The sequence below is a fragment of the Paramormyrops kingsleyae genome, chromosome 24 (genome assembly GCF_048594095.1).
Source record: "Paramormyrops kingsleyae isolate MSU_618 chromosome 24, PKINGS_0.4, whole genome shotgun sequence".
NCBI lineage: Eukaryota > Metazoa > Chordata > Actinopteri > Osteoglossiformes > Mormyridae > Paramormyrops > Paramormyrops kingsleyae.
Genome location: NC_132820.1, coordinates 15,938,113 through 16,226,470, shown reverse-complemented (window position 1 = coordinate 16,226,470; position 288,358 = coordinate 15,938,113). Strand labels below are relative to the sequence as shown.

Below are 288,358 nucleotides of genomic sequence, written 5' to 3'. Positions count from 1 at the left end.
GCACATTAAAATACTGATGCTAATGACTAATAATAACAGCTATATACTACACATACTACACACTTAAATACTGACACTAATGACTAATAACAGCTATATACTACACACTAAAATACTGACGCTAATGACTAATAATAACAGCTACATACTACACACTAAAATACTGATGCTAATGACTAATAACAGCTATAACTTACACATACTACACATTAAAATACTGATGCTAATGACTAATAATAACAGCTATATACTACACATACTACACACTAAAATACTGACATTAATGATTAATAATAACAGATATATCCTACACATATTACACACTTAAATACTGACGCTAATGACTAATAACAGCTATATACTACACACTAAAATACTGACGTTAATGACTAATAATAACAGATATATCCTACACATACTACACACTTAAATACTGATGCTAATGACTAATAACAGCTATATACTAGACATACTACACACTTAAATACTGACACTAATGACTAATAACAGCTACATACTACACACTAAAATACTGATGCTAATGACTAATAATAACAGCTATAACCTACACATACTACACATTAAAATACTGATGCTAATGACTAATAATAACAGCTATATACTACACATACTACACACTAAAATACTGACATTAATGACTAATAATAACAGATATATCCTATACATACTACACACTTAAATACTGACGCTAATGACTAATAACAGCTATATACTACACATACTACACACTAAAATACTTACGCTAATGACTAATAATAACAGCTACATACTACACACTAAAATACTGATGCTAATGACTAATAATAACCGCTATATACTACACATACTACACACTGAAATACGGACGCTAATGACTAATAATAACAGCTATAACCTACACATACTACACATTAAAATACTGATGCTAATGACTAATAATAACAGCTATAAACTACACATACTACACACCAAAATACTGATGCTAATGACTAATAATAACAGCTATAAACTACACATACTACACACCAAAATACTGATGCTCATGATTTATGTATGTACAACTGTTTTGTTTTGACAGGTTTATTTTAATTCTGGGTGGTGTAATAATGGTGGTGTAATAATGAGGAAGTGTATTTTAAAATAACTGCTATAATACATATGCAAAATTGCCTCATTAAACATATATGAAAAACATTTTTTTGAAGGGTATGTTTCCTTCACATTATGTTTGCCTGTCCAGCATCAATGGATATTTTTGAGTCACTCCCTGCTTAGGACAAGCAGATTTAGGAAATGGATGGATGGAGGGAGGGAAGCTACATCCATTCTGTTTGTGCCCAGTTCATATATCAATCAATCACTCAATCAATCACACCTCTACTACAGACTCCGGGTCCAGATTAAGTAATAAGACAGAGATAAATATATACTTCACTAGAAAAATAAAACTGGAAAGAAAGCATTATATAAATGTAAGTATAAGACATAAAACTAAGAGATTAAAGCATTTCAGAGTGTTTACAGTGTATTTGTTAAAAGGGCAAATAGCAGTTTCAAATATCAAAGTGCTTCTGTAAAAGCTTTGAAAATGTCTTTGTACAGGGTTATTTTACTATACAGGGTTATTTTAATGTTTGTTAGTCCGATGTTCTGCTTAACGTATCTTAGTCGTCTGTGAGGATGTACAACACACAGACATTTGCCTGTTTGTTGCTAAAGCATTTTGACTTGTATGAAATCCCTGACAGTTCGAACTGTTTGACACATTCCCCCTTTCCTCTGGAAAGAGGAGGCTCACATTTGGATGGAAATAAGTAACAGAAGCACTCCACGGCGTAGTCAGTCCTCTGTATTTTTGTGGTCATCTCCGGGAGGTGCAGAGCTATTGTCCAACGCAAAAATGCAGAGGATAAGAAGCTATTTTGCTTTTCCCCATCAGAGAGAAGTGTCTGAAAAAAGAGGAAGAGACATATGGTGCCGTCAGTGACGGGGTGGGGATGGGGGGGTGACATAAGGAAAGGGGGTGTTGTAAGAGACGGCATGTTGTCTGTGCTGGACTGGGAAAGCTAACAGAGATGATGTCTCACTTTACGTGTAAGCGCTTGGAAGTCTGTTTTTAAAATGGATGGACGCTTCCCTTACTGGATAGACCATAACAAGACCACGCAGCTGGAACATCACCTTGGCAAATTTATTTGGAGTAATTGTTGATAATTATGTTAGTCATGTTAGTTTACATCAGCTCTATTTTTGGCATGTTTTTTTTTTTGGAAAACACAAAAAGAAGTCTTAAATTGCGTAATTAAATCAAAGAAACATTCATTCTATGCAGAACACAATGTTGCATTTCATTGGAAACATTTTATTCAAAAAGCCAGGTAGTTTCTCTTCAGTGGTACTGTATGTGATGTTATTTTAAACTGATTAAGTTATGATGCCCTCTTTTTATAATAAATTTGCTCAAACTATCCCATTAGTATTAGTCTATGAGAAACTGCTCTTATTTTTGTTTTTACAGCACAAGAACAGCTGTTTTTCATTTTTCAGCAAGCGCAGACAGCCTACAATGGAGATTCCTACAATTCCCAGTGATCCGTTTGTCAGAACCTGCATTTTTGTTTACTGTTTTTGGTGTATAGGAATCATGGGAAACTGAAGACAACAAAAAAATCAGTGGCTTTAAAATTTTACAGTTTATGAATGTTGTTTTAAATAGATATGAAACCCAATTAGGAGATAATAATTAGGAATATCGACATAGATTTGGCTCGGCACAGATTTCAGGCATTTCTTTGGTCTTGGTATATATGTTATGTATAGTATTGAAATACTGCATGTTAGTATGATAGCATCATCCACTAAAATTGTTTTATATATATTTCATTTATTAAGTAGACACTTTTGTCCAAAGCAGTGATCAGAGCAGGGTCTAGCAGTGTCCCTGAAGCTGTTGGGATCAAGGGCCCAAGGTAATGTCACTCTAAAAGTCACAGGCTTTGAACCAGCAACCTTCCGACCACAGCAACAGAGCCACACACCATATCCATAGAGCTTCCCCCTGTATTATGGGATGCAATACAGGCAGTCCCGTGTTAACTAAGTCCAACTTACGGACGACTCGTGCTCACAAACAGACTGCCATAAAGCCTATTGTATTAAAAGTTTAGGTTAAATACAATGGCTTGCAATAACAAACACACACCCTCTTGTGACTCTTGAAAACATCACGCGGCTTCAGCAGTTCATCCGCTCGAGGTACAGTACAGTAGCGTATTTAGTTATTTTCATTATTACTGTATAATAATAATTATTATGTACTGTATTATTATTTTTGCAGAGATGCTTGAAGCCTACAAACCCAGCAGGGCCCTTCCAGCCTCTGGGGCTGGTGAACTGGCAGTTCCTAAAGCTTGAGCTAAGCAGGATGAAATGGCTCTCAGCTATTATGCAGCCAGAAACTGGAATAGAGGCTCTTAGACACGCTGCAGCTGTAGCTGCTTTTAAATCTCAGCTTTAGACCCTTTTATTTCACCGTCCTTTTGGCTGATTGTGCTGTAATCTTAGCTTTTTTTAACAATTTAAAACCATTTTTAATGCATGCAACTTACTCTATTGCGTTTTATAGCATTTTAACTTACTGAGATTTCATTTCATGGCAGTTTTAATCTTCTGTAAAGCAATCTGAATGAACCATGTGTATGAATGGTGCTATGTAAATAAATGTGCTTTTGTGTGCCAAAAAACAGTGTGTTACATGACGTTTTTCCACTGGCATACAAGAATCGACCTGTACTCAAGCCGTACTGCAAAGAGAGACTAGTTCCAGCGAGTTCCAGCTTTGGTTTTCCACTGCAGACGGGTCGGCCCAGTAAAGGCGTCGTCAGCAGAGAGACAGTGACGTAAAACCGAAGAGACGCTTATTTACTGTTCACACGATTGACTATGTGTTAATTGTTTTCTTTTGTTTGTTTGTTACTGTGTACTAATTTCCACTATCATGTCTGTGAGGACCGCTGTGTTCTGAAAGCTTTAAATACTAGGCGAATTAGCATTTGCGCGCGTAAATTTGCATTTCAAATCCATTCTGTTCAGCTCTTCCCACTACTGTTTTCAGCAGGAGGATAGAAATGTTCTAGTTTCGAGTTATCATGAATGCACCAATATGCATTAATATAATGTACCACTAATGATGAATAATATATAGAATATATTCTTTTTCCATCAGATAATACATGCACAGAACACCCGTATCTCTGTGCATTTCGACCAATCTCATGGCAGTGACGCAACCAGCTCGGCTTGGTCACGCTTTCGGCAGGGCCATGTCTGTGTGGGTACGGCTGTGGTACGGCTGTGGTACGGCTGTGGTACGGCTGTGGTACGGCTGGGGCACGGCTGGGGCACGGCTGGGGCACGGCTCTCATTCTTTACAATGGAAAACCACCAGTTCTTGGTGGCAGTTGAAAAAGCGCCAATAGTCACTGGTTAGAGGAACAAACGAAACAACTCACAAAGTTTGGGAACGTTAAGGGTGCATTTATCTCCTTCCATTAGCCATGAAACTCACATGTTCCAGAGAGATGGGAACATCCATTGTTTCCTGCCTGAAAAACAAGCCTCTGATGTTAATGCTGTTTGAAGCTAAGCGGCTTCATCTGTATTAGAACACTGGGAGTCCGTTTTGGGATGCTGACCATTATTATGCTCCCAGAGCCTGATCTCCCTCCGAGATGCCGAGTTTGCTGCTAATTTCCTCCATGTCCTGGCAAGTGCGACTGGCAAACCTAGTGTGTAGAAAAGCTGGATGTACGTTCTGCTCATGCTCCGCATTTCATCATATTCACTACACAGAAAAGTTTAATTTCAGTTTTTACTGTTTTATATTACTGTTCACTGGTTTCCATATAATTTGTCCGAGCACGAGAGTTGGAGGTACTGAATTTCACAGACTTCAGCTTTTGTGGTTCTCTGCTATTAAACAAAGCTGGAAAACTTGCGAAATCTCTAAATCTGATCTTTCTGGGTGGAGGGCACAGTAATCAATGTCATTTATCATGGTGTATAGGGTACGCTTAAACTCCGGAGTGGTGAATGTTTGCTTTCATTTCTAACAGGCACATCAGGATTTGTCTCCTTCCCTTAACGCGGCATCTGAGGGACGTAACTCCTTAGCACATTCTACCCAGGCTCCATTCATTCAAAACAGAAAAACATCTGCTGATGTTTTGAAGACAGCGTGTCATATGTTTACAGTTTACATTATTTTGTTAGTTTTCAGCTGCTGGTTGTTTCCTGTTTCTCAGGCTCTGGATCTGTGAAGCACTGACAAGCCTAACATGTCAGTCTTTCTCTTTCTGTGAAGCACTGACGAGCCTAACATGTCAGTTTTTCTGTTTCTGTGAAGCACTGACGAGCCTAACATGTCAGTTTTTCTGTTTCTGTGAAGCACTGACGAACCTAACGTGTCAGTCTTTCGGTTTCTGTGAAGCACTGACGAGCCTAACATGTCAGTGTTTCTGTCTCTCTTCATCTACTGCTTTTCTTTACAACAGTCAGTGATCTATCCCTTCATTTTAGTATGTGTTAATGTGTTCCGCTAAAGAGAAATGAATCTATCCATCTATCTTCCAAGTGCTTCTCATGGTCAGAAGGCGGTCAGATGGTACAGTGCACATGGTGGGACACGCAGCGCAGGATGCCAGTCACTGCACACACACTCATAGCCATATGCTATGGCCAGTTCACCTCCCTGCATGTCTGTGCATTGCAAGGGGCTCCCGTAGGATGCAGTGAGGAATGCAAACAGCAAGGGGGGGGGGGGTCACCTTGAAGGCCCGGTCTTGGAGGTGTGAGGCAACAATGCTACCCACTCAGCAACTGCGTCACCTAAAATTGATGTCATTTCCTGTGCTATTCATTCTTGTTGTGATTTGCACAATACGTATAATTCTTACATGTACTTTGCTTTCTTGAGGACTGGTGTCAGTGAGTCGGCACTTTCTAATGAATCCCAAGAAGTGTTTCACCTTTTTTTGCTCTCTTGTTACTCTGTACCCTTACATAACACCAGTGATTAATGAGAATCTGACTGCCAGAGGAGAAACATGGAGTTTAATGCAAAGCCAATGAAATTGTGCAAATGTACATGAACTGGTTCGGTAAGTACCTCGGTTTTGAAGTCACGGTTCGGTACGTTTTCGGTACAGCGGGGTAAAAGAAACAAAACATTAATTGCTGCTTTCTTTCTATATAAAATGGCGGTTTACTGAACAAAGTACAAAAAATCTCTGTCAATACTGCTGCAACCTACTAATAAAACAAACTAAACTTAAAAGCAAATTTAAAAAAATATTCTCGCAAGTAAATAAAAATAAGAAAAATAAAAAATAATCTTTTAAGGTGCATATTTAGAAAATTAACTGCACCTGATCTGTACAGTATTCACATTATCAGCTTTCAGCTTCATATTCGAACTGTATAACACAAATATTGTCTCAAAAAATACGAAGTATAACAAAATAAATATTCATTATGGTGCAGCATTTTAAAAAATACCTGTGCTGTACTTGTGTTTACATTAACAGCTTCCAGCTTGTTAGGTGAGTGTGTGTGTGTGTGTGTGTGTGTGTGTGTGTGTATATATATATATATATATATATGCCCCCCACAATGTGATAAGAACCTGTTATTTTGATGTTATGGGGACCATTTTTCAAGTCCCCACAAAGATCTGTGAATGCAATCAAAAAACTAAGAATGCCTAAAGTCCTGTATTTTCTTTGGTTACTTATGGTTAAGGTTAGGACTGAGTAAGGGTTAAGGTTGTCATGTTGGGATTAGAGTTTTCCCCATAGAAATAAATGGAGAGTCCCCACAAAGCTGTAATTACACAAACCTGTATGTCTTTGTGTGTTTGTGTATATTTACAGTAGGCTGCTCCTTGCCTTGTGCCCATAACCTCCACGATAGTCTCTGGACACCCTGCCATTCTGAATAGGACAGGCGGTAACAGAAAGTCTGAGGCAGTTAACATAATGATGTTTAAATGATCTTCATGATGGTGTAAAACCATGATATTATATCTATCAAAGTGTGTCGCTTAAGCATTTCGAAAGCTCTCCAGTTTGCAGCAACCCACATATTTTTTTGACTCATCCAATGGCTAATCAATACCTCATTGACTTTTTAAATTAGTCAAGATAAAAGCATAAAGTAATCATTCATGCAAGATATTATTTTATCTTACTATGGAGTGTATTAAGTTATAGCTCATTTGTATATTCACCTCCGGTATGGGAACAGAGCATTTTAATTTGCACCAATTTTTAAATACAACATCAGTTAATTCATTTTTATTTATAGTTATTTCCTTAATTTCAGAATATTCTATTTGTTTACTGTATATTTCCTACATTGGTTTTCACTGTGTTTACTTGTCTGCAGTGTATGTATTGTTACTGCACTTGGTCTTGTTTTGCACTGTATGCTAAGTTGCCCATGCTTTTCATACCTTGTTGTTGCGTGTGATCTTATCTTAGCAAGTCCATTATCATAAAAATCCATGTGCAGGGCATATACAGTAACACAAGTTTCTATATGATCTTACCGTGCCTAATCCGAAGTGGGGTAGCATGGTGGTGCGGTGTGTAGCACTACGGCCTCGCACCTCTGGGACCCGGGTTTGAGTCTCCACCTTGGCTCCTTTAGTGTGGAGTTTGCATGTTCTCCCCGTGTCATCATGGGGTTTTCTCTGGGTGCTCCAGTTTCCTCCCACAGTCCAACCAACATGCTGTGGTTAATTGGAGTTACCCACATGGCTGTTCCCTGCCTTGAACCCGTGGTCTCGAGGATAGGCGTTGGACCATCCGTCCCCCCCACCATGACCCTGAATAGGACAAGCAGTTATAAAAAATGGGTGGATGGATAACTAAAAGCAGGCAGAATCTCTGTTGAGAAACATGTACAGACACTCCTCTACTTATGAACTTTCAACTTACGAACTTTCAGACATACGAACAGAGAGGACTTTAAGTTCAAATTGTGTTCATTGGGCTCCTGTTTCCTTTCCGCAACATCAATTTTTTTTTTTTGCGTGCCAATTCTTGGTAGTATGACTTCTGGCCGCTACTCCCACCTCACAGCAGCATAGCGTACGTACTCCCAGCATCCTAGTTCTTTGTACTTGCGTACACCCTTAAAATGATGTTGAATAACGACTTACGAACATTTCAAGTTACCAACAGCCCTTCGGAACGTATCTCATTCGTAAGTAGAGGAGCATCTGTGTATGCTATGAAACTAAAGTAAGAAAATAACATCTTTTAATTCTTCAGAAGTGTACTACATGTATTTTTGGAAAGGATTCAACAGTGCTATATTTGCCACTGGAAAGTTCTGTGCTGTACGGCAGCAAGACAATCACAGTCTCAATTTCACGCCCAAAAATCAGCGCGATTATCCTGTCCCAGCATCTGTCCGATTCGATGTATGATCCGTCTGAAGGAACAGACCCTAGTGGTGAGCCAGGGAATTCTGCACAGTGTTTTATTAGGTGCTGTCATCTGTTCAGAGCAGTGATGGAATGTTCTTGTAAGGCATCTGCTAATCTCTAACAGAAATGAAGTGAATTAGAATTGAACCAGAATGAAAAAGACTGGGGACAGTGTTTCATGGGGGAGAAACATGTGCTTCTAAATGTTTGTTTTGATTCTTTCCATCAGTTCTATGCGCAAGGATCTTAATATGTTCTGCTTTTGTTTTGACAGTATCCTCAGAGAAGAGTTCTCTTGTGTCAAACTCAACTGTCCTTGTGGTGAATTGTTAATGTGTGCAGCATTAGAATCTATATTCCCAGACCTCCAAAACTAAAGCACTGCATTTTATCCAGATGGGTTTCTGCTGTCTTCTTTCCCTTCCATGCCACATTTTTTTCCTTTGTGGCATCATTTACCAGATTGATCTGACTGCATGATTTTAACATCACACCTGTATTACTTAGTAAATTGTAAATATCACCATTTGTGCAGAAAAACATACACAATTATGGAGCCCTGGGCATACACAGTGCTCTGCAAGTCCATAACCGAGAAATTACTGGCTAGCAATTCCCAGTCACATAGGGGTTCATAAGGTATGTCAACTCTCCAGTGCAGGGGTAGGCAGCCCTGATCTCCAGCAGGTTTTCCATCCTACCTGGTGTCTGATGAACCACACCTGACCTCAGGCAGATAGTAACTCATCAGGTAGGATAGGAAAATTGGCAGTTTGTCCAGGTTTAGCTCTGAAACCCGTATGTCCCAGTGCTGCAAGTTACAGTGGAGAACGAAGCGAAGGAAAAAGCACCGATTTTCAATATATGGCAGCCGCTCAGCATCACAGTATCTCCACACGTTTCCTTTAAAAATTAAAGCGTGTCACGCTGCTCACAAGTGACGTCAGCTTCCAGAAGCTTTTGGCACTTTGACACTTTATTTTTGTTTTTCTGTGAACAGTGAGTCGTGCTGTTTGCTTGAAGTTGAGCAGACTTTAGCTGAGCGTTTTGTAATGTTTGTTGAACGCATGTACAATATGCACGCTCAGGACTGTGCAAAAGCCTTAGGCAGTGAAAGGAAATGTTCAAGGTCGTTAATCTGGACAGTAAGTGTGTATTTGCTCAGAACAAAAACACAGTTTAATATTACAACACATGCAAATTAAGAATAACACAATAAAGACTAACAGGAGTTGACTGATATCTAGTTGGACGGCTAGATGAACACCGCTCTGGTTCCCAAACCTCTCCTCAGGGGCACCTCAGCCGTTCCATGTATTCATTAAATTTCACCAACAGCTTGCTTATTTAATCAATCATTTTTTAAAAGTAGTCAATAATGTATTGATTAGCCATACAAGTCAGTACTAGTGGTCAGGTCAAAAAATACATGAGTGTATTGGACGACTGCTGCAAATGTGGGGGTGATTTTAGAAGAGGTTTTGGAATGGTTAAACTAACACGCTTTGACAGACAAAATACCAGAGTTTTACACCAACATGAAGATCATTTAAGCATTATTTCCTTTGACTGCCTAAGACTTCTGCCCAGTACTGTATCTTGTCAATTGTGTGTAAATGAGAGTTAATTAAGGTCACCATACGTCCGGGTTTACCCAGACGCGAATTTTTGTTTTCCAGGATGGTTAGGGAAGACTCATTAATATTCATAAGAGAAGCAATACTTGATTGGTTGGTGAACGCTGAAACTCATTAATATTATGATTTATGAATTCTCCTTGGTCAGACCTTCTGCAAGTATTATGATTGTATCATAAGTATGGCACAGTTCACCTATCTAACATAAGTTCAACAGTCCTGGGAAGCACTGCAATTCATACATTTTGCCACTAATAAAGCAAAATAGATTTGAATCACTATCCTTCAACACCCTTGCTTTCACCATCAGTGTGTGTCAGTCATCATGCTATGCTTTCTCTAGTCATGTATTGAAACTTGTTGCAGAGGTTGGGGTCCGGAAAGGTTGATTAGTCAGTAGGAGCCCCGGTCCCAAAGAGACACAGCTCACATCTCATATTAGCCTCCTTGCTGACATCGATTAAAAGCCTGAAATTAAAGCTGGTTTGAAGATTATGAAGGAAACTAAATAACATGGGTTTCTGTCTTTTTATCCAATAATACTACAGAAAGCTGGAGGACGGCTGGGCACTGGTAGCACACAGGCAGTGGTGCTGTGGAAGTCGCTGGAGACCCGACAAGGAGAGAAAGCTGGGAAGCTCTTCAGGTGCTTCTCTGTGCTCAAGTTGGCCTGTTTTTTATCTCCTGGAATTGAGGAATCTCCGACGTCAACAGATATAGCTTGTTTTATTCTTCGATATGTATTTATTTTTATTTTTTTTTTGCTCAATCTGTTTTGTTTATTTTCAAAAACCAGCTGTGTCAGAATATGTTCTGGTTCCCAACTGCTGGTGTCCATGTCTCTGTGCTGTCTCACCTTACACAGCACAAATATCATCAGTCGCGAAGGATAGATTCACAGGTCAGGGCTTATTTGGCACATACACAGTCAAAACAGAATTTAAGCCTAAATTTCATCAGTTTGCAAAGACTAATTTCGACTAACTTTTGAATACGGCTTTTTAAAGAAAGAGAATAACATTTTCACAAGTTGCCCAACTTGATGATGGATTTTAATAAAAGTTTCAGGCAGCGATAAGAAATGTTATCTGCAGTTTGCACGTCCCGGCCTTTCTGAGAAACCCCTCTAAATGTTGCACGGCACGTTATCTTTTCCGTGAGACATGTGCCATACATGTGTGCTTTTGTGTAAAATTGTGAAACAATATATATTGTCTAAGAAACAAGTTTCTGATCTGGTTTTGGAACTCATCAGATTTCCCTTCAAAACTAAATATGGGATAAAATGAGACTTGAGTAATTAGATGGAAGCCCAGCAGTGCTTCAGACTCAGCCCACGGGCAGATGGCCCGACATTATCCTGGTGAATTATCTCTGGAGTGGAACAGAACTCGCAGTTTAGTGTTAGCAAGTGCTCCCAGGTTCTGATTCAGCAAAGCATGACAGTATCATCTCCATGACGATTAACATGAGCTGGGTGCTCCTGCAGCTGTTTCTTTACTTTCATCACATGCACAAAGGACGACATCTCTGCCGTTTGAACTGTAGAAGGATCATCCCATCGTCAGTGCTGCTCTGCGTTGACGTCTTCGGTATCACAGCAGGCTGCAGGGCGTAAAGTGATCTGGAATTCATTTTTTTTAACAGAAATACATAAATATATAAATGCTGTGTTTTCCAAACTATCTATTATATAGATTTAGCATAAATAAATACTATATATCCATATTATCCAACAAACGAAATAAAATTAACAGTTTCTTGTGTACTATGCCAAGTCATCATATGTAATAACTGGATACACTTTCCTTACTGTACAATTCTGCCTGCCTGCTTGTTTTAGGATTATTGCTATGATGTTGTAATAGATCTCACGGCCAAAAAAATAAATTAAAAAAATTATAATCAAAAGACTATTGGATAATAATAATCTTGAGCAAAAATGAAATATTTTTTTTCGAAAGAAAATTCTATATTTGTATTTTTTTTGGGAATTTCACAAGGATTTAATTTGAAAATGACAGTTATTATAAAAAGGGAAAACAAAGAATTCGCATTCACGTGACAAGAACCGAATTCATCAAGCTCCACCATTCGCTTAACCTGAAAACACAACAGAGATCTTAAACTAAACGCAGGTTTGCAAAAATTTCAGAAAGAAGGAAAGATAAATAAGATTGCAAGCAACTGCATTCTAACATAGAATCGAGCTCAAGAATATGTCTGATCTAAGGTGAAGCCAAAACTTTATCTAGTTGTTACGTGGAAAACCACCCACGTTTCTAGGAAGAACAATATACTTTTCTGATTGAACATGACCTTATCTTTACTTGTGAAAACGTGCAAGTGTTTTAGGCAGGAGATATATATTTGCTTTTATTAAACAGCGTAATGATTACTGAAATTATTGTTACTGTCAATTATATGACGTTAAGGTTTGCATTTAAAAAAACGAAAACCCGTATAAAACATAATCTATCTGAATCAGATATTCCTTACTTAGAGATAAAAATTACAATTAATCTATTATGTTTGAAAAGCACATCTCAAAATAAAATTCCATATCAATATGTTTTAAACAGTGTTAACAATTAAAGACAGCGGGGGAACATTCATTTTGAAAACTTACTCAAAAGCTACAAAACAACTTAAATCACAGAACACGACTTAAATCAGTTTTTGCCCGTATGATCTTATTCATTATATATAGTGCATATTGATTATAGCGTCTAAGTACAACAGCCCAAGCCTGCATTCCGCAGTTCTGATTAGTAACATGTGGGAATGTGAGCCGTTCTGCTGTCAGGTTACTCATTAAAGCGACTGGAGAGGGGAGCCATAAACTCGCGCCTGGGGTGTCTGTTACCAGCCTTATCGGTGTGTCCCGTGACACGTTTATAGTTAGCAGTCAGTGCTTGGTGATGGGTTCTTTATTTATTTGTACAATTGTACCATGAATAGAGGAAAAAATAAACAGACGAAGCAAACGTGCGACTTTTCTTTTCATGTGCTGAAAACCATGTTTGAGGACACAAAAGGGGAGATTTCTCTGGAGAAAATAAATTCTTTTGAAGTGGAACTAATCATCTCAGAAAAGGTTTTCGTTGTCCTAACAACGCAACTGAATTGGAAAGAACCTTTCTTTTTCTATAAGGTATGTTTTCTTTCATTCATCCGAAACTGATGATGATACTGGTTTCACGCCTTGTCCTCCCACATTATGAACCATGACATATCTGGTCGGAAAGTGTTCACTTCACTACTTCACTACACAGAATATGACTCTTGTGTATACGTCAGCCGTCTTTCTGATGAGAAGTCTGAACTTTATATACGTTGTGTGGAAAGCGACCTAATCTCCTGCCAGATCTTTCATGCATACCAGGATTTATGAAGAGAAACCGATAAATAACTTGTTTTCCTTTTGCGTGCGAAGCTGCTGGTTCATCCTTCATCGTCACTGTGCGGCTGTAACACTTCCGAATAGTCATTTATTATGGAAAACTCGCTTTTGAAACTTGCTCCTTCGTAAAAAAGGTTCCTTATAATAGGACATACAAGGACCGATATCCCAACGCATTAACAAAAGGAAGGCATACATTACAAATAGAAGGCTAACTGTAACTAAGTTAAAAAGAATCAATAACGCGTCTGATGAATGAAGTTATTTCAAAACGAAGTACAGCAAAAAAAAACCAAAAAAACAATGGAAACCGCAACATTTAAAACTAAGTCAAAACAACGTACTTTATCACACTTGCATTTAAGATTCCTGTTCATCATTATTTCCAAATGCGGCTCTCAACCAAAGTCGTATTAATTCCGGGATCAATGCAAAAAGTTTAGGGATACCTTCAAAGTAGTAAATCGTAGCTTTGTTCTTCCTGGCATTAAGAACATGTTTCACTTCCAGACTGAACTGATGGGTTGATAAATCAACTTTAATGGGCAAGAAGTCCATAAACAGTAGGCTGCTTACAATATTCACTACACCCACAGTTAATATCAATTACAGAAGGGGCACATTTTTTTCGGAAGTGTCAACAGCAGTAAAATTATTATTGACAATATTCAGTATATCGACAGATAGATTTTAGAGGGATAGATTCAAAACTGTTTGTGTGGAAGAGGTTACCGAATAGTCCATGTCTTACTATAGTAGCGGAGGGGTTACTGAGAAACGGAAAAATCTTCCCTTCCATTTCCCACCCTGAGAGACAGGCAATATGTAAAACGTCCAATTGTCAAATGAAAGCTTTCAATAAATATTAATAAGCAATCAATCGCAAAGTTATTTAGTATAACGTGTATAAGCAGGTTTTATGTTACTAGTCCAGAATTTCAGCTATTGGTCAGATTTCTCTGTTTTTTAATTTTTTTTTAACTATACGGCATTGATCGTGTAATTTATTGGCTATATCTTTTTCAATCGTTTTCATCTCATATACAATATTTTTACATAATTATTTTTTTAACTTCCCACCACTGATCCGTTACTGGAGGGTGGCCTAACTGAAGGAAGGAATAACAGTGGAATTTAGTTAAATTCTGTTTCCATATTTTACTGGTTTATTGTTATAGATGATTAAATATGTTATGAATGAAAGCAATTCGATCACTCTGTGATGACAGCTTTCCTGCGAGTGGGAAATCAGGTAGCGGGTGTTGTTGCTGGCGTCTTTTGGGTGCAGACTGCCTGGTGTACATGGCTGGAGTTATCAGGGAAGTTTTTTATACAGACCGCTTAGCTTATGGCAGTAGCCCTTTGTAAATACTGTAGATATTCTGTTAAAGCACGATCCTGCTCCCAAACTTGTGTGCAATGCTCCTTGTTTCAAGATCGCTGCAATGTATTATGTCAGCCTTCCTATTAGTGAAATAGTTTAGTCAAGGCAATTACAGTGTGCTTTTATACAACTGGCAGTGCAGTGCACTGTGCTACGATGTTACGATGCTAATGACGTCACTAGGCAAATTTTTAAGCTCTGTTATAATCTTATGGGACCACCATCATTTATGCAGTCCATCATTGACCTAAACATCTTTATGTGGCTCTTAACTGTGTAATATTAGCTGTTATCTTTATCTATTAAACTTAGAGAGATGCATATCAGTCAATGGGACTTGCATAATGGTGGTATGGTGGCTCAGTGTCTATAGGTCTATTCCTCTTCATTACTCCAGCATTTGGATTTTGAATCTCACCCCCAGCCAGTATAAAGTTCCCATGTTCTGCCTGTGAGGTGTAGGTTTCCTGTCATAGTCTGATATGATGCAAGTGGGCTGAATGGTATCCGTAAAGTACCCTAGTATATTCATGTATGTACCCTTTGATAGAGTAGCATCCAGGGTGTGCCCCAGCCTTGTACTCAGTACTGCCTGGTGGTGATGTTATGTTTGCGAATGATCCAATTCCTTTCAACGGCTCTTTAGTACGAACAAAGGGAACCGAGTTGTACTTAAGGGCTGTTCATTGTATTGTTATGCCCAAATTTTACTGCCTGTCCTAAATGCACTCTACTAACCTTACATGAATAGCAAGAACCAGCCAGTCAGAAGAGGTAGACGTTGTGGTGTAGGGTTTCTCAAAGGCAGAATGAGCAGGATTTGTGACAATGAAAAGTTTTCTAATATTTAGTGTTGCATAAATAGAAGTAATCCAGCAAACTATAGGCCAATCAGTTTAACTGGCATTACTGGAAAAATAATGGAAGCTATAATCCAACTGAAAATGGTAGATTACCTGGATGCAAATAACATTCTGAGGGATAGCCAACATGGATTTAGGAGAGGTAGATCCTGTTTAACAAATCTACTTGAGTTCTTTGAGGAAGCTACAAGTGAAATTGATCACAAAAAGGCCTACGATGTCATCTACTTAGATTTCCAGAAGGCCTTTGATGTTGTCCCCCACAAACGGCTCTTGCTAAAGCTCAAAAGCTGCAGGGATTTTAGGAACTATGGCAGCTTGGATCGAAAACTGGTTAACTGACAGGAAGCAGCGAGTAGTTATAAGAGGCACAATGTCACAGTGAGCCTGCATTCATAGTGGGGTACCGCAGGGTTCAATTTTAGGACCACTATTGTTCCTAATTTACATTAATGATATTTACACCAATAAATACAGTAAACTGGTTAAATTTGCACGACACCAAGGTGGGTGGTGTAGCAGATACTGAACTAGCGGCAGAGAGGCTACAACGGGATCTGGATTTAATTAGCGACTGGGCTGATACTTGGCAGATGAAATTTAACACAGATAAATGTAAGGTAATCCATGCAGGGAGCAGAAATATAAAGTACAGATATTTTATGGGTTCCACGGAAATTAAGGTAGCTGATTACGAGAAAGACCTCGGTATGTATGTTGATGCTTCCATGTCCCACTCTCGCCAGTGTGGGGAAGCAATAAAAAAGGCCAATAGAATGTTGGGTTATATCTCTAGGTGTGTGGAGTTTAAGTCAAGGGAGGTGATGTTATACCTTCCTTGGTAAGACCCCACCTAGAATACTGTGTGCAGGTTTGGTCACCATACCTCAAGAAGGACATTGCTGCCTTAGAAAAGGTGCAACGCAGGGCTACGAGAATGATTCCTGGTCTTAGAGGAATGTCTTATGAGGAGAGGTTAGCTGAGCTGAATCTGTTTAGCCTTGAGCAAAGGAGACTAAGGGGGGACATGATCCAGGTCTATAAGATTCTAACGGGTCTGGATGCTGTTCAGCCAAATGGCTACTTCAATATTAGTTGAAATACTAGAACTCGTGGCCATAAGTGGGAATTAGCGGGATAACATTTTAAAACAAATTTGAGGAAGCCTTTCTTTACACAGCGTGTAGTTAGAGTATGGAATAGTCTTCCTGTTAGTGTAGCGGAAGCTGAAACCCTGGGTTCCTTTACATCAGAGCTAGATAAGATTTTAACAACTCTGAGCTATTAGTTACGTTCTCCCCAAACGAGCTTGATGGGCCAAATAGCCCCCTCTAGTTTGTAAATTTCTTATGTTCTAATGTTCTTAAAGTAAGGCAACTTCATTTACGTAACACATTTCATATGGAGGGTAAATTCAAAGTAGTAAATTCACTGACAAATATGTGGCGTTACATAAGAACATAAGAACTATACAAACGAGAGGAGGCCATTCGGCCCATCGAGCTCGCTTGGGGAGAACTTAACTAATAGCTCAGAGTTGTTAAAATATTATCTAGCTCTAAGTTACCTTGTATAATGTTTACAATATGGATCACTGACATTGCATCTTGCAGTAATGTAGAGTAATGCAGTGCCACTAAGCCCAGTCCAGTAATGTAGAGTAACGCAGTGCCACTAAGCCCAGTCCAGTAATGTAGAGTAATGCAGTGCCGCTAAGCCCAATCCAGTAATGTAGAGTAACGCAGTGCCGCTAAGCCTAGTCCAGTAATGTAGAGTAACGCAGTGCCGCTAAGCCTAGTCCAGTAATGTAGAGTAACGCAGTGCCGCTAAGCCTAGTCCACATATGCAAAATGAAATTATTCTGGTAGGATGTCTAAGTCTGAATCACATCTAAAACAAGGAAGGACAAACGGCTCTCAGAAACCAATGGAGCTACACGATCTGGCTCTCTTCAAAGAGCCGTTATTCCCACTACAGGCTGGGATAGGCTCCAGACCCCCCCATGTCCCTGACCAGGACAAGCAATTTCAAGATAGGTGTTCCTACACACACACACAAACACACATATATTTTTCTTCTTTAAAATTCTGAAATGACAACAGATATAAAACAGAAATTTCAAAATAAAAAAATACAATTAGTATAGGTAGGACAGTGTAGGACAATTAAAAACAGCCGGTGTTTTTTATGTAGAAGTGAGGCTGAATTTAAAAGGACCTTCTCAATAGCATTAATAAAGGTGAAAAATGTATTTTATACTGGCTGCTGGCGTCACATCCTGCACACCAGACCTTCCTGCCTCCTCCCTCAAGTGGCCCTGAGCCACCGCCAGACCGGATTGGAGTGATCTGGAGGACGCCCTACCAGCGGACTTAGAGTGGGGCCCTCTGGGCCTTGCCCTTAGACCTGCTCCGCGGGTCTCAGCTTAAGGCTTATGCTGACTCAGTCCTACATCCCGGGGCAGCCACCAGTGCTGGCTAAGGTTAAAGTGAGGGGCTGGCATACCATCCATGTTGACCTCCAGACTTTCGTCTGTCTGATGCTACCCACCCGAGCAACTCTCCTGTTGAGACACAGAGGGATGAACTCCTGCTCTTGCCTTGCAGTCCCCTCGTTGCCCTCCTGCTCCTGTCTTGCAGTCCCCTCGTTGCCCTCCTGCTCCTGCCTTGCAGTCTCCTCGTTGTCCTCCTGCTCCTGCCTTGCAGTCCCCTCGTTGCCCTCCTGCTCCTGCCTTGCAGTCTCCTTCTTGCCCTCCTGCTCCTGCCTTGCAGTCCCCTCGTTGCCCTCCTGCTCCTGCCTTGCAGTCTCCTCGTTGCCCTCCTGCTTCTGCCTTGCAGTTCCCTCATTGCCCTCCTGCTCCTTCCTTGCAGTCCCCTCATTGCCCTCCTGCTCCTGCCTTGCAGTCTCCTTGTTGCCCTCCTGCTCCTGCCTTGCAGTCCCCTCGTTGCCCTCCTGCTCCTGCCTTGCAGTCCCCTCGTTGCCCTCCTGCTTCTGCCTTGCAGTCTCCTTGTTGCTCTCCTGCTTCTGCCTTGCAGTCCCCTCGTTGCCCTCCTGCCTTGCAGTCTCCTTGTTGCCCTCCTGCTGCTGCCTTGCAGTCTCCTTGTTGCCCTCCTGCTCCTGTCCTGCAGTCCCTTCGCACCCTCCTACTCTAGCCCTGCTGGCCCCTTAGCACCCTCCAGCCCTGCTGGCCCTCTTAGGTCTTGTGGTCTGGATGGGCTCTGCCTTGCCAGTGAATGAGCCCAGGAGGGTACGCATCCCAGGGTCGTTGCCCAGCACCCTAGGGTCCAGAAGACTTCCCAGATACCCCCTGTACTCATTCATCGCGCCTCAGTGCCCTGTCCTGCCTTGGTTTTTTTCTAGCCTGTGTCCCTTATTTCCCCCTCCGGTGTTTCCATCTCTGTTTCCATTGTTCCCCTGCTTGTCTTCCTGCTCTGGTGTGGTGTGTTCTGTCTGTCTCTGTCTTTTTCTTTTCTGCTCCCTAGTTCCCGTTAATGTTTAATGCTCATCCTTCCGATCCGTGGCGTGTTCCTGGTGAATGGTTTTGTGCTGTGTTTTGTCTGTGTGGTTCTGTTTAGTGTTGTTCACTTCTGCCGTCCTCTGGGTCCCCGGTCCAGTCTCTGCCTGTTCTGTGTCCATGGTTATGTCATGCTGTCCTGTTGTTTGATGGGTGCTGTGATGGGTAGTTTTTTTTTTATAGAATTCTTTAATTTTATGAAATTTAAGATGTTTAAACACAATGCAGAGTGAAAAGCAGCTAAATTAAAAATAAATATTATTATAAATAGGCCAAAAATTGCATCTTTAGGGGTCCCCCTGGGCTCTCTGCTGGATCCCTTACATTTTTCTTATTTGGTTATTTGGATTTTTTATTTTTCTCGTCACTATTACATTGATTACGATCAATGCTCTTTCATTCTGATCCACAATACTGAAATATGTGTTATCTCTTAATGGATGATATCCCACAAGCTACAGTTCAGTCCATCATCAACTGTAAAAATGCAAATTCATGGCTCTTGCTACAGATTCCCTTTCACTGTCCTATAATTCCCCCAACATTAACAACAATCAACATTTTGTTGGAAACATGGGCCACATGTGGAAAATACATTGTTTTTAAATATTTCCTAGCGATGGGTTGACACCCCATCCTGGGTTATTCCCTGCCTTGTAGCCCTAGCCCCTGGGAGGCTCCGCGACCCTGAATAGGACAAGCAGTTACAGAAAATAGATGGATGGGCTTTTAATATGTTTCGATATAGTACAGTCTCGCTTATCCGACCTTCGCTTATCCGACATTCCATATGATCTGACGTCCCACTGCAGAAAAACAACAAAAAAACACATCAATCGGCAACAAGAGCTGCAAGTTGCGAGCGTGAGCGTAGTGTTGCTCCCAACTCTACCGCAGCTAATTAGTTGCCCCGACTGTACAGTGGCGCCTGTCAACACTATGACTCGTGTCTGTCATTCACCCCACCCTCACTCATTCACTGTCACAAGTCACTACTCAGTATTTAACTTCAGACAATTCTGTAACTGTAAGTTCATTTTTTCAGTTCATTTTTTCTGTTGTTTTGTTGTAAAACATGATTATTAGGTTCGTAATGTGTAAAATTATAACATGGTTTGACGTTTAATAGGCTTCGTCTTAACACCTCCCATTATCCAACATTTTCGCTTATCCGATGTTCTGCCGGCCCGTTTATATCGGATAAGCGACACTCTATGTATATGTATGTTTTAAAACCAGCCCCTTCCTTACCATTGAATCAACCCTCAAACTGGTCTTCTGATATGATTGCATGGATAGTATCATTCACGCAAACAGGAATTACCTGCTGCTGTACTTGAACTAAAATGCATTGATTGCTTTTCTCTGGCACACTGAAGAGACCTCATGGATGAATAGCAAGACATCACATTAATGTCATCTTTGATGACAGAGCACAGAGTCAAGCTAATGGTAAGGACCACGATAGGAGTTAATGGCCAATAATGAAGATCTAGCTATATGAAGGTAAATGGAAATCTTTCACACTTGCTCATTCATCTGTAGATGGTATGGTTACTCACAGCATCTGCTCATTGCAGCATCCATGCGTGACCTCATTGCTTGCTCATCATTAAGCTGTTAAATGAGTTTTACTAACTTCATGTGATGAAATAGATAGTGATGACTTGGTAGTGAGTACACCTACACAAGGTCTTCTGGCCCACCGGAGGAGAGATGCTTGCATCTTTCAATATTGCATGGTGTCTGAATTTATTAACTTCCTATTTGAACTGTAACAGAGATTCAGTGATTTGGTCAGGCAAATTAGCATATAGTTTAATTATCACCTGAATTGTCTGAATCATAAATGAAAAGGAAAGCTAAGGAAAATAGGAATGTCAAATATGTATAATAGATATAGGTAATAATAGATGAAGGTAATCTCTGTGAAAGATCAGCATGTTTGCTCACAGTGCTTCCTTTAATTGCATTAATGACATTGAGAAAAGCAGGACAATATCAGCATTAGATCGGTGAATGTTTAACAGGACATTTGAACTTGTTGAAATGTAGAATGACAACTCCGCATATGAATTTCAGTTTGCCAGGCACACACATGCACACACACACACACACACACACACAGACCTGTACTCATATCTTTGAGGGGACCATCCATTCATTTCAGTGGCCAAAACCCTAATACCAACATGACAACCTTAACCCCTACCCAGCCCTAACATTAATCTTAACTAACCAAACAAAATACAAGACTTTTGAAATTTTTTGTTTTTTGGTTGCAGTCACAAATGTTTATAAAATTGAGATTCCGTTTATGATGACCAAAAATGGTCCCCACAATGTCAAAATAACAGCTTTTCTCATTATTTATCATGTAATATATATGTGCCGCCCCTCCCCCCCAACACACGCACACACACACGCACACAAACACACATATGTAAATACACTGTATGCTAGAAGAGTATCACTTTGGTTCCCAAACCTCCCTCAAGCGCATCCCATGTGGGTGAACTGGAAGACACACACACCAGCATCAACATCATATATACATGCAAGCCAGTGCCCCATGGCTCAGTCAAAGGGCATCTGATGATTATAGTACACTATGTGCATAATATAAGGAACATTCTCTTAGGTCTTGTGGCATAATTTATCATTTGAAAACCACTTTAACAAACTGGCTGTTTCTCAGAGAAATAGTCAGATAATCACCCAAATGAATCCACGGTACAGAGTATGGCTTTTCCATTGCCTTCAATACTGTTTATAACCCCATTAGACCTTCATGTGGGAACTGAAGGAGCTTAATGAGAACAGATTTTCTAAACTATTACTTAAAAGGTAAAATGATTATTTTGGCCAGTCCATCGTCGGAAGCCTTCCTGATTTTATAATGAAGAGTGTTTAAAAATAAAGGAGCAAATGCTAACCCCGGGGTGGAGACCGATGTATTTTTATGAATGTCTGTAAGTAGGAGGTTATTTGGCACGTGTAGCTCTTTCCCTCAGTGCTGCACGGATCTCCGTGTCTGGTCACCATTGTCACCATGGCAGACGGCGAGCTAGGAGAGGACATTATACTCCACGTCCTGCCAGCTGGCGCGGCCGTTTCTAAACACGAGACGGTGGCGGCACAATTATCATCTTAATTATAATCTTTTACACTCTGTAAAAGGAAAGGGGGAAGCATTTTCCGCACATGCCAAGGGTCCAGTTATATTCTAGGAATGCTTTAACGGTTTAATTGAATGAGTGGCAGCACTGTAATATCTTAGCATGTGTGTATATACAGAATATATGCAGTATATGTACTATGTGTGTGTGTATGTGTCAATGTATGTTATATCTGTAATAATAATTAAATGAGTGTGTATAGTGTATTAGTTAGCCGTTTTAAAAGGATGCACAAATTCACAGATTTTAAAGATGCTGGGTCCACTGTTGAAGATCCCAGCCAAGATGAAACAGCAGATGCTGCATGCTGTCTGGTCAGCCCGTGTCTCCTGGAATTGTGGGAAATCTGTCTCCCCAAACTGCTGCCTCTTCATAATCAGTATAATTACTGGTGTTAACAGGAAACAACTGGTTTATTGGAGCACAGTATGTATAAGTACTTACCAAACACTTGATCTTCTATTCCTGTGTAATTTTCCCCTGAACGTTGATATAATTAGTATGTATAGTGTATGATATATGCAGTATTGGACGGTTGCACCATCTGTGTTAAATTCAGCATTACCTCCTGCTTGTGTTTTCCTGTACTCATACAGCATTCATCTGCGGGGTGATGGACTAGCGCTCTGTACACGGTGTCTGTCCCCTGCCTTCTGCTGCATGCTAGCTGGGGTAGGCTAAGCATCACCATAACCCTGTACTGGGTAAGTGGTATTGAATATGGATGGATACCAGATGAAACCGATATTAAACAAACTTAATTTCCCCCTCTGTCTTACAAAACACACCGAAGAATCTGCTTCTCGGAATGCGATTAAACCTCGTACGTATGTGATTAATATGAATCAGTATTGGGAGTTTGAAAGGTGATGTAATAGCAAGCAAATCATTTGCACGATGCCAATGTTTTTCTGCACTGCAGAGGAAAAGAAATAAAGAAATCAAAATAAAAAGTGAAAAATGTTACCAGTAATGATGCAATAATAACCATTTTTAACACAACACTAGCAGAATTGATTTTATATGAACGAAGGAAAGAGTGTAAAAACCAGAGAAGATCTCAGATTTTGCTGAATACTTGTACAGTCAGTTCTTGCTTTATTTTTCAAAGTTCTGTGCGGCCCTTTGGGATCCAAGAATTTCATTGCTTTTGATTATTTTGCCTTAAAAATATCTAATATGATTCTAAATATGACATTTGTGATCTATATTTCATACTTGCTTTTGACATTCTGTGCATTTTTAAGGCCAGGCCCCTTAAAAACTAAAACTTCTCATTTAAATTAGTAATCTCACCAATGTATATACAGTAATTCTTTCTTTTTATTTGTTTTTGTATTTGCTTTTGTTTTGTAAATGTAATTTCATAATATCCTGGACAAAGAAGTTGCTATGAATTTTTGTCTTGCAAAATAAGTCATGAAATCATGATAGTATGGAAATGATTTCTCAGCTTGAAGATGGTCCTTGCAGTGTCATGAACTATGTTACAAATAAATGGAAGGTTCCGGCATGGAAAAGCCAAAAGCACGACTAAGTGTCATGGATGGGTCCAACACGAGCTGTATTTGTTATCTTGCGTTAATTGTCTTGTTGGTCTGCTGGAGAAACATAAGTGAGAGTTTCAGTGTAAAATGTACGTATTAAAAAAAAACCTTGAAACATCTTTTGGTTTGTCCCTTGAAGTTTTGCTCGCATGCCTTTGCAGTATAACTATGACCTACTTCTGCTGTAATGTGATTTCATGACTGACAAAGATGTATTACATTTTCCTTCTATTTCAACTGGCAGCACTTACAAACATGTAAGTTCCACATTTCATGAACATCTTAAAATTAATCTAATGCATGTATTCCACTTCTGTCTAGAATGTCTGCGGGTTCATTTTGCTGTTTACATACAGGAATCATGAAAGTTCCTCTGCTTAGTCTCTGCAAAAACATACACCAGAGAATCAGCTCTGGGACAATAGCTGAAGGAAACAGAAATGTTGTTAAATTGGTGAATAACAAGCTTAAATCTTTTTTGGGGGGTTTCAGATTTTTCAGAAAAGTCTTCACATGAGCAAATTAAACCAACAGCAAACCAAAAGAGGTTTGGTTTGTAAACATATAATAGTCTGCCCTGGTAAATTGGGAATCTATTTGACCATTTATCATGGTCAAAAGTTCCACATAGAAAGATTTTCCAATTCATTAATCAAAAAGATATTTGCTGTCATTCAAACCATATAAGCTACTAAAAAATCCATCCATCCATCCATCCATCCAAACACTTATACTGCTTAAAGTCACATTAATATAAAGAAATAATTATTAGCTGTGTGACAAGATACACAGAATGCTTAAAAATAAAGGCACACATAATACAGATAATTATAGAACCTTTATTAATAAATAAAATGTAATAAAATTTTGAATAATATGCACACAACACTAGATCAAATTTTAAATCATCTTTCCTTCAAAAGAAAATCAGAATGAATTATATATATATAGCCTATAGTGGCCTTTGGTTAGTCCAACAACCTTTGCAGTCTACAATTAGAATAATATTATGCTTTAAAAATAGATGAAATTCAAGGAATTTGGGAGTTTTCTTTACTGGTCTTGTTAGCTTGATGATTCCCCCATTCATGCTAAAGGAAATAAACTTAAATCTTATTTTAATGATGTAAAATGGCACGATGAATGTTAATCCTGAAGCTGCCTTTTTAGAGATGCCCTTTGAAATTCACAACATTTATTTTGATCTCGTACTGCAGGCCTGTTTTAGCGTCCGCGGCTCTCCTAGCAACAGATAACAAAAGCAGGGTGCATTCTGAGCTTCCTGCAGCGTTGCTGGTCAGACGGCGCCTTTGATCTCCAACTGGGGAAAAAAAATAGCTGAGTGGGCATTATTTTCATTTACCGCCCCCTCCGCCCCATGAAAGTGATCTGGACCAGATTAATCGTCATTTGTTTCAGAAATCAAATGCTCCTGAATGTCAAACAGGCAGCCACTTTATTAAAATTCTACATGTGGAGGTGGATACATCACTTTATCACTTTCTGTTCAGCAGTGTAAGAGCGTCTTAAAGATTCATTTTCACCACATTCTATACACCTACTTACAAACTTCATGATGTAGAGATGAACCCATCATATTTACATGCAGTAATAGTATTTAGATAGTAAGAGTCTTCACCTTAGAAGAACATACTGTAGGAATGTCATTGTCAGGGTGAAGGAGTCGCAGAGCTGCCCCCTGTACAATTAGTCCACAAGCCCTTTGAGTCCGTGTTCTGCTGTCATTCTTAGTGCTGTAGCTACATTTTCTATCTATGTGTCTTGGTGGGTTGGTTGGTTGAAATCTTGGTTGTTGTTTTCTGATGCTGCTATCCTGAAATTAAAGTTCTGGGGTCTGTTTCACAAAGCAGGATTACTTGCTTAGCCAGATAACTTGCCAGATTTAAGCTAGTCTGGGCTAAATAGACCTTATTTTCATCAACTTACATTTCACCCAGACTACCTTAAATCTGGCAAGTTATCTGGCTAAGCAAGTAATCCTGCTTTGTGAAACAGGCCCCTGGCATTCAGATTCTTAAAATCGTGTGTTCCTTGACTTGTGCACCAATTATCTGAAAGAGTGCTATTCATAGCACACAGTACCTTTTCATAACATATAACGCTATACCATTGTTCTTAACGATAAAGTGTTCAGGGCTGGAATTCATGTAAAATTGCTTAGAGGGCACACAATCTGCAGACATACGATAGAGGTCTAAACAACTTACTTTTCTACAGACAAAAAAGGGAACGACATCATGGCTGTCTGGGGTGTGCAGCCATGCAATCAAGCAGAAAGATCTCTTTATCTTACTCATACATTTTAGTCTACTGGGAGACCTCAAGGCGCAGAACATCGGGCAAGATTTCCACCCCCAGTCCTTCTGTGAACGGCACGTCAGATCCAAAATGTGAAGAGGAAGAGCCTCTATTTAAGATTTCCCAATTCCTCCATCAGATGCCAGATTCGTCTCTTGCTAGGGACTCCCTTTCACGATTGGCGAATGTCACAAGCACCATCTGAGCTGTGTTCTGGATTGCAGGACTCAGGTAAGGCTGTCTGCTCAATCTGGGTATATAGGGCAGGACTTTTAATGCAATATTACAGGCTCTACATGGCAACACCATTTCTTTTTTCTTTTAATAACATCTTGTGGGGGAAGGAAGTGAGATTTTAATGTTAATTTCTCTCATTTTGATGTCATATTTATTACAGGCAGTGCCCAGATTAGGAAGTCTGTCTGTAAGTCGAATTTGTAGGTAAGTCGGAAAAATAATAATACAGTACATAATAACAACAACAATAATAATACTAATAATTTTACAGTAATAATGAAAGTAGCTACATATGGAGCTATACTATACGTCCAGCCGACAAAACACTGAAGCTGCGCAAGATTTCCACGACCGTCACAAAGTAGTACATGCATTCATTACTATGAACCATTGCATTTAACCCACATTTTTTATATAATTAGCTTTAAGGCAGTTCGTTAATAAGTATGAGCTGTCCGTAAGTTGGATGTCCTTCACCTGAGTTCTGCCTGTAATTGTTTTTTTGGTGTGATAATGGAACACAATTTGATTTACAACAGAGAGTTGAAGGGAGTAGAAGAACTGATACTTGATTGTGTCAAAGTGTCTATAGAGGTGATAACTTTTAATGTTATAATGACGCACTTTCTCACTGTGAATGTCTTTGGAATGCTGCTGGTAGACAATGACTCATCTAAATCAATGTTTTGAGGAATCTATCATATCTATTACATCCATTACTTGTGATCATAGTAGCATCTTGATTTGTTGCAGAGCAAGTTCCAGTATTCTCTTTATTACACCATGTCTGGTCCATCCAGAGCCAGTGAGGTCACATGGCAGGGACAGCGAGCAGAATCCAATTCCTCAGAATGGCCGGGTCATCTTCAAAGGCCCCCCGCCTGCATCCTGGCCACCCCGCCCTGACGTCTGGACACGCAGCCATGACCGCCACCCCCTGAGCCAGCTATGGACACCAGACAGGAGCCCAGCCGGTTTTGTGATCTCTCCAACCCCGCAGTTCAGCAAACCCTCCACCCCACCACAAACCCAAGGCCAGGACAAAGGTCACCTCTGTTAACCCCCAGAAGGACAACTGACGCATTGGATAAAGTTATTGACATTTTTCATTTCCTGGAAGGAAATCTGACATGGTCAGTGCTTAAAGTGGGAAAATCAGGTGCCAGCAATCCCCTTGTATTCAGTACCAGCACATGATGAGCGGTGCTGGTACGCAAGAAAGGTTCTCAGTACTCTGATGAGATAAATAAAGAGGTTCCAGTACTGATTACCAGTGAGTACTGACCCACTTCAAGCACTACAAATACAAATGAAAATAAATGAATGTATGGATAAATAATGCCAACAACATGTAACACTATTATGATTCCATCAGGTAAAAAATGCTTGTTTTCAACCGCAATGTACCTGTATCAATGGGCCAATGGAAAATAAATGTTGTTGGTGCTACACAAACTGTACACATAGTAAACCCAGCAGGGGAACACTCCGGATAGAGTGCCGCTTCATCACAAGAGTGTGCACACTCACACATACTATCTACAGTTTAGAGACTACGGGTGCTTTTGGACTGCAGGCAACTGGAGTCAACCCCATACACTGAGAAAGGATGGGATATCAACCCCACATACTGAGCAGGGACTCAACCCCACATATCGAAAATAGACAGGATATCAACCCCACATACTGAGCAGGAACGAATATCAACTCCATATACTGAGAAGAGATGGGATATTGACACCACATCCTGAGCAGAGATGGGATATCAACCCCACATACTGAGCAGGAAGGGATTTCATCCCCACACACTGAGCAGGAATGGATATCAACCTCACTTACTGAGTAGGGACATGATATCAACCCCACATACTGAGCAGAGACGGGATATCAACCCCACAGACTGAGCAGAAAGGGATATCATCCCCACACGCTGAGCAGGAAGAGATATCATCCCCACACACTGAGTGGGGACATGATATCAACCCCACACACTGAGCAGGACGGGATATCATCCCCACATGCTGAGCAGGAAGGGATATCATCCCCACACACTGAGAAGGAAGGGATATCATCCCCACACACTGAGCAGGAAAGGATGTCATCCACACACACTGAGCAGGAAGGGATATCATCCCCACACACTGAGAAGGAAGGGATATCATCCCCACACACTGAGAAGGAAGGGATATCATCCCCACACACTGAGCAGGAAAGGATGTCATCCACACACACTGAGCAGGAAGGGATATCATCCCCACACACTGAGCAGGAAGGGATATCATCCCCACACACTGAGCAGGAAGGGATATCATCCCCACACACTAAGAAGGAAGGGATATCATCCCCACAACACACTGAGCAGGAAGGGATATCAATTCTACCCACTGACACACCACACAAAATTTCCTTTAAAAATGTATTCAGCCATACTTTAGTGTACAGTAATAAATTATTATAAACATGCTTTAATTTATTCCTTACATAATTCATAGAACTGTGTGTAAATACTGAAACACATTGAAATGACTGAGCCTTAGTTATTTATTTTACTACCATTTTTAAGTTTTGTTTTCAGTCCTTGAATAATTTTGCTAATTTCCACCAAACATACACATATATAAATGAAATAAAACATGAATTAAACAATGCAAAAATGCATAAATATTTTATTTGATGATATGGTACAGCTTCTTAAAATGTTTATAATATTCAAGAAATTATAAGAATGAATTTTTACATTCCCAGAAAGCACCAACATTAAAATGAACAAGTGATTGGCCTTAATTTCAAAGCGCATTGACCCATTATATCCAAAATATTCATGAACGAGCACAAAGGAGAAAAAATAACTGGGTGTGGAAAAGAAGGTCTGATGAATTTGGCAGAAGGAGGACTGAAGGGGAGACAGATGGTACTGGAGCCTGCAGATCTGGCATGAATCTGCCAGTGCTAAAATGGTCCTCGGCAAGCCGCACTGCAAGGTCCATCAGTGCAGCAAACTGCTCACAGAGGCTGCGGGACTACCCCGACCTGCACTCCTAAACCCTTCATGAGTCACCAGGAATTCATGGGGCTCAGCACCTCTTACGTGTGAGAAACTCATCGCCCAGTCGCAGAGAAGTTGAAAGACCCCAAACCAAACCCTCCAACTGCAAAAAGGCTGAATAGGCAGGTGTTAATACACTGTTTCTGCTGTCAAAAAGAGAAAATGGTAACACTTTACTTGAGGGGGCACAAATGATATACTATTATACTGTAAAATTATATTGTAAAGTGTTACAGTGGCTGACATCAGCTTTCACTGCTGTGACCTAGCATATAGTGCTGGCTTCCCATTGATCCCCAGAGAGAAATATCTGGCTAGGAAACACTTTACAATACAGTTCCTTAGCAATTTAGTAGTAACTCAGCTACTACTCAAATAAAAATAACGAACAAAGATAGTTTGTGGTTAATTAATACATTACGTATTAATTAACAGTTAGTTCATGATTAATTAAGAGAATAGTACTGTATATTATTTGTGTCCCCTCAAGTAAAGTGTCACTGAATAAATTGAACATAAACACAGATCACTGCCTTGCTGATAAACAGCAGTACATTTTTGTAAGGTCCAACTAATAGGACTAATACTGTAACTTGAATATACATTTAACAAACAAAAAAAAACAAACAATTTTGCAGTGTGTCGGATATGTTGTGATGGATGCATCCTTTCTTAAATTGAAAGGTTTGTGTTTTTGTCAGATATGGTTGTAAAGTCCTAACCCTAACCCCCTTACATGTAAGAGTGAAGAGGGGCGTAGTTAGAGATGAATAGATGGGGGCTGTGTCTTTACTAGGGGGGGGGGGGGGCGACTGATGGCAAACTATTCATGACTTAAGCCAACAAATACACATTTATTTGAGGGGAGGGCTAAAAACACCCCCTCTAAAATAGGCCTAATGACACCCCTGAGAGTGAATCAGATATTAAGACCGGCTCTGAGTCTCTGTCAGAGCTCAAAGAGGCATCAGTCACAGCCAAGTTCATAATCACATCCAACTGGGATTCATCAGGTATGGGGAAGTATTCGGAATGAGCAAAGTTTTTGTCAGTGTTCAAAGAGGCATCCATCACATCAGAGTCTGTTATCGCATCAGTTAATGATTTATCATGTAGAAGGATGGATTCAATGATGAGACCTTCAGTAGACTGACATCTGTATGGGGTGTATACTGCCTCATACTCTGTACTCCAGTGTTTCCCAAACCAGTCCTCAGGGCACACTGGATGTATCCTCATTTTTGTTTTATCCCAGTTCCCAGCACACCTCTAAGGTATCTTGAGCTTCTGATTGCTTGGTTCAGGTTTTCTGGGAAATGGGATAAAACAAAAATGTGGATCTGTCCAGTTTGGTTTGGGAAACAATGCTGTACTCCATACTGCCTCATACTGCTTACTCCATACTGCCTCATACTGCTTACTCTATACTGCCTCGTACTCTCTTCTTCTTGAGACCGGATCCAGGATCACTGTGACCCCATATTTCAGGGGTCACCAACTCCGGTCCTGGAGGGCTACTATCCAGTAAGTTTTCTATCCTACCTGGCTTCTGATGAGCCACACCTGCTCCTGGTATTTACATGAGAACTAGTGTATCATCAGAAGCCAGGTAGGATAGAAAACCTACTGGATAGTAGCCCTCCAGGACCGGAGTTAGTGACCCCTGCCATATTTGATAACGAATCATAGAAAATAGAAGTATGGATCCAGAATCCACAATACATACAAACACACAAACACACACACACACACACACACACACACACACACACACACACAATCTCATGACCAGGGAGACTCAGGAGGCTTGTCCCTCAAGAAGCTGGGTTTCCCTGGGGTTCATCCTTTGGGGAAGCATTCTGTCATGACCAGGGTTCAGAGATGACACAGGATCCAGAATACAGGAGACCAAGAGATTTATTTGGTAGAAAAAAAACAACGATTCAAGATGGTGGGCAAAAGATGTAGTCAAGGGTGGGAGTTCTGAGAGGTTAGACACCGGATAGATCAGTCATACAGGTTGAGATGAGACAGGGAGACAGGAACACCGGAAGGCACGAGCAGGCAGGGCAGGCAAGGCAGGCAGGGCAGGCAAGGCAGAAAAGGAATGAGACATGAAAGAAAAAACACAAGGGAATTTCGAATGTTTAGTAAAGTACATTGGACTGGCAACAATACTTTGTGTGCAGAGTGTGACTGGACCCCCCGCAACGGCCACCTTCTGGACGCCATACAGAACATTAGGGACAACCCCGGGGCCGGGGCCCCTGTATCAGGGGGTGATCAGGGTGGAAGGCGGGAACGTGATTGGGATCCAGAATGTTTTTTGAAGGCGCCCACAATTGTTCCTCCGGACCATAACCTTTCCAGTCTACTAGGTATTGGGGCAATCCCCAACAGCGATGTGAATCTAGGAGAGCTTGGATAGTGTAGACCTTCTCTCCATGCTGCAGCACGTGAGGAGGCGGAATGGCACTGTGCTGTATCAAACAGCCTTAAGGAGGGAGGCATTAAAGGTAAGTGAGATCCAACACATACTGGGGAGCTTAAGGCGATACAATTCTTGGCTGACCTGGATTTTCAGGTTCGATGTGGACAGCCAGACACGTTGACCAGGATGATAGGCTGGTGTGGGTTGCTACCGTGGATCCACAATGGATTTTTTTCTGCTGAGATTGAAGTTCGAGTTGGTGCTGAGACCGGGACCACATGGCTGCACATCAGCGGTAGCAACTCTAAACTGTGGGTATTTTGCAGGGCGGAGCATCCCAGGGGAACAGAGGTGGCTGGTACCCTAAGACATACTATAAAAGGGTTATTCTAGTTGAGGGATTCACTCTAGAGTTGCGGGTGTGCTCTGCCCATTGGAGGTGCAGAACCCATTCATCGAAACAGTCCTGGCACAGGAGGCACAGGATTTTGGTATGCCGTATAACCAGATCACCCATGTAACCAGGCGACTGGCTTGTTCTTGGGCTGTAGGGATGCAGGGCAATCAGGTGACACATTTGAGAAAACCTATGAAGGACAGTGAGGATAACGGTATTACCTTGAGAGACAGACAGATCGGTAATGAAATCAAGGACTAAGTGGGTCCAAGGTCCAGAGGCAATTGGTAGGGGTTGTAGTAGTCTGGAAGGGGGTCAGTTGGAAGTTTTTTATTGGGATCAAATGGGACATGAGGAGATGTATTTCACCACATATATCCGCCACCCAGGCCACCGGTATAGTACTAGAGACCATGGGATGTCCCGTGCTTTGGGAGGTGTGCCCCCACTGAACAGTGGCCAAACTAAACTGCAGAGGCAAGTATAATCTACCTGATGGACACTCAGGAGGGGTCTTTGGCTGCTTGGATGGTTTTGTCCACTCTCCAAACTACGGTACCTACAAAACAGGATGGGGAGGGGATCAGGGAGGCTTGATGATGATGGAAATGATGATGAGACAGGGCATCGGCTTTTACATTTTTCATGCCCGGTAGATAGGAGACCTTGAAAACACAACAGGTAAAGAATAGCGCCCAGTGGGCCTATTGGGAATTTTGCATTCTGTAGGTACTCCAGATTAAGGTGATGTGTGAATACCACGAACCGTTACGTAGCCACCTCCACGTATCCTCACTCCTTGAGCGCCAGCTTGATAGCGAGGAGTTTGCGATTTTCAACATTGTAGTTTCGCTCAGCTTGGGACAGCTTCTTGAAGAAATGGGCACAGGGATGCTGGCGATCAGTGTCCTCCTTCCTCTGCAGGAGGATTGCATCCACTCCTGTGTCCAAAGCATCTACTTCAACCTGAAAGGGAAGTTCCGGATTAGGTGGTTGGAGTACAGGGGCGTAGCAGAAAGCCTTTTGGAGTTTTTGAAATGCAGAGGTTGCCTCGAGACTCCATTGGAGTGTGGGTTTCTTGCCTCGGGTGAGGGAGGTCAGAGGAGCTGCAATAAGACTGAAGTTCCGTATAAATCTGGAATAAAAATTGGCAAAGCCGAAGAACCGCTGTAATACTGTTCTAGGGGAAGGCCACTCACGTACTGTCTTGGCCTTGTCCTCGTCCATTGCCACAGCTCCGGGTTGAATGCAGTAGCTGAAGAAAATGAGGGATGATCGATGGAATTAACATTTATCTCCTTTCACAAATAACTAATGTTCTCGCAACCTATGTAAAACTTGCTGGACATGCTGGCTGTGCTGCTCAGGGGAAGAGGAATAGATCAGAATATCATCGATATAGACGACTACATAATGACTGATCATGCCGCGCAGGACTTCATTCATAAAGACTTGGAAAATAGAAGGGCTATTAGCTAACCCATACGGCATTACAAGATATTCGTATTGACCATCATTAGTAATAAAGCTGGTTTTCCACTGATCTTCTTCCTTGATTCTAATCAGGTCCAGTTTAGTAAAAATCGTGGATTCATGCAGCTGCTGAAGCACAGAGGGTATGAGAGGCAAGGGATCTCTGCACTTGTTGGTAATCATTTTAATTGCTCAGTAGTCAATACACGGGCGGAGGCCCACGTCCTTCTTTTTAACAATAAAGAAGCCCTTGGTGACTGGGGAGTTTGACGGTTGAATGATACCTTGCCTTAGACCGTCTGTGATGCAGGTGTGCACTGCCTCCTCTTCGGGACGTGACAGGGAACATAGACATCCTTTAGGAAGGGGTGCTTCCTTGAGAAGGTTGATGGCGCACTCACTGGGGCGATGCGGTGGGAGTTGAAACACTTGGGATTTACTGATGAAGTCGTGATATTCGATCGGCATGGTAGACAGGTTTTCAGGCTCAGAACTCTCTATGAAGGACACTTTGCAGGGCATTGACAAACAATTTGCTAAGCAAACAGGAGACCAAGAAATGAGCTCACCAGTCCTCCAATTGATGTGGACATTATGCTCCCTCATAATGCTCCAGGATTATAGAGTCTCGGGCTGATCGAAGAACTAGCAACTGAACCCGTTCCAGATGTAGCAGCCCCACTTGTAGGGAGAAGGGGACAGTACAATGGGTAATTTTCCCAGATTCTAATGGGTTACTGTCCATCCCATGTGCAGCATGAGGGGGTAAGTTCTTCGACTTCAAGTTGCAGTGGCTGGACAAAAGATGAATTTATTAAGTTCCCACCAGCCCCCAAGTCCACTGGTATATTAGCAGGCACCCTCCCCACATCATAGAAAACCACAACAGGCACGGTAACGTGTATTTGAGTGATCTCCAGAAGGATGGATAATCCTGCCTTTACAGAGCACCATCAGTTTGTGGGGTATGCTGGAGCTCTCCACAGCCAGTGATGCATTTTAAAACGGTAATTAAGCGGTGTGTCTTAGAGCTGTGCAGATGCGCTCGTTACAGACATAGGCACGCCACCCAGGGGCACTAATGTTTTGTTTTATTGTTATTTAATTTAATTTAGATTTTATTTTTATTTATAGAGTACAACTGGTCCTTTCATGTACTCATAATATTCAATGAGACACCACAGGAAACAAAGTAATTAAGCACGTACTGTAATTGAAAGGACATTTGGATTATGCTGAAACTGCATTTCACATGTTTCGATAAGTCAGGTGGAACATTACAGTACAGCCATCAGAAGGTCACAGCATTCTTTGTGGCATGTTGTATGTGGCACAACATTGCCATGCATGATGGATGTTGGTTGGACATAAATGAGGACACATTAGAGGACTTTAGAATCCGTAATGCTGAACTGCATGTGCCGATGGCAATCATCTGTTCCCTGGTAAAGAATCTATTGTCTTTTATTTCAACATTTTAAAACACGTTAAAAGCTATAGTTTGTGTTTTGTTTGAACAAAGATTTCACTTTTATTTATATTTAGTGAACTGCAGAACCAAAATTAAAACAAAAGCATAATAACATCCCCGTTCCCAGTCGCTGCTCCGTCTTCTGACATCATTATAACGCTGAGTGAGTGATCTAATGATGCCAGGAAACGAGGACACACTCGCTGCTACCTCATCCCACGCCTGCTTCACCTCGAAAAGCTTAGGTGGAACAGTGGCGCTCCTGTAAATGATGTGCTCGCACCTTTTCACATCTTGCTTGAGCACATCCGTTTCCTTGGCCAAAAAGCGATCTTGTTTGCTGGGCGAACACAACATTGTAATAGCAATCCGCAAGGAGATCATTTAAAGGTGAGGTGACGCGTTATTCCGATTGGTTCATGTTCATGTTATGCCTAAAACACGCCTCTGGATAATTAAGAGAGTTAGGACACCCTTTTTGCGCACAGTCTGTTTTTTTTTTGCTGTAAAAATAGCAAAATGGATTTGGACATCCCCATAAATGTTAGTTGCACTTTGTGCTTTACAATTTGCTTTCGGTCATCAAAATAGATCGCCCAAAATAGATCACAAAAATATTCAGAATTTAATTTAGAATGACCTTGAAATTCAAATTTAATTTTTTATTTTTTTTTTGAAAACTGGGTGCAGAATCACAATTTGAATTTCAATATAAGGAAGTCAAATGTAATTAATTGAAAAACATATTCATAATGTATGTGCAGGTGTAACAATATGGCTTAATATTTCAATGTGAATTACACAGGATGCTACTATAAACAGCATACACTAACCCCCTCCCCAGTCACATCCTTTAACTTAGGCAGGCGAATCACTCCTCATGACCAGCAATGGCAGAGAACTGTGCAACTCGACCAAAGATGATGTTTCAGCACCATCCAGGAAGCTAAGTTGCTGGTCTAAATGGTGCTTTGCGGGTGGTCATGAACCCCTTGGACTCTTTCAGTAGTAAACACTTCATAGAGAAACACATGCTGGCCTGGGGTGAAATAATGAGCCAACATGGTTTGATTCAGGATAAATTGAAAAGAGAAAGACACTGGAATTTTGCCCTCAGTGCACCATGCAGCTTCTGACAGCTCTGCTTCTACACCACTGGTGGATTCCTGCAGACCACCAGTGATGCACATGACCTCAGCAAGGCTGCTCTGTCAAAACCTGTGCATGCATCAGTCATTGCTATTGCACCAGTTTCCAGCAGGAGGGGATGCCTTTGCATGACACTGTAACTGGTTTCCATGCCATTGCAGGCTACCTAGCATTGTAGGTGCAGTGGATGGAACCCTCAACCATATTCATATTTGCAGCCTCTTGAATCCCATCTGGACCTAGTGAAAAGGGATCTTGGCACTAGGCCTAAATGTCCAGGTGATGATATGTATCCATAAAAGACATTTTACAGACATTATTGTCAAGTGGCCTGGAAGTGCACATGATTCTTATACCTGGTCCAGCTTTGGAATGAGTAAGGTGGTAAATAATGGTGTGTTTGCCGGTGGCTGGTTATTAGGAGACACCAGGCATCCTCTTAACTAATATCTGCTGAATCCAGTGTTGAATCCCCAAACCATGGCTGAGGAGAGATATAGCACTGCACACCAGTGAAATTACACTGCTGTAGAAGGTGCTCTGGTCAAGTGGAAGGTATGATTCCAGTCCTTGGGAGCTCTAAGACTTTCCCCTGAGTGCTGCTGTGCTGTTATTGTTGAGTGTAGGATGCTGCACTACCTTGAAGTAAACATTTTATTATAATATTCTGTTGGGCACCTCCTCAATGAGGAGTGTTAAGGCTTCTTACTTCCTTTGCCTATTGCTGACCACTGCTCTTTTTTACGAGAAAGCAACACCACATTTTGAGCCCGTTTTTATATTTTTAACAAAGAGATTGTTTTTAATTTTAGTCGATTTCCTAATTATATTTCTCTCTCATTTGCATATACCTTGTATAACAATCACGTAACATATTTCACCATTGAAATACAAGGGATTGATGTTCCTGTTATCGACAGTCATCGTTTTTCTTATGCGGAGGTTGAGGAGGAGCCAAGAAAATTACTGCTTTAAGATTGCTCGTTAATTCTAAAACAGGGCTCTTCAAATCTGGACCTTGATTCCAAATCCAGGCCTTGTTTTCAGTTCTCCCAGGTAGTTAGTTTAATAATGACAGATTCTGATTGGTCAGAGGTTTCACACCCACCTCACAGGTAAAGGAAGGCTGGAAAACCAGCAGGGCTCAGACCTCGAAGACCGTGATTTGAATAACCCTGAATAACCTTCTGTTAGAGCAACAAATTGCTTTGGGAAACACTTGCAGACAGGGTCACACAGGAATAGTGCAGAGATTCAATTACTCATTAAAAGTCTTGTGACTGACTTTTTTAGAGACACTCACTCATTAAGGGTATAGTGACTGTCACACACGGTCACAGTCTAAATGTAGATATAGTCACTCACTCATTAAGGGTATAGTGACTGTCACGGTCACAGTCTAAATGTAGATAGAGTTACTCTCTCATTAAGGGTATAGTGACTGTCACACACGGTCACATTCTAAATGTAGATTGAGTCACTCACTCATTAAGTGAATAGTGACTGTCACACACGGTCACAGTCTAAATGTAGATATAGTCACTCACTCATTAAGGGTATAGTGACTGTCACACACGGTCACATTCTAAATGTAGATAGAGTCACTCACTCATTAAGGGTGTAGTGACTGTCACAGACGGTCACAGTCTAAATATAGATTGAGTCACTCTCTCAATAAGGGTATAGTGTCTGTCACACACGGTCACATTCTAAATGTAGACAGAGTCACTCACTCATTAAGGGTATAGTGACTGTCACACACGGTCACATTCTAAATGTAGATTGAGTCACTCTTTCATTAAGGGTATAGTGACTGTCACACACGGTCACAGTCTAAATGTAGATATAGTCACTCACTCATTAAGGGAATAGTGACTGTCACACACAGTCACATTCTAAATGTAGATAAAGACACTCACTCATTAAGGGTATAGTGACTGTCACACACGGTCTCAGTCTAAATATAGATTGAGTCACTCTCTAATTAAGGGTATAGTGACTGTCACACACGGTCACAGTTTAAATGTAGATTGAGTCACTCTCTCATTAAGGGTATAGTGACTGTCACACACGGTCACATTCTAAATGTAGATTGAGTCACTCATTAAGGGTATAGTGACTGTCACACACGGTCACAGTCTAAATGTAGATATAGTCACTCACTCATTAAGGGTATAGTGACTGTCACACACGGTCACAGTCTAAATGTAGATATAGTCACTCACTCATTAAGGGTATAGTGACTGTCACACACGGTCACAGTCTAAATGTAGATAGAGTCACTCACTCATTAAGTGAATAGTGACTGTCACACACGGTCACAGTCTAAATGTAGATAGAGTCACTCACTCATTAAGGGTGTAGTGACTGTCACAGACGGTCACAGTCTAAATATAGATTGAGTCACTCTCTCAATAAGGGTATAGTGTCTGTCACACACGGTCACATTCTAAATGTAGACAGAGTCACTCACTCATTAAGGGTATAGTGACTGTCACACACGGTCACATTCTAAATGTAGATTGAGTCACTCTTTCATTAAGGGTATAGTGACTGTCACACACGGTCACAGTCTAAATGTAGATATAGTCACTCACTCATTAAGGGAATAGTGACTGTCACACACAGTCACATTCTAAATGTAGATAAAGACACTCACTCATTAAGGGTATAGTGACTGTCACACACGGTCTCAGTCTAAATATAGATTGAGTCACTCACTAATTAAGGGTATAGTGACTGTCACACACGGTCACAGTTTAAATGTAGATTGAGTCACTCTCTCATTAAGGGTATAGTGACTGTCACACACGGTCACATTCTAAATGTAGATTGAGTCACTCATTAAGGGTATAGTGACTGTCACACACGGTCACAGTCTAAATGTAGATATAGTCACTCACTCATTAAGGGTATAGTGACTGTCACACACGGTCACATTCTAAATGTAGATTGAGTCACTCACTCATTAAGGGTATAGTGACTGTCACACACGGTCACATTCTAAATGTAGATTGAGTCACTCACTCATTAAGGGTATAGTGACTGTCACACACGGTCACATTCTAAATGTAGATATAGTCACTCACTCATTAAGGGTATAGTGACTGTCACACACGGTCACATTCTAAATGTAGATTGAGTCACTCACTCATTAAGGATATAGTGACTGTCACACACGGTCACATTCTAAATGTAGATATAGTCACTCACTCATTAAGGGTATAGTGACTGTCACACACGGTCACAGTCTAAATATAGATTGAGTCACTCTCTCATTAAGGGTATAGTGACTGTCACACACGGTCACAGTTTAAATGTAGATTGAGTCACTCTCTCATTAAGGGTATAGTGACTGTCACACACGGTCACAGTTTAAATGTAGATTGAGTCACTCTCTCATTAAGGGTATAGTGACTGTCACACAAGGTCACATTCTAAATGTAGATTGAGTCACTCATTAAGGGTATAGTGACTGTCACACACGGTCACAGTCTAAATGTAGATATAGTCACTCACTCATTAAGGGTATAGTGACTGTCACACACGGTCACATTCTAAATTTAGATTGAGTCACTCACTCATTAAGGGTATAGTGACTGTCACACACGGTCACATTCTAAATGTAGATTGAGTCACTCACTCATTAAGGGTATAGTGACTGTCACACACGGTCACAGTCTAAATGTAGATATAGTCACTCACTCATTAAGGGTATAGTGACTGTCACACACGGTCACATTCTAAATGTAGATTGAGTCACTCACTCATTAAGGATATAGTGACTGTCACACACGGTCACATTCTAAATGTAGATATAGTCACTCACTCATTAAGGGTATAGTGACTGTCACACACGGTCACAGTCTAAATATAGATTGAGTCACTCTCTCATTAAGGGTATAGTGACTGTCACACACGGTCACAGTTTAAATGTAGATTGAGTCACTCTCTCATTAAGGGTATAGTGACTGTCACACACGGTCACATTCTAAATGTAGATTGAGTCACTCATTAAGGGTATAGTGACTGTCACACACGGTCACAGTCTAAATGTAGATATAGTCACTCACTCATTAAGGGTATAGTGACTGTCACACACGGTCACATTCTAAATGTAGATTGAGTCACTCACTCATTAAGGGTATAGTGACTGTCACACACGGTCACATTCTAAATGTAGATTGAGTCACTCACTCATTAAGGGTATAGTGACTGTCACACACGGTCACAGTCTAAATGTAGATATAGTCACTCACTCATTAAGGGTATAGTGACTGTCACACACGGTCACATTCTAAATGTAGATTGAGTCACTCACTCATTAAGGGTATAGTGACTGTCACTCATGGTCACATTCTAAATGTAGATTGAGTCACTCACTCATTAAGGGTATAGTGACTGTCACACACGGTCACATTCTAAATGTAGATAGAGACACTCACTCATTAAGGGTATTGTGACTGTCACACACGGTCACATTCTAAATGTCGATTGAGTCACTCTCTCATTAAGGGTATAGTGACTGTCACACACGGTCACAGTCTAAATGTAGATATAGTCACTCTCTCATTAAGGGTATAGTGACTGTCTCACACGGTCACAGTCTAAATGTAGATATAGTCACTCACTCATTAAGGGTATAGTGACTGTCACACACGGTCACATTCTAAATGTAGATTGAGTCACTCACTCATTAAGGGTATAGTGACTGTCACACACGGTCACATTCCAAAGGTGCATGGAGTCACTCATTAAGGGTATAGTGACTGTCACACACGGTCACATTCTAAATGTAGATTGAGTCACTCTCTCATTAAGGGTATAGTGACTGTCACACACGGTCACATTCTAAATGTAGATAGAGACACTCACTCATTAAGGGTATAGTGACTGTCACACACGGTCACATTCTAAATGTAGATTGAGTCACTCACTCATTATGGATATAGTGACTGTCACACACGGTCACATTCTAAATGTAGATAGAGACACTCACTCATTAAGGGTATAGTGACTGTCACACACGGTCACAGTCTAAATATAGATTGAGTCACTCTCTCATTAAGGGTATAGTGACTGTCACACACGGTCACAGTTTAAATGTAGATTGAGTCACTCTCTCATTAAGGGTATAGTGACTGTCACACACGGTCACATTCTAAATGTAGATTCAGTCACTCACTCATTAAGGGTATAGTGACTGTCACACACGGTCACAGTTTAAATGTAGATTGAGTCACTCTCTCATTAAGGGTATAGTGACTGTCACACACGGTCACATTCTAAATGTAGATTGAGTCACTCATTAAGGGTATAGTGACTGTCACACACGGTCACAATCTAAATGTAGATATAGTCACTCACTCATTAAGGGTATAGTGACTGTCACACACGGTCACATTCTAAATTTAGATTGAGTCACTCACTCATTAAGGGTATAGTGACTGTCACACACGGTCACATTCTAAATGTAGATTGAGTCACTCACTCATTAAGGGTATAGTGACTGTCACACACGGTCACATTCTAAATTTAGATTGAGTCACTCACTCATTAAGGGTATAGTGACTGTCACACACGGTCACATTCTAAATGCAGATTGAGTCACTCACTCATTAAGGGTATAGTGACTGTCACACACGGTCACAGTCTAAATGTAGATATAGTCACTCACTCATTAAGGGTATATTGACTGTCACACACGGTCACATTCTAAATGTAGATTGAGTCACTCACTCATTAAGGGTATAGTGACTGTCACACACGGTCACATTCTAAATGTAGATTGAGTCACTCACTCATTAAGGGTATAGTGACTGTCACACACGGTCACATTCCAAAGGTGCATGGAGTCACTCATTAAGGGTATAGTGACTGTCACACACGGTCACATTCTAAATGTAGATTGAGTCACTCTCTCATTAAGGGTATAGTGACTGTCACACACGGTCACATTCTAAATGTAGATAGAGACACTCACTCATTAAGGGTATAGTGACTGTCACACACGGTCCCATTCTAAATGTAGATTGAGTCACTCTCTCATTAAGGGTATAGTGACTGTCACACACGGTCACAGTCTAAATGTAGATATAGTCACTCTCTCATTAAGGGTATAGTGACTGTCACACACGGTCACATTCTAAATGTAGATTGAGTCACTCACTCATTAAGGATATAGTGACTGTCACACACGGTCACATTCTAAATGTAGATAGAGACACTCACTCATTAAGGGTATAGTGACTGTCACACACGGTCTCAGTCTAAATATAGATTGAGTCACTCTCTAATTAAGGGTATAGTGACTGTCACACACGGTCACAGTTTAAATGTAGATTGAGTCGCTCTCTCATTAAGGGTATAGTGACTGTCACACACGGTCACATTCTAAATGTAGATTGAGTCACTCATTAAGGGTATAGTGACTGTCACACACGGTCACAGTCTAAATGTAGATATAGTCACTCACTCATTAAGGGTATAGTGACTGTCACACACGGTCACATTCTAAATGTAGATTGAGTCACTCACTCATTAAGGGTATAGTGACTGTCACTCATGGTCACATTCTAAATGTAGATTGAGTCACTCACTCATTAAGGGTATAGTGACTGTCACACACGGTCACATTCTAAATGTAGATAGAGACACTCACTCATTAAGGGTATAGTGACTGTCACACACGGTCACATTCTAAATGTAGATTGAGTCACTCTCTCATTAAGGGTATAGTGACTGTCACACACGGTCACAGTCTAAATGTAGATATAGTCACTCTCTCATTAAGGGTATAGTGACTGTCTCACACGGTCACAGTCTAAATGTAGATATAGTCACTCACTCATTAAGGGTATAGTGACTGTCACACACGGTCACATTCTAAATGTAGATTGAGTCACTCACTCATTAAGGGTATAGTGACTGTCACACACGGTCACATTCCAAAGGTGCATGGAGTCACTCATTAAGGGTATAGTGACTGTCACACACGGTCACATTCTAAATGTAGATTGAGTCACTCACTCATTAAGGGTATAGTGACTGTCACACACGGTCACATTCTAAATGTAGATAGAGACACTCACTCATTAAGGGTATAGTGACTGTCACACACTGTCACATTCTAAAGGTGCATGGAGACAATAGTAAGCCATTGAAAGGTCCCCAGTGTAACCCCTGCCGTCCCTTATCATAGAGACTCTAATCTCAATATTTATAATATTACGTTTGTATTGCTTCAGTATTTATCACAATGGTTTAATCTTTAACTGTTTGTTAAGCTTTAGAACAAGACAATCGCAACAAGTGTTGATTTTCGCAACCATTAATAACTTTGGATAGGAATAAAGCACAGACATAAATCACATATCTTGGGAATCGTGAGTACCTGCTCGATCTGGTCATCAAAGTTGCAAAATTGTGCGCAAAAATATGCCCCAGTAATCATGTGTGCAGAGGCATATATTTTTAACGAAAAAGCATGCCTAACGATCCATAAAACTTCAACATTATTCACATTAGACAGAAAACAAAGCGTATATTCGGACTATATCCTTCTGGGAAAAAATATACATTTTATTATTTATTTATTATAAGCCTACAATAATGGGACAGAACAACACTAAAAATGGCCAGGGGTTTTACTAGAAATAACAAAAGGCAGCATTTTGTTTATTAAGAAGACAATTACTTGATATTTTCGCAATATTTATTCACAAAGGTTTGTGTATGTATGTTTGATGTCGAGCTCCGTTAAAACGGTTGAAATGGAACGCACCCATCGTGTAATAGGAACACCTCCCACATGTAAACACAATGACTGCTAGAGTGTTGGTCTGTTGATTGAGGCTAAAATTCCGACTGAAAGTTTCATACTCAAATTTCACTTTACCAATCTTAGTGTACATAGGCAGAAAAACAAAAGAGATAAACATTCAGCATTAGACTCTAAAACCATCTGTTATGTCTGTGTTTATCCAGTCGATCGTAAACTAAACAATGCTTTTCCATCTCAATTTCTTTCAGATGTTATAAAGTAATAAGTAAAAAAAATATAGAAAAATATAAAACCATGCATTGTTGTCTATCTACCAAATGGATGCAAAATCAAAGATGTTCATTTCCGCCTGTCATTAACCATGTATTCCTTCACAGTACTGAACCATAGAAAGATCCCTAATGAAAGCCCTGCATTCCCACATCACAGAGACGCTAATCTCAGCATTCATAATATTATGTTTGTAGTGCCTGCAAATTTTTATAAGATGACACTAAAGACTGAAAAATGTCAATACGCACAAGTAGCTTTTCCGCATAAGAAGGATGATATCAAGACTGTGTCAGCATTTACGCATCAAATTATGGCATGTCTGAGTATCCCAGAATGTCCTGAAAACAAAACCATGAAGCACATGTGGCTGACTAATGTACATACAATGTAATAAGCCTGAAATCAAAGGGATAGAAAAACACTCAAAAATGGACAGGATTCAAAGGGTAAACGCAGTACAGACCATGGGCGTCTCTGCCATTAACTCGTAGGAGGACGTGTCCCCCTCACATTTCATAATAATTTGTTTGGACCACCCCCCCACATTTAACATAAAATATTAGCTCACCCAGTGCTGTTTTTCGGTGTGTCCCCCCATTCAATAGGCTTCTGAAGCCCCTTTGTACAGACGCTCCTCTACTTACAAACGAGATACGTTCTAAACGGCCGTTCGTAACTTGAAATGTTCGTAAGTCGTTATTCAACATCATTTTAAGGGTATACGCAAGTACAAAGAACTAGGATGCTGGGAGTACGCACGCTACGCTACTGTGCGGTGGGAGTAGCGGCCAGAAGTCATACTAGGCAGAATTGGTGCGGAGAAAAAAAATGATGTTGCAGACAGAAAACGGGAGCCTAATGGTCACAATTTGGAATTACAGTCCTCTTCGTTCGTATGTCTGAAAGTTTGTAAGTTGAAAGTTCGTAAGTACAGGAGCGTCTGTACTGTGATTGGGTGTAAAACATCCTGCTTCAAAGTTCAAATGCAGCCTATGAGGTGTGTCTTAATTCGAAAAAAATGTTACATTTGTACAGAAGCATTTATATTGAAATTTTAAGAAAAAAACCTCCATGGTTCAAATTTTACTGTGACACAAATTTTAGGGCAGACTGCCTAGCCCCAAGATGGTGCCTATGCTCTACTTTTTATAGTATGTTGTGTTATATAGACTCTGATCTTGACTTGGTCTAGCCCTGCCTTGGTCTTTATGTTACCTCAGTCTTGCCCTGCATTGGTCTTGGACTTGTTTTGGTCTCACCCTGCCATGGTCTTGGTCTTGTCTCTGTTTCAATACACTCTGGTCTAGGTAATGACTTGGTCTCAGTTTAGGTGGTCTTGGCTACATCACTATTGCTGTGTTATGACTGAATCAAATGCTAGCAGAATTAGCATTTGCTCACGTAGATTTGCATTCTAAATCCATTCCATTCAGCTCTTTTTTAGTACTGTTTTAAGTAGAGGGTTGGAACTTTTCAAGTTCTGAGTTGTCAGGAATGCATTGATACATCTTGATATGTGATACTACTGATAATGAATAATGCATAGAAAATTCCTTCAGATAATCTGCAGTCACTTACTTAGTACGTTATGGGCATATCAGCTTGGATACAGCATGGGTACGGCTCGGGTACGGCTCGGGTATGGCTCGGGTACGGCTTGGGTACGGCTTGGTTCCAGTATGCCAGTGGAAAAGTGCGTGGACTCACTTATTCATGAGTGCATGAACTCCATGCACCTTTAAAATATGACTTGGTTCCCGATGGCAGTGGAAAATCACCGTAAGATGTATGGATTCTCACACTCATTAAGGGTCGTAAAATCGGCATGTTGTGCGGCCATGACCGCTGCGCTGATTCGAGTCTTTTGCCTTCTTAAACTTTGACTTCAGGCTCTTTATTTTTCGTTGGCATTGTAGCCACGTTCGTGTCCGCGCTGTGCCATTTCTTTGACAAGTATTTCAATTACTATTCTATTACGATAGGTTCCTTCCAGTTTAGCTTGAACAGATTAATTTCCCCAAATATCAATTAAATCCCCAACTTCTCCATCCTTCCACTGACTGTTATCGCAGCTCTCCTCCATTTTTACCTTCCTGCGCTGCCGGTGCAGGCTGATGATGTCAGCGCATGCCTCTAAGCGAAAAGCCACATGAATTCTGATTTGAGCGTCACATTCAGGTCGCATGGCCGCGAATCGGATACGTATCGGATTTAGTACCACATATGAAAGTGACACAAATCTGATTTGAAAAGATCAGATTTGCGTGTCCACACAGCCCTGAAAAGATCAGATCTGTGTCACATTAAGGCAAAAAATCCGATTTGAGTCACTTCAGCATGGCAGTGTGAACGTAGCCAAACAGTACATGGAATAAGTCAATCATTAAGGGTATAACAACTGGGTCCAGCTGGGTCATTAACTACAAGTGCTTGGATTTAATTACTCATAAAGGGCATAGTTGGGGAAATGAGCACTGTGTTATTTTGCAGGTTAGCACCCACAATCAGAAGGTCATTTGTTCAAAACCCATTGCTGGCAGAGTGATGTCACCATTATTGAACATTGTATATTGCTTTGGACAAAAGCATCATCTACATAAATGAATGTAAAAGCACGATCATATATTGCAAAACAGACACTCACGTACAAATACACATTATTACAATTACACCCTGCATCCCTTCCTCCAGATCTCTTGGGTAGTCAGACTTTCCTGGAAGGGCTACAGAACTGAGGCAGGCAGCCTGAATCTCTCCCCACTGAGCCTGATATTAACATGCAAAACTTCTGCTCAGATCATCAGCAGGAAACCATTTTTGTTTAATTTGTTTCTGTAACCAGCCTTTTAAGATGAAAGTAGACGGAGAGATTCAAAATATGCACAAGTTTTACACTAGGGGCTGGAAAAATGTCTCTCAGGTATGCCTTCAGAATGAAACGTAGACAGCTGGGCCAAAAGCATGTATCTATCATGCTGACTTTGCTTTAATTGCTTAGTGGCTGCTTTTACCCAGAAGCTCACTTAGCAGTCAATGATGAGCAGTATCTCACAGCACCGGATCACGCCACAGCACGGTCACGTCTTGAATTGAAGTGACAAGCTTTAGGTTATGAGACCATGTCTGCCATTGATATGTGGATGGTGCAGTGGATGATAAATAATCCGAGAGGAAGGGTCCCCTTCACACTTTACGGTCACACTGACTGATAACTGCCCAGGTCCACCTGTGACGACGGCAACTTCATCCATCCAAGAGACAGCAGCGAATGCTGATAAAATACTTGGGTGTCACTCTACATCCTACATTACGCACCAATGGAAATTATTGTTATTATTATTATTATTATTATTATTATTATTATTACTCTTTTTCTTTGTTCGCATGAGTAACATATTTGCACATGATGGTTTTGACTTTAGTCAATAAATCTAAATATCAGTATTTTACAACTATACTCAGGCATTAGCTCACTGTTTTGCAATTGTAGTCGTAGGTTCTCCTGAAGGTAGATGGAGTGTCTTGCCAAAAATTAACAATGGATGGAGGTGGATTCATTCTTCAGCCATTAATTCAGAAGCTCACCTGGCTTTTCAGAACATAGCAACTAACTAAAACTTTCTGCTTCCTATCTGGCCCCTTATATCTAATCAAATTTCTCCAAAAATAAACTTATGCATCTTAAAAAGATGCATCTCAAGTGTCTTAAACAGCAGATTTAGAACAACATTTATATAAACATGTAATATTAAACATTTCTCCTGAAATAATCTTAATCATAAATTAAATGCATCCTGAAACTGAAAGTCCTTTCTGTACTACATTGTTTGATCCATTTATACATATTCAAACATTAAATTCTTCATACAACTTACTATCAATACAATTTTAGTGATGGGCAGTGATTTTTAAAGTCTTAGCTTAACAGTAAAAATGTTTACCTGAAGTTAACTACTCCAGTGAAATGTTCAGGTGGAAAAATTTGGGTAAAACCCTTACTTAGACAACCAAGCAATTATAGCGTGACATAAACTGGAGATTGCAAATGTATTTTTTGATAAAATTAGCAATGACCAGTATCCTACTTTCTCTCTATCTGTATTTGTTTCTCGTGTTGCCATTGTCGTGTGTGTGTGTGTGTGTGTGTGTGTGTGTGGTCCAAATACGAAAACGGTTAGAACCATTCCTTACTTTTATTTTACATTTTTGTGCCATCTGACAGTATACATATTCAAAAATTAATCATGCTCATAATATAAATATAGAACAAGGAAAAAACTAGACTACTTATGTGTCACGTGCGGCTCGTCCGGTCCTCGTGTGTGCCACGGGAAGTTTTCATTCTCCCTGACGTCACCATAGGGCATTTGTTGGATAGGTGCGGTCATACTGAAAATACAGATCTTGCGTTTGTTGTACCTGGGCCTCCGGCGTGACGCGCAAAAATCTGAAGTGCTTTTGCTCTGCACGTCCAATGTTGCGTGTTCGAATATTTATCCGCATGCTGCAAGAACTTCCTCCGAATACTGCAGAAGGCAGTTATCTGAATTTGCATGTTTATATTATCCACTGGTGAATGGACCCACCGTCCATGAAGTCGCCTGTGATGTCTGGGACAGAGTCCATGCCCACACCTTGTCCTGGTATAAGCGACTGGGAAACGTTTGGGTGTTGCTTATTGACTTTTGTTTAGAGTAATTAAAGCACCTTTTATTATACTTAAATAAATTCATGACTAATGTCCTGGTCGATTTTCCGTCCTGGTGAGTTTATTGATGGAAAAAGATTTCGGTTGTCTGGCAGTTTTAAAACGCAGACCAAAGCGCTGCATCTAATTTCAGCATTATCTTTCTTTTAATTTAATTTAATCGTAATTTAATTTAATGTTCACATTGTATTGCCATTTCATTAAATGTGGATTTATAAATCAATGACAAATTACACTACCCAGCATGCACGCAGTTTCAAGTTGGATTCTTCGTAAGCAGACGTCTTTTTGCTTTTTAAAGGATTCTTTGAATTAACTTATGGGCCATAATTCAAGATAAAAGGAATCCCGCTGCATTAAAAATAGACGAGCGAACTTAAATGTTTCCCCTTTACACCATTTTTCATCTACGATGCATTTTAACCAAATCGACGTCTTTACACCAGCAATGGTCCTTCACGTCGAAATGGTTTGTTTTACCATTCCCATGTTACCATACATCAATGTGTTCAGTGACACATATTGACATCAAATAACAATACTATACAGAAAGCAAAACAATAACAAATAGATCAGTCTCCGTGGAGGTATCTATTTGTAAACGCAACAAGTGGCCACACGTGTCAGTTGTGTTACATATTAAAATGTCATTATATTGGAATGATAACGAGTAGAAATGTTTTACTATCTGTTACAGGAATTAAGTTTTACCGTGCATGAATTTATCGTCTGAAACCATTTTTTCTCTCTTCGCATATGACATGCATAATTTAAAATAGTCTAATGAACCTGTAAACGATATTTATGTGAAATGCATGAAATGAAATTAATTTATATTTTATTATACTTGACATATTTCCAGTGTTTAGTACCATGAAGTACAACACGAAAACAGATAGATAGATAGATAGATAGGATGAGACCGTTTTTGGAAAGGTATATATTACACACAAATCTGACCAAAATAGTGACTAAAAATCATCATATTTTCTTCATATTTATTTGAGTTTTAGTTTATAATTAAATGTTGTTATTTAGTCTTAAATTATTTAAATGTTTTATATTTTAAAATGTTGCGTCATGTACATTTGTAAAGACCGCTTTTATATAAATTAACTGGAAAAAGTATTAATATTCTGTCAATCGAATCTATAGCAACTTTTGATATTCATAGTTCTGGCCGCATGACAATTTTCGTTAAATTTTACAACAAAACGACATAAATGCCTCTTTTTCGTCACCTCAGTCAACTATAATGCTGCAGATAGAAATTGGTTATGCCAAATGGTTATGCGTATTTCTGCTTGATAAATACGTAAAGGTTTCCTGAGTACGTCAATCATTATAAAACCAAACTAAATTCCTAGTGTGGATAGAAAGGGTTCATTTCAATAGGCAACGAGCACAACAACAAACAAACAAATACATTTGGATGTAAAACCTAGACATGTCGAAAAGAATCCATCAATAGTTTATAACTATGGTTCTCAATAAAAAAATTGATTCTGACTTTGAAAATTAATAGTCAAGTAGGAATATAAATTTAGAGTGGCCAATTTTGCAGTTTATGCTGTTATGTTGAACACACTTTCGAAGTAGGCCTATAATGAAAAGATTTGCATTAAATATAATAAAATAAAATGTGTTGCCTCTTTAAACAAACTCCTACCTGTGATTTTTAATGTAATCAAAGTGAAAGTTGTTTTAGGTTTTGATGATAGAAATTAGGGTTTTATAAATGGGGTCTCCCAGTTTTTACGTTGCGCAAATTGTTTTAATTAATCAAAAAGCCATTTAATTTCAATAAAGGTATTGATGCGTTTATTATGCTTATATCTAAACAAATTAATGGCTTTTGTTTCTTAATTATTTTTACGCATGGTTAACATTAAAATTATTAAGGACCTAGATGTTTTAATTCCTTCGATAAATACAAAGGAACTTCTTGACTAGATTACAAGGCCATTAAAACGGATATTTGCAAACTAGCTTCGGACGGTAAAGGGGGAAGAGTGTGTACATTGAGGGTCTAATGTCTCGACAACAAAGGGGAGTTAATCCAAGTAATTTACACAATACACAGGGCCGTGTTTTCCTCGAGAGGTAAATTCAGAAGGGCCGCATTACAGTCATGTTGAAAATGGGCTTTTCTGGGCTACATATAGAGGTCACTTCGGGCGGTTTCACCCCTTTCATTGCGGTTTCTACGTTGCACCAGATTATACAGCAAGTAGTTCAAAATGAGGGAATTAGTCACACCTGGATCTTCACCAGGACAGGGCATCATATGCAGTTATTTTCAATTATTCAGCATGAGAAAGAAACGGACTTGTATTTTGGAAAGAATCTATTTCTATCTTCCCGGCGTTTGTCAACTACTATAGTCAACGTAGATTGCTGAATCTTTAAATTAAACGATTAAACAATGCCATTGTATTATTTAAAATAATAATTTAAATGACAAATAGCGAGAATATTGACATTTCTTTTCCAGCAGGAAACTTAGTAACATTGTTTATAAAACAGAAAAGATGGCTATTACTTAGTTTTTGATTGAATCATTACTAATAAATAACAATAAGTATAATATTACAAATACTAAAATCAGCACATTAAAGAACATATTAAAATAAACGACAAAAAAATCATATATAACTAGAAATAAAAGCGCGGTTTTCCTGTTTATCATGCTACACAACATAGTTAAAATATCAAGATTTTGAAAAATATTTAACAGTCTGTAGCCTTTAATTTATGACGTAAATATAAAAAATAGCCCACTTGCGCGCAAAATGAAGTGTTTTATTCATCTGCGTGTTCATTGTTATTGCCATTTGTTGTCGTGCTATTATTCTGAAACATTGTTTAAATATTTTACAGTACTTAATGCAAAACCAATGTCAAAAAGATAAATTCAATAAAGGTAGTTTCGAATAATTACGGCGCAATTCCCCTTCGTCATGATTGAATCAAACTTGATTTTAAAATTATTTCCACGTATTTTTTGCTCAAGGTCAACGGAAACAAAAACCATGCGTATGTCTTAATAGGTGTCTTGAAAGTCTTAAAAAAGTCTGATTTATTAAACTGTTTTGTTCCAAATAAATTAGGGAATTATTATAGAACATGTACATTAAATTATATAAGAAATTGAAATCACAATCAATCATTAATATATTTAATATAGAATAAATACACGTGGCATTCTGCTATTTTATATTTATATATCTGTATAAATGAAGAATTATATGCACGAAGATACTTTTGGATGTTTTTAATGTGTTAGATAATAGAGTTTTTTTTAATTAAATTGCAAAATACAATAAATTATTTCCGATTTCATCTTAACAATTTAACTGAACCAAATCTCCAATACAATTCTGAGCAGTTGGATAATATTTCAGCCCTCATAATGCTCTGTTCATTTGTCGGGGACTACGTCAGCATTCGCTAATTGTGTTCCTTTTAAAGGTATATGGATATTTGGAAATCGTTAAAACCCTGAAAATAATACACTTAAAAAGAAGTACAAATAACTTAAATTATAGGGAAGTAAGGTCTGTCTTATCCCAACAGAAAATGCTGATATATTTATAGTTGATTTATTAGGCCTACTAACATGCCATTATTATGAATAGGTAAGCCAGTTAAGATTTACTGCCACACGACAGCTTTATATTTTACGTGGAAAGGTCGCTGCACATCTCAGGTGAAACTTCGGGAAAGCACTGGAGCTGTCCTTGGTGCTTAAAGTCACGAGAGGTGCGCTTCAGAGGGTGATCCGTGATTTAGAACAATATTTCATTAACTCTCGACGTTTGAAACTCCAAGCGAGGTGATTTACTATCAAAATTATTATTCCAAGAAACAATAAAGTACTAATGACAAAAAACATCCTTGGAGAACAGAGTTGGCGACAGCTTTTCAACGCATATGGTCGCTGTTCAGTTTCACTACTTTAGGATCAATGACTAATTTTGCGGCAGGTATATTCATTAATAAATAAATGAAATTCAAGGTCGTAAGGTGTTTCGAGAAATGACCGATACATTCAGACGGACGGCACAGTCGTTAATGCACATTTGACTCATGACTAAACTTCGGACACCAATAGCGAGGGTGCTTGTGTTGCAACGATACAATCTCCATTTCAAATAAATCCATTCAAATTAACAACATAAGTATGTACTTTATCATTTACGTTATTCAAGAAACTGTTATTTCGTTTTCTTAAGTAGGTCTCAAATTAAAACATCTAAAAATGTAGAACGTATTGTGGAAATTAACCACGCAAATTAAAGAATTAGGTTTTTTATTAGATTACATTCGATAATAATTTTCACAGGAGTATTAAAATTAAAAATTAAAATTATTGCACTTCTGGAATGAAACATTATGTTTCCATAAATACGCCATATTTTGATAACTGATTTTACAATCTCTTAATCACCAATGACACAGCAAAAAAGGCGAAATGGAAGTTGTAAAAAACTTTACAGCTGTTATCTGATTCTTCCTTTATACGTCATAATAAACGTCACCAGGACACATCTGTCCTCACTTGAGAACGTGTTCACCACAGAACGGACTCCAGTCCCTCCGCTCACCTACTTTTCTCCCTCCTCCCTTCTGGCTGACGTCACAGCGACATCAACAGAAGGGTCAGAAAACAGCTGCAAGTCTACTCAACAGCTACTAGTTATAGGATACAAGAGCACTGTAGGTTAAATTGCTCGTCTTAACATACTTTGCACACTGTCATCACCACTCCTATTTGCCATTTGTTTTTGTGCTACGATTCTTCTGCTATTTATTGTTTGCGTCGCTCACTGTTCCCGGTGACATTAATGTCTGATGGCGCTACTCGCCGTCATTCCTTGTTAATGTGCTGTTAACTGACGGCCTGCAGGAAGTGTGAGAGTAAGCGTCTCATTGTGCTAAGTGGGCCTACATTTGACAACACACCTGAAATTACACTTAATTCATAATTCCTAATAGCTAGTAAATGAAATGGAAAAAAGGCCGGACTACACGGCTACTGTGTAAGATGAAACTTTAATAGAATCCCGCGAGACCTACTTTATAGTAATAACGAGCGACACGACTGGTGACTTTACATTAAAATATATAAATTTAATATTATTTCCCACAATTATTTCCAATTAACCATACTTTATATATGCTGTTCTTTTATTTACTTACTAGCAATTACTAATGCCGTATTGCTATTATTGTAGCCTATATATGTAGTGATTTAGGCCAAACAAATATCAAGGCAGGATTTTTTAGAAATTGTTTTCGTTCCCGGAAAAGAGATTCGAGGCCGTCCACCTAAAATAGGGAATAGCGGTCCGCCTAATCCAACGTAATTAATTCTGAAGATGGAAGTATGACCTTTTCTGGTCCTCATTTGGGAACAGTTTGAGAGGTTGCTCTGGAATAGAGCCACGGCTGTCTCGTTCAAAGTACGCCGATTCAACAGGTCTCACGTTTAAGCTTTCAGTCAGCCGCCGCTTCTGAGCGAAATCCGATACCCCAAGCACTTTCCTCTTCAAAGTGCTCGCCTGTTGTGCTTTGCAAACACATAAGTGTCAGTCTTGGGCTTTCAACACTTGATCTCTTTGTCGCCTTTGTGTATACCGTCCATAGACCGCTTGTCACTTAAAATTTAATTAAAGAGAAAGTGGTTCCGAATAAACATCAGCAGTCTTTATCTTCATCCTCTCTTTTAAAAGACAAATTGGGGAAATGTTGAGCACACGCAAAAAAAAGAGAACTTGATGAAGTTATTTACTTTGCGCAGGATCGTTCTAATAATTTCGAGCACCGTTTCAGAAATGTGGTATTAGACAATTTGGTCAAATGCATAAAACATACTTAGGGACGAAGTCAGTTAACTTAGCTTGATTAAAGCAAGCGATTAGCCTACAGAAAATATACCTGCGAGTGTGTGAATGAACGAATACTGAACAACTTCAGGTATCTTACGCGCGCGCGCGCGCACACACACATACACATACACACATTATATAATATTATTATATAATAGATTTTATATTGCTGATGCTGTTGCTATTGCAGCTAACAACATCCCCATTATCCATCCATCCATCCATCCGACCATCCATTTGCTGTTTCCGCTTGTTCCTACGCAGGGTAGCAGGGGTCCGGAGTCTATACCGGAACTGATGTGCCGAAGCAGCAATTAACTCAGGGTGAGGCGCCAACCCATCGCAGGCTGGTATCTATAATTATTTAAAAGCACACGTTTTCACTCTTGCGCTCCTTTGTATCTCGTGCTTGTCACTGCGGTCAATCCCACCTTTCTTATTTGCCACTGGTGTGAACCTGCATTTGATGCTCACTTCATCAGCTTGCTTGGCCGCAAAGCCGCTCAGCCGAACCTAAAACAAAGTTTAAAGGTAAATAACACTTTAATCAAACTCTAAGAAATACTTAATTTCATTAACTATTTTCCCATTCAGTTATTAGTATTTTACGGAATCCAGAATTTAAATAGCCTACTTTAAAATAAATTAATTGTAATAAGTATAAAGAGATGTATGAAATGTGTAATCAAACTTACACATAAACAATAAAACTACAATAAAATGAAAATAATGGAACTGAAGTTGTTGCAACAAGTGTTTGTTAGATTAACAAGAAAAGCAAATCAAATAAACATGTTATTCTGGCCAAAAGAATCTAATCATAGTTTACGGTTTTGCAGAACATAATCTTAAATTTCTAATCCTGAAGGATCCCTGGGCGACGGAGCCTTTCTCTGCAGCTATTTGAGGTCACGACGCTTCAGAAATTGTGAGCTGCCATAGCAACAGAAATGGCTTCAGGAGGCTTAGCATAATTCTGCGCTAATAGAAAAATACTGCAGATAAATTCCATCCGAAGTGCATCCATCTATATCCTGGTCAGGATAAGGCGGGTGGACGCCATACACACTCACACACACTATCCTACACATGCTTAGTGCTGTGACTTTTTGTATAAAACATCCTATAAATCCCAGTTAACAACCAACCATCCGTATATGAATATGTTGATTTTATACATCTATTTCATGATTATTATTTTTTTTGTTTTCCAGCAGAATGTTTCACCAACATGGGTAATGATCAATAAAAAATTTTTACAATAACATATTAGGCAGAATTGAAGCTGAAGTAAAATAGTTTGTTATGTTACTAAACAGGAACTGGTAATGTTTTAAAACAGATTTTAAAATCAGCTATAAAATTTAGAGCAGCTCTGCACAACACTATCTGGTTCAGATAACCAACAGGGCAGCATTTCACTTAGTATAATAGCATATTTTCCCCTGTAATATTTGTTCACTGGTGTTGTGTATTTTTCCTCACCTGTGAAAGTAAGACCTGCACTTCTCTAAAAAATGACACCCAGTCATTGTTAGGTTTTGGAGTTCTTTGTGAAAAACAACAAAATTAATATCAGCAATTTAAAGATAACTTTCCCGATTTCACCTACAGGGTGTCTCCTTAATTTGGTTCACATCTTGCATCCTTGCCTACCATTGTGGGCTGGGGTCTGCGTCTAGCCATCAATGCGAAGACAACCGACCTATCATGGCTCCAGGGCTGTAGTTCAGAATATTTTCATTGGCTGAGGGAGGCGTAAAGGCTGTCTATTGGCAGAGACCGACCAAGGAGAAGACGGAGCTGGGAGCCCTGCTGTCCAGGAAGGAAACCCTCTCATCCCCCTCTAAACGACAGTTACCTGACAACATCAAAGCATGCAGGCATGCCAGGTTTTACTACTAATATTCAATGGAGGGAAAAGTGCTTCTAAGACGTGGATTCTACCAGGCAAATTTATGCCACACTCCAGCTCCCCCCCAAACGTACTTGGCATTTGGATCTGATCCCGTGCTTTCGCTGTTATTTTGCAGGAGCACATGTAGAGGTACTGTACACCCAAAGCAGAGGTGTTACCCAAATCCCAAGGAGGGGCCGTGAAAGGGTTTCTGTTCAAATACGTTCAATGTGCTGACCGGCATTTTCAAAGGAGCGAGAGCCCTGCTGCCCGGCAAACTCAAAGGGCATTGGCGGGCGCTCTGTGAAAGGGACCAGGTCCCCATTAGTGTAATGAGTCATGGGCATTAGCATGCTAAGGCGGACCGCTGTGCTTTTAAACCCCCGCAGCACTTTGAGGGAATGATCTGCTCATATAAACATGACAAAGGGTGGCCGCTTATCTAAGATCAATTTCCAGTCAGCTGTCATTAGGGGAAAGTGTTCATCAGTTGGGAAGAATGGAGATTTAAAGAAGCAGAATAAACTGCAACAAACTGTCTCCTATCGATCAAGAGAATTTACCCGGGTTTGGCCAAAACCGAAGGCTAAGGAGGGTATTGTGAGGTGATAACTGACAGATGAGAATTTTACTTGGGACCCATTTGCACATATTTGAACGAAAGTCAACAGCACATTTTGTGCTTGAGAAAAAAAAAAAAACGTGTGAGTGATGATAATGCCTGATTAGTCACATCTGTGGTGAAATACACCCGCATTTACAAGCTGCAAACAGGCAGCCGGGACACCTAAAGCTGCCGCCCGAGTGCCAGGCCGCTGGGGTCCTTCTCCTCTTTCTGTGAGTGACCCGGCTGCCTTGTCCCGGGTGTAAACTCGCACGTGTGCGGGGATGACCTGAGGGGTCGCTGGAAATCACCTGTGAGGCATTAAGTAGCCCGTGATGCGTGCTGAGGGGCCCGACGACGGGAAGCGACAGACGCTGCGACTGATTAAGGGCGCAGTGACCGGGACTCACTGCACCCAGCTTCAAACACTCCCCACCGTGCCTGCCCCATGGTGGGGGGGAGGGGGGCACGGGTGCCGGAGGCTCTCTGACCAATACCAGACACGTGTTGAGCCCTTAGGTGTGACCTGTGGGCCTTGGAGTGGGTCAGCCGCCCAGTGGGGGGGGGCCCTCCAAGCTGACCGCTGAGGCTCACTGCAGCTTGGGACTCATGCAGTGTCGCTGTGCAGTAAAACGCACTAAGCGAGGAACAGCTATAGCGTCAGGTGCACTCAGTACGGAAAAAGCCGCTCCGCTTTGGGTGAGGAAGAAACAGATGGTAATGCTTATTTTCAAGATATTGGCTGTTAAAATTAGTTGTTGGACAGAAATATTGTCTGTAACTTACTGCATCCTACAATAGCCTCATTTTACAAACACTCAGCAAATCATTTTATAAAACTGATTAGATTAACTGTTTTATATGCAGATTAGGTTTCAACTCTGAATGATATTACTCTATTTGGTTTCAACTCTGAATGATATTACTCTATTTGGTTTCAACTCTGAATGATATTTTTCCAAATTATAAATATTATTTTAAAAAACTCTTTACTGTAAAATGTATGAAAAAATAATTAAGAATGCACTTGCCTTATGAATGCCATTTGCAATCAGCACTTTGCATTTTAACTATGAGATCTTACAAAAATGATATCTTTCTTCCTTTGTATATCAGCTTTCAAATCTCAGAAGTTCAGTTAATATTCTTACAGATATTGGACATTTCTAGCAATATATTACGCCTACATGATTTACCTGCAGGATGGATGCTCTAATTCAAATCCAGCTCTCAGATTATTCTGAGGACTGTCCTCTATTAAAATATTCATAATAAAATTCTACAAATAATAAACACACACACACACACACACACAAAAAGTATATATATATATATATATATATATATATATATATATATATATATACTTGGTATTGGTATTGGTATTGGTAGGAAATATGAATGTAACTAGAAGTGATAAATATAAATGTATATGTATTTATATTTAAAATATAAATAAATAAATTCGGCCGTATCTAGTTCGTCATATAACCAATAGCAACCCCCTTTGAAAAATACTGGTAACATTTACTGTTGTTTATCATTAACTTTAATAAACTAACCAGTAGATGCAAATACAGCATAAAGTTTGTATGACGTACATTTTCATTTTTCAAAAACGTATCATAAGTATTTTCACAATCAATGATAATAGTAATAGTAATTTTAATAAAAAAAAAAACAGGTTGCGTAGAATTTAAAAAATGTATCATGGTATCGCCCATTTCAACATCAAAAGCAAACTCTGACACTTGCAGGCTCTCCTCTTTATGTACGATTCATCAGAATGGACGTAAAGCAAAATTATTTAAAAAAATATTTAAAAAAACAGTAGACTTCCAGACTGCTAGACGCCTACGAGTAATATCAGTATTTTATACTTAGTTTTATACGACGTGTAGCATCCTCAAAAGTTAGACGGAATACATATAATGTGTGCAGAGTAGTGCAGTATTTCACTCATACCTTTAATGCAAAGAAAACAACGAGGTCTCGCACACAATATCAGCATTGAACGAAGCATTTATGATTTATTGAAGGTAAACGGGCTGAAGATACATTGCTCATTTATAATAGTATTAATTATTAATTATTCACCGAAGAATATGAGAGAATGAGAGTTAGTGACAAATCGCAGTCGTGAAGTCCCTGCTTGGGAGATCGATGGCGCCTCGCTTTGCACGTTGGCCCTAAACGTTGTACCCATCTACCAGAATAACAGTCTGTCTACCCTTGATTGCTGCTGTTCTCCGCTCTTGAACGAAAACATTTTATTATGCAATATATTCGCATTAATATGTTCTATTTATGTCTTACTCCTTATTGTGTCTGCGTTTATCAGTTGCCTGTCACGGGTACAGAACATCGGCAGGTGACAGTCACTTTATATGTCAAGCTGGAGGATTCCCCAGTAAGCAAATCGTCGCTCTGTCATCTGGCACAGCTCCCTAACATCGATTTTTTAAATTACTGAAGACAAAAATACATTTTTTTAGTGGGATGCATTTATTTATTTGTTTGTCTGTTTGTTTATTTATTTTGTTGCACAGTTTTTGATTGGGTTACCTTGAAATTATATCATCTCTGCGCGATGCAGAACATTCGACGGAACTCAATCAACAGTGATGACTTTTGCATTTCTGACTGTCTGGAACCTGAGACATTGGTTCATAACACGTTTCTATGACACGAGCCCCCACGAGCACGTGAATCAGGCAGCGGCGCAGTGCGATAAATCCCCTCATTCCTTAAATGAGTCCTTGATTGGCATAAAAAACACATTCCAGTTGACACCACTAAAATATACAATGGAACTTTTCTTAACTATATTATTGACATCATTTATTAGTTTCCGGTACACTGGATATCAGCAAAGGCCACACTGTTCGCGTTCTCCACTGGTCATTATTGCTATCATGCCCTGGGGGAAAGTATACGATCTGAATTAATTAAATACAAGTGAGAAAAAATGCAGGAGGATATATTAATTATAGTGGAATATAATTATAGTACAGCCAGTCTCATATCTTAATTAGAAAGAAGCCTCCTCTACCGTTGAACGCCAGATGAGATGCCGGGTAAGATGTGAAACTGCTGCTCCGCGGTGAGGCCAAGGGTCTGTCTGACATTCGGATGCTGCCCCTGATCTGCAGCCCTTTCCTCCGAAGTTAATGTCAATCGTTTCACATGTTGTGCTTTAGCTAGACTGTAATGTCGCGTGAAATTAACGGACTGATATTCATAGGTAACATATAATTATTAACTTTTAACTTTTGAAAAATCCGTAATGTATCTTCGTCAGTAACATGTTTGTAAACTAAGCTTAGCTACGTTAATTACAGACTATTTAGCTAACTAGCATACGCATATGTTTTATAACACCAAACACACTGTTTGATTTTAAATTAATTTGTCTACAGAATTTTTTTTTTTACTGTGAGCAAAATACTTTCAACAAACAATTAAGATGTGACCTTGGAATAAAAATAAATTAACTTTTTTGAAAAGCACTTCATCTCTCTTCACACAAATGTAAGCTAAAGAAAATAAAATTAGAGACTGAGAGATTGAATGAAGCCAATAAGCTGTAACCATGTATGTGGACAAATAATATTTTGATGCCGATTTATTGTATGGATCTAAACTAGAATAGAGGAAAAGTTTTGGCACAAGTGCAAGCAGATCTGAACACACATGAGAAACAAAAGAGATAAAAAAATGTAAAAGTCAAGTATCAGGAATGTTCCAAAACAGAATTGTACTCAAAATGCTGCTTAGAACCCGCAGAACCTCACATTTTACACTATTACAGACATTTATCTGATAAACTGCTTGTTACATGTGTCCTTTATATGGCCAGTACATACTCCCTGAAAGAAAACTGGAAAATTTCAGGAACTGAGCCAGTATCTCTATGCCAGGCAGTTGACAGAAGTCAAGTGATTTATTTTATTGTACTTAAAAGCCCCTTTTTTGGCTGGTCTTGTGAACCAGGAGGTGCCAAGTACCTTGTCCCTGAATAGGTTGGACTTGAACATGTAGTTTAAATTTGAATTTGCTCTATTTTCTACCAAAACCAGGCAGAGAATAGAAAATTTTTACCAAATATGTTTCATAAATGACCTGAAGCGCTGGGCTATGACGCCCGATGTTAGCGTGATATACTGCAGAATAAAACAGCTTGTCAATAATGATTAAAATCGGTGCAGAGTAACCACAAGAAAAACAAGAAAAATTCAAAACTCTAGGCAGAATTATTATATATAACGTATTATATAAATTACAGTGGGGTAGATTTACGGATTGTTTGATCATGTGTACTGGGGAATGTCCTACGGAAGTGCAGAAACTCAATGGTTTTTACCGTTTACTACTGATTTTCTTTTTTAATCTTATGAAATATATCCACTTAATTTTCGCTCCTGGGGTTGCTGGTTTTAGGGAGAGTACTTTCATGAAACTGTATCTTAGATTAAAACACACTTGAGGAACTATTCCATTATTGAAATCAAATTTTAATACCTGCCAAAAAAAAACATTGTATCAATACAGTTTTATGTAATTGTAGGTTGTAGACGGTCAGTGGATAGTAATGAAGACTGAGTTGAAATTGCCTCCCAGACATACAGAACCACATCGAACCACATCACCACGAAATGGTGGCAAAACAAATATCTGTCAATTTCAATTCACAAATCAAGAAAATAGTGTGTTACACTCCAAAGCAGGCATCTAAAGAAAAGCTAAAATACCCTAGAACTTATCAAGGATCATGATATTTTTGTTTTTGAAATTCTGAAAGTTGATTGGGTCTCATGGGATTCTTCAGACTGTTCCTTAGAGCCGGCTGGCTGTGGTCGTCCTTTGAAGGTCACTGCAGGTTACACCACTGCTGGAGTCGCCCAGGCCATCACGTGGCGATTAATAAAGGTGGGAGCTGGCAGGGACTCACTGCCTTGGCAGTGGGATGTCACTGGGAGCCCACTGTGTGCCGGGGGCAGCCCACTACTGGATTACATAAGGTCAACCTTATTTCCCAGGGGAATATCAGAGTCCCGAGTCCGGGGCCACAGGCCAAGCGAAAATCAAAAAGATCGGCTCTCTACAACTTTATTCCATCCTCCGTCTGATTTCATTTTTTAATGCTGTTTAGCCTTTTGTCTTAAATTGCTTAAATCACAATCAGAAGGTATGGGCCCAGACTGCCATTAGTTAACCTCACACGACCTCGATCAAAAGCCCTTTTTTTCCTGATAAACTGAGAACCACTAAACAAAACCAGCATCACTTTTAAGCACATTTACTACATCAGGCCCAACTGCTGCAGGTACAGCATAATGGATTCTACTCAGACATGCACCCCCTTTCCGACAAATAAGGACCCAGCTCAGGAAAGAGGACAGACGTTTCATTGACCTATTCCATGTTCTGAAATGCCGCCTGGTCTTATGCGTTCTTACACATTCATGAGAGTGACGGTAGAGTATGCTTCAACATTAACAAGAAGTATTATCTGATACAAGACAGGGAGCAATAAAGAGTATTAATATTTGTCCTTTTAAACTACTGCAAAAAAGTCTGTTTACTAGTTCTCTTAAAAATCCACAATTACTTTGCAACAACTTGACATATAAATAATTGCTTTTCCTGAATACACAGGTTATTTATGGAGGCTATTTAACTATGAAAAATGTTAGAAAAGTATGATATGCTTTAGAACTAATTTGCATTGGGTTTAATACATATTAACGTTTGCCAGTGCAGCATAATTGGTAAAAGAAAATTTCAGCACAGGTTTCTGGGTCAAATGTAAACACTTTATTACAGATGTTCATAAACATGCATGGTCATTGTGCTTTAAGTATTCAAACTATTAAAACTGTTTTCATCTGGGTGAAATTAGTCTGATTAACAAATAATTTCATGCAGTCACACCCACGCAGAACACTTGCCCTGTTCCCAGATGGAATCGTATCTTTTAGTTCCTTGCTGTCACAACCAAAAATAGAAAACAATAAAAACATTGCTCTGTCTAAATTCAAGATAGAGTGAGCAAAAATAAACACCCAGGACTATTTTGAAGCCCCCCCCTCCCCGACCCCCCGTCCTTGGAAAATCACTGGGCCTTAACATTAAGGAAAAAAGTCTGTTTATTAGTATGATTATTCTTTATTTTTTTAGTTTTTCTGAAATAGCTCACCCTGTGCACATATGTAGTTTGCATGTAGTAAATAACCATTTCAAAATCATAATTAAAAAAATCTGTTCTATGCTGTTCAAAAATAATTCATTGCAATGTGTTTTATGTTTTTAGGTTAGAATCTGTTTCTTAATTCCATGCTCTTCCTTAACTCTAGGCAATTAAAATGTTTAAACTTTTATAGTGACTTTTATAGTATCTGAGGAAGATTTTGTAGCTAATATGTAACGTGAAGCTACATTAAGGGAGAAACTATGTTTTTTCCATCATTGTTTATTCAATTTAGCATCCATCTGTTGTTTTTAGCTGCAAATTTAGCTCAACATCAAAAGCAACAATAGTTCAGTAGTTGTTTCAAGTTATTAGTTAATTGGCTGATGTTCCCCTCATTTAGAGTTCTGCATGTTAAACTTTCAAAGAATGTTTTGACGACTGCAGTAGTAAGTTGTAAACTAGGATAAATTAAGAGACGAAACTGGATGTTTATCTCTGACTGTAGTGTGAAACATCGGAAATATGTAATGGAATCCAACCATCTGTTTTCAACATGTCATATCAGAGACATGTGGGTATCACATTTTGGAAATGAGGCACGTTCCTTTATTATTTAAACAGTACAATAATAAACCATTTATACCACATAGAAAATGTTACATGTGAATGTATTGCATCAAAAAGATGTCTTCCTTGACTGTATCATTCTTTAATAGCTACATTTAGTTTTGCAGCAAAATGACCCGTGATATGATGTTCATGAGATATTAATGTAATTCCATTTCAAAATTAATATTTAAATAAAAGGTTTTTACTTTTACATGTTTGTTGTTAAAAAAAATTCAAAATGTTATGTTTGTGGAGAGCCAGGTAATGTTCATTGTCATACCAACAGTAAGTTCAGTGTATTTTCTGAAAGTCAAAGACGAATAGATCAAATAATGGCAGCTTAACATCAAGATGTGTCTTAATGATGATCCCTTTCAGATTTTTGCTCGTGGTCGAGCTTTAGTCGCTTGTATACTGCAGATGATCCATATTATTTCAGATGGAGTGCAAAAAGTCATCCTTCACTGCCATTTTGAAAATTCGGAAACGAAATTTACGTATATTTTTATAGGAATTATTCACAAATGCCTCCCATTTAAAGATCATTTGTATGGATTGTCTGCATAACAGTTACTTGCTATTAGTAAAAATACATGTGCATGAATTTGCATCACACAAAATACAACTTATTCAACATAAATCTGATATATATACACACACGCACACACACGCACGTACACACTACATTATACTACACTATACTATGCTACACTCTGCTATACTATGCTATGCTATACTACAAGTGAGTATGAGGCTGTGAGCTAAAACTCTGAAAGGCAAACAGCCGACAGTATGGCTCCTGACAATGTGCTTGAACTGTCCTTCAGAAAGCCACTGGGTCCTGGAACGTCCCTGCAGAGCTGGGCCCTGTGTGGCGTGTGGCTGCCGCGTTCAGCAGATCCAGTGAGCTCAGGACGCTCGGCGCTCAGCTCGCTTACCTTGCCTGAGCGGCCCCCGGAGTCGCGGCCGGCCTGGCAGGACGGCGCCGCTGCCGGGACGCCTCTCCCCAGCGTTTCTGCAACAAATCCTTTTCATGTTTGAAATAAGTGCTGCGTACAGTTGCCGTGCGCGGTTGCCAGGCCAGCAGCTACAGAGTGTGGCAAGGGAGTGGCAGATTTTGTCCCAGTTTTTCTTTGGGGGGGGATTATGGTTTCAGACATGCAGCTGGGAGGCTAAAGTTACACTTCTGTCAATTTCCTACTTGGAGGGGATCTTCCCCTGGAGAAAGTCTGATCTGCAGCAGAGATGCAAAGCTTTTTCCTCTCATATTTTCTTCATCTAAACGGAGAATTAGGCACAGCACACTTCATGGAAAACCTAAATCTTGGCAAAAGAATATTTAATTGGCAAATAAATGATTTAAAGTGAACAAACTGCTTAAAAATGGAGTGTTTTTGGTGTTGAGGAGACGAGACATGAGGTTTCGAGTTTCTGGAGCACGATGCCCCCCCTTCTGACTCCTTCCACTTTTCTTTCTCCTTCTCTTTCATTTCCAAGTCTCAAGATGGAGCAGAAAAAGCATCTTTTGATCACAGTCTACTGGGGTGGTGGGGGGGGGGATGTATTCTTTGGAAATGAGACAGACTGGACTCTCGTTTCCTAAAGGTGGGTGTGAGGGGGCCGAAAACTGACTAGTGTTTCCTCCCTTTAAGCTGCGGACCTCTCATCTGCTCTGAACCCCTTGTACTTGTTTGGCTCCATGTCGTCTGTTCGTACAGGTTTCCTGTTCGATTTTTTTCTAATTCATTGTTTTTTTTTGTTTTTTTTTGGACTTTACACTCACTGCTGTCCCTCCATTACTTGCCACTACCTGCTGAACTTTATCTCTTAAAAAAGTTAATTCATTGCCATTAATAGATTGTCTATATACTTTCCTATAATATTTTCCATTGAAAATCATATGAAAAGGTCACTTAATAAAATTTACGATGAAAATTAATAATTAAAAACAACTTGAATTTATTTGGCAATTTTGCAAACATCAAGCTATAAAGGAAACTACAAACGAAAAATGTGTTCTTCAGCTCAATTCAGTTTTATTTGTATAGTGCATTGTCACGACGTCGCATTGTGCCGTAGCGCTTTACAGAGGCGACAGCGGCAGGGGAAATCCCTCATAGGACGGAACTTCGGGAAGTTCCCCAATGGTTCTCGGCTGCTGAGATGATGTTCCTGTTAGCTTAGTGTTTTATGTTCTCATTTGAATCATCTGAGGCTGCACACACACACATGTGCCTTCGGTGTGCGCGGCTCTGCTCGCGTACGCGCCCTTTATCGGGCTTACGCGGCAGTGGTGGGAATCAGCCTTGGCAAACGCGACAGCGGGGGGGCTGAGCACCAAAGCTGCTAAGCGACAGAGCCGAGCGACCGCTGACCTTCCGTCTGTCTGGGGGGAGCTGTCACTCCGGCGAGGCACAAGGGAGGTGCCCGACTCTGCGGCTCCGCCAACCACCAAATGAACATATCATTGTCTGGGGAGAGTGAAGGCTATGTGTGAAGAGGCTGCTTTCTGCTTCCTAAGGCAGAAGTGGAGGAAGTGGTGTGGTGCTGCGAGGCTGCCCCGCGGTCTGACCGAGACGGCATGCTGATTAGCAAATTTCGTTACCGAGTGTGCAGCCGGGGTCTCTAGTGGCCCGAAGACACTGCTCTCCGTCTCCAGCTGCCTCGCCCCGGTCGCCTCCGAGGCTCCCTCGGCCTCCGAGGCAGGCATGTCGGCCACTCAGCTCTCTCCTCTGAGGTGCCGGCGCCAGAAGGCCCAGGCGGGTGAGCGAGGAAGGCTCTGGGGGCGTGGGGGGAGGCGCAGGACGAGGTGTGGCGAGGGGGCTGAGCTCATGCGCAGGGAAAGATGGAGCCACTGAAGTGTGAGGATGAGTGCAGACCTCAGAGACCTCGATTCGGTGGGAGAAGGCTTGGCGGCTGGCTAAGAGCAGGACGACTTTCATGGATTAGCCGAGACTCTATTTTGGGGGCTGAAAGAGGGACACAGCACGGAGGGCGCTTCAATGCACACAAAAACTCCCCAACAGCTGGCGAAAGGAGCCGCTGCGTTGCCACGGCAACGTAATATTGCACATTTAAAGCAAAATGAAGACACTTTGGCTGAAATTGGGGTATTTATTTTCCCGAGATTAACATGCTCGTTGTTAATAGATTTTTTCTAAGGTTTAGGAGGTTGGGGAGGGTGGTCGTACGATTCGAGACAATAGTGTTTCCCCGTGAGGAACTCAGTGAGCACAATTTGGAAATCTGGTGTGAAGAAGAAACGCGCAACGACGGTGTCATGTTTCATGTAAATTAATTTAGTGTATTCTGCAATACATACATGTAGTGTGGATGCGTGGGCATGTGTATAGTAAATTATGGGGACCGAATGTCCCCACAATGTGATAAAAACCTGTTATTTTGACATTGTGGGGACCATTTTTTGTGGGGAAACTCAATTTTATAAATATCTGTGACTGCAATCAAATAACTAAAAATGCTACAAAGTCTTGTGTTTTGTTTGGTCACTTATGGTTAAGGCTATGGCTGGATAGGGGTTACGGTTGGGATTAGGGTTTTGCCCATAGAAATGAATGGAGAGTCCCCATAAAGATATGAATGCAAACATGTGTGTGTGTGTGTGTGTATGAGGAAGGACTAAAACCTGTGAAAGATCAGGGTCATACCTGAGATTAAATAGAAAAGACTTTACTTTTATATCACAAAAGGCAAATCATTGTTTAGCTACTCTATTTGAGATGAGAGTCTATTACATCATCCAGGATGTACTCAGTTATCCAATATTAGCTTCTCAGTTTCATATTTGCAGGTTGGAAGATATGATTTTGTTACTATGGAGCCTGCAGATTCTTCTCTATTTACTCGCTTGTTTTGATTTTCATTCAGATTTGCCCATGGGCCTCAGTCTATTTCTGTCTAACTACTCGCAGGAATTTCATAATTTCATTTCATTATTTATCTGCTGTACTCTCAGGCTAAAAGTGACGTAACTGACTAAAAAGTGTTTTCGTTCGTCTGAGATATGTTTGTACTTAAAGTAAACGTGTGAAATACAGCCCCCCCCCCCCCCCTACACTCCTGTTCCCTCACTGGGAACACAGCATATATCTCTCTTGGCTCAGAAACCACATAATGATGAGGAGTTTATACAGTGTCATTACAGGTACAATAAAATCAACATTGAGTCCATATAACATATAGTAATTCAGAAACAACTTCTAAAATAAGATAAGAACATCCATCAAATATCAAGCATTTTTCCCCCCTCTTTCATAATAATATGATATAGGTTATAACTTAATATTTTGGTAACTCTTTACTTAAAGCAGTCATCATAATGCATTTTTGATACCTTTATAATGCATTATAATGGTCAGTATAAACCTTTATATTGCATTATGAAGGTATGTATAGTACATTATATATAAGAACTTCATAGAGCATTCATAATGTATTATAAACATGGGTACAATGTGTTATGCCTTTTTATAAATGATTATAGTCATGTTTGTAATACTGTATGAATGTAGTATAATGCATTATGAAGGTATCTATGATGTATTTTACAAGAGTGCTTTAAGTAAGCACAAGAACTCGTGGCCATAGGTGGAAATTAGCGGGAGAACATTTCAAACTGGATTTAAGGAAGCACTTCTTTACACAGCGTGTAGTCAGAGTACGGAATAGTCTTCCTGATAACGTAGTGCAAGCTGAATCCTTGGGTTCCTTTAAATCAGAGGTAGATAAGATTTTAACAACTCTGAGATATTAGTTAAGTTCTCCCCAAGCGAGCTCGATGGGCCGAATGGCCTCCTCTCGTTTGTATAGTTCTTATGTTCTTATGTTCTTAAGTAAAGTGTTACCAATATTTTTATATATAGAAGCTTTAAAAACAGTTTTAAAACGTGATTTCTTCCCATGCTGGACATTGTGCTTTTTCACAAGCGCCATCTCTCATATCACTCCCCGAGGAAACACACATAAGAAAATAAAAACACCAGACGACGAAAGTTTCGCTTCTGGAACCAGGCTTGGTAAATTAGCAATTCTGTTGGTCATAAGTTTTCCTCCCAGCCATGTTCCTCTGAGTTCTGCATTTAATTGCACCAGGGGGTTCTGTGGGGCTCACCATCATGATGTGGGGGGGGTGGGGGGGAGTGGAATATCTTTCATGCTTCAGAATTTCTATATGCATGTACGGACTATGTGCAGTAGAGGGAAATGGCGTGGCTGGCCAAGGAGGGGATCGGCAGGAGGAATGTACCAGAAAGTCACAGTGAATACCGCTGCTCCTCCACCTATATGTGCTGAAATCCCAGTGTCCCATATACTAAATATAATCCTGCAAAAGGAGGAGAATGATCGCAGCTGAAAGTCGTTGGTATCTGAACTGGCAGCACTGCGCCCTGGTCTGAGTCCACAGAGACTATGTGCTTTATGCTTCCTCAAAGCTAGTAAGCTCAGCTGTTCCTCTTTGTCTTCCCTGACAGCTTTTATAGCTAATAAACATGGATGTTCTTGTGGGTTTAAAAAAAAAATATATAAAAAAAAAAGTCAGGGCTATGTGAGATCAATGATTGAGCTGTCTGCGTTTTTTGGAACATCCACCCTTACTTTGGTTTGCAGGCAGAATAAATGATCACAGCTGGGTCTTTAGTGACAGGTCTGCAGTGAGCGCGCATGAGCGGCGCGGGGCATGCGGCCGGGGGCTCCACGTGCCCGGGATCGATAATGCGGCTGTGCCCCACTGGGGCGGCGCTCTGCTCTGCTCCGCTCCACCTGCGCTGACTGCTAAGTCACCGCTGCCTTGTGTTCCAGTCTGGGAGAGGGGGAAACGGTCCGAAATGTCACCGCCTGGACTGAGATCACGGCAGACGATAAGAGCAACTTGTGATGCACTGCAGTGGATGACCTCATTTGACACATAATCGCATCACTAGCTGCTGTAACTGCCAGTGGGTTGGACGTGCACATACGGGAGGGTGACGGTGAATGGTTCATGCTGGATATTCCAACATGCAGTTTTCCTGTACTTGGATGACTGTGAATTGTACTGTTCCAGCCACAGAAATCCTTTTTGCTTAGCAGAATGTAGATTTTCCGGCTCTCTCTGGGAAGAAAGGTAGCTCTCTGCCGTTCCCATTTGCTCATCCATGAAGGCAACGTGGTCTCCATAATGCCGACGTGAGGTGCTTACATGCCTTCTCCCGCTGAGACAATGGAACGCCATCATGCCCTAAAGTGTTGCATTAAAGAATTGATTTTCCAGTGTGTTGCAGTGAGGGCTACTACTGACTCACTGAGAGAGGAAACTTCCTTTTTATGCAGAAAGTACAGCAGAAGAGAATCCTTGTCCTTGAAATACGGGCAGTTCTCAGTGAGGTCATCTACAAAAACTGTTTTTAAAAGAACGGCAGGCCATATTTAAAACCTACATAAGTGAGCTACAAATTTTTACTTTGGAACATTACAGATTTATATAATATGGGGAAGTTCTGCATCAAAACACAAACGCATGAATCTTTATCCTGCCGAACATATAGAATTCCTTTACTTTATTGATGGCTTTCAAATGAATGTGACATTGTCTCACATCATTTGCGTTTATTCGGGAAACTGCCTGGTAGGGAACACTGCGTTCTGAGGATGTACAGTTTAATTTCTGCTGTAAACGAGAATGTAGATACATGCAGGCAAACTTGCCTCTGGAGATATGCAGGACGCTGGTAAGTCACATTGCTGTCAGACACCCACTGCCCCCCCAGGGCACTTCGCCGGGTCCCACTCACTGGCACGTAGCTATAGTTAAGTCAGAGTTATCTTAACGTGCCCTAACTAGGCCAACAGTGTTTGGAGAAAAAAAAACAAAAAAAAAAACAAACCACTTGCACACAAACACACAGAGACAAAAGCATCAGTCGCTATTGCACAAGCGTCTTCCAACCCCCTTTTGCTGGCAAACGAGGCATTCTCACTAATTAGTTAATCCTGAAAAAGCCCACTTCAAAGAACAGGGTGCATACGGAGGCTCTGTCAACGCCCTCTGTCTTCAAGAGGCACTCTGCTCGGTGTGGGAAGTTAGGGTGCCTGACATGCAGGCCTCTGGACGATCACCTCTAACCCCGTGGCAGAAATCAAAGCCAGGGTGCCGGTGGGACACACACGAGTCCAGCCCAAAACTGAAGTGCATCAAAGACTCAGCTGGGAAAAAGACGAGACAGCAAAAAAAAAAAAGCACCCAATATCGAATTCCCTCTCATTCTGAGCATGCTTGAAAGATAAATATAATTAATCTCCTCAAGTCGTCATGCGTCTGAGCCCTAGCTGTGCCTTTGGACTCCTCTGGGCACTCGAGGAGAATTATGCGCTTTAAGAGAGCGGAGAAGTTTGGAGGGAGCTCTAGAGAAGAAAGGACGCTCCCTCATAAACGCCTCTAATGAAGGGGCTGATTCAGCCTTCAGGAACGCCAATACGGCTTTCTCTCGCGGCGCTTTAGTAATTGAGCGGGCGGACTGAACAAACCACTGCTTTCCAATAGGCCACAAAAGGCAGATCACAGAGCCATTGTGGTGGGTCAGAAAAGCTGAATGCCCATCAGCGGAATGATCTGGATTGACTCAGGGTGGCACACTCCTGCTCCCACAGTCAGCACGGGACACAAATGAAGCGATGTCATTACAGCGTCATTAGACGCCGCTGTCAGGTCACTGCGTGTTTACTGCCTGCACTTGGGAACTAAGCTACACGTCGCAAAATGTGACTTCTTAGAGTAAATCATCAGGCCACGTTGCTCTGAGATTGCTTTGAGTTTGCTCTGAGTTTGCAGTCCAGCCCCAGTCGCTATCAGTCAGAATCCCATATTCGCACCCGGAAACCCCAGAGGCGCAGTTGTGTATTTTGAGTCGCCGTCGTCTGTTTGCCGAAACGCCGCTCCCCATCGCCATGGTGGCGTTCCACGGTCCTGCCAAACTTATGCAAACGAGCAGCACAGCATCGGAGTCCGGGGTTAGTGCACCGGCGGACAGCGAGGACCGCGGCGGCCGCCCTTTCATGTGCGCCGCCTAATCCGCTCCCAGCGACACGTCACATTCACCCCACCCATTGTCCCTAAAATGAGATGTGCCCCCCCCCCACCCCACCATGTGCACCCCGGCCCCAGATGAGGCGTCGCCGTGGCCAACCAGAATTTGCGTTACTGTCACTTTTTATTTGCCAAAACAATGGTCTAAGTTTCGGCATGAATCTGGTTCTGCTTGAAGATGCCGTTTTTTTTTGTGGTCTTGCACTTGTGTAGTATTCACCTGCATCTCTAAATGGGCGGGGGGCACTGATTGATTTAATCCCAATGTTTGCAGAGCAAACCCTTTCATCGTCCTCCCTGGCTGCGATTCAGCCTCAGATCCCCCGTTCGCCTCCCCCTCTTTGTTCTCACATGAAAATCAGTTCGCTTCAAGACTCCTTCTAATCCTGTCTTTGGTGTCAACAATGGCCACTTGTGCAGAGCCACGGCGCGATGAGAGCCGGGATGATGCGGCTGTCCACTCCGATTCTGGGCCCTTCAGGTAATGAAGACTGCGAGAACTTTGTAGTGCCAAGTTCAGGACTCGACAAGACGACGTTTGCGATCATAATTTACTGCAGAATAGACTATTCGCTGCCGCCACCCCCCCCCCTTGCTCTCACAGGAATGTTGTTAATTAAGCCCGACAACCACATACTTGAGTTCAGCTCTGAACAATGACCACTGCTTTGAACAGGTTCCCTTCAATCTCCGTTCTGCGGGGGCAGATATGGAGTCACTGACAAAATATGAATAAATATCTCAAGTATATTTGCACAAAGATGGGACAAAGCCTTTCTCCCATCTATGTTACACATGAAGAAGGTTTCATATATAAAAGGGCAATTTATTTTTTAACATTATGCATAACAGTATTCAATTTTTTATCATTATGCTGTTTTTTTTTTATTACGGTGATAATTTGTTTTTTAACAAAATATTTTCATCGGTGGCAGCAGTTAACAAAACCCCGCGATGAACTCTGAGGGACTGTGCCGAACGTCATGCCCGCGGATGTCGCAGCCCGAAGGCGGCGTATTTGCAGATCTCTACCCTCGACTGCCCAAATTGTGAGCTTTCTCTTGAAAAGTAGGAGGCTGCCTTTGAACGGGACAGCAATGCCCACTAATCTCGATATCCCATTCACACGTCAATGGCATTTTACAGGCTCTGCGACTAACAAAAAACACACTTTGATGCAGACCTGAGGAATACAGTCACATCACAGCAATTAGAGTCATACACACACATGCTCTCTCTCTGCTTCACACACAGAGAAAAACACACACACACACACACACACACACACCGCAGGGATACAAAAGGCTCCATCTGCAGATGAGTTTCCGTCACCCTTCTCTCTCCTTACCTTTTCTGTGTCTTAAAAATAAAAGGAACAAAGACGGAACCCTACTGATTTAAAACTATTGGAACAGTGAAACAACAGGATAGAACTGATCACTCATGCATAGCTGGGATTAGGATGAAAGTACAAAGAAGGCGAAGAAGAAAAGGCACAACAAAAGAAACAGGGGCCTGACAAACTTTTTTTCTCTCTTTTGAGGTGGAAGAGATAAAACGAACTGGTCATATAAAAAAGATTTTATATCTGTGTGTGTGTGTGTGTGTGTGTAAGCAAACAGAGGTGAATCTTTTTTTCCATTCTGTATTGCTTATTTCTGTCCTCTTTTAAGCAGACATGAAGAAGACAACACCAAGGTCTCCAGTGACCCAAGACTAAACTGAATTATTAATATTATAATTATTATTTTGTATTGATTATTTGCTTGAAGGTGAGGGACACCGAGTTCTCCATTGTGCAGGAATTTGTAATGGCAGAATAACGGAACAATTGTGATTCAAGCCAAGCAATTACTTTTAAAGACATGAATGACAGACTAACTAACAGGACTGTGCTCCTTTCAAACACAGCTTGTGCAAAGTGGAAAATGTCCAAAAACTTTACACTCTCAGTCTGCTTTGGAATTAGTCCAAATCACACTTTTTCCCTCTTCTTTTTTTACTTGTTTCATTAAAAAAAGACGGAAAAGGGAGGAGATATAAAATCCGTATTCGTGGTTTTCCTCGAGTGAGTAAACAAGGTGATGCGTGTGTGGAGGGCTGAGGGTGGCGAAGGTGACCCGTGCCCCCACCCGGAAGGGTGAAGGGGGGCTCTAGAGAGTTAGAAAGTGGAGGATAAGAGGGGCGAGGTCACAGGTCAAGTTGTCAGCTAGATTCTAAACAGAATGTTGGTGTTCAAGTGGTTAGACTGATCGTTACTAAACCCACTGCAAAAAAAAAAAACACACATGCTAGATATGCCATTAAAGACAAAGCTGTTTACAAGACAATCATTTCCTGGGCACTTCACAACATTCACATTCTCTGACGGGGCAAATACTGCACCGTAAACTCAGCAATGAGCAGGGTCTTTGCCTCACAAACTATGCATGTACACACACACACACACACACACACACACACGTGCGCGTTGGTGTACCTTAAGGACCTTCCATTCATTTCTATGGGAAAAACTCTAATCCCAATCATGACACCCTTAACCCCAACCCAGCCCTAACCTAAATCAAAAGTAACCAAAAAAAATAAAAAATACAAGACTTTTGATTGCAGTTATAGATTTTTATTAAACTGAGATTATCCAAATGAGGACCTGAAAAATGTCCCCAAAAGTAAGGAAGTTTCAGGTTTTACCATACTTTAGGGACATTTTGGTCCCCAAATGTGAACTATGTAAACCCACACACACACACACAACCATGGCTTCAGAAATTCCCATGTTCTCCTCTATTACCCCTGTAACTAGCTCTCTTGCCACTGCACGACTGACTTTCTCTTGGGGTACTTCTTTATACCTTTCAATTGTTTAGACCCCCAACACTTGAAAAGATCAATTGATTGTATAAATGATGACATTACTGATGAGCCGAAACAGCAGATTAACTGGATGACCACATACCTCAGCATCTCAATCACTTTTGCAGAGGAGTAATAATGTCTGTGGCCTGGTTCCCCCTTAAGACAGCAATTCTTTGTGGGCTGTCCTGAAACGACGTAGAATGTTGCCCAGTTAAGGGAAACTGATTGGAGGAGATCCTAACAACGTACTAGAAGATGTCAAAAGAGCACTTCTGTCCGGTGGCTATTGTATGGCATGGTAAGTGGAAGTGAGCGGCTAGTTTGAGAGAACTAACTGTGGCAAGGTCATACATGTTAAGGGGGATTACGTAGTTAGGTGAGCCTGATCAGATCTTCTAAGAGCATTTTCGAAAGGCAAATTATATCTTCTCAAATTTTGGGCCCAAGGACAAAGAACAGAATAAAAGTACGAGGAGTAGCTTCGAGTTCGGTTTGGAATGTGCCCCCCACCCACCCAACTGCATTCTCCTGGGGACAGTTCATCATATCAATGTAAACATACTAGACCGTGAAAGCCCAACGCGTCTTACATCCTCAAGCATGTTTCGGTAACACTTTACTGAATGTTTTTAGTAATTTATACACATTCATAATGCGTTATAAACATGACCATAAATATTTATTAAAAGCTATAACACATTATATCCATGTGCATTATGCATTATGATGCCTTATGAAGCTCTCATCTATAATGCACTATAAATAGCTGTTGAAAGCTATTCATATGGGTAGTAAGTGCGCATTTGCTCAGAACAAAAAAAACACAATTTAACATTAGATCATGTGCAAATTAAGAATAACACAACTAGTTAAAACTTTCTTGTATTCTCCAAAAAGTGACTGATATCGAGTTGGATAGGTAGAAGGGCAGCTCCTCTCAGGGGCACCTTGTTAAAATTCACCACCAGTTAATTAATTAAGTTAAAAAAGTCAATGAGATATTGATTAGCCATTGGTCAAGTCAAAAAAATACATTACTGTGTTGTATAGTTGCTGCAAATTCTGGGGTGACTTTGAAAGAGGTTCTGAAATGGCTAAGCTGACACACTTTGACAGACTTAAAATCGCAATTTAACACCAACATGAAGAACATTTAAACATCATTTTCCTTGACTACTTAAGACCTTTGCACAATACTGTATACAGTTTATTTTTAAATATTTATTTATGTATAAACACATGACTCTTTTCCCACGCAGTCCTGTCAGGTTACCAGTGCATATGCAGTATAATATTGTCTGCAGAGTCACTGCGGCTTCCCCTGCATGTTGGAGCAGACTTGACTCGCAGCACTGGTGCACGGATATCAGCCCAGGCGGCAACTATTAACAGAAGAGCAACACCAGGCAGACTCTGAGGAGACTCTGATGTGGGCGCTGAGCATCCAGCTTCAATGGAAGCAGCCTGGGAATTTCACCTTCATGGCTGGCCTGTGGCACAGAGAGAATTAGGCAGCGGCTTTTCATTACTAGTAACAAGAAGAGGGTGATGTGGTCTTCATGTTCTCAACGAGGGACCCAAGATAGCTTCTGCCTGGAACACTACAAAGGTTCTGGTGGTCCGATTATGGTACGAGGTGCAGTACTGGGTCCGGGAAATTCATGGGCCATTTGTGAGGGTGTCCGCGACGGCAACATCCCTCTTCACCAGAGCTGCATGAGCTGGACAGGTTCCATGTGGGGAAGCGCTGCCAGATTGCTTCAGAACAGCCTCTCATCGCTTCTCACTCCATGTCGCATCACGAGAGCCAGGCGGGCTGCACGCGTTTCGGTCCATCGGCTGTATGATCAAGCCCTAGACGGTCTAATTTATAATGATCTTTACATTGCTTTCACAAACACAAACAAAAACAAATATTTGCAAAGGAGGGTTAGGGTTAAAAGCAATCTAGGGCTTTTTGTGTCCCACGTTGTCCACTGAGAATCCAATCATCGTCAACCCTATTCACATGACTACAAATCTGGCAGTCTGCTCGCATACCCACTGTATAACTGGGAGGAACAGTAATGGAGGAAGATCACTAAAAATTAAACAAGATAAACAGATTCTGTCCCTGGTGTACATAGATTGTGCCAGAGATTCGGTGCCAATTAATAAACGTGATTCCAATTACAAAAGGGGCTGTTCAGAAATGCAGGAAGCAGCCTCCAGCCTAGAATTCTGGAGCTGCGTTTTCTGATGGGGCGATGCTTGCTGGGCACATTTTATCTGGGTCCCGCTTGTATTCGCAGACACCCTGTAGTCCCTTTGTTTGTGTGCCAAGTCGATGGGAAAAGTCACAACAGGAAAAAGGCAGTAAGTAGTCAGGAGTCGCTTGTGCACAAAAAGCCAAGTAGAGCTGCGCTGAAATCGGCCGGAGACAATATCGGCAAAGCTAATTCACGCACAGTAGGATAAACGAACGAAAAGTATTCCATTTAGAAACAATCTAATTGTTATTCTTGTTGTGTTTTAAGAACAATTGCGCATAAGAATACGTAAACGATAGAAGACACTCGTCAGAAGAAACGCATGCAATCATATTTTTTTCTCCAGATGCAAATCCAGTGCTTCTCTGCATTGGAAATAATACATATATGGGGTGGAGAAAAAGATGCAGGAGCCTCAGGGGACGTGAAACAACAAAACAACTATAGTGGAGGATGCTCAAGACACACATCTGGGCCACTGACATACATATTTATAGCTGCATACAAGTAAATATCTGTCGTTTAAGCCGACCCTTTACTGCTGTGATGTGGTTCACGTAACCACACGTAACCCGCATCAAACAGGCCTACGTCTAAAGCTCAAGCCACCTTAACCAGAAAAAAACGTCATAAATACGAATAAAATTAACTAAGCTGATTTCCATTAATAACATGGCGCCTTTTTTCGGTGTTTAAGCATGTCATATTTATTGGCTCCGTAGCCTATTTTAAAGTCCATTTTACAAGTCTCCACACAATTATTTTCAAAATGACAGAAATGTAATAGGCTAGATGCATTAAACCACTTGGCAGAAACGATTATGCAGCAACTATATGTGTTTAGGCACGAACCCAGAGATAGTGTCCGAGATTAACAAAGGTTACAAGCTTAAGAGAAAAGTGGCTAATATACAAGACGCTACCTGAAAAGCAGATATAAATATGGAAATTCCCCCCAGAGCAGGAGTGCATGACTGCAGATCGGGATGTACGTTTCGCAGCTCATATGGGACAAACGTGAAACAGGGGCCATCGAAAACACGGCGACCTCTAACAGTTTTAAAAATTGCTTTTTCAATCCATCAAGGACACGAACTCTGCAAGCAAGAGGCGCGCTGATCGCTGCCGTCTTCCGTGGAGAGTAATACTTTATATCAATGAATATACATATGAAAGCGTTATAAGGGAAATAGCTTTAAGCGACACGGTCTTTCAATCAAAAGACGTTTTTTTGTGTGAAAAGAAGCCTAGCTATTGCTTAATATTGGAAATGTAACTGAATGTTTCACGTAATAGTACATTAGAATCGTGACCTCTTTACCAGAAAATTGAAAAGAGGCGTCACTATAGGAAAATAAACTGTCATAATAGCCCTTTTAATATATAAAATATTTCAAGGTACATAATTCAACTGTGTAATTTAATATTATACATTGGTTGCATATGATGAGATTTTATTCAACTTGCGTTCATGTCTGTAAACGGGATTTTAATTGACACTGATCCCAGCGCAAATTAGTAAATCACATTTAACATGTTAATTACAACCATGGGGATCCAACCCATGCATGCACTTGCTAAATGTCGGGGATGTTTATGAGTTATTTTCCTGCCACGTGTGAATCGGTTGCCTTGTTCCGTAAAATCTCGTGTGTACACTGCTTATTTTGCACGGCTGAATTGGCTTCGCGAGGTAAATTATACTGTAAATGTACACGTCTCTGCACATTATGGTACACGGATAAATGAACAGGCTGATAACATTCTGGGAAACTCCTATACGCTATTCACGACTTCTGCGTGTTACCGTGGTAAACAACCACATTCCCAGCAATTAAGCTGATGCTTGACGAAACTATTCGCATTCATATAAACAAATAAATAACCGCAACTTCTTCACTTTCAGTGACTCCTGGGTAGACATAATTAAGTGATACGTTACATGGCACTGACATTAAGACCTAGTCTAGAAAGGTAATTAACATCTCTACGTTTACGCACAATACATTTTTATTATGAATAAAATCTATTGTGCATATACTTAGAAGTTACTACAATAGCCTACTAATGCCTGGAAATGGCTTTTAAATTTCAATTTGAAATAAAATTTGATTGTAGTTATAACTGAACGAGAATAATATGCATCTGGCATTTTCTAAATCACGCCTTGTAAAACGGATGAAGGCAGTTTGTTTTCACGGTGATTATTACATACAGCCACTCATAATTTACCATAACTGACATTAAATGACCCCCGTCCTCCCGCTCAGATGCACATGCCAGCAGCCATAGGACGTCACGTCACAGCATAACTTTTCAAAATACATTTGAACCCGAAAAGACTACACAGACAACGGAAAATGACGTGATATTTTTAAAACCTACACCAAGAAAAGCTAAAATATAACAATTTTTCATTTGTGTTTTGTATTTGTAACTGTAAAACCTAGTAGCCTATCTTAATATTTCATTTTAAAAAGTGTAAATAGTCGGCAATTCCGGCCAAATTTTTAATTAAAGGCGGGACAATACTTAGGCTGTTCAAAGTAAAGATTCCAACTGTTGCTGTAATTATGATTTTAATTTCACAGTATAGGAAGTGGGCAAAACACATATGAATGTCACATTCAAATCGCAAGATAATGTGTTGCTATTGAGCTGGAGGTGATTGGTACGTAAACAAGAAGGCATTCGGATTTTTAAGGTTGGTGTGTTCAGCTACCCCACTGCTAGAATAACAGAGACCCCTATACAACGAGAGAGCTGTGTCTGCAAAGGTGAACTGCCCACATTCCCCAACTTGCTGATAAAAAATTTATCTGAAAACAAATGATAAATGATCCATGTAAGACTTAAGCCTGCAGGCTTTAAGTTGTATGTGGCTGTAAAGTAAAAATTAAATAAAGAGTAAATCAATAACCCTTACACATTTCATTCTAAACCCCATTATGTCAGATTTGATGTGATTCAGATAATTACTCTTTGCATCCAGACACCTGAGTTGGTTTCCATCGAGATTTTGCATGACTAGCCCATGCCAGATTGCACACAGGTATATCCAGCTGAAAGCCAGAGAATCCTGGTGTTATAGGCTGGGGGAACACAAGGGGTCCCTGCTGAGACACGTAACAACACATGAGCTGGGGAAGAAGACACGTGCATGTCTGTTCACTGGAATTAAGGAACCTCATGTCTACCTTTTACAATTAATGCTATAAGCTGACCTGGTGTTAGTGCGCCCTCTGCTGTAATTTTCTTGCAGAAACCTGACAGCGTCTGATGAATGGAATAAAATATCAGATTCGGAACCCTATTGTTTTTAAACAGGACATCTGTAACAGGATATGCAAACCCTTGAGAAGAATGGGGGTAAAGTAGTTAGAAAACTTGTCTTTTTACACTTCGAGATTTATTGTTTCCTTTTCCTGTTTACTTCCCGGAAAATACTATCAGCGCTGATTGCAGAGTGACGTTTTTTTGCTATAAGAATAATTATAGCCTACCATTTTACACTACTTATATATAAATAAACCCATACTTGTGTAAAATTGCAACAAAGGTGTTAAACCCAATAGCACTAAATACGATAGGCACGGAAAGGAGAAACTCCCAACAGGTTAGGATCAAAAGTCCGACAACAGCGACTGCAAATAAAAACCAAGAGAGTTTTTGAACAGTGCGAGGTAGAGACACAACAAAATGTTATAATTGGGGACCAAAGCATGTTTATCAAACAAAAAAACTCATAGACGTACACTTTCCAACGATTTATCACGCACAAGGTTTAACGTTCAAATCACATACCTCTGCTTTATGGTATCTGACGGCGCATACCCTATTTGAAGCTTGCATGTCTGCGCGTGCGCAGCATTACACTTTACGGCGTATTTACAATGGTGCCAGATTTGTACCACTTCGTTTCACCCAACCTGGTCCCGTTAATAACACCCAGGTTCATTTTACGCGCTGTTCATGAGCGATCTGCTGAAAATCAAAGTGACCAAAACTGTATTTCTCCAAGGATTTTTTGCTTAAACATGTGTATATTTTTGATTAAACGTCAGTTCTAACAATAGGTTCGTGTTTCCTTTGTTTATATGGAAGGAATTTTATAATTTTGGCTGAAACCAAAATCATTTTAATATTATTTCGATGGGAAAATACCTCTCGCTTTACGAGTTTAGATTATGGAGCCCTTTACAATGGCTGTACAATGGGTTTGTCCAAAATGTCGCATACGCTTGTCCCTGAGTTCCCTTAAAAAAATGTTCCCCCTATCAAGTAGGCTATTGTTTGATAAATCTGGAATTTTGCGTAGAAAGTTGCGTACGCACATTTCGGGCATCGTTTTGTGCATACGCATCTTTGAGAAATGAGAACCTGGGTGCAGAGTTTACTTCCAAGAGTCAAATCGTTATCCAAGTTTTGGGTCAAAAGCAAGCCCGTAGCCACTTCGGTAATTTTTTAAGAGCTAAAAATTAAATTTGAAGCTAAATATTCACCTGAATTTAAAAATTAGGCAAAATAACACTTCACATAACTAATTAATAAAAACAGCTTGTGAAGGGGGAGTATCAATAATGTGATTGATGAAACGCCCCCGTTTCCCAGACATCACTATTTTCAAAACCCTGGTCACATTCCTGGTAAAGAACGTGTAATCAGGTCAGGGGGCAGACACAGTACAGTCCAACTAATGCTCAGACCACACCTTGAAAATGAGAGATGAAACTTCGTACTGATCCTTGTATCCGGAGGCTTTAAGTAATTGTGGGTGATCTGGAACAGGTGCATCTAATCAGAAACCTGAACAGTCTGTTAATATTCAGTTGACGGTGATATAGTGACTGGCAATTCCGAGCAGGAAGATCTGCGGTCTGAGAGGCCGTGACAGTCATATCCTGAAATGTGTTTGACGTGGGTACTGGGAAAACATGTTCCATTGACATATGTGCTTGTGCCCAACACTTATATAAACAGGTAATACATATGGTCATTGATTTAGCACCAGTGTTTGTCATGTAAATATTCTTTATTTTTAAGGCAGTGAAACCTAATTCTAACCACAGGCTATCCCAGGCAGCAAATCCAATGCATCTCCATGTTCCCTTCAACAGCAAAAGTTGAACTTACTTATTATATGCTTCTGTTAATGCTGGTTATAAAACTATACTTATATAAATCAATAATACTGTGTTGCATATGATCATTGATATTACACTACATATATTATTTTCTGAAGAATTAAGGAGCTCCAAGCTATATTAAATTAACAGAAGTTTTACTTTAGTCTGAGGTCCACTAATGAGCCAAATTAAGGTCACAGTTAATTTCTCACGACTGTACTTATAATCAGTGTATTATTGTAACTTCAGGTTGTATAGTAATGATCATAATTGTAAAAGCTCAGTCGAATCCATTAAATAACTGGCTTATCAGGGCTCCTCCAAGACCAGTTAATAATCATCGGTCTGCACAAATGACATAAGAACATGAGTGACTAGTTATGAGGTAATAAATTAGTATGTTATAATAGGATCAGAACGGCATAATTGGGCTCAGTTTTCATACCCTAAGTCATCCGGAATAGAATAATTTCATTGTCAGCAAGCAGCACTCTACTTTGTAATCACCTTTTTATAAACAATGATTTACTGGAGTCTCTATATGCCGTATTATTTCTATATGTATTTCAGCACTTGGGTCATGCTGAAATGTTGAAATACATATAAATGTCAAAGTCTCGTTTATGCTCTGACTTTCTTATGAGGCCCTGTAAAATGCTAACAGCGCAGCTCGGCCTGAACCGCATGCCAGACCAAGAACTCGTTAGAATGTTCTCAGCTACAATGTAGTCTTAGTGTAATCACTAGAGGGCGTTCTTCCTCTAAAGATTAGCAAAAATCTTGATTAGACGTTTCAAACGATGTGACTTGATGGGTTGCAGTGGCTTTCCTCCCCCAGTCGAAAGATATGCAGTTATTCTCGCAGCTGCCTGTGCATGTGTATGTTTGTGCCCTTTGATGGACCGGCATCCTGTCCAGCGTGTACCCCTGCTTGTAATAGGCTGCAGGCATCCTGTCTAGCGTGTACCCCTGCTTGTAATAGGCTGCAGGCATCCTGTCCAGCGTGTACCCCTGCTTGTAATAGGCTGCAGGCATCCTGTCCAGCGTGTACCCCTGCTTGTAATAGGCTGCAGGCATCCTGTCTAGCGTGTACCCCTGCTTGTAATAGGCTGCAGGCATCCTGTCCAGCGTGTACCCCTGCTTGTAATAGGCTGCAGGCATCCTGTCCAGCGTGTACCCCTGCTTGTAATAGGCTGCAGGCATCCTGTCTAGCGTGTACCCCTGCTTGTAATAGGCTGCAGGCATCCTGTCTAGCGTGTACCCCTGCTTGTAATAGGCTGCAGGCATCCTGTCCAGCGTGTACCCCTGCTTGTAATAGGCTGCAGGCATCCTGTCCAGCGTGTACCCCTGCTTGTAATAGGCTGCAGGCATCCTGTCTAGCGTGTACCCCTGCTTGTAATAGGCTGCAGGCAGCCTGTCCAGAGTGTACCCCTGCTTGTAATAGGCTGCAGGCAGCCTGTCCAGAGTGTACCCCTGCTTGTAATAGGCTGCAGGCATCCTGTCCAGAGTGTACCCCTGCTTGTAATAGGCTGCAGGCAGCCTGTCCAGAGTGTACCCCTGCTTGTAATAGGCTGCAGGCAGCCTGTCCAGAGTGTACCCCTGCTTGTAATAGGCTGCAGGCATCCTGTCTAGCGTGTACCCCTGCTTGTAATAGGCTGCAGGCAGCCTGTCCAGAGTGTACCCCTGCTTGTAATAGGCTGCAGGCATCCTGTCCAGCGTGTACCCCTGCTTGTAATAGGCTGCAGGCAGCCTGTCCAGAGTGTACCCCTGCTTGTAATAGGCTGCAGGCATCCTGTCCAGCGTGTACCCCTGCTTGTAATAGGCTGCAGGCAGCCTGTCCAGCGTGTATCCCTGCTTGTAATAGGCTGCAGGCAGCCTGTCCAGCATGTACCCCTGCTTGTAATAGGCTGCAGGCATCCTGTCCAGCGTGTACCCCTGCTTGTAATAGGCTGCAGGCATCCTGTCTAGCGTGTACCCCTGCTTGTAATAGGCTGCAGGCATCCTGTCCAGCGTGTACCCCTGCTTGTAATAGGCTGCAGGCATCCTGTCCAGAGTGTACCCCTGCTTGTAATAGGCTGCAGGCATCCTGTCTAGCGTGTACCCCTGCTTGTAATAGGCTGCAGGCAGCCTGTCCAGCGTGTATCCCTGCTTGTAATAGGCTGCAGGCAGCCTGTCCAGCGTGTACCCCTGCTTGTAATAGGCTGCAGGCATCCTGTCCAAAATATGCATTTGTAAGATGGGCTTTTTTTAACAATATGTGATGCAGACTGTTTAAAATTCAAATTGAAATGCCAAGGAAGAGAATATTTGTGTTTTATTAAAATTTCAAAGTTTCAAGTTCATGCCGTCACATAGAATTTGGAAGGCAGGGGCAGTGCAAGCCTACACACTTAACTAGGAATTGAAGAACTTGGTTAAGAACATAAGAAATGTACAAACGAGAGGGGATCAATCGGCCCATCAAGCTCATTTGGGGAGAACTTAACTAATAGCTCAGAGTTGTTAAAATCTTATCTAGCTCTGATTTAAAGGAACCCAGGGTTTTAGCTGGGTTAAGCAACAGTAGTTTGTTATCAATCATTTAGCTGAAATGGGCAAATAATTTCTTACAGCTACAAAGAGTGTGCTGTGCATAATTACAGGTGTTATCAGAGGTTTACAAAGCACTTTTTGGTGATATATTCTGCATATGTTTTGTAGATATGTGGACAAAAACCACGAGAATTAAATCAGGAAGGGTATACACGAAGAATTTTAAAATGAATTGTTGGAATAATCCTGAAGTGAGTTTCTGTTCGCTGCTTACTATCTAGTGCCATAAATTAGGAGGAAAATTCCATTGCTCCCCCGAAATGTTAATGAATTGTTGGCCATTTTCCGTTTCTAAGACATCTTATGTATACAGATTTAGAGGGTTTAGTGATGGCGAATCATTTAAAATGACGGTTTCCATTTTGGATCTGACAGCAGCCCATACTTATTTAGTTTTGTATCGTAATTGGTTTTGGGTGTACTAATAGTAATTAATAGTGACGTTTTTGATATATAGCAACACGATTCCTCATAGAAACAATACATATTTGTTCTCTTGGTTACTGTGTAGCATTAGAAGCTGGCACATGGAGTAGATGTGATTCATTTCACCTTTCATTATAAAGAACTGTAATTAGGTAGGTGAAAGATCATGTGACTCTTTGTTGTCATGCTGAGGTTGTTTTCCACAGTGAACTATGTCTTATATCTACCTTGAGTTCATCTAGGGGGCAGTATTGCTCAAATGCAACACTTGGAATGAGGTGCACCTTAGTTATGGCAAAGCCTTACAGAAAGTAGTACTATGCTCAGGCTTGAGGCCTTCAGGTCCAAACTCTTATAGCTCTTAGGACAATTGATGAACAGTCAGCACCACTATAGATCAAGCACCTCATTGTCACAATGAGTCATGTAGATTTTTAGTGTCACGCCCCTGGTTGTAGGACTCTCTGCATTAAACCATATATGTAAATATGTTTTATTATATGCGTTTCATTGTCAAGTTTTTATTGTAACAGCAGTACAATATTTATTCAACGCATTTTTGCAATTAGTGATGCACTGGACGTGTAAAATGAGGCTTTGTAATCTTATAGAGGTTGTCTTTTCTATTACTTCTATTCAAATATTTTTATTTATGTCTTTCATCTAAGGTAGAGAGTGAACAAGAGCATAAGTGTTTCATTGTATTTTTGATACATATGGCAATAAACTTGAATAAATTGCCTAATGGTATCTTGCAACATGTCCAGCTGATATTGAAGGGTCACTTACTCTTATGTATTATCACAGTAAGCTTTTTGCATTGATTGTTGCTCAAAACAACAATCAAGAATGAGGAAAAACTGAATCCAATGTATCTGGATTAAGACTTATAGCAAGATAAGGTATTAATTGCATTGTTTTTTCTTTATCTACTCTAGTGATGCTCATCAAAAGTTGGTTGCCGTCACTGGACAATTAACACACTTTTTTTGTTTTAGGGATCTGCTGTAGGTCCCTGCCCTCAATCAGGAGAGCTTGGAGTGGTGTGGCCCAGGTGTGGTGCGGAGCCGGCAGGTCTGAACCGTGGGAGGTGGTGTCTTGTCTCCTCAAACAGCTGGAAAGAGCTGCCCCTTCTCATCTTCGGTGAATTATATTTGAAACATCAAAGTAGCTGTGCCCTCTTTCCCAACCTAGAAAGCACCATTCCAATGTTTATTTGCCCCTAGGGATTTTGTGGTTACTGAAGTGATCTCTGGCTGCTGGAAAGACAGCTTCAGCTTTAATGTAGAGTTCACCGGAAAAAGCTGAACATAAATTTCAACACCAACTGCTAATCTCCAGTAACTTTTCTTTTTTTACCCCCCCCCCCCCCCCCAAAAAAAAAAAAAAAAAATCCCTATTAAAGGCACTGTGGGTGTTTTTCTGCAAAGATGAAATGGGGTCTGATCAGACAGGGTTTCCCCCCTACTGGTGGTGCACAAATTGTCATGCCCTGCTCGTCCAATCCTCCTGTGTGCCATGCCCCCTCGCTACCTCGTGTGGAATCCCCGTGTTACCAGCTGTTTCTCGTTGTTGTTTATTAGTCCTGTGTATTTAAGTCCGCGTTTGAGTATGTTTTCCCAGTCTGGTCTCTAACGTTATGTGACGTTGTGATGTGTTCCAGTGTGTGTGTTCTTCAATTAAACCCCTTGTTTGCCAATTTCGTGACTGCTGCTCCTACTTCCCTGTTCCGTGCCGTTTGACTATAACAGAAATGCCTAATGCCAGTATTACTTGGCCAAATAACCAGCCCCTTTCTGTGCTTGCATCAGCTGAAAAATCAAAGCACAAATTCTATTGTGCCACTTGCTATATTGCAGAATACTGATAGCTGTAGAGTTCAGACACTTTTACAGAAATTTGTATTATTTCACATTTTTATTTACTGTATTATAAGATTTGTGCAAAACATGCCTTTGTATGTTCTTCTCACATGGCAATTGCCTGACCAAGGAAGACAGCAACAGCAAGCCCTCGTTTCTGAGGCTAATGAATGCTGGTGTGGAGCCAAAACGTTCAGCCCCTGAACCCCTATATTCGAGCACCTTAGTTGAGACCTTTTCAAGACCATATTTTTAGCAAATCGAGTCCAAATCAAGATCAAATACTACGGGGCGGGGAGTCCGAGACAAGCCTGACTCCATTCCAGGGCATTCCATTTTAATTTATTTTAATTTTTTGTTTCAATATTTCGATATTTGGCATGTGATTTTACCTTCCAGAGCTCAGATATTTTTTGTTTATTTTACTTTTAAAATTTTTAAATTTTCTTGATTGTTGTTAGGAATAAAAAGCATAGATAATTCAAAGCATTTTCTTATGAGTGGTATGAGCTCATCGGATGCTCAAAAGAGTACTTTTACGTGGTCAAATTCAACTTTCAATTCAAAGTTCAAGTTTCTTGTTTAAAGGTCATTCATTATGTGAATGGCTTTTTAAAAAACTACTTTGGGTCATTAAACAGTAAGTTTTATACAATTAAATACATAGGTATGTGTACTACTTGTATATAAAATGTATATATAATGTACATTTTGTCCCCCTAAGCACCCCTAAGGTTTTTTTTTTTTTTTTTTAAAAAAATAAAAAAAACAAACAAATGCTGTTTTTCAGCCTCAATAAGGCATATGGAGGATGCAGCATTTTTTTTTATTTAAATTGGAAGAAAACATTTTTGATTTACCATTTTCTAATACCCATGCTGGAGAAAAGGATTTTTTTCTTTTTAAATAATCAAGAAAGATTTCTAATAAGGTAAGTGTAATTCACACACTGGGTAGCCCAGTCTGAGTCTGGAAAAACTCGGGTTCAATTCTAGACCATAACTCAGAATTCAAAAACTATAAAATGAAGAAAACAAATACCTAAAATTTACACATTTAAATGATTTATTTTAAATAACCACCAACTAAGAAATAATAATTTTCAACTAAGAAATAAATCATTTGTCAAACACAAAGGTAAACAAATACACCCCCATTGTATCATGTGGTAATAATTCATTTCAATGTAACATGACTGTATCCTGCTGCAGGCATTTAAAATCGCCTCTGGAGCCATGGAATAGGCATAAAACAGTACAAAATAATCATAAAGACATCTAAACTATAAAATAACATATACGCACTGACCAAAAAAGTATTAAACAAAAGAAATAGTTTGTTACATGGGGGTAGCTCTGTGGGTTGGGACTCAAGAGGTTGCTGGTTCAAATCCCTGGGTCAGCAGAGTGATCCCACCATTGGGCCCCTGAACGAGGCCCTTAACCCCAATTGCTCCAGGGACTGGCTGACCCTGAAGGAGGTCCCGCAAATGCAGAGCACTCATTGGCTGCATTTCCTTTACTCTCTGGTCAGGCTCCTCCAAAACCATCTCTACTGTTTAGATCAGGTGGTCAGATCTATCACTCGGACACTCTCCTTTGTAGGTGGCTTGGTGTGTCCAGACCGTTGACTGGTGTGTGTGTGTGTGTGTGTGTGTGTGTGTGTGTGATATCATGACACACAGGGCATTGAACCCCGTATATAATTGTTTCCTGTGCCTTTAAGCAGTTTTTGAATGTGCTGTGGGCAGACATTAAAATTGAAGACATCCATCAAATAATGCTGTCATTCGTTTAAGAGGCAGCTTCTAAGTCGTTTGGCAAGGAGAGGGGTCTGTTGTTTGTTTTGGCAGACAGGAATGTGCTCTGCTTGTGGTGCCATTTGTTTTATATCATCTGGGAAAACTGAAGTTTACCCCAGCCATCTGTTACAGTGCTGATAGGCCTCCCATGCATTGCGCCTCTGGTTGCAGATTTCAGTAGTTTCACATGATCTGCATGTTCTGGACCCAGCTCACTTGAAAAATGCTGTCCCTGAGGTGGTGATTAGAGCACAGAGCCACCGTTTTTAGAATGAGCCTTATGGAGAGTAATAGCATTAGAAAACATCAGTCTGAGTCTGGGTGCTGTGTATAACGATTTAGTCAAGACAGCATATATGGGGTTTTGTGGTTGGTATGAACATGAGTACGCATTTCAAGGTTATTTTAGAGTGTATACTGTTCAAAGCCATATCTGAGGGCTATTCCACAAAGCAGGATTTCCTAGTTAGCTGGATAACTTAAGCCAAACGTGGATAACTTAACCCAAACTGTCCAATAGGAAGAGATATAAGTGGCCTTCTTATTGGACAATACTTACATTTCACTTAAGTTATCTGGCTACTAAATAAATGCTGCTTTGTGGAATACATGATACCCCCCCCCCCCCCCAAGGACAATCTCCTCAGCTTCCCTCCATTTTCCAGCTGCTTCTCCTGCGGAGGGGCACGGTTGCATGGATACAGAAGTAAATAAATAAATAAACAGATAGTTCTTGGTGCTGTCTTTTCACCAGTAGGTGGCACTGTGGCACTATTTTTCACAATCAATGTATATAAGAATATTTTTCATTGCAAACTTTCAAAAGTCCATTTTTTAGTATAATTACTTATTGTATTTCATGCAGATAATTTAAAGGTGGGAGGAGTGCTGGTGCAGTGGCTAGCACTGTAACCTCACACCTCAGGGACCAGGGTTTGAGCCTTCCCCCTGGCTCCATGTGTAGGTTGTATGGTTTCCCCACACAGTCCATGCTGAGGTGAATTGGAGTTACTTATCTGTCAATGTGCCATGAGATGGGTTGGTGTCCCACTGTGGGTGGTTCCCTGCCTCCATCCATATCTTCTAGCACAGGCTACGCCGTGACCCTGAATATGATACATGGATACAGAAGATGGATATTTAAATGTCTCATATGTGACCTCACCATCTTCTTCCATTTAATTAAATTCCTTAAAATTGCATTACTTACTTTTTTAGACATCTGCCCTATCAATAATAGCAATGCTTCCTGATTAAGTGATTAATATATTCTTTATTATATTACCACCAGACAAAGGAAGCAGAAAGTGAGGGATGGGTGACAGAAAGTGCTACTAATTAATTTCAGGCCTTTCATTAGCTTTTTGTGTTTGATTTTCAGAACATCCATCCATCCATCCATCCATCTATCCATCCATCTACTCCCATGCTTGTCAAAATTTACCATGGGGCGTCATTTTCCTTTGCACCAAGAACAGAAATACACAGGATGGTAAAAAAATCCCTAGATACCAAGGATACATCAGTTGCATCCTCACCAAAGGAGACCAGTCCCATGATTCATTGCGCCCCAACTTTGTTCTTGGAAGACCGCTCTTGCCAGGACCACAAGTACGATCTTTGCGCATCTTGGTATTGAGAAACACGTCGGTCTAGCCCTGCATCCATCCATCCAGTACAGAAGGACAAAGTGTAAACAGAGCCAGGGCATTATAAGGGAATCTCTGGCCATAAGGCAGACGCCACCCTGGAGGGGGGGGGGGGCGTGGTATTTACTTTAAAGCGGATTCCCCGGCCCCCTCCTGGTTTCAATCCCCACTTTCCTGCGATTGTTAAAAGGGCAAAATACTCTGTGAAATGGTATGAAGCCACCATCTACTGGCCAGGGGTCAAAGTATGAAAATTTGCTTTTATTATTGTATGTACATTTATAAATGTATAGCTGACCTGAGTAAATCTCCCATGACCTTCTGTTTCAAATGATATTATATTGCTTACTGGTTTTGTTTGTTGTAATAGTGCATAGTGTGGGATGATTCACCTGTGGGTGTTAAACCATCCTGTAAAGATTTATGGTGACAGCGCAACAACACATAGGTAAATGTGATGTGGAAGATCTAATATAGAAGATATTTTGACATTTGTGTAGGTCTGCTCTCAATTTGAGTGGGATTCCTCACACAAGCTGGTAACTTGAGGTCAATCGGTAACACTAGATTGTCCAGTTTGTGTGAGTGCCCTGTGATTGACTAGCCTCCCGATGAGGTTTCAGCAATCCTTACTAATGCTTATATAAGGGACACACCATGAGGTGTGTGGTTATATGAATATAATCAACGACTACTTGGTGTAATGCAGCCCAATGCAAAGCATTTAATTAGCATTTAATAATGCTCTAGTGCGCTGTCAAAAATATACTTCCTATAAGGACAGAATGTCTGGTCAGGCTACCGACTGGGAGCGGGAAGGCCGTTACGTTACCGCAGAAACCGTAAGCAGACAGACCATTGTGTTTTGAATTTGAAAATTATGCTGGTAACAATGGCTGCCTAATTATGAATAAAAAGTCACACAGGTTTTTATATTAACATGCTTAATAAAACATAAATACACACTAATATGGAACTGTTATTAGGCTGCCGGTCTTACCTCTGACGTTACACAAAAATTATCAGCACCCATGTGACATCCCTGGACCAATAAGAAAACAGTATTTATCAAAGCTGAGGTATAAGTGATGATAGTATTTCCCGACGATATATTGTAGGAGGCAGGACTCTGAGCAGTACTGCAGTCTATGGTTGGTCCTAAAAGCACCTGCTAATGTTCTCAGTAATATATACAGACAGACTCAGACACGCCCCAGGAGACACTGGACCAGGAAGGTGTGCAGCCAGGTGACAGATGTGCTCAGGGTTAGTTATCATTTCCGGAGGATATGAGGATGACAAACATCTCCAGGCTGGAAATTTACCTTCTGAGATGGGAGATTTCCTTCGGTGTAGGTGTAAAACTAAAAGTTAGGGAATTAAATGTTTCCTTAAAAGAAAATGTGCCTTGGATTTTATACAAGGAGTTGTTTGCTCAGTGTTTGAGCATTTCCCTAGGGGTTAGTTGCCGGAGGACTGAAGAAGTCTTACGCCTGTGTGAATCCTTAAGGGACGCCGTGACAGCACTCTCTTGGGGCTGGTATATTTAGATGACTTCTTCCCGGCAGCAGTTTCGCTGAAGCGATGTCTGTCTTATGTACAAGTTCAGTTATCCTGCTTGTAGTGCTTTATTGTAGCTTTACTGTTTTCTGGGCAAAATTTTTCAAACAAAAAAACTGAATCTCCGTCTTCAGGTCTGTAGTGCTGAGATGTTTTCTCGCTGCAGAAGACAGAAATGTCCACCCCAGTGTGATATTATTGGCCTGCAAGCCATCAATAGTCTATCATAAGAAGGCCCAGGGCTTTTCTGCACTGCACTTGGTATCCATAATTCTGTGTAATCTAGTTATTTATCAACATAGCACTTAGCCTTTTCTGCTTTATGTTCTGCCTCCCACTCAGGACCATCTGTCCCTGAACTGGCAGGTTATTAACTGGACGCAGACATCCAGCTTGCAGTGGCGTCTAGAGAATGGACAAACATACTGGCAAACTTTGAGCTCCCGATTCATGCACCTCCAGTTCCTGTGCGTGGCGATGGCGGCCGTGCCCCCTTGGTGACATCCTGCTGGTATCATGTTCTCCCGCATGGTCCGGTGCTCAGGCAGCCCTCATCACCACAGTGTCATTATGACTCCATGGCTAGCAGCCAGTCTCTCATCATCATGGCTTCATCTCCGCTTAATGAATCCCCTGCCTCCCTGGAGCTTAAATCACCAGCAGAACCTTTTTAGCGGTACACACTGCTAGCACATTCCAGATTGGCTTTGCTGAACATTACAGACGTGATCTTTGAACTGGAGACTTGGAAGTGTTTGTGGGAGGTTTTAGGCCGGTCCAATCCCATTGACCTGCCCACTTTACCCCGGGGCAAATAGATACTTTGATCCAGCTTAGATACAGCAAATAGATACAGCTTCCTTTCTGAAATGTGTGCCGGTCGTATAAATTTATCAAAAATTGTCTGAGAAGATTCACATTAATTCATTGAGCGGACACCTTTATCTAAAGGGGTGTGTAATTAAGAAAGCATGGCAAGCTGGAATATGGGATTTGAACTAGTTACCTTCTGATGACGAGCAGAGGATCCCAACCTGCTGAGACCTACACACCCCCACATCAACAATGGAGCCAGAGATCATAGCGTGGGTGGGCCGGCAGAAAATCAGGTGGGCCAGTCCCATAACAATTCGCTTGGTGACAAAATCACACTACAGACTGAACTGCATATATTTTAGCAGTTTCTAAACGGCTGAAAATGTGGGCCTGAGTTTATCGTACTGTATCGCTCGGCGTGAACGCTGAACGGTTGGGCCTGAGTTTATCGTACAGTATTGCTCGCGGTGAACGCTGAATGGTTGGGCCTGAGTTTATCGTACAGTATTGCTCGCCGTGAACGCTGAACGGTTGGGCCTGAGTTTATCGTACGGTATCGCTCGGCGTGAACACTGAACGGGTGGGCCTGAGTTTATCGTACTGTATCGCTCGCCGTGAACGATGAACGGGTGGGCCTGAGTTTATCGTACTGTATCGCTCGCCGTGAACGATGAACGGGTGGGCCTGAGTTTATCGTACTGTATCGCTCGGTCTGAACGTTGAATGAGTGGCACCTTGGGCAGTTAGTAGCTCATTGCAAGGGACACACTCACTGGCATATTATCGACACACTCACTGGAACATTATGGACACACTCAAACACTATGGACACACTCACTGGTGCATTGTGAGCACACTGCATTTGAAGAACATGTTTACTCCACACAGCCAGACGGCCACTTTGCTGCCCTTAAATGAGGCCACTGGGTTTGAAAATGTTGGAAAAATATAACAAACTACCCCGTGGCTCAGTAAGTACCCCTGTCAGTGTTTCCCCTCGGTTTACAGCTTGGGGGGGGCAGAAGGACCCCGACAGGATTCATGGTGTTCATGTGTTTCTTTTAATTACAGCAGTCAATATAACAACTGAACTAAACATCAGAACATTTCTTTTTATGACAATTATCCACAAAGTGTGCAGCTTTGTCTCCTTGCAGCCTATTGCGGATGTTTGTCTTGACCTGCAAATTCATTAACTGTTAGGTTTTAAAAGTGATAGCTGATAGCTTAAAATAGTAATAGTTTATAGCAGAAAATCCCATTGTGAAACGTATTTATTACCCTAAACTCCGCCATGCGCGATACAGGCATCCGTTTGGGGCTGGTCCCCCTAGACGGGGGGCTGTATACCTATGTGTGCCCAGTGCTGGACTGGCATCCCTTTGGGGCTGGTCCCCATAGATGGGGGGCTGTATACCTATGTGTGCCCAGTGCTGCACTGGCATCCCTTTGGGGCTGGTCCCCCTAGACGGGGGGCTGTATACCTATGTGTGCCCAGTGCTGCACTGGCATCCCTTTGGGGCTGGTCCCCATAGATGGGGGGCTGTATACCTATGTGTGCCCAGTGCTGCACTGGCATCCCTTTGGGGCTGGTCCCCCTAGACGGGGGGCTGTATACCTATGTGTGCCCAGTGCTGCACTGGCATCCCTTTGGGGCTGGTCCCCATAGACGGGGGGCTGTATACCTATGTGTGCCCAGTGCTGCACTGGCATCCCTTAGGGGCTGGTCCCCCTAGATGGGGGGCTGTATACCTATGTGTGCCCAGTGCTGCACTGGCATCCCTTTGGGGCTGGTCCCCATAGACGGGGGGCTGTATACCTATGTGTGCCCAGTGCTGCACTGGCATCCCTTTGGGGCTGGTCCCCATAGATGGGGGGCTGTATACCTATGTGTGCCCAGTGCTGGACTGGCATCCCTTTGGGGCTGGTCCCCATAGACGGGGGGCTGTATACCTATGTGTGCCCAGTGCTGCACTGGCATCCCTGTGGGGCTGGTCCCCCTGGATGCTCCTGTGCTCCCTGGCATTAACGACAGCCTCCTCATGACTGCATCACTGGATCAAGGCTCAGAATATTGATGGCCGTATATGCAGAGAGATCACCAATAAATGGTGATTAATGTATGAATCATAACATTTCCCTAAACTCTGCAGATTATAGAGCACATTCCAATAAGAATCATATGCAGGAGCTAAATATTTATAGCGTCTGTAGGCCGTAACATTAGTGTGTGGAATCGGTGCAGGCTGGCTGGCTGATAGTCGATTCACTCAGTGTGTAGACAAGCTGAAAGTATAATGCGCCATTAGTGAGGTGCACTAATGCTGTCTGAACCACAAGCCCACGTCTGCTGCCAATACTGGAGTTTACGCTTCACTTTCATGCCCGTGAACGTTTGAAACCTATAGACCTTGAGACCTAAAAACATTTCATAATTTGGCTTGTTTTAATAAAGCCCTAAGCATGTTTAGAAATCATTATTTTACTTTTAATTTTACTTTACTCATATTTTACTTTTGCATCCTGTCTGCGGAATACAAGAATACTCAGAAACAGACATCTGAAAGGAAGTGGAGAAAGATTTCCTTTTCAATTGCTTTTCACATCATTATGGAATAAGACAAAATATTCTGTTCTGTTTAATATCCATAAACCTGAAGATTATGGACAGATGGTGTTAAAATTGGTGGAAATACTATGAATAATGCTGGGTATGATGTATATGGTTACAGATTACATGTGATTCATAGCCATGTTTCGGAATGTATAGAATGGATGAATTGGAGAAACCAGTAAAGGCTTAACTTAATGCTGATTGGTGTGTTTTTTGCATGTTTGGGGTGTTTTTGACTGTCAGTCTTCTCTGTGTGGCTGCTGCTGATCCCACATCCGAAGGTCCATGACGTCCATCGAGAAGACGCCCTTTTAAGGGGTTACCGCGGTTACAGTGGCGAGCTACAGCTTAGCTTTATTTTTGCTGTGGTTGTAATTGTTGGTTCCCATTTCCATTTTCATTTCTGATTGCCGTGCTGCTGGCTTCTGCTTCTGTTGTTGTTATCATTGATTGTTACCGGCACTAGATCATTGGATCGTATACAATTCGTCTCGTTAATATTCCGTTTGTTTTCTGTCCGCACATACACACCTACCCACATGATCAACCAACGTCTGTTTAGTAGACCACTGCGTATGTCCACTATCCATTGATGTACCAATAAATGTTTGCATTGTAACGTCACACATTGTCACTCTGTTTTGTGCTATGGCCTGACTCTTAACCAGGTCATAACACTTGTGCTATTTTAAATGTATGTTTAAAAGTTTTTTAACTTCATGGCTGTCATTTTCCAATTTATCGTCTTTCACTGTGATCATCAGCTTCTTGAGATGCTTTTGGGTCAAATTTAAACTGAACATCCATGGAGACCAGAACTTGTACCCTGCATTTAATAATCAGAGTATGACCCCCCTACCCCCATTGTCTTACTTCTGACAATTAATGAAGGATTTTGAAACCAAGGATGTCACTGTGTTTATATGGGGGGGGGGGGGGGGCAGATCCATTGAGTGACTACATCCACATTGCTAAACAAAAAATAAACAGTATAGACATCGGTAAATGTTGCCACATACGTTTGCGTATGAATATGACATCGTCGGCTAAAAGTTTTTTTTCCCTCTTGGTCAGTAGTTTAGATGTGAACTGAATTCTCCCGAAAAAAATTATTCCTATTTTTAAAACAGCACTGTTTTAAACAACCACTGTTTTGTTTTAAACACTGTTTTGAATATTGGGCAGGGTGTGTTCCACCCATTTCCCCATGAGTAACACCTATGTCTGACACATTTCATTATAGTCACATCGTCATAAAAATGAAAATCCCCTTATTGTTGAGTGTGTAAGTCCTGGATTCCCAGATCGTTGGTGCACTGAGAAGGGAAATACAGTATGTTAAATATATACAGTTGTGTTCAGAATAATAGCAGTGTGTCTAAAAGAGTGAATAAAGCTGAAAATCCTTATAATAGTTATTATTTCCATACATGCAAATGCATCGGGAACACTACAAATTCTATTCCAAATCAAAACAACACACATTTGTGTTATTACTTTATAGAAAGTGAAGGAAAGGGAATATTCGGCTGTTCAAAAAAATAGCACTGTCCACATTCTTCTTTACAAACTCAAAGATTCACTGTATGAACTGAAAAATGTTTTAAGATTTTGCTTTCCTTTGAATCATTAAACTAATATTTAATTGTATAAGCACTGTTTCTGAGAAATGCTGCACATCTCTGTTGTATGGAGTCGACCAACTTCTGGCACCTGTGAACAGGTATTCCAGCTCACGATGACTGGACTACATTTCTTGGTTTTGCCCCAGAAACAGCATTTTTGATGTCACCCCACAAGTTTTCTATTGGATTAAGGTCCGTGGATTGGGCTGGCCACTGCATAACGTAAATCTTGTTGGTCTGGAAGGAAGATGTTGCTCGTTTACTGGTATGTTTGGGGTCATTATCTTGTTGAAACACCCATTTCAAGGGCATTTCCTCTTCAGCATAAGGCAACATGACCTCTTCAAGTATTTTAAGGTATTCAAATTGATCCATGATCGCTGGTATGTGATAAATAGGCCCGACACCGTAGTATGAGAAACATCCCCATAACATGATGCTTGCACCACCATGCTTCACTGTCTTCACAGTGCACTGTGGCTTGAATTCAGTGTTTGGGGGTCGTCTGACAAACTGTCTGCGGCCACTAGACCCAAAAAGAACAATCTTGCTTCCATCAGTCCACAAAATGTTGCGGCGTTTCTCTTTAGGCCAGTCAATGTGTTCTTTGGAAAATTGTAACCTCTTCATCACGTGTCTTTTATTCAGCAATGGGACTTTGCGGGGACTTTTTGCAGACAGCTTGGCTTCATTTAGGCGTCATCTGATTGTAACAGTGCTCACAGGTAACTTTAGATCTTCTTTGATCTTCCTGGAGCTGATCATTGGCTGAGTCTCTGCCATCTTGGCTATTCTTCAATCCATTCGAATGGTAGTTTTTCATTTTTTTCCACGTCTTTCAGGTTTTGGTTGCCATTTTAAAGCATTCGCAATCATTTTTGCTGAGCAGCCTATCATTTTCTACACTTCTTTATATATTTTCCCCTCTCCAATCAACTTTTTAATCAAGGTACGCTGTTCTTCTGAACAATGTCTGGAATGACCCATTTTACTCAGAATTTCAGAGAGAAATGCACTATAACCAGCATGTACAACATTTGCTGCCTTCCTTCCTTAAATAAGGCCCATAATTGGCACCTGGTTTTTCACAGAATGAATCACCTCACTAATTGAACTTCACACTGCTATTATTTTGAACACACCCCTTTCAAGTAATGATTCTGTTACACATAATCAGCAGCATGCATGTCATGACTGTTGGGTCTGTTGGTTTTCCATTACTCTGCTACACCTACTAGTGAATTATTTGCCATGTAGAAATATAATTTCTACCAAAAACGGTGATTGATCAGGTTAGTCATGTCGGACTGCTATTATTTTGAAGACAACTGTGTGTTTACTGGAAGATGTGCAAAACTGCTGCCTTTTTGCAATCCGAGTAACAAATTTATCACTCACAGAAGCAAAATTAAAAATGCAATAAGTTCTACTTTAGTACTTTAAATGAAGTCATTCAGTTTCTCTGCAATTCAGATGTAAAGTATGTGTAGCTTCCCTTAAACCTCTGCCCTCATTCCTTTGCACAGGTATCTCTCTGCTTTTGCTGAAATGGCCTCGTTGGGCCTCGGGAAAATAACCCAGGATGAGCTTTTGAATGAGGCAGCGGCAGCATGCGAGTGCTGTGCCGTTTGGCCCAGACTGCATCTGGGAGGGCTGGCAGGATGTCGACTCCACACACTGTGGCTGGCAGCAGCCCTGGATCTGAAGGCTGAGTTATCGGGCAGCAGCCCTGGATCTGAAGGCTGAGTTATCGGGCTGGCCAGAGATGCCTGGCTTCACAGCTGAAGTAATGCAATTAAAAACACTAAAGACTGTCCTTGCACAAAATGTCAGGAACATTTGCAGTACGGCACTGAACTCCGTTCGAAGAACGCAAGTACTTGTTTGTTGTCTTTCTATTGTTCACGATATTATTGACCAGGGTTATTTATATATCCGCACGTCGTTTTAATGTGTGTGCTAATGGATGCCTTATCATGGGCATTGTTTTGTTCGTGCGCCTTTCCGGTGACCAGGCCTGCTCTGGCATCGTCATCTTAAAAACCTCCAAGGTTATGCTGGCATTTCTGCCCACTTTTTATAAGATAATAGGAGGCTTGCTGCTTTGACTCAGATTCCTCTGACTTTTCTTGTGTTCTCTTTTTCATGTAAAATACATTAAAAAATCACTTGCTGGGGGAGACAGCTCTGTGGGTTGGCATGTAGGTATTAGTACATAGAGTATAAATACAGATAAATATGATAGCGCTCTGCAGCTGCGGAATAGTCTTCCAGCGGATGTGCCTGTTTCAGGCTCACTCTCAATATTCAAGTCTAGACTAAAATCACACTTGTTTCGTTTAGCTTATAGGGACTCCAGTTCTAGCTCTAGCTAACTGCTCACTCCCAGTTAGACCTATAGTGTGAGGTGTAGAGCTGGGTGGGGATCGGTGCCATTGGCTTTGGATGAGCTGATCTGTCAGTGCTGTCACTCTAGCTTCACACCCCCTTGTGGAACTGGAGTGCTGACGTTTAGGGACTCCCCAAGCCTGCGTTCCCACCTGCCTCTCCCTCCTACTTATGCTGCCATAGCCATATCTGCCGGAGCTTACATATTACACTCACCTAACTGTTTGCACTGCCTCTAGCCTCCCCTACTTTGGCTAGTTGCACATTTTATGTCCCCTACCCCTCCTGTGCTGCCCGGAGACCCCAAATTATCAGGATGTCCTGCCTACCCTGCTGCCTGCGACGTCTCCACTACCTGTGGCGTCTTCCCGGCCTGCTCGCCCTTCTGCCTGTGGGGTCTCTCCTGCCTGCTCGCCCTTCTGCCTGTGGGGTCTCTCCTGCCTGCTTGCCCTTCTGCCTGTGGGGTCTCTCCTGAATGCCCTGCTGCTGTACCGCTGTTCATCCTGCCATCTGAAGCAGCACCAGCACCTGCCTGCCATCACCTGCCCGTCCCTTTTTTCAGACTCAAATGTTAAAATTGGGACATCATCTTGCTCATTTGACTTTGATTTCCTCTGCCAGCCCCTGGTTCTCTTTCAGTCTGGTTCCTCCCAAGATTTCTTCCTTCTAGAGAGTTTTGCCACTGTCGCACTTGTAATGTTGCAATGTAATGTTGTGAAAATGCACTATACAAGTAAAATTAGATTGAACTGAATTGGGACTCAGAAGGTTGCTGGTTCAAATACCTGGGTCGCCAGAGTGATCCCACCATTGGGCCCTTGAGCGAGGCCCTTAACCCCAGTTGCTCCAGGGACTGGCTGACCCTACAGTCTCCTCTACACCAGTTTCATGAGGCAGCCTCCTAAAATATAATAATTTTACGAAGATCTGGGAAGGCGTGATGATGATTTACTATGAAAGAATTACAAATCCCAATAAACTTAATAAGCTTACATCCAATCTTGGACACTAAAGAAAAATCCGGAAAGCATATCATTTGACCGGAGACATACTCTCGTAGAGAATGACTTTGAGAAAGATGTAAATTATGCAGTTAACCCTCTGGAATCGGCTGTCCTGTCCGTTGGATATAACAGAAATTTCGCCAAACCGTTTAAATAACTTTTCAAATATATATAGGTAGAAACTAAATATATTTTTACAGCTTTGTGTAATAAAAAGAACAAGAGTGACTGACTTAAGACATCACAGAAGCGTGCGACGGACCGCCTCATTCACATATAGCTAAAGAAATACCTAAATGAAAAATAATAATAATAACCCATAAATAAATTATTTATATTTACGAAAGTATTATCATAATATATTAAGACATGAAAATGCGAATGCGAAATGAGAAAAGCCGCAGCCTGGTATGGTATTTAAGAGTAGATGTACTTCGGTCGTAACTCATTTCACATTGACAGTAACTTCAAATAACTTTGGTCTTGTCGATGGACCCATCTGCCAGAGGTTTGAAGCTGAACCTGCCATTCAAAATAAATTTTTCTTTGTTCATTATTTTTCCCGAGCTGCCATTCGACTCAACACGCGTTAATGGAATCAAAAAAATTAATTACGTTATAATGAATTTCTGTTGACGCACTTTTATTGCGTTAACTTTGACAGCCCTAATATACAAACACACACACACACACTGCCTGGGCAAAAAAATCACCATTTGAATTTTTCGTTGGACCGCCTTTAGCTTTGATTATGGCACACATTTGTCATGGCATTGTTTCCACAGGCTTATGCAACATCTCATCCTTTATTTCCATCCAGATTTGCATTCATTTCTCACCAAGATCCTGTATTGACAAGTGAGTTGAACCTCCATAAAGCCTCCTTCAGCACATCCCTAGGGTGACCAGATAATCCATGTCAGGGAGGACACTTTGAGCTACTTCGGGTTTTACAAACTACTTTCAAATTGAAAGGCTCCTGTGCTCGGCTAAATAGTTCAGCTCTTCTTGTGCTTTGACTGGTTTGTTTCCTTGACTGAAAGACTCATCCAGCTGTTTCACATTAGCATTAGTGACACATGCATGATTATAGGAGACTGACCAATCAGCACACAGCAAGAACTCAGTGCTCAAGTGAAATCCAGGTCCTTTTAATTGAAATGGTAATTTACAATTCCTGTCCTAGCTCAGAGTGTCCTCCCTGACATGGATTATCTGGTCACCCTACACATCCCAGAGACCTTCAATGAGGTTAAGGTCACAACTCTGTGGTGACCAAGTCATGCGTGAAAATGATTCCTCTTGCTCCCTAAACCACTCTTTGACAATTGGAACCTAATGAATCTTGGCATTCTTGTCCTGGAATGTGCCCATGCCAACAGAGAAGAGAAAAACCCATTGATGATGGATGGAGGTGTAACCTGGTCATTCAGTAGATTCAGGTACTCAGCTGACTTCACTTTATTGGTGCATAACGTTGCTGAGCTGTAATAATGATCCAGTCATTGGCTCTTAAGTATTTGCTGATATAAATTCAAATGACAACTTTTTTTGGCCGGGCAGTGTATGTGTGTGTGTGTGTATACAACTCCACATCCGATTAATGATCATTATGTGATATTCTGTTGGTGAAGAGCCATTTTGCATGTGATGGTTTATTGGTAATGTTGCCAGGTTCTCATTGCTGTATTTGCATTTGGTTGGGGTTTTGAAACATTTTTAGAAGTGAAATGCTCCTGTTTATGTCGTTCCAGATAAGGGGTCAGCAAATGGATGGATAGATGGACCCCCCAGATCTCTTAACGGAGGACGCTCTTGCACAGAAAGCTAATAGCGAGCAGCTGCTGAACATGGCTTGTCATTCTGATGTCTTGTGCAAGGAGACTGGAGATGGCTGTCTTGTGGTGGAGCTGGAGAATGGCAGCCTGACGGGAGTCTGTCACCCCATGGGACCTAATGTCATCACCGGTTCACTAGGGCCGGCACAGTTAAAGATTCAGCTGGAGTAGTGTTGGGTGATTGCTGTTCTCGGGGGGAGGATGTGCTCTCTGCAGACCGACAGGGCCTGACCTGAATGGCAATTCCATTATATGAGGAACTAGGTCTGTGCTGTGCTGGGACTAGCAATTTCACTCTACTGGGGCAATCTTGTCATGCTCTTCATTGGTAAATGGGAAGTGTGTAGTGTTCTGGGAGCCCTGGTTCACTGGGGTGGAACTCAACGGGATAAATATGCTAAGATTGTAACATCTGGTCTTTATTTCATTTTTGTAATACCGGGTATATTATTTACAAACCCTTACGCTTTATATTGCTGTAGTCTTTTGTCCACGAATTTGATCAAAACAAGACACAGAAATAACTCTGTAGTCATGTTAGCTGAAGCATAGGGGCACCTTTTGTAATCTGTGATTGTCTGGAGGATCTGCCACATGTGTTTTCAGTCAAACTGCTCAAAGTGGCTTTTCGCTTTTACCCTGCATTGTATTCTTTCTTCCTTCACCACAAGCTGTGGTTTGTACAAAACCACTTTGCAGTCAGACACAGAGCCTGCCTGATAAATCGCAATATATATGTGTTTGGAACATGCATTTGACTCTTATCAAAATTTTTATATTGTAATTGGCAGGCCGAGGCGGTAAATGATGAGGAGACTTCATGTGGGGAGGAACACAGCTAGGTTACATTATTATAAATCTGAACACGAAAAATTGATTTTTTGATACGTTTATAAAGAATGTGAAGCTGACGAGGAGGCTACTTGTGGCGAGGAACACAGCTCTTTCATTAGAGCCCTTAAAAAGCTGACTCGGGCATTCAAACAAGCACTGAACTGAATATAATGGAGAAACGCAGGGAGGTCAGACACCAGACTGTAAGGTACACACACGGTGGGTAATTTACACAATGCTAAAGACATATGAGGATCGGAAAGGCAAACATACACGCCACAATCAAAAAATACAACTATTAATCACAGTACAACAAGGGGCTATTTACAACTGCCCGCGAGCATGCCGGGATATGCTAATCCCGCAAGTGCTACAATATATTTTGTTGTACTTATATTAACAGTACTATTTATGACAGTAAAACAAGTTTATTTTTGAACAGTATTATGTCATGCTATGTTAGTTATGACTTTTAATAACTGCACATAACAAATGTTAGGGAAAATATTTGTTTATGTTTTCTGTTAAGAAAACAAACAAAATGAATATCAACTGATATGTCATTGCTGAAATTTTAAATCCTCATATTTCAAAATCTGTATTTAAAAATCCTGTATTGGTCAGGCTCTAGTCAGACATAAATCCAGTTAGAGGTCCATAGTGGAGCAGGTATCAGAGCATGTGTTCAGCTTGCTGAGAATTGTTTTTGTCCACCCACAGCTTCTGGTTAGGATATATCTTGATGCTATCTTTAGGTACAATCTCTTCCACCAGTAAAAAAAAATAAACACTATGTAGGTAACATGTACCATGTAGTAACGATAAACCAGACTCCTTCCACAAAAGCACTGATGTTGTCATTGCTGCAGCAGAACATGTGCCAATCAGCATCATCCAGTGCATCTGGCAGACAGCGTTTGACTGGACTGTCCACTGCCTTGGGGAGTAACGGAATAAAAGTAACTGCATTACATAATCTGGATAGAAAAAATAAGTAACTACTGAGATAAACAAATTTAATCAGATTACAGTTACTTTTGTAATAAATCATGATTGCTTCTAGATTACATTACAATAAATCTGAAAATAAAGAATTGCTTTTTGATGCGTTTACAAAAAATGTGAAGCTGACGTCATACCATTTTCTGCATAAACAGCACCTCTCTTGAAATGTGTTGACCTCTTGTAATCAGTCCCGCCTACTTGTGGCATAAGTCCCTGCTATCTGAGGTATAAGTCCCTCCTACTTCTGGCATGAGTCCCTGCTATCTGAGGCACAAGTCCCTCCTACTTGTGGCATGAGTCCCTCCTACTTGTGGCATAAGTCCCTCCTATCTGAGGCATAAGTCCCTCCTACTTGTGGCATAAGCCCCTCCTACTTCTGGCATAAGTCCCTGCTATCTGAGGTATAAGTCCCTCCTACTTGTGGCATGAGTCCCTGCTATCTGAGGCACAAGTCCCTCCTACTTGTGGCATGAGTCCCTCCTACTTGTGGCATAAGTCCCTCCTATCTGAGGCATAAGTCCCTCCTACTTGTGGCATAAGCCCCTCCTACTTCTGGCATAAGTCCCTGCTATCTGAGGTATAAGTCCCTCCTACTTGTGGCATGAGTCCCTGCTATCTGAGGCACAAGTCCCTCCTACTTGTGGCATGAGTCCCTCCTATCTGAGGCATAAGTCCCTCCTACTTGTGGCATAAGTCCCTCCTATCTGAGGCACAAGTCCCGGTGAACAATTTGAAAAGCTGTAGTGGACACCATTGCCAATCTGCCTTCCTTGCTAGGAGACACTACCATCCTAGTCATAGTAGATCACTACTCTTAGATATGCTGCTTGATCCCTTATGTGGTCTCCGCACAGCAAACCATTTGGCAGAATGTTATTCTTTTACTATCCCTAAGGATATTACATCATTCTAAGGTTCAAAATTTGCTTCCAGCATATGGAAACCTTTCTGTGCATGTTTGGGAGTGAATGTGCACTTGATATCAAGATACCGTCCCAGATCAATTGAACAGACAAAGTGACTTAACCAAGAGATTAGCTATTATCACAGATTAGTACTGTGCTATCAACCAATCTGAATGAATCTGGTACATCACCTGGACAGAATGATCTCAGAATTTCCTGGTACACACCTTACAGCCTATCAAGCTCTCAGTACCCATAGGAAGCAGAAACCTTCGCTAGAAAAGTGCTTCCAGTGGAGTGGTCGAGTCTGGGAAACAACTCATGTCAAGCTACAAAAAGCATTTAGGATTATCCCCAACAGCTTACTCACCCTGCTGGCAAGGATTGGTGTGGGTTGGACTCAGATGCAAACAAGACAAGTAGCTGAAGTCTTAAACAGTTAGTTTGCAGGATACAGGAGTACAAAATGGTGATACAGGGTGATTCAGAGCCAGTCTAAATTTAGCCCAAGATCTGTTTCGTACCACATATAGCCTTAATATAGCCATGAAAATAAGATTACATTTCAGCAAGTGAGGAATATCTCAATGAAAACGTTATCTTGTATACATAAGTTGAGCATAAGTTCGGATTTCGGGTGGACGGTCTGCGTTTCCAGTCCTCGTCCACCTCACTGTTGGAGTTGGAGTGGGGTTTCCTCCATGCTTAGGCTAGTCACCAAATTGACCATAGGTGTGCATGTGTGAGTGATTGGTGTGTGAGTATGCTCTGTGATTGGTTGGTGCCCCATCCTGGGTTGTTCCCTGCCTTGTGCCTATAGCCTCTGGGACAGGCTCCGGACCCCCTGCGACCCTGAATAGGACAAACGATTGCAGAAAATGGATGGATAAAGATAGCAATGCTAATATAATGCATCCTGTAAGCTCTGCTGCATTGACAGTGACATCTTTTCAATGACCTGAAAATGATGCTTTTTCACCTTTCACTTTTCAATCAAATGTCAACATTGTTGAGACATCTGGAAGAGCCATCTTTTCAATGTCTTTTTTGTCAACCTTGACAAAGTGTTGGGTTTTGGGCCTGGTTCAGGTGAGAGTTTTATGTTCAATTTCAGGCTCAGGTCAGTTTATTTGTACTCCGCTCATATATGCTTTCCATAACACCCCCAACACCCATCCTCCACCCCCTTTCACAATTTTGGGTTCGGGTCGAATTCAGGTTTTATACTTGCTAGTACTTTTTGGGCCTGGTCGGGTTCAATCTCAAGGTCTTGGATACTGGCCAGACTCTGGCTTTAATTTCAGGCCTGTACAGGACTTTAGGCAGAAGTACAGAATTACCAGAGGCAGTCAATCTGTCAGAAGGTTGGTGGGGTTCAAATCACAAGGGGTAGGCTCAGTGTGCCAAAATACTGAGCCGCAGCTTGGTTCACATTGATTCATAGATGACGTCCAAAGTATTCTAAGGATTCAGGTGTATCAAACCCTGCGAATGCATCCGAGAGTGTTATAGAACCCAGCTGAACCATTTTCTGATCGGGCTTCTTGAGGTAAGTGGCTCAGGGCATTGGTGTCATTGCTTGCCCACTGACAACTGAAAGCCTGCTCAGTCCAGCAGATCCCTGAGCAGATCTACCAGCAGCTTGGCTTCACTTGCTGTACACACGCAATGCAAGCAGTTGTCGAAGTAGAAGCAGTTCTCTACCAAGAATCTCAGGTCGTCATCAGGCTGTGCGTGATCAGCAACGTGACACTGCAGGGCATAAACTGCACAGCAGGGGCTGCAGGTGGTGCCGAATGGTAAGACCGGCCACTCAAAGTTTCTAGAGGGCTCACTGACCTTCAAGTCATGCCACAGGAACCTTAGTAGGGAACAATCATCAGAAAGGAGGCGTACTTGTTGGAACATCCCTTTGATGTCCCCTCTGACCGCTAAGGGATGTTCACGAAACCTCACTCCAAGCAAGGAGGCACCAAGGGTCAGGCCAGGCAAGAGGTACTGGTTCAAAGTCTGTCCCTGGTATTGGTGAGAGCAGTTGAAGACCAGGCGATGTTTCCCATTGTGGGTTACAAGGTGGTGAGGGATGTACCAGCTTTCTTTAGAAGAGCTCTCCTCACTGACTTCCTTTACTACACCTGCTTCAATGAGCTTATGCATTTCAATTTTGTAGGCATTCGCTTGCTTGGGGTCTTTAAGGAGACGTCTCTCCGTGCTATGCAACATTGGCATGACTGACTCCTTAGGTGCATGCACTAACGGACTCAGTCTTGGCTTCAAGTAAAGCGACTGCCTGCCTATCCTGTTTCGACCTAGTCACCTCTTTATCTCGTTGGCGAGGTACAGTGTCTAATTGCCAGAGCCGTTGAATGCGTACAGTTCATCCATCAGTGACGGGACAGAAGTGAACAGACACTCAGTGGAGTGCGATGGCCACCCCATGAGCTGGATGGGGCCTTGAAGGGTCCACCCCAGCTGGGTGCGGACTGCTGCTGGACTCCCAAATGGGCCAAGTCTTACGGGTTCCATAGGTGTTATTAGATGTGGCTAGTCGGAGTCCATGAGGCAGGTAAAGGAATGCCACACAGGTGTCTGAACTTTCTCTGAAGGCTGTCAATGGGATATGTGTACTGAGCTAAACTAAGGCAGTCTGCTGTAAAGGCACCTTCTATCTTATAGTTGGTCTGAGGAGAAGTAAAATGAAAGAGTGTGGCCATGGAGTACCTGGATGTCCTGGCGGACCGTGCGTAGGGGGAGAGCTTCAGGGGTTCCCTTTATACCGAGGAACTGAGCTGCTGGTGTTAACAGCATAGTCCCCTCAGACCCATTGTCAAGGATCGCAGCGCTTGTTAACTTGGATCCACTCTCTAAGTTGGTCTTTGGACAGTTTGGCAACGTCACTGCATTGACTGAGATAGTGATCACTCTCTCGCAGTAGGCACAATAGGCTTTACCCTTTGGTTTCTTCCTCGCTGCACTCCCCTTGTTTGACTGAGAGGTGAACGGTGAAACCTCTCCAGCACCATGCAGGACTATGACTGCTTGCTTCCCCTGACGGCCATCTGTTTTTTTGCTCTGCTTTCCTTTACTGCCTTTCCCAGCGGGAAGATTGTCAAAGCCCTGACACCACGATTCATAGCGGAACTACTCGGACAGGTTGTATAAAGTAGGCGTAGCTCCAGACTGCATTAGGTGATATCGACGGAAATCAGCTCTCTGTTCAGGGGGGAGCTTGCTCAGCAGTCGAGCTACATGTGAGCCGCAGTTGAGTTCGATCTCCTCTTCATGCCCTAAGGTCTGTAGCAGGCCCACCAGTGATTGTATCTGGAGGGAAAACTCCTGGAAGGCTGCTACATCGCCACACTTGACTTCAGGGTCCTGTACAACCCTGGCTATCCTTTCTAAGGCAAGCTGATGGGGCTGGCTGAATTTATCATGGAGGGCAGCCATGGTGTCCGAGTAGGGGGTTGGTGAATTCAGATAGGCGTCAGCGATAAGCTAAACTTCATCTAACTTTAGATCAGGGGTCTCAAACTCCAGTCCTGGGGGGCCGGAGCCCTACACAGTTTTTGGTTCACCCTCATTTAACACACCTGATTCAACTCCTGCTAATTACCACACAGCTCTTGAGCTGAATCATTTGTGGTGGAACAGGGAAAGAACTAAGCTACACAGGCTTTAGATGGTCTACAAGTATTTGATACTTGAAGAGCTCTGTGGCATTAGATGGGAACAGGTTCCCTAGGGCTATGCGTAGCCTCACAAACTCGCTGGGGTCTGGGTGGACAAACTTAGGAATGGTGGGTTTGGGACCCCTATATTCATGTTCATGTACAGCAGGCTGCAGTGGCAGGTGAGGTGTTGGTGCAGCAGGCACTACTCAATTGGCGGCCAGAGGGTTACAGGCTTGTCGGGGAGCTGCAGGCATTGGTCTCGCCTAGGCCGAAGTAGGGCGAGCGAGTGGCTGAGTGGATGGTACCAGAGGGTGAGGTAGCTGTGGGGAATGCAGGTGGTCGACTGACATCCCTTTGTGAGGAGCAGAGGCTGGAGGTGGGGGGTACTGCTGCCTCAGGGGTTGAGGCCTGCAAGGTGTGTACACAGGGTCCTTTGGGGCATAGAGGACATAAAATGCTTGGCTATAATTGAGCTCTGGTGCCTCAAACTTAAGATTTTTCATGCCTGTATGCAGCTCCTCATTAGGCATGCCCCATTGTGCAGGAGAGGGCCGAACGTCCCCTTCTTTAGGTAGTGTCTCTGCACGGTAGCACCTGGGGTGTAGAGTACTAGGTAGTGAAGACTTATGGGTGCTGTAATTGACTGATGTCTGCTCTCAGTGAGCCGCAATCAGCTCTCTGATCTTGCTTCGTGCCTCGTTAAGCTCAACTATGCCAGACTGGATGGCTTGTTGTGTTTGAAGCAGCTTAGCATTCTCTTCTTGTATGGCTCTCGTCTCTGTATTGAAGTGGGGGGCTAGGCGGGGGCTCCGCAGGTAGGATGGGGTATGCGCAGGTGGAGCAGCATCACTATTCCGATCTCTCCATTGGTAGCATCCTGAGGCTAGCTGAGGGATCTCAGTGTGAGCAGCATCCTCTTGGAAGCTACCAGGATGAGTCTGGGGGGTTGTGAAGTGGTTCATGTGGCTTGGATCTTCCCATGGACGGAACGGCAACCTCTCTGGGGTAGGAGGTGATGAGCCCAGCTACATCAGGTCTCTCTGGTGGAAACCGATGTAGTCCTCTTCAAAGTCCAGGAGTCGGGCTGGCCGACGTGTGTCGCTTGGGTCTCACATCAGGAACTGTCTCTTCATCCGACTCCATCTTGTATCCTGATCCGGCTCGAAGGACCATTGTTGGGGGGGTGTTAAGGTGTTCTGATTCTTTTAAGTTTATGGCAGTAATCAAGATGGTGCATTGGTCAGAATGCAGGAAATGATGAGGAGACAAAGGCTTTCACATAGTGCTGTATTGCGTTCCAGACGGTCCTCAGAGTTCCAATAACAGCAGTAGCGTTGTAATATTATTGGTATTAGTCTGCAATAACAAACAAACATCTTTAACCAGTCATATCTCAACAGCAAATCTACATTACTGCTAAGCATGAATACAAAAATATCATAAAAGGTAAATAAAGATTTCCAGCCTCATTCATCACATAACTACTTTCGTTAACAGAAATAATAGCCTAGATATACATATAGTAAACTGCCATTCAGATAGAGAAACGAACACTGATTCTTAACCGTAATTATAGCTCGGTCTTTTTGCTCTCCGGTGGCCAACAATAGGTACGGCATTACATTAACGGCGCATATTTCTTTTCTGCACGCAGACGCTAATTTAACTCATTATGTAAACCAACATAAATGCCAGATAAATACAACTTCCCTAATCGTATAGAAGTTACAGTCGTCTCAGGAATCTACACAACGTATTTAAAGAATATCCGAGAGGACATTAAAACTATCTGAACAGTAGCTCCTACGTGTATTTAAATGAACACAATATAAACATAAAATGCAACATAAACTTACTTCTCGGCATTCATTCGAACTCCGAAATCAGCTGGATCACACAGAATTAACTCCGAATGCACACACACAGGTAAGTATTTAACTATACAACTATACATGGAATGAGCGGACGATCGGGGCAGGACACATTGTTTGTATACATTTATTTTCTTACTTTTTTTTTTTTTTACTGTTTTGATAAATGTGCTTAGATGTGTTTAGTACAGTATATGCTCTTCTTGTTTTATCCGGTTCATTTTGTGTTTAAATGCTAAAAAAAAACATATTTCTGTGTAATTTTTTGGGGCCGGTGTTCTGTCATAAAATACTACTTATCGAGACGTTCTATCGAGCCTTTCTGCGCATGTGCCACCGTCTTGGGATTAGGGTTAGGTTTTAGGGGTTAGGGTTAGGTTTTAGGGGTTAGGGTTAGGTTTTAGGGGTTAGGGTTAGGGTTAAGGAAAGCAGGCGCGGATCCAGAGGGGGGCGCACCCGCCGCACACCCCCCTATTTTTCCATGAACAACAATTTTTGTTGCCTAGAGATTTGCGCCTATGGCACTACTGTAGCTCTAGTGGCCGCACCCCCCCCCCCCCCCCCTTTCCAAAAATCCTACATCCGCCCCTAGTAAGGGGTTTTGGGGGGTTAGGGTTAGGCTTAGGGTAACATTTAGGGTTAGGGCTATCGATTAGCACTACGGTAGCATTTTTTTCGACAAGGTAGCATATATCGACAGAACACCGGGAACCACTTAATTGGTTTTCCATTATTTCTTATGGGGAAAATTCGATCAGAACTTGAACTTTTTAGGATTCGATCCGGAGTTCTGAATGGATTAAGTTCGAGTTCTGAGGTACCACTGTATTTCGGAGCACACCAAACTCGAGGGATACTCACTATAGGCAGGCAAGGAAAAAAAGGACTAGACAGGAAATATGTCAGTTTGCGCGCAAAAAACACGAACATAAAGTCCCAGCCTTTTCTACAGTTCACATTCATGATTACAAATGACCTGCATCTAACTGTAATGTGAACGTGTCTGTCTCCAAAACAACACGCAGGTGCACACTGATTCAGTTTTGCATAACCATGACCATGACTGCTACACTGATTCAACTGTTTTGCTTAAGATTCTTTATCTTTCTTTGGCATTGTAGCCACATTAGTTTGTGGCTACGCTTTGCCATTTCTTTGGCAACTGTTTCAAACACTACTCGATTTCAGTCGATTCCTTCCAGTTTGACTTGAACTGATTCCCCAAGTACTTAGTAAATCACCAACTTCTGATGTGTGAGTGACTGATGTGTGAGTGACTGGTGTGTGAGTGACTGATGTGTGAGTGACTGGTGTGTGAGTGACTGATGTGTGAGTGCTGATGTGTGAGTGACTGATGTGTGAGTGACTGATGTGTGAGTGACTGGTGTGTGAGTGACTGATGTGTGAGTGCTGATGTGTGAGTGACTGATGTGTGAGTGACTGGTGTGTGAGTGCTGATGTGTGAGTGACTGATGTGTGAGTGACTGGTGTGTGAGTGATTGATGTGTGAGTGCTGATGTGTGAGTGACTGATGTGTGAGTGACTGGTGTATGAGTGACTGATGTGTGAGTGACTGATGTGTGAGTGACTGGTGTGTGAGTGCTGATGTGTGAGTGACTGATGTGTGAGTGACTGGTGTGTGAGTGATTGATGTGTGACTGCTGATGTGTGAGTGACTGATGTGTGAGTGACTGATGTGTGAGTGACTGGTGTATGAGTGACTGATGTGTGAGTGACTGATGTGTGAGTTTGCCCTGTGATGAGGTGGTGCCCCATCCTGGGTTGTTCCCTACCTTGTACTAACAGGCTCCAGAATCCTGTGACCCTGAACAGGACCAGCAGTTATAGAAAATGGATGGATGGATAATGTTATTGCCCTCTCTGCCACAGTATAGTTCTGCATAAATAACAGTTAATTTGAGTGCAAGTATTTGAAGGAAGACCATATTCCCAGCACAGGGGATTCACTCTTTTAATGGGTGAACCACAAGGTTTGCTTCCCAGCCTATTAATACTGGCAGCTCACTACTCATGCACACCTGCTTCCTTCCTCTGTCCCATGTGAAAGGAGGTCCTCCGTCGCTGGCGAGACTCTAAGCAGTCGAACGAGCCAACTGCAACCTGGCACAGCTGGACAGATTTTATTCTTGAATAAAAGTCTAGAAAACAGTTAAACACATTCCCCAATCCCTCAGTTCATATCACACATGCACAATCTATATATAGAACACAATCTTATTAAATGAACCTAATATTCATGACATTACAAATAATTTATAATATTGTTTATTCACTGACCTTATGTAATACGAGGGCAATAAATGTGCATAATTTAATATGAATATTTGTAAATTGCAAAGGTGACATGTTGAATTGAATAAGGATACAATATTGTGCATTTTATAAATGGTTGCTATATTTTCTGAGGGCCACTAGGTGCCACACTAGGTTTAAAAAGATTCGGAGCTTCGACACACGTTCCGGAACACTATGGCAAAAGCCTCGAGGCTTCATTTGCCCAGTCATAGGAGGCTAGGCACAATTTGGTCACGAAAGCAGGCAGATCTCATACAAGGAATATAGAACAGGAATAATGGCACAAGAGCTTGGCAAAAACACAAGAAAAAAAAATGGCATGGATTGCATCTATCGATGACCCCCAACAAACCTCTTCCATTGGATATTGTTGGCGAATTGGCCAAATCAGTCTGTGCCCACCTGGACTCCCGATGCTGTCACAGAAAGCTCCAGTACCTGGTGGACTAGGGGGGAGGGGTTTGGTACTAAAGAACCATAGTGGGTTCCAGTGGAGCATATCAGCAGATTTTTACTGGGACCACCTTGACCTGCCTGGCGCCAACATGGCTGTCCATCCTAGCAGAGGTCCAGTATGTCAGGTGCCACCCACAGAGAGGGGGGCACTTTCATAGCTACCAACCTATCAGCCCACGGATCTGGGGTTCAGCACAGACCATTAGCTCAACCTGCTGCCCTTCCCCAGCCTTCAGCACCTGTCTGTTGAACTCACCTGTAAGTCATTTTCTGTGTAAAACAATGATTACTGCTCCCATTCTATAGCTCAGTGTGAGGAATTGTGAGTTTCATCTCTGTGCTGAGGAATTCCTGTTAGCTGTCTGTCCATCCACACTACAATAATTTATTTTCCAGTTTCTTCTGGATTATAATTGTGTCTGCCCCAGTATTATTTTTCACTTACTGCTTGTTTGAAAGACTAAAGACTTTGTATTGTGTTTTCGTTACATGTGAATAAATGATCATTAATTGCTCTGAATACGGTCCTCTGCAAGATTCATTACAATAATGCTTAGGAATTCAATGATGCACAAGGGGTTTCTTTATTTGAGTTGCTATTTACTTGTGTTAGACTTGCATTTCTGTCAAATAGTAAGTCCTAAATTACAATTATAAAAATGGTACTCAATGTGGGTGGCTCTGGTGGGACGCCATTACCGGTCGTTTAGACAGCTGAATCTGATTTCCTTCCAATCAAAGGCAATAAAGTTTGTGGGAAAATGTTCTGGTGAATGGCCTCACTGCCATTGTGGGTTCCGCCATAGCGAGATTTATGATTCTTCCCATTACCGGTGCGTCTCCTTCACTAGCTGGGCACAGTCTGAGCTGCTGGCTGGTACACCAAGCTTTTGATGTCAGGCCAGCTGGCCCCCAATGAACGACAATAACGGCAACAATGGCAGCTTAGCCTGCACCGGTGAAGGCCGTGTCCCGGACGGAGACAGGACCCTGCTGTGGAGAGCTGCCTAGCTATTTGTCTCATGTCGCTAATTCTGCTCTGAGTCTGACCATTGCTGCAGTGGGAGCAGAACACAGCAGAAGCTTTATGTTTCAAGTGTCTTTCAGCTTAACTCCTTGAGTGACAAAGTCAAGTCCAGTGAGCACCGTATGTAACTTGAAGAGTCGTATAACATGGCTGAGAACTGTACCTGAATACTGGCGTTATTACTATTCATTATTATCAAAATTGTTGTATTATGCATTATGAATTCTTTATGAAGCTCTCATTTATAATGCACTATCGATACCTTTATAATGCATTATAATGGTCAGTATAAGCATCAAGGATGCTTTGTTCTGCATTATGAAGGTATTTATAAGGCAATCATAATGCATAATAAACATGGATTTAATGTGTTATGCCTTTTTATAAATATGTATAGCCATATTTATAATGCTTTATGAATGCATTATAATGCACTATGAATGTGTTTGAAAATGACTAAAAAGAATGGTCTTAAGTTAAGTGTTACCCAACTATTATTATTGTTGTTGTTGTTGTTGTTGTTGTTGTAATAACCATCAAGAATATCAGTGCTGTTTCACAAACCAGAGATGGAAACTGTTAGTCGGATCATTTCTACAAGTTTATGAAGTCTAGCCAGCATTCATTGTTACCCTCCTGTCACTAATCAAGGCACACAAGGTACATAGTTTAAAGCCAGAGGACATGAGCACTGCAGCTGTAATGGACTTTGCATTAATAGTTAATGGGAAGGTGGTGCCAGAACACAGCACACAGAGCGGAGTTCCAGCAAGGGATGCTAGAACATACACACTGGGGGTATTCACGCTTTCAGCCTCACTCGCCCTTTAAAGAAAACATATACACAACTCACGCCTTAGACGTCCCCTGTAAGCGTTATCTTTGCTGGTCTCTGTGTTTCTGCACTTTAGGCCTTTCGGTGACTGATTGTGGGAAAAGTTTCTCCCTGGTATTTCGCCCTCTTGTGGCAAGCTCCATATGCACATTGCAACTATTCGTTAGAACCGCTTTATTAAAAAAAATAATAAACCCACTGATGAAAGATGCTTCATCTGATCTCTGAGTTTGTTTATAGACATCACAGACAGATTATTATATGATAATGCCTTCATACTCATCATCTTCATCATCGTCATCATCATTTCCCACCCCTTTTCCTGGTGAGAGTCACAGTTACCATCATACGTAGAGCGGAAAATAGACACTGGTAATGGCAACATAAGTATACTGCAATCAGTCACATTACCATCAATATTTGAACACAACATTTTAGACAGGGCACATTTATAAATGGTTGTTTCCATAATAGATATTGTTTGTAAAGGCATAGTATAGTCATTGCTATGGATAATGCATTTAAAAATGACCATTACCATCATAATAGAACTCATATATAGCAACTATGAATATGGAGGTTAGACCATTGTGTTATATATAAACACAAGACCGTGTAAAATAATCAAGTGTCTCATACAATTCATATAAGAATGGAAATGTGCAGTTACCTACAGTGATTTCTTGATTTGTTCGCTCTCTTGTCAGCATTTATTGTACCATCTAGCCATTGATTGTCGCATGTATTAACTCTAGCCGCCATAAATGACCCTTGGTGTCACAGTGTATATACATCCATATCTATTGCTTAGCCAAATTTAGACAAAAACTAGTCTTACCCATAGAGTATTAGCTGTCAAAAAATAAATTCATGCTCATAATCACGAATTGTTGTCACCAGGGCAGTTTTTTTTCATTATGAGTAGATTTCTGTCAAGGTCTTCCATGTTTCTATCAAGCTTATGCAGACAGTCTGCGGTGTTGTTGTTGCCCCTTTGAGGAAAATCCAGGCTCCATAAATGTGTGTGGCTCCATTCCTGCAGGTTGAGGGAGTAAGTAAGAGAGAAAATGGGATCGGCCACAAAATTGCAAGGCACTAAACTGTGTACCTGCTGGTCTGGTGGGACCTGCCATAACCCAGAACTAATGAGCACATAGCCTTGGGGACCGGAGGATCCCATTGGTCTGTGTCAGATCTGGGTGTGTGAATTGTTCCAGAGGGCGCTAAACTTGAATTCATTTTACACAGATAACCTTTTTCATACACTTGCATGCAATTTTGTAACAAATGTATACATGGATCTGGTAGTAAGTAATAACTATATATAGTTGCTTCTGCAAACTTCTGCAAAGTTCAACTTTTGTGAGAAACAGTATGATTGTGTGGCAAATGCCTTGTATGTATGTATGGTAGATGTCCTGATCACTACAAATTTAAATATGCATGATTCTTTACCCACACAACATAACAAAAGAAACTTCCCTTAGAATTAAAGAGGTTTTTGTACTCACCACGCACAGTTGCACTGGGATTTCAGACGTAATGGTGAGACTGGCCAGGCTGTTTGTAGCTACTCTGTGCATAACTGAGAGGACGGAACAATAGAAGGAGACTGATCCTGTTGTTGTTTCTGAAAAACAAGATGACTGCTGCTGACTGTTCATCTTATAGTGTGATTGTGCTTTTTAAAAAGAACTACAATATATACTATGAAAATTCATTTAGAATATATAATTTAGTGTTAATTTTCTCCATCAGTACAATAGAGGCTGCTGGTATAGTATTTTATTTAAATAATGTTTCTGTGGCACATTTATTGATTTCCAGTCTGCAAACTGAGTCTGAAAATCAATGTTTATGTTGCAGCTCCGGCCTCATGAATAAACACAGTGCTGAATTTTCACGATGCGAAACCTCGGTCTGGTATTGTTGACTGCAGGTCTCAGTGGCAGGGTACCCTGGTTGTCAAATGAGGAGAACCTCTGTGCTGGTGCTGGGTCAACAAAAGCTACGTTTGCACTTCCTCGAGAGTGAACTACTTATGGCAGAACATTCAGGGAATAGCTCATCGTTTATGATGTCAACATGCCAACCATGCACTGTGTGTCCCTGAATTTCAGTGTAGCGATTCCCAGTGCTACCCAATGGCTAACCTCAGGGAGAGAGCGCCATGAGGCTCCATAGCTTGGATCACGCCCTGAAACTGGGGTGAGTGATGTTACCATGGAAACTCTGATTGCTTTGTGATGAATTTGACCCTATTAATTTCAGGCAATGGATCTGTACTTTTCCCATCTGTCTGAGGATTTCTCACAGTCCAATATAATCGTCAGGCTAGGGCGGACCCTCGTTGTTTATCTCAGTGGTAGGATTTTAGAAATGACTGAAAATGAGTAAAAAAATAGTGAATTTAAGATTACGGGGTAAAAATCTTGTAAGGTGTCCATCCAAATATGTTTTTTCTTTGTTACCTATATGCCAAATTAATTATTAGATGCATATACATGCTTGTAGCTTCATTGGCAACCCCCAGAAATTTTTCACAGTAGTGGCCAGATGGGGCCATTGAAAATTCTTGGGGTGGCACCAAAACCAATAGCCATAGCTGAATTTCGGGAATTCAGTCATTTTCTCGTAGTGTGTAGACAAGTTGAGAACTATTAAAATCCCCACCTCCAAGGGCGATTGGCTGTCTTTTGCTGCCAAGCTTGCTTTCTCCTACTGTACATGTGTGTCTGTGCGTCATGGAGAGCAAGATGGGGTAGGTGAAAAGGGAATTCCCTCATGGGGATCAATAAAGTGTAATTATTATAATCATTATTATTATTGTTATTATCTGTTTGTGTTTTATTATGTCAAAATGAAAGTTATTCTCATTGGGTGTTTGCCATGACCCCCTATCACCTTGCCGCTCCATTACGTACCTTCATCTCTTTCTTGTGACTGTAGCTGTCGGCCAGCAGAAGATGTCATCAGATGGCTTCCAACTTTCATCGGAGATTTCGACCCTGACCCTTGACGCCCTCCGGTTGGCAGGACGGCAGTGCTGGCCGGTCACTGCCCATTTTCTCCTGGCTTCCAGCTCGACTCCTCACACCTATTCCAGCGCCAACAAGAGACTCCCTCCACTGCCTCCCCCATCCTGCTTGCAGCTGTCTTCCTTTCTCTTCCCACTGGTCCCAGAGCTGTGAACGTTCTCTGTACAGACTGTGCCGGGAAATTCTTACAGCCAGGGAATAGCCAGTCCTGCCACCATTTGTCTCTGCATTGTTGGGCCAGGTCTTGGTACTTTGTGGCTTTCCTTTCTGAGGCCTCTTGGCAGCCATCTTCCCATGGGACTGTCAGTTAATCAGGATAACCCTCTTAGATCACATGACTACAGTGGGCCTCAGGGTTATCTGGACAATCAGAGGGAAAATTAACTTCCTTCCCTGGTGCATCCTCCTCTCCCATGACTGTGCCGTCTGAAATTGATTGGTGTCACATTGGTCTGATGCTTTATCTATCTTTTCTGTTCCAGGATGTCAGCCAGTGCTCTGAGGACCCTGTTGTGACGCTGTCTGTATCTTTCCTGGGTAAGTGCAGTCTTGTACACATCAGTATGTGCTCCAACATGCCTCTCCTTCCATATAACTTGCACAGTTACTCCTACCTCAGTCCCCATCTGTGCAGGTTTGTTGGTGTTGGAAGGATATCGTACACTAATCAAAGCAGGAAAGAGATACAAATGGGCTCCCATTCCAAAATTCAGGCCAGGTGATCTTCCTCTTTGGTAGGTTCCATTTTGTCCAAGTTCCACAGCCTTCGCTCTTCCTCCTCCAGGTCTCAGACTTTGGCTTGGATCTTGTCACTCTTCTGCTTTGGGTCCGCTTTCCCCCAATGCTGGAAGTCAGTGGTTCTGAGTCTCTGTCTCCCTGTGCACAAGTCTCTGATAGTGACCTTTAAATATCAGCATGCTTTCTGCCTGTGCGACAGATATGTCAGCGTCCTCATCTGATGGTGACACTTGCCCCTCTAACCTTTTTATTACAGCCGTCTCTGTACATCATCACAGTCCTGCACTTTACTACCTTGAACTTCTCAACCACTGATGATAAGGATACTTGTAACTGGCCAGGTTTTTGGGATGACCTCTCAATCAGCCAGTAACAGTGGGGCCCCAGGACTGGAGTTTATCCCTGCTTTATTATTGACTGATTGAAAGGTCATCCCGAAAACCCGCACCGGCTCTCCATGGATCTGCTTCCCCAGCCCTGTTCTAGGTTTAAAAAAAACATCCACCTTCAGTGATTCTGGATTGAGAAAATGGACAGGAAATGGATATCTGGCCATCAGTATGTTTCATTTACCGGGGCAGTGTGGCTCCGGGTCAATGAGGTCATTAAAAATCCATGGGTCTGTCACCCCACGGCCTGCTCCAGAAATGGTCTCCCCCTCACAGAGATTGAGGAGGCCGCTTCTATCCAAATCGGCCCTTAATTAACGGCTGTGCCAGACTCTTCTTGAACATTGGAGACCATCTTTAGCCATATCCCTCTTCTGGCTGTGTGCGCCAGTCTATTAGCCATCTGTGCTAACAGCCCACTCTCCACTCAGACTCCAGCACGTCGCTTACCATCCTTTATCGAAGCCAGTAAGCGAATGTACACCATGTGTCTCTAAATTACAGCTAGCAGACCCTAAAAGGGGCTTTGTAACAGCCCCAATCATGGCACACATTGTTGAAAAGGTAAATAAACCCACCCATCCCACCTTCAGCAGTACAGGGTCATATGGGAGGCTGCAGCCGGTCCCAGACACAAGGCCAATCCATGGCAGGCCACACACATGGGTCTGTATTCATATCTTTGTGGGAACCTTTCATTCACTTCTTTGGGCATAACCTTAACACTTACCCAGCCCTGACCTTAACCATAAGTAACCAAAATAATATTAGTCTTTTGGCATTTTTTAGTTTTTTGATTGCATTCACAGACTTTTATAAAATTCAGGTTTATATTGTGGGGACCAGAAACGTTCCAAAATGCTAAAAAGTAAGAAGTTCAGAACCATAAACACACAGACACACACACTATCAATGATGCTACCAAAACAGACACTGTGCCACGCCACTAAAATCTATCCATCCATCCATCCATTTTCTGTAACCGCTAATCCTATTCAGGGTCGCAGGGAGTCCAGACTCTATCCTGAGGGGTGCAAGGCAGGGGACAACCCAGGGTGGGCTGCCAACCCATCACAGGGCCCCCCACTAAATATAGAACTGAAATAGAATGGTTCCCGTATGAAGGAGGGAACAAGTGGGTCACCAAGAGTCATTTTGAGATCTTATCCATCTTTTAACCAATTGCAGCAAGAGATATGATCAGAAGCAACACTGGGCAGTTTCCTAATTGGTCATCAGTAAGCATGGGCGACATTTGACTCTTGAGTCAGGGGGGGCAAGAAAAACATTTTAACGAGTAGGCATCAAAACAACATCCTACCATAGTGAAGGGCTAAACGTCGTCCACCAGGCGCGGCATCAAAGCGATTAACGGTCTTATACAAATCTACGTGAATGGTCCATTCAATGTTAAGTACTGCAATGTCCGAGAGTCTTTCCTGGCACATTGTGTTTCTCATATAAGTTTTCAGTCGGCGCAAGCAAGAAAAATTTCTTTCGCACGATGCGCTGTTCATCGGCACAGTTAAGAAGAGCTTAAAGAGATTGCCAACGTTGACAAGACTGTGGACTAGCTTTGACTCTTTGAACAGTGACAATCGTTCATCAAAACTCGCTTGTCCTGTTGACATAGCGTTGAAAAGTGAAAGTTCTGCACTCGCCATTTTGGCACTTAGCCATTTTGCCCGATCGATTGTCTAGTTTTCTCTAATTTTCATACCAACAACAAACTAACTTAAAAAATAAAGACGCAACCTATTGCTTAATTTGCTGTGTCGCCCCCTATCAACACGGAGACCTACAACACATAAAATACATATTCTGAAACAGTATTTTAACAGTGAATTCTAAAATTCCATGATCGGGATATAGGGGGGGCACATGCCCCCCCTTGCCCCCCCCTAATGTCGCCCATGTCAGTAAGAATATAATTTACTTCTAGCATCCAGATTTTATTACTATGTTTCACAATGTCCCAGTTATAGCCACCGAAATGAGAATCATTTGCACAGACCCAAGCTACAAATAACATACTACAAAGTATATACTAGTACTGTGATATGCATGAGGCACCTGTGTGAGTGAGGAAGTTGCTTTTTTATGCTACTTGTTAGATGTTACAATATGTATTTCCAGGTAGTTCTTGATTTTATAATTAATTTATAGCTAATTTGTTCCAAATTATTGCTCATTTATTGAGAATTCGTAAAGCAGGAGGTTTTTCCCATAGAAGTGTTATGAAAATTATGACAGTGGAAGCCGTTGTAGGGGACAAGTGATTGGCATCAGTCATAGAGGGGTGGTGGTGACAATCAGAATCCTGGGAACGGGCAAGGGTCATGTGATCAGTGTCAGGCTTTGACAGGCTAGGCAGGTCTTGGGGTCTAAGGAACAAAGCAGAGGTCGGAACACAGACAAGCAGACTCAGAAGAAAATGCTTGAACTCACGTAACCATGAAGATCTCGCAACAAGCAGGTGAGCCTGACCTCCCCATATAGGCAACTGATTCGTTGGAGATGGGGAGCTGCTAAGAAGGGCGTGTCGCCAACTGGACAATCATGAAGATGCCGGGTTCCCCCGGTCAGGTGTATCCAAATGACAGGGATTCCTGCACGTGGTCTTGTTCATTTCGTGAAAAAATCAAGATGTCATCACTATGAACAAATATGAATCTGTTGAGCAGGTCTCGTAGAACATTGGTAACCAAGTTCTGGAGCACCGCAGCAGTGTTTGTAGGGCCAAAGGGCATCACAAAATACTCAAAGTGTCATGTGGGTGTGTTGAAGGCGATCTTCCATTTGTCACCTTCCCGGATCCAGACCAAATGGTAGGCGTTTCGAAGATGCAGCTTGGTGAAGATTGTAGCTCCCTATAACTGGTCGAGCAACAATGAGAACAAAGGTAGGGGATAATGGTTCTTGATCGTGATTTGATTTAGATCTGTGTTTCCCAGCCCAGTCCTGAGGGAACCCCGGACAGTTCACGTTTTTGCTTCCTCTCAGCTCCCCGCGCACCTGTACCAGGTATTCGGTGTTCCTGATTGGTTGGGAGCTGGGAGGGAGCAAAAATGTGTACTGTGCGTGGTTTCCCGAAGACTGGGTTGGGAAACACTGATTTAGATCCCTATTATCTATACCAGAGTGGAGCAACCTGTCCTTATTTTTAACAAAAAAAATCTTGTGCCCGCTGGAGAAGAAGAAGGCTAGATGATACCCATGACCAGGGCCTCCCCTATGTATTCCTCCATTGCAGGCCTCTCAGGCACACAGAGAATATAAGCACACCCTAGGGGGCTTGTACCTGAACAGTGGAAGAGATGATGCGGCAGAAGAGAAGAAGCACAGGACTTATTGAACACTTTCTCCATATCCTGATATTCTGCAGGCACGTTGGACAGGTTGGGTATCTCTTCTGGAGTGGGGGGGGCTCCCAGGAAACAAGTGAAATTGCAGACACTGTAGGGTACACAAAGGGCCCCAGGCATCAATCAGTCTCTTCTCCCAGTCGATATGGGGGACGAGTGCGGCCCTTCTTGGGTCAGACCTTGGGAAAGGGGGAAAGCGGCGGCCCCCATTGGGCCAGGCTCTGGAGGTGCGGCAGCTACCCCACCTAGGCTGGAGGTATGGTGACCTCTTCAGGGCCAAGCACTGGAGGCACAGCAGCATTCTCTTCTGGGCTGGGTGCTAAAGGCATGGTGGTAACCTCTCCTGGGCAAGGCTCTGGAAGCACTGGGTCAGGCAGGGCGATATCCACAGGCACAGGTAACTTCTACCACCTCCTCCTCCTGCGACTTGAACTAGCTGGTGGAATAGCGGCGAGCTGCAGGGAGTCAGCAGACAAATCTGTGGCAAGCTGCAGGGAGTCAGTGGGCAAATCTGTGGCAAGCTATGGGAGGAGTCGCTCCATTTCCTGTATAGAACACCATACCTCCTCTGCCTCCTGAGGGTCTGTGTCTGGGGAGAGCCTTGCTAATGTCACCCCTGCCCACAGGAAGAGTGCCACTTGCCTCAAGCACCTTCCACAACGTGGGGTTGCACCTCCACACCAGGTGTTGGTCCAGGAGGACAAAGTAGTCCACTGTTTGCAGGCAGGGTGGCTCTGGCAGATTCCATGGCTCTCGAGACCTTGCTAGTCCTCGGATCTGAGGAAAATGGGGAATCCAGTTTGAAGGGTGTAGGGAAGCCTGGAAGCTGGGGCTGGTGTCATAGTCGCAAAATTTCTTCCTGAGTCCAATCATTCTGTTGTGACATGAGGGGTGAAGGACATGGGAGCAAGCGTTGTGGCAAGACAAAAGGGGTTTTATTGAGATCGCTGGACTTAAACTGTGAATAAAAAAGATTGTGAGGGATCAAAACAAGAGTGGAACAAGAAGGGCCACAGGCAACACAATGGAACAACGTAAATGAGTGGACTGGGGAGCACAGGACTGGGAAGCACGAATATATGAGACTAACGAGGGAGTTCATGAGAGGCAGCTGGGAGTGATTAACACAGGGGTTAGGAACTTGTGGTAAGACAAACAAGTAACAGGCATGGCTTGTAAGGGCCACGGTATGTAGGAGACAGGAGGATCAGGTAGACATGCTGGACAGGGCATGACAAGTAACACTTTCTATGAATGCCATGTCTAGAAGAATCTATGAACACATTGATAACACATTCATAAAGCATTATAAACGTGGCTATAAATATTAATAAAAATGAATATATTATACTCCTGTTTATTATGCATTATGAATGCTTTATGAAGCTCTCATTTATAATGCACTACAGATAACTTCATAATGCAATACAAAGCAACCTTTAATTCTTATACTTACCATTATAATGTATTATGAAGGTATCTATAGTGCATTATAGATTAAGACTTTTTTGGAGATTATAATCAGCACTATAATGCCTTAAGACTGTTAATAGAAGATGCAGTAATGTCTTAATAATTCTTATGTTGACCATTATAATGCATTATGTAGATATTTATAATGCCTAATAGATAGCAGCTTCAAGAAAAGTGTTACCAACATGATTAAGTCCTACTGTTCATTTGCCTGTCATCAGTGGCATGCTGATAAACACCCCGCATGGGAGAAGCAGCTTTGTTCTTTCGAGGAGTCTCATCATGGAGTCTCATCATGGCTGTTTCACAGTTCTGGTGTCTGCAGGGAAATGATCTGCAGGGTGTCGTCTGTCCTGGGCGACTACGTGACTGGCCTCTCGTTCCCTCCGCTGAACAGCTCTGTGACGAGTGTAGAAATGAGTGAATATCTGAGGATTTGTCCGCTGATGTCTCTCAGCTACAGTCAGGGGCTCCTGTGCTCTTTCACCATTAAGCTGAAACATCACACAGCAAGGATCAGGGAAAAAAGAAAAAAAAAAGAAAAGCAGTGTGACTCTATTCTAAAGTCATGCCACTCAACAAAAAAATGGTGTCACTTTCCATCAGAAAAAATGTCCTAGAAAACCTAGAAGGAGCAGATTTCTGTGGTTCGTATTCTATTGTACGCTGTTACATTCTATGACACCAAGTAACATTTAATCAAATAACATTTACCACTAGGTTCTGCAGAGCCTCAGCTGCCTGACTGTTTATCACGCATGTAAACACCTAAAAAAAAAGCATGTATTGTTTAAATAAGACTTGACAGATGTTTGCTCCTAAGCGGTTAGCTCACCTTTTGTCCTCCAGAGGGCTCCTCACGTCTCATTTGCCTTTCACCCTTGGCCTCGGAAAAGGGAAATTAAAAGGGACTCTGTACCTCAAATCTTCAGTCACACATAAACCTGCCAGTTTCAGCTGTTTATTTGTTTCTTACATTCTTACACTTCTGACATAAAGTTAAATTTGCGTAGCTAAAAATATTCATAACAAAATTACTGTTTTTTGTGGCTGAATGTAAAGATTTAATGTTTCTACCACTTGCTTAAATCATTAATTTACTCTCTTCCTGCAGAAAATTAATTTTTAAATATAGTTATATATAGTACTACAATTTATCTCCTGATCTATGTATAATGTCTAACCTCCCAGTATAGCTTAATAGTTTGAATGAGTTGGCATTAATTAACGTGGTAAGTGATGTCACTGGAATTTTAATATAAATAATAAAAATGAACAGCGGGAGAATATTTATATTATTAAAATCTAATGCTTTAGCATTTTAACCATTCTATAATGTTACTTATTCTGTTCAACATTTTCTTTAACATTAACATTCTGTTTAATTATCTTTTTAGCTAACCTAAGGATGAAATGCCAATACCAGAGGTCAATACTACTGAGGTGCCAGTTCAATACATATTGTATTTTCAGTAAAAAGCTACGGGTATCTTTGTGATCTCTGATTAGAACTAACAGAAAATACAAGTTTCCAACTCTGCTCTGACCTCTAAATGAACTTATTTAAACCCCATAGAAACTGCATGTAAAAGCCGGACTGGGAAGTTCGATGTACAGTAGTATAGCCCTGAAACGCTACCTCACTCTATCATTTGTTATTGAGTTATGTGTTTTCCCATAACTGCTGTCTGTGTACAACACTCACAAAATGGTGGTTAATCCACAGGCTATTTGGTGAATTTCATTCCGTTCACAAAGGGGCAGTGGTTCAGTCAGGAGCCCACTCCCCTTAACCTCGGAGGCTTTTAGCCATGTCCGTCCCGTAATCAATATTTTACAGCTTGGCAATTTCCCACCTGCATGTATAGCATGAGATACAATGCAGGTGGTGCTGGTTCTTCACAGAAAGGAACCTGCCAATTTTACATAGCCCAAGAAAATTGGAACTAAACTTAACACTACATACTTATTACTAAAAGGCGCTAATACAAAAACCGAAAACAATAAAATTCTATTTATGTTGGAATGCCTGTTCATGACCGATGAAATTTGCTTCCCTAATTTAAACATAACACTTTACCACTTCAATGGGCTGATTGTTATGTGCAACTATAAAGAATGTTTTTTTTTTTATTGAATACCTGTTTCCAGCCCATTCTTATATTTCCTAACATTTTGGTTAAAAAAACACCACTGACAACTAATGTTCCTTTTGGTTGCTAGGAAACATAATATTCTGTGTAAGCGAAGTCACATGTCAGCGTGGTACAAATGCATTTTAACCCTGATTTTATTTCACTAAGTGTCAGTAGTGAGTGTATTTTGGGCTGCCTGTTGTTTCCATGGTGTGCATAATGGTGACGAGCCTCGCGGTGACGAGCCTCGCGGTAACACTCACTATCGCTAGGTACGTATAGCAATGGGTTAATCCTCTGTGCATATGGAGTGGCTGGTTAAAGAGGAAGTGTATAATCTTTCTGTTGCGCAGTGTAAATCTTATTTTTGTTGGGGCAATTGTGTGGGTGCATCACATTTGCATGCATGCCTTAATCAATGTGCTATGCTAACACTGCAGGTAGAATCATACATGCACACATTATAGCACATTTTTAAAAAAAACAGCTGAGATGAAAGGATTGTTCTGAGATATTCCTTTGCAGAAAATGGCCTCCAATCTGTGCACCTCTGGTGACTGACCTTTCAGTGTTCCCCTCTTCCCGAAAGGCTAGCAATTAAGTCCACAACAACCTGATTACGTTTGTCTTTCTTTTGTTGTGTGCTGCACACTTGAACCTCGTGATCCCTGCATTGATCTCTCCACCTACCTTTGACTGGGTTATGGTCCCTGTGCCTCTGTGTTTGCTACTATGCAAAGGGTGAGAGCTGCATTACTATTGACGTAGCAGCTTCCTCCTGTTGATACATACTTAATCCATGCTTTTATGCACTGTGGTTTGAACTCGAAGCAAGACTCTTAGGACACTGTCTGTGTCATTGGGAAGTGAACTGAAGATGGAGAGAATGGTTGGGAGAATATTTTAGGCCAATGAGACAATTGGCCGGCAGAAGGGCGGGAATAGGGAAGTGCTGCTTGCATTTAAAAGATCAATTGGAGTCATCGTACATTGCAAGTTGAAACCTTTCAATCGTTGACAACATTGTTAACCGAATTCTCCCTGGCTTGATTTATAGACAGCTTTGGCTTGTTGATAGAGTTTCCAAGCCAGAATGCAGCCAGGGCAAGAGATCGTTCCATGGAGGTACATTGAGGACAATGACTGTCCAATAAAAAGCAATGTAAACACTTTAAAAAGGTAATATGTTTTTTAAGTGCAATATGTAGCTATGTCAAAGGTCTGTCCAATAAAGTTGTATAGTTTCCTTTTCTAAACCCATTATGAACCAGGATTTATAAGTTCATTGTGCTTTATTCATACACTGTGTATATTTTCAAGCTGCATTACATTATGTGCATTTAGATTTTTGGACCGTCATAACTACTTTCTTATGGTTTAATATAACACACCTTGATAATGTTGATCAGTGATTTACATTCCTCTTCATATTTTAGTGATGTTTAGATATTATATAAAAGTTCTGGTCGCAGCGGTTAAACGGGGGCTAGTTTGTCCCTAGCAGTGACACCAGTAGCCAGTGGGTGTGGGTGAGCAGGAACACAGTGCTGGGTTGGACCCAGGTCAATATAAGCCAGTTACAATTTCAGCAGTGGCTTCGACCTGCATCATCTCTCTTTGGGAATGACCTGACCCAACAGCAGCGGAAAAGCCAGCTACGGAGCCCCCATCTACCCAAACACCACTGTGCCCACAGCCTGTCAGCAGAGGTCACAGAGAAATAAGAGACAGCCTCATCTTATACCTGTATAGGGAGGTTATAACCAATCTTGCTCAAAGTCAAACCTCGTGGCACAAAAGCAAATTGAGCTTGAAATTCCCCACATTTTCTGAATTTGGAGGAAACCCCAGCTACCTCCAGCAGGATATAAGCACTATACTGTTATTATTATGAGGATAGTAGAACTCAGACCTCTTCATGACATTAACTGAATGTGCATCTGTAAGCATCTCCATGTATGTCTGTGAGCTGCAAATCGGCTTCAGTTCTTGCTCTTTCTTGGCAATACCGGTTACTCTTGAGTATACCTGCCAGCTCTCCCAATGTTCCCAGGTTTCTCCCGTATTTTTGTTGTTTTCAAGCCATCTCCCGGCGCCCGCCCCCCCCCCGCCCCTTTGTGCTTTCTCCCAGAAATCTCCCGAAATTTGCATGACCCTCAACATTATGAATAACCCACATGCATGCGTCACCATTGTCTGACGTTACCCAACTCGTCAGATCATCTATGAAACACAATCCACACACTACATACAATTTCAACTGATCTATCACCATGACATGACAACCCACAACCAAATCTGTGTGCTTACTGATTTATCCTTATTTATATGTCTTTCCTGCTTATGTATTTGTTTGTTTGTTTTTATTTATGTTTGTTTGCTTGTCCAACACCCCCACTCCCGCATTTATCAAGCCTAAATATCGGCAGGTATGTTATTGCGGTAAATGCTGAACTGATGGGATCCAATCGCTGGGTGAATTGATGCCTAGTCTGGAGGCTCAAATCGTAGTTGCAAACAGGCATGGGTTTAAATTGGGTAACTAATTGACTAGTTGCTGGGGATGTGTTGCAGTGGTTTAGTACTCTGGGTAGGGCATCTCCGTTCAGGTGGATCTGGGCAGGGTCAGGCCTGCAACGATGCAGGTGTGACATGCAGGAAGTCCAGTGTAACACCCAGAGAACGATACTAACTCATTAAGAAGAATCTTAACAGTCTTACAATGAAAACCAGCAACGTGCAGCATGGTGGCTCAGTATTGCCTCCCACCGCTATGCTTGTGGGTTTGAATCCCACCTCTCCGGATTACCCGGTGCAGCGAATTGGCATCATGTGTGGGGTGTATCGCTGCCTCTGCTGTCAGAGATTGGGTTCAGCTCCCCCGTGACCCACACCGGGATAAGTGGCTGGAAGATGGATAGATGAAATGCAGTTACTGATATGAAACAGAGGGGATGAAGATAGAAAATGATGCAATTCATGTACAAAAAAAACTAAATGCGACAAAAGCTAAGTGCTGAATTGCACATTTTAGCACAGCGCCGGGTCTGGCTTCTTGCTCCCAAAAGGTTTTTCTCGGTTATCAACACAACCTCGAGTGAAAAGGCCCATTTGAGCCCGAGCTCACATCACATGTGGCGGACGGGGAGATGGAGCTGGTTTCGCTGCCCAGAGCCCGTTTGCTGTTATTAGCCAGAGAGTAGTGGAACCGGAACATCCTGTTTCCTAGGGCCCGCAATACGAACCGAGTGTTAATTCTCTTAAACACCATAGCAACGTCCCTTCTGTCTCTCGCAACACCCACCTCCCTCCTGCCGGGCTTCCTCTGTCCGCACGGGCTGCTTCTGAGTCCATGTGGTAGCTTACCTGCTACAATCAGGCCAGCAGGAGGTGATGATCACAACAAGCGGCCAGTGACACTGAGGTCACCGACCCCCCACAACCTGTCATGGACTCTCTCGGCCGCAACGCTTTCTGTTTGTTGTATAAATAAAGGCCTTTAGAGGAGGTCATTTCTCAGTCTTGAAGTCTCTCTTCCCAACCTTAGCTTCATTATTCCTGTGTTGCTGCATATTTGTACCTCACGTGCTGATACACAGGCTCGTTTAAACAGATGTCTGCCTTAGTTATGTTTTACTGTACCGTATTGTTTGTTGTTACGGAACAAAGGCTTGGTTCATTCCATTTAGAATGGTGAATTTGATTTAGGCTTTGTCCCAGCTAATCCAAGACTATACTTCTTAATCCCAGCAGCTGTGCTTTACCCAGAGGTTGTACATTAGTAGTATTAGTAGTATTAAAGCATTGGCTTACTTAATGTAGCTGATACTATTGGTTAATACTTTACATTGACTGCACCTTCATAATGCATTTATAGTGCATTTGCAGAACATTCGATAGCAGCTTCATAATGCATTCATAGAACATTCATAAGCAGCATGTAATTATCCCTTAACATCCTAACATGCTTAACAGATTTAATATACATTAACAACAAACATCATCTGATTAAACTGTTTGTTTTTATCGTTTGATGTTTGTTGTTAATGTATATTATTAATGTATATTACTTTACATATACAGGTGATCTTGGACCCCCAGAGGTTTTTTTCTCCTTACTTGGGAGTTTTTGGTTCCTCTCCTCCGTTGTCTTCTGGCTTTCTTTATTCAGTTTATTTCCTTCCTTTTTCCCATTCAGTATCTCTCTCTCTAATTATGTTTTATGTATCACAACACAACCCTGTAAAGCACTTTGGGACAACTTTGTTGTGAAAGGTGCTATATAAAAATAAATGCATTGTGTTGTAATTATACATATTCATACATGGCAAACACCTTTGTAAGGCATGTAAAATTTGGAAATCGTTATATGTTACTTAAGTAGGTGCCACATTGTTAAAAACACTTTACATAACATGTTACTTAGAAACACATAATTATTATCCTCAGAATTCATGGATTGTTGCACAGTGATTATCCATTGGTGCTGTCTGATGTATTGCTTATGAAGGGTAATGGTATCTACAGCTCTTTAAAAATGCTTTTCATTTGAAATGCACTTGCAGTTTATATTCTTATTCCTTGCAAAAATAACATCTCATTGTTGACAGCACTGGTCAGAACATGAAAGCAATTATTCCGGGAGATCTCTGAGGAGGATAGGTCAGCCAAAATAACACATGCTTTGAAAAGATTGTGGGATTATACTCTAAAGAAAATAGCATCATTTCTTGGTGAAGAGTTGAAAAATAGCCCTCAAATGAATGGAGAAATGCTTCCTTTGTACATGATTCTGAAACCACAGTACTAGTTGTTCCTATTGAGGTGTTTGTTCCTAAAATTCCTATGTTTATCTTTTGATGAATATTGGAGTCTCATTTTAAGGTTTTTGATTGGGCATTGACATTGTATTGCGCTAAATTGGGAGTTAACTCTCTTCCTCCCAAACAAAACACAATCTATGTCAGGGAATCTTTGTTCCGCTAATTTGACATCCTCCCGAATAGCACTAGCAGTAGTTAAATGAGTTGTAAGTGAATATGTAAGTGTAGGTGTGAGATCTCTAGGGATTTTTCTGTCTCTGAGATCTCAAACTTAAACCAGCTGTCTTGAAGCATTAACTCCCAGGGAGCAGCACTGCTAAGTGTGACGCGCAGGTATTTTGTAGCCATATGCTCTGCTAAGCGGCTGGGAGCTACAGTCGTATTTTAGAAAGAGTGCAAGAGGTTACGTGGATTTGTCTGGGTTTCAAAATGTCCCACAGGGTTTTTGTACCTTTAAAAAGAGGTCAAAAATAACCAAGATTTAATCATTTAAAATGAATGTTTTATTGCTATTACTATATGCAGCAGCATGGTTTGCAAATCTGTTTCTTTGGATACAAATTCAGCAAAGAAGAAAAAGGCAGCATGAAATTGAATCCCACACACACACAGACGCACACAGAAACACAGACAGACACACACACACACAGACGCACACAGACAAACACACAGACAGACACACACACACAGACGCACACAGAAACACAGACAGACACACACACACAGACGCACACAGACAAACACACAGACACACACAAACGCACTATATCTGCAAGGAAACTGCTGTCTCCACGGGGCAGACGGGATTCCAGAAACGAGAGCAAAGTCTCTGCAGAGAAACGCTCTGCTTGATCAATTGTTGGCTGTTAGCACTAATAAACCTATTTATAAAAGTGGCGCCGAGCAGCCATGTGTCTAGTGAGAGATGCAGATCTCATGTTTACCTTGAGTCTCTCATGCTCTGTGCGAGCACAGCGACAGCTGTACATGTTTTCGTGTTCCACTAACTGGATCCTCTGTACGTCAATGGAGAGGAACGTTTCTTCTCATCTGTTCACTGTCACTCACATACTCTCCTCCTCAACTCCAATTAGCTATTACCTGCGAGGTATGAGTCACAGTGACTGTGTTAAGAGGGCCTCGGCACGGCGCACCTGCTGGGGGGGGGGGGGGGGGTGCGCCTCCTGAAAAGCACCTCTCAGTCGTAAGGCTTACATAAGCTGGCTAGACCTCATCGCACCTCTGGGCGTTTCGACCCAGAGCGTAACTCAGGAAGACAGGCACTGAAGGAGCAGCTAAAAAGCAGAAGCAGGGATGTGCAGGGATGTGCAAATCTCTACCAAGTGGCCAAAAAAAGAAAGAAAGGAAATAAACAGGAACTAAAAGTAAAGATGCTAAATGGTGCAGCCGCCACATTTCATTTATTACTCATATGCATCTATATTTATTTTAATTTATCTAAATGTACTGTACACACCTGGAGATGAGCGCATAGGAAATGTGGCCCTAAAAGTGCCAGAAAGTTCTCTAAAAGATACATCTTGGCTGGAAAGATGTTAAATTAAGTTAAAACTGCAGTACAGAAATTGTTGAGTGAAAATGCCTATGTTTAGGGCATTTCATTTATTAGTATCTGTTCTTCCCAAAAACCTGATGCTCACAGATTATGTCAGTGTTTCCTAATCCCGGTCAGACGGTCCACGTTTTTGCTCCCTCCCAGCTCCCGGTAAATGTGGACCGTCTGGCAGGGAGCTGGGAGGGAGCAAAAACGTGGCCCGTCTGTGGGTCCCCAGGGACCGGGTTGGGAAACACTAGATTATATAATGACCTTCATATCCCATGACTGAAGCAGCAAACGCTATGGATCATCCTCCACCAAGTTTATCTGCAAGTGTCTAAGCTCTATGACCCCCCCCCCCCCCCCCTCGCTGCAGGGAAATAGTCCCAGTGCCTCTTTATTTTGCGGCTTGCAGGCAAGCGGGTTATTCTCTGAGGCTCGCTATGGTGACATGCTGCATCTTCACACATTAGCTATAATTGTGGGTAGGGTAGCTGGCTGCTACAGCCAGCAATCTTTTGATTCAAACCCCGAATGAATTCACAAGAAGACGTGTTACATACAGAAACCTTAAGGATGGAAAGTAAAAATGTGAGTTACTTACATATATAGTTTAGGACAATAGAGGCAGATTTTTTATTCTTCTTAAACATTGGACAGTCGAGTGAACAACTGAAAATGAAAATATAATTCAAATAAAACAAGTTTCTTATATAACATGGAAAGAGTATGTAACAGTGCATGTCTGACACCCTATTAACTGCTGTGTGGTGATGGCAGAGTCAGATTCTAGGCTGTGCTTTAACTTTAAGTGCACTAGTTAACGGTTTCATCCCATGAAACACAGCAGTATTTAATGTCCCTTGTACAAAGAATGCCTTGAATTTTCTCTGCTGTTGAAACTGCTAGAGGAGGTTACTTTGATGAATCAAAGATATGACATTTTCATGTTAATAGAGATATTCAAATGGAGGACTTACACTCAATATTCTTTGCTAATAAATACATTTACAGTATTTTTGGTAAATGTTAAGTGAGTAACATGCAAATGTAGAATCTCAGTTTGTGCAAGTACTCCTGGTAGTATATGCATACACCTCTGAGCCTATATCTATATAATAATGCATAATATGTGCCTCATTCAAAATTTATTCTCCTGTATTTTGGACACAAACTATGCTTTATGGTTATTTAGTTACCAGTTACATATTTATATATCAGGTAGTTTTTAAGTTAATTTCCCTTTTATTATAACGAGTACGTTACACAGCTTTACATTACTGTTTTGTTGAACATTACATTGTAAGACAAACACACAACAAAAGCCAAAACATTGTCATAGCAGGAAAGCCCATCCATAGTTCCCACTGCTGTCAGTTTTCACTCCCATCGCGTCCCCTAAGTTCCAGCCACCAGCCACAACCTTCTCACAACCTCATGCCTTTTTCCTCACCGTGATCTTGTGTTTGGTGTTTGCTTATTTATCCGTTTGTTTGATTATTTGTTAGGATAAATTAGTTTTATTATTTTATTGTAAAAAGTTAGAACCACTGGTGGAACGCTGCAGAGTACAAATCTGGGCAAAGCACATATGAAGTTCAGAACGTGAGAAAAATATATTAGAAAAATTATGTACAATGGGGTCAAGCCGCCATTAAGAAAAGCTAAAGCGAAGTGGCATAAGCCCAAGTGACGGTAACCCAGTAGCCTAAAGCAACCATGATGATGGTGATGATACTAATTTGCCAATTATAGGTACCTAGAAATTCCTTCGATCTGACATATCTTTGCTTTCCTGTGAGACACACATTACTCTGCTGACCATGGGATTCAAACCAGCAACCTCCCGGAAACAGACACAAACTCCATAAAGTACGAAGTTACACACCCATAACGTATAGTTTTAATGAAATATTAATACTTTTAATATAATCATGAATTTAATTGAATGAGTATACAGATTCATAAAACTTAAAACTGTTACCTTAGTATTTGCATACTTATGATTATTTTTATATTAGTAAAATAGCTTCTTGTTTAATAAGCTTCCGGATGTTTCTGAAACACCTTTGTACCTTTTTATTTTTAGTGATCATTTTCCCTACGCTCCACCCAGATAATGTATTATTAATCCTCATTCTTAATGCATTAATGACTATTCATATTAAGAGGATGAATTGTACAGGAGGCTGTAAGGGTGAAATTACCTCCCTGCTTTTCAAGGAAGGATTCCTGCTGGGGAGCATCAGCCAGCCCAGGTCAAACAGAGTGTCTCCCTTGATTAGGAGAATCTGCAGGCTTGTTTCCATACGAGGTGGATTTGCAGAGTGTCATTGTTCTTAAGGGCACTTTATCTTTTTGTTATTTCTGTACTGGGGCTGCTGATGTGCTATTGAGGGAGATAAATGTGGCAGGAGTCCATTCTTTCCCATCTTAGCTATCTGTGAAAGTGCAAATGCAGGCCATCACGCCATCTCAGCGCTGAGCTTTAGCGGCACGGTAAATCCTCCTCGTGAACACGCGTGTGCCCCGCGAGACTCATTTGCCGTCGCTATTGGATCGACGGTGCTTTTCGATTGCCTGTGTGCTTTTGTGACCTTGTAGGGCCCGGCCCTTTGCTGGGCTATTCACACGCTAATCACACGCTAATCACACGCTAATCACCTGCCATGGCTGCTGAGCATTATTTTCAAGCAGGAATTCGACTTATTCAATGCCCGGAAGATTCCGCTGGGGCTTTGGTCTGCCTTCTTCTTCCTCAGGGTCTGTGGACAGGCCAGTGCACTGCGTTACGAGGTGTGAACTTACTGCAGCCTCCTCTCCCTTTTTGACCTGTGTCTTTTATTTAGGCCAATTCTAGGTTCTCTATACCAGCTGATGTGTCTTTTACAGTATCTTGCTCTACAATGATGGAGATCATTTTTCCATAAGACAGCATGTACAGCACTCACAGAGTCTTGGGACACTTGCTTAATTTAATAGAAACGGTCCAAGTTTATTGGTTTCATTACAAAAGTCAATTGACAAGCAGTGTTTACCATATCTGCACAAATTTTCCACAGGCATTTCCTTTTATTAAGTGTCATAATTTTTTTTTTTGACTGACTCATTCAGTTTTATTCTTGCAATTTTGGCTCTCAAAGGGATACTAAACATAAATGTTTGGTTGTTTTATGTTATTGCAAAGGTGTTACTAATTAAAAAGCACCCAGTGAGACTGCTTGCCAAGGAATGTTTTAACTCAGAACAACTCTTCTAGAACTATAATTTGGGTTTCAGTTTATTACTACCAGGAATTAATATTGTGAACAGAAACTCGGAAACCCAGAATGCGATGCACGGGGCTTTATTGCACGGCACAGACAGACAGAACTGGCATCAGCAGGCAGAAGCAAATTTGGCGTCACAGTGCAAAGGGAATCAGAAGCCAGGGAAGTCAATCCTACACTGTACACATGAGGCTGGAGGCAGGAACATGGGGAAGGTCCAGAAGAAACGGGTCAGCAGGGTGGAGGAACTGAACCTCCTAATAAAGTGCTGATAAACCCAGGAAGCGCTGCAGGTCCTTGATGGTCCAGGGCTGGCGTCAGTCCCAGATGGCCTTCATTTTCTTCTCATCCATGCCCACTTTTCCAGGCCGGTATCTTCTATCCTAAAAACTTGATTACTGACTGGTGGAACTCACACTTCTCACCTTTGTCGAAGAGGTGATGGTCATGGAGCCGCTGAAGGACTCGGTGAGCATGCTCAAACATGTTGTGCCGGAGAAGTGGCGTAGATGAGGATATTGTCCATGTAGATGATGACGAATTGGATTTATAATGGTCTGGAAGATGGACGGACTATTGGGCAAGCCGTAAGGCATAACAAAGTACTCATACTGACCGGTCGTTGTGATGAAGGCCAACTTCCACTCATCCCCAGCGCAGATAACGATCCAGTTTAGGGCACTTTGAAGGTCCAATTTTGTGAAGACCCAGACTGTTCAGAGCAATTCCAAGACTGTGGGGATGAGGTGTAGCGGTTTACAGTACTTCTTGCTGATGGCATTCAGGGCTTTGGAGTTGATGCAAAGACATCGTCCCCCATCCTTCTTCTTGATGAAAAAGAAGCCAGAAGCAACTGGAGAATCCGACGGGCAGAATATTCCCTAAGCCAAGGCTTACCGTGCACAAGAGCCGTCACTTGGGTAGAAGTAGATTCTAAATTCACTGTCAGACAGTTAGCATAGCATCTCACCGACCATGACTGGATGACAGAAGATGCTATGCTAACTGTCTGACAAATTCTAAATGATTCTAAATTCACTGTCAGACAGTTAGCATAGCATCTCACCGACCATGACTGGATGACAGAAGATGCTATGCTAACTGTCTGACAAATTCTAAATGATTCTAAATTCACTGTCAGACAGTTAGCATAGCATCTCACTGACCATGACTGGACCTTCCCCAACAACCAGTTGATGTGGGGGTTTTACGTAAAACTATTGATTGTTTCTAATGTGAAATATATTTTATTTTTTATCAACAAATGAATAAAATAATGATTTTTCCTATAATACCAATAAATTTGTGATATTTTTTCCTGAATTAAGCAAGCGTCCCAAGACTTTCTGTGACCACTGTATATGTGAACCATGGACCATTTGATAGCAAGTAATCTGCAGGTTCATGCCCTTTGCAGATTCCGAAAGAGACATTTCTTACAGGTTAAAGGGATATGTGAATAGAAAAAAAGTGTGGAGTAATTGCTCAGCTATGTGGGCTGACATGATGGTTATTGGAGTAATTCTTCACTCAAAATAGCCCTTCCCAGGAATGTCAACACTTCTGTGTCCAACACAAGAGTGTGATCTAGGAAATAAATCGTCGCCCCTTGCTGAGTGTTTGACCACAGACTGGATTAACCGCAGCATGCTAACTATTATTCTATGAATGCTATTTAATTTTAAAGAATTTTTAATATTATTTTTTAGTTAAATACTTTTACAAATGAATGTTAACAATATATGTAAAACATTAATAGAAATATCTCATCTTCTCACTGTTTTTTCTGGTGAGGGTCACCTTGGCGCAATGCCAAACATGCCTGACCAGAGAACTTTCAGTGAGGATCCTTCAATGTTCCTTGTCCTTCACTCCAACAACACCTTCTTGGGACCTCGACCAAGGTACCTGAACCACCAGCTGACTCCTCTTGAAGAAAAAGCAGCTCCATTTTAAGTCCATGTTTGCAACTGACCATCCTGATTTTCATAAAACACTGAACAGGCATATCAACCATATTGCCCCAACAACATCTGGGGCGGATTAATGGACAGGTTTGCCTAGGCTAGAGTCTAGGGGCCCAGAGTGATCAGGGGGCCCCTATTGGCTCTATAGTTACTTTTTTAATTGCTATTTTTTTAAAATGATCCTTCGCTGGGCATTTATTTGTTTATTTGGTTAAAACTGAATGAGGAGACCAAGTCTAAATGTATCTCTTTTTTGACTCTTTATATATGTCTGTGTATTTTATGGTATGCAGATTCGTAGTCTGTTGCTGTGCAAAATGGATTTGATGATCAATGAATTTTATGCCAAGAAAGCATGTAGGAAAACATTGTAATGATAGGAACTTGTTTTATATTTTATTGGAATTTGACCCTCTCTGTAAAGTTATCTGTGGATCTATGCTACAGTATCTCTGCTAAATGTGTCTTGACTACACATTGTGGATGCAGTTTACATGCACTGGGTAAGACCTTGTCAGTTTGTTGTTCTTCTGATGTAATTGTTCTCATTTGATAGTGTCACATTCTCTTTAACTTTATTATTTTATAGTCACTAATATTTCATAGTTTTATATTTAATTGCTGTATCATTTTGCGGAATGGGGGGCAGAAGAGGTAACCTAGGAGCCCCCAAGCTCAATAATATCCAGCACTGAAAACATCCAGTCCTTTCAGTACTTCCAAGTGGATTTTTCCTGCCCTTGCAGCCTCTCTGGTGCAGCCTCTATCCACCGTAGCAACCTTAACTGCAGGGATAGATTTGGATTCAGCAAAATGTTCTAACACTGCCTCCTGGTGAGAGGGCATATCCATAGGGTTAAGGTGTTCCTCTGTGCTCTTTCCACCTCTGGACAATAAAACCCCAGATTTAGTCAGCACTTCCCAACCCAAGCTGAACACAGCCTGAGCAAAGTCCTGGTCCATCTGACCTCCTCCCCAAACACTGAATCTGGCATCAAATGATGAACGGTTGATAGGTCCGACTCTCTCTTTACCCAAGAAGCCTGCAAGTCAGGTGACACGACTGCGAAGTTTAGATTTAGCCCTGGGTAGTATGGTACCAAGCATATTTGGGAATACCCTTCTGGTCTTCACGCCAGTATTAAGGTCTTACCATCAACTTGAACCACAGAGTTGATGCGCAGTACCATTTTGACCACCTCACCCACTTTCCCTAAGAAGGTTGAGCACTCAAAACCGCAGATCAGTGCATACAGACTAACAACAGAATTTTCCTCTCAGTCACATTGAGGCAAACCTCTCGTCAACTCCAGCTGCACAGCCATCAACTTGGCACATCAACCTCAGGTCTTTCACCATGGGCAGCTCCAGAGTAGGATAGACTCCACCCCCTATCAAGAGGTGATACCTTTCCATCTGCCACACAAGCTGAGGCTCCTTCCTTAACTGTGAGGTAATTTTTCACCTTATTCCAGTGTCTATTGCCCAGGTCTATTTCATCTAGGTCTTCTATTCTCCTGTCTACTGGTCAGACGTCACTGCTCCTGTTCCAACCTTTCATTTTGTTGGTGGTTTTCCCATAAAAGTCCTCAATATAGCCATTTCAGGCTGGGTGACGTGGGTAGTTTGGCCACAAGGCACTCTCTGGCGAACATCACATCCAAGCCTGGTTCCAGGATACACTGGTTCTTCCAGGTATCTTTCATTGGGAGTATTTGTTGGATTCCAATTATTTTTTAGTCTTGCCACAGACTGATCTTACCAGGAGATCAAACTCAAGATGACATAGCTCTGTTGAACAGTAAGGCACATAAACGTGTTCACCACGATTTTCAGGGGGTGAAGAGAAATAAATATGGCAAATATTTTATCCCAGCATGCATGGTCAATGTCGCCAATGAAGCTTTGCTTTTGTGGGAAGAGTTAGCAACATATCGCTAAACCTTTCTGCCGTTCCGTTTTCCTGTTAAGATTATGACATCATTGGTCCCATCTGTGATTTTCCATCATGAAATAAGCTTGATTTGCAAAGTCTAAGATTGAATTATAAATATTAATAATTCTTTCCTCCCTTCTCTCTTCTTCTTTTCCTTCAAATCTAGAGTTACTCTATCAATTTTCAAGAATTTTTGAAATCTTACTTATGTATAAAATATGAAGCAGTATAAAATATTAATAACCAAGAAATAATGGTCACCACACTGGCTGTGATACTTGTGTAACTCTTTAATACAAAGATCAGAAACCTTCCTTCTAAGAGTGGTGATGCCATTCAGGCAGGTTGCGTGAATACATACATAAAACAGACAGCTCATAGGTTTTCAGCGGCGCTATTTTAATTCAAAAAGCATTTATGGTTTTGGGAATAATATTTATATTTAAAGACCAACATATTAAGCATCGTATGTGTAGGGGTAAGTAACATCTTCTCAATAATCAGCTGGGAAATTGCTGCACCCAATAAAAGTGCAAGAAAAATATATTTATTCATAAGTGCCAAGTGAGAAATGCGCTCCAAAATAAGCAATAAACGTGAAGCATTATGAACATATAGGGTCATGCTTGTTTTATGAATCTCCATGTGAAAAAGAGGCACAAATGCAACTACAACATGTTTGCTTCTCTGAATTGTTTATACTTTTTGCAGTGACAAAACTCTGATTTGACTTGAGCTTTCTTTCCTGGAGGCTTAGACTGTGTTCAGGGATTAGTTTTAATTCCGACTTCATCCACTCAAATTTGACACAATCTGTAGTGAGGATATGGACATTGTCACCCAATAATGGAATGCAAACAGCAGAGAAAGGGCACTAGCCCAAGGCACGCAGATGCAGTGTCATAGCCTTTTAATGGGATCAGTGGACAGAGAGGCCACACCCCCCCAGAAAATGGCCTCTAAACTATTACAGAAAGTTAGAGCCAGACATCCCTCAGAAGTTGACCCAGATCTGCATCCATTTGGCACCAAGATCTGTGGAATTTCCCTTTTAACATTGATGTAGGATTCTACTTACCTGCGCTGGTCACAGTTCAGCTGCCTGCTGCCGCTTTTCAAAGGTGATCCTTCATATTAATTACCGCACATCCTTCAATTAAAAGTAACGCAATAAAAAGTTACAAGAATTTCTTCTGTTCTCCAAAAAAGTTGCTGATATCGAGTTGCATGGCTAGATTAATGCCGCTTCAGTTCCCAAACTTCTCCTCAGGGACACTGCCGTCATTTCATGGATTCATTAAATTTCACAACCAGCTCACTTGATTAATTAATTCACGTAATTAATTATTTAACTTTAATAACTTGAGGTATTTATTAGGTATTGATTTATTGATTGGCAGTGGTCAAGTCAAAATGTATATGGGTGTATTACTGGAGTTAGCAGAACTATGGCGCAGACCCAATCCAACACCCATGACTGAGTATTTTTCGAGCATCATTAAGAATACAGAGGTAAACAAGCGCAAAGAAATTAGCTACAAATTCTCTAATGCAATCTGGTGAAACCTCATTAATAAAAGCCTGAATTATATGCACGCTTTTAAAACAAAAATATGATTTTTGGAAAGGCAATAATAGTTAAGTTTGATATCTACCATTCAACTGTGTTATTACACGGGAAATTTAGCGTTGTGTCATCAGCAGCATTAACCAAATGTCGACATGTTACACAACGCAATAAAAGTGTATAGCAAGGTGAGCAAGCTTCAACACTTTAGGAAAAAATTAAGAGGCAGAAGGTTATAGCTGAGTTTGTTTTAAAGCATACAGATGGACATGGCCAGAGTACCTGGAGGAAACAGACAAACTCCACACGCACAGAATCCTGGCAGAGACTCAAACACTGGTCCCATACTAATCGCTCCACCGCTGAGCCATCCCCAACAGTTATGTAGAGATTTCTGACTCAAACAACGTCCAGTATCTAATTGGAGTTATCAAATTGCCCATAGGTGTGCATGTGTGAGTGAATGGTGTGTGAGTTTGCCCTGTGATGGGTTGGTGCCCCATCCTGGGTTGTTCCCTGCCTTGCGCCCACAGCATTGGGGATAGGCTCCGGACCCCCCATGACCAAGGGGATTAAATGCATGGCTAAAATGGTGGTGTAGGAAAGAGGGGTTTGAGTTTATGGGGCACTGGAAGACCTTCTGGAACAGGTGGGACCTGTTCAAGCCGGACGGGTTGCATCTGAACCAGTGTATTTGGGGGGCGTATGTGTGGAGTAGTTGAGGAATGTTTAATCTAGGGCCTGGGGGGGTAGGGAGGTTAGTTAAGAATTTAGGTGGGGAGAGACGGAAAGCCCCAATAAATATTAAAAGTGGGCACTGTAAAAGGCCTACCATTAGTGTTCTGTACTTAAATGCTAGGAGTATTAGAAACAAAATTCATGATTTAGAGGCTTTAATTTCATCAGACACTTACGACATTATAGGAATAACTGAAACATGGATGAGTGACAATGATGGTGATGAATATAATATGGATGGTTATACGTTGTTCCGTAGAGACCGGATAGGCAAGAAGGGAGGTGGTGTTGCAGTATACGTAAAAGAAAACTTGCAGGCAAGGGAGCTCACTGATAAAAATAAAAGTACAGAAGCTGTATGGATAAAACTGGATGCTAAAGACTCAAATGGCCTAATTGTCGGGGTTTGTTATAGAACACCTAATGTAGCTGTAGAGGAAAGCAGAATGTTATATGATGATATCAGGATTATGAGTAATAAAAATGATGTAGTGGTTATGGGTGATGGGTACTGAATAAAAAAGGCCAGTAGAATGTTGGGTTATATCTCTAGGTGTGTGGAGTTTAAGTCAACGGAGGTGATGTTACATTTATATAATTCCTTGGTAAGACCCCACCTAGAATGTTGTGTGCAGGTTTGGTCACCATACCTTAAGAAGGACATTGCTGCCTTAGAAAAGGTGCAACGCAGGGCTACAAGAATGATTTCTGGTCTTAGAGGAATGTCTTATGAGGAGAGGTTAGCTGAGCTGAATCTGTTTAGCCTTGAGCAAAGGAGACTAAGGGGGGACATGATCCAGGTCTGGATGCTGTTCAGCCAAATGACTACTTTAATATTAGTTTAAATACTAGAACTCGTGGCCATAAGTGGAAATTAGCGGGAGAACATTTTAAAACAAATTTGAGGAAGCACTTCTTTACACAGCGTGTAGTCAGAGTATGGAATAGTCTTCCTGCTAGTGTAGAGGAAGCTAAAACCCTGGGTTCCTTTAAATTAGAGCTAGATTAACAACTCTGAGCTATTAGTTAAGTTCTCCCCAAACGAGCTCGATGGGCAAAATGGCCTCCTCTCGTTTGTAAATGTCTTATGTTCTTATAACCCTGAATAGGAAAAGCAGTTACAGGAAATGGATGGATGGAACAAGGTGGAATAAGGGGTCATATAGGCTGCCAGTCTCTGCTGTCCTACTCTGAATTGTGTTGAATTAACATTTGGCAACTTCTCTTTATTTTCTCATACAAATATATGAATGAACTGAATATATAGATGATGAGAGTTCAGCTGGAAAAACATTTACAAATTGCATGCATCACATGCTGCTCATGCGTTTGTGGAGGCTACACATTTTGCATTTGTTCGAGTGCCCCTTGCGCCTTGATCCTACCTTGCATTGGTTCATTTTTTATGCTGTAGCGTCTTGTTTTGGGGTTCTGTGGCAGGGAGCCATGATTCTGGAATGTGTGGCCTGCGTGTGTGTGTCTGCCCCAAGGAATGGTGTCCGTTCCTCATGTTCTCCCCTATATATTTTTGCGTCAGTGACCCTTCAGTACACATGGTTCCTGACTATTCATAGATGTGAACATCTCCTGCTAGAGATCTTCAGAGAACAATGGGTCTCCTAAGTAATTAATAGCAATGTCTGCCCTTTAACAAATGGTGAGCAGAGGCAGGGATAGATTAATGCTGTGTTCCAATTGAACTCGAAACTCGTAAATTCTGAGTTTCTAGTCAAAAATTTCAACTGGAACGCCCCCTCAAGTCGGAAGTTCGACTCGTGAACTCGGAGGAATCGACACAAGCCCAAGTTCAGAATCCAGGACGGCTGTGCACTTTATCAACAGAAGTTAAAGCTGTAGTTTTATACTGTTTATTAGCACTTGTGTCTTATTTGTGGCTCATTAAATTGGTCGTACACACAGTGCTGTCCAACCTCTAATCTGGTGACTTGAATTTCTGTGGTGTTTTTACGTGCAAAATACCGCATAATGCGTTGTTATGCAGTGATATTGCTAACAATAAACCAGGCTAGAGCTGGGGCCCATTTCCTCAAACAGGATTTCTAGTGGAGAACTTGTCAGATTTAAGGTAGTCTGGGCTAAATGTAAGTGAACTAGGATAAAGGCCATTTAAACTGGGGTACCTTAAATCCGACAAGTTATCTGGCTAAGCAAGAAATCTTGCATTTTGAAATGGGTCCTGTTATTGCTAAATGGCTGTCTGACTGGCTGTACTGAAACGCTGTTAACTCATGTGTGACGTGATTCGCAGTTTTTAGTTCTGACTTCTGAGGTAAATGGAACGCATCATAACTTATCGGGGGGGAGGAATGGACACTCAAGAGATACCAATTTAACAAATGGAGTGTCTATTTGCGCCTGGCTGAAAATAGTCACATGGCATCTATTTGGCTATTTACACCTGATCTCCTAACTCCCCATCCTCTGGCTCCACAAAAAACATAAACACTGTGTAGCTTGCATGTCACTTCAACAGCTGAAGGCGCTAAAGTGTGCTACAGATATAGATGACAGAGTACATTAAACACACAATGTGCTCTCGTTCTAGCAATAGGTAGCTAACTAGTGTTAGCGCCAGCTGCAGGGTTTGAAATTCATTAGTCGCAAATTTGTAGTGGAATATCATTCTTGGTTACTGACCCCTGGGTTCAAATATCATTTGCCCTTAACTAATCATTCTATTTTCGTTGAGGTGTAGTCCTGGACTATAGCCTGGGACAGCCAATGCATTAACTTGCCTCGGAGAGATTAGGCTGCTGTTGTCAGGAGGTCCTCACCATGGTCTCCACAGTCTCTGACAGTAAGACTGAAATAGAAGGATGAGGTCTGGATGTTGTCAGAGGCCTTGTATCTATTGTGCGTAAGATATGATGCATCTATTGAGTGATTACAGTGATGTTTCAGAGCTCTGCGTAATACAGCATGGACTGATAAACAACAGGAGGAATACATCAGGGTTACTGAATGGGTTATGGCAGTTTTAGACATATTGCTTATAGCTAATTTCATCTTCAAGGTGATTGTGCTCATTTTCAGAAAACCTAATTAAAAGGCGCTTAGCATGTAATGAACTTAACATTAATTATACTGCTTTTTTACATTTGTGTATATTATGAACCATATTGCATGTAGAATATCAGACTAATCATTTAAAATCTGGCAGTGTTCTAGTGTTCACTGCATTGTTCTCAGTGGAATAGCTTGGCAACGGAATCATGCGACAGGAGGAGTTCTGACTGCACCAGAGCTTATTACCAGAGTTGCCTTTTCAGACGAAGCCAGGAGAAGGGATTTGAAGGAAAACAAAGGACCACATAAACCAATAAAAAGAACTGCCGTTGCATTTGGGGGGAGGGGGAGGGTTGGGTGGTGACTCTGCAACCTTTTGCGCAAAAATCAGGCCGGTTTACTTTTGAAATAAAAGTAGAACACACCATTTTGTGTGCAATCAGGCGACTAGAGGTAGGACAGCAATAAAACCTTTTACGATGGCTGGATTCCCCCTCTTGAGACAGACAGAAACACTGAGCCACTGCGGCCTCCCCCACATTCTCTATTTACATTTATGTGGGCCTTCCTGCACTCATCCCTTTTCATATAAACTATGAAAGCCAGCTATAAAATACAAGCGCGTGTCCCTTTAAATGTGGGTGGTTTATGGCTACGGTTGTCACGGGAACAAGCCGCACCGTGGGTTCGAATCTGGGTTTTCACAGCCTCCATGCTCAGCTAAGCTAAATATGTAAGTATATGTCCAAAATACTAACACATTTGGTTCGAGTGCATTGGTGGCTTTTATCTACTAGGGCGTTTTGCTCATTCAGTGATATCCCTGGATATTCCTACATTTCATAAGAAATGGTATAAGCACATTCATTGACATGCGCTTCAGGGAGCACAGTGTCATCGTCTTCCCTTTGCTTCTAGGTGTGGAAGGTAACGCTTGGTGCCTTGTACAGCCCTGTATGAAGTATGACCTGGATGCCTACATACCCCAACTACAACAGAGTCCTTGTCTTGATTAATGGTATCTTCTAATTACTTTTCAAGTTTTTTTATTTCATTTAACTGTTAAGCTCCACTGTGTAAAACTGCAGTGTAAACCCTGAAAGGTAGAATTCTTCATGGTCTTTCTAAGAATGAACAGGCCATGGCTTAATTAGCGTCGTGGGGTGTTTCTCAGTACCAAGACTGCAAAGAACGTCCGGTCTTGGTCTTTATAATTTGCCCCCCGAGAACGAACTTGAGGCGCAGTGAGTCGTGGGATTGGTCTCGTTTGGCAAGGATGCAACCGATCTCTCCTTGATATTTATAGTGGGACAAGAACGACATCTGGGGATTTTTATCATCCTCCGTACTTCTGTTCTTGAGTATTGGGACTGGTCTTCGGCAATGTACTGTAAGAGGACATCACAGAGCTACATGAGAACACTAAGTACACATTCAGAGAAACACCCTTAGCATCTTTGTGTGGTGGTCATACATTATGATGACGTGAGCTCAACTGCGTTTATACTGACGTCAGCAGGCGACTAGAATATGGGCATGAGATCTCTGCTGCGGCCTCTTCCTGTCTGCCACACTGAAGGTAATGCAGGAGTTCTGTGCTAAACACTGAACTGTTGATATGGAGTCCTATCGAGTGCAGACCAGCCACTCAGCGAGCTGCCCTGCTACCTCACAGCTCAAGGGTTGGAGGGCTTCAAGCTGGTCTCCACGGCATCCATGACAGAGAAAGAAAACACAAGGGGCATTTTTAAAAGTATATCTTAATATAAACATTTTATTCAGTGCATTTTGTGTATACAACAAATAATAAACGTCTGGAAGGTACCAAGCCGAATGCCTGCTTGGATGTCATATGGGTTCGATCCTGATACAATTGGAACAAATGATCCAACATGGGTTAGTACACATAGCCTACATCATGCAGCTCTATTCCAGAAGTCCCAGCTGTTTCCCATGCAACAGATACGTTCACCTAAAAAATTAACTGAGTCTAGATTATAAACAAGAACCTCCCTGTAAGCACGCATGAAGGAGATATGTTGGTCAAGGTACAGAGTACTTAGCCCACAAAAAAGGGTCTTTGCTGTATACGACGGTTTGTTTGTCCACGTCTAGTGCCAGAAAGGGGAGGGTTCTTTCTCCCTTTCAACTTTACTCTATTTTTACAAATCAGACACAACTTATAAAAATGTTCAGCCACTTGAAATTCCACAGTATTCACTTTGTTTTCATACAAAATTGTGACCACTTTTTAACTAGAAAACAGTGGCTGGGGTGAGGACCTCTCCTGATATCAGTGGTGAGTAGAGTCATTCATTGGTTTTCAACAAAGGTTGGGGTCTGACACAAACGTTCGGTGGCAAACAGACACCTATGACAGGCGTAACCTGACACGATTTAAACAAAAGGGAACTCACGATGATCAAACCATATCCCATCTCCAACACTTCAAATAATACTGAACCACGTGCAATCTACCATCATTCTCTTCATCTCGTTTGTCGTTTTTTACACTGTTATGGAACATGCATCTGTGCTCTGGCACAAAGTAAATCAGTCACACCACTGCCTCGGGTAACGAGACCCGGGCGAAACGGCGACGCATCCACACCGAGGAGGCAAAAAAGGAGGAACGAAAAAAAATTAACTCACAGCTAATTTCGTAAATTAGCAAGCGGGAGGAGGCACGGCTTCTAAGTCTTAAGACACAACAGGCCCCACCCAATCCCCTATTTTATATCAGGTCATCTGAAAGTCTTTGTATTTCTCATGCAAGAGGATGGTTAAAATGTAAACACTGCAAGGTCACTGCCTCCCTTTGCCAAGGGACTCGTGGGCCACAACAGGCCATGTCGCCGCAATAGAAGTAACCAGTGACACTACTACTATCTACCCCGGTCAAATAAAGTAGGAATCCTCAAGGGGAGGAAACCGCAAAATGCGATAATGACTCAGCTTTACAAGAGTAAACTACCAAAGATAACTGGCTTTTCTGACCTTTCGTCAGGAAGCAAATTGTCATAAATGCAGATTTTGAAAAGAATAATATCCAAACAAACCAAGAAAAAAATAAGGAAACAATACTGTTAGTCTGATTAGGTTGTGCTGCGCTTATCTCTGTCCTGAACCGATGGTGGTTTGAGTGGGCAAAAGGGACGTCTGCTTGAAGTCATCAACCTCCAGAGGTAAGAGTACAGTAGGAGTCTTGCCCAAGCCCAGGGCCCAGCGGCCCGGCGGCCCAGCGGCCCGGCGGCCCAGCTACGTGGACTCATTCTGGCTCACGACCTTGCAGCCGTTCAGCATGGCCGACGCGCTCCGGCTCTTCGTGGGTGTGCCGCTTCCAGACCGTGAGAACTCAGTCAGGTCATGCAGTGAGGGCTCCCTGTACATGGCCACTGGAGATAGAGAAGATGGAGAAGATGGAGGGAGTCTCAGATCAGATGCTGGCCACATCGCAGGCCACACAGACAATCAGTATCAGAAAATCAGAACCAGAATATATCGCTCCCCGGGTTACGACGGTCCTTGTTACGATATTTTGACTTTATGATGGGTAAATGTTTTTTACGTTCAGTACATTATTCAATAAATTACATGAGATGTTCAACACTATTATAAAATAGGCTTTGTGTTAATGATTTTGCCCAACTGTTGGCTAATGTACTGTAAGTGTTCTAAGCATGTCTTTAAGGTAGGCTATGATGTTTCTTAGCTTCAGTGTACTGTATTAAAATGCATTTTTGCTTTGCGATATTTTTGCCTTATGATAGGTTTATTGGAATGTAACTCCATCGTAAGCTGGGGAGAGGCTGTACTTTATTAATCCTGTGGGGAAATTTGGGGAAAAATGGAAAGAACCAGCAGCAAAGCCTTCAAGGTACATGGACATTAGATGAGATCCAATGGATGACTGAAGCAGTGGCCTCAGCCATCCGCTGTTAAAACCACCTACACTGCATTTAAATCCATTGGCGTACACCAGCATTTAACATTGTTACAGAATCAGTCTTCACACACTTAAGCCAATTGATACGGCTCATGGGATTAACGAGATGGTGAGTCAATGCTCAGTTTGTCAATAGAACATCTCAGGTATAACATCAGACTGGAATATGATAGACAGACCAAGGTACCTGCATGTAAACTATCTGTGGAAATAAGCATTAATTTAAACCACTGAAATGAACTGACTTATATGTGCAAAATCCTAGGATGTAATGGCAGACTATATTAGCTGCACATGTTAAGTGGATTTCCCTGATATACAGAGGGGTAGCGTGTCGGATCCTGCCCTTAGCGCTGCCATTGCAGGGTGCGTCACTTGCACGGGGTTCCCCCTCTTCTGCCGTTACACACAGCAGCCCCCATGCCTGCCGTCCTCTGAAGTCACCCAATCAGACGTCATGCCTTTTAAAGCTCTGCCCGAGGTCTCTTCTTCATGAAAGAATATCTGGATCTTTTACATTCACAATATAAATATTCTTTTTGTCAGGTACCTTCTGCTTGCTGTCTGGAGAGTCAAGCTCTTTAAGTTCAGCTGAATTCAATGGAAATTCTTGTGTGTGCATTCACTTGAATCTGACGGTTGTAAGTTCCGGATCTTATCATTTTGCACACTTATATCACTTGTTTCAGCTCAAAATTCAGCAGCATTCGGGGGCAATAACGATGTGCCCTGAAACCGGGCCTGGGGCCTTCAGCCTGCCTTCAGGTAGCTGCTGGAGATGATAGAGACTCACAAGGGGCTAAGACGATGAGCCTGGCTGGCCGAAACCCAGGCTGAGTGGAAAACAAATTAACGGACCTCCATGCTTATGAGTTATTGTTGGGTTTCAAGTGTTTCCTAGTCATGTTTTGGAACAAATAGGCGCCTGACTATTGGCCTGATTCACAACCCCCTCCCTTCCCCGAGTGACTAGACAGCAGAACCAGGATAATTTTGTGTGCCCTTAAGTTTCGTTCCATCTTACTTGAAAGCGCTGCTCCGATAAGCTTGATAATTAATGAGCTGCTATGCCAGGAGTGAAGATGACAAACAGCAGGATGAGCATCACATAATCAGCCAGAAAGTGCAGTGGCCGTCATCCCGCTCTGCAGGAAAGACGTCTGTGCTCACGCAAAAGCTTTCCAAGGGAAACCTTTACTCAACACCCATTATTACTGGGCTCCTTTTGAGACAGCATCTCTTATTGCAATCCTGGTTACCCTATTCTATAAGGTACTTATAGGATTACCCAGGAAACTGGCCCCATTCCAGTGTAGAAATGGCACTTGTACTAGTGGCAGATGCATGGATTTCTCTTGCATCACAGGTTTCTGTATAGGAGCATCACTGAATGAGGTTTAAATAGTTCACTTCCTCCTTTAACGTGACTTGCAGTAGATGGGCTCTTCCTGTCCTGATGCTTGTGCCCACAATTGCTTTGCTTTAGCCATTTACATGGGCGTGAAGATGGCTGAAGGCGACTTGTAAAGGATGTCATAACACATTGCACATAAAAAATTCATCATCGCGCTTGCTGTTTGTTCTTCTTCAACATTCATTTCATCTTATTCTCCAAAATGGCAGTAAATTTGACCGATTCTGCTAACCGGACTAGCAGGGCTAGGTATACAGGGACTTACTTACTAAAAGGTTACTAATTAGGTTACTAATCAGAGGACTGGTCCTCACACCTGGGTTTGAGCAGCTGACCTAAAGGTTGCCCCAAAAACCTGCAAATACACTGGCCCTTTATGGATAAGATTGCCCACCCCGGGCTACATCTTAAATCTCGTGAAAATAAGAGATCTGGGTTGGGTTTCCTGATAATGGTGAATCTTATCGAAAGGTAGACCTTATTAAAGTTTATTTTTCTACGTGTTTGTAAGAGGTTGCTTAAGGGATAGCTTCTTAAGTGTGACGTTACTAGGTGCTGTCCATGGCAATGGTGCCAGATTGGTTGACATCGATGGTCTGAGAATCAATCATTCCCTCCACGCAGTGACTGCTTGACAGTGGCATGAGAGAAAGTGATGTTCTTTATAAATATAACACTGCAGGAATGCTTCAAAACATTGCATTAATCAGAACTGGGTAGAATGTAAACATAAAATTCCAAATAAGCAAACTGAATTATCTAACATCTATTTGTCGATTGGTACACAAACTCGCCTCCCCAGATTGTACTATTATCATTATATGTTTGTTTGTATAAAACACCTGCGTGCACCAATACTGTATGTGTGCATGTCATTGATATTAAGATAAGATAGATAAGATAGATCTTTATTGTCACTATTACAAAACAGTGAAAAACAGTTTAGCGATTCTCTTTAGCAGCATAAGTTAAAGTAATAAATAAGAAAAAAGTACAACGTATAAAAAGAAATATTGGGACGAGCAATGGCACAATAGCCGAAAGATAAGTTGCGTTACTGTCTATACAAACGTAAGAGAATGTCCTATGTGCTTTAGCATTGACTACTAAGGACTATTCCAGGGGGCTTTTTTGGGGAAAATGTATTAGACTTACATGTAAATGAACCTGCAGTGTCGACTCTTATCAACCTCATGAACCAAACTTTTGATGTGCGGTGACTTTGGCACATTAGAGAGGTGTGTGCATTCCAGGGGGGTCGGAAATAGAGGGGACAGGGGGAACATGTCCCCCACTTGTCTCCAGACCCCCCGCCGTCCCAAAAAAATACATAATTAAGAGTGCATTCCTTATCTTTTATGATGAATCCGCATGGTAGTGAGATCAATTCGCAGCGCATGCCGAGCGCGAGGACAAAACACATACCTGAGAAGATTGTAGTCCTGTATCAGATTCAAGCTCATTTTATCATACGGATCAGTTATTTCTTTGGTTATGAAAGTCTTATTTTAAATGATTAAATCTTCAATATTTTAGAATTATTTTAAAATTGTAAAGTGATAGCTGAGAGTGATTCTCACCAACCTTATGAAAGTATCTCTTACAGAAGGTATACTTAGGTAAGGATGTTTTGGGGAACACCTCAAAACGGTAAGGTACAGCTTAAGGTATAACTTACAAATGATGTAGAGTTAAGAAGGTTTCCGGGAATCCCAGTCCTGGTCTTTCAGAGACCGGAATGGGAATATTGTCCTCTTACCCAATGAGTGAATGTGAGTACCGCTCCTTCGTCTTCCATACACTGCCTAATATTTCCTGATGCCCACAGGGTGAGCCGTCATGGGGGGGTTTCAGAAGGACACTGCAGCTGTCAGGGGAGATGAGCAATCTGAAGCCCTAGGAGGTCGTATGAGCGCGGCAGACTCACACTCACCTTTCAGGGGTTTGGGAAGGAAGTGAGCTGCTGGTTTGTTCTTCTTTACATGGTTTCCTTTCATGATCTCTCCCTCTTTGTTCAGCCCCAGATACCAGCCTCTACCAGACTGCTGTTGCCGGTAGATCATGGAGGAGTAGGTTACATAGTAGTTCTCAAATACTGATTCCTTGAACTTGCACTCTGGTGTGAAGTGTTCCTGAGCGAGAGGCACAATGCAGGAAGAGAGGGTTAAAAAAAAGTGTGAGAGAGAGAGAGAGAGAGAGACAGAAGAAGTGGATAAGATCAAAGGCATCCTCAGTGGCCTGTACTCTGCCCAGTGCATCAATGGCTTTCGTTTCACTGAGAACACTTACATGAACAGCGATACCAGCACTGATATCTTCATCTAAGCGTCACGGATTAAAAAAACGCAGACAGTATCTGCATTGGGGCACAAGCACGAAAGGAGCGATAACGTTGCATTTTTCATGCAGGAAAATGCCAGCTTGCAGCTTTACACAGCCATGTGCAAATTATCCTCGTTGTTCCTTCATTTAAAAACGAAGCCTCAGATCTCTAATGAGTCGACTTTGACGGAGTGCAGGCGTGGGAACCGCCACGGGAGCTGATCTCAGGAGCTCTGTGTGACTCTCTCATCTTGCTGCCCTGGTATCTCCCTCCATCTTGTGCACTTCCACCCTCCTTTTCTCTACCAAAATGTCTAAATTATAACTCTGCCGACTGACAAATGGTTTGTTGCCAGTTCTGTACTTTGCTTCTGGAAGGTCCGACCCCTGCTACAACTGTTGACTCGGGTGTTTCGCGATACCAAGAACGCAAAGACCGTACTTGTGGTCTTGGCAAGAGCCGTCTTGCTAACTTAACCAAGAACAAACTTGGGGTGAAATGAATCATGGGATTGGTCTCCCTAGGCGAGGACCCTACCGGTGTATCCTTGATATTTGGGGCGGAGCAAGAATGGAATGGAAGATGATGTGAAATGGATACACGAGAACACAAGTACAGTGAAGTATGCGTATTGAGAAACACCCCTTGATGTGGCTGAGATCATCGATAATCCTCCTACAAACACTTTATTTCATCGCCACATGTTGACGTGCTCTGTTCAGTCAAGGCAGTATCCCCAGTGGCAGGTCTGTTAAGAGTTATGTTCTGAGCATGAATACAGCAGCATTATATCAAAGAAAATGTTCAAAGCTATTTATCTGGGTAGTAAGTATATATTTGCACAGGAAAAAAAAAATACAATTTAACATTACAATATATGCGAAAAATAAAAGTAACACAAAAAAAGCAACAAGAATTTCTGTTCTCGAAAAAGTTACTGATCCCTTGTTGGATGACTAGATGAACATCGCTTCGGTTCCCAAACCTCACCTCAGGAGCACCTCAGCCATTCCATGTATTCGTTATATTTCATGATCAGCTCGCAGAATTAATTAACATAATTCGTTAAATAGATCTTGATTAGCTATATATTGCATGCAAGTGGGCAACAAATACATGGCTATGTTGGATAGTTTCTACAAATACTGGGGTAGCTAGTTTCATACCAAAATAAAGATTATTTAAACGGAATTTTCATGAATTGCTTATGACTTTTTGTACAGAACTGTATATATCAGTTTTTGGTTGAAAAGGTGAGCAAATCAGATAATGGAGCCCCTCGTAAGCGTGATTGGCCGGAGGGGGTGATGTCATGCCACCTCTGGCTCCAGTCCCTCGACTCAGATGCTCCATGTGCATTCTGGGAATCAGCCATAATATCCACAGAGTAGCGGGGATGTGTTTGACTACTAAAGCACTAAGTGCTAAAGTACAGCACACTCAGTGTGATATCGCACCTCCCAGCGCAGTGCCGCTGACGCGCTTCACGCCTCAGCCACATATAAAACTTTAAAATGCATGACAGACACCAGGCCTCGTTTCGAGATGCGCTAAAGACGTCCCTTTGTGCTCTGCATCCGACCGCATTGAAATGTCTTCTGAGGGTGAGGCAGATTTCACCCAGAGGAGGCTACATCAAGCCGACTAGTACTTAGACGCAAAACAGAGCAGGCAGCTTTACCAAACAAACAGGGAAATGCGGGTGAAGCTGCTTTGAAAGTGAGGTGTAGACGTTAATAGATCCTGCTGTCATTACCGTGGTCTGTAATCCATGCACTATGGAAGCCCAGGAGACGTCTATGTTGTGACTACAGGACAGGGAAACGGCCTCTCTCATTACTGCAAACGAGCAATATTCCTGCTGTAATAAGGAGTTAGCTCCTCAGACCACTGGAAACTCATCACTGTTCTTTGGAAACGATTATCCAGGGTTGTTTTCTTAGGGTGGTTTACGTAACGACCCTGCTCAGTGGTGCGGCAGCTGAAGGTCAGATTAATTAATGAGAAATCAAACATTAATCTACTGTCAGGGAGGACGCGATCAGACCTGGAGTTCTATCTTGATTGGCCACAATTATGATTTAAGCATCAACAAAAAAGATCAAAACCAAAGCAATAATGATGCAGAATAATGACTCAAACAATAGGGAGTGGAGCTAAGATAATTCCTGAGGACTCTGAAGATGCACTAATTTACGCCCTTTTCCCCCAAGCGATGAGACAATTAAGCAGTGGATGAATTACACAAAACATACACCTCAGGAAGTGGCAGCCATGACGGTTCTTTCCTTCCTTTTATATTTGCTACGTTAAGATTGCGCTCGCTATCAAGCCTGGGCATTTGTCTCACTGCAGTAAGAAGCAGTTGAACAATTCATTAGTGAGCTCCCAGAGCCCCCCGCTCTCCGGTTGCTAGGGTGAGCTGCTGAGATACGCCGGCCGCATTAATCACTGCGCTGTGCTTAGCCAGAAAATTATGAACCGTTCGTCCCCATGTCGAAGACGTAGCCTCGCGTTTCTGTTTTAATGAGCTCGGGGGTTCTTGGAATCCAATTTATGGAATTCCTTACTCTACAACAGGTATATGCGCCACACACTTGTAAATAGAAGCGGTCTGTGATACAGATTGATGAAAACAGTTGTTATCAGGGTCACTTAATGCAAGGGAAATGGTGGGTTAGCGTTAGCCTATGACTTCACAACACTGAAGCAAAGGTTGCCAAAACTACACTCTGTTAAGTTCTTTCTCCCGAAGCCAGTGATTAGACTGACAATCTCTCATTATAATGGAGCTGCATGGTGTGTTTACCACGGTCATTTCCACCTTTTGTATTTTTCACCTTGCTAAGGCTAGGCCAGCCAAACAAATAAGTACAAATATGTAAGTCTCAGCAAGAGTGCTGGTCAGGGGACAGTAAGAAATGTCATCTGCCAGACTCTTTCATGACTCACAATGCTTTTTCTGGAACAAGGGTCATTTATTCAGAAAATTAAATCACCTCAGGCTGGCAGCCATTTTCATTCTGAGGAGTGAATTTGAGCAGCAGCAGAGTTAACTGCAGAAGCGGGATCTGCTTGCCGCTGCCACCAGATCTGGAAAATTCCGCGCGGTCCGACAAAACATTTGATTTTCAGCATGAAAGCATTTCAAATGAAAATGTAAAGCACTTTAGGGTTTGTGGAGTTTGACGAGCTTACGCTGCTCGCTGAGGTACGAGTCGTCCTCACAGAGACAGCGAAAGGCGCAGATGCGACGGCCGGGACAGGCATCCTCAGACATGACCGTCACCTGCTCACTGAGGTAACGGTGGAAATTAGTTTTAACTGCATGTTTACCTACTAACTAAACTTCCAGATTAATCGTGACACCTCCCCCCACCCACCACCCATTTTGATGGGGTGAATAAGGGATTAAAACAATTGTTTTTACGATGGAGATACAAAGTGGAATGAGTGGGGAAAACCGTACGAATGCTGACGTATCCACCTCACCCCCGCCTCGCCTGGGGGGTAGTGTGCTGAACCGTGTGCTGCAGCAGCCGCTGCATCCCTCCCTGCTGAATTCTACAGGGCCACTAACACCCCCCCCCCACGCCCATTTTTGCATCACACAAAGGAGAGACAGAGAGCTGCAGTCATGTGACTGGCTATACATCACATCTAATTACGGCACTGGAAATCCCGCAGCCCCCAGCTCCCCTTTCCCCACAGCCCCTCCCCCACGGGGCATCCCCGCTACAGCGGGCACACAGACTGATGTCTGCGTGAGAGTGAGAGAGTGAGCATGCACACCAGCCGAATGTCAATGAGCTTAGGCACACCCTTATCCCCCCCCCCCCCCCCCATTTCACTGGTGTAACATTAGGTCATTAGACAAATTCATGTGACAAGCTTACATTTTACATCTTACACAGTCTCTCTAACCCATCAGGTCAGATTCTATTCTCTATATTTGCCCCCCCCCCCCCCAAAAAAAAAAAAATCTTACTCTCTTACATAATTTAAATGTAGTATATGAATGCGGATGTCTAAAGAAAGGAGGGTTTATTTTGTTCCCTGAAAATATCTTGTTGCGTCACTGCGTGTCTCGCACCCCCCCGCCCGGGTTTCCCCTGCCAGAGCCAAAGCACTAATGCATGCATGTGCGTGTGTGTCTGTGTGTGCGTGTGTGTGTCTGTGTGCATGTGTGTGTGTCTGTGCATGCGTGTGTCTGTGTGCGTATGTGTGTCTGTGTGTGTGCATGTGTCTGTGTGCATGTGTGTGTGTCTGTGTGTGTGCATGTGTGTGTGTGCATGCGTGTGTCTGTGTGTGTATGCGTGTGTGTGTGTGTGTGCATGCGTGTGTGTGTGTCTGTGTGTGTGTGCGTGTCTGTGTGCATGCGTGTGTGTGTGTGTGTGTGCATGCGTGTGCGTGTGTCTGTGTGTGTGTGCACTGCATTAGAATGAGCAGTGCAGCCTGCAATCCCTGCTCAAGGACAATGCGCAGAGCAGTATTCTCTTTAATGGGAATTTCTACATTTTCTGTCTTCCCTTTGTATTGTTTCCACACCGTCTTTATTTATCCAACCCTCTCGTCGGCAGCGTATGAAAAAAGCCAGTGCCCTGACTCATGGGAATTTGGACGTATCCTGTCAGGATTACCTACATTCTGCACTTTTATTTTTCATTATTTAGTTTCTCCTGAAATGTCACCCTTAAATGATGCGTATTGTTTATCTTTTGCACTTTACCTTTTATTGATGTCAGTGAACGGAATAATAGTTCAAATACATTAGGCCCCTTTTTCATTAAAGGCTGTGTTTTTTGGTCATCGGTTCAGTTCAGCGTTTCTCTTTCGCACTTACCCACATAAACAAACACACCAGAGGTCATTACCATTATAATGCATTATGATGCATTATAACGAGATCCCTGTAATTATAATGCATTATAACGAGATGCCTGTATTAATTCACTGTCTGTTTTAGATAAATGAGGATGTCACTGGAGTGATCTGTATACCCTCGTAAGGAGCAGCAGAAGCCTGCTAATAGATATTGCTAAATAAATATATATCACAGATAAATGACGAGTATTAGTACTGTATGTTTTCAAGTGTTGAAAGATGATCAATTTCCATACATGACTTCCTTCAATTTGTATGATGTTCTGACTCAGCAAAAAAAATGTTATATCTAATGTAAGCATTTCATGCACAAAGCCTATACTAAAGTTAGCTTTCTTTAAAAAAATGCTTTAGAATCACCAAGGAAACATCAAACTGAGGGCAGAAGCTGTGATCAAAGACAGGGAAAACTAAACTAGCCTCCCCTGTGATTTCCTGTAGTTTCTTCCCTTTAGTTTTCAAGCTGTCGCCTCAGCCACTCTTACAGATGCTTCAGGCATGCAGAATTTCTAAGTAAATATAGAATGTTAGGCATGAATAATCATTAACAATGCCCACATTTTCAATTAGCAGGAGCCATTTAAAGGGCTGCAGTCTGCACTTAGGGCCCCTAGGATAATGGCTGACAGAGACCCTGTGGAGAGGGCCGGTGTTTTCATTGCGCAGACAGCTCCGCGTTACTTCGAGATGGCCTGGCTGCCTGGAACAGTGGGGCACCGCTGATGAGAGCCCCCTGCAGGGGTGAGGGAAGGGGGCAGGGCAACCGTGCACCATGTGTTTGGCTGCTACACACAGCACAGCTGCAGCTATGGTTGTATCTGACCCGCAGGTGCCCTGGATCGCTGGTCTTCTTGATGCATTCCCTTCCATATGAATGTTGCAGAATTGAGTACATTCAGGTTTTCTCCACAGCCCACGAAAATGTTTCTTATAATTTAGGAAAAATTATCCATAAAGTCATCAAAAAAACAAGCTAATGTATTTTTAATTGGAGATAGGGCTGCGCAATTGATTGAATTTTTATTTCAATTACCATTTTGGTTTCCAACGACTATTAAAACAAAATAATCAAGAGTAAACTATTATTGTGACGCAGTGCGTGCTCCCATCTTTGTCTTGTGTTATAAATCCATTACACCGCCTTTATTTGTTTCTCAGCTGAATTCAAGTTATTTGTAATGCATGATATTTCCAGCGTTGATGAGTAACTGCTCAAAATAACTGCGATCCCAATACTGACCAAAATAATCGTGATTATGATTTTTTCCCCCCCATAATTGAGTAGCCCTAGTCAGACAAGCAGTGGCTGTATAACATGTGACTTTTGCAGATTTCTGTGGAAAGAGGCAGCCCGCTCCAGCTTAATATGGGGAGCATCATTTGATTACACTTATACGTGACTCACAGACTGTGTGTTAGTCCTGGTTTGCCTGGTAATTTTATACATGCAGAGAAACCTTTTCTTCTCAACCCAGTGACTCAAGCAGCAGAAGTGGGTAAATTCTGCCTATTGACATCACTGGCATGTTTCCCTTTATTTCCTCTTTCATGTCATAATAGTTTTCAAGCAGCAAACTCAGCTACCTGTGTAGCTTCTCTGTCACTGCGCCAGGAATATAACGGTTACTTCTCTGTCTAATCCAAATCACCAGCTGAACAAATATATCAAAATGATATGAACAAAAGGCAAATAATAATAATAATAAGCAAATAAATTACCTCATATTAGTTTGCAAATCTATAAACTGCAACAGCACATTCAGGTACAATACAAAACAGTGTAATTAATGCGCATTCGACCACATGCTCTGACAATGTTGGCTGAATAAAAATCAACTGCTAAGACAATCTGTCTCTAGCCCAAGTCTCCATTTCACCCTGGTCCGCGCACACACACAGACACACATACACACACGCACACACACACAAGGGAGCGACATTACTACTGGAGGGATGTGCGATCCTTTCAGCCATCTGGCGCAGGCTTATTTACGCTCCTGCAGCCTTGACTGGAGATTCCAAGAAGCTGCAAGTTTAACAGGAATTGACTCCAGTTACCATCAGTTAATGTCCAGGTGTCATTTTTATCAATGGTTAGAAGGCTGCAGAAACCAAGCCCCCCCAATTCAAATCTGGACCTCGATTCCAAGTCCAGGCCTTGTTTTCAGTTCTCCCAGGTAGTTAGTTTAATAATGACTGATTCTGATTGGTCAGAGGCTTCACAGCTGGCTCATAGGTAAAGGAAGGCTGGAAAACCAGCAGTGCTCAGACCTCGAGGACAGCGACTTGAATAACCCTGGTCTAATCTAATCATTGAATTGTTTAATATTGTAAGCATTTATTTTATTTTAGAATCAGTACCTACTTAAATGATAATCTTCTATTAACCTCAAATTAACTAAGGTAAATAAGAATTACTAAATATTATTAAATATTACTGTCCTTTTTGTGTTTTTACCGTATCCTGCTGCTTGGAGTATTATTACCGAAACGGGCAGTGTGAAATTTATCCCTTAGCTGGGGATCAAAGCATAAGTGCCCAGTTCTCCGAAAACTACGGCCAGTGTTATATGCACACAAACTCGACCACAGACTCACAGTAGCTGGGACCAGAAGTATGAAGTAACTAATAATTCACTACGAAGAGCTCCGCACTCCTCCGTCATCAGCAAATCAGATTTTCTGCCCTAGTATCATTGTAAATCTCTACACTTCTGTTTATTAAAAGAAATGACGATGACTGGATCCTTATTGGCAAATGTTGTTCAGTCGTCAAATGAGATTCCTCTTCTTCATTATGTTTTTCACTTTGTCTACTGCTCCCCGTAGGCTCCTCCTCTACGATAATTTAATTCAGCGTAATCTAATTAGATGCATCCCTCAAAGATCCCACTGTTATTACAGCATCTATGCAATGGTACGTGACTGCATATTAGCGGTTCTAACAACTAAATCCTTGAAATATCGTTAGCTGAAAAACAACTGTGCCATCAAATTTTCCTGCAAGGCTACTTGTGAATCATTCAGCACCTAGAGTAGATGCACCGTGCACGCACACATTTTCTATAGAATAGGCAATATGCAAATATTTAAAAAACACTATAACATCTATATAAAATATGGGAGAAGCTGGTGTATGCATCCATTTGGAATTCAGTGCCTCTTCTCAGTGTAAACATTCATCAAAGCTAGTAGCACCGTGTGCCTTTTCTGAGGAACATCTTGGAATTGCCCCACTATAACCATCTCTGATCCTGAATTCGTGCTGCCAAGCCTGACTGCCCCCCCCCCCCACTCGCCCCCCCCACCCAACCCTGCCATCAGTTTTTAATAAGGGACACGTCTGTCAAAATGTCTGTGACAAGCTCAGTGCCCATCTGAAGAGCTGGATCTGCGGCTTGCTATTTACCGCGGTGACGCCTAAAACGCGCCGACACGGTGAGATGTTCTGCGGAGCGGGAACATTTATTGGCAAAGCATTGAATTATTCATGATTTCCGAACTCGTTTAATCAAAGAAAAATGAAGGAGGCTGCCAACACCGGCAATGTCTACAACGTTATGTTTATAAGGCATTTCCTTTTTATAGCAATAAATTATATCAAAATTATACAGAATTGTTTTCTAACCACGAGCAAAAACGATATAACGATCCTGGACAGTATATTATACAAACATCCTTTCAATGCACGCATTTCGTATGTATTCAAAGACAAAAATAAAAACAGTCACTGTGAATAAACAAACCAACAATTATCGGAGTCTGTAGCGAGTTCACACAGGTGATCATTAAATAGTAAACGAACAGGCATGACAAAAGGAGGCATTCAGGAAATCACTCATTTCATACCCTGACCATGTAATCCAACCCACACGTTTGTTTGATGGGACAGCTGAGTCACCATGGTAACCGGCACTTCCGCCAGATAGAACAGACGTGGCGAAGCGCCCTGGCAGCCCCAAGGTCAGCGGGGCCCCAACCCGGCTGATTACGGTGCAGGAATCGTGTGCCGGCTGAGCCCAGAAGCCCACGAGGCAATAAGGTTCTATGTTCCTTAATGCTCCGATTAGCTGCTCAGCAAGAACATTTATGGCGGCAATAATTTTGTGTCAAAAAGTCTGGACTTTAAATGACATCCTGAATAAGAGTACAGCAGACCTACCTACAGTAGCAGCTCCAAAGTACAGCTGACCCCATAAAAATGGCCAAGACAGCCTTTCTGATGAAACGCAAGAGTGAGGAAGGAGAATAAGACTGCAAAGCCGCACCCTAAACCAGCTCTTACTCGACCAGCGGCTACGCTAGTGAGTAGTGAACACACTTAATTTTTTTTCTGTCATTTGTCAACATAAAGACCTGATGTGTAATAGTAACCAAATCTGTTGACAGTTGACTAAGTAAGACATTTTGCAGACCACAGTGAAATGATAGAATCTCTTCAGTGTTTTTTCCCAGATCCATCACAGCAAAGTATTTATTGACAGTTAGTTGCCTTCAAAATATTTGTTGTATTATATTCTGGGCTTGCATTCATTACGGATGATTCACACAGACACACACACACACACACACACACAGCGGATGCGTGCAGAAGCGTGCGCAGACCTGTGTGCTGACCTTCGAGGAGGAACATTTGTGCCAAGCTAATACTGCTATCTCTGTTTAGGGTTGCTATCTTTGCAGTTTTCACACAAGGGAGAGTTCTTGCACCACTACCTAAAGTGCTTAAAAAGCATTCTGTGAAAGCTTTGTCCCCTTCCTGTCAAAGAGGACCACATGTCAGGGAATTCCACCTTACCTTCATTACCAGAAAGCAGACCCAGGAAATACGGGGCCTGATCCCAGGATGAGATACTACTCTGACTTTCTTCTTTCAGAGCATAGACAGAAACGGATCATTTAAAGCTCTCCGATGCAACTCCTCTCCCCAGTTGTTCCGCCCACATCCCACAAAAGCATTACGTGACTCACTGATGTGTACAGGAAGCCCTCGTTGTTCATCGCTAGGTATAGCTTGGTCTGTACACCTTGGATGGCAACCACTCGGAGCCCGACTGGAATGAGGTTGAATATTGCTGCAGGAGAGACGGAGACAGAAAAGGGAAACAGGGTCAGACTGAGCCATTCAATGACAGAGAAACACAACCCCCATTTCCCTACAGCTCTAGTTGGCACGGTGACTTAGTGAGCAGCACCGGTGCCACATGCCCCCGGGCAAAGGTTCAAACTGTGCCCCAACACGCCCAGGCACTGTGCATGGTCTCCTTGCGTTATATAGGTTTCCTCTAGGTACTCCTATTTTATTCGGTTATGTTAAGTGATGTCTCTAAATCACCCGTAGGTTGGGGGGATGTGTGCACCTGTACCCTCTGACAGACTGTTCATTGCCTCGTATCTGCTGATAGGCTGTTCATTGCCTTGTACCCACCGATAGGCTGTTCATTGCCACATACCCACTGATAGGCTGTTCATTGCCCTGTACCCTCTGATAGGCTGTCCATTGCCCTGTACCCTCTGACAGACTGTTCATTGCCTCGTACCCGCTGATAGGCTGTTGATTGCCTTGTACGCTCTGATAGGTTGTTCATTGGCTTGTACCCTCTGATAGGCTGTTCATTGCCTCGTACCCTCTGATAGGCTGTTCATTGCCCCATACCCGCTGATAGGCTGTTCATTGCCTTGTACACTCTGATAGGCTGTTCATTGCCTTGTACACTCTGATAGGCTGTTCATTGCCTTGTACACTCTGATAGGCTGTTCATTGCCTTGTACACTCTCTTGCCTGGAATATGGTCTAAGATCCTGTTACTTATCAGTTGCAAGATGGTGGGATTAAAAAAAAAAAAAAAACCTCAGTGATGGATTTCTATTGGGCCTGAATTATATGTACTGAAATTAATAAAACTAAAAACTAAAATTAGAAATTATTAATAAATAAATATGCCCCATATTATATCTATAATTAATAGCAGTTAGCAATTCAAGATGTCCTGAAATATAGAGTCTTTTCTAAGATGCATTGGCATCGTGTCTGGCAACTATAATTTTTTAACATCCTTCTGCCCCTCTTTGAAATTTAAAAAGAAATGTGTCTCATTAGAAAATTCTCAATATTGTCAGTTTACATAGAAAGAATCATTTATGCTCAGTACTGCAACTGGTTTATATGACGTGAGGCACCGTTTCCAGAAATATGGTAACAATAAGACAACAGGCATCTTCAAGAATATCGTGTAACTTAAACTAGACTTGTACACATTCAATTGCCTTTAACCCTCTAAGCACTAACCTGGTTCTTGCAATAACCTCCTGAGATCCCACCCATTCATTTATGTCCATTGTAGTGGACATTTTGTTTTTGCGTCTATCTTTTCACTGATGTTGGGAAACGTATTTATTCCTGTTGTGCACTAAAGAGGACATGCTGTGAAATTAGAAATAAAAATAAATTTGAAAAATTCTAAATTGTAAGATGTCTTATTTCCTCCAAAGACAAATAACCTAAAATTGAAGGACACTTTTTTCCTTGGGTCTCAGGAGGTTATGATACATAGTCATACTGATGTTTGCTCATGCATTTCAACCAAAATTGAATTAAATTAAACTGAAAATGCTCATTACCAAAAAAACAGCTTTGTTTGTATTCTGGGGCATAAAGAGCAATCACATTTCAGAACCTATTTTATATTGTTCGAGTCAAATTTGGCAGATTTTGAAAAAGATGCTCCTTGTGGCTTGCAGACAAAGTCAGAGCAGATTTTACTCTTTACTTCCAAATCCCTGAAACAAAATCCTAGTATTTTCTGTCTCTCAGCATCCCAGCAGCAAAACCAAAAATGAAGCTTTGGACTCCCGTGATCAATTATCCAAAAGCATTAGGAGTCACAAAGTGAAGAATGTTTGGAGAATTGGAGGATGAGGAGAAGCTACGCACCAGTAACAGAGCATGCTGGGTGTGTGGATTTGCGTGCTCTCCCCGTGTTGTGGGGGGTGCTGGGGAAAACGGCTTAACCTTCCTCCTGCCATCAGATTTCAGGTTCACCTGTATATGTCTATGCATGTTTTATACAAGAGCAAGACAGGATATTAAACGATGAAATCACGTTGTACTTGCTTGCTGAAGGCGTTGCCAGTGGAAGGTGCACGATTGTATGTGTCAGGTGATGGACCGGAATCCCACCCAGGTTGCAGCTCGGCCAATTTCTGTCTGGGAGGGGCTCCAGGGCCCCTCTGACCAAGAGAAGCTGCTGGAACATGGATGCAATGTGTGTCTCCTCTATAATAATTCAGGTAGTAACCAAACCGTTAGGTGAACTAGAGTCGGCTAGATTGGCTGGCTCATGTCCAGAATCCATATCTTCCATCCCTGGTGACATTGCCATCAATACACAACACATCCAAAGGTTCACTCACTTTGTTTACTGTGACACAACCACTGTCCACAAGCTGTGCTGCACAACGGCCCAAAGTTCTTCAGAGCTTGTCCAAATCTATTCCAGCAGTGACAGAAAAGCAAATGTCTGGAACCAAAAATGTCCCAGATCCACCTACCTACCGTCCTTGTATGTATGTCCCAAGAAGCATGGCGCTGCCACTGACCAGCTCTACTTCATTAGCGCTCTACTCTCTGCGTGACCAACCTGTGCTCATTCAGGCGGCAGTGGGGCCTTACCAGGCTCCACCACATGCATCAGAACGCAGGAAGTGTTAATATTTTACGCCGTTGACCAGCTAAACAGCTGGATGGATCAGAGCTCTGCTAATGTAAGATAAACACCCTCCTCACACCACACACAGACCTACACACGGGCGCAAGCACACGCACCCATGAGATCGCAGACTAGGCTGGGGCGGTCAGGCAGGCTACCAAGTCTGCAGGAGGCCTGTCACAACAACAGCTGTGTCTCTTCATCCCCCTCCCCTTCCCCTCCCATCCATTTGCAATCGCTCCTAACCCCTCAGCTGCTGGCGCTGTGACCTGGTCACTGATTACATGCAGTAAAAAAACCTCCCTACGTAATCATGGCTGAAGGGAAAGGAGGTAAGAAGCATATAAAATGAACGGGGCTGCTGCAAACTTCATTTCGAAAGGATTAGTAGTCATTGGCCATTAGGGACATGGGGAGTGAACTCAATTACCTCAACCACACAACTGCTTTCATCAACAGAGAGGATGCGGAAACCGCACGCCTGAGAAAATCCATACAGTAAACATGCTCACAGCCGATAATATGTCGGACTGTCAGAGTTTCATAATAAGGTTCGGATCTGTGTGTGTACTCAGAAATCTCATCTCGCAGCACGCTCTCATCTGAAGGAGCTTTTCTTGATGGCTTCAGTTCATACTCAAACCTTAAGGACCCTCATTTTCTCCCAAAATTCACTCACATTAAGTAAGTAGTAAGTGTCACAGGATCATAAAATTAAGGATCTTAATTATCAAATGACATGACTACAGTTTTCATGACACCCCCACAGCACTGCTATGGCGCAGGTATTAAGATTATTTTGAACTGAAAGCCAGGTTGACGATAAAATACTGTTACCGTAACACTTCAAGAAGAGTTGCAATAAAAAAATGTAGGATATGTGTACCTGTAATGGGCACAGGCCAGTTGCGTGAATTGTGAGTTGTTGTTGTTGAGCAAGTGAGTAGGCTTTTCACATAGAACCAGAGAATGATGGGAACTGTGCTACTGTCACCATGGAGACAACAGCATCCCATTCCTAACAATGCTATTTTTGTGATGGTGTGAATGACTTCAGCCCCCCCCCCCCACAACGGTGTGAATTTTAATCGGCAGTGTTTCTGTGACATAACAATTTACATTAAAAAAAAACAAAAACTTTTATTGATTTTTTTTTTTTTAAATCAAAGAAGTGTAGAAACAGTATTGGTAGCACTGACTGGAATCACTGTATTTTTCTTCAATTCTGAAACTTATATGGCTGATTGCTCTCTCCTCTGATCAGGGAGGGGGGATATGATCCTGGTTTATTACAGTCAGCCCCAGGTTACAAGACGACATATGCTTCTTAAGTCTGACTTTAAGTCGGATTTATGGGTAAAGTGGAACAATGATATACAGTACAAAATAACAACAACAACAACAACAACAATAATAATACAGTCATAATAAAAGTAACTAAATTTAGCACTGTACCTTGATCTGACGAATCGCTGAAGCCATGCAATGTTTTCAGGAGCGTCAAAGTATTGTGCGCATTCATTATCATGAACTGTTGTATTTAACTCATTAAAAAAAATAGGCTTTATGGCAGTCTGTTCATAAGTAAGAACATAAGAACTATACAAACGAGAGGAGGCCATTCGGCCCATCGAGCTCGCTTGGGGAGAACTTAACTAATAGCTCAGAGTTGTTAAAATCTTATCTAGCTCTGATTTAAAGGAACCCAAAGATTCTTAAGTCTGTCTTTAAGTACGAGTTGTCCATAAGCAGGCCATTCTTAACCCAGGGACTGCCTATATTTTAGTACGCTCCATCCAAAATCATGATCTTCTCAATATCAGTCAACATTCAAATTCACACTCTTTCAAGAAAATGGATAATATACTGTACAGAAGTCAGAATACCATTTCTGTTTAGCACTGACGAGACAGGCCAATAATGAGATGAATTCCATCATCGCTTACTAACACTAAATTGCAACAATGTTCTTCAAAGAGTTCCAAGAAAAGTTTATGAACACAGTTGTAGGGAAGTTTATCATCTGCAGGGCAAAAGGCAATACAGTCACTGAAGTAGTACCATTCTTATTAAGTAATGGTGAAAGGTGCTGTTGGTTTGTAGATCTGGAATCAAACAGGCCACTGGATGTAAACTGGTTCTAGATTCATCCGGAAGAGAATGAGAGATTAATATGCGGATTTACGGGACTGCATCTCTTAGAGAAATTGATCGGGGGAGCAGAATAGAGAGGCCAGATGGCTTCCACGACAGTTGCACGTTCAGTGGTCCACAACCCATCCAAAGACAAAAGAGCCTGCGCACAGAATAACTCATTTGTCTAACAGAGGCTTACATAACATATTTTTGCAACTGTGTTATTTAGCTCTTCAAAATGGCAAAATTAAAAACACAGCGCAAAATCACAGAATCAACTTCAGAGCTTAGAAGACACTGCAGATTTGTAGCTACGCCATGAAGCTGGATAACAGACGACTCGTAATCGCATTATTAAATTGACATAATGTGTCACATTATTCAGAGTGATGACTAGTGTAACTGCTGGGTATTTGGTTGAATTGCATTGACCATAGTGTAGTTTAAGATTTAATGCCAGTAATATCAGCCTATAGTCTTTGAAGGCCGATCATAGTTTTTGTGTCATTTTTATGTTTTTTTTTTTAGAATAAAATTAATTTATGATAATTGTTATCATTATCTTCATGATACTGAGCCTAAACATTTACAGTATAAAAATATAAATCTCTATTTATATCATCATGTGATAGGCTCTGAGTTCCCCTGTGACCGTGAAAAATCGTTTGAAAATCATAGACTTTGCATATAGTTTGCATCCAATTTAAAAATGCTGGAAAAAGTACTCGATATTTCATACTTAAGCAAAAGTACAGCTACAAAACCAAAATGTTAATCAAGTAAAAGTCATCCAGTAAAACACTACTTAAGAAAAAAAAATACCTCGTTTCAAAAGTATTATTCATTCAAAGTAAAAAGTCCTATTCATTCAAATTATTGATCTTACAGAAAGCAACCTATCTTTTTAAATTCACTCAACACAGGTTTGAATATAGCACTACAAGTTACAGTGCAGCACCATAAGAGAAACTGAGTCACAAATTTTTATTTTATTTAGAAAAAGCAGTGAAACTTGCTGAGTGTGCTGACACATTTCTGCAAAATAACAATTTTTATTCTATGGAAACTGAAAGACTGATTTAAGAGCTGGATTTAATAATGAATTATAAACATTTCTCAGGCCGATAGTTTTAGACATCTTATAAGTGGTAAATGGGCTAACTAAAATTCTCATCCTCCACTACGGAAAATGGCTGATCAGTCAATGTCGATTATTTCAGTAACAAACTTTGAATATTGATCAACTTTAACTACTGGATGGCAATTTCAGTTTATTAACTGAATTATTGTGCATCTCCACACATGGAAAGAAATATATTGTATAATGAACTAAAAAAATGACTCAAGAATCGTGAAAAATATTGTGATTCATATTTAACGCAAAACTCCGCAGCCTCGGGTGCACTGCATGTAACAGCATTCTTTTTTAATTGGGCGAGTAACGATGGTTGTGCAGAATGTATCGGAGTAAAAAGCCATTATTCGACTCAGAAATGTAGCAAAAAAATGCAACAACTTAAAATACTCAAGTACAAATCCAGAAAAAAAAACCTATGTAAGCACAGCAATGTAGTATTTGTACTTTGTACACCTCTGCAATTGAATATACAGGTAAAGTATAAAAATGATTGGACACCTGTTTTCATGATTTATTTCTTCTAGGAGAAGAGCATGTTTTAAATCAGATAAGTATGACATGTCTCCCCCCAGCAGACTTACTGAAGCTGTTGTCTTCCTCCTTGGTTCCATCTATGGTTCCATCGGCCTGAAGCTGCAGATGGAACCCTTGCCGGCTGTACAGCTTCGTCACTATTCCCTTCAGCTGGGGCTCTGTGGACACAGGAAGGGTGGAGCAGGGATGTGACATCTGGAAAGTGAAGCGGAGACTGCCAGCTGGGCTCCTACCTGTCCCGGCAGAACAGGCTTTCTAAACGGTGCCAGTCCGGTGAACAAAGGGTTCATCTCAATGAGGAAAGAACAATGGTCATAAAACAATACTGAAGACAGCTCTTAATAGGACCCTTTGTCCATCTTCCAATAGTCTACAGTATGTCCCACCTTTCACACAAAAATCCTACTTCCTGCCTTTCAGTAGGACCTCCATCCATCTCTCAGAGGTCCTACATACCAGCTTGATACCACATGTCCTTCTTTAAGTGATTCCAAACATCCTCCTGTCGTTCGAACCCTAACCCTTATTTCACCACTGCCACTTTACCTTGAACACCTTGTTGTCCTACTCATATATTATTGTGTATCACATGTACACTGTATAATATATGTATACACACATACGCAGATGAGCCAAAACATTATGATCACCCCAACGTGAAGCAAATAATATTGACTATCTATAAAAAACAGCGTGTGTAAAAGTCTGGGATATATCAGCAGGTAATCTAACATTCAGCAATCGTAGCCGACACGCCGAATGCTGAATGAAAGAGCAGGGAAAAAGATCCGGCTGACTTTGACGAGGGCCAAACCACTATGGCCAGACGACTGGGTGAAAGCATATGTGAGTAGGTACTCACCAGGGCTGATTGTGAGCCAGCCTTGCCATCCTGCAGACGCTGTGACCCAGTCGTCTGGCCATAATGGTTTGGCTCTTGTCAAAGGCACTCAGATCAGATCCCTGCCCGCTTCCTCTGCATTCAACATGTTAACTACGAGTATTGAATGTTATATTACTGCCTAACATAGCCCAGACCTTGATACATATTTTACCCCTGTACAATGGCAGATGTATAAAAACAGGTTAGCTCAAAATACAAAGTACAAACCAAACAAATAAACTAGAGCTGGTAATATGTTGTCTGCGGTAGTTTACATTCGCTAATTATTTTGTGGACTTCCTGTTTCATGTTTTGAGAGGCAGACTCAAGCTTTTCAAGCGTCGACCTTTATAGATTTCAAACATGCTGTGGGCAGCGTAGCTTCGGTAGCTGGATTCTAGCCCACTCGCCACTATTGGGCTGATGGAAGGGCAGCCGAGCAGCCGGGCATCCGGGCATCCGAGCAGCCGGGCATCCGAGCAGCCGAGCAGCTAGGCAGTCGAGCATCTGAGCAGCCGAGCATCTGAGCAGCCGGGCATCTGAGCAGCCGGGCATCCGAGCAGCTAAGCAACGGAGCAGCCGGGCAACCGAGCAGCCGGGCAGCCGAGCAGCCAGGCAGCCGAGCATCTGAGCAGCCGGGCATCTGAGCAGCCGGGCAGCCTGCGCTGAAATAATGAGCCGAACGGAGGGAGTGACTGTTTTACATCACTGCTGTGAGCTAAAAACCAAGGTAATTTAGTTGCAATAATTTGCCTTTTTCAATGTTGTTCTTAAAGCAAATTTGGTGCCAAGTAATGACCTACAACACAAATAAACTAATATTTATAAGCTTTGGGAACAGTGTGTATATGCATTCATGAGTCACGGCCTTACATTTGTAATACGGTAGTGAAATAAATCAACAATGCCCAACAACTGCAGCAGCAGACTGCGGATGCGATTTCGTTTTGGGGCAGCGTGAACTGGACAGGGCTTGTTCTCCGTACGACCCCTGGACTGGCAGGTGTGGAGTCACTGGTAGGGATCAGACACAGATTTAGCAAGAACTAGCCTCTCACCAGCAGACCCATATGTGAAGGGAATTTAGGTTATTGCAAATGGCCCCTATTGGAAAATGCCTGGGTGTTCCGAGGGAACAGCCCATGATTGTAAAGCAGCACAACAAAGTGGAGCCGCCCATGCAAACACAGCAACGGCAGCCAGTCCTGCCCCGGGCCACTGGCAGCCAGTCCTGCCCCGCGCCACTGGCAGCCAGTCCTGCCCCGCGCCACTGGCAGCCAGTCCTGCCCCGCGCCACTGGCAGCCAGTCCTGCCCCGCGCCACTGGCAGCCAGTCCTGCCCCGCGCCACTGGCAGCCAGTCCTGCCCCGCGCCACTGGCAGCCAGTCCTGCCCCGCGCCACTGGCAGCCAGTCCTGCCCCGCGCCACTGGCAGCCAGTCCTGCCCCGGGCCACTGGCAGCCAGTCCTGCCCCGGGCCACTGGCAGCCAGTCCTGCCCCGCGCCACTGGCAGCCAGTCCTGCCCCGCGCCACTGGCAGCCAGTCCTGCCCCGCGCCACTGGCAGCCAGTCCTGCCCCGCGCCACTGGCAGCCAGTCCTGCCCCGCGCCACTGGCAGCCAGTCCTGCCCCGCGCCACTGGCAGCCAGTCCTGCCCCGCGCCACTGGCAGCCAGTCCTGCCCCGCGCCACTGGCAGCCAGTCCTGCCCCGCGCCACTGGCAGTCAACCCTGGGCAGCAGCTGCGGCGTGGAGGCGCCCTCAGCTCCATATGCGTGTTATGTAATGCCGCCTTCCTTACCCTGCTAGGGAGTGGGTAGGCTGGAGGGGGGGGGGATGGGAAAGCTGGATTTATACCTGGGACAGCTCTTCAGATAAGCTTGGAAGAGTAAGAGGTGTCAAGACAAACAAGCACTGAAGAAGCTCCAGACTGAACTCCGTCAACAGTGTGGGCAACAATGCGAGAACCATTACTTCGAGGAAAGCCAGGATGAAAGGTGAACGAGAAGCTGTACAAAGAGAGACACTGACAGTTACGGGGCCAACACATCTCTGCTGGAAAGTGCAGCAAAATCTTTCATACTTATCACTGGTTATGTAGGAAACAATGACACCACGTCAGACAATCACCTTCATCTCACAAATTTACTGCTCCACAAAACTAAAGAGGACAAAAATTCACCAGGTTATAGAAGCATGTTTATTTCTGCTGAACCTGGGACACTAAAATACGGTATTTCTCATCAATTTTTTTTTTCTCTTTTTCTACCACAAGAACCTCATATCTGCTCCTGTCTATTTATGATGACTAATCTACCTGACATTTACAATGTGGGGATAATGTGAACCACCATGAGACCAAATCTAGCGATATAAATAATAATTATTACATCCAGAAACTGAACAATGATTCAAATGTGCAGAGACTTTCTTTGCTTTGAGTTGCAATGGCCAAACATCCATAAAAGTGCAAACGAGAAGATGAGCTGATGAGCATGGTTCCTCTTTGTGGGCTGGGTTGCAGTCTACATGACATAATTGGATGCTATGCTTGCAAATTAATGTTGATAGAACCTGAGAATCGTACCACCAGCTGTGCTGTTCTCATGATTTGTGACTTAAGTGATAAAGATAAGTGGTTAGAAGATGGATGGATTTATATAATTAATCATGTGTGAAATATCACAAGGGTGAGATATTTATAAATAAATATATATATGAAGCATATTATGAACTTACGAATCATATTTGAAAATGTCTCCAGTTTGATGTTTTGAACGGTTAAATAAGGGTTACAATCTTCTTGCTTAAAGTTGGAAAGGGGATCACGTGCAGCCGATGATGATGGGGATGAAGATGACGGTGTTAATGGTGAAAATACAAAGAAAAAAAACTTATGGGTGTTACTTAATGAGGCGAATCAGATTTTTAAAACAAGAGCAGACCTGGTCGCCGCCTTCTCCGCTTCTTCGACCCAAAGAGTTTCACACGGGAAAAGACACTGAGTCGGCTGGGTTTCTCGCAGCTCCCCTTGGCCTTATTCGGGCTGCTAACGCAGCGGCAGGCATTGGATTTCTCCCGCTCCCTCGCCTGCCTCTTCTGCCGAATAAGGGAGCTGGCGATCGCTGCGGCCATTGCCAGTTTGACGGCTTTTTGATGAAACAACTTCCAGACGAAAATCTTTTCCTCTCCCACCCCCCTCCCGCCAGCGCGGGATTTTTATTCCCAGATTATTCCTATCACTTTTAAGAACAGTAATCCCGAACAGATCTCAAACGCCTAATAAAGTCATTGTTATAATTTACAAACAGCGATTCCACACGTAATGTTCTGATGTGTCACATGTACTTTCCAGTATGAACGCGGACTTAAATGTCTATGATGTTCACTATTATATTACATTTGCTTCTGGGCGTATCTCGGCAGCGATTCATTTTCTCTCCAGGGAAAAGGCGATCTTCAACAAAAAATATGGTTGGTATCAGGAATCTCATTCACACAGCTTTAAGTACACAAATACTCCTCGAACGAAGTGCATCGGCTTCAAAACCGTATGTTAAGCTGAAAGACACGCAAGAAATAAAAACCATCATGTTTTCCAGAAAAAAATTAAATAAAACGCGCTTTAATTTATTTCGCTGGATGCATCCTACCGGCATGTAGGTGTTATCTAAAGGCTGTTAATGCGCAACGTGGGAAACACCTGCTAACAGGTAGACCGAACAATTTATTTTGTCGCCCAAAAGCTGTAGTTCAAGAAAAGAACAAAACGGGGGTGCGATATATAGAGAGAAAAGAAAAAGGCAAATTAGTGACCGAAAAAATCATTCCGCCAGGGTAAAATATATATATATTGAGTAAACTGAAGATGAGAAATAGTAAATGTCAGAAGGAACAATGTCCTCTTCACGTTTTCTTGTTTGGATTTTAAGATAAAATCAGTCAATTTGGCTATAGAGACGACGAGTAGTCTTCAACAGGAAAACACGCATCTTCTGTATGAGCATGATACCCCCGCTGCAGGTTCCTAAGCGGCTGCTAACAGCGTCAGCCTAAGTCCGGGCGTAACGCGATCAGCAAACTTATTAGTCGTTGTGAAGCGAGAAGAAATTAAAAGAAGAACGGAAGAGGGGAAAAAAAGTCGAAGACGTTTTTTTCTTACGCATTATTTACATCTCTGAATGCCGAGCATCTGGCCGGGATTGAGCGGTGGGAGGAAGCGCGGCTTCCTAAGCCAGCCGGGTCAGTCTCCTAGGCAGAGACGCGAATGATCGCCGCGGTTCGCACTAGCAGATATATCCAGATGAGAGCGACACGTATGCTGGAGGCGCCTCTGCGTGTCCTTAAGTCAGAAGTCAGGCAGCTGTGGCAGCCCGCTGGTACCAGCTCGCACTTGTTCCCTCTGTTCTCGGGGAGATAGTGACAGACACCCAAACAAACGTGACCGTGGTCATCAAGCAGGCTACCTGGGACGTGCTGGCTCTCCCGAAGTCTGATCGGTTTTATGACAGGCTCCTCCGCATGTCGGCGTCACGGCGATAAGATCACACAGCGCGCATGCAACAGATGAATGGTGAAGTGACCGTGAAGAAAAAATGACGTCTCTTTTATACCCTATAGAGCCACCGCCCGTGCCAGGTACTCTACATGAAGAACGACATGTGCAAACGCATGGGAAGCTTTGTCTGCGTGTGTTCTCTCCCAGTCCTGTTTTGCTTATGCAGATCCAGTGCGGGGGGGGGGGGGGGGGACGGAGGACGGTGCACGATCGAGTTATGTATCATGTATATGTGATGCACTGGAGGTTCCGTTTTCTTAGATATCATTAAATATGTACTTAATTATTCTGTAGTCTGTGTTTTTTATAGTGTGCTGTTAAGGGAAAATGCGATTTTGGAAGAGACCAGTCTCCTGTCCGTTTGCTGGTGGCACTCCAGATGGAAAATGTCTGGCACCCGCACGCATGTTTATAGACACGCGCCGCTGCCCACCTACATTATGAACCAAACGTTCAAAACGTTTATTTCTTTCTGTGTCGTCGGAATCATGTCAGTATTTTTTGACAGAGTACTTTGAGGGCTGCCATCACATTTCTACATTCCTATTCTTATTTGAAAAGACAGATCTGATCTGTCCAGCACCTAAAGACGCCACTTCCAGCCTTAATATCAGCGAAGCATGTCGCCACTCAATTTACCGTCAGGCAATTTTCAATAGTGAGCTAGTTATTACTCGTTTCAGATACATATATTTTTCATGTCTCGCCCATTGACGACTGGAAATATGGCATCCACAGTAATATTGTACTACCTAACTGCACCACCCAGTTAAACCCCATGATACCTTCTTAATTTACGGGTCGTTAGTTTTTAGAAGGGAAGCGGTTAATGACTGTACACACGCGAAACTGGTGCAGGGTAGTAAAATATAACAAGAACTGTTAATTTAACAAAAACTAACAAAATTGTAGGACTGAACATAACCTACACCTGCACATTTACATTTCTACACCTTTTAAGAGACGCACTTTGTTTTTGTTGACTTTTAAGTGCATGACATGGCAGTAATTCTTGGTACAGTCTATATATTCAACGTGCAGGGCGTGTACAGGAGGCGATGATACATTAAAGTATTAAGGAGTGTACAGGGGCGGAGTAGGGGGGCATTACAAGAAAAGATACCCCTAAAAACCTGAACATTTATTACACTTTCAGAAAATGGCAGAAAATTTACTCTGCGGACCAAAGATTCCTATTCGTAGCAAACCGTTATTGGACATTTACAGCAACAGTATCCAACTATGAGTGACTACACAATTAATAAATTAGCTGAAAATTGACTCTACTTACTAAAATGATAATCCATAGAGGTATTACGCCGTCTTAAACTTTAAGAATGTTGGACTATGATTTTACTTACTTAGCCTCTTGAGCAAGTGACTAGTCTCTGCAAGCTCATTAAAGTCCCAATAAGAGACCAAGGATAAGAATGCGTCCCTCTGTAGACATGATAATGCATCAATGTCGGCACTGAGGAACATGCGTAGCACTCATCTCTCTTTCATTTTTTATTTTCTCAATTAAGAACAGTATGTTAATAAGGCTAGAATGATTTAGGCTTAAGTGACATACTGTACGCAAAATCACATGTGTTAGCTAAATAGCCACTTCGCTCTCTCGCTGCTGCTACTGAAGTCGTGACCCAAGGCAGTGCTGTACAGTTAACAAGCTACAGCTTTTCTCACCTGTTTTATATAAATCTGAAATTTTCGTGCATTTCGCTGTATCCTCCTCCACTGCCCTTTTCGCCTTATCCTTGCTTTCTCAGTATCACCTTCTTCTTTTCTTTTCAGCTTGCCATCCATGCAAAATGCAATTTAGCTCCACGCAAAGCAGGTTTGTGCCATTTCGGGAGGGGCCGTCACCTTGTCTCTGAGATGGACACTAGTGTGAAGCGGGTCACATCACATCGGCGGGGGTCATCTTGTCATTGATTTACCGCACACATATGCACAATTTGGGAAGGTGTGCAATATTCTTATGCAATATGACTACATTATCAGTAGTCCATGATATCAAACAAGTAACCTGGTTTCAGTACCTGACAGGAACTAACCAGCGATTATCGCCTTTGTTGGGGATGTAGGCTTATGCCGCGTTCGATTTACCCTCCGGGGTTGAAAATCGGTGCTGAGAATGGTGTCACACATGAGTTAACTGTGTTCCAGTATGGAAAGTCGGAAAGCCATTTAGCAATACCAGGGACCTGTTTCAAAATGCAGGGTTTCTTGCTTAGCCGGATAATTTGTCGGATTTAACGTACCCCAGTTTAAATGGCCCTTAATCTTTGTTCACTTACATTTAACCCAGACTACCATAAATCCGACAAGTTATCCAGCTAAACAAGAAATCCTACTTTCTGAAATAGGCCTGAGTTCTAGTCTGGTTAATTGTCTGCCATTGTTAGCAATGTCAGTTGATAACCACACATTATGTGGAATTTTGTGCATAGAAACACCGTAGCAACATGTCCACAGATAGCGGTTGGACAGTACTGTGCGTACGACTGATGTAATGAGGCATTAATAAGACATAAGTGCTAATAAACAATATATAACTACATCTTTAAGTTCTGTTGATAAAGGGCGCAGCCATCTTGCCTTCGGAGGTCGGGGTTGCAGAGGTGCCGCCGACTTTCTGAGTCAGAACTCTGATTTCAGGGGCCATTCCAGTTAAAATTTCTGAGTAGGAGCTCAGAAAATAAAACTTCCGAGTTTAAATGGAACACAGCATTTGGCTACACACAAAGCAAGATAACAGAAATGTTGTGGCTTTCATTTTAGCTATCTGGGGCCTGTTTCAGAAAGCAAGATTTCTTGCTTAGCAGCACAACATGTTGGATTTAAGGTACCCCAGCTTAAATGGACATTTAGCCCTGACTACCTTAAATCTGTCAAATCCGGCTAAGTAAGAAACCCTGCTTTCTGAAACAAGCCCCTATAGCCAACGTTTTCAAAGCAGTTTTAAGAAAACATTGGCAGCTTCTTTGCCATTGGTAGGCAAACGGCATAATACTTTCTGCAGTGGGAGGCAGTGTAAAAAGTTTGTGAGCCACAGCTTTATACAGCCCGCGACATGGTTTTATATGATCATTAAATCCAGCCCGCCGATCGATCGTCTTCCACAGGAACTGAAAAAACAATGCCCAGCACTGCTAAACAGCGCCCTCCCCAGGCGACATGTTGTAACGCTGGTTATCTGTATATCCTGTTTTCATGCTTTCATGCGTTACATTTGCTCAGTGCCACACGTGTGTGTGTTTGCTGTGATGTTCAACGACTCGATTTTATCGTTCATTGGGATATTTCTACATTAAAACAACATATATTGTTTTTAGACATCACCCAGCCCGGAAACATAACCGTCCCATGCGGAAATCCCCAGGCACTCCGGGTATCCGCTCCAGCCCAGAAACATAACCGTCCCATGCGGAAATCCCCAGGTACTCTGGGTACCCGCTCCAGCCCGGAAACATAACCGTCCCATGCGGAAATCCCCAGGCACTCCGGGTATCCGGTCCAGCCCAGAAACATAACCGTCCCATGCGGAAATCCCCGGGTACTCTGGGTACCCGCTCCAGCCCGTAAACATAACCGTCCCATGCGGAAATCCCCGGGTACTCCAGGTACCCGCTCCAGCCTGGAAACATGACCGTCCCATGCGGAAATCCCCGGGTACTCCGGGTACCCGCTCCAGCCCAGAAACATAACCGTCCCATGCGGAAATCCCCCGGTACTTTGGGTACCCGCTCCAGCCTGGAAACATAACCATCCCATGCGGAAATCCCCGGGTACTCCGGGTATCCACTCCTGCCCAGAAACATAACCGTCCCATGCGTAAATCCCCAGGTACTCTGGGTATCCGCTCCAGCCCAGAAACATAACCGTCCCATGCAGAAATCCCCGGGTACTCTGGGTACACCCTCCAGCCCGGAAACATAACCATCCCATGCGGAAATTCCCGGGTACTCCGGGTACCCACCCCAGCCCGGAAACATAACCATCCCATGTGGAAATCTCCGGGTACTCCGGGTACCAGCTCCAGCCCGGAAACATAACCGTCCCATGCGGAAATCCCCGGGTACTCCGGGTACCCGCTCCAGTCTGGAAACATGACCGTCCCATGCGGAAATCCCCAGGTACTCTGGGTACCTGCTCCAGCCCGGAAACATAACCGTCCCATGGGGAAATCCCCGGGTACTCTGGGTACCTGCTCCAGCCCGGAAACATAACCGTCTCATGGGGAAATCCCCGGGTACTCCGGGTACCCGCTCCTTTGCCTGGGTGTGTATGGTTTGTAACATTATTGCGAAATGGCCCGGGTTGTCAGCACATTCTAGTCTACAGATCTGGTATCATATCATCTTTTTTTATATCTTAGCAACAGGAAGTTTGTTCTGATTTATTTTTGATTTGTATTTTTTTCTCGCAATGTTTAACAAAATAAAGCTTAATGGAGTTTGTATAAAAACGCTGTTCATTGAAAAAAATGTGCAAGATTGTTCTGTACTTAAGAAATTATTACACTGAGACCTAATATAAAGCCTACTTTATAAAAATGTACCTATAGAAAACATGTTAACATTAAATATTACCATATGTCATAAAAAACACGCATCTTGCTTACCTCATGCGCTGACACTGATCAGACATCGCCTATTATTTTGTCTGGATAAAGTGCCAGCATAGAACATGATTTTACCAAATAATTGTAATTTCGACTCAGGTACCAAGGGGAGCAGTTGCTTTTCCACATATAGACCTGGGGGTGGCAATTAAATGGGTAACTCCGGAGGAGTTAGTGTTAATGGATGGGAAAGCATTGTCTATCGCCAATACTCCCCCATTTGAAAACGCTACTATTTCTGCTGTATATTGCACTTTACGAGAACTTCACCCCAAATGGCGGCTGCCTGAAGTTCTAAGGATGGAATGAACCTTTTAGAAAGGAGACTACTTTATACTTTCTTGTCTATGCTCTACAGTGCACAATACATTCAGAAGTAATTTGACAACCAAGAAATATATATCAATTAATGTTTTGAAAAACCAATAATCTGAATAAAAGCTCCCAAGTAAATATAGAGCAGAGGGACAGTAATCTGCTGCATGTGCAGGTTCCTGCGCTAAAACCGAAAATCCTCTCCTGAATACAGAGTATTTGCATACCAGTGTGTGGTCTCCAAGCAATCGGGCCAAGCCACCCACTACAAACTTCTTTATATTCAGGTTCTTAAGGTTTTTAAGATTACTCATGCCTTGTTTCAGAACACATATTTTGCAATTACTTTAACGTTCTAAAAATAATGCCCAATAATAAGTGACAGTGTTTATTTTGTGATGGGTTATTTAAAGAAATCGTCGTACTTAACAGAATCACCAAAATGGCCTTCAGCCCTTAACTCATTTCCATATGAATAAATAAATAACTTTGTCTATTATTAGCAGCTTTACAAATCAGTTCTGAAAAACTACATTTTTGAAACGATGTTTCATATACCCATATACCCATATACCCATGCTTATTCTAGTCAGGGCTGTGTGGGTGGGTGAGGCCTGGAGCCTATGGCAGCACACACACACACACACACACCCACACACACATATAGGGAAAACATATCCTTATGGGGACCGCTCATTCATTTCAATGGGAAAAATGCTAACGCTAACTATGACAACCTTAAACCCTACCCTGCCCTAACCATAACCCGCATTTTGCATGGATGGCAAACTGAAAAGAAAAGAAGAAGGTGATACTGAGAAAGCAGGAAACCGGTCCCCATAAGGGAAAGAAAACGGATATTTATCACGTTATGTCCCCATAAGGATAGGTAAACCCGCTCACACACACACGCACACACATGTACACATGCACAAAAAAATGCACACACACACGTTTACACACATATACACACACATGCACGCACACACACACGTATACACACACACACACAAAAACATGCACACACACAGGTACACACACACGCACAAAAACATGCATACACATGCACACACACACGCACACAGATGTACACACACGCACGCACACACACAGGCACAAAAACACACACACACACACAGGTTTGTAATTATATCTTTGTGGAGACTCTCCATTCATTTCTATGGGTATAACTAATAATCTGAACATGACACCCTTAACCTCTACCCAGCCCTAACATTAACCACAAGTAACCAAACAAAATACAAGACTTTTGGCATTTTTAGTTTTTTGATTGTATTCACAGATTTTTTTTAATTGAGGTTTAGATTGTTGAGACATAAAATATGTCCCCACAAGCTAAAAAGTAACATGTTTTCCTACATTGTGGAAAATTCAAACCCACACAGTCACACTCTGCGGACTCCAGCTAGCCAAACTGCACATCTTTGCACTGGGGAGAAAGTTCTGAAAATATGAGACTCGAACCCACAACCCTGATGGTGCGCTATCCACTGAGCCTCTAGATAGCCTTTTGGATATTTGCTAGTAAAACATATAAAGTCAACAGCAGGTAAATTCAAAGTTCTCTTTGGGTCTTTGTGCTCTCTATTAAACAAAAGGAAGCAGCATGAGATGCGTTTGTCATCCATGAAATTCTAAACTCAGCTGGGCTCTTTTTGTGTTTGTCATGTCAGACGAATCACTTTCACTCAACCAAGGCTGCCCTCTACAGCAAACAACCAGCAAATCTAAACCCTCAATTAGTAAATGTAATAATAATATCAACATCAAATTAAAGAAATAAAATCCCCTACGGGTTCCACCTACAGTTCCAGAAAAACATCAAATCAAACATTAAAAACACTACAGTGTGATTATAAATGCAACCTGTGTTTACAAAACTGACTAGCTTGTACTGAATTTTATTAAACCTGCAATGTCTCTGAACATTCATAATCATTATGCGGCAAACTCAACGGCCAGTCTAAGTCGCTTTTTGTAGTCTAGACATACTTTGTCTCGAGCTGACAGAGTACATCTTCCCTTTTTTCTTTGCAGTGATATGCCAGATACTTAAAAAGTGTGAAGCTGCAGTGCATCAGCCAGGAGAAGCGACACTCTTACAGGAGAAGCGACACTCTTACAGGAGAAGCGACACTCTTATAGGAAGGAGGGAACTTCCCTCGTTTCAGAGCTCAGCATCCTGGATTTAAATCAAAAAAGTCTGGGTCATAGAAAGTATCACTCAGCACCAGCAGAGAGGAACTGGGGGAGCCACCATAAAGGGGCTCAAATTTTCCATGGGGACCCTACCCCCCCTCCCCCCTCCCTCCCGGCATCCAAAACAGTCAGCATCTGTCTTGAGTTTGGGCCTCTACTCTCAGGACTTTAAGCGCATTTTCTAGACCAACCTATTAAAGACATTTTGGCCAAAGACAATAAGGGACTGTCATTCCTTATCAGCCAACGACACTCTTTCATGCTACATGTGATTTATGAAATCCATCAACCCATGTTCTGTACCCGTTTGTCCTACGCAGGGTCGTGGGGGTCTGGGAACATATCCCAGACGCTAGGGGGGCAAGGCAGGGCATACCCAGGATGGGGTGCCAACTACAATCACAGGGCACACTCACATGCGCCATGTGCCTGATACTCAACCGATACAAATCCAATAGGCATGGACCTCTAAGGTATATATACATAAGATATACCATATTGATACTGTATATATAGTACAAGACATCCATACAAACTTTAAAAATGTCGTGCAAAGGTGCTTATTGTTAAACATTCAGTACACGAGTAGGCTATTTGTAATCCTTCCGTTATTCACTACAGAGTCCTAGAGTGCTATTTACAGTTTTTTGGTTTTTATTCCATTTTCTATTATATTTATAAAGCTATTTTATTAATTATTAATATATCTATTAAATTGCACGACACATGCCGTATATTTTATAACTTTAAATAAAATTAAAAATGTAATTGGCAGGTTAGTTATCTTTTAAAGCATTTTTTTTTCTGAAAATATACACGTGAAAATTGTATTTAAAGATCAAAATACGGCATTCTATACCAGGCAATGCCCACATGTTCTAAAGTATAAGGTCCTCCTTTGGAGTAACATTTGACGAGAATAAGAACAAGTACGCCGTCTTTTAGTAAATACAACGCATGGGCATATTTGCTATATAACGTGGAACAATACTAGCAGTATTCATCATTTATACCTGGTACAACAGTTCAAAATACATTACAAATATAAATAAATGACACCTATTAATCAACATTCATCCTGTATGAACATAAATTAAATAATTAGAAAAATAAATGTAAGAAAATATAGTCTTGTTTTTAAAAGGTTAATTCCAACTTCAGAACTTCGGACAGCTGCCGTTTAGGGCGAAGTTCCCATAAAGTGCAAGAAATACCAGAAACAGGAGTATTTTCAAATGAACAAGAAAACAGATCTAAGTAACAATTTTTTATTTAATTTTACAAACAAAATAAGATTAAAATTGCGTACCTGATGTAGATCTCCTTAAAGGAAAAGTCATGCTTCTTTAATGTGTGACTCTGGTGCGAACGCGTTTACAGTCCTAAGTGTACTGAAGGAGGAAGACGTTACGAAGTTTAAGCCACATTTAAAGTGAATCTCAAAGGACCGGGATCCGTCCAGTTACTGGTGATTCGAGATCATTAATGGGCATCACTGATAGGCCATTACGACTTTTAAAAATGTTCATTAATTATTCACTCGAAAGCACCGTTGATCCGGCAAGCATAGATGAAGCATTCTGCAGCCTAAACGACCATATGAGCGCCGCAGAAAAGAAAAGAGTAATCAAACGTGCTCACTAAGACATGCTGCTTAACCTCAAAATCTGTATTAGTTTTTCTTTTTTCTCAGATTACAAAAAACAGCTGTAAAACGATCCTCTAATGCATCGAGTAAACCAGTTACATCGGCTATCCGCTTTCGAGAAGAAAGCATCAACGTGCATCAACGGATATGACAATGGGCATTAGAGTGGCCATTAAACAATAGAGTCTACTGCCCTGGACACTCAGACAAGCTGAATTATTAATATATTCAAATGCCTCAGTCGTTACAGGGAATTCACTGGAAACGCTCATCAGACACGTTGCAGTGTACTGTACAGTACACGTCTGCATATCTAATTGATGTAAAAATACACAGATGCTTCTATAAATAGCGCGCCAACAGCTACTAATCAAGACTGAATTTACTGTGTTGTCATGATTTGGCGTTAATAAGGTTAAATTGAACAGCACCTTAAATTAATTATAACAGTACACAGATTCTGTTTACAAAGGAATGAGTAGAGATTGCATTTATCACATAATAAACTTTTGGATCTTCGCTTAGATGTTGGATAAAACCGAAGCACTGCAGTAGGAAGAATGCAAATGTTCGTAACACAGACTTAACACTAGATGGAGCAAGTCGTTCATAACTGATCCAGAGTCCGATTTCTCGGCTCAGTCTGTGCATTTTAGTTTGATTCCAAAGAGCGTGTTTTAAACAAAGTTTTGCCTAAAACGAGCATACATTTTTTTTTATTAATCTGAAAGTGTTATTAAATTAAATATATCCTGTCTCTTTCTGATGAGGTAAAGGGCCAAAACATCATTTGCTCAAACTCAATATTTTAATTTGGTCAAGGACTAATACTGAAATATTGTATACAGCGCCTCATTACAGGCAAGACAATTGCATTTCCCCCCTTCCTTCCTTTCGCCCATTGCAATAATTCGCTTAAAGAGCAATACAGGATTGTTTCTCGATAATTCCAGGTCCACAAGACAATAGGTCTGTCTGCTGTTATTTCCACGAAATGACACTTTCTGCTATCAACAAACAAAACCAAAGAAATATTAAAAATGTTTAAAAATGTTAAAGACCGTTTAACTTAAATAAACAAATCCCTTAAAAAAGCATTTGCTTTTCCGTGATATTTAATTTTGCTAGGTTTTTAAAAATCAAATTATAGCGCAAAACTTAATCAAATAACAGTTTTATGAGGAATGTAACGTAAATGTTTTTGGTTGCATTAAATATAATTTATAATATTGCATTAGTACTTAAGCCCATTCAGCGTTATTTGACCTGGTTATATGGTGCACGGAAGAAACCTCATCTTAGCTGTTTACCTTTCCAGCCCAATGCATTGGAAACTGCCTGGGCCATTTGTCACAAGTGGTCGATGACAAAGGCCTGATCTCAGGTGCTTATTGGGCGGCGGGACTCGGTACTTAAGGACAGGGTTTTCACTGACAGAGCTTCCCTGGAGCTTAAGGTGGAACCTTTAATTTTACTGCCTGTCCGAGGAACCTGACAGACTCAGTCACATTTACTGTATATAGAAATAGCCTCAACCACTACTGCTGCCCTGAAAGAGTGGACACTAAAATAACCGTGTTCTCAGGGTGATTCTGCATTGCTCCTTATGTAATGTGACAGTGAAAGGACAGGATGCTGCTACAAATGGAGAACCGGCAAGGTGAACGGTCCTGCATGCCGTTCCACGCTGCCCGTAGTCCGGGGCTAATCCCTATTCTAACCGCGAGGTCCAGCCGCTGCTGTGGATGGGCCAAGTCACAAGACACTGACCTAAAATTAAATTATATAATAAAGAAATCAGCACTGAGCCTTATTGAAGCTGACGTCTTCAGTTAATTTCATAAACCTCCGTTTGTGGCCATTCAACTGAACCTAATAGTTTCTTAGTTTCCAAAATTTATGTGACAGCCAGCTTTTCTAAATTCTGATCTAGTTACAAAGTAAACCATCTTACTGTCCATTGCCCAATATAGGCCTTAAATTCTCAGTATATAAATATTTTATTCCAAGAAACATATAATTTATGTGGGTCCTTTGATGGGTTGGTGTCCCATCCTGGGTTATTCACTGCCTGTCTCCATAGCTTCCGTGATTGGCTCCAGAGTCCCACGACCCTGCATAAGACAAGCGGGTATAGAAACTGGTTGGATGGACATTTAATCCATAATGGCCTTAAATCAATGGGGATAAGGCATTTGTGGTGATGTTGCTTAGTTCAGAATTGATCAATTTAAAGTGTGTTTGAAAAAAATCGTAGTGCTGTGGTTGAAACCTGTAGCCTGCTGAAGACTGATAATGAATTCAACAAAAAAAAAAGCTCTATTTTTCACTGGGGTCATCAGTTTGTTTGACCACTAGGGGCGCTGTTGAGCTGTGACATGTTGCCACTGTCTGAGGCATCATCTGCTATTCGTTAACAATGTCATCCTCTCATGTCTCCATCCATGACATAACAGAGGAGATCCAGCAGGTGAATGTGACTAACTCAGGATAAGCATTTCTTGAAGGCTCCATCTCCATGGCAACACTTTGCTTTATACCCTGTAATAATGTACATGTATACATCAATTTGTATATGATTAACCCCTGGGTTTTGCTATGCTCTTGCCTTAAGTTCAGCACTGTTCTGACTATTTGCATGTCGCACATAAAAGTAGGTTATTGGGAAGACAGCATTTTCAGGTCAAGGTCTTCATCTGGTAGCCCAAGCTCATTTCCAGCAATGAATTTATACTGTTACAGGAACGCCAACAGAATAAGGCTCCCATTTTTTACTGCACTTTGGGATTACTTTGAGGTGCAAAGCACACGCTACGTGTAGTTCCTAAAATAACATAAATTGAATATTCCTTATTCTAAAAGGAGAAAAAAAAGTTTGACGAGAAATGCATCAAACAGACAAAGAACTGCAATTTGACGGCTTCTAATGTCGGTCTTTTGATCCGCAGGCCAAGAGCTTTACCTCATCATAGCCTCCACTGTCGGAACATTGTGTGACCACACAGAAGAACATAAAGAAGGCGACTGTCTCTCATGCTGCAATATCATGACTGGCACTAAGATCAGGGGACTGATTACCTACTGTAGATAAACAGCTGCTACTGTTATATTTAGTGTGTGTGTGTGTGTATGAGGAGGGGGGTGCACTACATTTTTGTAATCAAAAAATGGTCTTTAGGTGCAAAGTGATTATTTTGTTAAATGTCCGAAAGTTCTGCCTGTTCCACTGCTGGAGGCCCGACCCCCCCCAGGACACTTGAATATGTTCAGGAGGTTTACAAGCTGACAGCATTTGCAGGTGAGTATTAAGTAATGACTTTGCAATACACTGACAACACCACCCACATCACGAAGCTTTCAGGCCGCACAATTTGATTTTGTGTCAGTGGTGTCTTTAATCTTCTTCAAGTTTCAGCCTTTCGTTTGCGGCATTTAAGATCAAGCTCTAATTCCGAAACTCCCGGCTGATGAAATGGATGGAGCATCCGGTGGAAAAATCCTAATAATGCTAATTAAAGGATCCGACACAATTCCATAGCCCAGAGGACAGGGGCCTCACAAACCAGCACACTACGCTGTTAGTAAATGCATCACGTGGCCAATTCTACTATATACTACAAAGTACAGCAATCACTTTTAGAAAAACAAAGTAGAGCAGGCATCATGTGATTTGATCGCAGCTCTGGCACTTCTCTGAAATTTAAATCAGAGCGGACAGGCAGTGCGAAGAGTTACTTTGTGCTGATAGCAGAGGGGCAACAGACCGGAATGAGAGTTCAAGGATGGCGAGATATTTTCACAGCGGTAACCCTCCAGGCACCCGAAGCCAGAGACGGCTGTCCCGACTATCCGGCCCCCCCTAAAAGCACACGGCATTTATGTTTCCATTCATCCAAGAAATTAAGCAATTAAAAAGTTGGTGGGTGTCCATATGTGAGGCTCATGCTTCCCTGTTACTTTGAGCGTGCGCATTCCGTCAAACACAGCAGTGATGGTCAGTGTGCAGACATACCTCAGAATGATACTGGCGACACATCAAGCACAGCTAAAAATTTCCTTAATGCCCTTGTACTGACAGAACATGATTTTATTTTCTTCTTCAAATATCCTGAAATGTATCACTGTTAACGGAGAAGTTTTAGTAAACAGTTATACACATTTCTAAAAAGCTGAAGATTCACTGTTTTTTGTTTTAAATTTCCCCTCCTGAAATTTTTAATGCCGTTTATTGTTTAAATAAGCTGTTTAACTAAAGAGCTTTTAATTGCATTCTTTATTCAAATGATAGGTTTAAAGAGACTAAAAAAGGAACTTTGTGGAAGGTATTTTTGGTAGTTAAAGAAGCGCAGATTTTAAAGATGACAAGAGTGTGTGCCTGATAGTATTTATGCACTAATGGACGGGGATATTAACAGAACGGCTTTAGTTTGCATTTTAGCGGACTTTGCTCCTTTAGTGACCACGATGAATAAACAACTACTCAGTTTGAAAATAAACAGTAAACCGTCATCATCTGAAATGTAAGCCAAATGAATCCTGCCACCTAGTGGACAACAAATATACCACAAAGTATTACAAGCTAGGAAAGAGAAAAATCTTTTTGAGCCCTCTGAATGTAAAAAATAACAAACAAAAAAAAATCACCGTATGTTATAAAGCTCCATCTGATCGTACATACAGCATAATATAGAACTACATCTTTATACTGCACACGTTCTTGCTTCCAGTAGTAGTTCTCAAGTATCCGTCTTCTTTAACGTGCCTATTTACATGCACGGCCAAGTGCTGATGCTCTAGAAATTATTGACAAGGTTTTGTGAAACGGAATCAGATCAAATGAAATACCTTTACACCTAAACGACTGTCCCACTGCTGGTCCCGTATGTCGCACAGAGAGCACTCCCTGTCAATGCTTATTTCCTCCTAAGCTGATATACTTGGCACAGAACATTTTCACACTCTGACCATGCACAGACCACTGGGTAAGAGTATCTGCTATGTGAGTTCAATATGCCCTCCAGAAAGTCACCCTGAAGACTCATAACAATGGCTGAATTGTGGCTGGCAGGTTTGCGGCATTAGCAGTCTGTGCCGTGCCAAAGGCCCCAATTTAGGAACATAAATTATCTGAGGCTGCTTTGTGCTGGTCAAAAGTGTTTCTTCCCATAGAGACGCAGTCCAAATATGGATTCTAGTGAAGATAAAATGTAAATGCGATATTAAGCGTAACCAAAACCCAGGATCTTTGAAGCCACATAAACGTCTAGTTGATTCTAGTTGTTGATCATCATTAGCTGAAATAAGCAGAATCCTTTGACGGCTAAGATTTGCCATGAATACATATCTCTTAACGTCATATAGATGTACAAGTGCATCGTGTGCAGAATTCTGAAAACAGCTCGTAGACATATTTTAACAAGATGAGCAAATCAGGCTGTTTATAGCTTAACTTTAGAGATCTTAAGAACAAACACAGCGTGTTCTTTACATCGGAAAGAGTCACGAGGGAGTCTGAACCCGATCCCATAACCCACTGGGAGTGCAGGTGTCTCACAATGAAGGGCTCCGCTTTGTTCCAGAATAACACAGGGGATAAACACCCCTGCCATTGTTTCAGTCTCACAGAGCCTGATTAATAAACACATTAATGTGTGAGTGCAGCTTTTTGCTTTCTGTAACTAGACAAAAATGAACTTGTGTCACATTTTAATAGCTAGATAAAAAATAGATTTTCCGAAGAGCTTCAGCATCTTGTCTCGCTTTATTTACCTGGAATATCACCAAATGTCAGAACAATATATAAGCAACATCAGAAGGGTTTCATGATAAAGAATTATGTTTATATAACATGAATGTCCTTCACCCATTCATTCAATTTCATTTATTACACAAAGTGATGTGACACAATCATTATTTTTCTGTAGAATTCTATAGTGTTAATGTGAGGCATTTGATAGCGCTATGTGGACATTTTTGTTGATTATGAGTAGTTCAGGTTCTTTATGCCTAAATTATTCATCTTATCCAGCCCAGTGAATCTCTCCATCCCAACACCCACCGAATATCAATGAGTGAAAAACTCCTAGTTCTGATCTCCGTCTGACATGGGCGCATTGCTCACGGGGTTCATATGCATCAACTGCTGCTGTCTTCACTTCTAGACGCATTTTGTCTTTCAAAAAGTAAAGGATTTGAATGACCAATAGGCCCCACGAACCCACGATGCCCATGTGTTAGCGATCACAGAGGGTTTAAGAGGCCTAGCTAAGTCAGCAAAAGAAGAATCACGACACTTCTGGGAATCCCCAAAGAATACTTAGGTACTGTGCTGTATATGAGATGTTTACAAAAAAAAATCCTTATCTGAAGGTGTGGTACCTTTTGATTGGAAGCATGCCAACATAACGCCCATTTTCAAAAAAGGGGATAGAAGTAATTTGTCAAACTATAAGCCAATCAGAGGTAGATCCTGTTTAACAAATCTGTTGGAGTTTTTTGAGGAAGCTACTCAGGAAGTTCATGATAAGAAGGCCTATGATGTCATCTACTTAGATTTCCAAATGGCTTTTGATGTTGTCCCCCACAAAAGGCTCCTACTTAAATTCAAAGCGACAGGTATTTCAGGAACTGTAGTGACCTGGATTAATAACTAGTTAACAGGAAGCAGCGAGTAGTTATAAGAGGCACAATGTCACAGTGGGCCTGCGTTCATAGTGGGGTACCGCAGGGTTCAATTTTAGGACCACTATTGTTCATTTGCAGATGACACCAAGGTGGGTGGTGTAGCAGATACTGAACTAGCGGCTCAGCAGCTACAGCGGGATCTTGATTTAATTAGTGACTGGGCCGATACCTGGCAGATGAAATTTAAGATAGACAACTATAAGGTACTCCATGTAGGGAGCAGAAATATAAAGTACAGGTATTTTATGGGTCCTACTGAAATAAAGGTAGCTAATTATGAGAAAGACCTTGGTGTGTATGTTGATGCTTCCATGTCCCACTCTCGCCAGTGTGGGGAAGCAATAAAAAAGGCCAATAGAATGTTGGGGTATATCTCCAGGTGTGTGGAGTTTAAGTCAAGGGAGATAATGCTAAGATTATACAATTCCTTGGTGAGACCTCACCTAGAATATTGTGTGCAGGTTTGGTCACCATATCTTAAAAAGGACATTGCGGCCTTAGAAAAGGTGCAGCGTAGGGCCACAAGAATGTTTCCTGGTCTTAGAGGAATGTCATACGAGGAAAGGTTAGTTGAGCTAAATCTGTTCAGCCTCAAGCAAAGGAGACTGGGGGGGGACATGATCCAGGTCTATAAGATTCTAACAGGTTTGGATGCTGTTCAACCAAATAGTTACTTCAGCATTAGTTCAAATACAAGAACTCGTGGCCATAGGTGGAAATTAGCAGGAGAACATTTCAAACTGGATTTAAGGAAGCACTTCTTTACACAGCGTGTAGTCAGAGTATGGAATAGTCTTCCTGATAACGTAGTGCAAGCTGAATCCTTGGGTTCCTTTAAATCAGAGCTAGATAAGATTTTAACAACTCTGAGCTATTGGTTAAGTTCTCCCCAAGCAAGCTCGATGGGCCGAATGGCCTCCTCTCGTTTGTATAGTTCTTATGTTCTTATGTTCTAACACAAATGTCAGACTAAATGTTTTGATGCATATTAATGAGATTTTTAGATAATAATTCAGTAACTTTTGAATATTTTTGTTATGTTATATTTGTGAATTTGAGTAATTCCTTAATAACAAAAACAAACTCTCATGTAACTTTTGATGATTTTAATATAAAAATGTAAATAAAACTGTAAATGAATAAACAAACAAACATAAATCGTAACTATAAAGCTGACCTATCTATTTTGAATGCCTGGAGCAGGGGTGGGGAACCTGATCCATGGAGGGCCGGTGCGGGTTTTTGGAATGACCTCTCCATCAGCCAATAATAAAGCAGTGCTTCTCAGTCCTGGGGAGCCACTGTTATTGGCTGATTGAGAGGCCGTCCCAAAAACCCGGACCCACATCAGCTCTCCATGGAACAGGTGCCCCACCCCTGGCCTGGAGGATAATCAGTATGTCTCCCAGCAGATATCATATAAAAAAAAACGTCAGAAACTGACATCCAGGCAACTCCTCTCAAACTTAACGTTCTTTAAGTTCCAACTGTAGTGAAATGAAATACTGAAATGTTGATTTCATTAAAATCAAAGGCAATATGGTGATGCTCTGAGTTGTAAAACTGAATGGTCTTCCTTGTTTTTCTAAAGCAGAATAAAAGCTAAACCAGAAACTGATAATTATTCCTGACAATGGATCCCCGTTACGTCAGAGGGACTCTGATGTAAAGGTCAGAGGTCAAGGCTGAAGCCTGATGCACGAAGCTGATTTGTTTGTTCATTTATCATCCCCTCAGCCCTGACAATTCATTATTCATCGCACATAATTAGCAGAAAACCTTGTACTGCTTATAAATTGTATGCTACCAAGTGCTGTAAACCAAACTGAGCTCCTTCTGTGTTACTGTCCCTACAGTCAATCCTTGTTTACAGCTATTTGTCTGTAAGTGTATATTTACACCGAAAGAAAAGAAACACATTACTTTGTTATATATATAGTATATATATATATATAATCATAAAATAGCTATATATATATATATATATATAATCATAAAATAGCTATATATATATATATATATATATATATATATATATATATATAATCATAAAATAGCTATATAGTAAAATAGCAAGAATGTTCTCCAAAAAGTTACTGATATCTTGATGGACGGCTAGAAGAACTTCATTTCCCAAACCTGTCCTCAGGGGCACCTCAGCCATTTCATGTTTTTGTTAAATTTCACCGCCTTAATTAATTTACGTAATTAGTTATCTAATTACTGAGCTACTGCTTAGCCAAACTCGGCGCAGTAACGGTTGAGTAAACAAACACATGAATGCATTGGATGGTTACGGCAAATCCTGGGGTGACTTTAGGAGAAGCTTTGGAAATGAAGCTTAGCAGCCAAAACCAAAAGGCCCTTCTCCGGTTTATTAATGTAAACTACTGTGTGTGTAGCCAATTAATACATGAAAACAGCATGACATGAAGGAGCTGCAGCGGGTTTGATTAATACATAAAGCAGGATCTGCATTAAAGGTAAAGCGACTGAATACCATCTGAGCAGGGAGGACAAAAGAAGCAGAATATCTAAAAATGTGAATGGCCCACCTGTGTGTCTGATCCCCCATGCAGTGTGCTTTCAACAACACTGCAGTAATTGGATCACTGGATGGCTCATTGATGCAGTGGTTACATGGAACTGTCACCTGCATTCTCCTGCAACTGTCATTGAGGGAATGAAGAAGAGAGGGTGTGTGCTTCTGTGGGTTAGCACTCTATACATGTGACCAGATGGTTGCTGGTTCAAATCCCCTGGCCAGCAGATTAATTTCCTTGTGCTTCCAATGAATCCTGAGCCTGATCCTGTGGTTGCATGTTGCTTCTAGGTGTGAGAGCTAACAACCTGCATAGCAGGGTCTGACTAGCATAGTCTGATGTCAGCGCTTAGGAACAACAGGACATTCACACCTTGTGAGTCCAGGTCTTCTAATTTCCAAAATTCCATCATTCTTCAGCATTGTCTCACTTTCTACGCAGAAGTTACTTTAGGGTATGTTATGATATTTTGAGTTCACACAGAAGACACTCAATTTAACAGAATATCACACCAAGCTAAGCCCTCAGACAGCGCAGCGGATTCAGGTTACTGTACATGGTGCTCTCAATATAGACCATTAATGGGAGCATACCTACGTTTTTTTTGCATTAAAGTTTCAAATAGTTGCTAATTCTTAAAGGCCTGTAATGGTAGGTGCCATGAATCATCTTGGGCTGGATAAGCAAAAAAGATTCCCCGATGTAGGCTGCAAAAAAACTGGGGCAGACAGGAGCCCAGCTCTGCCTCAGTTGAGATGTTGCTGAGGATTCCTGAGGGAATTCTGGGAACTAGGTCTAAACCATGTGACTTATAGTGCAATACTTTGACAGGATCCAAACATTCATAAGGTTGCATTCTGCTGGGGGCGGCAAGAAGAACCGTCGATGTGACCCTGATTCTGTGCATGTGTCAGATGGTGCTGAATCCCTTCTGGGAAGCACCATGTGACTGTCAGATATTTACATGGTGATACAGGCATCCATTTGTTCATATGTAGTCTGACTGTATCCTCACAGAAGCGTGGGTTGTAAATGGGACGGCATCTCAAGGCTGCAGAAGCTAGTCATTGAAACATCATGACTCAAGTTGGCCTCATGGGGAATCATACTAAGTATCTGGATGTTTCATCGTTGTCCTCATGAGACAACATGGCTTGAAGTGATTAACTGCACTGCGGTAACACTTTACTTGACAAGGCACAAATAATATAGTATTTTACTATTACTGACATATTAATTAACCACAAACTAAGTAACTGAGTTATTACTAAGTATTTGTGCTCCGTCAAGTGAACTGCCTGATATCTGACTGAGCAAACAGAGTTGTTCGCTTTGTGCATGTGGGTATGGAACCGGCCTGGAGACAAAAAGCAGCAAGTCAGTCAGAGATACGTCCTGTAGCTGGGCCAGTGTAACCAGTCGATTACCAAAGGAACCTTTGTTGGTGCTGAGATTTTAAAACACTCCAGAAAACTTGTTCCGTTTACGAATCACAAAACTGGGTTATGAGGCAGAGCAGAGGCACAGTGGGGTGTGGAAAAAGTTGGTGATACAAACTTGGGAAAGATAATCAACAAGTATGAGCACAGAATGATGGAGGAGGTAAGAATGCAGTAAGGCTGGTCAATGACAAAATAGCTGCACACCTTAAATATTAAAATAATGCCGCATTAGAATATGTTCAGCAAAGAGTAATAACAATTCCCTGCCTAGTATTGCTACCAGACATTTACAGCTTAGACATAATAAATGTCTTTTCTCTCTAAGAGAATAAAATTGCCTGGGGGTGTCAATAATAAGTAAATAATTATTTCCTGAAAGGATGGTGGGTTTAGAACAAGGGTAGGGCACCTGCTCCATGGAGGGCTGGTGTGGGATTGTTTTTCTTTTTATAGCTTTTCAGTCAGTCTCAGCCAATAACAGAGGGTCCCCAGAATAGGAGTTTTATTATTGGCTGACTGTGAGGTCATCCCAAAAACCTGCACCCACACTGGCTCTCCATGCAGCAGATTCCCTAGTCCTGGTTTAGCATTAGCTTTCTAGTAGCTTAGGAAGAGCATAGAGCACCACAAGAGGTGTACCCTCCCAAAAAGCTATCAATCCAAAGCCATGCACACTTATACCGCTATAATGCATTGATCTGACATGTAAATAAGACAATAAGCTGGCTTTGAGAAGGTCCGGGTGGAAAAAAATGATGCCGTTTATGATTTACTGATTTCTATATTTACCTCGTTAAAAGCATGGCTCATGGTTGGGGGAGGGCAGAGGCAGTCTGGAGTGTATGTAAATTAAACCTCACGGAGAACAAGAATAAATAAGACAGACCATAATCAAAGGCCGACGGCATCCAGAAGTGAATTATTCGACTTCTGTCAGCCCTGAAATGAGCTCGCATCCTGGGCCCCGTAGAGCTGAGGAATGTGCGCCTCTGAAATGTAATTACTCTGCGTCCTCCAGCTGGGGATAGCTAATCCATTTTGTGTTTGTGGCTACAGCAGCAGCAACTGCAGCGATCTCGCCACCACAGTGGGACTTCTCAGTTACCACTGTACGTGCAAGCATCTTAACTATCCATCTTAACTATCCTGCAAAGCAAAGCACCACCACAGTGGGACTTCTCAGTTACCACTGTATGTGCAAGCATCTTAACTATCCATCTTAACTATCCTGCAAAGCAAAGCACCACCGCAGTGGGACTTCTCAGTTACCACTGTACGTGCAAGCATCTTAACTATCCATCTTAACTATCCATCTTAACTATCCATCTTAACTATCAATCTTAACTATCCATCTTAACTATCAATCTTAACTATCCTGCAAAGCAAAGTACCACCACAGCCGGTCATGCTATAGAAAAGGAAGACTCTTTGGGTTCTTTCATGTCTAAGCTACCTTAAAATGTAGCGGTAAAGTCGTCTGTGTCTGGGTCACGAGGACTGGCTTAAAAACACGCCACGATGGACTTAGTCATACTCCCCATTATACATTTCACATCTGTGGCACATGTGACGCTTTTACTTTTGGGGAGATATCCGTTGTACTGAACCTTTCACATCAGTCAGGCCTAAGAACAGCGCTAGGTTGTGAGAAAAATAATATTTTAATATTCAATCAGCCAAACCAACCACATACAAAAAGCTATAAAGAATGAAGGACTTTGCTTTAATCAACATCAGCCTCACAGTAATTTCTTTGGCTGTATATTAAACATAGGAATTTGAGTAATATCTGATAATGGTATTCAGAGTGAATGTCGGCATTTTTTCTTGTTTGGAGTTATAATTCAAAAAATTGATTAAGAGGGATATATTCAGAAGCATATGCAGAGACCAAATGCTAATATGAATTGCTTTTTATGACTGGCTAATTGCTATGAAAGTTTTAGATAAATACTTCAGTTTAATAACTATTAATAAATGGGGATTACAGAGTGACAGGTTCAATGGAGACTCGGGCCAAAACAGGCTTACGTTTACTGACTGTGAAGTATGAATTACAGTGATGTTAAATAGCTGCGGACTGCAGTGAAGCATGTCTCGCTTCGCTGGCCATGCCTGCTGTAACCCATGGATTATTAAAGGGGTATCTGCAGTGTTGTGACTATAGGGAGCAACAGTGACAGAACAAGAAACTAGCGCCACCTACTGGTAAGCTGAACAGCTAACTTTGCTAATGTGTGGGAGGAGAATTGCTTACTGGCGTGTCTGATCCACTGTCTGTCTGCAGATTTTTTAAAACAAGAACCGTGACTCGGACAGGCCACTGAGCTTAAAAACACTTCACAGTAGGATTTTAAGACTTGATTAGTAAGGATGTCATGTTAGTTGTTAAGGGGTGGGGATGGGTGGAGAGCCATTGAATTAAGGACCTTATTTGGGAGATCCTGAGATGTTCCGAGGAGGTATATGACTGTAAGACTGAGATATGGGGAGAGGATACCTCAGAGGGTGTACCTGTACTGCAGCGCGACACAAATCTCTAAAACATTAATAAATATAAACGACATAATGAATTCCCTCTTCCTTTGTAAATTCAGTCACGTCGGAGCAGAGCTGCAGTGAAACGAAATAATACATCTGTAGTGCGCCCTCTCGCTCCCTTTCTGTCTCGCCTGCTAACTCTCTCCACTCTCCCGGGGAGCAAGAAAGTAACCTGAGTCATTGCCACTCCCTCCAGTGATCCTGAAGTGATCCTGAAGGACAGCGCACAGGCACGGCGAGAGAAGGCCAGAGCCACGGGGCTGCTTTACAAGTGACACCAGAGGCCTGGCTGATGACTTTGTGTAGCCTGCAAGAGAGACGCCTTTTTATTGCGATGCGTCAAAGAGCAGAGACCCGGTGCAGGTTGTCTGCATCACACAATATGCTAAAAATGGGTAAGCAAGGTAAGAAGCAAGCTTAGGTTTATTTAGGGTTGCCAAATTAAGAACAAGAAAAGAATGGCCCTAGAGTATTGCCATTTTCATAGTGTTTCACCTTTAATCCCTTTGTCTGTGTGCTGATCCCTAAGGGGGCTACAGTTTGGATTGTGGAGGATAAAATGAGTTTTATGTGCTGCATAGCTCATAAAACGTATCTGTAACATCCTTTAAAGTGGCATGCCTTTAAATTGACCCTGTATTTCACTTGATCATTTCTGAATTCTAACCAAAACCATATTATTGTCAAATATTAGCACACACGTGTCCCCCAAGATATTACGTGTTTCCAGAAACCGAATTCATGCATTTTCATGCCTTGCAAACCAGATGGTGACGCATGATGATTCAAACACTGAATGAAAACAAATGATTGATCACAATGTTGAATGCAATTAAAATTGAATGCTTGGACTATGAACCATAGTATGCAGTAAATTTGATTGAAACAAAGAAAAACTGATTCGGACTCCTCTGTGTTTATATATTTATGATTATCCAAGGTGATTTCAATCAGTCCACATCTGGGACAGGGTTGCAGGGAGGCCTGTAGCAGCAAGGGCAACTGGAAGGGTGGACCCTGGATGGGATGCACTGGGAAGGGTGCAGCCGGGATGGGACGCACTGGGAAGGGGGTAGCCTGCATGGGATGCACTGGGAAGGGTGCAGCCTGGATGGACCGCACTGGGAAGGGTGCAGCCTGGATGGGCCGCACTGGGAAGGGTGCAGCCTGGATGGGATGCACTGGGAAGGGGGTAGCCTGGATGGGCCGCGCTGGGAAGGGTGCAGCCTGGATGGGATGCACTAGGAAGGGGGTAGCCTGGATGGGTCGCACTGGGAAGGGTGCAGCCTGGATGGGATGCACTGGGAAGGGTGCAGCCTGGATGGGCCGCACTGGGAAGGGGGTAGCCTGGATGGGATGCACTGGGAAGGGGGTAGCCTGGATGGGCCGCACTGGGAAAGGTGCAGCCTGGATGGGATGCACTGGGAAGGGTGCAGCCTGGATGGGCCGCACTGGGAAGGGGGTAGCCTGGATTGGATGCCAGTCCATCGCAAGGCAGCCCCACACAATGACACACACTTCAGGTAATTCACAAACCTTTACACTCAACCCTAGACGTGTGAACCACTCCGTCTCCATGACGAATATGAATATAATGTATGAACACCTCATGCTAACAGGCTGATGTCTTCTCTAAACATTACTGTGTGACATTAAAAAGTTGCATGTAGAAAAAGGTGTCCACCTTTAAAATAACCTTGTAAAGTTCTCTCTGGCTGTTTCCTAACCAGCAGCTACTCTGCTTACCTGGGAGGGGGGAGTTTTCCCACAAGGAGCTTCGTTTCACATGCAGAGCAAAGGCACCACAACGGCACTCAGGTTTCTGCTGCATCTTTTCCCTTCTTCCGGCTGAAGAAGGCCCCCACCTCGGCAGTCTTGCTTAACTGCTTCGTAATTCTCTACTATCTGTTTTCCTCGATGGCCACATTTACATCACGTTTCTCGCCACACAGCAGCAGTGTAGCTAGCGAGCACAAGTGAACCCTGTGGAGATCCCTCACTGGATACGTGGTCGAAACGCAAAGCGGTGAGACCGTGCTATCTGCTGAAATCACATTTTAAAATAGTCAGAGTCTATACAGTGTTAATATATCTCCATTTTCAAGCAATAAATTAATATCAACTGACAGTAATTGGAATTCTGGATAGATGATGCCCCTTTTTATGACTTGGTTTTATGACTGAGGGCTGAGGGAAAGTGTTGAATTACTAGCAGCGATATACAGTGTGTCTTAGATTACCGGCCTGCCTGGCCGCCCGAGAGGGAAAGGCCTGTGTAAAGCATTAAGCATAGCACTGCATTAAGCAGAGCACTGCATTAAGCAGAGCACTGCATTAAGCAGAGCACTGCATTAAGCAGAGCACTGCATGAGTGTCCAAAAAAAGCAACTAATAAATAGAGAAATGCAGCAGCCCTACGCTTGGCAGGCAGATCCACGCAGCCTCCCGCCATATGCAGCATCCTTCTACTGCATAAAGTAAACAAGCCTGGCCATCGGCTTGCAGATAGGCAGATGCTACGTATGGAGACTCGGGCCAAGCAACCACGAGCTGGCGACGGCGAGTGGTGACTCAGCGAAAAGCCATGTGCGAAAGCCAGGGGAAGAGGAGCGAGGCCAGGGGTAGTACTGGGAAGTCGGGATGGGAGCGGGATTCAACAGCGAGCCAGGATGGGCATGCTGGAATTTTTCTTCACCTGGCACCTGCCAGGTATCGCCAACAGCCAAGCTGGGATTAAACGCCCCAGAGCGTCCGCTGAGGAAGGAAAACAGCTCCGCGTTCTTAAACAAATCGCCAAGACGTTAACGATGAGCTCACGGCCGCGACGAGGGCAGGCTGGAAGAGAAGGAGCGGGATTGCGGCAAGCGGCCCGGCAGCTGCGGCCGTCACGCATGATGCGAGGCTGCTCGTGTCAGACCATGCGCTCAGCTCCACATACATACAGGCCCAGACTGGGAGGCCTCCAGGAGAGACGCTGAGGCGGGCATGTTTCTCAGACAGCGATCTAGAGGAACGATGCAGCCTTTGCAGACGTTACACTCAGCAGGCAGGCGCTTGGACGAGGCACAAACACAACACAGGGATGGCATCTCCCCCGGGCATTCTCCAGACAGAAGGACACACACACACACACACACACACACACACTGGGCATGTATGTCTTTATGGGGACTGTCCATTCATTTCTATGGGCAAAACTTTTGTGGTGCACATAGCATCAAAATAACAGGTTTTTATCACATTGTGGGGGAATCTGGTCTCCACAAAGTAATAATTACAAAAACACATACACAGTCACACACACACACATAGTCACACATACACACATACAGTCACACATACACACACACACAGTCACACACACATACACAGTCACACACACACACACAGTCACACATACACACACACACGCATGCCCTCAGCATATCCTGCAAAGAATCAGCACAGACGGATCTGAAGCTTTCCAAGCTGAGCAATGCAAACGAAATTCAATGTACCTCACTGAGGAAAGCAAGCACAGAAAGACGAGAGAGGCATCAATGGGTGTCAACAAACCTTCAGGTTCTGTACTTTCTTTCTGGGTGACTTGCTTCAGTGGACAGCAGAAGATTTCATGGCACTTAGTGCGAAAGGGAGACTCTTTTTTCCTTATATCTGCAGAATGGATGGAATCCTGCCGCAACATAATGTACTCCTGGGTACCTGGGGCGGCGTCATCCTGGACTGTGGTCACACCATAAGAAAAGGAAGCCAGGTTAGACAGCCCACTGCAATAATAATAATAATAATAATAATAACAATAAAAGAAACCATCGCAATGGTGAAACAAGCATCAATAACAATGACAGCAACAGATGTAACAAGGAAGTTAACTGCTTAAGAGAAACAGTACACCTAAATAATAAACAGTACACCTAAATAATAAACAGTACACCTAAATAATAAACAGTACACCTAAATAATAAACAGTACACCTAAATAAAAACCTAATAATGGAATAAACAGATAAGTGAATTATGTTGGAACATGGGGGAAGGTTTATGCAGGGTTTATGCAGGGTTTATGCAGGGTTTATGCAGTAGTTATGGTAGGAGGAAAGTGGGGCAAGGAGGAAATGTGCAGGACAGGACTTTATGACAGAAGCAGCCAATGTAGGTGGGAGATTCTATCACCTTTCTGAGGTAAAAATACAAATATAAAATATTATATACATAATATAGTCTGTGTGTGTGTGTGTGTGTGTGTGGGTTAGGTTTATATTACATTGTAGGGAGCAAATGTCCCCCATAATGTCATAAAAACCAGTTATTTTTGACGTTATGGGGACCATTTTTCAGGTCCCCACAAAGGTTTGTGAATGTAATCAAGAAGGTAAAAATGACTACTATGGTTGTCATGCTGGGATTAGAGTTTTCCGCATAGAAATGGATGGAGAGTCCCTACAAAGATATAATTACAAACCTGTGTGTGTGTGTGTGTGTGTGTGTGTAAATATACACTAACCGTGAAATACAATTACACAGGTGTGTTCTCCTTTCTGGATTGTTTTGACTGCATTGGTTTTATTCGTATTTGTAGAGTTCATGTTAATTGAAATATGTGCAAGCCTGAATGACTTTGCTGCATAATGAATTAAGCATGCTGGTTAATGAGTTTTGTAATGTGTTTGTTAGAAGGGGGTATGCCTGGGGCTCCAGGTGGCAAAAGTTACATTGTCAACTTTATTTCTAATGGACTTGGACATTTCTCAGCTCTCATTCTTCATGCACACAAAGAGCAGTAATTGCAATGAAATGCTTACTTGAAAGTTCGCTCTCTGGACAATGCGAATGCATTAAAAAGGAAAAAGGAACAATTAGAATCATAATATAAATACAATTCAAATAACAGGCAAAATAGACTGTATTGACATTTATTTATAATTGTTATATAATTGTTGCAGTACAATTTTGTGCAAAGATAACAGATGTATATGAAGGAGTGATCAGTATACAGTGGTACCTCGACCCATGAACAGTCCTGTTCACAAACAAATCGGGTTACGAACCAGATGTTCATAAATTTTTTGTACCGGTTTGCGAACCATGTTTCAGGCTGCGAACAAACAAACATCCGACAGAAACGGCCCAAAGAACCACCCGAAACATGCAGAAGTGTACATTATGCCTAAGAACGGTTGTGGAATGTATAAAAAACTTGTTGTAGACGTATGTCTTTACTATATCTCTTCAGAGGTCGAATATCTGAAAGAATATAAAAATAGAGAGAACATTCTGTTATAGTACCTTTCAGTGATTGATAAACATATTTGTGATGGTTTTTAACAGAAAATTACAGTACTTCATTAATAACATCAATTATTAAGTAACTCCTATTTAAGTATTTTATTCTCCATTAACACTTAGTGACAACTGCTTATTGTTTGTTTACAGTACAAACACATGACATCATGAAATATACATAAACATTTTAGACATATGAAAATAATGTTGCCGTCTTTCGAGTGACCAGCCCGCCAAGCATATTCTTGTTGTGTATTGGTCCGCCTCCCGTAAACGTATGTTCTCTCTCTCCCGTTTTTGCTCTTTAAGGTTATGTTAATTTATTCTTGGTCACAGTAAAACATAAAAAAATTTGAAAAAATTCAGTGTTTCTGAGGTTTGAACGAATTATTTGTATTTACATTATTTTAAATGGGAAAAATCGATTCAGGTCGCGAACTTTTCGGGTCGCAAACTGAGTCCTCGAATTAATTAAGTTGGTGAGCTGAGGTATGACTGTGTATTATGCATTATGTATCAATGTAATTTCTCTCAGATAAAACTGATTTGTGCATCAGGCAGACTGAGCCCTGACGTTTCCTTGGTGGTACTTTGCTTTACCTTGATCTTGCCCCTTGGGTTCTGTAAAGATAGACATTGGGTGTTTCTCAATACCAAGAACACAACGATCATTCTTGGGGTCTTGGCAAGAGCCATCTTGCAAACTTGCCCCCAAATAGTGAACATGGGCTGCAATGAATCATGGGATTGGTCTCATTTGGTGAGGATGCAACCGATGTATCCTTGATATTTGGAATTGTGCAACAACAACATCCAGCTATTTTTACCGTCGTCTGTACTTCTGTTCTTATAGTGTTAGAACTGTACTTAGGCAATGGAAGACGACATCAAACAGGTACACGAGAACACTCAAGTTTGCATACGATATACATCCATTCACTCACGCAATTTTTATGTTTCCCAATTAAAACCAATCACATTTTGAGTTTCTTTTTTTCATGTGCTTTTCCATTCCTTTAAAGAGGAATTTAATCAAGTCAGCTGAGTACTGTATTACTCCCCATGAGAAAATCCCCTTTTCACCTCTACCATCTAGCTCTCCAGGAGACATACATGGGGAGGTCAGCCAGTGTGCAGTGTGCAGTGTGCAGTGTGCAGTGCCCCTGGAGCTGGGGTGTTAGGGCCTTGTTCGGGGGGCCACAGACGTGTCATTATTCCACCAAGGCAAGGGTTTAAACCAGCGACCTTCCGCTCACAGACACAGCGTTCAGCCCACAGAGTCACTCACTTCATGTCACACTCTTCTGGTCGCTACTTCACCTGAGGCATTTCATTTATTTTTATTTAAGATCTCATATTTATGCCAAGGTCATGTTGGGCTAATACACAATACCGGATATGATTTTCATTCATTCTCTTTTATTAACTCTTCAAGCTTTAATATCGTCCCTCAAATTCAGCTCCTACAAAATCACTTAGATCAAACATGAGCCCATTCCCACCTCCATCTGCACATCCTGGCCAGGGTCACCTGCAGCCTGCTCCAGGAAGTACTGGGCACAAGGCAGGGGGATACCCTGGATGGGATGCCAGTCCATCACAGGCGACAGGGCAGGGGACAGTATGGATGGGATGCCAGTCCATCACAGGGCAAATTCACTGTAATCTCAACACAGACAGAGTGGAGGGGAGATTCAGACCCCCCAACCAGAGGTGTGCGGACATATCGAAATGCCCAGCCAACTTGGCACTTTATGAATATTGAAAAAAAAAAAAGAAAACTGAATCACTTAAACAGCGTTGTCTGACAAATCCGAAACCCGTAATGGTGCTAACTGACCCCCCTGTGGGAGAAAGACAGATTCCAGCCCCTACAGCAGGGGTGTCAAACTCCAGTCCTGGGGGGCCGGAGCCCTGTGTAGCTTAGTTCTTTCCCTGTTCCACCATAAATGATTCAGCTTAATGATTCAGGTAATTAGCACAAGGAGTTGAATCAGGTGTGTTAAACGAGGGGAAACCCAAAAATGTGCAGGGCTCCGGCCCCCCAGGACTGGAGCTGGGCACCCCTGCCCTACAGTGTTGCTGAGTTCAGACTTTCAGAGCAGGACTGTGAGAGATTAAACCAAGCCCATTGCTGAGCTAGCCTTTCTGCTGCTGGTATTCACCCCCAGGTGAAGATAGAGGTGCCAATTTACCGCCTTGTCCATTTCCCATTGATGTGGCCACTTTCTATAGCCTTTGGATATTTCCACCAAATCTGCCTTCCTTAAAATGGCAGAGTGCAGAGACAGAAAGCCCGAAGATAAAATATTAATGGGTCTTAGAATAGCGCAGCCCACCCTGCAGCACCCCTCCTGAAATCTGACCCAGAATAATGCCCCCCCATGTTGCATTTTGACAAGGCAACCATTCACTGATTCTGATTTTCAGACAAAAATAATTTCCATTAAATTTTAACGCATTTCATGTACATAAGCTGTCAGCGTATCGCACTTTTCAGACACAGTAAGCATGTGTATTGGTTTTCCGATGTGTAACAAAACCCCAAGTTCATCAGCTACATCAACAAAAACAGAATAACGCTACATACCACGGCCGCAGGGCTTTCAGGATCTGCCTCACGCAGGACGTCTGCACTGACGTTTTTGGGGCTACGCTGCAGGTTTCTGGGAAGGACCGACGGTGGACTCTGAATCCATTAGCAATTGTTGCCATGTGGAACCCAAAGTGCCCGTAAATGTTTTTATTGTGAAAATTGCACCCTGAGTCATTAATGGCAGCCTTTGAGGCACCAGAATAGCGAGTGAAACTTCTGTGTAGATTTACCTCCTGTCCCCCCCCCCCCCCGGCCCCTGATTTGATCTGCACTGCCGTGTCGTGCTCTGGCCTTCACTGAAAAGACCTTGATAGATTGAGGGGTCTGTCTCTAGCTTCTATCTCCCGACTGGGCATGAGTGATCAGAGTCAGCCTCAGAGCTAAAGACTGAGATACCGCTGGGATGGACGTCCTTGGCCTCAATGCTGAAAAGTCATCACCCGTCATTCATACTAAGAGAGCAGCAAATGAAGGCGTGAGAGTGCCTCTGATCTTGCCTCAGGTGTCTCTGCTAATCTGGTCATTGAGGCTATCGGGAGGGTCTTAGAGTAAGACCAGAGCTAAGGCAATTTAATTCTTTAATTCTTTCAATCATGACACATAGGACTGCATATCCTTATTAATCCGCCAGTGCTTCTCATGGATTTAAGAAAAAGAGCTGAACTTCACATCCCACATGACTTACTTATAATTGACATGGTGGCAGGACTTCACAGAGACATCTGAGCACACAGTGAAGGAGAAACTGTGAATGATCAACACTGAATGCTGTTAAGGCCAATTTGGTAATGCAAGGACACAGACTTGGCGTCTCATCTTGCCTGACATCCATCTCGGTGACGCAACAGGCTGTTCAAAGCTGCAAAAGCTGCACATGATAATATTTTCCTCTCATGGGTTATAAGCATGGTATATGTTAACTGGCCCAAAGTTTCATTTCTACCTCACCCAATACATGTATTAATGATGTATTTTCTTCTTGCAAAACGTCTCTCTGAATCAGACCAGCTCACAATCAAATGCATTACATAGCAATTTGAAACTGAAATTTTTTAGCCTAACAGTGCTCATAAAAAGTCTTTGGATGCTTGCTTAATTCAGTAAACATGTTGCAAAGCATTCACAAGCAATGTTTAACATATCTGCACATATCTTCCACATAGACATTATCTTTTTATGAAGTGTCATAATTTTTTATAGCATTTCGTTATTAATTGTGATTGTAGTCACTGGCTCCCAAAAGGGATAGTAAATAGAAAAGTTGGTGCTTAACTTTATTACAAAGGTGTTACTAATTACAAAAACACCCAGTGAAACTGCTTGTAACTCAGAACAGCGCTTTCAGTTTGGGTTTCCCGTTTACTACTACTTGAAATTAATGATTGATTTAAAAATACTAGTTGATTCCAATGTGATATATATTTATGTAAACAAATGAAGTAATGATTTTTGTTATAAAAATGTAACAATATTTTTTCCTGAATTAACCAAGCGCCCCAAGACTTTCTTTTTAACATGAACAAAGTTTAAGTCGTCTATCCAGCCATGTTCTAGGCTCGTGTCCTGGTCAGGACCTGGGGTCTTTCACAGAGAGATTAGAGGACCAAACTGGAGATTATCCTGGGTAGGATGAAACACTCACACAGACAGCCATACGAGCAATGGAGAGACCCTAAATGCATGTTTTAGAACCCCAGAGCCGTACGGTCAAGAAAGGGATAAGCCAGGCCAGTTTATTTTTAAAATATGCAGTACTTTATGACTGACTTCAGAGTCATTGTAAAACCAGTTCTCTGCTCCTGGATAATGCAGTGTATTCATATTGGACCTGACAGATCCCACAACAGTATAATGAGGCTGCAAATGTACGTGCGCATGCAAAGCAAAGAGTGACCGCGCCATCTGTTCCCAGGATGACCTGGAAAAACTGCACTGATCACAAAGCAATCCAAAATGAACCTTTAATACAGTAAGACAAGCGAGGTGCATCATCTGGGATTCAACAAAAGAGCTGTGATAATTCAACTAGGCCCAAATCCCATAGGCTACTTAGAAAATTTGTGCTAGAACCTTTCCGTTAAATGCATGAAAATAGAGGGAAGATGTTCTGACAGCAAAGGCTCCAAAATCCAAAGAAATTATCTATTTTAACTTCCTGGTCACATGCGCTGATATTAATAATACCGCATGTCATAACATAATCCATAATGCAGAAGGTCCATAAATCTTTGATAATAAATGATAGAAAATTTCTCCAAACTGTAATCAGTCTGTGTAAATTCAGGAAATCATACAGAATAAAGGAAATGCCTTCATTCAGTGTGAAAAATCATGTTTTCAGAACAACACAGCGGATTATTCAAGTCATCTCCTGTGTCACCAAACACTGTCATCAGGTTGCCATCTGGCTCTGACTCTCTATAGTAAGCAACACTCTATTCCAGCGGGACCTGTAAACACACAAACATATAGAGAGTTCCAGGAAGTTCCTGTAGAGAAACTGTATACATTAGTAGAACAGGGACATCAGCCAAATGCAAGGAATTGCAGAGGCCGAGCAAACTGAGACAGCTGTCTGCTATTAAACTGTACATTGTACTGTGTCTTATTAAGCAGAAATGCCCAGTGTTCAACATTTACAGTTACTACTGATGGTCTAGAATGCCCAACAGGGAAACTTCCCCACCCCTAGCACCCCCCACTGGAACACTGACTTTCCCAGCTTTGGACAAGGCCATCACGGCACATGAGGAACTCAGGAACACCACATTTCAGGAGCTGCACAGCATACCGATTCAGACTTTACCTCCATCCTTTCCTGTATTCACCAGGCAGCCCTCCATAATGGCTGCACTGCTGTAATTACGACGCCCTCGGTCCAATCTCAGGCCAAGCCCTCAAAGACTGACTGAAACAAATCCTACACAAGCACAGTCTGAGTACCATATGTCCATATTGTTCAAAACAATTAAGTGTGTCAAAATCATTTGTCTCTCTCATTTGCCACCGTGTCCCTCTAGAAAGAAAACTGATCGGACTCCAGGGATGCAGGCTGGAGCGGAAAGAAAAGCCCTGAGAATAATAAAAACAAAGAAAAAAAAAACACGCTCACTGGCTGTATTCCCAGTGCTGAACTCAATCATCCCTCTACAGTATTGACTGATAACATACAAATTAATTAAGCTGTGCTTTATTGCGCCTCTACAAGGACCATATGAGCAGGGCTGGTGGGGGAAATGCAGGTAGATATGACCAAGACAGATGCTAAGATTATAAACATCTGTGACTTTAAAAAAGGAAACAAACTAATCAGCATGTGGAGTAACATTACAGAGCTGGCAGACGCTGACGATGACCAGTAACGTTACAGAGACGGCAGACGCTGACGTTGAGCAGTAACGTTACAGAGACGGCAGACGCTGGCGATGAGCAGTAACGTTACAGAGACGGCAGACGCTGACGATGAGCAGTAACGTTACAGAGACGGCAGACGCTGACGATGAGCAGTAACGTTACAGAGCCGGCAGACGCTGACGATGAGCAGTAACGTTACAGAGACGGCAGACGCTGACGATGAGCAGTAACGTTACAGAGACGGCAGACGCTGGCGATGAGCAGTAACGTTACAGAGACGGCAGACGCTGACGTTGAGCAGTAACGTTACAGAGACGGCAGACGCTGGCGATGAGCAGTAACGTTACAGAGACGGCAGACGCTGACGATGAGCAGTAACGTTACAGAGACGGCAGACGCTGACGATGAGCAGTAACGTTACTGAGACGGCAGACGCTGACGATGAGCAGTAACGTTACAGAGACGGCAGACGCTGACGATGAGCAGTAACGTTACAGAGACGGCAGACGCTGACGATGAGCGATTAAGGCTCTGTGAGACACTGGATGTATGCATGTTTCTGTATTTTTAATTATATTCATATGCGTTACACTCCATGGGAGGGACAAAGTGGGTCAATCACAAGGCTGCCCACCCCCCCCGCCAAGAGGGAGAGAGAGACAGAGAAAGAAAAATTGTGATATCAGAAGGATATATATTTTTATTTTGAATTTGATTTATATGTGTGTGTGTATATACAGAGTATACACACAAACACATTATATCAACAAAGGTAGAGGACCACACCTATTAATCATTAAATTCAGGTGTTTCATTCAGACCCATTGCCACAGGTGTATAACATCAAGCACCAAGTCATGTAGTCACGCTTACAAACATTTGTGAAAGAATGGGTCGTTCTGAAGAGCTCAGTGAATCGAAGTGTGGTACAGTCATAGGGTGCCACCATTGCAATATGCCAGTTTGTGAAATTTCTTCCCTGTTAGATATTCCAGGGTCAACTGTAAGTGGTATTATTGCAAAATGGAAGCATTTATGAACAACAGGAACTCAGCCATGATGTGGCAGCCCAAGTAAAGTAACAGAGGGGGGTCACCGAGTGCTGAGTTGCAAAGTGCATAAAAGTTGGCAACGTTGGCTCAATAACTACTGAGTTCCAAACTTCCCCTGACACTGGCCCCAGCACACAAGCTGTAGGCCAGGAGCTTCATGGAATGGGATTCCATGGCTGAGCAGCTGCATGCAAGCCTCACATCACCAAGCACAATGCCAAGCGTCGGATGGAATGGTGTAAGGTACGTTGCCACTGAACATTGGAACAGTGGAAATATGTTCTTTGGAGTGATGAATCACACTTCTCTGTCTGGCAGTGTGATGGACGAGCCTAGGTTTGGCAGATGCCAGGAGAACATTACCTGTCTGACTGCCTTGTGCCAACTGTAAAGTCTGGTGGAGGGGAGATTATGGTGTGGGGTTGTTTTTCAGAGATTGGGCTTGGCCTCTTAATTCCAGTGAAAGGAAATCTTAATCTTTCAGCATACCAAGACATTTTGGACAATTTTATGCTTCCAACTTTGTGAGAAAAGTTTGAGGAAGGTCCTTCTCTGTTCTAAAATGACTGGGCCCCATAAAGACATGGTTGGGTGAGTCTGGTGTGGAGAAACTTGACTGGCCACATAAAGCCCTGACCTCAACCCCACTGACCACCTTTGGGATGAACTAGAACAGAGATTGTGAGCCAGGCCTTCACATCCAACATCAGTGCCTGACCTCATATATACTTTTTTGGATTAAAGGACAAAAATGATGTTTATATATTAGGGCTGTCAAAATTAACGGGTTAACATGGATTAATCCATCATCGTGATTAATCTGATTAAAAATTTTAACACAATTAACCCATCTGCAGCGCAGAATGACTCAAAATCCCTGAAATGTCTCTGTCAACCCATTTCGGGGAATTTTGGTGCGTTCCATTTGGTGCATATTCCGAGTCGGATTCCGCAGTTTTGAAGACGGGAGTGACGACATGTGCACTCCCGTTTGTCGGAGATCCGACAAATATCTCGGAGCAGCACAGAGGATCCTGAGTTCAGAATCCAAGATCAACAGAAGGGAAAGTTGTAGTTTTATACTGTTTAAGCACTACTTCTCATTTGTGGCTCATTAAATCGGTCGCACACACTATACCGTCCAACTTATCTGTGGATGTGTTGCTACGGAGTTTTATACGTAAAGCACCACGTGTAATGTGTTATCAAGTGATATTGCTAACAATGGCAATTAACCGGGATAGAATTGGATTTCATGATTAGTCGGATTATTTGTCAGATTTACGGTAGTTTGGGCTAATTGTAAGTGAACGGAGATAAAGACCATTTAAACTGAGGTATTTTAAATCCGACAAGTTGTCCGGCTAAGCAAAAAATCTTGCTTTTTGATATAGGTCCATGGAATTGCACTTCTGTGGCAGATGGAATGCATCTTGTGTTCAAGAAGTTCAATAAACATGTTAAGTGCACATATACTGAAATGAATGATTTTTAATCATGATTAATCGAAATTAGTTCACAGCAACCCTGTGATTAATCTGGTTAAAAAATGTAATCGTTTGACAGCACTAATATATATACTGTATATAGCATGAGATATTGTAGAATGTTGACAACTGAGGGAGTGTCTGTGCTATGGACTCGGGGCCGGGTGCAGGCAGGGAAAAGGTGACGATCCACTAGTGGCTCCAAGAGACCACAGGAGTTTATTGGGGAAACTGAACACACAGGGGAAAACTACAAAACAAAAGAAACACAAGGGGTCAAACCAAAAAACAAACTGAAGAAACCATACTTAACAGGAATAGGGAAACCAAGCAGACATATTCACAGGGGCATGAACACAAGCACAGGAATTAAGACACAGAATAAAAACTGAGGAACAGAAAACTAGCAAACACCAACAACTGGTGAAGCTGGTCACTGACCTGCTCCAAACCCATGACCTGAGAGAATCAATCGCACAGGCACACACTCAACCCAGTGAGCTAAGCAGCATTCCAGGGAGCAGGGGAAACACGCAAGGATTATCAGACAAGGAATGACAAGGCAGGATGACCAGCGACTCCTGCAAGAGACACGAAGGGCAGGATCAGATGGGCGCTGACCCTGACAATCTGTGACTAAATGTGAAAAAATACTTGTATTAAAGGGCAGTGGTATTCGGGATTCACTTTGATAAAGAGAAAGAGCTTGTTGACTTTCTCATTCACTTTTCTGCAACTTACAAATAATACTTTTGCTTTAAATTCATGATGTAGTGTGGAAATAATCACTATGACAGTTTTTTTATGACTAAGTATTATTGAGGTGTATTTTTCAGAGACTAACCCTCCAACAGCTCTGTCAGAGATTGTCTTGTAATCATTAATACACCAGTTTAAGTCACAGTTTTGCATTTCCATACTTTCATCGGTATCAGGAGCAGAAGAAGAGCATTTTGGAATGTTCTTGTTTATAAACAATGTCTACAGTCTCTATAGTTCTACAAGACAAATGAACCTGAGAATATTGCAGTTCTATTTCACTGATTTAAATCTGTGCTTCTGGCCTGAAATATTTAATATCTTAACTTTGTTGCTATACCCACAAAAAACGTCAACTGTTTTTTTTACTTTTATTATTACGTGTATTATTATTATTATTATTATTATTATTCTGCTTTGCACCCATAGCCTCTGGGATACGCTCTGGACCCTCCATGGCCCTGAACAGGATAAGCGGTTTCAGAAAATGGATGGATTATTGTTATTATTATTATTATACATGGGCATACTTACAGAACACCACAGTAAACTCTCTGCAGCCATCCTAAAGTAGCAGAAATAACTGCTGCGATCCCAGTCTGCTGTCTTTACACAGAAATAAATCCTGGCCATTCCTGGCTTCCTGGAGTCAGGCCTCTGTCACAGAGATGAGTATGAGCTTCACTTCCAGGCACCCTGGCTTGCTGACGCCCCTTTCTCACATACGCTGCTCCTCCATAGCGCTCCAGCTAAACAGCCGTCACACCCTTGGATTATGGCTCTCCCTGTGCTAACATACCTCATGCTAAAAAAAACCCTTATTTATCTGGCTTATTTTGGTTCCCATTGCAAAATTGTTAAGAGCCAACTGTTGCTGAGGCCCACTCTTCAGTACTTTAGCAGAAACATAAAAATAGACTTGAAAAGCTTCATGATGATGATAAACAGCAATTATTCTGGGTTCATCCACGCAAATCTCCTTCTGTGAGCACGTCACCTCTGAGATGGGCACGACCTCCTGATCTCTGACCCCTCTATCAGTCGACGGCCGATCTCTCAGCAGTACTCTCAGCATTACTCTCAGCATTACTCTAACATACTGCATTAGAGATCCATTGAGTACAACTATATAAGCTCAGCAGATCGTGTTGTGACCTCACAACCAAGAGTTTCAACAGTTGCCTTTCTTGACAAAAATCGATAGATTATTAGAGTTTTCTGTTTGAGGCTGTAAACAAAGAGGAACCACAGTACAAACATTTCATCGTAGGCATATGGAATTCAGGGAGGCGAATGAGGGACGTCCAGTGGGGGGGTGGAGACTGGCTAGGCTTAAGTGGTATTATGGTAATACCCTAAATCGCATTATTTTCCTTCGAACCCCCCCCGCCAAATTGTATCAGGAAATGTCAGAGTACCATTGCTTTTTAAAATACCATCACAATACTGTATACTGTGCCAAATGTTGGGATGACATAACAGCATTAAAAATTCGACACTGGCCAAGCCTGGCGCTGTCATGGGTTGCGGCGGTGAACCTAGGTGTCACCTCATTTTCCCGCCGCTGAAAAGCGGAAGGACAGATTTCCGGGACATTGTGCATGATTGTGCCTGGGAGCTGCTGCCAGTTGGTGGGCGACACCCAGAAGTTCCGGGAGGGGGGAGACGTCTGCATAGTACAACATCCAAAGCCTGTAAAGCAGATGCTGCTCTGGTCTAACTCATATTAATCATGATAGTTAATGTCAGAGAGGCTGAGAGAGAAGCCCATTTCAGCGTGGTGCTCAGCGGCGTCCAGTGTGGCTTTAGCAGATGTAGGATTCAGCAAGAAAGGGAGGAAACATTGCTTGGGCAAATTCACTGACCTTGTCAATGACTTATAATAGTCCTTCTCAAATCCAATTATAACCTAATTACAATTTCAGATTAAATTAACCCGTAATAATTAACATACTACAACAACGTTTTACAGGAAAAAAGAGACAGTGAGGAGTAACATTCTTAAGAAGAAAATCGATAAAATAATCTGCAGCAGGCCTTGTCCTAGGAGTTGAGGGTGGAAGCTCTGGAAAAGGTTTAACCGAAATAGAGAAGCAGCACACGTTCCCCATATGGATGACAGTCCATCAGAGAAGGAAAACATGCATCCTCCTGAGACTCTGAAGAAACAGCACTAATATTGCCTATTATGCGGTCGGCAGACACGTTTAGATCCACACTGGGATCTCGCGTCGCTTTAAAGCCATTATGGTCTCACGTTTACCCAACGTCATGGTTCGACGCTAACAAGGAGCACGGAGTACTTAGCTAAAAGTGACGAGGCTAAATGGATGAGGTGCAGCTGGGCCACGGGGCAGTCATGGGTGTTTTAGCACAGGGCGCCCTGCCGCCGCTACAGGGTCTCCAGGGTGGGGCAGCAGGGCCACGCAGACAGACTGGGCAGCTGGCACAATGTGTCAGTGGATCCCTCACGCTCTGGACACGCCCCACTCCCCACTGCCAGCTGCACCCATCCGTCAGCGTTCACTCGATCAGTCACCGCCTGCTTAGGTGGGAGCTGAAAAAGGCGAGCGTGGGCAGCATTAGCTGTGTCCCTCCCGATAACCTGAGCCCCCCCCCACCCCCCATCCCTCATGGCCCACTAACTGCTTTTGAAAAAAGAGGCGCCATGGAGACGGGGAGTATTTTGGAAATAATCACTTTGTCAGCTTAGCCTTAACCGAATCGCGGTGGGGGCAGCTGGGGGATTATGGTGACCGTCCAGGTTTGCTACGTCAAATGGATGCCAGTAGCTTGAGGTCACACACACACACACACGCACGCCCAGCACTGCGCTCGGTATTCTACATGGCCTGACCATGAACAGTGCCTTTGCTGAGCGCCCCCTGGTGACCAGGAGGACCCGGCTATAAGCTGTGAGCGCGGCCCGTTCCCTGACGCATGCTGCCAGGCTCTAATGGGCCGAAAGTAAAGCACACAGAGCACCACCTGACTAGAAGGCCGTCTGTCATCACAGGATATTCCCTCACCTTCCTTCCTGTATTCGCCCCCCCCCCCCCCCAGAGCATTACAGTAATACACATTCCAATGTTTAATCATGGGGACTGTGCTCAAAGAGGATGTGGCTAAGGCTTACCGTGTCCAGTTCTGACTCTTGCAAGTAAAAAAAAAAAACATAGACATAGGCATAAAAGAAGGCACTAAGATGCACGGATGCAAAACCATGCCCCCCATCACCAGCCCCCACCTGTGCCACCCCCGTTTCAGCTCTCCCTTTCCCTATCTGCCTCTCCTTTCCGTGTTTCCATGGGTAACACGCACGCACACACATGCACGCACGTCCGCATGCCCTCGCGCACCAGGCCTAATGTGCTTACATAACCGCGGGCTGCCTGGGCCATCTGCCTGCGGACTGCAGAGCATTCCGAGCACCGAGCACGACAAAAGCCCCGCGCGTCTCCCCAGGCGGTCTGCCGGTACCGGCCCTGAACTTCCACAGCTGCTTTCATGAGCTGGATTTCTGAGACCGGCTTCAGCACAAAGCGGGGCGAGATTACAGGGAGGCGTGAGAAAGGGAGGCGGTATCGCTTATCACCTATTCAGAGCGGCTCCTCTGATACAGCAACAGCAAAGGCTGACCGGATGAGATGCTCAGGACAAGTACTCTTAGGTGCTCCCAGACAAAACTGGCACCAAAATATAAAGCAAATCCGTCTTTGGGTAGCACTGGAAAGCACTGTTCCCCAATCCGGTCCTCCAGGACCCACAACCGGTCCACGTTTTTGCTCCCTCCAAGCTTCAGGTAGGAGCAAAAATGTGGACCACCTGTGGGTTCCTAAGGACTGGATTGGGAAACACTGGTCTAAAGCTTACGCTGAAGGTCCTACAGCAAAGGCTGACCTTTGTTATTTAGTGCATATTCCGGATCTCTCACACCCAATGGTCCCTATGATATAGTGCAGGATCACTTTGGTCCTGTCCCAAAGAAGCAATTATGGAAGATGGATGGATAGGTCACATACATCAGAGGTGCCATACATCGATTGATTTGATCGACACGACCTTGTGACCAGCTTTGTAATGCTGCTAATACGCACTGCCATTATTTGTTCTGTGGCGTGGAAGGTGGAGCCACAGAGCCGGATAGGGGTCTCTGACTCGCCAGGAAAGACGACCATCACGCTGCTCAGGAGGTAACCGAAAAGAGAGGCTCAAAACTGGTAAACATTTCGACGAAAGCCAGAAGAGAAGAAGCGAGTTAGTTTACCTAGTTTTCAGAACAACCTCATTCTGTCACATAATTAATTAAATTAAAGGGCGAACGGGAATATTTTCAGGCCTCAACTGAAGCGTGTACATTGGGTCTGATTGAGCAAACTGTGCTGCGGAGCCCGGGGCCAAACTTGAGCAAACAAAGGCAAAGTGAAAAAGCTCACATCGCACTGGTGTGTGAAAATGACTTTAGCAGTGTGTCCCAGATGAGGAGCAAACAGCGACTCTGAAAAAGTATCTGAAACCGAACACATTAACTCTCCTTTTAAAAAGAGCAAAAATAGTCATGGCTGTAAGCAATCGTAGGTGTCCCGCATAACATAATTCAAAATGGTCACGAAGTTTAATAAACTGTGCAAGAATACTCAATGATTCTGTCAAGCTTTTCCGTGTGACTTTTACTGATTTATGCTGGTTCTATAGGTTTAAATTCCTGGAAAAATAAAAGATGGTATTTATCATACTGAATATAGAATATTTCCTTTCAGAAGATCTTCTACAGGTTCTTAACAATTTTTCCACCATCTACCTTCCAATCCCAGAGCAGGGGAACACCCTGGATCGGAGGTCGGTCCACCTCACAATCACATCACAGACACCAGTTCCCCCAACCGCACAGCGCCACCCACCCAGTCACAGCGCCACCCACCCAGCCACAGCGCCACCCACTCAGCCACAGCGCCACCCACCCAGCCACAGCGCCACCCACTCAGCCACAGCGCCACCCACCCAGCCACAGCGCCACCCACCCAGCCACAGCGCCACCCACTCAGCCACAGCGCCACCCACTCAGCCACAGCGCCACACAGCTGTGTTCCATTAGAACTCATAATTTCTGAGTACCTAGTTGAAACATTCGACTGGAACGGCCCCCTGAAGTCAGAATTCCAACTCAACCCCGACCTTGGAATCCAAGATGGCTGCTCCCTTCATCAACAGAACTTAAAGATGTAGTTATATATTGTTTATTAGCACTTACGTTTTATTTGTGGCTCATTAAATCGGTCATACACACAGTGCTGTCCAACCACTGTATATGGACATATTGTCACAGTGTTTGTATGTGAAAATACCGCATAATGTATTATCAACCGGTATTGCTAACAAAAGCTAATAATGAACCTGGCTGGAATTGGCTTTTCTAAATGGCTTTCTGACTTTCTGAACTGGAAGAGGGTTAACTCAGCTGTGACATCATTCCCAGCTCTAACTTCCGGCCTCGGCGGTGAAAGAAATGCAGCATTAATACAGTTGAGTCAATTCCAACTTGCTTCCCTGCCTTCGCACTCTTCCCCTTATCACTTCTAGGGAAATTGTCAGGGGTTCTGGTGACTCACACCTTTTCTTTTTCACACCGTAAATCACCCAACACCCGGCAGGGGGACTGCAAGAGGGGTGACACACTTCATAATGTTGGCCTGCAGCTCCATGACAGGCCTGTAGGAGGCAGGCAAGGTGGCCCAGCTAATCCATCCAACACTACCAACACCTCTTCAGCACTGGCGTCCCTTCATGTTTCTGAGCTGCTGGAGCGGGAAACAGCTCGATAGGGCTCTGCGTCACCCAGAAGCCCCCAAAGGGGGCATTTCAAATGTAGCGTGACCAAAAGGATGTGCCTTAAAATCTTTTTGAACAAAACAGACCTGCACGTATGATATGTGCTTATGGAAATGCTGACCAACCCAAAAAGTGATACAGCATGGGATGGCTTGTGGCTGTACAGATTAGGATTCGGTGCCCGTGATCGGAAGGTCGCTGGCTCAAATCCTGGGGTTGGTGATGTGATGTCACTGTTGGGCCCTTGAGCAACGTCCTTAGTCCCAGTTGCTCCAGGGACTTGGTGACCCTGCTCTCCGATCCACAGTTTTATGTGCCTTTAGACAAAATCATCAGCTAAATAAATGTAAATGAATAAAAAGTAAACAGCATACTGTATACATGCGATAGATGTGAAAGTATTGATGATTTGGAAAAACAGCCGCCCCTAGGCAGCCTACGTGTGACCCTCCGCACATTAAGAGGGAGCCTCAGCCGCCCCTAGGCAGCCTATGTGTGACCCTCCGCACATTAAGAGGGAGCATCAGCCGCCCCTAGGCAGCCTATGTGTGACCCTCCGCACATTAAGAGGGAGCATCAGCCGCCCTTAGGCAGCCTATGTGTGACCCTCGGCACATTAAGAGGGAGCCTCAGCCGCCCCTAGGCAGCCTACGTGTGACCCTCCGCACATTAAGAGGGAGCCTCAGCCGCCCCTAGGCAGCCTACGTGTGACCCTCCACACATTAAGAGGGAGCTTCTGCCGCCCCTAGGCAGTCTATGTGTGACCCTCCGCACATTAAGAGGGAGCCTCAGCCGCCCCTAGGCAGTCTATGTGTGACCCTCGGCACATTAAGAGGGAGCCTCAGCCGCCCCTAGGCAGCCTACGTGTGACCCTCGGCACATTAAGAGGGAGCCTCAGCCGCCCCTAGGCAGTCTATGTGTGACCCTCGGCACATTAAGAGGGAGCCTCAGCCACCCCTAGGCAGCCTACGTGTGACCCTCGGCACATTAAGAGGGAGCCTCAGCCGCCCCTAGGCAGCCTACGTGTGACCCTCGGCACATTAAGAGGGAGCCTCAGCCGCCCCTAGGCAGCCTACGTGTGACCCTCGGCACATTAAGAGGGAGCCTCAGCCGCCCCTAGGCAGCCTACGTGTGACCCTCGGCACATTAAGAGGGAGCCTCAGCCGCCCCTAGGCAGTCTATGTGTGACCCTCGGCACATTAAGAGGGAGCCTCAGCCGCCCCTAGGCAGCCTATGTGTGACCCCCTGCACATTAAGAGAGAGCCTCCAAGGGCTCCTCTTGTAAGAACACAAGCTCGCTGTGGAGCCTTTTAGGAAACAAACAGCGTGGATCCTGATCGCGGCGCGGGGGGGCAAAAGTCAAGGTCTGACGATAGCAGCACTGATCAAACTCGTCTTCCATGTCCATGAATTATTCACTATTACCATCAGCAAGATCTAACTGTATTTTTCATGATTTAAGTGCATGGGCTATTAGGGAACAAAAATATTACATAAATATAAATAATAAATGTCAAAATGTAAGGGTATCAAAAATATGGTACATGCAAAGCAAAAATAAATCTTCAGACAACTAGGCTCATGAAATTATTTACACCATAATGGGCTGTTATTTTTTCTTCCGAAATGACTATTTTGGGAGCTAGCAGATGATTTGGCCATCTCTGCTCGTGTCCTTAATCCATGCAAAATGAGTGCAGCTTGAGGGCTGTGACACAAAAGGGGGCTTAGGTCACCATCTGTTTTAATACGCACAAGAATGGGTCATTACCTTTATCTCCCAGGACCAGATTCGCTGCTGAAAACTCAGAATCTAAAATTATCCTGCTACTTGCTGGTTCTTGAGAACATGATTTCGGGACATGCCCAAATAGGAGAGAAGGACAGAAACACAATCAGCCGCCTTCTCTACAAGACACTTTCAAAACTTACAAAATCAGAAAGAGATTCTATCAGCAAATAGCAGTGAAATTACATGGAGAGATATTGTTTTGCCTTGCTGGGCTACATTGATTTGCTTAGTCTCTCCAGAAAGCCCTGAATGAGAAGTTACACGCAGACCACAGGGTTGCCAGCTCTCATGCATGTGGCGTGATGCTCACACTTTCAGACTCGCACACTCACCCAAGAAATTTATATTATTCCATTATAAACCTACAATTAGCTAAATCAAAAGCCTTGGGGCAGTTTACAAACCCTACAGACCATTTACAAGGTAATAGAACTGTTTGCAGACTTGTTTCAGATTGAAAATGTCACTGACCAAAATGGCCAGCTGACCAAATTTGGCAACCCTAAGACCAGCACTGCAGAAAGAGTGTGAGGTGCCCCCCGGCTTTGGGATGTTTTCTAACTGTTGACCACGTTTGCAATCTGAGAATCGGTGCTACAGGCTAACAGTGCATGTGGTGCACACACCACTGCGTTTTATTTCGCAGCGCAGCCCAATAAAGCCAGATTATGTTACAGTTTTTCTCAGTCGCTTTGGAACATTTCTCGAATCATCCTCGAAACATTTGCAAAACAGTAAGTCCATTTCCTGAAGCAATTCGTACAAACAGCACCACTCAATGGGTTATCCGCAAAAGCCAATAAGTCTCAAATTCCTTAGTTAATCCCTCAAAAGTAAATATTTATGCCAATAAACTTGTCAGTGCCATCAGAATGACAAGTCCTTGTGGCATCGTTCATGAACAAGACGGTCAAAATGCTCAGCCATGTTGTCAATTTAACAGTGTACTCAGTAAGTATTTTCCAACACAAGGTTGTACTTTTTCTGTATGGTATATATTACTTTCAACAGTACACGGTAGCATATACTGTAACACATAAACACACTCATGTGGAGGGTGTACAAGTATAGGTATAAGGATTTCATTTCTGATCTGAGAAATGTACCACAGCGAGTGAGAAAAACTGTAAGAGCTGGCATGTGGCCTGTGAGAGTAAGTCATGGAGAAAGGTGTACATGAGTACATGTGGCCTGTGAGAGTAAGTCATGGAGAAAGGTGTACATGTACATGAGTACATGTGGCCTGTGAGAGTAAGTCATGGAGAAAGGTGTACATGAGAACATGTGGCCTGTGAGAGTAAGTCAGGGAGAAAGGTGTACTGTACATGAGTACATGTGGCCTGTGAGAGTAAGTCAGGGAGAAAGGTGTACATGAGTACATGTGGCCTGTGAGAGTAAGTCAGGGAGAAAGGTGTACATGAGTACATGTGGCCTGTGAGAGTAAGTCAGGGAGAAAGGTGTACATGTACATGAGTACATGTGGCCTGTGACAGTAAGTCAGGGAGAAAGGTGTACATGAGTACATGTGGCCTGTGAGAGTAAGTCATGGGAAAGGTGTACATGAGTACATGTGGCCTGTGAGAGTAAGTCAGGGAGAAAGGTGTACATGAGTACATGTGGCCTGTGAGAGTAAGTCATGGAGAAAGGTGTACATGAGTACATGTGGCCTGTGAGAGTAAGTCATGGGAAAGGTGTACATGAGTACATGTGGCCTGTGAGAGTAAGTCAGGGAGAAAGGTGTACATGAGTACATGTGGCCTGTGAGAGTAAGTCATGGAGAAAGGTGTACATGAGTACATGTGGCCTGTGAGAGTAAGTCAGGGAGAAAGGTGTACATGAGTACATGTGGCCTGTGAGAGTAAGTCAGGGAGAAAGGTGTACATGAGTACATGTGGCCTGTGAGAGTAAGTCAGGGAGAAAGGTGTACATGAGTACATGTGGCCTGTGAGTGTAAGTCAGGGAGAAAGGTGTACATGAGTACATGTGGCCTGTGAGAGTAAGTCAGGGAGAAAGGTGTACATGAGTACATGTGGCCTGTGAGAGTAAGTCAGGGAGAAAGGTGTACATGAGTACATGTGGCCTGTGAGAGTAAGTCAGGGAGAAAGGTGTACATGAGTACATGTGGCCTGTGAGAGTAAGTCAGGGAGAAAGGTGTACATGAGTACATGTGGCCTGTGAGAGTAAGTCAGGGAGAAAGGTGTCCATGAGTACATGTGGCCTGTGAGAGTAAGTCAGGGAGAAAGGTGTAAGGCCACAGGCCTTGCAGGCCCCGCCGGTCTGAGCTCTGACAAGCCTGCAATGTTCCACCCAGTGTCCTAAAGCAAAGGTTCTCCGGCTCCGACAAGACTTGACCCAAATCACCAGTTCACCACATTTAAAGGGACACCTCACCCCCACTGGGCAGCCAGAACCCCGCAGCCAAATCCCAGTGACAAGGCCTGGCTGCCTCAAGACACAGATGCATCCTACACTCGCTAACTCATGACCACAGGAGGTATTACCCCAGACTAACATTAGGGACACATACACCCATGTTTGGTCTCGTTTGAATGGTCACAATACGACGAGTACAATACTCTCAACCTTAAAGCAGTATGCTGTAACATAAGAGAAATATAGAAAATAAGACTAAACCCATCAAAGTGGAGGATCTTATCACCTGGTAGAACAAAGGAATTATTACATTCCTCCTAAAGCAATTTGATTGGCTTAGGGTCTGAGAATTGATAAGATCAGCAGTTCTCCAGGACACACACACACAAGATCAAAACAGTCCCTAAAATAATCAATCACGATATTTGGTCAGGAAATTTAGTCTTCAAAGACATTCTGTCACTTGGTTTGGAATACTTAAGGAAGAGCTCCAGAGTAGCACGGGGAGTCACTCTGTAATCAGAGCTCCCATACAGTTCTGCGTGAATCTGTAATCAGATATTTTCTGCAGTTACTCTGTGTCCACTCAGCTGAGGTATTGAATTGTTTTGACTTGATGGTATACTTTAGGAATTTGTGGCCACGTGTTAGAATTACATTAATGTTATATTTGGTTAAATTGATGTGGCTTGTATTAATCGTGAATAAACTGTGTTTTGATTACTTCTTGGCTGTGTGACATTGCTAACCTCTGCATGTTTCCGGTAGACTGGGTTTATTTCCCCAGTCAGAGTCAAAACTACCATTTGGTTCGGGTATATTAGCTTCATTACATCTAACACTCTCTTGCAGCCTCTGACTCGACCCCGTTTCTCCGGGACCCGATATGACTGCTGAGTTACGGAAAAGGCCGGCTCAGCCATTGAGGCGCGCACACGCTCAGTTACAGCAAAGTCCGGCCCAGCCTCTGAGGCATGATACGCTGAGTTACGGCAAAGTCCGGCTCAGCCTCTGAGGCCTGCACACGCTAAGATATGCCAAAGACCAGCTCAGCCTCTGAGGCACACACACGCTGAGTTACGGCAAAGAGCGGCTCAGCCTCTGAGGCGCGCACACGCTGAGTTACGGCAAAGACCGGCTCAGCTTCTGAGGGACTCACAAGCTCAGATACGGCAAGGTTCGGCAGAGCCTGTGAGGAGGTATATGAGTCTCTGGGTCCGAACGATCGTCTAAGCTGACATTGGTTTAAGTTGTAGTGATTTCCCAACCTCTGAACTGACTGCTACGTAACAGATCCACGGATTGCCCTATAGTCCGAGGCGAAAGTCATGGAGAAAGGTGTACATGAGTACATGTGGCCTGTGAGAGTAAGTCATGGAGAAAGGTGTACATGAGTACATGTGACCTGTAAGAGTAAGTTATGGAGAAAGGTGTACATGCGTACATTTGTACGGTGACAGTAAGTCAGGGAGAAAGGTGTACATGAGTACATTTGTCTGGTGACAGTAAGTCAGGGAGAAAGGTGTACATGAGTACATGTGGCCTGTGAGAGTAAGTTATGGAGAAAGGTGTACATGAGTACATTTGTCTGGTGACAGTAAGTCACGGAGAAAGGTGTACATGAGTACATGTGGCCAGTGACAGTAAGTCAGAGAGAAAGGTGTACATGAGTACATGTGGCCTGTGAGAGTAAGTTATGGAAAAAGGTATACATGAGTACATTTGTCTGGTGACAGTAAGTCACGGTGAAAGGTGTACATGAGTACATTTGTCTGGTGACAGTAAGTCACGGAGAAAGGTGTACATGAGTACATTTGTCTGGTGACAGTAAGTCACGGAGAAAGGTGTACATGAGTACATTTGTCTGGTGACAGTAAGTCAGGGAGAAAGGTGTACATGAGTACATGTGGCCAGTGACAGTAAATCAGAGAGAAAGGTGTACATGAGTACATTTGTCTGCTGACAGTAAGTCACGGAGAAAGGTGTACATGAGTACATTTGTCTGGTGACAGTAAGTCACGGAGAAAGGTGTACATGAGTACATTTGTCTGGTGACAGTAAGTCAGGGAGAAAGGTGTACATGAGTACATGTGGCCACTGACAGTAAGTCAGAGAGAAAGGTGTACATGAGTACATTTGTCTGGTGACAGTAAGTCACGGAGAAAGGTGTACATGAGTACATTTGTCTGGTGACAGTAAGTCACGAAGAAAGGTGTACATGAGTACATTTGTCTGGTGACAGTAAGTCACGGAGAAAGGTGTACATGAGTACATTTGTCTGGTGACAGTAAGTCACGGAGAAAGGTGTACATGAGTACATTTGTCTGGTGACAGTAAGTCAGGGAGAAAGGTGTACATGAGTACATGTGGCCAGTGACAGTAAGTCAGAGAGAAAGGTGTACATGAGTACATGTGGCCTGTGAGAGTAAGTTATGGAAAAAGGTATACATGAGTACATTTGTCTGGTGACAGTAAGTCACGGAGAAAGGTGTACATGAGTACATTTGTCTGGTGACAGTAAGTCACGGAGAAAGGTGTACATGAGTACATTTGTCTGGTGACAGTAAGTCACGGAGAAAGGTGTACATGAGTACATTTGTCTGGTGACAGTAAGTCAGGGAGAAAGGTGTACATGAGTACATGTGGCCAGTGACAGTAAGTCAGAGAGAAAGGTGTACATGAGTACATGTGGCCTGTGAGAGTAAGTTATGGAAAAAGGTATACATGAGTACATTTGTCTGGTGACAGTAAGTCACGGAGAAAGGTGTACATGAGTACATTTGTCTGGTGACAGTAAGTCAGGGAGAAAGGTGTACATGAGTACATGTGGCCAGTGACAGTAAGTCAGAGAGAAAGGTGTACATGAGTACATGTGGCCTGTGAGAGTAAGTTATGGAAAAAGGTATACATGAGTACATTTGTCTGGTGACAGTAAGTCACGGAGAAAGGTGTACATGAGTACATTTGTCTGGTGACAGTAAGTCACGGAGAAATGTGTACATGAGTACATTTGTCTGGTGACAGTAAGTCAGAGAGAAAGGTGTACATGAGTACATTTGTCTGGTGACAGTAAGTCACGGAGAAAGGTGTACATGAGTACATTTGTCTGGTGACAGTAAGTCAGAGAGAAAGGTGTACATGAGTACATTTGTCTGGTGACAGTAAGTCACGGAGAAAGGTGTACATGAGTACATTTGTCTGGTGACAGTAAGTCACGGAGAAAGGTGTACATGAGTACATTTGTCTGGTGACAGTATGTCAGGGAGAAAGGTGTACATGAGTACATTTGTCTGGTGACAGTAAGTCACAGAGAAAGGTGTACATGAGTACATTTGTCTGGTGACAGTAAGTCAGGGAGAAAGGTGTACGTGAGTACATGTGGCCTGTGAGAGTAAGTCAGGGCGAAAGGTGTACGTGAGTACATGTGGCCGGTGACAGTAAGTCAGAGAGAAAGGTGTACATGAGTACATTTGTCTGGTGAGAGTAAGTCAGAGAGAAAGGTGTACATGAGTACATTTGTCTGGTGAGAGTAAGTCAGAGAGAAAGGTGTACATGAGTACATGTGGCCTGTGAGAGTAAGTCAGAGAGAAAGGTGTACATGAGTACATGTGGCCTGTGAGAGTAAGTCAGGGAGAAAGGTGTACATGAGTACATTTGTCTGGTGACAGTAAGTCAGAGAGAAAGGTGTACATGAGTACATGTGGCCAGTGACAGTAAGTCAGAGAGAAAGGTGTACATGAGTACATGTGGCCTGTGAGAGTAAGTCAGGGAGAAAGGTGTACATGAGTACATTTGTCTGGTGACAGTAAGTCAGAGAGAAAGGTGTACATGAGTACATGTGGCCTGTGAGAGTAAGTCAGGGAGAAAGGTGTACATGAGTACATTTGTCTGGTGACAGTAAGTCAGAGAGAAAGGTGTACATGAGTACATGTGGCCAGTGACAGTAAGTCAGAGAGAAAGGTGTACATGAGTACATGTGGCCTGTGAGAGTAAGTTATGGAAAAAGGTATACATGAGTACATTTGTCTGGTGACAGTAAGTCACGGAGAAAGGTGTACATGAGTACATTTGTCTGGTGACAGTAAGTCAGAGAGAAAGGTGTACATGAGTACATGTGGCCTGTGAGAGTAAGTCAGGGAGAAAGGTGTACATGAGTACATTTGTCTGGTGACAGTAAGTCACGGAGAAAGGTGTACATGAGTACATTTGTCTGGTGACAGTAAGTCAGAGAGAAAGGTGTACATGAGTACATGTGGCCTGTGAGAGTAAGTCAGGGAGAAAGGTGTACATGAGTACATGTGGCCTGTGAGAGTAAGTCAGAGAGAAAGGTGTACATGAGTACATTTGTCTGGTGACAGTAAGTCACGGAGAAAGGTGTACATGAGTACATTTGTCTGGTGACAGTAAGTCAGAGAGAAAGGTGTACATGAGTACATGTGGCCTGTGAGAGTAAGTCAGGGAGAAAGGTGTACATGAGTACATTTGTCTGGTGACAGTAAGTCACGGAGAAAGGTGTACATGAGTACATTTGTCTGGTGACAGTAAGTCAGAGAGAAAGGTGTACATGAGTACATTTGTCTGGTGACAGTAAGTCAGAGAGAAAGGTGTACATGAGTACATGTGGCCTGTGAGAGTAAGTCAGAGAGAAAGGTGTACATGAGTACATTTGTCTGGTGACAGTAAGTCAGAGAGAAAGGTGTACATGAGTACATTTGTCTGGTGACAGTAAGTCAGAGAGAAAGGTGTACATGAGTACATTTGTCTGGTGACAGTAAGTCAGAGAGAAAGGTGTACATGAGTACATGTGGCCGGTGACAGTAAGTCAGAGAGAAAGGTGTACATGAGTACATTTGTCTGGTGACAGTAAGTCACGGAGAAAGGTGTACATGAGTACATTTGTCTGGTGACAGTAAGTCAGAGAGAAAGGTGTACGTGAGTACATGTGGCCGGTGACAGTAAGTCAGAGAGAAAGGTGTACGTGAGTACATGTGGCCGGTGACAGTAAGTCAGAGAGAAAGGTGTACATGAGTACATGTGGCCGGTGACAGTAAGTCAGAGAGAAAGGTGTACGTGAGTACATGTGGCCGGTGACAGTAAGTCAGAGAGAAAGGTGTACATGAGTACATGTGGCCGGTGACAGTAAGTCACAGAGAAAGGTGTACATGAGTACATGTGGCCGGTGACAGTAAGTCAGAGAGAAAGGTGTACGTGAGTACATGTGGCCGGTGACAGTAAGTCAGAGAGAAAGGTGTACATGAGTACATGTGGCCGGTGACAGTAAGTCAGAGAGAAAGGTGTACATGAGTACATGTGGCCGGTGACAGTAAGTCAGAGAGAAAGGTGTACGTGAGTACATGTGGCCGGTGACAGTAAGTCAGAGAGAAAGGTGTACATGAGTACATGTGGCCGGTGACAGTAAGTCAGAGAGAAAGGTGTACATGAGTACATGTGGCCGGTGACAGTAAGTCAGAGAGAAAGGTGTACATGAGTACATTTGTCTGGTGACAGTAAGTCAGAGAGAAAGGTGTACATGAGTACATTTGTCTGGTGACAGTAAGTCAGAGAGAAAGGTGTACATGAGTACATTTGTCTGGTGACAGTAAGTCAGAGAGAAAGGTGTACATGAGTACATGTGGCCGGTGACAGTAAGTCAGAGAGAAAGGTGTACATGAGTACATTTGTCTGGTGACAGTAAGTCACGGAGAAAGGTGTACATGAGTACATTTGTCTGGTGACAGTAAGTCAGAGAGAAAGGTGTACGTGAGTACATGTGGCCGGTGACAGTAAGTCAGAGAGAAAGGTGTACGTGAGTACATGTGGCCGGTGACAGTAAGTCAGAGAGAAAGGTGTACATGAGTACATGTGGCCGGTGACAGTAAGTCAGAGAGAAAGGTGTACGTGAGTACATGTGGCCGGTGACAGTAAGTCAGAGAGAAAGGTGTACATGAGTACATGTGGCCGGTGACAGTAAGTCACAGAGAAAGGTGTACATGAGTACATGTGGCCGGTGACAGTAAGTCAGAGAGAAAGGTGTACGTGAGTACATGTGGCCGGTGACAGTAAGTCAGAGAGAAAGGTGTACATGAGTACATGTGGCCGGTGACAGTAAGTCAGGGAGAAAGGTGTACATGAGTACATTTGTCTGGTGACAGTAAGTCAGGGAGAAAGGTGTACATGAGTACATGTGGCCTGTGACAGTAAGTCAGGGAGAAAGGTGTACGTGAGTACATGTGGCCGGTGACAGTAAGTCAGAGAGAAAGGTGTACATGAGTACATGTGGCCGGTGACAGTAAGTCAGAGAGAAAGGTGTACATGAGTACATGTGGCCGGTGACAGTAAGTCAGAGAGAAAGGTGTACGTGAGTACATGTGGCCGGTGACAGTAAGTCAGAGAGAAAGGTGTACATGAGTACATGTGGCCTGTGACAGTAAGTCAGGGAGAAAGGTGTACATGAGTACATTTGTCTGGTGACAGTAAGTCAGAGAGAAAGGTGTACGTGAGTACATGTGGCCGGTGACAGTAAGTCAGAGAGAAAGGTGTACGTGAGTACATGTGGCCGGTGACAGTAAGTCAGAGAGAAAGGTGTACATGAGTACATGTGGCCGGTGACAGTAAGTCAGAGAGAAAGGTGTACGTGAGTACATGTGGCCGGTGACAGTAAGTCAGAGAGAAAGGTGTACGTGAGTACATGTGGCCGGTGACAGTAAGTCACAGAGAAAGGTGTACATGAGTACATGTGGCCGGTGACAGTAAGTCAGAGAGAAAGGTGTACGTGAGTACATGTGGCCGGTGACAGTAAGTCAGAGAGAAAGGTGTACATGAGTACATGTGGCCGGTGACAGTAAGTCAGAGAGAAAGGTGTACATGAGTACATGTGGCCGGTGACAGTAAGTCAGAGAGAAAGGTGTACGTGAGTACATGTGGCCGGTGACAGTAAGTCAGAGAGAAAGGTGTACGTGAGTACATGTGGCCGGTGACAGTAAGTCAGAGAGAAAGGTGTACATGAGTACATGTGGCCGGTGACAGTAAGTCAGAGAGAAAGGTGTACATGAGTACATGTGGCCGGTGACAGTAAGTCAGAGAGAAAGGTGTACATGAGTACATGTGGCCGGTGACAGTAAGTCAGAGAGAAAGGTGTACATGAGTACATTTGTCTGGTGACAGTAAGTCAGAGAGAAAGGTGTACATGAGTACATGTGGCCTGTGAGAGTAAGTCAGGGAGAAAGGTGTACATGAGTACATGTGGCCGGTGACAGTAAGTCAGAGAGAAAGGTGTACATGAGTACATGTGGCCGGTGACAGTAAGTCAGAGAGAAAGGTGTACATGAGTACATGTGGCCTGTGAGAGTAAGTCAGGGAGAAAGGTGTACATGAGTACATTTGTCTGGTGACAGTAAGTCAGGGAGAAAGGTGTACATGAGTACATGTGGCCTGTGACAGTAAGTCAGGGAGAAAGGTGTACATGAGTACATTTGTCTGGTGACAGTAAGTCAGAGAGAAAGGTGTACATGAGTACATGTGGCCTGTGAGAGTAAGTCAGGGAGAAAGGTGTACATGAGTACATTTGTCTGGTGACAGTAAGTCAGAGAGAAAGGTGTACATGAGTACATGTGGCCGGTGACAGTAAGTCAGAGAGAAAGGTGTACATGAGTACATTTGTCTGGTGACAGTAAGTCAGAGAGAAAGGTGTACATGAGTACATGTGGCCAGTGACAGTAAGTCAGGGAGAAAGGTGTACATGAGTACATGTGGCCAGTGCCCTGCCATATTCATCCTGGCTAAGACAGCAGCTCGCTTGGACAGCGGACAGCAGGTGCTCCAGGCCCGATCCCCACGGAAACATGATGACTGAAGGCACGCGTGTACCCGCTGACCTCCGAATGGTCCTCGTACGATCGGCAGGGGCCACGTCGCGCAGCGATGACTTTGCTCCCACTCGTGGGAGATGCCGCTCTGCTTAGGCAGACCTCCCTCCTGTGCCGTGCTCAGAACAAGCCGGCACACACAGTCACGGCGGCGCTCGCAGCCTGGAACCCCAGAGTGATCGCCATGGCAACAGCTACCAAGGGCAGGGTGGGGTGTGCGGGGGGCAGGGGGGGGGGTCGGGGGGCTATGACGAGCATGATGATGTCATTCCAGCGCAAGACGCGTTCCTACAAGACATCCAGAGATCTACCAACTTCAGTTATTAAATATTACTGCCAAAGGTAAATACTGATTCACCAGATAATGAATTTTCACACCCTGTTTATAAGCATATGATGATTCAATTTAAGACCTAGATCTGGGTTTAAATTGGTAAAGACTGGAAAAGTATACAGCTCTATGTCAGCAATATCAGAAAAAAAAGAGGATTATTAATCAAAATGTGAATGAAGTGACAACTATTGTAGAGACATTACTCCTAAACTATAGGCATGGTGCATTTTTTTAATTTTTCTTTGCTCAAAACTTCTTAAAATCAATGCCAGAAGCTTGAAAGTCAAAAAATAACTAATGTACATAAAGCATGACCACCCCAAATTAGCCTTAAGCGAATGTAGCAACCAGAGATTGGTTCCGAAGCAATCTAAAGGTCTCATGCCTTCGCAACCTACGGGGATCAGTAAACATCGGCGATTTGGTGTCATTATTAAGTTACATTAGTAAAACTGTCACCATTAACTGAAAGTAACATAACATTACAGGATGCAAAAATAAACGACTCCTAATACAGTTATAATCTCTCGGTAGGATCAGTGACATGTCAAATACCTCACATGACCCTATTTTTAAAATTGATTTTTTTTCACTGTGTCAGTGATTTCTTTATAATGAAGCACTGATGGGCACAGACCTTGTATGTGCCAGACTGGACCATTTTAAACATCCGTTACATCAATTCTATATGCAACCATAAACACAAGTAACATGAAGAAATAGTCCTGGGCTGACACTGTAACGGTTCTGCCAAGTGACTAGCATGAAGCATAGAACCTTAAAGTCTTAGAAAGTCACAGAGAAAATCCGAGACTAAGGCATTCTTTATAAATGGTCTAGTAACATGTCTCTTAAATTGTTAATATCAGTCAGATTTTATCACTAATTTCTTTTAAAACACTCACTTAAGAAGGATATGATGCAGGGCAATATTTGTAAATTTCAAGACATAACCCTCATTCCACACACTGTTTCTACTTAACATTTCTGTTAAAATTCACCGATATAATTACGTCGGCCTTATTATGCACTGGGAGAATTGCGAGTGAATCCTTCTGCAGAGATTCCGCTGGGTTTTACTTGTGGAGGTGGACATGTTTTGAAGGCATTTCAGCAAGAAATAAAAATATGACATATGTAATATACGTATATTTTACGGTGTGGGGCTCAAAGGTCAGGGGTGGCATAGCTGGTGCAGTGGTTAGTATGTTGCCTCACACGTCTGAGACCTGGGTCCAACTCTCCACATGGGTTCCGGGTTCCGGGTATGCGGTGTTTGTATGTTCTCCCCATGTCATTGTGGGGTTTTTCATCCAGGTATTCCAGTTTCCCCCCACAGTCCAAAAACATGCTGCAGTTAATTGGAGTTATCAAATTGTCCTTAGATGAGTGTGTCCTGTGGTGGGGTACCCAGACCCCTACAACCCCTACAACCCTGCACAGGACAAGCGGGTACAGAAGATATATTAATGGACCAAATGTCCCCACAATGTGATGAGCCTGTTATTTTGACCTTGAAGGGATATTTTTTTCAGTCCACACAATAGGAAACTCAATTTCATAAAAATCACCGAATGCAATCGAAAGACTACAAATGTTTTGTCTGGTTACTTGTGGTTAAGGTTATGGCTGGGTAGGGGTTAAGGTTGTCATTGTTTCTTTGGAATTTTCCCAGAAGGTAGTGTGGATACAGGACTGGTTTGGGTGACCTCAGGTACTGAAACCCAGTTCATCTCCTTTAGCTAACCTTGTTAGCAGTTAAATGATGGCAATGGGGTGAACTGGTAAAGGAAGGGAATGTGCTGTATGCAGATTTCATGCCATGCTGATGGTTCTTTATCTTCTGTATGTGTCAGGTTAGTCTGAGGGTTTGAAGACGTGTGTCTGTCTTTGAAAAGCCTATGAAATGACACAATGAGCACATTTTACGGGTGATTGTATCACTGTATGGTTTTATCGTTTAACCTACTGTTCCGTGCTTCTGTTCCATCCTCGCTTCAGACCTCACCCCACAAATTTGATGTAATTAAAGATAAAAATAATGTAATCCAAAAATGACTCCAATCACAGTGGATTATAATTATAAATACAAATCCTCATGATAATACCGTAATGTTCTAAATGTAGCAGCTAATGCTTAATGAAAGCACAGCTGATGCTAACTTGTCTAGAACAGAAGGATGGCAATTTTCTTGCATCTCTGTTTACTCGTGACAGATTAAAGGCCAGTGGTATATTTTGGGTGGACGAGTCACAGCATGGTGTAAAATCTGAGAGGTCCATGCCCCTTAAGTAACACCTTAACAGTTAAGTAAAGTAACACCGTAACAGCTGCTTCATCCTGCTATTGAGTTTCCATCCATTCCAAGGTTCTGAGCATTGAGGGTACGGCAAATGTCAGAGTATCTCTGTGAATGACAGGCGCACAGTTCTGCCAACTGCGACGGTAAACCGGTCAAAAAGGATGGTCTTTGTGAAATTGAGATTATGCACTTCCAAAGAACCAACCAGGCACAAAATATGAAGTCTAAATTCATTATGCTACACCAGAGGCATTCAAACTGTGGGGGTTGAGCTAGGGGCAGATCTATCTCAAAATTGCAACCTTCACAAATATTAAAAATAGTGTGAACATATTATATGCCTGTACACATTATATGATGCTAACCAATTAAAATAATTAAAATGTAAAATACACAAGCATCACGCACTGAATACATCACACTGTTATGACTGGGAAACTTAATTCTGACTTAATTGGAGGAACTGCGGAGAAAATTCTAGGTACTAGTAGTGTTAAAAGAAAATGTGATGGCAAAGCAAGACCTAAAATGATTATAAACCCAAATCTGGAATACTGTTTTGTGAGTGTGTGTGCGTGCGTGCGTGTGTGAATGAGCGGTCCCCATAAGGATATGTTTACCCTACATGTGCGTGCGGGTGTGTGTGTGTGTGTGTGTGTGTGTGTGTGTGTGGGGGGGGGGGGGGTATAAAAATCTCATTTCGATTTATTGATCTGTTTACTAATCCAGATAGATTTATATTGGCTTTGATGAGCAAAGGGGATCTGGACGGACCTCATGCTTGTAGAGGCACCAGTAATGCTTCCCAGTGCCGACCCATCTGACCTTCACAGAAGGCTTCCCATTCCCATTCACTGGTATGTCAAGCTTATGTCTTCAAACAAAGGATCATTATGACGGAGTGCTATGTCCATCTGCTACAACATATATCAGGCCCATGACTACCCTGAAAGCGCCACGACATCTGCAGGATCGCTGCATATCTTACATACTGTGGCAATGTCAGGCATAATCCATATGAAGTCCATATTCTCTGTTTTGAGGCTTACAGAATATCTAGGTTATTTTAGATATTAGCTGCTAATAACAGCAATAAAACAATTAAGCTTGAAATGCATTAAATATTTTTTTCTGTTCTTAATGCAAATTCCAAAACAATTCCAAAAAAGGAACACAAACAAACCTCACCAACACACACACACATCAGTGTGTTGCACTTTTCTCTCTTCATCTGTCCGAAGGAGGTATCATGTATAAACTTCTCTGGCAGTGAAACAAAAGCAGGCAGCTCCGATGAGATCGACCAAAAGCAAGAGAGCCACGAATGATGAAAGCTTCAGCGTGACTACGGACAAGAACAAACACTCTCAGCTACAAGTACAATTTAATAAAAACTACAGTTTTCTGCTGTATTGGTAAATTATACATTGACATCCACTATCACGGCAAGACAATTTACGAATGGCTCTGCGGTGTTGATGGTCAGACGGGCCTGCAGCATGTGTAGCATGTAGCCTGTACAGATGCTAAGCTATAGGCATGTGCTGTTGCTGAGATGCTGTGTCTGTCTGCAGCTGCAAGACAAGAAGCCCCTGCACACCACTACATACAGCTTTGGCGATAACAAATACTGATGCTTGAAGACAAGTGAGGCACTCTAGGAAATTATAGAATTGATTTGTGTAAAGAGAGGTGCCAGTGAAGAACTAGGTGTGCATCGCCAAGGTGACAAGGTGAATTTTCAAAGAATGTGCTTGTGTAATCTTGTGTAATCTAGCAGAAAGCAGAATTGTGAGACCAAAGTGAGCAGTAGAGCAGTGTTTATCAACCCAGTCCACAGGTACCCCCAGACGGTCCACGTTTTTGCTCTGTCTCAGCTCTGTCTCATTGTTGGGAGCTGGGAGGGAGCAAAAATGTGGACTCTGGGGCTCCGTGAGGAAAATGGCTGCAGTAGAGCAGTTATGCATCCACAATTACACATAAACACCCTGACCTTGTGCCGCGGTTTTGCTTGCAGTACGGCATTTGTTTACGGTGGGACTAAGAAATAGTCCTGAATTTATTTACAGGAGCATAAAGATGTAGACTAAAGCCAGGCAGAACTTGCATACGCCGCTCACTGCAAATCTTTGGACGCTTGCTTAATTCTGTAAAAATGTTGCAAATTTATTGATTTCATAACAAAAGTCCACTGACAAGCAAAGTTTAACATATCTGCACAGATCTTCCACAGAGACATTTTCTTTTAATTAAGCATAAAGTTTCTGACTGACTCATTCCATTCTGTTATTGCCATTTTGCTATCAATTGCAATGGTAGCTATTGGCTCCCATTGAAATACTAAACAGAAATGTTTGCCATTTTATGTTATTGCAAAGGTGCTGCTAATTAAAAAGCACCCAATGATGCTGCTTGTCAATCAACTTTCCAACTTTTGAGAAACTCTTCTAGAACTATAATTTGGGTTTCAGTTTATTTCTTGAAATGAATGTTTTGCTTTAAACTACTGGTCATGTTTCTAGTGTAATATATATTTTTGTAAACAAATGATAAAATTTATAATTTTTGTTATAAAACCAATACAATTTACAATATTCATAAGTACAAGATGCCTGCAAGTCGGTCGTTCTTAAAACGGGGACTGTCTGTAATCACCTTTGCTAAATTGTGAATATTAAGACACCTGTGTATTTTCATATACAGTGGTACCTCGGATCTCGAACTCACTAGAACTCGAATTTCTTGAAAGTCGACCAAACCAGTTTGACCTAGAACTCGATCTGAATATCAGAAGTCGAACCGTGACCTAATATAAATTGTATGCGCCAGGAAATTAGTCATACTACAATGCAATTCTTACTTGAATGCCTTCGTCACAGACTGGACGATTAACCAAATAAAGCAGCGCAACATTACAGTAACTAACAATAAATAAACCACTAACTTACGTGTACTATTAGAGCATTTATGTAATTTATTTAAACTTTATTTTACCAGGTAAATTACCTGAAAACCAGTTCTCACTACTTTACGTGATATTCGGGAGAAATAGCAGATTACGCATCGGAACTGCCTGGGATACAAACCTCATGCGTGTAACTAAACTCTTCAGCCGATAAGGGCAAAGGTGTGTCGTCACGGAGGAGGTTCCAGTTTGTGCAGCCGGGTGAGAGGTCGCAATGCATCTAACCATAATGCATTGCGTCAGGATCAGAATGCGTTGCTTTAAGCCAGCGCTGTAAGCAAGTCGAACGCACAAAATGACAGGACTGGGGAAACAAATTGAAAGGCGGACTTAATACCGAGGACTAATGACAACAACCAGAAACAGCTGATCACATGGGGATCCCACACGAGGTTAACGAGGGGGCGCGGCACACGGAAGGAGCGGACGATCGGGGCAGGACAGGGGTAATGTTGGGATAAGATCTTTATCGTTTTGGAAGCCATTAAGAGAAAAAAGGGCTTCTTGTTTTATCCTGTTAATTTTGTGTTTAAATGCTTAAAAAAATACATATTTAGGTGTAAATATGGCGGGGTGTAAATTTAGGTGTAAATTTGGCGGGGCCGGGAACCAATTAATTGGTTTTCCATTATTTCTTATGGGAAAAAATGAACTTGAACTTTTTAGGATTCGATCTGGAGTCCGGAACAGATTAAGTTCGAGAACCGAGGTACCACTGTAATGATAAAATATCTATAGTTTCCAGAAAATAATGCATGTGTAGTAGTGCCCAATTGGTGGCTGGTCCAAGAAGACCCTAAAACATACTGTAGAATATAAGCCTAAACCACCTTCATATTTTACGATTTCTATGCAGTGAAGTCAGTCTCTGTAAGAGTGTTTACTGAGGCAATAAATAAATCATTTCATCTATGTGATTTTCCTTGGCCAGTGAAGTTTTCTAAAAGTGAATTAAGAGCCACACACACTTGAACAAAAGCTTCATTTCCTCAGGGGAACCTTTATCGTCATTTAAGGAATGAGTGCTTACTGGAAACTCACGGCATTGCCAACCCAGAGTAGACCAGCCTAATGGAGGCTTCAACCTGCCGATTACCTGAAAAGCGACCTCAGAGAACTCCATTAGCCTCCCGGTTTCATCTCGGGGCTCCAAAACGGCACAACAAACCATTAGCCAAACGAGCCGGGCGGAGATTACACACTTCTATAGATAAACAACGTAATTAGCTCTGACACAGCTTTAATAAGTATGGCCCAAAGACTTGGGGAAAGCAGCTCCGGTCACAGCATTGTGTGAGTCATGTAATTATGCCTTGGCTTGATTTTCGTTCTTTATTTTGGGTGCATAATTAAAGGACATCTTTGAAGTTCCACAAGGAGTTGCCCTACGTTCAATTATACTTATGAACCTAACAAGCCATGCTATAGGGGAGCCGCGTAATCAATTGCAGTGACACTTTCACAATTAGAGGGTCTGCCCTTTCTGGAGAAGGGCAGTGCAGACATTCGGTAAAGAACAGTAACTATTTAGAATTGTACATTCTACTACAAAGAACCGATTAATTCAAGCATCTGCGAAGTTTGAAGAAAAAATCCCTTTATAAGACATTCCTTAGCAATCTGAACACTAAATGACATAACCTACTATCAACAGAACTGCACACTGGAAAACAACAGGTTTTAGTTTTGCCATTATGTAAAGATACAGGCTTTAACACTAACCTGACAGCACACAGGACCCATTCACACAAAACTTGAACTAACCAGGTACAAACTGTTACTAGGACGACAGTTTCCTTTGTTGACAGTGTGCCTCCAAAGCAGCTGTAAATTGCCTAGGGGTCAGAAACAGTGAAATAAGAAGTGGTTTGAAATTAGGGTTATACAGTAGTTATACCTTTTTATACTTGTGTTTGAAACTCACTGTCGCAAGCCACTGTCAAAGGCACTACTCATGGGGGGTGGGACACAACCCACCCAATACTCAAAACAGTGACATTTGCTCCATCCAATATTTTCCAGAATTTTGCTTTTAAAAAGATGAATAAACTTGTCAGGCAACTCATCCAACCTGATAAAACATGTAGCTGACAATTTCATGCTCAAACACATAAGCAAATATAACAGTCAATACTAAAATTATTATATATACACAGGATAATGTGAGAGGACAGATTTCCTCCCTTCCCCCCGAATAATGTCTCTCCCTGTCCCCCCAAATAATGTCTGTCCCTGTCCCCCCAGTAATGTCTGTCCCTGTCCCCCAGTAATGTCTGCCCCTGTCCCCCCAATAATGTCTGTCCCTGTCCCCCAGTAATGTCTGCCCCTGTCCCCCCAGTAATGTCTGTCCCTGTCCCCTCAATAATGTCTCTCCCTGTCCCCCAATAATATCTGTCCCTGTCCCCCAATAATGTCTCTCCCTGTCCCCCAATAATGTCTCTCCCTGTCCCCCAATAATATCTGTCCCTGTCCCCCCAGTAATGTCTGTCCCTGTCCCCCCAGTAATGTCTCTCCCTGTCCCCCCAGTAATGTCTGTCCCTGTCCCCCCAGTAATGTCTGTCCCTGTCCCCCAGTAATGTCTGTCCCTGTCCCCTCAATAATGTCTGTCCCTGTCGCCCTAGTAATGTCTGTCCCTGTCCCCCAGTAATGTCTGTCCCTGTCCCCCCAATAATATCTGTCCCTGTCCCTCAATAATATCTGTCCCTGTCCCCTCAATAATATCTGTCCCTGTCCCCTCAATAATATCTGTCCCTGTCCCCTCAATAATGTCTCTCCCTGTCCCCCCAGTAATGTCTGTCCCTGTCCCCCAATAATATCTGTCCCTGTCCCCCCAGTAATGTCTGTCCCTGTCCCCCCAGTAATGTCTGTCCCTGTCCCCCAGTAATGTCTGTCCCTGTCCCCCCAGTAATGTCTCTCCCTGTCCCCCAATAATGTCTCTCCCTGTCCCCCAATAATATCTGTCCCTGTCCCCCCAGTAATGTCTGTCCCTGTCCCCCAGTAATGTCTGTCCCTGTCCCCTCAATAATGTCTCTCCCTGTCCCCCAATAATATCTGTCCCTGTCCCCCCAGTAATGTCTGTCCCTGTCCCCCAGTAATGTCTGTCCCTGTCCCCCCAGTAATGTCTCTCCCTGTCCCCCAATAATGTCTCTCCCTGTCCCCCAATAATATCTGTCCCTGTCCCCCCCAGTAATGTCTGTCCCTGTCCCCCAATAATGTCTCTCCCTGTCCCCCAATAATATCTGTCCCTGTCCCCCCAGTAATGTCTGTCCCTGTCCCCCCAGTAATGTCTGTCCCTGTCCCCCCAATAATATCTGTCCCTGTCCCCCCAGTAATGTCTGTCCGTGTCCCCCCAGTAATGTCTCTCCCTGTCCCCCCAGTAATGTCTCTCCCTGTCCCCCAATAATGTCTGTCCCTGTCCCCCCAGTAATGTCTGTCCCTGTCCCCCAGTAATGTCTGTCCCTGTCCCCTCAATAATGTCTGTCCCTGTCGCCCTAGTAATGTCTGTCCCTGTCCCCCAGTAATGTCTGTCCCTGTCCCCCCAATAATATCTGTCCCTGTCCCCTCAATAATATCTGTCCCTGTCCCTCAATAATATCTGTCCCTGTCCCCTCAATAATATCTGTCCCTGTCCCCCCAATAATATCTGTCCCTGTCCCCTCAATAATATCTGTCCCTGTCCCCTCAATAATGTCTCTCCCTGTCCCCCCAGTAATGTCTGTCCCTGTCCCCCAATAATATCTGTCCCTGTCCCCCCAGTAATGTCTGTCCCTGTCCCCCCAATAAGATCTGTCCCTGTCCCCCCAGTAATGTCTGTCCCTGTCCCCCAGTAATGTCTGTCCCTGTCCCCCCAGTAATGTCTCTCCCTGTCCCCCAATAATGTCTCTCCCTGTCCCCCAATAATATCTGTCCCTGTCCCCCCAGTAATGTCTGTCCCTGTCCCCCAGTAATGTCTGTCCCTGTCCCCTCAATAATGTCTCTCCCTGTCCCCCAATAATATCTGTCCCTGTCCCCCCAGTAATGTCTGTCCCTGTCCCCCAGTAATGTCTGTCCCTGTCCCCTCAATAATGTCTCTCCCTGTCCCCCAATATCTGTCCCTGTCCCCCCAGTAATGTCTGTCCCTGTCCCCCAGTAATGTCTGTCCCTGTCCCCCCAGTAAAGTCTGTCCCTGCCCCCCCAATATCTGTCTCTGTCCCCCAATAATGTCTCTCCCTGTCCCCCCAGTAAAGTCTGTCCCTGTCCCCTCAATAGTGTCTGTCCCTGTCCCCCCCAGTAATGTCTGCCCCTGTCCCCCCCAGTAATGTCTGTCCCTGTCCCCCCAGTAATGTCTGTCCCTGTCCCCCAATAATGTCTCTCCCTGTCCCCCAATAATGTCTCTCCCTGTCGCTCCAATATTTCTCTGTTCTCCTTCCCTGTGTCAGGCCTCCACCCCCCAAGTGGCAGATCCCTGTATAGGCTATCCTAGGCTACAGCTGAGGGTTCCTTATGAATGATTGCACTTATTAAATCTGGTCGATCAATCTGCTTGAGTGAACCCCCCCACCCCCCACTGGCAAATCTCACCCTGAGAACCCTACCAGGAGAACCCTGCACAGTAATTAGTGGATTATTGATGTTGCACCATTTTTTAATTTTCTGTCTTTTCTCCTTTGGCTCCAAAAACAGCTTTAGTGGCATCCCAGCCATGTCAGCCTGGGGCCCCTACAGAAGTAAATCTGCCCCTGTCAACCTCCCCCCCCCCAACAAGAACAGAAACCCAAACTTTAAAAAAGCACACAAAGTGATGAATGGCCTCTGTTCCCTATCTACTGTAACAATTCACCCTGAGCTACTAACAACATCCAGTCGTGCTAGGAAGTTGTCAGACTCTTTAACATTTTCTCTGTTTCTTAAAATGTGGTCTGATCTTCTTGTCGGTCTTACAACTGGATTAGAAATATCTCATTAAATAAATAACATGAACTCATCATACTTTTTAAATTTAGATTAGACTCCTTTAATTGTCATTGTACAAATATACAACGAAATTGCATTGCACTCACATAAAGAAAATACGGTTCCTATCCCAAAGTAATAAACAAATAAATAAATAAGAAGAGTAATAAGCCTAAATTAAGTAAGTAAAAGAAATTAATCACACACATAGTAATTTTAAAGTACCAGTCATGTACTGTTAAAACAAAGTAGTAACTGATGATACTAACCGTAATAAGGATACATCCAGGATTAATTTATTGAGTAAAATTAAATGTATTTATTGGAAAAGGTGTATGAACCCCTGGGATTATTAATTCATCTGAAGGGGAAATGAATAGTCTTGAGTTTCAATTGTCATGGAATGACAAACAGGTGTGAGTGTGGGAGCCCTCCCCCCCCCCCCCCCCCCCCCCCCCTTATTTAAAGAAACGTGGGCCTGCACTATCAGTCTGATCTTCACCACACACATTTGTGGCAGTTTGCCATCAAAGGAGATCCCTGAGGTCCTGATTCCTGACATCAGGCTGGGAAAACTTACAGAACCATTTCTAAAGAATTTGGGCTCCACTGATCCACTGTCAGGCAAAAGGTGAACAAATAGGGGAAATTCTCCTCAGGCATGGTCGACCAACAAAAATCACGCCAGAGGGAGGCGTGTGATATTTCAGGAGGTCACAGAGAACCCCAAGGTAAGGTCTAAGGATCTAAAGGCCTCTCATGTCAGTGTTTATGAATACACTATGGTGAAAACACTGAATAACACAGGTATACCTGGCATGGAGTAAGCAAGGAGTAGGTCACTACTGTCCAATAAGAACACTGCTGTCCATCTGAAAATTGCTAAAAACCACATGGACATGCTAGATGGATATTAGAAAAACGTTCTGTGGACTAATGAGTCCAAAATAGAATTTTATGGCTTAAATGAGAAGCACTATGTTTGGTGAGAAGCAAACACTGCATTCCAGTACAGGATGCCTTGCCGTCATGGATGGAACAGTGAGTTCTCAATGGTACCGGCGTACTCCATAAGAAAATGTCAGGGTGACCATCCATGAGCCATGCAGCAAGACAGCAACCCTAAACCCACAGTTCTGTGCACCAAAGAATGGTGAAAGCAGAAGAACCCTCACATTCTGGAACAGCTGAGTCAAAGTCCTGAACTTAATGCTACACAAATGTTGTGGGCACATCCAAAGGCAACAGTCATCATCCTAGAGTTCAAGCAATTTTATAAGTAGAAATGAGCTAAAATTCCTCCAAGCTGGTGTGCAGGACTGATAAACAGGTCCCTGGAATATCTGGTTGAAGTTATTACTGCAGGAGGGGGTACATACTGTACTTTGTCCAACAAGTATATTTAACATTGAATATGTTTGGTGAATATCAGACCATGGTTTGTACTCTGTAAACAGGGCAGAGCCTCCTACATTTACACTTGATTTCCATCCCAATGATTAAAACACATGATTTTAAATGAAGTGCTAATGCTTCAGCTTCACATAAACATATAATATTTCACATTTGTTCGATTCATTTGTTTAATTGAATTCTCTAGTTTTAGAGCTTATATGGAGATCTGATCACATTTTAGGTCAAATGCAGAAAGAGAGGAAATTCTAAAGGATTGACAAACTTTCTAGGATCACTAACTATGACAGGTATGAAAGATTAATGCATTTACATTACATTTAATGCTTAACTATCTCCCCTAAATGATGAGACAGCAAGGAACTTATATAAAGCACTCAATTTTTACCTACACAGACTTCAGAGCTCAGTCATGGTGCAGACAGGGGAGGCAGAAAGATTGATTTGTGTTCAGTTGATGACTTATGCCGAAGAATACTCTGCAAAAGCTAGGAAGTCAGCTCCGCAGCGTTTACAGCGCTTGCTCTGTCACAAGGGGATTACTGTCCTGCGCCTCTTTGTTTAAAAACACACTTCCTGTCAAGGAGATGAAGAAGCCAACAGCTCGGTGAACTGGTTTCGGCTCCTCCATGTGCACGAGTCTGACGTGCCACCAGCTCAGCTGACAGAGGGTGCCAAGCTTGGCGCCGCCCCCTCTATCTTGGCAGGGCTGCCTGTTTAATTCAACACTGGGCACAAGGAGCTCATGCAATACTCATCGTCCCTCAGCTCAAAAATCATCTCAGCTCAAAAAAAAAACACATCACGCTCCCTCTCTGCTCCAATAAATGATTTTCTTTTTAGTGTGTTCTGGGTTGTACCTAGATATTTCAGGGCCCCCTGACAAAATGTCACCCCCCCCCCCACCATCCAATTCCGTATTCATGGGTCCCTATCAAATGCTGGGCCCCCTGAATCTGCCATGGTATCCATGCCCCTGCGATGCCCCTGGGTCCGTTACACACAGACTCCTGAGGCAATGGCTGCAGTTGCCCAAATCATACAACAGAGCCTTTGACACACCCCAGGGAAGGAATTTTTAGAGCTGGGTCAGTCTGAGGCATCCCACCGACCTGAACATCAGGGTCTAAAACAAAGTTAGGGGTCAAATATGGAGTCAAGCAAGCAGAAGTCACTCTTCTGTGCTCCTCCAACCAATTCAGCACCAACGGGGAACAATATGATCCACAAAGCTACTTACTTTATCACCATTTAATTTTAAAACAAATAATAATAAAATCCAACTGTGGAATCACATGCTGGGAAAAACCCAGTATGCTTCATATAGGCCCAAGGTATCTTGTTAAGAATCACATAAACAAACAAATAACAAACAAACAGATAAATAGACAGACGGATGGACAGATGGACAGACAGACAAACAGACAGATAGATAGATAGATAGATAGATAGATAGATAGATAGATAGTATTTAATCCTCAATTCAATTCAGTATTTATCAATAATAAGGGAATTAAGCTCAGTTTAGTTGAGCGGGCACCAATATACATTAATTTGCCACAGTGGACATTCATAGGGTGGCATATAAAGGAAAATGGCAGCAAAAATGGAATACATGTAACAGAAAAACTATTAAACTAAAACATATGACATTCACTAGCATTTCAACTGCAATCTTTTGGCAAACCTCAGTCTTGCTAAAAAACACAGGACATGGATCCGGAAGGTGTCTGCCTGTTGAGAGCTGCCAGATTCACTACAGCGGAGCTGCTCTCTTTATTATGCTGAGCTCTGCAGTCTCTTCTTCTCTCGACAGACACTGCTCACTTCACACGTGACTCCCCTGGACTGCGGGCTCGTGTGCCGCCCGCCTAACAGCTGAGGATCTCTTCCCTTTAGTGAATCACCAGATGGAGCTGATTATCAGAAATGTTACCCAGTCACAAGGAGCTAAATCACCTGCCATCTAGATGAAGTGCGAGCTTAGCAGAGGAGCGGGAAGACGCCATGGAGCCGCCGAGGGTATCTGACCCCGTGGTATGGCATTTTATGGTAGCTGTACCGTTCTCTACTTGTTCCTTGTGTCACGGTCCAGTCAAGCCAGAATTAGAATCAGTAATGAGGCCCCATTTAAAAGCACAAGCGAGCCTAACGTTTGCATGGCTGACCTTACATGCACATTTGTGCAGTGCTTCATTTCTGACTCTGAGGTGGTGGAGCTCATGTAAAGCACAGAGACCTACGCGCACACACACACACACACACACACACACACAGACACACACAAATCAGTCTATGGCAGCCATAATGTGCTTAATTACTTAAACACATAACAATGCAATATTTTTTATGGACGCCTGTTAGTTACATCAAACTGTAAGACAGACTTACCCTGCTCGATGATTTTAATGGTTCAGAAGGTCAGAATTTCATCTATATTAGTGACCAAAAACACACTGATTTTGTAAACATACATTTCTTCAGTTCAATTTGTATTTATTCCAAAATTTAATTCAGATTAATTTTCAGATTAATTCGACTGCTCTGAGCCTGGGGTCCCGGTGCTGAGCTCCGGAACTGCATTCGTCTGTGTAAGATTTGTTCATTGAAGGACCCGTGTGTTTATGCCATGAGATAAATGTTCCCGTCTTGTGTTTTTATTTCCAGTTTTGTCGGTTTACTCTCATGTGTGAAGCCATTGTTTTACTTTCTGCACCTTGAGAAGGGTGCTGGGGGCTCCTTCTTGTGAAGGTGATGCAGCCACTTTCGTGAGGCTGTCAGTAAGTCTGCAGCAGGGGTACGAGCTGGGGGTGTATGAGGTGGGGGTGTATGAGGTGGGTCACGTACTAAGGAGCGTGTTACCGTGAGTGTAGGCCTTCACCTCCAAGCCCACACAGAACGCAGATGTGGCATGAATCCACCTCCATTCCTCTGCATCAGCCCCCTCACCTGACCCCGCCCCTAAGCTGACCCCACCTCCTCACCTAGCTCCGCCCCCTCATCTAGCTCCGCCCCCTCACAAATGCAGGACCCAGCGGACTGAGTGCCTTAGCAACATACCGGCAACAGTCATGACTCCCAGCGTTTGCTGAGAGGAACCTGCTGCCATTCACAGCGGCCTGCTCAATTACACCCACTGGGCCTGAATTATTTATATCCATCCCCACCAAGAACATAGAGAAAGTGAAGCAGGGAGATCCATTCTATTCATAGTGCTCTTCCGTGCAAAACTGGAAGACACTAACAAATAAAGAAACCCAAAGTGTTGATATAACCATGTGATTCTAGCCCTGTTTGTCACATTCCTCGACTCTGCGTGAATGATCTACACCCTAATGATTTCCACAGGCCCAGGCTAACTCTTCTGGCTGTTACTCCCAGCACTAATTAGCTTAATAAGTTGCTTCATTGTTTTTACAAATACTAAAGACGCATGCCAAAGATGAACTGTAGTAGTATAAAAACATTTAGTGTAAGCATGATTTAAGTTATAGTTTGTAAGAAGCTGTGGTACATATGGAATATTATGCAAAATACAAAAATGCTTGTGTTTTTATTATAGAAATAAAACTGTTTGTTTTTATTGAAAACCAACAGGAATTGTTTGTTAAAATACTCGCACCAGTCAACGACTTAAAAACTGTATTTATAGGCTAAAGAATTCGTATACAGCTTTTCCCATCAGCCTTGCTCCCAGCATCTCTCATCTTATGCTGTTTTCCCTTCCTCACAGAATTTGAGGTTCAATCAAGTAAATAAAATGGTCTCAGAAAACCAAGGTTAGTTTTTGTTTTACTGATTGACAGTGAAACTTTACTCTCCCTGTCCCTGTATATATAAAGTTACTAGCTGCTAACAGATCAGCAAACACTTGGTATTTTCCCCAGTGCTATAAGACGGACAGACAGACAGAGAGACAGACAGAGAGACAGACAGACAGACAGAGAGACAGACAGAGAGACAGACAGACAGTATCTGCCCATTGTGTTTGGTTCCAGCAGTTCTGGCTCCATGTCATCCACAAACTTTCCAGTCAAAAACAAAACATCGGCTGGATGAAGGTGACAATTCACCTCTGATGTCAAAAGCAGGGCATCGCAACATAACAAGAACAAACACTAAATTGCATGAATTACAAGTACATCTGGGAAAAAACAATCCAAGGTGAAGTTAAAAAGCAAACAATGTCCTGGAAATAAAGCCATTCCAAACACTATGAAGGCAAAACGAACTCAGTTCTATGTGGGTCAAAAATTATTATTTTCAGTATATGCCATGCCAGACCATTGTGATTAAATGGTACAGTCCAGGCAGTAAGTGGTATGGTCCAGACAGTAAGTGGTATGGTCCAGGCAGTAAGTGGTACGGTCCTGGCAGAATCAGAAATAGGAATAAACTGCTTGTCCCATTAGAAGTGCAGTATTTTGTCTTGCTCCACCTACTGTCTTTTTCAGCCCTGCCGCTTTTAAATGGCCCAAATAGCCCTGCTTGAAAGCTCAGGCCACCTCCAAGGGGCAGGACTCCAAACCCTCTATCCACTGTGAAAGACTTTTCCTATTGGAAAGACTTTCAGGTATATACAGCATTAGGTAAAAGTCTTAAACAGTCAAAGCATGTTGATATTCAAATTATCTTTATGTTGGTGCAAAACTGATATTATGTCTGTTAAAGTGTGTTTGTACCATCCAACATACCACTCGCATCCACCATTAGCACACCATGTTTGGTTAATCAATACCTCATCAAGTTATTAAACTTATTAAGTGAGCTGGTGGGGAAATTTAACAGACACTTGGAATGGCTGCGGTGCCCCTGAGGAGAGGTTTGGGAACCAGAACGGCGTTCATCTAGCCGTCCTACGAGATATCAGTCACTTTTTGGAGAAGAGAAGATAATCTCGTGACCGTTGCTCGCCTGAAATCATAAACGCCAAGCTTGGGTTCCAGAGCAGCCGGAAATCTGTTATAGATGTTGCCAAGCAGCAGCTTTGACCCATTTCCTGTAGGGCTCCTTTAGTGCATGTTTAAAAATGGACCGGCAGCATAGAGATGCACTGGTGCCAGAGAGGCGTCGCCGCAGAGGGCACACGCAGTGCCACTGTCACCAAGGCGACCGGGCAGCGAGCTGCATCCAGCACCGGGGTTGACGAAGCAGACCAGCGTGAGGACTGCGGAGAGGAACGCCCCAGCATCCCATAAACTCACCCCGCCCTGGACCCCGAGGGCTCCCCGTGGGTTAAGTATAAATGATGTGATACGGCATGTGGAGCACGGTGACACTAACATGAGAGGTACGCTTGCAAGCTTCATTACTACAACCAGGTTTGATTAGTACAAGTTGACTGATTGTAAGTGTTAACTCTGAACAGTGGCCTTGCTGGGTCCTGACAAAAAGCTTATCCTGCGAAATGCCAAATCATTACTGCCTCATTGCTTTCCACATACACCACTCTGGGTGAGCCTAGACTGAAACTGAAGTTAGAAACAGATCATCTACTTGAATGAGCATCCAAGGGATTTTACCCTTTGTTAAATTCAGGTATTAGCATTTACAGAAGAACATGGCAATGATGTACAACTGAGATCACACTGCACACTGAAGTACACTGAGATCACACTGCATACTGAAGTACACTGAGATCACACTGCACACTGAAGTACACTGAGATCACACTGCACACTGAAGTACACTGTGATCATACTGCCCACTGAAGTACACTGAGATCCCACTGAAGTACTGCAGAATGATACTAAGTAGACAAAGGGGCTTTGGGAATGTTTATGTATGGGGGGCTTGAAAATGACGTTCGAGTGATGTTGCAGACCTTGAGAGGCAGCACAGTCTAAGGACAGGTACCACTCTGTCTAAAGGCACGTTAGGCTTAGTTGTTACTTGCATGGCTGGGTTTGGCATCAAATTTCATTTTAATACAACATCAATATCAGTGTTAACACCTCCCCCCTGTGACCCTCCCCTATTCACACTGCATATTAACACCTCCCCCTCAACCTTCCCCTATTTAGACTGCATGGTAGCACCTCCCCCTGTAACCCTCCCCTATTCACACTGCATGTTATCACCTCCCCCTGTAACCCTCCCCTATTCACACTGCATGTTATCACCTCCCCCTGTAACCCTCCCCTATTCACACTGCATGTTATCACCTCCCCCTGTAACCCTCCCCTATTCACACTGCATGTTATCACCTCCCCCTGTAACCCTCCCCTATTCACACTGTATGTTAACCCCTCCCCCTGTAACCCTCCCCTGTTCACACTGCATGTTATCACCTCCCCCTGTAACCCTCCCCTGTTCACACTGTATGTTAACCCCTCCCCCGTAACCCTCCCCTATTCACACTGCAGACTGACACTGACTGTGGTACCCGCAAACGTCTTCACTATATCTGTCCTCCTCATCTGACATGCAGCCTCTTTTCTCCTCCCTTGATCTTCCTCTGTTTATGCTGCCTGTTTCCTGTATATCTGTTCCACATGTTTTATATGATTCATGCAGATAAACAGTACACACTGGTGCCCTCACAAGCACACCCACTTCTGGCTCATATACGATTCGTATGAACATCTTTCTTCCATAGTTGCATGATCCTCATTGCTTCAGAGTGTGTAAATTTAGCTTCGGGAAAATCTTTGCTATATTTAGATCATTCCCCCACATTTTCCAAAATTTTCCCAGTGTAAAGCGACAGGACTTGTCACCACAAATTTCTTTCTCTCTCTCTCTCTCTCTCTACATATATATATTTGTGTGTGTGTGTGTATAAATACAGTATATGTATATATAAAATGCTGTCACCCTTTTCCAGTCCACGCTGCCTGCCTGACTGAATTGAGATGTGACTGTCAGTAGATAACCTTTATCTCATAAGGATACAAATCACTTATGCAAATTTGCAAATGCAAACGGGAATTATGTTATGCAAAACTGACATCCGTCAATGTCTACCATAAAAACACCTTTTTAAATCTAGCAGTTTCGTTTACATTTGAAGTAGTTCTTCCAATCAATATTCAGCAAAGCATTTTTGTTTTACTCAAGGGTTTCATAGTCTGCCTGTGCTGTGCTAATGTATGTAGTCTTGGCATCGTTCTAGATGCAAGCCTCTCGATAAAATCTCATATGGATGCAGTATCAAAGGTATACTTCCTACAGTTGCAAAACATTGCCAAGCTATGACGTTTTCTCACTACTCAAGACACTGAGAAGTTATTGCATACAGCCAGTTAGACTGTTGCATTGCTGTTCTGTCACACACTGGACATTAAACGTCTCACGGCGTATTAGAAATGCAGCAGCTGGAATTCTTACTAGGGGCAGTATGTAGAAACACATGACCTCTGATCTTAGTTCCCCTCGCTGACTTCCTGTTAGGTTCCTATTAGCACTGACTTCTAAGTTCTCTTACTTACATATAAGGCACTCAAAGGTCAAGCTAACGGAGCTGATTCATGGCGATAGGCCGCTTCATGCACTCAGATCACAGAACGCAGGCCTCCTTGTCATTCCACACATACAGAAAGTAGCAGCTGGATATAAGCCCTTTAGCTACAGGGTTCCTATATTACGGAACAGTCTGACATTTTATGCATGGGATGCTGAATAAGCCTCAGTTTCTAAATCCCAACTGAAAACCCATTACTTACATAGCATAGTGGCGGCGTGTGATCGCAAGGTCGCCGGATCAACTTTCAAGGGTCACTGAGTGATTTCACTGTTGGGCAAGACCCTTAACCCTCCCAAGTGCTCAAACATCTGTGTAATAAATGAAATGTAAATATCACACAGTAACTATGCCTGCAGGCTCATCGAAATGTCTATGCTTGTTCTGACCAGCCATGTCTTTCGTTTTCCACCCTACAGTGGGCACGCGCTCAACTAGAGTGAGAAGTAGTCCAGTCCCATGCAAGTGTGACACCATCTTACAATCTGTGACATTGTGGATTCTGCTTACCGGTCTGTGACATCATCAGTGTGGCCTAAAGTCTACTGGCTTACACAGACCTCATGGAAAATTCTCTCACTGATTTATAAAAGCACAACATTTTCTTAGTATTATATACTGTTAGTATGCCTGCCAGTGTTTGGCAGCCAGTCAACCATAGACCTCTATAATCTTTTTTCTATTTTCTAACCAATAAATCTATTCCAAAACTAATACTAAATTCATTTATTGTCTGACTAGTTTAATGTCTGACTGAAATCTAATTTGAACTGATTAAAATTTTAGTTGTTTTGTTTAAACTGTCGTACCTACCGCCAGCCAGCACTTCCTGCATCCATGCTGCACACCCAATGAGGCCACACCCCCTCTAGACCACATACAACGAGGCCTCGCCCCTCTAGACGACATCCAAGAAGACGATGGCTCCCATAGGCCACGCCCGACTAAACCATGCCCAGTTAAACCACGCCATGTCTGGCTGAACACTTGACACATTTCTAGCACATGACCACATGTCCTGATTAACTTAAGGGTATAAAAAGAATCATTGTGAGGTACTAAGCTGGTCATTGCTTTTGAACTGTTGATTCCTTGGGCGTCTGATTAACTTGTACTGTTTATTTCATTTACAGACCATGATTTTGATTTGGTACACATATTGCCTTAGGTGGGTTTCTGAATTGGGCTTATATATATCGATCCTGATTCTCGGATTATGCTTTCCTGCTTGTCATTACTTGTGAATTACAGAACCTACTTACTCTCAAAACTCCTTAGTATCTATCCATCCATCTTCCAACCACTTATCCTGATCAGGGTTGCAGGGATCAAGACATATTTATTACCAGTCAATCAGTCTTTTAAGTTTTTAAATAGCTACTTTTAAGTAGCTAAATATAAATAACAATAAGATGATGCTCAAACAATGTCTGACCTTGGAGTTGAAGCTCGCCATAAAACCCCCCAAGGCTGCACACACATGGAGCAGCTCACTGCAGTCCATGCAATTTAAAGTTATTACTAAGTTACCATGCCAACGCAGCCAACATGTGCTTTGTGGACTTTGTGGAAGAGGCACATGACTATGGGAGACGCGGCAGGAATATGGCATCCTGGGGTTGTTATTGTATAGTACTTGGTTCCTGTATGACTGTAATTAGGAATAAAATGGTCTGAAAATTTACAAAGACGATTATGATGACCAGAATTATCACGATTACCGGTATTATTGCAGCACTGACAGCATTGCTGAAAATGTTTAAAAAGTAGTGATACACAAATTGAGATAATGTCACTAGTTTTCTATTGAAAACCACAAATAAAATGAGTGTGACTATGCACTTTTTGTTTGCATAAACATTAAAGTAATAACATGGCCAATCTCTCATATAAACTCATGAAAACCATATCAAATGTGCATTAACATGACAAATCTTCCGCCATGTTTTCATTAAGACAACACAAACCCATGCTGCATGCTGTTTCGGGGAAACTGTTGCTAAGATTTATTGATGCTGGACAGCATTTAACTTGAGTTATTCAAAGAGCTGGAATCAACCACAGTTTTAATGTCAATTAAAATTAGAAATGGTAATACTGACGGTCAGGAATTTTACTGTGGGTTACCATGTAACCACTTCATCTCGTATTGTAGTGCTCTGTCTACATATTTGGCACAAAATTTAAGTCATTTAGTGCGGATGTTGGCCTCCACCAAACTCCTGTTTGATATCTTGGAACTGCCGCAGCCGAATTGCATCTTGTAAAGGCGGCTTGAGGTGACATCACTGCTATTTACAGATGATGTCATCCATTTGGCCTGAACCATCCAGGGCCTTCAGTAAACACTTGCGCAATTTAATGTGTAATGCAGCAGGAATGAGAATAAGCCGTGGTGTTCTCAGGATAGAGGAACTGCTCCTGTCGTCCTATAGGGAGAGCCTCCCCTGCGTGTAGGGGATTCAGTGCCCTGGGATCTCGCCGATGAGTGACAGGAAGAGAGAACATGACCGGTGCCTCGGTTTGAATACTATAGTTTTGCAGGTGCCTGCATAGAACCTTGGTGCTGAAGTGGCTGATGCTTGCAATTTATCGGTCTAGAGGTAACTTAAAATAGACCTTCTGCTCTGAATCGAGAGGAGTGAGCTGAGGCGGTTTGGGCGTCTTCTAAGAATGCCACCTGGACGGGCAGACCTGGGACATGCTGCAGGAAGTGCATCTCTCAGCACTCCCGGACACATCTAGGGATCCCCCGGATTAAGCTAAATTCCGCGGAATGCTGCCGCCAAGACCCTCACCAGGAAAAACACGGTGAAGAAGATAATGATGGACATTGCAACAGACAAATTCCCTTTGTTTATTAAGATGTCTCCAGGTTTATCTATTTCCTTTGCACATACTTTAATCCCGTTTTTTAATTTTACAAACTTTAATTAGTTAGTCTCCATAGCAATGATTAATCCAAACTTTAAAATTCATGGTGGCCTTGGACAGTAACTGCAGACATTAACACCATTGTGAATACACACGTACCTGAACCTACACAATTCATTCTACACCGTTCTTCCACATCCCTTTTTCTGTTCAAGCAGTTCAGTTTAAGTAATGTGTACATTACACGTAGGACAACATAGTGATTCAGCTAAATGACATTTTTAATGAAGGATACTATGGAACACAGTATGTTTTATTATTTAGCAGGACTCCAAATACCATTCAGTTAGTAACAAGTAGCCCTGACTAACTCCTTATAACAAATCACAGAAGATGATTTTGCAACAATTAAGTTACAAGTGTGATAAAAGAGCCGAGCTGCACATTTCAGGAGCAGAAAGTAAAAATGCAAACGAAGATTTTGCTTCAACCAACCATTTGAGTACTCAATGGTCATACAAAATCGTTATAGGAATCAGGGAAAGGCAGAAACTAACAGGAATAATTGTATTCCAAATCACTGAACTTTAATTGTTTCCACTGCATAACACTAACAGCCATAACAATACCCTTCACAGTATTTATACAGCTATTATGCTATACAAAAGGCACTTATGGTGATGCTTTCTCACCAGAGAAAAGCTACCGTAAACAGCTCAGTTCATGGTTTCAAATTCATTGAAACAGGACAAAAACCAAAGGACACTTTGAGCCCATAGAAACACGAGGATTTCTTGACCTCCCCACCAGGAACGTGATTATGACAAGGCCAGAGCAGGAGTGGAAGGGACAGGGTCTGCGTGAAGCTAGACATTTCAGCGCGCAGTGGAAAGATGAAGGATGGCAGTGCCCCAGGTACGAGAAGAGCCCCCTCAGGGCACGAGAGCGCCGCTGCTCAGAGGCATCCAACCCCGAGGTCCACATCAGCGTTACTTCATTAGACACAACAAGGCCCTTTGACAAGTGCACTTCAGTGTTCACTAGTAAGTGGTCTGCAGGGACATAGGGGAGACAAGTTGTAATAACTGCCAAGTAAATATGACAGCATTATAATAACTAGAAAGGATTATGTCGAAACGACAAAGATGTATTCCCCGACGGCCCCGTCAACCCCTCCCTCCATCTAACCCCTACTCCTCCCACAGCAGCCCAACCTCTACGATCTCTAGAATCACTGGATGGATCAACAGAAAATGCGAAAGCCCATAAATGCATTTTCACCAGAATGCTCTGAGTCCTAGTTGCGACACATAACTCTGAAATTACACCTATCGCACATTCCACTTACATGCCAATTTCCACAATCTTTGCACATCGGTTAGGTGGTTCACTGTATTTCTTTGTGTATGTCTTAATGTCCATGTCTTAAAATGTAATGTATATTACTTATATTCTTTATCTCTATGCCTTATCTTTATGTATAAATATTAATACTCTACGTATTTATCATTTGCACTATGACCAACATTTTCCGTAACATAAGAATACGAGCTGTAACAAATACAGCAATGGACACTCAGCCCAGGAGGCGTCACAGACGGTTTTATCCTGTAGCTTAATGCATTAAATATTATATCAAGCTCACAGAATCTCTAAAATGTGCACACATTTACTTTTTCCATGCTCTCATTCCGCTATATTGAATTAATTATTTAATTTGATTTAATTTAATTTCACACTCTGGGTTTCATGGTAGTAAATTTATTTGCTGAAATCTTTGTAATAATGCATCATGTCTCCCAGTCCAACTTGGTCTCATTCTGCTAGATCTGTCACTTTATCCAGTGTCCCTGAAGCGCATTGTGTGACTTTTCTTAATGTAATCATGTTCACCAGATCTATGCCTGTTGCTTCATGTGCCACTACTGGCTTGTACTCGGACTAAATGACATGATTAAATTCCCCTAAAATAACTATGACAAATTTCTCCGACCAACTACCAGACTGCTACAAATAAAATTTGCCAAGGTTGGGGGCTGGTACCTGAAAAAACTGTAACTTTATTTTAGAATATTTAGAAAATCATCTCATGCTCCACAGGTATTGAATCACTGACTGAATAATGTTCTTGGTAAGTTTTTAAAAAGATCCATGGAATAAGGAGAGATGGCAGATGGCTGTGGTCACGAGATGGTGCCTGCAGGCTCCATTTTTGCTCTCAGCTGCACTCTGTCACTGCAGTTTTCATTTTGGGGCTCAGGTCAGGTGTATCAGGTGAACATTTTCATGCATATAATATTTTTGTAAAGTAGCAATAACATTCATCAAAGATCAAATATGGTAAATTGAGAAAATAACAAATAGATTGATCTTGTTCACACGAATATGCCTCTGGTCATCTCATCCTTCACTTTGTTGTTACTAATTTTGGTGTGATTTGTCTCAAAATTTGAAAAAGGTTCGGATCTTTACGCATTCAATGGGTCTACAAAGTTTGGAACTGATCATCCAAATAATTTTTGAGTTATCATGCTGACAAGATGAAGTATCTGAGTTGGCCTTGTCTTTGCTATCACAATGTGGCACTGCTTCAGTGTTAATGCAATTTGTCTCAAAATTTGATCATGTTCAGATCTCTACCCTTACAACACGTCCGCAAAGGTCTGTCTAATACTTTTTGAGTTATTGAGCTAATGGAATCAAGTATCTGAAACTGCCCTTTTTTTGGTATCACTACAGTATATGGCACAAATTCAATTTTCGTTCATAACATCTAGGTTGTCATCCATGCAGTGTGTCTGCATAGTTTGAAAAATATCCATTTAAATTTTTTAAGAGTGTTCACAATACCAAGTGTCTTCAACAACTGCCATTTGCTTCCTTTGCTACCACACAGCACTGATTCTTCAGTTCTGGGGCATTTTGTCTTGAAATCAGGTGTAGATTTATATCCAAATAATGTTTTATGAAGTAGTAATAAGATTCTTCGAATACTTTTTGACTTACCACATTCACAAGGTCAAATATCATCTGCTTTCACACTTCCCTTTGCTGCCACTTAGCGACATTGACTCACCCACACAATGCGTCTACAAAGTTTGAATAAGATCCTTCAGCTGTTCAGTTATCACTATAACAAGATCAAGTGTCAAAACTGCCCTTTTCTTATCACTCTGCAATGCTGCTTCAACTTTAGTTTGGTCTGTCTCAAAATTCAGTCAGCTCCAGTTCTTTACACACACAATGCATTTGCAAAGTTTGTAAAAGATCCATCTAACACTTTTTGAGTTATTGTCTCAACAAGAAAGTGTCTGCAGCGGTGGACCAGTCCTGAAACCATATGTACCATGTCATGGCAATACAACAAGCTACCTACCTATCGCTACCTAGCCAAAATGATTTTTTCCAGTTGGGGAGTGTGATGATTCATTTAATGTCAAGTAAAAAAACAAGAGTTTCTTTTCGTCTTTTTTAATGAGAAATGTGGAGATTCCCTTTTAAAAGGCAGAAGTGCCATAGTCCTTCCTTTCTCTTTAGTTGTGTCGCAGTGAGCTGTGAGAAGGGGGAGAGAGGAGGCACTGGCTGGGTGTCTGGGGAGCATCAGGTTACTATCATTGTCACTGTTTACTCATTACACTGCTTTCTCATCCCTCTCTCTGTCATGTCTCAGAACCGGTCCCAGCCGAGGCGAACATCACCGCCGGCACCTCCTGTTTGAGCCGGAGTGAAATTGGCTGGCAAGTCAGGACCCCAGGCAGCTGCCTATAGTACTGACTGGCCCTGTGTTTTCTGCACCCACTTATCCTATGCAGGGCCGCAGAGGCCCAAAGCCCGTCCTCAGAAGCTGCGGGCACAAAGCAGGGATTAACCAAGCGTGGGGCACCAACCCATCACAGGACACACAGACCGATGACACCTACGGACAAAATGCTAACTCCGATTCACCTTAGTGTGTTTTAGTAGAGAAAGCAGAGATCCTGTAGGAAACCCCAGGATGACACAGGGAAAACATGCAAACTTCACACACATGGAGCCACGGCAGAGACTCAACAGCCACTCCCACACGTGCGAGGCGACAGTGCTGACCACCACCCCCTAAAACAGACTCTTAAAACAGCTTTGATCAAGCCCCTACTCAAGAAGATTCATCTGGACCTATGTGATCTATCAAATTATTGGTATATATATATATACATACACACACACACACACAGAGTAATATCCTATGTTGCGTCAGTTTCCTCAGTAGCTAAAGGTGCTTTCTGGAGAATGGGTGAAGGCCACATTACCATGACAACTAGTAATCAGCCCTGTGTCAGTAAATAACCCAGCTGACACTGAGAGGACTGATTACATCGTATGAATACATCTATAGACTTATGGATGATATTTCGTCATTGATTTTAGATTTTTATGAATTTTATTCATTTCTGTTAGTCCGTCGGATAGTTTGGAAAAGGCTAAAGCAAAAGACGATCATGAAATCAACAACCTGGCAGCACATCTTCTGGTGCCCTCCACTGAGAGCATGTATCTGGACCATGTACAGTGTACGCTGTCCTGCCAGTGGTAGACAACTGTAAATGTCAGAAGTGCTTCATTATTGCACAGCTGGAGGACAGGGTCCGCTTGCTGGAGGGACACGAGCGCACTTTTAGATATCGGATGGACTGAAGAATGGATGAGCTTAGTTCCTTCTGTTTACTCAGCTGTATCTGAGGCGACTGTCTCCAGTTCAGCGCCGGAACTAGTAGCTCCTAAATCCAAGCCCTGGGTTAAATGGCAGGTTCGTTATCTTCCTACCACCAGTTCACTTCCGGCAGGGACTTGGCCTCCCTGCAATGATACATCCCATAAATTATACAGTCATTCTGATCTGGGCCGTATCCAGGGTCCCATCCACAAACATGGGGCCCTTTTGCTGATCAGGCAGCCGCCTAGTTTGTTCCCGGATCCTAGTATAACTAAGTACCACCTAACAATAGCTAGACCTAGATTATATGAGGATGTCCCATTAAATCAAATCATTAATCTGAAGTCAAACTCAAATTATTCTGAAATTCAAGTAATTTTTGCTAACAATATTATGCCAAACACCTAATCTGACATCTGCCAACTAACAGAAATTTCAGTTAAGAAAAATAGATACAACACCTTTACAAAAACCTGATCCTTTGGCTTTACATATTTACACAAAGCCTGCAGTTTAGGGTGTGCAGGCCCCTGATGGCCACCTTCAAGAAAAAAGCACAGTCTAAAGCTGTAACGGATTATCCCTCTTTCGAAGCAGAGATGTTTAATATTGCGTCTAACTCGGTCACATCTGTTCTCTTAGCATATAAACCTCCAGAGCCATGCTTGTCATTCTTGCCTAAGTCTGACGAGCATACTTCTGATTTAGCTATTAATTGTAAAAAAATAAAATAATAATAATAAAAAACAAGTTAGAAGATCTTACATAGATAAAGATAAAAGTCTTAGTAAAAGCAAGAAACTGGTAAATAATCACAAATTAGACTAATGCAGTAGACAATTAACGTCCAAAACTTTTCAATGAATCAGTAATTTTGTGAGTGTAGTAAAATAACTTTTCATCTACTACTGACCTACTCCTACCCTGAATAACAGACACAGCAGCTTACTGAAATTAACAATGTCACATTTACCTTCAGTAAGGTCAATGTGACATTATTACCGTATTACCTTCAGTAAGGTCAATGTGACATTATTACCTTACTACCTTCAAATATCATGAACAACCATTTGTCCACCAAGACCTGAAAACACTGCATCTCTGTATCACTGTATCTCTGAAAACACTGTATCTCTAAAAGCAAAAGTAACCCAAAGAAAACCACACTCCCATGGCTTGATGATCAGACTCACAGCTCCTAAACTGGACTGCCACAAACCCGAATTTAAATATAGAACAAATAAACTGCAGGTATTTCAGTCTGCCTTGTATAACAACAGTGCATGATGCAAGAAATCTCTCTGTACTGCCTGACCAGCCTTCTGTTCACCAGCTTATTAGTAAGTCAAATAATTTTCCCAACTTCCTTTATAGAACAATAGCTGACCTAACTGCTGGAGCTGGCGGTCCATCTCATGCAGTGCCTTCTATTTTCAGCAGTGATAGTTTTGTGGGCTTCTTTAAAAACAAAATTAGTACAATCAGACTTCAAACACAGTCAACTCACAAAGCAGCCTTGATCACAACAGACTGAATTCCACAACTTTGATGAACAAGGTTTTTTTTTTTAGAACTAACCTTTATAAACTTGCATTAGTTGAGTAAAGTCCTTATCATTTAGTTTACAGATAACCTTTTAAGAACGAGGACAAGATAACATTGAATTAATGCTCTAATATCATCATGCTTTAAGTAGCATATAATGCATGTCCAGCCTTGATTAACTGTACTTCTAATTACTAAAACCACCTAAAACCCAGGTTATTAAAAAGTTCATCACCAAGAGAGCAGCCATATCATAGCTAAGAATTTCAATATTTAACATCAAGGAGACGCACAACTTTCTGCAGCTAAATGTTCAAGTTTTCCGGCTGAGCCAGATGGAGGATGAAGCACAGATAGCGAGAGAAAAAAACTGTTCAGTCTCAGTGCAGATGGTACAAGGAACATGGAACTTCCACAAGATGCGACGGACCCTGCATGTCCTGCGGCCGTCAACACACGTCAGTTCATCCAGATGCAAAAAGTCACTCGGAGAGGTGCAGCCCCAACAGCGCCTGCTGAGACCTGAAACCTCCAGAGCTATGGAGAGATACAGCAGAACTGTCAGGAGTGTAATCTAAAGGAGTCAGAATACCATTCATTGGGTAACATAAAGGCCAATATGACCAATCACTCACAATGAATCAATGACTAAAAGGACTGAGATATGTAATACTTCCCTTGTTTCTGCTGCGTTCCCTCTATTTATAGGCCTAACGTAGATTCTTGTGTTCTTAACAATTATAGACCTGTCCAAATGTTCCCCTTCTCTCAAAAAACATTGATAAAATAGTTGCCACCCAACTTCAGACATACCTGGGTGCTAATAACATACTTCGGTCTGCTTTCTGCCAAAGCCACAACCCTAAAAAAGCTTTAACTGCAGGTCTAATCCATGCAATACTATCCTCTGCGACTTATGCTCCTAAATCTTTCAGTCATCACCAATATCCTATGTAATAACCAGACTGTGTCGTCAATATCACAGGTGAAAGATGGAGTCCCCACAGGGATCAATGGTGGGACGTTTATTGTTCTCTCTCTCCATGGTGCCTTTAGGAAGGATAAAGCATAAAATGACCCTTTATTCATAAGCTGATGACACAAATACACCTGCTTGAAATGACCATATATCCATAATTGCCGTTGAAAAGTCTCCAAGGAAGGAAGGCCTGCTAGCAATTCCTCACATACACAAAAAGCTGATTTTAGACCCCAAGAAGTTCCTCATTTACCTGTCTAGTGTTAATTTCTCCCCTCCCGTGTTTTCTAGTCTCATTCGCAATTGATTTATAGTAATATACATGAACTGAATTGAATATTTCACACAAAAGAAAACTGAACAGGTAGCAAAACTGAGTTGGATTCTATTAAGGTGACTCTACGCTAATGGCAGAAATCCCCTTTATTAACAATAACAATAAACCATAAATGTTGCTGACATTGGCACAGACAGACTGCATGGTATACCAATGTCATTGAGGCAGTCAAAAACCTGCATCAGATGTACTGGCTGAAGTCTTTTGCTCCAGTATTACAGAGCATGCATGGACCCACAACCTGCCTGCAGTTCACAGAAGTAATGTATCAGTTTAGGATATGTGTGGACATCAATATTGTGCAGTCAATAGAGAAGCAACAGATTGTTACATTTTGACCTCTGAAAGAACAGTTAGGATGTTTTGTTTATTTGGCATGAAAAGTGCAGCCAGCTGAACATTGATCACCCAACTGAAATAATAATATTGTCACATGTCATTTTTCGTTGACTCTGCATACATTTTGCAAATGTCTGTCTAAACTTTCTAAGCACCATAAATCAGGGGTGTAAGCTACTGTGTGATGTGCAGGACGGGTATAATACTGTATGTGTGTGAAACATTATTAAAATATCAATGTCACAAATGGCATGCATAATAACACTGAAAGTATCAGTATTCTGTATTATCTAAACACTCCATAACAGCAAAAAGGTAAAATTGAGGTTCATGCAAGTCACATTTGTAGTTTGTGAAACAACTAAATTGAGAATCATACTTGAAATGTTATTGTATCTGTAGACAAGTATGAAATATTTATTTATATATTTATGCCGTTTATCTATGACCATGAACACATAACATGATTATGCTGCAAAAGGTCTCTGTGTTGTAATACCGCAAGACTGAATTTGGAAATAATCGGTCATCAGTTACGTTTAACAGGGGTGGCATGGTCTCGTAGTAAAAAGGGGGCATACCTCGCGTGCTGCAAAGTCATTGGACAGCGCGGTCGTTGTCTGGGAAACGGAATAAGTCCTTACTTAGGGATATTAGCGTGATGCTGCCAGTGCCTATTGGATTCACTGTGCAATTGATATATGTTTTTGCAGCAAAAAGTAATGTGTAGCAACGATAAATCTTCGTTTCAGTAACTAAGTGATTACAGCTTTCCCCAGCCTGGCCTGCCGCCGTTCGTTTTTCAAAAGTTTCCGTGAGACTAAAATGACTAGCAAACGTACCGAAATAGACCAAAAGTGCAGACGAGCCGAGTTAAACTAGGGGATTTGCTTGCTGGCTCAGTTCTGTATGATTCAGTCACCCGTGTTTCGTTTCGCAGCTCTCACGTTTGTCTCCATGGCGATGGTTCTCAGTTTACATTCACTTTCACGGCGTGCTTGTTTCAAACACACCTACGGTACAGTTATATCGACAAATCGCACGGACTGACTTTACAATATGTTAGTTAGTTAATAAGTAAGGATCTCATAGACACCTTCGGATGCCGACATGTCACACACTCAAACACACTCTCACACACACTAACACAGCTGCAACAGGATGCAGGTGACATCAGGGCTTCTTACTATGACGTTTAAGACCACGCTCCCATTTCACTCAAGCCTGAATATATATATATATATATATATATATATATATATATATATATATATATATATATATATATATATATATATATATAGGCTACTCTTGTATTGTGTGAATTGGACATTGAATGTAGCAAGAAAATATACAGATTGTTATTTATTTTTATCCATCATTCATAGCATTTCTTTTCGATGACACCAATAAACCACAAAGTGCAATAAAGGAAGCGAAAATTAATTATTAATAGTGTGCGTGACAGGTACTGGACACGTACACTTCAACAAAAAGAACTGGGTGCTCTACAATAGCCCTGTCTTAGGCTGAAACGTAACCTCTCGGTGCCCCCTTGATGTATTACATTTGAACGCCATATCTCACTTAACAAGAGTAGACTAATTACTCGGTGCCATTGTTCTAATGAGGTAGACAAGATGGAAAGGGTTTCATTTACGTCTGATCTGAATGTTACAGATCTCCGTGTTGTGAGGTACGGCTCTTACCCTTAGAATCATCCCTTTCGTCTTTAGGTTTCGCCACTTTTCCGCTCATAGATCCCAGTTTGTATGTGTAATTCCCGATTAAGACTAGAAATTAATTCCTTTTTTTGCAGACTGCTTCTTCTGTGAAATCCTTGGGAGTCCCTCCAGAAGACGTCAGGCTTTGAGATAAGGTTTCTGTAACAGGAAAAATGAAGGAAATTGGAAAATTAGCTACGTTCAACCAAATTTATACAAAGGGATCACGCTGATGTTAATGGATGCTAACCCCCACCGTTCGATCAATTAGACCCAAGCCTATTGAATGACTGCAACCAGTTCACAGAAATGTAACAATGTAAAGAAACGTCAGCTTTATGTTCCTCAAATAAGCGGTTTAGATACTGTTATAGGGAAAAAGACTGCTGGGATGTGCAATTTGATACACGTATAGATTTGTGCAGAAAACTCGCAGCAAACCAGATCCATTATTAACAACGTTATTGTCAATGTAACGATGTTTCTTTGTTTATACTATTAGTGATCTTACCTTATCCCTTCCACGTTTTCTGCTACATCAATGCACATCGGTAGAAAAACACATCCACCAAAAATAACGCCTCGTTCCATACAAAACGCGATGTTATCAGTCGTAAATATATATGTATAGAAATGAAGAAAATTAGAACAGGAAAACACCAAATGAAACGAGAAGGCGCTTATTGTGTAGCTCGTCGACGTCACGCTAGACAGGCGAATTGTAAATTACAGTAAAATTACACGGGTATCGAGGAACATCCTAGAACTAAGGCGGTGTGCTCTCAAGTATAAATACTACGGAAACACGGGGAAACATTAATCTTAACTACGTCAGGAATACATCTGATCCGAAAAAATGTCATTACACGGGGCTCATTAACATGAGTCGTAGGGTGCTTCATATTACAGAGACGCCGTTGAAAACATGCGATCAGTCCTTTTATATATATTTAAAAGCGGTACACGTGCAATAAAAAATAAGCCAGCTGAATAGTCAATTAAGCAGGCTACTTATAAAACGAAGAGAAGCTGGTGCTGCTTTATAAGAGTCTAAGAAGTTTGTCCTCCATAGCGGAGCAACAGACGTTCGGCGTTTTTTTCAGCATCGAGAAGCCTTAGGCAAGTGTTTTAACCAAATCTGAGGTATAAATGATACAAATTAATATGGATTTTACGTACTGGAGTTATTCGTCATTCTGTGTGTGCGTGCGTGTATGTTACATTTACTTCTCGAAACTTCAAAAATACCATCCAGCATTAAAGACAGAATAACTAGGGAAGAAATGAAATATTTTAATATATCTAGCTCATATCTCGCCGTATATTCGATATATATATATATATATATATGTATATATGCATATATGTTACACGGGGATTTTAACGCTCAACACCTCGATAAGAACGTGACCGAATATAGCTCCCACTTTCGTTCTCATGTTATAGTTAGTAAGAAATGTAATACATGGGTATATTTAATATAACTGAAAAGATGTAACTATTTTTCCATAAGACGTCAGAGAAGGAGTCTCTTCGGTTAACCTACCTCACATGAATGCAATTAATGTAATATAGACAGATAAAACGTTAGCTTACATTTGGCTTGTTATGGTGATTAGAAAATGCTGTCTGGAAATTTGGAAATCCGCAGGACATATTCCCCAAAAATACACTGAACCCCGCAGTCCGCTTTACGAACTTAGCATGACATTGATCTGCATAGAGCCCACCGTAGTAAACAAGACTTGGTCTAACATAGCCTCTGCAAAGTTGTGTACAGCAGTAATTCCCTTTTTTCACTTTTGGAATGGCGAAACTCAAGATTAACGCCAGGTATTACAAACCGAAAGATGCTTACTGTAAAATAACCATGCCTGTGATTTGCATTGTTCATACACTCTATTCTCTGGCCACGTTGAACCGTTTCCCTTGTTTCTTCAGGTTAATAAATCCTGGATATATCGAACTGTAATTTATCACAAAATAGCCTAGGCTACCTATTGTATAGTTTTACATTTATCTGGCAACATTGGAACTCGGTGATCTCATGGAAGATGCAATAGATACTCGTACGTTGTTTCGTTTATTTAAACGACAAGTAGCCTAAGTGCATAATGCCAAGATAATGATTAGTCTGCTTATAATCTACGTGTGCGTGTGTATATGTCTCTGAACTCGTTGGCTTATTGCTGAAATGTGCGATGAATTTAAATTTTTCACAACAAAAACGCAGAGCAGGGTGATTATTTAAGAATGTTAATACACTTACACGTCGCCCGTTCTCCCTGTCTTACAAAGTACAATACCGAAAATATAGGCTAGTTCCACTTCCCGACTGTTCAGTTTTCAGTCTGTACTTCGAAATATGCAATGAACTCCGGGAGTTGGACTAATCGCATAGGAACGGAAATACTGGAAATAGTATGCACTAATTGTTTAAAAATATAACTAGAATGAAATGATTATAGCTATAATTAGTCACTCATCAGAAAGCAATGCCTTCAAAAAAAAGCCCGCGGAGCTCAATCATACCGAAACTTTGTGCAGCCGATCAGTCCCATGAGTATCAGTAAAACAGTGCACCGTAAAATGCTATATAGCTGCGGAAAACGCTGCACGATATGCTTACCTTGATGGGTGAGAAGGCTACGCAAATGTATAAAACAAGGCAATACTAACCGAGTCCACACCTCAAATAGAAAACAATATGCTTATGCCTCTTCAGTTTGTCTATTATAACCCTCCTGCATAATTGATACATAAATCCTAGTGCAATGCAACGATTTAAGACTAAGATGCATTTCTAGAATACTACAACTGACATATCCGCGCTGAAGTCAGTTTTCTTTTAAAAAATTATTAAGCAGTATACTTGATTCAGCGCAATCCATCACCTGATTTTCTGCAGGTCTGTATGTCCCTCGAGGGTGACAAAGAAGTTGCGGTTGTTGGTCACAGGGTATAGAGTTGTTATTTTTAGGGGCAGCTGGACTCCTTTCAAAGTTTCTTAGCACGTCAAAGGCTTGTAAGTTTAACTCAAATTCGCAAGTAGCTTCAGCTTATACTTCTATATGAAAATAAACAATAAAAAGGATTCGTAAATGCAACACGAATTTTTGGTGCACCTGTAGTTAGCGTTGAACTAATGTCCAGTGTATGTTGTTCTCCAAGTGCTTCAGAACATTTGATTTCAATGTAATACACGATGCTGTACGCGTAACGTCAGTATTTATTGCATTAAACAATAAACATTGTTAAAAATAGTACCACTTTATAATAAAGCTCCATTTGCCGCTTATAAATTATAGTAACTCATTAAATAAAAGAAAACGGTCATAACTTGTTTATAATTGTCTAGTAAGGATTTAGAAAGTCTTCTAACCTAATTAATAACCAGATTATAAGCCATTCATAAACCATTTATAAGGGTAGTTTTATTGTGATGTGGTACTGTAAAAATAAAGCAGGCTGCATTTATCCGTATCAGTAAGGTTATAAGATCAAAGGCTCCTTATGAAGTAGACTGCATGCCATTATAGTTACTAAGCTTGGAATTCTATTTTAAAAATTTATAACATTTCAGTCATTTCGTGCTGTCAAGGTATGAGTTTTTTTTTTAGTACAAAACATTTTACTGTGCATCTCTTTGAAAGTCCTGAAGTTTGCCGTCACCTTTTAGTATCATTTGTAATAAATGTCATATTTGTAAATAAAAACCTGCTGAATCACAGGTACCCAGTCAAGGCTGCACCTTTTATGTGGTGAACACAGGTATTTATTCTCTGTGTACCTAATTGCTGCGTAGGACAGAGTATGCAACTAGTCTATCTAGTATGAGCAGAGAATTTATGCCTGGCTCAGCAGGTTGGCAGCACTGTGCTTGTGATAGCAAAGGTCACCGGGTCAAATCCCAGGCTCAGCAGATTGATGTCACCGCTGGGCCCCAGAGCGAGGCTCTTAACCCCCATTCGCTCCAGGGACTGACTGACCCTGCTTTTCCTCAAAAATGTGTCACTTTGGATAAAAGCATCTGCTAAAATAAATTAAACGAAACTCTTTGAGCCAGCATCTACAAGAGGTGCAGACACTGTTAAGTATATTGGACATTGCTTAATAACTGCAAATACAACAGGATGTACTGTATGGGAGTATTGGCACGAAGTGGCTCATGCTGTGTAAGCCACCCATCGCAACACTGTCAGGATGCCTCCAGTCTAGTTAGCAGAATAGATCACATGGAATTAACACTTTCTCAGGTGGGGGTTCCCATTGAGAGTGAGGTCCATCACATATCAGCTCATCCAATTCACCTCCTATCTTCTGCATAACCCGTGTCATCAGCGGGAGGCTGCTGTCAGAAGCTGATAACTAGCTACCATACCCAGACTAACCTCTCAGGCCTCCGAATGCATGTGATGATTCATCCCATGTGGGAGAGGAGCTCTGCTTTTGGGGTTGATGGCTGGCGGAGTCTCGCTTTGCCATTAATTCGGCGTGGCAGGAGGGTTCTGGGGCTTACGGCTGCGGAAGTGGCTGTGGGATGAAAGCTCCAAGGTCTGCTAGATCCCCTCGTCCACGAGGCACCAAGCTCAGATCAGGATGCGGGTGAGGTGGCAGCAGGAATTAAACTGGGAGGTTGAAGGAAATGTACCACAGAGGCAGTGTAAGTAGCAGAATGCAAAGAGGGAGACTGAGGTCTTTCAAGAGAATGATCCGGCTTTGGGCGTGTGACCCATCCACAGCCTTGGCCTTAAGTGCAGCAAAGTAGCTGAATTAGTACCATTAGTAGACAGGAGGAAGTTCATAATGCTAAAATGTGGGTTGTTTACTCATTTTCTTTTGTGATGATGTTTCTACGCAGCCACTATGGGAAGCAGGTTTTAAGTCTGTGCTTCCGCTGAGCAGAAGTATAAAAGAATGAGTGAGAATAGTGCGTATAGTGGGTAAGGTGTGTCATACCACAAGAGCCGGCAGCTGGATGTCTGTAAACACTGCACACACTGTACACACTGTATACACTGCGCGCTCCCTTTACATTCGCACCCATTATCGTTTGATAGCTTTACATGTTTCCATCCACTACATGGACTTTTCCCGTCTGGTAAACGGCATCAAAGCAGGCGTGCTGCTTCCACCAGACTGTGTAAGAGCTTCATACCTCAAGCCATCAGAATTCTTAAGGCACGTTCATGTTACAATCTCTGCCGAGCCAAATTCCATTCTAGCACACTACGTCACTGCACACTCCTGAGCCAAATGCCATTCTAGCACACTACGTCACTGCACACTCCTGAGCCAAATGCCATTCTAGCACACTACGTCACTGCACACTCCTGAGCCAAATGCCATTCTAGCACACTACGTCACTGCACACTCCTGAGCCAAATGCCATTCTAGCACACTACCTCACTGCACACTCCACAATAATTCCATTATAATCTCAATGGCACTTGCACTTTACCTGTAACACTCAACCAATGCCATTATATTTTCCTTATGTGCAATAATTGATATCCAGTATGCTGCTAGGTGGTTCTCTAACACTGACATTATGCTGGATATAATAAAATATTTGTTCAGAAAGTACCTCATTACCCAATGGCCCTATATTGTATATTAATGCACTGTTCAGTGCTGTTTTTGTCCTTGTGCACATTGTATTTTCATATGTTCATTGCAGTCCATGGAGAAACATTGTCTCATCCCACTATGTACGTATATACAGCTATTGATGGTAATAAAGAAACCTTGCACCTTGAACTTATTTTTTGGCCTCATTGGGTCTGCATCAAAAGTGTAAAAGAGGACCCAAGGCTGCACAATTCTTGCTAAAGCATGATTTTTTTTTCCCCGCAGAATTGAAATTGCAATTTTTTGAGCAATATATTTCTCTCTTTATTATTATTTTGCATTACACATTGTGTTTTTGAAGATTGAACAAACAATATGTGGAGATGTACAGTATATCAGTTAACATACAGATATTGCCAGTCAATACTTAATCTTTATCAATATTCAATGTTAGCAGCACCAGAGCTAAAGACACAACTACTGAAATAATGGAGATGATTACATTGGATTATCAACCACTTGCCGTAGTGGATGACGGAGGATTTTGTTGCCTCATTCACCACAAATAAGAGGTCTCAAAGTATCAGCTCCTGACACATTTGTAATTCATTTTTATATCTGGCCTGTAGATCGATCTCTCAGTTTATGTAATGTCAATCATCACTGGCGGCCCCCTCACTTTGTAAGTGGCTCAAAGATCAAGGACCAAGGATCTTTATTCGCCAAGTGGAAGTGGATTACACAAGTACATAAATAGCATACATATATACATAATCGAGTATTAAATAAATACTAAACAAAAATCGGACAGGAATTATCTGAGAAATATTTTCAATAAATAAATGACATATTACACTGTTGTGAAGGAACATGTAAAACATGACGTATACAGATAGGAAGGTTTACATTGTAGTTTAAGGAATTCAAGGTGCCGTAATAATTGGTTACGTAATACAAGGTTAGCCGGTTATCAGTATACGTGATATTAGACAAAAATATATCATATCAGTCAAAATTTCCACATTGGTGCAGGTCAGGTCAGGTTGGGGGGCATGTACTGATAGAGTGTGTTGCGGCACCCACCACATGACAAAACACCTCAGGTTCCCAGTCGGCAACCCCCTAGGTCCAGTCCCACCTGCGGCAGCCAGGTGTTACGTGGGCGTCCCCTCGGCCTGGTCCAGCAGTGAGGATCCTGTGAGCCAGATCACCCTCAAGGAATCGCGCCACATGGCCGTAGTGACGTAACTGATGCTCGCTCACAATGCAGGTACCGTTCCTCATTCGGGACTCCGTGAGCAACTGCTCGTTCGACACAAAGTCAAACCAGTGGTACCCAAGGATTCTCTAAAGTGACACAGAACAAAGGAGTCCATTCTTCATCTCAAATCACTAGATGGCATCCCTGTCTCATACAATAGGAAGCACCAGGACTCTAAAGACTTGGGCGTCATCCTTTTGCAAAGATATTGGGAGAGCCACACACCCCTTTCCAGCGACCTCATGACCCCCCATGCTCTTACAATCTATCTGCTGACTTCATAGGAAGAGTCACCATACACATCAATGTTGTTGGCAATGTAAGTGAATCTCTCGAAGAGGCCAACACTCTCTCTGCAGACAGGCACACTGCTGAAGGCTGTGCCCAACTGGTCATTAAATGTCTGGATCTTGGTCTTTATCCAGGACACTCGCAATCCCAGACACTCAGACTCCTCACTCAGTCTCTCGAGAGCCCCGATCAGAGTCTCCATTGACTCTGCGAAGATCACAGCATCGTCAGCAAAGTCAAGATCAATAAATCTTTCTTCACCAGCAGATGCCCGACAGCCACTGGACCCCACGACCCTGCCCAACACCCAGTCCATACAAGCATTGAACAGATTAGGAGCAAGAACATACCCCTGGCAAACCCCAGAATCAACTGGGAAGAATGCAGAGGCTCTCCCTCCAGTCTGCACAGCACTCATAGTACCAGTGTACAGGCCGGCCATGATGTCCACCAACTTTGGGGGGATCCTGCAAAGTCTCAGGATGCCTCACAGGGCAGCTCGTTCAACTGCGTTAAACACTATAGGAATATTAACAAAGCCTGCAAAGAAATTCCTTCTAATATTTGCGTTTGCTCTCAATGAGAAGCATCAGTTCCAGGATGCAGTTGATGGTCGGCATCTTGGGCATAAAACCAAACTGCTCCCGTTGCTGACAGGCAACCAGGTGATCGCGGACCCTGTTGAGGACGACCCCAGCAAGGACGTCACCCAGCACTGAGAGCAGCATTATCCCACTGTATTTGTCGCAAAATCAACTAACCCTGCAGTTGAGTATAAACAGTCACAGTCACAGAGACCTCAGCTGGCTGGTTGAAACAAAATCTTGGTCTGGATTTCTTTTTTCTGGACTTGAAATTTCCACCTGACTTGTGTATTTCCCTATATGTAACTTTATTAAATAATAACACAATTTTTATTGATCTGAAATAAGGTAGTATCTTAATGGACCAAATAAGATGAATGGCTTGAGAATAAATACTAAACATGTTGCTGAACATTTTATGACATTCGTTCTGAATTAGCTATATCTGAGAACATAACTGGAATTACGCTCATCCCAATTTGTCTGAAACAATAACATAAAGTGTGCTTTAATGGTATGACCTTCGGTGCGATTCAGGAATGATATGTTTGTGAGAAAATGATCTGAAATCGTTGGTTTAAATGCACAGAGAGAACACATCCCATGATAGTGCCACCTCTCTGATCAGTCACACTGGAATTGTTACAAAGAAGAACTTTATTAAACTTTTGTGCAAATCCTTCTTTTGTAGCTCTGTCCCAGTTTGTATGATATCATAGTGTTTAAACAGTAATTGCGTGTAACATAAGCACAGCACGGCTGGTTTTAATGATCTGTGGAATATTGCAGGGCAGAAACCTCCATGCTTTGTCATGCAAAACACAGAGCCCTGCAATACTGCTTTGTAAGGTTTGCTATGGTTTAAGATTGGGGGCAGGGTTTTTCGGGTCACTGACACAGAACTGCATGTATACAGAAGCTTTAGTCCTTGTAATGAGCCAGAAATGCCATTCTCTTTGTTTCCTGTCCAATTAACTGACAGTGCCATGGGGTTCGCCTCATTTATGACTATTTTCCACTTACCAGGTTAAGCTGTTCTGCCCTGCGCTTTGAAATGCACATCTGCTGCACAGAATAAAGTCACAACCATCCAAGGAATGAGAGGAGATGAAATAGACTGTGAGGAAACTGAATATCACAAAACATTCAGCTCAAAAGCTGAAGAAAATCCTTGGGGTGCAGTGGCACTGTGGCCTCCCACCTGCAGTGCTGCTAAGCATCTGCAGTTTGCAGTGTGTTGCCCATGTGTTTATCTGGGTTGCCCCTAATGGTGAGCCTTTAGATGGATTGGTGTCCTACAGTATGTGAGGTGTCTCCTTCTTCTTAACTTGGCTCCAAGGTTGTCACAGCCCAGTAAGTGGAAGGCATCAGTCAAGTGATGTCACAAGTGTTCAAAATGTAATTACAACATACAATATCACAACTCATAATTTAATGAATTTCTAATAATATAATAAAGTATTATCACATAACATTTTGCAAATATAGTGTGGTAACATACAGTATGCAAGTTATGTATTATTATGACATATTTGTTTTTGCGTTAGGTATACAGTACATTATGAGTTGCTACATGGCTGGATGGGTGGATGGGTGGATGGATGGCGTAAATTTTCATTTGGCCGACCTCTATAATAAGCATCAAGTTCAATCAGATCCACAGGAAATAATAAACTTTTAAGTATGAAAAGGTCTTGCTTGGGGTGATGGATAGAACCATCTGACATGGGGCTGTGCAAACGGGGAATTTATTTTAGCAAAGAGTGTCAAGTGAAAATGCAATCACTGTCAGGTCTGGAGTAACACAAAGGAGAGAATCGGAAACTATGCAAAGAGCATAAAGACGGGATAGAATATGTAAAATGGCACACCATTATCTGCCGTATGCAGAGCCAAAGTAATGATTCTTCAGTCATGAGGTAAAAAACTTTAATCCACCAGCATAACTGTTGTTACATTTCCTTCATCACATAAACACATAATTACCTTATTTAACACAATTTCAGTCAATATAAGGCAGAGTGAAATCTTTCTAGATAATTATGTGCCAGAATAAGTACAGAGTTGCAATACATATTTTTTCAGGATATTTGAAAGGAAGGGCAGGTTTGACTTTGGCCTGTGGTTAAATATGGTTAAAGATGTACATTTGGTCTTTATGGTAGCAGTCTGATTACAGGCACAAATGAATGGGTACATTTATGATGGTTAGAATGGGCCAAAAGAGAGCCAACAAAGATTCCTTAAGCAGTTTAGTGGAAACCTGTCCAATGAATAGCTAGTGGGTAACATTTTTTAAATGATTTTTTAATTAATGACCTCAGTTGTTCCTTCTAACTGCTTGATATTGCTATAAGCCAATGTTGGGGAAATGTGCACTTTAGATAATTTCAGAATATTTAGCTGTATATTTAATCAGAAGTGTTACATCTTCTTCTGGGGGGCAGCTATAATCATAGAAAACAGGTTAAAAAGTGAAATGCTTAAAAACATTTAAAGGCGCAGAATTTTAAAGAAAAACATATGAAATGCACTCTATTCGAGGTTTGGTGTGCATGCTTGAACTGTTAAGCTATTTTTGCATGCACTTTAATCACTGTTATTATCTGAATAGGCTGCATTATACAGTACAGTACTGTATGTTGGGTGTTCATAGGCACTGCTCAGATTGCACTTAACATTCATACTATAGACATATAGCCAGACACTTAACATAAACATCTTTGGATGTCCATCCATCTTCCAGATGATTATCCAATAGGAGAGAGGGGAAGCCTGCCCCAGTTGGCACAGTGCACCTAGAATTGGAAGCCAGATGATCATAGGGTACACCCACATACTATGGGCAGGATTTAAACTCCAAACCCTGTGTGAGAATGCTACCCATTGAGATGTCGTGCATTCATAGTGTATCAGCTTTAAAATGATTAAGCTTAGACACCAGCTTATTAGTCACCAGGGATTAACCGAAAGACAATGAGGATAAAACACAATATGCGTCACTCATAGATGTTACTATATATGGCTAAATGTTCCTATGTTCATACGTCACATATTCATGTGCAATACAAATTAATAAACACCATTCCCTGGCTCCAATGCAGTATTACTCATTGAACACCATTCCCTGGCTCCAATGTACTGTAGTATTACTCATTGAACACCATTCCCTGGCTCCAATGCAGTATCACTCATTGGATACCATTCCCTGGCTCCAATGCAGTATCACTCATTGGATACCATTCCCTGGCTCCAATGCAGTATCACTCATTGAACACCATTCCGTGGCTCCAATGCAGTATCACTCATTGAACACCATTCCCTGGCTCCAATGCAGTATCACTCATTGAACACCATTCCCTGGCTCCAATGCAGTATCACTCATTGGACACCATTCCCTGGCTCCAATGCAGTATCACTCATTGGACACCATTCCCTGGCTCCAATGCAGTATCACTCATTGAACACCATTCCCTGGCTACAATGCAGTATCACTCATTGGACACCATTCCCTGGCTCCAATGCAGTATTACTCATTGAACACCATTCCCTGGCTCCAATGCAGTATCACTCATTGAACACCATTCCCTGGCTACAATGCAGTATCACTCATTGGACACCATTCCCTGGCTCCAATGCAGTATCACTCATTGGACACCATTCCCTGGCTCCAATGCAGTATTTCTCATTGGATACCATTCCCTGGCTCCAATGCAGTATCACTCATTGGATACCATTCCCTGGCTCCAATGCAGTATCACTCATTGGACACCATTCCCTGGCTCCAATGCAGTATTACTCATTGGATACCATTCCCTGGCTCCAATGCAGTATTACTTGCTCCTTCAAGTTGGCACTATAGTGATATAAAAATGCTTCTTAAATTCCAGGGTACCCTTGAGTGCTATACATCAAGGTCTAATAAATAGATGAATCGTGAATTGGGTAGATGAGACATGAATTAAATGAATGAATTGTATGAAGCGAACTGTGTTTTTTGCCTTTAAATATAAAAGACAAAGATGTTTTGAATCTGCAGGTACAGGTCATCACCTCCAACTTAATTCATCAGTTACTAAATATGGTTATCATCTATAATAACCTATTTGTCCCTACCTACCCTACCTGTACCTACAATGTATTACTGTAAAACAACAAACACAATGTCCTTTAAACTCTCAATGCTGTGGCATGAAACAGAAGCCCGACTGTTAGGAATAAGCCTGAAAACCACGTCCGAGGGCCTTGGAGAAAAACCCCAGTTTATACTAAAATGTCAGTAATGATGAATTTGCTGGTGCATCTCCAGGGTTTAGCACAGTGTCTTGTTTGGGATAGAGAAGATAACAAAAGCTCAAAACTAGCTGACATCAGAGCTGGAGGTGGGGGCATCATTTAAACTATATCCATGCATATTCCGGAGGGTGGAAAGTCAGGGTACAATGACTGGGTGGGGACCATGACCCTTCTGTTGTATAGACCACAATAAGAAAGATGGAGTCCTGCAGCACTGCAACACCCTGATAAGGGCTGCATTGTATCCTGGTACAATTTCTGCCTGTGTGAATACATGTTGTCCGTACTATGGGACAAGGTTGTCTCATAATGCATGGTCACCTCTGTTCTCTAGCTAATAATAACTCTTGTTCTCAACAGATGTACTGTACTTTACCAAAAACAGATTCCAACTTAGGAATAGCTCTCTTTCCTTACGTTGAATTGGAATTGAAATGGCACCTTAATATTACAAAAGCTCTGAAAAAGCTACAGAAATTTAGGACTGCGAATCAAATATATAACATATATATTTGTGTATTGTGAGATGTTGGTCCATTTTTCAAGACTAAAAATCTCCAATTTTTTCGAGGGATAGAGGAAGTGGAAAATTACTCCATACTGTGTGTTGCAGAACATCCAAGTAAAAATTCTGTGATGTTTAGATATGGATGATTTAGGAGGCTATACAAGGCATTTGATTTCATCATTGTGTTTATGAAATTCTTTAGTAGTGCTTAAGGGGGCATCTTCATCTTGGAATATGGGAAGTTCATGAGAATACAGTATTTGCTCCTGTAAAATGGCTTCATATTGTTTTCGCCATTATATGACCATGCAGATCATCAGAGCAAATGATCCCAAGAGAATGGCTGCCCACACCAACCATTTTAGATATATTCCTGATTTGTAAGGCTCACAGAATACATTTTTTGCAGTAACTATCGTGTTCAGAGTCTGTCTATCCTTGGAGGTTCCACATGTGACTGTTGTTCCTCTTTGCTGATGCAGTTTGTCCACATCATATGACCTATCAGATAGATCATTACAAGTGTCCTGGGGTGTGGAGGTGTCACATCAGGTAACATCTGGTGTTCTTCAAAGCTCAGTACTTGGTCCCCTCAATACATTGTATCTCTAGGTTCTGTCACCCGGTCACATGGCTCCCGCCACCTACCACAACGACACTGATGACATTCAGCTCCATCTGACCTTTCCTCCTGAGGACACCACAGCCTCTGTACCGATCTCCACTTGGCTTGCCTACATCGCAGCCTGGATATGGGATTGTCAGCTTCAGTTAAACCTCTCAAAGATTACTGCAACTCTGCCGACAGGGCTAGCAGCCTGTGATTTCAAACCACTGCACATGTTTAAAAATTCAGCAGCACATCTGGTATTCAATGAGCTGAAATGCTCTCATGTTACACTGCTCCTTAGCTGACTTCACTGGCTTCCTTTAGGTGCTCGCATCTAACTGAAGTCTTTACAGTTACTGCCATTCAGAGCCAATCTCCATCAAGTCACTCATCAAGACTCTGTTTATTCTCCATGTCAACCCAGCATGGAGATTCGAGCACCATGTGGGAGAACAACCAACGTGACGACGCATCTCTTCCAGTAAGGCCTCATCTACCTCATTCAGCCGCTGACCTGTTCTGTCATATTTCATCTATTTGCTGGTCTCTTGCATATTCTGGATGCTTATCTATTTTTGCACCTGTCTTTGACTTGAATAGCTCTCATTAGGTTTGTGCAATGTTCTTTACAAGGTATGGTAGAGTTCCTGCACCACTTGCACTTATGTCTAGTTGGCAGCTTGTGAGCTATATGCTTTTGAAGTACTACTTCCCTGGCCTGTAGGTCACACCAGACAAAAACATCTTATAAATTGATAAATGTAATGCTTATCCATTCACCTATACCAAGTACAAATAACAATTAGCATTTGTCACAATGTCTCCTCTAGGGCCTGAAAACTACAGCGGATCTGACAAAAAGAGCAGCACCCAGCCAATCAAAAGTTCAGCACCTTCGTTTTGGACCAGCTGTCGCTCCACAACAAATGCCACATGTGTGACCCCCACTAATAACCCCAGCTGGCTCTCGTTTGGAAAGGCTCCCTCAGGAGCCGGAAGGAGGCCTCTCACAGAAACAGGGGGGCAAGTGGCAGCCTGCTGCCTCCAGTCCAGCTATCACTATGCAGCATCCAGTCTGGAGGTGTGAGCTGACACACACACACACAGATAGGTTTGTAATAATATTTTTGTGGGGACTCTCCATTCATGTCTATGGGGAAATCTGTAATCCCAACATAATGACTTTCACCCCCACCCAGCCCTAACCTTAGCCATAAGTCATACGAGACATTTGGCTTGTAGTTTTTTGAGTGAATTCACAGATCTTTGTGGGGACCTGGAAAATGGTCCCCACAACATCAATGTAACAGGTTTTTATGACATTGGGGGAAACCTTTGGTCCCCACAATGTAATATGAACATAATCCACACATTACACACACACACACATACACACACAAAATAAAGGAACCTCAGGTAGACATTTTTTTTACAATGCACACTGTAACATTGTCCCAAATAAAGCCAAAGATGTTATAGTATAAAAGCGTATCTGAAAGCTCAACTTAATATTAACTGTCTGAAGATACAGAAACGCTTGTGTCTCTATAGACTTTTGTAGGAAGACTGATTTGCTGCTTTTGCACAGACGTATTTCAATCCAGCAGGTTTGTCCTGCTGCACTGAAGGCTGGGAAATGTCATTACATCACTGTGTTCCCACTACCCCGACCTGCCACCACTTTATGCTGACTAAGGCTGTGTGTTCCTGTATATGAAACTATGGCAATTGGAGAGGGGACACTACTGAGGAGGGAGAATGAGGTACGTCGACCTGTAGATTCCCCAGAAATCTACTAGTTAAAAATTAGGATACATTCAAAATACACCGGGATACATTCAAAAGACGCAAACGGTGAACTCAAACACACAAGAAATGTCTAACTTGACAAACAATATAACATAAGGTGTAGGTTTGTATTGCAATTATCTAACAGAGAGTCTCTCTCTAACAGAGTGAGAAACCTTCTTTCATTATTACTACAGATTTACAAGTAATGCTTCTGATCCTCAGAGTGAGACACACTAATCTAGACAGAGAAACATATTCCTTTCCTGGGCTTTCCTTTTTCCAACTAGCGGGCTAGTTTTTAATATGCTCTGTACCAAATAAAACAACAAAGAGAATTACAAACGTGCATGAATAGAAATAGCGGACATGTTGTTTCGTGTGAGCAGAACTCAGGGGCTAAGGAGAGGAGGGACTAGAGAGCGATAGACAGAATGAGCGCATCCCTAGTCCGCACAACAGCTGCAAGAGATGTATCTGACCTGTCAGTATGAAAACCGATGAAACCTTCTGAAACATTGATCATCTAAGCAACAAGCACACCCCCCCCCGCCCCCCAGGAGACTATCCTATAACGCTGAGATTCCAGCAGAACCTACACCGGTGTCAGAGGTGAGCTCAGGTTTGGTCATTTCTGTCTGCATGCAGATTGCAGGAGAGGTATAGCACCTCTGGGACTGCTCTCTGACCGCAATGAACGGTATCAGTAGATAACTACTCTACCAGGCGGAGTCAGTTTACTGGGGGGGGGTGAGGTTCAGCTTTTTACTTATAAGAAATGACATGCACAGTCTGTAAAATGTCCTAATCATGCAATATATGTGCTTCTCCTGGTATGTTGTCCTTGTTACAATAATCTATTATTATTATTGCTATTATTTGCTTAGCAAATAGCAAGCAAACAATTAAAATGCCAAAAGCACGCAGTTTACAAAAGAAGCAGTCCCCGACTGAAGGGAGAATGAAACGTTACCCTTTTGAATAATCATAAAGATTGTGCTAATTAATTATAGCCTCCCTTTTCAAACAGCACAGTAATGTCAATGAGTATGCTGGCAGGGGGGTGGGACTCTGAAGCTTTGATGCTTACGGTTTGTCCTTTTACATCTGACTGCCGGTACCAGGGTGACAAAAATGGGGGGAGGGAACATTTCAAAGGAGCTGTGGGGGATGTCCACAGGAAAATGAGCTGTTTCCATCACGATGGTCCCCAGTCTCCCATGATGCATCTTTCTCTGAAACTCTGATCTGTGGAAATGTCCCTTTTAAGGTAGCACGGCGAGGTTTTTTTCTTTTCTTTTCTTTTTTCTTTTTCAGTCGGAAAGGAATATTTCAGCTGTGGGCCATTAAGACAGGGCATCCCAGAATTCTCTTTTTAACGAGCCCTTTTGCTTTTTTTTTGGCCTGTGCGGCAAAATAAGAACATCTGAGACCTTTATCATCACCTCTCTGTGGATCCCACAGCGATCGCATTAACTCCCGGAAATACATGATCCCCGACAAGCACTTTGGGTTTGACAGCGATATCATTTTAGGATTTATCAAATACATAGCAAAGTGAACATTAATAGGAAAACTATCACTGAATTTATCTTGAACTTGTTAATTGGTGGTGTGCTTGCTCTTTAATTAAGCAGCCCTTGCATGGCGAGATGTCAATAAAGAATCTTGAATGTTCTTCTTTAGATGTTTCATATGGATTTGAAATACCATGTGCCTAGTAACACCTACTGTATAAGATTAAGATGTTTTTTATATTGTATTTAATCTTTACTGTTTTGTTCAATCGTATTGTAATGTACCGGACAGACACCAACTGCTGGAATGAAATTCCTTGTGTGCGCCACACTCACACTTGGCCAATAAACCTGATTCTGATTCTGATAATGCAAACACCTACCCATTCATTCAACTTCATCAGCCTGCTCTGTCCCTCACACAGGCCTGTAGATGGTCTGGGTGATTCCATCATGCACAATATTGTATTATTCTATGTTAATGAACCACAACACACCCATGTAAAGCACCTTGTGGCAACTCTGTTGTGAAAGGCGCTATATAAAAACAAGTAAAATTGAATTGAATACTGTTCTTTCCCTGTCTACAGCTGCGGAGAGTGTCAGTGGGTGTGTTATCTGGTACCATTAACTACTGTTCTTTGGTACTACGGTGTCTTGCATATTTAATGTATCCAGGAGGAGAGATATGAAAGAGCTACAGTAACAGGTGCAGTTCGCCCCACTCTTTAATATGAAAGCATGACTTTACATCCAAAGCCACATTTTGATTATTTTCAGAGAACTAGGAGCTGCAGCCCCTACTCCTTAGATTCAGTGTGCAGGTAGGAAATCCATTTCGGATTTAAAAGATTTAGTCCAGTTTAGTTTAAAACACCACCTTCCCTTTGCCTCTGTCAACCTGCACAGCAGAAGCTCCTGGTGTTTATGGGGTAGCACCATCAACCCATAAAAGCTCCACTCTGTCCTGCCCGCATCCCAGAAATAGCCACTCTTCTCCATTTCCGGTGAACCCAAGCGATTAGCAATTACCTCAGGTTTTGTGTTCAAATAGCCAGTCATCTTACAAGGACTGTCTGTTTTGGGTGTTGCCTACTGCTATAATCATCTTTATTAGTCTGACAGATATATTGAAACATGTAAATAATTTCATGGCTGTTAATCACCTATTTTTATTTCAGCCTCATTTCAGATTTGATCTTTTTCCTTTTTTTAATCGAAATATTTTATATGCTTATGAAATTACCCAAAATTCAAATTGGTGTATAGATTTACAAATCCTTCTCTTCAAGTGGTTTCTCAAGCAATTCACCTTATACGTTTCTATCTCTGATGACCAAATAATTCCGTAATGGAGGAGTCTGAGAATCCTGAATTCGGAAATATCACGATTGATCAGCATCGACGGTGAACTAAGGCAGCGACACGTTGTTTGATTTAACCTTAAATCGTCAATTTGTACAATGTTTTATTTAAGAAGCAGTGTTCTTAAATAAGAAGCTAATGGCTGCCAAAGAGCTATTTTGTAAACAGTGGTAAACACAGCCAGGCTGGGAGTGCATTACTATAGTGTATGAAAGGCTAACAGAACCCTTATCACCTCCTCTGTATCACAGAAACTCTAACACAGGCTCTTAATGCAAAACAGATGTGAAATTAGATAAACTGGGTCTGTTGAGGGGAGATTAGAAATATTACCAATTACCCTGGTGGAACTTTTACTGGACATTAACAGAAGCTTATCTGATGTGGAAGAACATTGAAGAGATAGCACAACGAACACCGAAAAAGACACAACATCCAACACAGTGACCTTCCTTCATAATTTTTTTGATTGTTTTCAACATTTGAGCAATTAGAACCCGGATACAATAGATACAAAGACTGTAATTGGTTATGGAAGTGAGACGCAAGTCCCTCCATTGCTGATCGGGAAGTACGTGTACCCGCCGCTCCCAGGGACGTGGTGAAGTCGGGAAGTACGTGTACCGGCCGCTCCCAGGGACGTGGTGAAGTCGGGAAGTACGTGTACCCGCCGCTCCCAGGGACGTGGTGAAGTCGGGAAGTACGTGTACCGGCCGCTCCCAGGGACGTGGTGAAGTCGGGAAGTACGTGTACCCGCCGCTCCCAGGGACGTGGTGAAGTCGGGAAGTACGTGTACTGTACCCGCCGCTCCCAGGGACGTGGTGAAGTCGGGAAGTACGTGTACCCGCCGCTCCCAGGGACGTGGTGAAGTCGGGAAGTACGTGTACCCGCCGCTCCCAGGGACGTGGTGAAGTCGGGAAGTACGTGTACCGGCCGCTCCCAGGGACGTGGTGAAGTCGGGAAGTACGTGTACCCGCCGCTCCCAGGGACGTGGTGAAGTCGGGAAGTACGTGTACCCGCCGCTCCCAAGCACAATAGTGTCATGAGGACCTTGCATTGTGCCTGTTGTTTGGAAGATACTGTCCTTGTGCAGGGATCTCCTCATTGAGGGGGAAGTAAACCTATATGCACACACAGACTGGGGCAACAGTACTCCCACACTGACTGTGCCATTTTTCCTAGTATAGGACCCTTGTCTTTGAAACTCAGGGCATTGGAAAGACTTTTAATTACCCTTCTGATCCCAGGCCTCTGGTATGACTTTAAAGGTCCTTTAATGAACATCTTACAGTAGGCATGGGGGAATGGCAGGGAAGGAGAAACTGGGTCTGAGAGATGGATCCTTATACGCTCAGCATGACATTAATGCATGAGTGACAATTCCCTCTCTAGCTGTGCAAAACCCAAAATGGCCGTGGAAATTTCAGCTTCAATGTAACATACATCCATTTGCTGAACTCGCCTGTCCTGTTCAGGGTTGTGGGAGCTCCAGAGCCTGTCCTGGAGGCTGCAGGCACAAAGCAGGGAACAATGTAGGATGGGGTCACAGGACAGACACACCATTGAGCAATTTGGTCATGTCAATTAACCTCAGCATGATTTTGGACTGTGGGAGGAAGCCTTGAGGACAGCCCATAATGATACAGAGAGAACAGGCAAACTCCACATGTGTGGAGCTATGGTGGAGACTTGAACCCGTCTCCAAGAGGTGTGACGCAACAGCTCAAACCACTACACCACTAGGCTGCCCCTTTGCACAAGGCAGTCTATTCAAATTATATGTTCAGATGAAATAGGTCAGATGACGACATGTTTGGAAAAAGACTGTTTTTGGATATTACTTCTCACCAAGATGACGTCTTTCCAAAGAGGAAAAAGGCCTGTGTAGTTCATAGTTGACAGCTGCTACTTGATAGACACAGAGCGCAAGAACTTTAAAAACCAAATAGCTGTTCACCAATAAGAGTGAGTCTTCCGGAACACTAAAGGCATCGATGTGGCTGCAGATCAGTGTTTGAACTTACCTCCACGCAACACTGTGTGTACATTACTGCCACCAAATGGAGACAAGCAGTACAGCAGGCTTACCCAAACAATTTTTGCTGTGTAAACATTCAAATTTAATTTGTCACATGCATCATCCTACATGGTACAACCTGCAGTGAAATGCTTATTGAAACTGCTCCAAGGAAATGTAGATAAAAACACGTTAAAACTATATAAAAAGAGATTATATATAGTAGTATCTACAGTATACTATATACAGGGATGTACAGAATATATCTCTGTTATGTACATATATTGCACTCTAGAATAACATTGAACATGGAGTTTACGATGGGATGGCTTAGAAGTAGAAGTGTGGAGTGCATAATATAGTATAATGTAATATACTGTATAATATAATGTACTATAATACATATAGCCCACAGTGTTAAGCACTGGGGGAAAAGAGTGATGATGTCACTCCGTCACCGTCACTCTCTCACATCCCGGGTATTGTCTTGGTTCAGACATTGAATAACTTGAGGGAAGAAGCTTCTCCTCATTCTCTCTGTGTTGGCGTTCAGGGAACAAAATCGCTTCCCTGGCCTCAACAGGGAGATGACTCCATTGTTGGGGTGGCTGGGGTCTTTCATGATCTTTCCCGGCTTTGGTTCGGCACCGTTTGGTGTAGACAGACTACAGGTGAGGAAGCTCTCTAATAATGATGCACGCAGCTGATCGCACCACTCTCTGGAGAGCCCGCCTGTCCCGCCTTGTGCTGTTCCCAAACCAGGTAGAGATGTTTCCCGTCAGGAGACTTTCAATGGTGCAGCAGTAGAAATTCCTTAGCACCCTCCGAGGCAGGTGGAAATCTCTGAGGCGCCTCAGATGGAACAGACACTGATGGGCCTTCTTAGACAGGGAACTGGCATGGGGTAACCATGACAAGTCCTGTGTGTTGTGGACGTCTAGGTACTGTACTAGAAACTCTCCACTCTCTCCTGCTGATGAAGAGGCTTTGTGCAGCAGTCCACAATCAGCTCCTTTGTGTTGCTGCTATTTAAGAGTAGATTGTTTTCGTGGCACCAGCTCTCCAGGTTACTGACCTCTTGCAGGTAGGCCTCCTCGTTGTTATTGGAGATTAGGCCTATTACTGCAGTATCGTCAGCAACCTTGATAATGGTGGTGGAGTGTGATGAGGCTATGCAGTCATATGTGTACAGAGAGTAAACAATCCTGGGGGGCTCCAGCACTGTGGGTAATTAGAGGGGAGACATGTTTTCCTACCCTTACTGTTTGTGGTCTGTCCGTAAGGAAGTTGACAATCCACTGACACAATAATGGGCTGAGTGCCAAGTCCCTCAGTTTGTTGAGAGAGCTTTGAGGGTCGCAGAAAATGCAGTTTAAACCATGTTTATGTTGGTGTAAAACTATGATTTTATGCCAGTCAAAGTGTTTCAAATCCTCAAGTCACCACAGTATTTACTGTTACCATCCAGTATATCCAAATATTAGCTGAACTCACCCAGTAGCATACCATGTTTGGCTAATCAGTTCCTTGTGGCGTATTTTAATTAAATAAGTTGATTAGTTGAGTGAGCTGGTGGCAAAATGAACAAACACATGGGAGAGGTTTGTGAACCGAAGCTGTGTTCTTCTAGCCATCCAACAAGATATCAAAATAAGTATTTGGAGGATAGAAAAATGTCTTATTATTCTTTATTTTATTAATATTTAATACAACATACCTGTATTTTTATTTTAAACAACGTTTTATTTCTGAGCAAGTATGCACTTTATGGACAAAAGTGTTGGGACACCTGGCCATTACACTCACAGGAACTATTATGACATCCCATTATAAATCCATAGACACCAGTATGGAGTTCGGCCCCCCCTTTGCAGCTATAACAGCTGCCACTCTTCTGGGGAGGCTTTCCACAAGAGTTTAGAAGATCTCTGTGGGTTTTTTGCTGAATCATTCAGAAGAGCATTTGTGAGGTCAGGCACTGATATTGGAGATGAAGGCCTGGCTCACAGGCTCTGTTCCAGTTCATCCCATAGGTGTTCGGTGGGGTCGAGGTCAGGGCTCTGCAGACTGCTGTAACTCCGCCTCCTTCAATGTTAACGTTTTATTCTTTATTCTTCTCCTTTATTTTTGTTGAATTTCTTGCAAACACGCCACACAAAAACAGCGGAGGTGAACTTCAGAACGGATAAAACGCAAAATTATTAGAGATCGGATAAATCACAACTATTGATGCTAAATAATACAGAAACTCCTCACTTAACGACCTACCTGTTTAACAACCTTGCAGGCTTATGACCAGCTCTCCGACCAGTTGGTATTGTACGCTGTACAGCATGCAAACCTCAGTAATGAGTAGCTGTTTTCCTCTATCCTGTTTATTACAGTATATGGTACACCACTGAATAAACATTTATAAATATACTAAAAATGTTATAAATGGTACAAAGGTTACATTAAAACAATATATAAAGATGTTTGACACAAACCCACTACTGGTATAGTATGCTGGAAATATCAGTAAAGGGCAGTTCCTCGTTTATCGACCAATTTGTCTAACGATATAGTTGTAGGAGGTCGTTAAGTGAGGAGCGTCTGTATTTAAAATGGCTCATTTATTATTTCATTTTTAAGCTTTTTTGTGATTTTATACATGTTCTCAAATATTCAACAATATTGACTCATCCTCACAACACAACCATGTAAAGCACCTTGGGGTGACACTGTTGCGAAAGGCGCTATATAAAAATAAATTGAACTGAATTGAACCCAGCTGATTATGATGATCATTGCGATGTGAGAATCTCATTGGCATTAACATCGATATTAACATTGCAAATCTTGCAGGTCTAAAATTTGTGAATAATGATGCACTTTGAGGCAATGCACATCTCTGTTATTCATGAAATAAACTAAACGGATGCTTCCATCCATGTCAGTTTTTATCCAATGTCCTCTGATCCTAGCTTAGCGTGTGGAGTTTCTGTCCTTAGTGGTTAGCAGTCAGTAGTACTGGCAGAGTCATCATTTCCTAGCCTGACCATAACAGTGTAACACAGTAGCAGGTAGTTTTGGAATCTGATACAGTAACAGATGATCATCTCATGCTGTCTACCAAGAACCAAACACAGAGCGTTTTTCACTGTCTACTGTTCCAGTAGATGGTACTGCACAGGTACTGCTGCTGGTACTGGGAATTACCCCCAAATAACAGGTATAAACAGGAAGGTTTGCACAGCCAAGACGCAGAGTAACAAAGGGAAATGAGAGGGCAGGATGCTCAGTGTTTGGAAGCTTGGTTCCTCAGGAGACTCGTGCATCAAACAACATACTTCATGTTTAGATTTCATTGGTTCCTTCCATTTACTAGACACTGCATGAAGGTGCGATTCAGTTATTTCTGACTAATGCTTTTTTTCCGATATAACATGTAACTGTGGAAAATAATACATAAAGGTAAGATAAAGAAGACCAAATTCTGACAGTTTGCTTCCAGGCATCAATTCTGCTCTCAGGACCAAATTATCTTAATGTTAAAATGTTAAATGCTATCGCCATGTTAAATGCTCTCTCCTTGTTAAAAGCTATCTTCACGTTAAATGCTATCTCCATGTTAAATGCTATCTCCATGTTAAATGCTATCTCCATGTTAAATGCTAACTCCATGTTAAATGCTCTCTCCTTGTTAAAAGCTATCTTCACGTTAAATGCTATCTCCATGTTAAATGCTATCTCCATGTTAAATGCTATCTTCATGTTAAATGCTATCTCCATGTTAAAAGCTATCTCCATGTTAAATGCTATCTCCATGTTAAAAGCTATCTCCATGTTAAATGCTATCTCCATGTTAAATGCTATCTCCATGTTAAATGCTATCTCCATGTCAAATGCTATCTCCATGTTAAAAGCTATCTCCATGTTTAAAGCTAACTCCATGTTAAATGCTATCTCCATGTTAAATGCTATCTCCATGTCAAAAGCTATCTTCACGTTAAATTCTATCTCCATGTTAAATGCTATCTCCATGTTAAATGCTAACTCCATGTTAAATGCTAACTCCATGTTAAAAGCTATCTTCATGTTAAAAGCTAACTCCATGTTAAATGCTAACTCCATGTTAAATACTATCTTCATGTTAAATGCTATCTCCATGTTAAATGCTAACTCCATGTTAAATGCTATCTCCATGTTAAATGCTAACTCCATGTTAAATGCTATCTCCGTGTTAAATGCTAACTCCATGTTAAATGCTAACTCCATGTTAAATGCTAACTCCATGTCAAATGCTATCTCCATGTTAAATGCTAACTCCATGTTAAATGCTAACTCCATGTTAAATGCTATCTTCATGTTAAAAGCTAACTCCATGTTAAATGCTAACTCCATGTTAAATACTATCTTCATGTTAAATGCTATCTCCATGTTAAATGCTAACTCCATGTTAAATGCTATCTCCATGTTAAATGCTATCTCCATGTTAAATGCTAACTCCATGTTAAATGCTATCTTCATGTTAAATGCTAACTCCATGTTAAATGCTATCTCCATGTTAAATGCTAACTCCATGTTAAATGCTATCTTCATGTTAAATGCTAACTCCATGTTAAATGCTATCTCCATTCTATTCAGACCACATTTGTCTCTTTTTGGCTCCTTCTCAGTCTCCCTAATACTTTTCTGTAGACTTTTTTGCTCCCCCCCCCCCCACACACACACCAGTGTGTTGCTGCTCAGCAGTCAAAGACAGGTTTTCAGTACGATCCCCCATAAATCGGCATGGGGGGGGGCACAATAACACCTCAGGGACGTCACCCATTATACCTTTTGCCCGGTATGCTAGATGGCCAGTCCAGCCCTGGTTATGGATTCCTCAAATGAAGATTAGAGACGAAACATTTTTGTAACATTAAATTCCATATTTCTTAATCTGCTTATGCTATTTCTAGGGTGTCATTAAGGCCAAACTCAACAGAGCACTTAAAGATCCTAGACATGCTGTGAGGTGCATACAGTTGGATTGGGAGACTGAGTACCTAGCTAGTTGTTTTATATCTACGCCCTGTTCTCTTAATGTATTGTTCTGTATAAGTGGAACCGGCTATGACAGAGCTATCCTCCTGATTATGTTAGTGTCTGATTCCACCCCCAGACTTTCTGTGTTTTGAGTTACATGAAAGTGTCTAAGAAGCAGGTTGGTAAAATTTTACTTGTTGAATGCAAAAGTTTTCACGCACAAACTAAACTCCGATTTTGATATGTAATGAGTAATAGTTTGGATGCGTTTCGAAAGGTTTGTTCCAGAGGATTTTTTCCCCCCACAAGCCTAGTTATTTTATTGCAATTTTATGAGTAAAATGAAAAATTACCAGAACGCATTATGTTCAATAGAAGTTGATTGATTGAAGATCGATGCTTCTTAGCGATGCTAGCTAATTTAAGTCTGTATTTAAATGCTCGGGAATGGTGTCTTTACAGGAAGTGAGAATAAATCGATGATAAATAGAATATGAGCCTTTCTCTGAGGCTCCAGTCAACACTGCGCCTCTGAGATTGCGATTCCCATGTTATAAGCAGCCCTGTCAGACATGTGACTCACAGATACTGAGACACCTAACAGCGGCAGGTCTATATATAAAAGCGGCCTTGTATTAACCACATTCACAGGTACGATGGCACCTTGCGATGGCAAGTTTATAAATACGCAAGTTTGCATTTAACAGCTTTGCCTCAGTAACAGATGCCGCTGCTCTGTATTTAAAATGAAAAGAAATCCCTTTCACAGGAAAGGTTACCCAATGTGCCAGTTGCATGTGAACTTTGGCCTGTAGGGCATCCGGAAATGGTGTTTTGTGAATTGTTAGTTCTCCCCTCTCGACCAAGGACCGGAAAATATCTGATAGCTAAAGACACACACTTGTAATCTGAGACACGAAATGTTGATTGACAAGTATAAAGATATTCTGACTCCAAACACCGGGGGGGGGGGGGGGGGGGGGTGTAGAACGATTCCAAGGGCTCCAGAGAGACAGATGCCCTAAAGAATTTGCAACGTTATTGGATTGGTCGGGGTTGGTGCTCAAAGTGCTGTCATGGGGTCCAAAATCTGTAGCAGCGAGCCTGAAACAGGCCGTTGGAAGACAAGGGCTGTAGTGGGTTCCAGCAGGTAGCCATATTGACTGCAGGGTATGTGTAAACACTGGCTGAAAACACTTCATATTCCACTTCATATTCCACTTACTATTTCTTACTCGATTTAAGTTTTGGCCAATTTTAATTTTTTACTTGTGGTTACCTAGTTGTAGCCCAGAATGGTTAAGCGATCTCACTCCAAAATTTTTTTCAGTGGTCCTGCGATCATTAAAAGCCACTGAATCCAGTATGTTCCAGTTTCGCTTCCATGTCTTGAAGCTAAATGCTACTAAATGTACTTTGGAATAATCTGTAGTTTCAGGACTTAACAGATGTTGTCACAGATATCGTAACATACCTGTTGAATGTTATATTAACCCTGGAAGGGAGTAATCTGTCACAGTGTGGACAGACAGGCCGTCTATCATAGAGCCGCTACACTGGCACTGAAATGACACAGACGTGCATTTTGCTGACCCTAAAAATGGAAGATAAGTCCGAGAATGTGTTCTGCTGTAAGTACTTAGGATGGTTTGTACCCCCAGCTGCAGGGGGCGCTGCATGCTGGCTGACCCAGCGCTTTGTACCCCCAGCAGCAGGGGGCGCTGCATGCTGGCTGACCCAGCGCTTTGTACCCCCAGCTGCAGGGGGCGCTGCATGCTGGC

General features: G+C 42.2%; 1 protein-coding gene and 1 long non-coding RNA gene across 11 annotated transcripts; one reads left to right on the top strand and one right to left on the bottom strand.

Moving 5' to 3' along the window:
* Positions 1-147,675: 147,675 nt before the first annotated feature.
* LOC111859691 (fibroblast growth factor 13) lies at positions 147,676-264,697 on the bottom strand. Of its 8 annotated transcripts, none has more exons than XM_023842629.2 (8): positions 264,654-264,697; positions 261,745-261,918; positions 202,272-202,286; positions 201,026-201,193; positions 170,063-170,173; positions 163,470-163,573; positions 153,225-153,423; positions 147,676-149,326 (listed from the first exon to the last, which is right to left on the bottom strand). In XM_023842629.2, exons 2-8 carry the CDS (start codon positions 261,791-261,793, stop codon positions 149,190-149,192), a joined length of 783 nt encoding a protein of 260 aa, XP_023698397.1. In that variant the 5' UTR covers positions 261,794-261,918; positions 264,654-264,697; the 3' UTR covers positions 147,676-149,189. The 8 variants fall into 8 exon arrangements, with proteins under 8 accessions (XP_023698397.1, XP_023698398.1, XP_023698396.1 ...); XM_023842630.2 differs by lacking the exon at positions 264,654-264,697 and adding an exon at positions 264,389-264,540; XM_023842628.2 differs by lacking the exon at positions 264,654-264,697 and adding an exon at positions 263,356-263,486.
* LOC140582198 (uncharacterized) lies at positions 262,598-278,484 on the top strand. 3 transcript variants are annotated; one of them, XR_011985138.1, is made up of 4 exons: positions 262,598-262,878; positions 275,305-275,361; positions 275,711-276,643; positions 277,986-278,484. It is a non-coding gene; the product is annotated as an uncharacterized lncRNA (long non-coding RNA). The 3 variants fall into 3 exon arrangements; XR_011985137.1 differs by having other exon boundaries at positions 275,711-278,484; XR_011985139.1 differs by having other exon boundaries at positions 262,598-262,902; positions 275,711-278,484.
* The last annotated feature ends 9,874 nt before the right edge of the window (positions 278,485-288,358 follow it).

Bases quoted from the DNA above. Each gene is read 5' to 3' on its own strand.
- LOC111859691 (XM_023842629.2), bottom strand. From the start codon at position 261,793: ATGAGCGGAAAAGTGGCGAAACCTAAAGACGAAAGGGATGATTCTAAG. The intron at 153,424-163,469 runs GTGAGTCACGTA...CCTCTCGCTCAG, and splicing joins AGGGCTTCCTGTACACATCA to GAACACTTCACACCAGAGTG. The intron at 149,327-153,224 runs GTGAGTGTGAGT...CTCTATCTCCAG, and splicing joins CCTTCCCAAACCCCTGAAAG to TGGCCATGTACAGGGAGCCC.